Below are 288,358 nucleotides of genomic sequence, written 5' to 3'. Positions count from 1 at the left end.
CTTATAAAATTCTAGCCCTGACCATTGTTTTTTAGTTTTTACTATTTTTCTACAATTTAGACTGAATTCTGAATAATTTCCCAGGTCTAACAATCCTCTAAAGAAGAAATTGGATTTAATTTCCTTCATGATATTTTTAGTTGACTCCCCAATAGAATAGGTTTTGTTGTTGTTCTTCTGGTACACAAATTCTTTTTTTAATTATAATTCCTATGTGCATTACATATATCTCTTGTTTTACTTCTTCCACGAAGACTAAACTCATGATATTCTGAAAACTAACAATGATTCAACAAGCAACAGCAACTACGTACTTGACTGAGGTGCCATTTTTGCCACCTGTGATACCATCTCAATTTGGCTTTGAGGTGCCATTTTTGCCACCTGTGATCCATCTCAATTTGGCTTTTGACACTCTTAAAATTCCTCATTGAAACATTTCCTCACCTCTCCTTCCCATGTGAGACATCACCGTCATGAGCCTTCTCAGACTGAAGGAGGAAGGATATTTATCACTCTAACCTAAGCAGAAATTGATCATTACTGCTTCCCTGGAAAGATTTTTGATCAACAGGTGGGAAATGAGAAAAAAAATTGCTCAGAGCCATCTAAGTTATGTGAAGCATGCAAAATTTGTCAGGCCCAGAGAGACATAGTATGGCTATGGGACCTCAATCACACCTCTCACACCCATACTCAGGGGCAACTGTTTAAAGACATTTTGTTCCTGACTAGTTACTTTGCCCATTATCTTCATGTTCCTAGAGTTTGTGATACAAAGAATAATGTATAACCAATCAATAGATTCTGGGTTTTTTTGTTGTTGTTGTTGTTGTTGTTTTGAGACGGAGTCTCACGCTGTCGCCCAGACTGGAGTGCAGTGGCCGGATCTCAGCTCACTGCAAGCTCCGCCTCCCGGGTTCACGCCATTCTCCTGCCTCAGCCTCCCGAGTAGCTGGGACTACAGGCGCCCGCCACCTCGCCTGGCTAGTTTTTTGTATTTTTTTGTAGAGACGGGGTTTTACCGGGTTAGCCAGGATGGTCTCGATCTCCTGACCTTGTGATCCGCCCGTCTCAGCCTCCCAAAGTGCTGGGATTACAGGCTTGAGCCACCACGCCCGGCTAGATTCTGTTATTTTAATGTAAATTCTTGGTAAACAACTTGGGAACTGCCTCTTTGTTTCATTTAAAAACCCACTTGTAACTAATAGGGGTGTATATTCAGGGTAACTTGCATCTATGCTCCTGAGTTGCAGTGTTCAAGCCTGGTCCAAATGAACTCTCTACTTACATTGTTTGCCTCGATTTTTTTCTTCTTTCAGTTGACATATCAATGCAAGGGACCAGAGCAAATGTTCGTAGACTGAAACAGATTAAATGCAAGAAAGAGAAGAAAACTTGAAAATATGCATTATCATTGTAGAGAGACTCAATGATTTTTTAAAAAGCATATTCTCAAAAAAAAGATCAATTTTAAAACAATATAGGGGAAATCGTAAAATGGTTTTAAAAATAACTGTATGGAGAAATGGAGTAACAAAATAGATAACACTGAATGATGAGTTAGAATTCACAGAATGAATTTGATTGAAATTCACATAAAATTAATGAGAAGTAAAAATTGTCATGAAAAAGATAGGAGATGTGGAGAATTGATCTGATGGCTCCAATACTCAGGAGTTTAGATTAAGAAAGCAGAAGTAGGATGGAATCTATACCCAAAAATTTAAAAAAGCAGAAATAAAAGCAAATCTCTTTTTTGCTACCCTGGAACTAGAAAACAGTGAAATAATGTTTAGAGTTTTTTTGTTTTTGTTTTTGTTTTTTGAGACAAAGTCTCCCTCTTGTCCCCCTTGTCCCCCAAGCTGGAGTGCGATGGCACGATCTTGGCTCACTGCAACCTCTGCCTCCTGGGTTCAAGTGATTCTCCTGCCTCGACCCCCTGAGTAGCTGGGATTACAGGTGCCTGCCACCACACCCAGCTAATTTTGGTATTTTTAGTGGAGATGGGGTTTCACAATGTTGGCTAGGCTGGTCTGGAACTCCTGACCTCAGGTGATCCACCCACCTCGGCCTCCCAAAGTGCTGGGATTACAGGCGTGAGCCACCGATCCCAGCCTGTTTAGAATTTCTTAAAGCATAACTATTGAAACCCAGGAATTATATAGCCAACCAAACCTGTGGCATATAGAAAAATTATTTTAAAATAAAAGCTTTAGACAAAATAAATGTAACAGAATTTATCTGAGCAAAGAACAATATCATGAATCAGGTATTGGGGCTCAGGAAGTGTTGCCCCAAAGACTGGCACTTTGATATGCTGAGAGGCCTAGAAGCTGCCTCAGAATCAAGGTCCCTCTAACCTTGTCTTACCCCTAGACACACACCTGCAGTGCAGGAAGGGGCTGTCTCTGGGATTTTCTTATCTGTCCCGGAAAGCTTCTTTCCAAAAATAATGCAATTGCCTTTCTTCTCCTTCCTGAAATCTCATTATGTATCACAAAAAAAGAAGACAGGAATCCAACCTCACCTGGAAGGACTTTTTCACAAGAAAATGACCGTCTCTCAGGTTCATTCAAATTCCAAAGAGAATCATTTACAAGTTAATTTCTGTCCATTTGCTTCCCCTAATAATCATTTGCTACCCCTCAAAAGAATTGTCTACATTCCCCATCTCCTTCCTCCCCTATGAAAAGGGTGTATAAGTTTCTGTGTCCCATTGGGTTATTGGATAATCATTCTCCTGCAATTCCCCCAGGCTATACACTTAAAATAAAATTTTGCATGCCTTTTTTCCTATTGATTTGCCTTGTGAGTTGATTTTCAGCAAACCTTCAGAGAGGACTACTGGTTGCCCATTTTTATGGTTATTTCTTGATTATATGCTAAATAAGGGGTGGATTACTCATGAGTTTTCCAGGAAAGGAGTGGACAATTCCTGGAACTAAGGGTTCCTCCCCTTTTTAGACCAAATAGGGTAATTCCCTGACATTGCCTTGGCATTTGTAAACTTTTATGGCACTGGTGGGAGTGTCTTTCCACATGCTAATGAATTATAAGTAGCATATAATGAGCTGTGAGGATGCCCAGAAGTCACTCTTGTTGCCATTGTGGTTTTGGTGAGTTTTGGCCAACTTCTTTACTGTAACCTATTTTATCTGCCAGGTCTTTATGACCTGTATCTCCTGCCAATCTCTTATCTCATGCTGTGACTAAGAATGCCTTAACCTCCTGGGAATGCAGCTCAGTAAGTTCCATCCTTATTTTACCCAGCCTCCATACAAGATGGAGTCTCTCTGGTTTAAATGCCTCTGACAACTCCCTTTTGGTTTAATCTACTGGGGCACAATGCAGGAGCTCAGTCTAAATCAATAGCCTCCTGTAAATTTTATTTAACAAAGGCAAATGGAAAACTGTTTTAGACATGCAAGGATGCAGGATGTATAACAATTATACAATGTTTGAAAAAAATAACGTTGGAGAAACTGAAACCAAATAAAAGTTCATCTGAAAAAAACAGCTTAAGAAAAGGTAACATGTAGGATACAAAAATGATAAGCCATTTTTAAATCAGAAAATCTTATAGTTCAATTTTAAAATAATTTTGGTCAAGTATAACAACATATAATGTAATAATAAATGAAAGGCTATGAAAAGAAGTATAATAGGAAAAAAATCACAACAGTATTATACTAAAATATCTGATTATTTTCACAAACCTGGGAATGATAGCTGGGAAAACAAGAAAATGCTTGCTTAAAGCCTTACCAATTAAAGGAATTACATTAAGGTTCTGCTCTCCAACCCAGATGAACCACAAAATAGCAAATGTTCAAACTCAACATTTAAGTGATTATCACATGCCAAGCATAGCTCTAAGCACTTTACATTTATTGTTAAATAACTCCTTTAATAAGTCTCAAATATTTAAACTATCCTGTAGGGCATGGCTACTGCAAGTGTAATTCTGGATCAGCAAGACCTAAGAGCTTGTTAGAAATGCAAGTTTCTGGGCCCCACCTCAGACCAACTGAATCCAAATCTCTGGGGAGGTGTCCATGAATCTGTGTTTTAATCAGCTCTCCAGGTGATGCTTTTGCACCCTAAAATTTAAGAAGCACACCTCTTCTCAGTTAATGTGCTAAGATGAACTGGTATATTTCAAATGCATTAAAAGTTTATCAGGAGATATTGATCTTAGACTTCTGAGAGCCCAGGCAATACCTGAAGCAACCAGAGTACCAAAACATTGTCACTGGCCTCTTTGTGGGCTTCTCAGAAACTGGCTGAAATGGATGTGTGTCTGATGGGACCCTGTGTTCCCCACAGACAGTGAGCACTGTCTGGAGCACTCTGCTGGAAGCCACTGAGTGAAGCCTAGGAGATGCTTTAAACAATGTGCTGCTGCCTTGGTGGCTAAGAGTTTCCAGGTGCCCAAAGGAGTGCAGCATACAAGCAATAATGTAGCTCATTCAGAGAATCAGAGTGGGCAATTATCCAGTAAGGGCCTCTGGTGGGCACAGCTCTACAAGGTGCCCCAAATCTCTGCCCTTACATAGTCTTATGCTCATTTCCATCTTAACTACCTGGTAGTAACTGCTCTTGCTTTGCCTGTGCGTGCTACAGAATAGCACTTCCTTATGATGAAAGAGAAACTTAAGTACATTTCAATTTTAAAGAGTTTTTCTGAGCATTCAGATTTTCAAGAATTGGGGCAGCACCAGACCACAAGGGGCTCTCACTCCATCAGGAAAGGCAAGAAGGGAAACTTTATAAAGATTTTGCAAAAGCAAGACAAAGAAAATAATTTTGATTGGTTAGAAATTAGTTGGTGGTTTCTGATTGGTGCTGTTTCTAGTTTCGATTTACTGATTAGACTGGACTGTGGTTGGTTCACATAGGAATTTAGAGTGCCAAAGCCACCTTGTTGTAATGGCCTGCCAATTAGATTCTTTTAGCATTATCATTTTGAAATATTCAACATGAAAAAAATTGAAATAGTTATGAAATCCATTCTCATTATCATAATAAATTGTAACATTACACTTGGCAATGAAAAAAAAAGAAAGTGTTAGATTTTTAAGATTCATAAACCAAAAATAAAATTCTAAGGCCCCCAACCTACTGACGGACTCCCCTCTCAGCCACTGGCATTCCAAAGTAAACCTGAAAAACTAGTTCAGACCATGACGGGAAGGGGTAGGTTAGACATGTGTCATTATAACTTCCTCCCTTTGGAATTCGGACACAACTGGCCAGCACTACCATTAAAATAGAGATCTTAAGACAGAAATAGACTCTTTGTAACAGTAAGATACCAAATTCAAACCTGACTCTAGTATGGTAATTCGTGACAGATAGTAGGTCCTGAAAGAAATCGAAATTTTTTTTCCCCAAAATATATTTCTTTGACATGTTCTTAAATGGTATGGCCCTGCAAAGCTATCTTTCGTGTGGAAAATCCACATTCTGTAGAGAATCCTCTTCCCTTTCCATATCTTTTCTCTGATCCAGAAGAGAATTAGCTAAAAGTATGGAACCTTTTTAGGTCTGATAAGAGCTCTGAAGCCTGCTACCTGGGGGCTTCATCTACATAATAAAAATCTTGATCTCCACAACTTCTTATCTTAACCTGAACACCCCTTTTGATTGATTCCAGGTCTTTAGATAATAACTCTTTCAATCAATTGCTAATCAGAAAATCTTTGAATCCACCTGTGACCTGGAAGCTCCCACTTCATGTTATCCCATGTTTCTGGAGAGAAACACTGTACACTTTACACATATTGATTGATGTTTGCCTGTAACTTTAATATATAAAATCCAGCCATAACCTAACTACCTTGGACACATGTTCTCAGGATCTCCTGGGGCTATGTTATGGGTCATGGTCATCACATTTGGCTCACAATAAATCTCTGCAAATATTTTACAGAGTTTGACTTTTTCATCAACAAATTTTATCAACTACCTTCTCAGAATGGTTTGTTTTGTTTTGTTTCAGAGACAGGGTCTCACTCTGTCACCCAAGCTGGAGTACAGTGGCATGATCACAGCTCACCCACTGCCTTGGCCTCCCAGGCTCAAGTGATCCTCCTGCCTCAGCCTCCCAAGTAGCTGGGACCACAGGGACATGCCACCATGCCTGGCTAGTTTTTATTTTTATTTCTGTAGAAACAGGGTCTCCTTATGTTGCCTAGGCTGGTCTCACACTCCTTGGCTTAAGTGACCCTCCCAGCCCAGCCTCTCAAAGTGCTGGGATTACAGGCATGAGCCACCATGCCTGGCCAGTTTTGTATCAATGACAACTAGCAAAATGTGAAGGGAACATCCCTAAGATGTCTTGATCAGAAATTGCAAGTTGCAGTTTCAAGCATAGAAACTGATATTAGAAAACTTTACTTGTGGAAACAACCTCAAATTCCTTCTCCTAATTTCTGAAAACACTTTATTAGAAGTATACAAATTTAATATTTAATGTCTTATCTAACACTTTGCTAATCTTTCTTATAATTATGGCATATAAAATAAAATACTTTTTTCATCATAAAGATGTCCCCAAATGCCTTCTTGTTTACTTACCTCTGTGTGCCATGCATTAAACAGTTTTGAATATTGTTTAGGCTGTTGATTGCACTGAAGGCTGGTGTTCGGAAAAAAAGTTATTTTACTTACTTCTGTATTTATGTAAAATTTTAAAATAAGCATGTATTACTTTTGTGATTAAAACTTATCATAAATATTTAAAGTAAATTAAAATTAATAAAGTAATACAGCATAATAGCATTTAAAAATACATAATTAGCAATATTTTCTTTAAAAATAAATAATATTTCTAACTTTCTTTTGATTAGTGAAAAACAAAAAAAATGCAAATTTAAAAAAATAAAAAACAAATAATACTAGATCACAGGTCACAAAACAAAACAGACACTCTGGAATGCTATGGTAGAGTAGGTCAAACAATACAACCTTCCTTACTGGCAATTTGACAACATGCATCAAGCATCTAAACAATGTTCAAAACCTTCAACCCAACAATCCTTTTTCCAAAATCTAGTCTAAAGGAATTAATTTTAAACAGTTAAATAATTTTACTGCAGAAAAATTTTTAAATAATTCTTTTTGTAGCAAAAAATGCTGTGCATATAAATAGCAGTGCTTTTTATGACTTGATAAAATTCAAAACACTTTAAACATCCAAAAATAGGGAATGAGCAAATAAATTATTTTCCATGTTCTGATGAAAAATTATGTTTATGAAAACTTTGTGATAACATAAACAATGTGTAAATAAATAAAACAAATAAAACACACACTTGAATAATCCTATGATCCAAGTTATATAAAAAGCAAGATATATCTTCAAGAAAAAAAACACTTGGAACTCAACAAAATTATGTTCAGCTTTTCATGGTAGAAACATTTTTTTCTTTTCTGCTTTTGAGAAGCATATATTGGAAAAAAGTATTAACTTTTATATTTGAAGCAAGCTTGCGTGATTTGCTTTCTGTTTCAAGTTTACTTGGGACATCAGCCACCTCTAAGCCTCTTTGGCGAAGGGGGTTGTAAAACCTTTATCTCTGTCCATATTATTGGTTGCTGTTTGCCTGGATTTTCTGGAAGAAAACCATAACTCTATTTCACTTCTAGGATATCATTTTTCTTGTCAAACTTTATTCATGCCTACCAGTATTACAGTTCCATAATTTCTTTTTCAGATCTAAACAGAAAAAAATATAATTTAAAATTTTCTAACCTTAAGCTTAAATATGTTGTGGAGAAAAATGCCAAATTATCCACTACATGTTAAGTTTTCTTAAATTTCTTTTTTTTTTTTTGTAACAATAATAGTCTGGATCGGGTTGTGCTATAACAGAAAACCTAGCAAATACTAGATTAAACAAAGACAAGGTTTATTTCTCTGAAGTAACAGTCAGTAAAGAAATAGGCAGGAGAGGAATGTTCAGGTCGCTACGCAATGCCATCATAGACTGAGGGGCCCTCTAGCTTTCCACTTGGCCTCTGTAGGGCCTGGCTTTTCTAGTCATGCTTTAACTTTCGCTGCAAGATAACTGCTCTATCTCTAGCCTCATGGCTTGTTTCAGGTAGAAGGAAGGAGGAGGTTGAAGAGCAAAAAGTCCTTACTAACTAAGTCACATTTTTAAAGAGTTTTCATAGACACCCTACTCAAGGATGTCCACCTACATATCACTAGTCAGAACTGTGTCACAAACCACCCTTGTTCAAAAGAGAAACTGGGAAATTGGTTATTAACTGGATACATTACTGCCCTTAAGAGACTTGGTTTTATTTCTACTTAAAGAACAAAAATGGGATTTTTTCTATTAAAGAAAAAGGAGAATGGGCATAAACTAGGAAACCAGCAGCAGTAGTAGCCACAGTGACTATAACTAAAAATCACCATGAAGAATAGTATGCAGAAATGATATGATTAGGCTATTATGTGTGAAGCATACTAACAATTTCTATTCATCAGAATAACATAAAAATTTTAAACTATGACTAAATTTACTAGTGATTATTTCTATCTCCTCACATAACATGACAAATGTATGAATTCCCAGCATATACTTGGATTCATACACACACACACACACACGTACAAATTTAGAATTAGAGTGACCTAATTTCTTATTGTAATTTCATAAACATCTTGCCAATGCAGGCTTTTATTTATCACAAAGGCAATGAAAGAGGAAAGGGTTGAATATAGTGAGCTTCCAGCATCTAATGACCAATACATTGTAAATCCTTCAAGAGCAGAGACTATTTCATGAGATTTAGTGCTCTTAAGACATTTTTATAAAGAATTTTTTTTTTTTTTTTTTTTGAGATGGCGTCTCACTCTTTCACCCAGATTGGAGTGCAGTGGCGTGATCTCGGCTCACTGCAAGCTCCGCCTCCCAGGTTCACGCCATTCTCCTGCCTCAGCCTCCCGAGTAGCTGGGACTGCAGGTTCCCGCCACCATGCCCGGCTAATTTTTTGTGTTTTCAGTATAGACGGGGTTTCACCGTGTTAGCCAGGATGGTCTCAATCTCCTGACCTCATGATCCACCCGCCTCAGTCTCCCAAAGTGCTGGGATTACAGGCATGAGCCACCGTGCCCGGCCTATAAATAATTTTTTTAAAAAAAATTGGTTTACAAAATGAACTGAAGAATGGCTAAAAAGACTTTCTGTATTTGGCTTCCTTTGCTTCTTTGTTGATTTGTTCATTTTACATAAGCCTTACTTAATTGGTTCTTTTAAAAGCTATCAGAAGGAAATTTCAGTATATCAAGAGATGGGATCCAATCAAACGCTTTTGCTGATGGCTGTTTGATGCCCAAATGAAAACAATATTATACAACATTCAGATATTACTGATAGTGACAGGAGGCAGCCAAATGCCTAGGCAGATGGGGTGGGTCCCAGTGAAACCCGCCTCTAAGTGGAAGACAGTTTAAAGCCTGAAAGCCAAGCTACAGGTTAAACCCTAGGACCTGATTGAGGACTTATCTTCCCATTTCACATACTTTCCTCTGATTGGTCCCCACTCTTCACCTATTTTACATATACCTACCCTTTCCTAATTGGTTTTCCTACACTGTCGTGCCCACTTTTGAGTGGTGTCTTCACTTTAACTTTTTTGCATACTCACAAACCAGCATGCACTTCCCATTTTGAGTCCCTAAAAGGCCCTGGACCCAGCCACCATGGTGGGACTTTCCTGCCTTCGAGTAGGGGAACCACCCGGCACATCCCCTCTCTGCTGACAGTTGTTCTGTCCTTCAGTAAAATTATTCTCCCCCATCCTTACCCTTCAATGTCCAGCATATCCTCATTCTTCTTGGGTGTGATAAAAACAGCTTGGGAACTGCTGAATGCAGGTACAAGCTATAACACGGGCGAGCTGGGGCATGCCAGCATGGCTGAGCAAGGCCCAGGTTGGGTGTTGCCAGCCAGGGGTCTCCAGCTTCCAAAGTGACTGAGAAGAAAAGTCCTGCATCACCACCTACAAGGTTTCAGCCTTCTTCTCATGAAATTTCTCTCTCCTTTTTTTTTTTTTTTTGAAATTCCAATGTATTTGCACCTTCACCTTTATTTTTGGCAGAAGTAGATGTGAAGAAAAAGAGGGTTTTCCATCAAATGAATGATTGCTTCGTAGAAGTGTTCTAACTGCTTTATTACCCCACCTCCACCCCCAGAGCAGAAATGAAGGGTGTTGTCAACTCCTTTGATATAGATTTAATGAGTAGAACCCTTTCTATTTATTATAGCAATATTAAAATAGGAAGCAAGAATGAAATGTTACATTTCAATGTTGCAATCTGTCTAATTATTCATCTTTATGTATAACTAGAAAGACTATTATATGATTATTTTATGTTGGAAAGATGCACATGAATATTGATGTGACTCAAGGATAATAGAAAAATCGGCACAATGAGGTAATCATATTTATGTCCCACAAGAAAAAAACGCAATTATACATTGTTTGGCCTGTATAAGGTGCATTTTTGCCTTATGGAAGAAATTTGATCAAGTTTCAAAAAATATAGTTTATAAGTGGAAAGGACAGCCATACTTTAAATGACCTTCAAAAATGATCACATGATGTTCTCTACTCAAAACACTGGATGAATATATATTCTAAAATAACCAGAAGAAAACTAGTTTTGAATTATAGCCTCTCTGAGTCCCTGAGTAGAGACATTGTGTCCCTCTCAATAAATAACTGCTCTTTCCTACTTATTTATGGAACGGATTTTCACTACAGAAGCAAAAAATCTCATCTCGTTATTGTAGGCTTCTTGGCATTCAACATAGACAGTGGGGTAGGATGGGTGCTCAGGTCAGTCTGAAGTCGTTAAAATCATTTAGAAAAGTAACTCAGTAATACCTATGAAAACTTGCAAACTCACATTTGTTTTGACCCTTCGAACCTACTTTGTGAAAGCTATTCTGTAAAAATTAAAGCACCAGAATTTATGAATATATAAAAACAGGTTGTTTTAGTATTATCTATTGTGACCAAAAAAATAACCATTAGTAGGGCTATTGCTAAACAAATTGTTGAAATTGTGTTATATTCAATATTAAGGAATATTATGCATTGGTGAAAAAAACTAAAAACGTTAACATATAAAGATGCTCCTGATATACAATCAAACTTGGAGAACTCAAGAAATTAATCATCCTCATGCCAAAAAATGCAAACTTTTTCACCATTTATTAAATTTAGATTGAGTACATTCAGGCAGTGACTAAATCTTACATGGCTTCTCAACACAGTCAGATTGTGTGTAAAACCACTCGCCTTCGCCATAGTTTCATCAAAGCCCTCTTCATCTCACTGTTTTGCAGACTGTAGATAAGTGGATTCAGCAGAGGTGTCAGAAGTGAATAAGACAGTGACATCAGTTTCCTGGTTTCTGGTGAGTAGCCAGATTTGGGCTGTAAATAAGTCATATTGGCTGTGCCGTAGAACAGGGTCACAGATGTGAGGTGAGAGGCACAGGTTGAAAAGGCCTTTTGTCTCCCAGTAGTTGATGGAATCTTCAGGATGGCAAAAAGAATTCGAATGTAAGACAGGAGTATCAACAAGAAAGGAACCAAAATAATCAAAAAGGTGCCTGTGAATGCATAGATTTCAAACAAAAACGTGTCTGCACATGCAAGTTCTAACACTGCTGGGGTTTCACAAGATATATGGTTAATTTCATTAAGGCCACAAAAGGGAAAACTAGATACCCATGACGTTTGCACAGTACCTAACATAAAACCTAAGGCCCATGAAAATATAACTAATTTCATAAAAACTCCTTTATTCATAATCATTTGGTAGTTGAGAGGATGACAAATTGCAGTAAATCGGTCATAAGCCATTGCTCCCAGGAGAAAACATTCAGCCCCACCAAAAAGAAGGATGAAATACATCTGTGCAAAACAGCCCCCAAAAGAAATTGTAGTTTTTTCAGTAGAGAGGACCACCAGCATTTCAGGCATAATAACTGTACTGAAACTCAGGTCCACCACAGATAAGTTCAGGAGGAACAGGTACATGGGAACATGGAGGTTCTGGTCTAGGGAGATGATGACTATAATGATGGCATTTCCTATCAGGGTCGCCAGATAAATAACCAGGAAAACCCCAAAGAGCTGTCCCTGGAGCTCAGGAAAGTTAGAAAAACCCAAGAGGATGAATTCAACCACAGAGCTTTGATTTTGTCTTTTCATTTTCAGTAATGAAGTCATGCATTGATTTTATGGACATAGTATATAAAGAATAAAGTCAGTCCATTAGCTAAGAGTTCCAGTCTGCATTCACCCCAGAAATTCTGGCAGAAGATGAAAAGAGGAGCCTATCCTGACAGAAATTTTCTTTGGCAATTTTAGACAATGACCAAATACTTGGATTATATTCCAAATGTAAAAAAGAGAAATGAAGAACTCTGGCTCAGAGATCTTGTCTGAAAAGCATGAAATAACATCAAATTTATTTGATATTATTTGAAAATTAAACATAGCCTTAAAGGAAATAGAAATACTTTATACCTTAGGTTCCAATCCCATAACATTGCTGCAAGTGTTCTTTATTTAACTGAATTTTACGTAAATGCAAAACTTAAGACCACAAAAAATAAAATATAAAAAAGTAGGTAGATTGAAAAAGATATCCCAACAAGTTTGATAATAACCTAATAATCCAATGTTATAGCAAATTTGATATAAACTTATTTAAAATATTAATTAGTTTCAAAGTGCCTGTATATGACTTGGGTAAAGAAAACAACATTCCGTGGAAACAAAGGGGATTTGCATTTTCAACACAGCCATATTAGGTGACCTATAGACTCTGTGAATTAGCTTCAAGCTTACAGATTTCTGCCCATCCTGGATCTGGCCAATTATATTGGGATTTACCTGGATGTGAAATTTTGGGGGCCACATCTCTAAGGTCTATCCTCTGACCATGATGACTTAAGAAAAATCCATTTGGGGTATCATTGTGTAATTTAAAAGATTTCACTCTCTCTCTCCTTTTCTCTCTTCTCTCTTCCCAGTATAGTCGTCATCAAAAAATTCATTTAATCATTAATTATTCAGCAAGCACTGATTAACCAGCTACCATTTTCTAGGCTCTGCACCCTCAGGAATACATGTGAATCCAGAGCTCAACAGAGAGCTAAGCACACTACATAAAATAGCTTCTAACCCCTTAACCAGTATGCTGCATAAACTAGTAACTCCCCGTACCACATACCCCACGACTTTCTCTTTCTCTCTCTCTCTCTCTCTCTCCATATATATATATATATATATACACACACACACACACACATATATACACAACTGCGTGATTCAGTGCATTGATTTTATAACATTATATGGCATAGAATATATTCTCTATATATCTTTTTTAAATAAATATGTGTAAAATGTATATATTTATATAAACATGAATGGATTATTTTATATATTTTATATATATATAAGCTCTAGCGAGGTGTGTGTGTGTGTGTGTGTGTGTGTGTGTATATATAAAATCCCTCACTAGAGCTTAGCTCCCAGAGGGCAAAGATTTTGTTTGCTTCTTTGCTCTACACGCAGTGCCTACAACACTCCCTGGCTCATAATAGGTGTTAAACCAACATTTTTGAATAAATTAATTTTAAAATAAGACAAATATAGACTCTATTTTTAAGGAATAGAGTGCCTAAGAGAAGTCAGCACACAACACAATTGAGAATTAATAACACGTGCTGTAGAAATTTAAGTGAGGGATGATGACATTTGAAAGGGGAGGGAGGATGAACAAGCACAATCACAGGATGTCATGAATGGAAAGCCATTAGGTGGGAGGAGGGTGGTGGGAGGAGGAAGACTGACTTGCTCAAGTCAGGAGGCACTTGATGACACCATCAAACTACAATGGAGACCCACTGCCTTTTGTGTGATGTTTTGAAAACCAAAAGAAATTCACTGTGAGAAATGAGGAAGACAGATGGACACATCAAGTTGAAAGCATACAGTGTTGTCTTGAGTGCAGACCTGTAGGACATTAGCAGACAGGAGAAGACAAGTTACTTTATTTCTGAATTTGTCCATAGTCATGTATTAAAATCAAATGACTATATTTAACCACAAAAATTATACTGTATTTTGCAAGTCAAGAAAGCTCCTGCAATTATTAAAACCAGACTCCGTGAGACCAAACATTTAAAATACATTTCTAATGGCAAAAAAAAGAACATGTATTCAGTTCCAACTATGTAAAAGTAGATTGGTTTTAAAAATTAGAAAATTTATAGAATGCTATAAAAAATAGAAAATCTTTATACCTTAGAAGACCTTCATGGTGTCTTGGATAGATCACTGACAAGTAATACTTACACAGATCATTCCCTTCCCAAGGCTTTGGCCTGCCAATGGATAGAGGTAAGTGTTGGACTTACTGACCAAGTTCTCTTCTAGTTGCAAACTCCAGAATATGATGATTTATGCACACAAAGCAATTACACTTCTACTTATTGCCTGAACTTTTCTCTGAAAGGAAAAAGAAATTGACTAGCATCAAACCAAAAAGTCTACTAATTCAAATGTTTGAGCTGAGCCTAGTGACTCCTGAGCACTGAGACATCACTTCAACAGCATCTCCAACTATCAAAGAGGACAACTATAAACAGAAGTCCCACCAAAACGCACAGGAGCAGAATCTGCATTTTCTTACCTGTTGACTCTGTCTCTTTAATTTTCATACTACTTTATCAGAAGATTCACCTGTAGTCAAAAGCCACCTATTCATAAACACAACTGAGTGATTCAGCGTATTGATTCCATAATGTTATATGGTATAGAATTATATGGCCTGGAGAATTCCTCCCTGGAGAACATGCAGTCCTTAGAGACCTTTCTGTATTTTTGTGTGATAACTAAAGAGGCTTAAACTTGCCCCCTCAGGTGAGAAAGCTCAAGAGCACAAATGTGGAGCAGCACTCCTTCATATGTCTATGGGGAATGAGCACCTCTTCCCACAAGAGACTCAATTCCACTCTGACACCTCCCAGTAGGAGGTGAGAGGAGAGGCTGAATGAATGTTGTCAATAGGGAAAGAAGGGAGGGGTGGAGTGAGGGTGTGAGCAAAGGCAGGTGACTTAGGGCTAGAGGATTTGCGTGGACATGATGCTCAGTTTGTGCAACCATGGGAGACACAACAAGTAGATTAAAGGTGCTTTGTAGAAAGCCTGGATGCCACCCCCAACCCAAGAACTTTTATCTTTTTGAGAAAAAGTATAGAGTCACTGAAATTTTTGAAGAAAAAAAGTCATTACAGTTAATTTCATACATGGAGCTTTTTAACTTGGAGTCAATATTTCCTGAATGGCTTGTATAATTTTGAGCACATCACTCAACTTTCTGGATCTATTACTTTCTCTGTAAAATAAAGATAATGATATTAATCTCATAGGGTGTATGTGAGAAGCAGGAGACTCAGAGCTCAGTCTAAACAGTTTAAACAATGAAAAAGACTGTAGGCTCTGTCATAGCAGAGAAAATGGAGGAATGAATCTACAGGCTTGGCTTTATCCAGAATATGCACTCAAATGGAGGCTCCTCTTCTTCTTCTCATCTCTGCTTTCACAGAGTAGGTTCTGTTCTCAAGAAAGCTTGCTCTTCCTGGCAGCAATAAAGCTGCCAACAAGACTGAGGGATACATTCTCCCCAATCCATGTCCAGTGGGAAATGTCCCAGCAATCCTGAGGAAAGGAGTGTCTCATTCACAAAATCTAATCCAAGAACTTCTCCCATATCAGTCACCATGGTGGGATTGCATGTCCATTCATGAATCAGCCCTGTGGCCCAGAGATGGGAAAAGCTGCCTAACATGTGCTACCTCATGACATCCCATGGAGGCTTCTGTTGCACTGGTTGGTTCTATGTGGTGATGTCAGTGATTGTGTCACAGGTAATGCATAGTTTGTGAAAAGTCATAAAGATGTAGAGTCATGATTTGTACATTTTAGGTATTTTAGATTTCTATGAAAAATACTTGCAAACCATATGTCTGACAAGGGACTAATATCCAAAATATGTAAAGAAATAAAACAATTTAGCCAAAATAACAAATGACCTGATTTTAAAATGGTCAAATGACCTGAACACACATTTCTGAAGACATATGAGTGGCCAATAGATATATGAAAACGATGTGCAACATCTCTAATCATCAGGGAAATGCAAATTAAAACCACAGTGAGATATCACCTGGTACCTATTAGAATGGCTGTTATCAAAAAGACAATAATAACAAGTATTGGTGAGGATATGGAGAAAATGAAACTTGTACACTGTTAGTGGGAATGTAAGTTAGTACAGCCATTTTAGAAAATAGTATGAGGATTTCACAGAAAACTAAAAGTATAATTACCATGTGATCTGGCATGGCTATATATATAAAAAAGAATTAAAATCAGTATATCAAAGAGATATCTACATATCTCTTTGAAGAATATACAGATATCTATATTCCCATGTTCGTTCATAGATCATTGTAGTATTATTTATGATAGGCAAGACATGAAAGCAACGTGTATCTATCAAAAGATGAATGGATAAAGAAAAATGTGATACAGTAGTCCCCTCTTATCTAATGGGTATACATTCTAAGACCTCAGTAAATGCCTGAAACCATAGATAGTACCAAACCATATATATACTATTTTATCCTATACATATATATCTATGATAAAGTTTAATTTATAAATTGGGCACAGTAGAGACTAACAACAAAAACTAATAATAAATAGAGAAATTATAACAATATACTATAATGAAAGTTGTGTGAATATGGTCTCTCTCTCAAAATATCTTATTGTACTGTATTCCCCCTTCTTCTAGTGATGAGGTGAGATGATAAAATGCCTATGTGATGAGATGAAATGATAGAGCAGGAAGGTGCAAGATTTTATCATGCTACTCAGAATAGCACTCAATTTAAAACTTATAAATTATTTATTTCTGGAATTTTCCGTTCATTACATGCAGACTGGCTCACCACAGGTAACTGAAACCTCAGAAAACAAAACTGCAGATAATGGGAGACTATACAATGTATACATACACACATACAATGTATACACAATATATATGTATACACAATGAAATACAATATGGCCTTTAAAAAGAAGGAAATCCTGTCATTTGTGATGACATGGATGAACCTGGAGGAGATTATGTTAAGTACAATAATCCAGGCACAGAAAGACAAATACTGTATGATCTCATTTACATGTAGAAACTAAAAAATTTGATCTCATAGAAACAGAGTAGAAAGGTTGTTATTAGAGACTGAAAGGGGTGCATGGAGGGAAGATGTAAAGGGGAGATGTTGATCAAAGGGAAACAGAGTGAGGCTCTGTCTCAAATAAAAAGAAATATACAATAAATTATTGTTAAAGACTTCAGATAACAACCTAACCATATACCTTAAAGAAGTAGAAAAGCAAGAACAAACCAAACCCAAAATTAGCAGAAGGAAGGGGAAATTCAGATTTTTAAATTGCAAGGTAAAGATGGCATTGTCCTCATAGAAATTACACCAAAAAGGGTCGGTGGAGAAAGATGGCCGAATAGAAACAGCTCCAGTCTCCAACTCCCAGCGCAAGTGACACAGAAGACCGGTGATTTCTGCATTTTCAACTGAGGTACTGGGTTCATCTCACTGGGGAGTGCCAGACGATCGGTGCTGGTCAGCTGCTGCAGCCCGACCAGCGAGAGCTGAAGCAGGGCGAGGCATTGCCTCACCTGGGAAGCGCAAGGGGGAAGGGAATCCCTTTTCCTAGCCAGGGGAACTGAGACACACAACACCTGGAAAATCGGGTAACTCCCACCCCAATACTGTGCTTTAAGCAAACAGGCACACCAGGAGATCATATCCCACACCTGGCCGGGAGGGTCCCACACCCACGGAGCCTCCCTCATTGCTAGCACACCAGTCTGTGATCTACCGGCAAGGCAGCAGCGAGGCTGGGGGAGGGGCTCCCGCCATTGCTGAGGCTTAAGTAGGTAAACAAAGCTGCTGGGAAGCTCGAACTGGGTGGAGCTCACAGCAGCTCAAGGAAACCTGCCTGTCTCTGTAGACTCCACCTCTGGGGACAGGGCAATAACAAACACAGCCGAAACCTCTGCAGACGCAAACGACTCTGTCTGACAGCTTTGAAGAGAGCAGTGGATCTCCCAACATGGAGGTTGAGATCTGAGAAGGGACAGACTCCCTGCTCAAGTGGGTCCCTGACCCCTGAGTAGCCTAACTGGGAGACATCCCCCACTAGGGGCAGTCTGACACCCCACACCTCACAGGGAGGAGTACACCCCTGAGAGGAAGCTTCCAAAGCAAGAATCAGACAGGTACACTCGCTGTTCAGAAATATTCTATCTTCTGCAGCCTCTGCTGCTGATACCCAGGCAAACAGGGTCTGGAGTGGACCTCAAGCAATCTCCAACAGACCTACAGCTGAGGGTCCTGACTGTTAGAAGGAAAACTATCAAACAGGAAGGACACCTACACCAAAACCCCATCAGTACATCACCATCATCAAAGACCAGAGGCAGATAAAACCACAAAGACGGGGAAAAAGCAGGGCAGAAAAGCTGGAAATTCAAAAAATAAGAGCACATCTCCCCCAGCAAAGGAGCGCAGCTCATCGCCAGCAACGGATCAAAGCTGGACGGAGAATGACTTTGATGAGATGAGAGAAGAAGGCTTCAGTCCATCAAATTTCTCAGAGCTAAAGGAGGAATTACGTACCCAGCGCAAAGAAACTAAAAATCTTGAAAAAAAAGTGGAAGAATTGATGGCTAGAGTAATTAATGCAGAGAAGGTCATAAACGAAATGAAAGAGATGAAAACCATGACACGAGAAATACGTGACAAATGCACAAGCTTCAGTAACCGACTCGATCAACTGGAAGAAAGAGTATCTGCGATTGAGGATCAAATGAATGAAATGAAGCGAGAAGAGAAACCAAAAGAAAAAAGAAGAAAAAGAAATGAACAAAGCCTGCAAGGAGTATGGGATTATGTAAAAAGACCAAATCTACATCTGATTGGGGTACCTGAAAGTGAGGGGGAAAATGGAACCAAGTTGGAAAACACTCTTCAGGATATCATCCAGGAGAACTTCCCCAACCTAGTAGGGCAGGCCAACATTCAAATCCAGGAAATACAGAGAATGCCACAAAGATACTCCTCGAGAAGAGCAACTCCAAGACACATAATTGCCAGATTCACCAAAGTTGAAATGAAGGAAAAAATCTTAAGGGCAGCCAGAGAGAAAGGTCGGGTTACCTACAAAGGGAAGCCCATCAGACTAACAGCAGATCTCTCGGCAGAAACTCTACAAGCCAGAAGAGAGTGGGGGCCAATATTCAACATTCTTAAAGAAAAGAATTTTAAACCCAGAATTTCATATCCAGCCAAACTAAGTTTCATCAGTGAAGGAGAAATAAAATCCTTTACAGATAAGCAAATGCTTAGAGATTTTGTCACCACTAGGCCTGCCTTACAAGAGACCCTGAAGGAAGCAATAAACATGGAAAGGAACAACCGGTACCAGCCCTTACAAAAACATGCCAAAATGTAAAGACCATCGAGGCTAGGAAGAAACTGCATCAACTAACGAGCAAAATAACCAGTTAATATCATAATGGCAGGATCAAGTTCACACATAACAATCTTAACCTCAAATGTAAATGGACTAAATGCTCCAATTAAAAGACACAGACTGGAAAACTGGATAAAGAGTCAAGACCCATCAGTCTGCTGTATTCAGGAGACCCATCTCACACGCAGAGACATACATAGGCTCAAAATAAAGGGATGGAGGAAGATTTACCAAGCAAATGGAGAACAAAAAAAAGCGGGGGTTGCAATACTAGTCTCCGATAAAACAGACTTTAAACCATCAATGATCAAAAGAGACAAAGAAGGCCATTACATAATGGTAAAGGGATCAATTCAACAGGAAGAGCTAACTATCCTAAATATATATGCACCCAATACAGGAGCACCCAGATTCATCAAGCAAGTCCTTAGAGACTTACAAAGAGACTTAGACTCCCATACAATAATAATGAGAGACTTCAACACTCCACTGTCAACATTAGACAGATCAACGAGACAGAAAGTTAACAAGGATATCCAGGAATTGAACTCATCTCTGCAGCAAGCAGACCTAATAGACATCTATAGAACTCTCGACCCCAAATCAACAGAATATACATTCTTCTCAGCACCACATCATACTTACTCCAAAATCGACCACGTAATTGGAAGTAAAGCACTCCTCAGCAAATGTACAAGAACAGAAATTATAACAAACTGTCTCTCAGACCACAGTGCAATCAAACTAGAACTCAGGACTAAGAAACTCAATCAAAACCGCTCAACTACATGGAAACTGAACAACCTGCCCCCGAATGACTACTGGGTACATAACAAAATGAAGGCAGAAATAAAGATGTTCTTTGAAACCAATGAGAACAAAGATACAACATACCAGAATCTCTGGGACACATTTAAAGCAGTGTGTAGAGGGAAATTTATAGCACTACACTAAATGCCCACAAGAGAAAGCAGGAAAGATCTAAAATTGACACTCTAACATCGCAATTAAAAGAACTAGAGAAGCAAGAGCAAACACATTTGAAAGCTAGCAGAAGGCAAGAAATCACTAAGATCACAGCAGAACTGAAGGAGATAGAGACACAAAAAACCCTCCAAAAAATCAATGAATCCAGGAGTTGGTTTTTTGAAAAGATCAACAAAATTGACAGACCGCTAGCAAGACTAATAAAGAAGAAAAGAGAGAAGAATCAAATCGACGCAATTAAAAATGATAAAGGGGATATCACCACTGACCCCACAGAAATACAAACTACCATCAGAGAATACTATAAACACCTCTACGCAAATAAACTGGAAAATCTAGAAGAAATGGATAATTTCCTGGACACTTACACTCTTCCAAGACTAAACCAGGAAGAAGTTGAATCCCTGAATAGACCAATAGCAGGCTCTGAAATTGAGGCAATAATTAATAGCCTACCAACGAAAAAAAGTCCAGGACCAGATGGATTCACAGCTGAATTCTACCAGAGGTACAAGGAGGAGTTGGGACCATTCCTTCTGAAACTATTCCAATCAATAGAAAAAGAGGGAATCCTCCCTAACTCATTTTATGAGTCCAACATCATCCTGATACCAAAGCCTGGCAGAGACACAACAAAAAAAGAGAATTTTAGACCACTATCCCTGATGAACATCGATGCAAAAATCCTCAATAAAATACTGGCAAATCTGATTCAGCAACACATCAAAAAGCTTATCCAACATGATCAAGTGGGCTTCATCCCTGGGATGCAAGGCTGGTTCAACATTCACAAATCAATAAACATAATCCAGCATATAAACAGAACCAAAGACAAGAACCACATGATTATCTCAATAGATGCAGAAAAGGCTTTTGACAAAATTCAACAGCCCTTCATGCTAAAAACGCTCAATAAATTAGGTGTTGATGAAACGTACCTCAAAATAATAAGAGCTATTTATGACAAACCCACAGCCAATATCATACTGAATGGGCAAAAACTGGAAAAATTCCCTTTGAAAACTGGCACAAGACAGGGATGCCCTCTCTCACCACTCCTAGTCAACATAGTGTTGGAAGTTCTGGCTAGGGCAATTAGGCAAGAGAAAGAAATCAAGGGTATTCAGTTAGGAAAAGAAGAAGTCAAATTGTCCCTGTTTGCAGATGACATGATTGTATATTTAGAAAACCCCATCGTCTCAGCCCAAAATCTCCTTAAGCTGATAAGCAACTTCAGCAAAGTCTCAGGATACAAAATTAATGTGCAAAAATCACAAGCATTCTTATACACCAGTAACAGACAAACAGAGAGCCAAATCAGGAATGAACTTCCATTCACAATTCCTTCAAAGAGAATAAAATATCTAGGAATCCAACTTACAAGGGATGTAAAGGACCTCTTCAAGGAGAACTACAAACCACTGCTCAGTGAAATAAAAGAGGACACAAACAAATGGAAGAACATACCATGCTGATGGATAGGAAGAATCAATATCGTGAAAATGGCCATACTGCCCAAGGTAATTTATAGATTCAATGCCATCCCCATCAAGCTACCAATGAGTTTCTTCACAGAATTGGAAAAAACTGCTTTAAAGTTCATATGGAACCAAAAAAGAGCCCGCATCTCCAAGACAATCCTAAGTCAAAAGAACAATGCTGGAGGCATCACGCTACCTGACTTCAAACTATACTACAAGGCTACAGTAACCAAAACAGCATGGTACTGGTACCAAAACAGAGATATAGACCAATGGAACAGAACAGAGTCCTCAGAAATAATACCACACATCTACAGCCATCTGATCTTTGACAAACCTGAGAGAAACAAGAAATGGGGAAAGGATTCCCTATTTAATAAATGGTGCTGGGAAAATTGGCTAGCCATAAGTAGAAAGCTGAAACTGGATCCTTTCCTTACTCCTTATACGAAAATTAATTCAAGATGGATTAGAGACTTAAATGTTAGACCTAATACCATAAAAATCCTAGAGGAAAACCTAGGTAGTACCATTCAGGACATAGGCATGGGCAAAGACTTCATGTCTAAAACACCAAAAGCAACAGCAGCAAAAGCCAAAATTGACAAATGGGATCTAATTAAACTAAAGAGCTTCTGCACAGCAAAAGAAACTACCATCAGAGTGAACAGGCAACCTACAGAATGGGAGAAAATTTTTGCAATCTACTCATCTGACAAAGGGCTAATATCCAGAACCTACAAAGAACTCAAACAAATTTACAAGAAAAAAACAAACAACCCCATCAAAAAGTGGGCAAAGGATATGAACAGACATTTCTCAAAAGAAGACATTCATACAGCCAACAGACACATGAAAAAATGCTCATCATCACTGGCCATCAGAGAAATGCAAATCAAAACCACAATGAGATACCATCTCACACCAGTTAGAATGGCGATCATTAAAAAGTCAGGAAACAACAGGTGCTGGAGAGGATGTGGAGAAATAGGAACACTTTTACACTGTTGGTGGGATTGTAAACTAGTTCAACCATTATGGAAAACAGTATGGCGATTCCTCAAGGATCTAGAACTAGAAGTACCATATGACCCAGCCATCCCATTACTGGGTATATACCCAAAGGATTATAAATCATGCTGCTCTAAAGACACCTGCACACGTATGTTTATTGCAGCACTATTCACAATAGCAAAGACTTGGAATCAACCCAAATGTCCATCAGTGACAGATTGGATTAAGAAAATGTGGCACATATACACCATGGAATACTATGCAGCCATAAAAAAGGATGAGTTTGTGTCCTTTGTAGGGACATGGATGCAGCTGGAAACCATCATTCTTAGCAAATTATCACAAGAACAGAAAACCAAACACCGCATGTTCTCACTCATAGGTGGGAACTGAACAATGAGATCACTTGGACTCAGGAAGGGGAACATCACACACCGGGGCCTATCATGGGGAGGGGGAAGGGGGGAGGGATTGCATTGGGAGTTATACTTGATGTAAATGACGAGTTGATGGGTGCAGCACACCAACATGGCACAAGTATACATATGTAACAAACCTGCACATTATGCACATGTACCCTACAACTTAAAGTATAATAATAATAAATAAATTTTTAAAAAATGTAAAAAAAAATAAAAATAAAAAAATAAAAAAAACAAATTTTAATTACTGCCTTCATGAGTAATTTTTTTAAGCTGAGCTGAAATGCTCCATCTTTTCCCTTTAACATAAAACAACATAATGCTAATTTAGCTACCTCACTGACATGTTCTACTGGCTCTGGCATTAACTTTCTGTATGATCTTGGGCAAATATTTCCCTCATCAGGGTTTCGTCTTTCTACCCAATTAGACTTATTTCTGACCACCTTCACCCCACTCCCTCAACTACATACCTTTAAGAATTGATGATTTGTGCAAGCAAACCGTTTATAGATCTAATTACTGTCCAAACTTTTATGTGAATATGAAGGGCACAGCAATTGACTTTCTTACCTGAGCATTGAGTTATCACTTGAAAAGTACCTCCAATTAACAGTGAGGATAACTACAGATGGCAAACTCACCAACAAGTACCAAAGCAGAATCTTCAGATCCTTTTCTATTCACTGTCCCTGATTTTCATCCCATTTATGTGTTACCTCTTCAATTAAAAAGCACTTCCATAAATACAACTTAGTGATTCAATGCATTGATTTTAGATTATACTGCATTAAATTGTGTGCCCTGAGATAAATCTTCTCTGGAGAACTTACACACAATTTATACAGACTCTCTTGTATGGGGATAAGGAAGCTCCACTGCACAAACTTGGAATACGGCTCTTCCAGATTTCCATTGGGAATTAACACCTCTTCACACGGGAGACCCAATTCCACCAAGATCTTCCCCATTAAGAAATGAAAGCAGAGACTGAATAAATGTTAATAAATAGGCACAAATTGAGAAGGGAGAAAAGAATGTGAGCGTGAGTAAAGGCAGAGTGATTTGGACAGAGAATCTGATTGGACAAGACAGACAGCTTGCACAATGGTAGGAAATGTGTTGTGGCAAGTAAATTGAAGTTACTTTGTGGAAAGTCTGGAGATACCAAAACTTAAATTTTCTAGTAGTAATATAGAAATACTAAATTTGGAGGGAAAGTCTTTCAGATAATTTTATAGTTGAAACTTTTTAACTTGAAGTCAAAACATCTGAACTAATATGACTTTGAGCATCATGTCTCTTCTCTGGCTCTATTTTTTAATAAAATCAAGATAATGTTATTAACTTCACAAGGTATATGTAACAATCAGAGGACTCAGAGTTAAGTTCACACTGATTTGAGCAATCAATAAAACTATTAGCTCAGTTCCAGCAAAGTATAGGGATGAATGAATCTGCAGGCTTGGCTTTATCCAGAACTCAGATAATGTTGCCAGGACCTGGATTTCTTTATTTCTATATTTCTCATCTCTGCTTTCCTAGAGTAGGTCCTATTCTCAATGAATATTTTCCCCTTAGTGGCAATAAGGCTGCTAACAACACTTAGGAATAGATCTTCTCTGTATCCAGTGGGCAATGTACCAGTTATCCAGAGGAAAGGGTTTTCATTTGCAAAAACTAATCCAAGAACCCCTCCTATATCATTTACTATGGTGGGATTACATGAGTATCTACCTATAAACCAGACACTGTGGCTGTGAATGAGATGAGAAATGCTACCTAATATGCAATTTTCATGGCATCCTATACTATAAGCAGGTACAGCATCAATTCTAACTATGCATACCTGAAAATGTTTAATTAAAAAAAATTCCCCAAGGGAAATGAAGGTACTGTTTATAGGAGAAGGAGGTCAAAGAATGATGGTGATTCAACACACAAATGCTCTATACATAAAGCATGCTATACTTTAAATTATTATATGAATACAAGGAGGTGAGATGAAAGCTGAGAAACAATAAAGTTACATTACTTATTTTTGCAAGATGGACTGGACAGAAGTAGAACTAGGATGTAATGAATGGAGCAAAATCATAAATATTGTAGAGGATAAATAGTTATATATAGTCCTGGACATGAATGTGTCACATAAATGAGACAGGATTTCAAATGTTTGTGAAAGAGAGGATGAATAAATAGAAACATGGACAGGGAAGTCCATAAATAAATCACTTCAAGGGCTTTGCATACCTTTGGAACTGATTCCTGAGTCCAAGAGTGAGGGGAAAAGGGATATACTTACCCTCTTAAAATAAGTCAAGGAGTAAATAGTCACACACTCTATTAATGAATAAGTCTTCTCAGAACTGACAATCCCTTCATTGAACAAGCTGAGAACCTGACTGTAAAGGCATTGTTATAAGCCTACACAGACGTCCCAGTCCCCTGAGTCATGCAAAAAAGAAAAAAAAAATCCACTGAAACCCTTGAAGTGGGAAATGGAAAGTGTGATATACAGAAATTATCTTTTTTCCTATGAGTCTGTTACCTAAGAAGCAAAGCAACAGAGTAAGTGTCATCAGCAGGCAATGGGATCAGCAACAATTTGTCAGCAACGATTTGGTGGGGGGGAGGGGGGAGGGTGTTATGATGGTGGTATTGTTGGACCTATCAATGTTTGTAGGATTCCCTTGAGCATTTCTTGAAAGGTCAGTCTGGTGGTGATGAATTCCCTCAGTTTTTGCTTGTCTGGAAAAACTTTATTTCTCCTTCACTTCTGAAGGATAGCTTTTCTTGGTAGAGTATTCTTGGCCACCAATTATTTTCTTTCAGCACTGTGAAAATATGACTGTCTCTTTGCTTGTAGAGTTTCTGCAGAGAAACCTGCTGTAAGTCTAATGAGGATTCCCTTATGTGTGACTTGATGCTTTTCTCTTGATGTTTTTATAATTCTCTTTTTATCTTTGACTTTTAACAGTTTGACTATAATGTGCCTCAGGAAGGATCTTTTGGGGTTAAATATGTTTGGGCAATTGAGCTTACTGGATCTGGGTCTTCATATCTCTCCCAAGACTTCAAAAGCTTTTAACTGTTATTTTGTTAAATAGGTTTTCTATGCATTTTCCCATCTCTTTCAGATCTCTCATAATATAAATGTCTGTTTGCTTAATGGTGTCACATAAGTCCTATAGGCCTTTTTCATTCTTTTTTATTTTTTTATTTTTATTTTCACTCACTGAGAAATTTCAAATAACTGATCTTCGAGTTCAATATTCAATCTCCTGTTTGATCTAGTCTGGCTATTGAAGTTCTCTGTTGTACTTTTTATTTCATTCATTGAATCCATCAGCTGCAGGATTTCTGTTTATGATATCTGTCACTGTGTTAAATTTCTCATTCATATCATGAATTGTTTTCTTGATTTTGTTGAATCTTCTATATGTATTCTCTTGTATTTCACTGAGTTTCCTTAAGATCGTTATTTTGAATTCCTTTTCTGGCAATTCATAGATCTTTTTTCCTGTGAGGCCTGTTATTAAAAAGTTATTGTGTTCCTTTGGTGGTCTCATATTTCCTTATTTTTTCATGTCTTTTGTGTCTCTGTATCTGGTGGAAAAATTGCATCTTCCAAACTTTATAGAGGGGCTTTCATAGAAAAGGACTTTCACCTGCAGTTGTGTCTTTGTGTGGCTATTGAGAAAGGTGTGGTGACTCTGGTTCTGAGTAAATGTAGGTGGTGTAGTCTCTGTGCAATTTGTTCAACTGCAATCAACATCAGCAATAACTGTGGGTGCCTCAGTGATGTGGCCTGTAGAAGCTTGTGGCAGTGGCAATGGTGGCATGGGTTACTTACTTAAGCACTTAAGGTACTCTGTATCAAGGGCTTTGGAGGGCCTCCTTTTCTCATTTTTCCCATAATGGGGAGAGGTAGCTGAAGTATCTCCTCCTGGTGTCAGGTCTGACATGGCCTACAAGCAGCTGTAGCAGTGCTCGGTTCCAGTTGCATGTGCTCAGAGCATCTGTGGAGCTGGAGTACTAAGCTCAGGGTCTCAGGAATCTATTGTGCAACCAACTCGGGTTTTGGTGTGCAGGTTCACCCTCTGTAGTGGGGTTGGATATAGACTACCAACAGTATCTGTGACTCTGAAGCACCCCCTAGCAGCTCAGGCCTAGAAAGCCAGGTTGTATCTATGACTCTGACTCTGGAGATTAGGACATAACACTGGCTTAGTTCTGGGGAAGAAGGGGTGCTTCAGAGGTTTTGGTCCAGGGAACAAGGTCCAGCTGCAATTTGGGAACCAGAACCAATAAGGTTCAGTGGCAACTCAGGTCCCAAGGGATGAGAAATCATGTGGTGGTGATTCTAGACCTTGGAAAGGTGGGAGTATCCCAGACTCTGTGAGGCAGGTGTAGTGACAGCACAGACTCCAGAATGGTGGATCACAGCTGTTGTATGGGACCCGGCAGATAGGGAGCAGCACAGTGATGACTCAACTTCCTGGGAATGAGGGGTGTCTCAGCAGCTCATGCCCTAGGAGGCTAGTCCAGCTCCAGGGAAGCAGGTTACTTGAGTTGTTTGGTCTCTAGAACATAGTGTCTAAGCTCAGGCACTGCTCTGTTCCCCTGGGATGCAGGGTACTAATATAGCTAAGCCTTGATATGTACAGCTACTCAGCCTAGGCACCAATTCCTCAGGGGCAATGTGTCATTTCAACTAAGGAATGGGGGGCTTGACCACTCTGGGTGGTCCAGGCACCATTTCCCTGTGATGCAGGGCATGCTTCTGCTTAGGCTCCAGAGAGGCATGACTGCTCTGAGCAGTCAAGGTACTGTTTTTCCAGGAAGCAGTTTACTGCTTCAGCTCACACACAGAGGGGCAGAGCACAGCAGCAACTGGGAAGGGTATACGGAACGACTTCACCAAAGCACTGTTTCCCTGGGAGGTAGTACATAGCTTCAGCTCAAGTCCTGTGGAGCAGAGCAAGACAGTAACTGGAGAGGTTTTTGGAGCAGCTCTGTAGAGGCAACGTTTCCTCAGGAGTGAGCGAGCAGCTTTAGCTCAGGCTCCTAGGGGGAAGGTGCAGCAGCGACTGGGAAGGGTAGATAGAGCAGGTCTGCCAAAGCACTGTTTCCGTGGGGAGGAGTATGCAGCTTCAACTCCAGCCTGAAGGGGTGAGGTGTAGCAGCAAATGGGAAGGGTAGGTACAGCTGCTCACCAGTTAGAGAGGTTGGGCCACTGGGTAGGGGTAGTTTGGAGCCCCAGAGGTTAATGGATGCTGTGGTCACTCACCCCCAAAGCAAAACACACTCCAGCAGTATTCCCAGGTTCAACACAGCATTGTAATGCGTAGCTGCATGCGCCATAGTCAGGGGCTGAGACAGGGGCTGGGACACAGGGCACAGTGTCAACTCCACTGGTGACAGAGGGGAGCACAGGTATAGCTATAGACTCCAGGCAGCTCTCTTAGCTGGGCTTAGTGCCTGTGAGGACTGCAGGGGTCTGCAACAGTGAGGACTATAGGTGTCCAAGGTGTTGATGAGGGCTTTTGAGGTGACCTTGCTTGCCTTTTCCCTGCAAGGAGAAGTCCTTACTGGTTCCAAGCTGATCCCAGCTGGCGAATGGGGTGATGGGGGCCAGGTGTTTCCTTCTGTTCTCTGTGTGGCTCTCCTGAGTTTCTGTGCCCACCCAGGGTTTCTGTGGCTCCTTTGATAAACTTTGGTGCTCTCCTTTAGTTATTTTTATCAAAATATAGTGGTTTATAGTGGTTTAATTATTGCTTTGGCTGTCTTTGTGGGGGATGGGGAGGACAAGCACTATGGACTTCTAGAGGGCTATCTTGCTGTCATCAAAATCCAAATATATATAATATTTTTAAAAATACAATTGATGAAGTATTCTACCAGGAAGAGGCATACCCAATGCTCTTGCCTTTCAGGATTCCCTTCAGACACTGTAATATGATTTATACTTTGGAGAGCAGGATGGTAAGGGTCATCACAGGAGTAGTATAATACATAAGCAGTTAATATTTTAGACATGAAAGTCTCTATAGTTATACATGTCCTTTAAATATTTCCTATCCCCCAGGGTAGAGAAAGAAGCTTATGCTTTATATTCTCTGACAGAGTCCCTCTTTTCTTTTGCATGGAAATATAAATATATCTATCACTGCCAAGAAGAATGTAAATTTCTGTTATAAAATCCTCCAGGAACATCACAATTGAGGGTCCCTAAGGTAGCATCCCTAAAACCATAGGGACCCTAAGGGACCTCTCCCCAGAGAACCAACCCCCAGTAACCTCTAAGCGTCAGCCTGGTATTGCAAAACTTCATGCTTAGGGCAGAGTTTCTTTCATTCCTTCCTCAAATTTGTCTTTTAGGAACTTGACTGTGGAAGCAGTAGGGAGAATGGATTTGAGGAGGCTGTTAAAGTTAACCAGGTGATCAGTGGGTAAGCTTCGGAAAAATTAAGTGGTATAGGCAATTGGATTGGTGATTGATGGAAATCTGGGAGAAGAGAATAAGGGAAGAGTGACAACTAAGTTTTGGCATAAGCAACTGAGCAAAATTTGAAAGACAAAATAGAGGATTGGATGATGAGTTCAATCTGAAACATGTGAGTTTGAGGTCAACCAAGTAGAAAAGTCCAGTAGGCAGCAGGATATACTACCCTCACAATTTTTATTCATCAATCACACCACAATAAAGCTGGAAAATAACAAAAAGAAAGGAAGGGAATAGATTGAGTAGGTATAAAGGGATAAGATCTGGAGCTCTTCTGTCTTGAACAGAAGTGCAAAGATCTCATCTGTGGTGACAGGAGAGAAGGCAGAGTAAAGCAGTACGTTTTGATGGTTCTAAGCTTGGTTCACCTTTGTATTCAGACCAGTCTGGGAATCACTGACAGCTGCTAGAGCTGATACATTCAGAAACAACTTATTTGAAGGACAGAGGAGACTTCAGGGGAAAAAGTAGTCCTGAAAGAAGAAAACAGAAGGCTAAAGCTTTGAAAATTGAGAATAGTGAGGAGCCAGAATATGTGGGAAGATGGGAACAGGGCCACAGCAGTAAGACTGAGATTCTGAGCATAATCTGTGTCCTCATCTTAAGGAGGCTTAATGGCAGAATCTTAAGATAAGGGACTGCCTTCAAAGAACAGGCAAATCAATTTGTGAAGGAGAGGTCATCTCTAACATCCCTGGGGATGTAGAGTTTCTAAGAAAACCTCAGTTTGGTGACCTATGTGTTAAGCTGTCCAGATCTACCTTCAAGAATGAAGAATTTTCAGGAATGAAGATTTTGGGAGTGCTGTTGCCAGAAAGCCCTGAGCTGTTAGCCCCTAAAAGGACTGCTTCACCTGGGGCAGCTGTATCTACTAACTGATCAGTGGCAGAGGATAAGGGCTTGGCCCCCACTCTGAAGGTCAGGACATCTCTGAAGGGTCATCCCCGCCTTCAGTCCATTGAAGCCTTCAGGGAGTCTGCCTCACAACTCAGCTTCTTTCTTTGCTAAATCCTGCCCTTCTTTCCTTCTCTTCCACAGTTGTTGATCCTATTGCACACTAATCTCTATTGCAGTGTTTCCTGCAGAACCTAATCTACAACAGTTAAAAAAATATGAATGCTTGGCTCCCGGCAACACCAGCAGGCACTGAAGCCCCTGCATAGGGGGTTTGTGGGACTCTGCACCTTTGCTTTAAACATAACCGCTAAAACCCCGGAAGCACCTCTCTCACCAAAGATAGCACCTTGAAGTACAGCTGAAGTTCCTGTGCCTTAGTTCCCTTGTCTACAAAAGCAGACAAATTAGATTAACACTCTTTAGGCTCGTATCCACTTCTAGAATGCTATTCTATTTCATTTTTCTGTTCATTATGATAATAACAAAAGAAAGAGAACAAGAGAGATAAAATAACATGAAGAAGAAAGGGCTTAATGCATTACAAAAACCAAAGAGCAAAGAGTGAGGAAGAGAGTGGCAGAGATGATTAGGAGAGGTGTGCATGCAAGCCTGGTAGGTTCATTAGGATTTTTTCCCCAATTATAATAGGTTTTTAAATATTTTCCACAGATAAAACTGTCAGAGTTGTGTTTCAAAATTACTACTCTTTTTATTGTGCTAGGTGTTAAAATGAATTGATTTTGATTGAAATAAATGTCTCATAATTATCCCTACTCCTATGGAAATGATAATGTCATCTTCAAAATGAAGGAAAATTGACTTCAAGCTGTTTCAACAAAAAAGTGGGTCTAATGAGCAAAGGTGTGATTAGAGCCAATCTGGTCAAGAACACTATCCACCTGCCCAGGCAATCTGGCAAAGTCATAAATTCATTCCATTTGGACTGGCTACAAGACTGAATGGATCAATACACCTGTTAAATCATCCCATAGTCAAGCATTTGTTGACAGCTCAAACTTATTTTTATCAGCCTGGTCTTAGATACAGGTAAAAGTAGATACATGTAAAACTTTGGATTCAGTGGCCATTTAGATCCCGTGATTACAACAGACTGTGAGTCCCTCAAGGGCAGGGGTTATTCAGTTTTGAAGCCCCTATGCCTATCTTGTGTTGGTGGAAGGTAATTAGGCAGTCAGTAGATTTATTAATTGAACAGAGATATAAATGAACAACAACAAAAAGCACAATTAGTTGATTTGAATTAATTTGAGTCTATGTGACTTAGCATCATGTGAAATGGATCTCCAGTGAGCATCCAGTGTATTGACAACAAAAAGATGTCCCATAAAATTTTCTTTTTTAACATATTCTCAGGTTATACAAAGCAAATTGAATTATTCCCTTAAATGGCTGAGTGTATTCCCATTTGGAGTTTAGAATCTGATGGTTCCCAGTTTGGCCCTCCCAAATTTGAACCAATTTTCCCAACTCATCCACAGATAAGTTTCTAGCTACAGAAATGAAAATCCTGTGTCTCTATTTAGCAGTATCTGGGTCCTTTCCCAAGACGGTGGCATTGAGTATATCTTCAGGCTTATGTAAAGTAGAAACTTTTCAGAAAGTAATGTGAATTATATATCTGTTAAAATTAATACTATATCTGTTAAAATTAAAAGTATATTTACTCCTTGATCCAGCTCTACCCCTTGGGACATATATGCATACAGCTGTTTATTGCATCATAGTTTGTTGTGGCAAAAAAATTGAAACTGATAGCCAACAAATACTGTGTTGTTGTATAAATAGTGTGATACCCAGTATTACACAGTGACTTAAAAGGATGAACTAGACCAAATGATCTAACCTGGAGAAATGTCTATGATATATGGTATTGCCAAAATACACAGTCCTTTCTATCTTTACAAATTCAAATTGTGTGCAGTGGCCTACAACCAAATAACACCACAGTGTGTGTAAAACCACTTTCTTCTCCAGTTTCCTAAGTACCCTTTAGATCTCAAGCTGTGGTTCAACAGATTCAGCAGAGATATGAGCAGAAAGTAGGCCAGAGATTTAAGTTTCTTATTTTCTAAGGAGTAGCCAGATTTCACTTGTAATAAGTGATATTGGTTGTACCCATACAAGACAATTATATGATAAGAATTTTAGCAAGAAAAAAATCACAAGATTTAGAATGATGCCCATAAATGAAGATTTCATGTATATAAGCTCTGGCATTGGTGAGATTTCACAATAAGGACCGTTAATTTCATTACAGCCACAATAGCAAAAATTAAGTTTGTATCCCCAAAATGCAACACAGAAAGACAAAGAAACTATTAGAAAAAAAATGCAAGACTTAAAAACTAGAAGACTCAACAACTACAGGCAATTTTTACCAAGAAATTCTAACTTGTTGGAGCATGAGGTGGTTTTGTTTCTTCCAATAACTATTACCAACTAGATCATTTAAAAAATCCTTTTCCCATTGCATAGTATTTCTCTTGATGACATCTTGGGCAGACTTATGTATATTTTCAGCTAGTTAGTTGTTAGACTAGTTTCATTCTACTATTAAGAATTTAATCTCTTTAAAAATCCAACCTTGACCGGGTGCAGTGGTTCACGCCTGTAATCCCAGCCCTTTGGGAGGCGGAGGCAGGCAGATCACGAGGTCAGGAGATCAAGACCATCCTGCTAACACGGTGAAACCTTGTCTCTACTCAAAATAGAAAAAAATTAGCCAGGCGTGGTGGCATGTGCCTGTAATCCCAGCTTCTCGGGAGGCTGAGGCAGGAGAATGGCATGAACCTGGGAGGCGGAGCTTGCAGTGAGCTGAGATCACGCCACTGCACTCCAGCCTGGGTGACAGAGTAAGACTCCATTTCAAATTAAATTTAAAAAAAAAAATCCAACCTAATACCTTATTCAAATTCTTCTTCTTCCCACCCCAAATATATACTAGAGTGATGCAAGTTGGGATAGTGGAAGCAGAGTATGTTCCCTAGACACTTATCTTACCATCTTTTAGGAAAGATGTGGAACAACTAGAACTCTCATACATTTCTTTTTCATTTTAATTTTTATTTTAGATTCAGGGGAAATGCATGCAAATTTGTTATAAGAGTATATTGCGTGATGCTGAAGTTTCAGCTTCTATTGATCCTGTCACCCAGATAGTGAGCATAGCACCTTATAGGAAGTTTTTCAGCCCTGGCCCCCCTCTCTCCTTTCGTCTTTTTGGAGTCCCAGTGTGTGTTGTTCCCATCTTTGTGTCCGTGTGCATCCAGGGTTTAGCTCCCGCTTATAAGTGAGAACATGCAATATTTGGTTTTCTGTTTCTGCATTAATTTACTTAGGATAATGGCCTCCAGTTGCATTCATTTTGTTGCCAAAAACATGATTTTATTCTTTTTATGGCTGTGTAGTATTCCATGGTGTATATGTACCACATTTTCTTTATCAATGCATCATTGATGGGTACCTAGGTTGTTTCCATGTCTTGATATTGGAATAGTGCTGCAATAAACATATGAGTACAGGTGTCTTTTTGGTAGAATGATTTCTTTTCCTTTGGGTACATACCCAGAAATGAGATTTCTGGGTGGAATGGTAGTTCATTTTTATTTCTTTGACAAATCTATAAACTGCTTTCCACTGGGGCTAAACCAATTTGCATTCCCACCAACAGCATATACGTGTTCCTTTTTCATTACAGCCTTGCCAGCATCTGTTGTGTTTTAACTTTTTAGTAATAGCCATTTATATGTATTACTATATATAACTGTCACCCTAGGGCACAAGTAAAGATACATTGCAGTCCAAGGAAAAGTAAAAGAAAAAATATCTTCTATCCCCTGGAATAGGGGAAGGAAAAAGTTCTGGGCCCAGGATCACATACCAATACTATTAGATGTCTCCTATTCTTAGGGCAGGGTCAAGGTAACCCCTACTCCTGAGACTCAGGGTGATAACACCTGCCTAAGACTAATAATGCATAAAAACAACCAAAAAAGCCTTTTTCCCACCCCCAATCAGTCTAAGAAACACCAAGTAATAAGCAAAAGAAATCTGTTGGTAGGAGAGAAGTAAAATCACTGAAAAGGCCTCACTCCTGAGACTCAAAGTCATAGCATTCACCTAAGATTAAGAATTATTAAGGACAAAAAAGAAAGCCCTCTTTCTTCTCACACTTCAATGAGCCTGTGAATCACCAGAGGATCTTTTGAAAATGAAGATTCAAATTCAGTAGATCTGGAGTGGGCCTTGAGAGTCTGCATTTTTAGCAGGCCCCCAGATGATGCCAGGGCGGCTGGGCCACAAACCACATATTGAGTAGCAAACTTCTAAAGAACTTTAGTGTTAACCAAGAGAATCCCTGCTGGTTTGAATGACCCTAGCCCTTCCTCCAGAAAACCTTTTTGCAAAAAAAAGTACAGAAAGAACTTAACTTGTTCAAATGTGAGAAATAATCAAAAGAGAAACAGCATGATATTGAAGCAGAAACTATAAGAAAAAAAAGTTTCAGGGAGGAAATAGCATATTAAGAACAGTGACTATAAAAATGTTGCTATGAAGCCAATAAAAATTGTGGCCAAAAAGAAAAGCCAATAATTTTAAATACTTATGAAGAAACTGCTCCTCTAAAACAAGAGTACAAAGCACAAATATAAGCATTAAGGAAATACATAGTTTAAAAAATGAAAGTTATAAAATACTAGCTACCAGAGTTCATAAAGGATATTGAATAACAAATGAAATTATTACTACAATGCTGCCCCTATCAGAACCATTAAAGAGGAAAACAGACTTTTTTTTAGAAGACATTATGAAGTTATTATTTACACAATTGTTAAAGTACACAAATACAGGGGCGATACAAACGCACAACTCAGAGACTGGTCACCAATGCACAGGTTGAAACAGATGTCCTACCTATGTTTCCTACATACTCCTCTTTAATCGTTCTAATAGGGACACCATTTTAGTGATAACTTCTCTTTGCCAAAACATAGCAATAAATAGAAAATAGAATCAAGAAAAATAAAACAGAAAATAAAAGGTTTAAATGACTACAAAAGAGTTTTAGACTTGGAAAGCAAACCAAGAAAATCCAATGTATATAATTGATCTCTTTAAAGAAGAAATACAGAATTATACATGTATGTATACATTTATTTTTTAAAGACAGGCTCTTGCTATGTTGCTCGGGCTGTCTTCCAACTCCTAAACTCAGGTAATCCTCCCACTTTAGCCTCCAGAGTGCTGGGATTACAGGTGTGTGCCACCACACCCAGCAAAATTATTTTTTAAAATTCAAGAAGGCCGAGCGTGGTGGCTCACATCTGTAATCCCAGCACTTTGGGAGGCCAAGGCGGGTGGATCACCTGAACTCAGGAGTTCAAGACCAGCCTGACCAACATGGTGAAACCCCATCTCTTCTAAAAAATACAAAAATGAGCTGGGCATGGTGGCAGTTGCCTGTAATCCCAGCTACTCAGGAGGCTGAGGCAGGAGAATTGTTTGAACCTGGGAGGCAGAGGTTGCAGTGAGCCAAGATCACGCCACTGCACTCCAGCCTGGGTGACAAGAGCAAAACTCTGTCTCAAAAAAAAAAAAATTTTTCAAGAAAAGTCTAATGAAATAAGACCAGAATCTACAGATAAACAAAATTTGCACCAAAAATAAGTTAAAGGTACAGTGATTAGAAATGAAGAAATTAAACTGTCATTATTTGCAGACAACATAATGTGTCAATATAAGGTCCAAAAAGTCTGCTCTTAAACTATTAAAAAATAAGTAAATTTGGGAAAATGATGGTATACAAGATCAATGTACAAAAAAGTTAGATTGATAAAAAGCTAATTGTAAAAACAATTAGAAAATAAAAATTTAAGAATCATACTTAGAATTGTATTAAATTCCATCGAAAGATATGAACTACAAAATATTGCTGTGAGACATCAAATGTATATAAAAAGTAGAGCTATATGCAATCAATGTACATGGATTAGAAGGATCAATATTATAAAATTGTCCGTCCTCCCAAATTTGATCTATAGATTGCGTGCAATGTCGATCAAAACCCTAAAATCCTAATGTTTTTCTTAGAAATTGACAAATTGCTTCTAAAATTTAAGCATAGATGCAAAGGACCTAAAATAGCCACGAAAATCCAGAAGAAAAATTGTTGTTCTTCCACTACCAGGTGGCAAGACTTATTACAAAGCTACCATAATAAAAACTGCTTGGTGTTTGCCATGAGAATCTACAGATAGATCAATGGAAAAGAATAGAGAGATTAGAAGAGATTTATGTACACTTGATTTATGATGAAGATGATACTGCAGATCTGTGGAGAAAGGTTGATCTCTTGAATAAATAGTATTAGGTCACCTGATTATCATCACTGGGAAAAAATAAAACTTATCTCACACCATACACAAAAATTACTTCCTAGTGGTTTACGAGACTAAATATGTTAAGTAAAGCAATAAAGTTTCTGGGAATTTATATTGGAGATTATTTTATATTCTCAGGATAGGAAATGTCTTAAACAGAAAATAAAATTATTAATCACAAAAGAAAAAATGAGTAAATTAAGAACTCCTTTATCGAAAGGCATCAAGAGACTGAAAAAACAAGCCAAAAAAATAAGAAGAGATATGTGTAACACATATTAACTGATAAATGACCTAATACCTAGAATATTTTTTAATATCCTATATATCAGTAAAGTTAACCACATTTTTGTTAACTAAAGTCCATACTTTATTCCGATTTCCTTAGTTTGTTTTTTTTTTTTTTTTTTTTTTTTGAGACAGAGTCTCGCTGTGTTGCCCAGGCTGGAGTGCAGTGGTGAGAACTCGGCTCACTGCAAGCTCCGCCTCCCAGGTTCCCGCCATTCTCCTGCCTCAGCTTCCCGAGTAGCTGGGACTACAGGCGCCCGCCACCACGCCCGGCTAATTTTTTGTATTTTTAGTAGAGACCGGGTTTCACCGTGTTGGCCAGAATGGTCTCTATCTCCTGACCTCGTGATCTGCCCCGCCTCGGCCTCCCAAAGTGCTGGGATTACAGGCGTGAGCCACTGCGCCCCGCCCCGATTTCCTTAGTTTTTTAAGAGCAATTTAGGCTTAAAGAAAAATTGAGCAGAAAGTACAGAATTCCCACATATAGTCAACAGTGCTGTATTATGTGCTTAAAAATGTATACGAGGGTAAATTTCTTATTGTGTTTTTAACACACAAAAAAGAAAAAAGGACACGGGAAAATTTTTGGAGGTGATTGTTATGTCTTTTACCTTGATTATAGTCATGGTTTCACAGATATATGTGTATGTACAAATTCGTCAGATTTTATGCATTAAATATGCACAATATATTGTATTAAACCAATTATACTTCAATAAAACTTGTTTTTAGTACAGAAAGTTCCTATATACCCTCTCCACCACCACCACTCCCTCACAAAGTTTCTCTTATTAACATCTTGCATTAGTGTGACACATTTGTGATCATTGATGAACCAATTATTAACTACAAGCCATAGTTTACATTAGGATTCGTTCTTTGTATTGTACAGCTCTATGGGTTTTGAAAAATTTATGTCATGACTCCATCATTACAATATCACACAGAGTAGTTTTACTATCCTAAAGTGCCTGTGCCTCCACCTACTTATCTCTCCCTGACTCTCTTTGAACCCCTGGCAACCACTGATTTTTTTATTGTCTCCATAGTTTTTCATTTTTCATAAGATCATATATTTGGAATTATACAGTACATAGCCTTTTCAGACTGGCTTCTTTCACTTAGTAGTTGCATTTAAGGCTCCTCCATATCTTTTCATGCCTTAATTGCTCATTTATTTTTTAATCACTGAATACTATTCCATTATGTTCATGTATCACAGTTTGCTTATCCATCACCTATTGAAGGACATCTTGGTTGCTTCCAAATTTGGGTAATTATGAATAAAGCTGCTATAAATATTCATCTGCAGGTTTTTATGTGGACATACATTTCCAACTCACTTGGGTAAATATCTAGGAGCATAATTGCTAGATCTTACATATGATAAAACTATGTTTAGCTTTGTAGGAAACTGCCAAACTGTCTTTCAAAATGGCTGTACCATTTCGCATTCTGAGCAGCTATGAATAAAGCTCCCATTACTCCACATCCTAAAAAGCATTTAGTGTAGCCAGGATTTGGGATGTTAGCCATTCTAACAAGGGTGTCATGGTATCTTATCGTGGTTTTAGTTTGCAATTCCCTAATGACATATGATGTTGAACATCTTTTCAAATATTTATTTGCTATCTGTGTATCTTCTTTAATAAGCTATCTGTTCCAATCTTTTTACTCACTTTTTTTTTTTTCTTGAGACAGAGTCTCGCTCTATTGCCAGGCTGGAGTGCAGTGGCGCAATCTTGGCTCACTGCAACCTCTGCCTCCTGGATTCAAGCAATTCTCCTGCCTCAGCCTCCCGAGTAGCTGGAACCACAGGTGCGCACCACCACGCCTGGCTAATTTTTGGATTTTTGGTAAAGATGGGGTTTCACCATGTTGACCAGGATGGTCTCAATCTCTTGACCTCGTGATCCACCAGCCTCAGCCTCTTACTTTTTAAGTAGACTGTTTATTATTGAGTTTTAAGAGCTATTTGCATATTTTTTTACACAGTCTTTTATCAGATATGTGTTTGCAAGTATTTTCTCCCAGTCTTTGGCTTATCTTTTCATTCTCTTAACAGTGTCTTTCACAGAGCAAAAGTTTTTAATTTTAATGAAGCCAACTAATTCTTTTTTTAATGATTCATGCTTTTGGTCTTATATCTTAAAAGGCATCATCAAACCCAAGGTCACCTATATTTTCTCCCATATTGTCTTCTAGCAGTTTATATTAGTACTTTTGTATTTTACATCTAGATTCATTTTTTTACATGTGGATGTCCAGTTGTTTCAGCACCGTTTGTTGAAAAGAGTAAACTTTCTCCATTAAATTGCTTTTGCTCCTTTGTCTAAGATCGATTGACTATTTTTGTGTAGGTTTGTTTCTGGTTCTCTATTCCACTCCATTGATTTCTCTATTATTTTAACAATACCATACTGTCTTGATTACTGTAGCTTTATAGTAGGAAGAAGTTGGATAGCAGCACTCCTCCAACTTTGTTCTTCTTCAATATTTTATTGGCTGTTCTGAGTCTTTTGCCTTTGCACATAAACATTAGAATCAGCTTATCAGTGTCCACAAAGTTATTTGCTGGAATTTTGATAGGGATTGCATTGAATCTACAGATCAAGTTGGGGAAAACTGACATCTTAACAATATTGAGTCTTTCTATCCATGAACATGGAAAATCTTCCCATTCATTTACAGCTTCTTTGATTTATTTCCTCAGAGTGTTGTCATTTTCCTCATAGATATCTTGCACATATTTAATTAGGTGTATATGTAAGTATTTTTTGGTGCTAAGGTAGATGGTGTTGTGTTCATTGCTGGTATTTAAGAAAGCAATAGAATTTTGCATATTGCCTTGTATCCTTCAATCTTACTATAATTACTTATTAGTTCCAGAGGGTTTAAAAAGATAAATTCTTTGACATTTTCTACATAGGCAATTTTGTCATCTGTGAACAAAGACAGGTTATTTCTTCCCTCCCAATCACTATATCTTCTATTTCCTTTTCTTCTTTTTTTAACTTTTATTTTTAGTTCAGGGGCACATGTGCAGGTTTGTTACATAGGTAAACTTGTGTCGGGGGTTTGTTGTACACATTATTTCATCAGCCAGGTATTGAGCCTGCTACCCATTAGTTATTTTTCCTGATCCTCCCAAACTTCAGCCTTCAATAGGCCCCAATGTGTGTTGTTCCCCTCTATGTGTCCATGTGTTCTCATCATTTAACCCCCACTTATAAGTGAGAACATGTGGTATTTGGTTGCCTATTCCTGCATTAATTTGCCACAGATAATGGCCTCCAGCTCTATTCATGTCCCTGCAAAGGACATGATCTCATTCCTTTTTATGGCTGCATCCTTTTCTTCTTTCATTGCATTGCTAGGATGTCCAGCACAAAGTTGAATAGGAGCAGTGAGAAAAGGCATCTTTGCCTTGTTCCCAATCTTATGGAGAAAGCATCTACTTTCTCACAATTAAGTATAATTTTAGCCATAGGGCTTTCGTAGATGTTGTTTATCAAACTGAAGAAGTTCCCCTCTATTCCTAATTTGTTGAGAATTTTTATCATGAATAGATGTTGGAAATGTTTTTCTGCATCTATTGATATGATCATATGATTTTACTTCTTTAGCCTGTTGATGTGATAAATTACATTAATTTTAAAATACTGATCTAGCCTTATATACCTGAAATAAATCTCACTTGGTCATAATATGTAATTCTTTTTATACACTGTTGGATTCAATTTGCTTATATTTGGCTGAGGATTTTTGCATATATGCTCATGAAAGATATTGTTAACATTTTTAAATGAATAAAAAACATTAATAGTCATTTCACCAAAGGGTATATCTAAATAGCCAATAAAGGTTTGCATAGACAACCTCATTACTCATAGGAAAAATGCAAATTAAAGTCATGGTTAGAGGCCATTACATAACCACAAGAATAGCTAAAATGAAAAGATTGACAATACTAAGTGTTGACAAGGATTTGGAATAGTGGTAACTCTTACACACTATTTATTAAAGAAGATTAATACAATCACTTTGAAAAATTGTTCACTTTTATCTTCTATAGCCAAAGACATACATATCCTTTGACCCAGAAATTCCAGTTCTAGGTATATCCAACACAAATGAATATATATGTGCAGAAAAAGGCATTCAAAATGATTATGGAAACATTATATGTAACATATAAAAACTAGACGTTGAGAGAAAGAGGCCAAGACACAATAGAACATTTATGTACATTTTTAAAATGGGAGAAAACTAAACTGTATGTGTATGTAAATGCTTGCCCAAAGCCTGGCACACAAGAAGAGCTCTAAAATGTGCTAACTTTTATTATCATCATTGTTTCTGCTACTCTAGTAGCAGTAGCAGCAGTAGGTCTAAACCTTATATTTTCCCAAATTATAAATATTACAATTCTTATTTTATAAATTTTTAAAAACTGATGCTTGGAAAAGATAAGTAATTGAGCAAAGGTACATAACTGGAAAATGGCAGATCCAGTATTTAGATCCAATATTTAGAACCAGGTTTATTAGAACCAGTGTTCCTAATCTTTCCAGTAAAACACACTGATTCTCACATCAATGATATTATATGCATATTCAACTAGCAATAATGACTGTAAGTAATTTATATTTATTATTTCTAGCCCATAAATGTTATATTATCTCTTGCATAATTTTGACATGCTTATAGCACCAATATAAGTTCTTGTGTTACATTTGCTTTTGTTGCCTGTGAAACCCACAGTCAGGCACTATTTTCATCTGGTGGAGCCTTGGTATGTAACTCCAAATTTATCCTTTCCTTCTCCCAAATACCAACATCCATGTATCAAAATCTTTAATTATATAAACTTATCTTAATTTCAGATTAAGGACAAAGAGATCCCTAGACATATGTTCAATAAACCTTTACTACACACTATTCTATGCCAGGATTTTGCACAGGTCTGGACACAGCATGATGAATTCGAAATGTATAATCCTTGCCTTTCTTACATGTCTGTATCCCTATAGCTTTAGGCTGTAAAAACAATTCCTGGAAATGTTTCCAGAAGCCTTCTCTGAAATAAGCAGGAAATAGTTTATTGTCTAGGAAAGAGTCAAATGTCAGAATCAAATGCTTGGTCATCAACTTTAATATATAAGAGGAGCTATGGAAACTGTACACTATACTGTAGGAAGTTATAAACAGCCTCTGGGGAGGGTACTAGAGACCTTGGTGGTGCGTGGGGCTGTTCCTAAGGACTCATTACACATTTGCCCAGGTCCTATGTTTATATCTTCTGATCTTCTCGAATCTAATTCTCTTTTCTAATCATTCCTTTGTCCTTCACTCCTTCTAGTACCCATTAGTCTTGTTCTCTTCTCTCCATCCTTTTTAACTCTGTCTTTCCCCATATTCATGTCTGTCCCTTCACCCCTTCATTCCTCCAATCCTTCAGCGTGATTGTCGCCATTTCTCTGCTTCCCATCCCACTGCACCTAACTTCCTCGTCTGTTTCCTCTGTCCCTCTGCCTTTTCCAGTAGAAGCCTCCTTGTGTGTTCCTGCTATGTTATCTTTGCCCTCCTTCTGTCCATGGACAGAAGGATGTTTTTGCTTCTCCTTAGGTCCATGACTCAAGCTGCTTTTGACAGAAAATGAATTCTGGCTCTGGGATTTCTTTTCATTTGAATGTTTTATCTTGAACGATACATCGTTCATCTGAATACCTTTTACCAGATTCTTTATTTTAGCTTCATAGAGGGAGAATTCCAAATCCCAAGTCCTGTTGTGCTTCATAGATTCCATCTGCTCTTTAAAATGCTTCAGATCCTGCGCTAAACAGGGAGAAATTCTGAAGCAGAACTTGAGCTCCAAGTTCAAGAAGCTGTCTTTTTTCAATATGTCCAACAAAAACTGCATAGTGAGGGTCATCTCATCATTCCCTTCCTGCTCCTTTGCCTCCAGCAGCCTTTGCACTTCTCTGCGGGACTCTTTCCCCAGCCGGCTTTGGTCCTCTTTCACCAGGTAGGACATGGCATGGAAAAAGTCCTGGAAGCTGATGTGACGGAAGCTGTAGAACTTCTTGATGGCAAGTCCCAATTGGTAGTCGTTACTACTCAGGAAAGCGGCAAGCCTGGGGCCATCTAAATTATGTTTCCTGAGCTCAGCTTCTTCAAATAGGAACCTCTGGTTCTGAATCCCTTCAGCGGCCAGGGAGCACAGACTCCTCAGGACCCTGTGCCGGGAAAACTCGGAGCAGCCCCCATCATCAACGGGCGGCAGGAAGGTGGAGACGTAAGCCATGAAGATGTCAGTGCTGTTTCTAGGTGTCTCTAAGACAGCTTTGCCTCTCTCCATCTGCCCCTTCAGCCAGGAGCAGACCACCCAGCAAATGCCTGGAACCTGACACGCTTTGTAGAGAATGTCATTTTTCTGTACAATGTCGAAGGCACTGTCAGCTTTCTTCTCATCCGTGAAATAGGAGCTGAAGTACCTCGCCCTCTCCTCCTCAGAGAAGCCTAAGATATGGACATGGCGTGCTTGTTTCAGCAAGGGCTCCAGATTCCTCAAAGCCAGGGGCCGGGTGGTGATGAGAAGGGAGCACGTGGGGAGTGTATGTCTCCTAATTAGAAGGTGCAGCAGGCTCTCCTTGGGACTCAAACCCCTCTTCTTTAACTTTTCTTCAAAGGGCCTCTGCAGCTCATCAAAGCCATCCAGGATGAATAGGAGCCGCTCTGGCTGCCTCAGAATCTCTGTGACAGGGGCTTGATTGTCCCCGCAGCACCAGAAAAGGAGCTGCTCCAGTTTGCTCTCCAGCAGCAGGACCACTTCTTTGCAGCTTACATAAAAGACATAATCAAACCGGCCTGGGTACAGACTACCAGTGGCCCAGTCCAACACCATTTTTCTGGCGAGAGTGGTCTTTCCAGTGCCAGCAGACCCCTGTAGCACAACTAAGGATGGGGCCAGGGAGGGCTTTTCCCCTGAATCAAATAGAGCCTCCACCATGACAGAGTCCAGCTCCTGCTCCCGGATAGGGTGAGCAGGTGATTCTGGGCTCTCTGAGCTGGACTTGGCCACCAGGAGCACCTGATTGAATCTGCCATTGACTCCTGCTTCCTGCCACTCCTCTAGGCAGCGCACATGCTCTCGGTATATTTCTCTGTAATCTGAGCCAAACAAATGGGATGTTAGGTGGTGAAATGGGAATTTTAAAAGGCAGAATGGCCCCTCCAAACTGACTCTGCTCATTAGTCTTCTTCTATGTCTCCAACTTGGATCTCCCTGAGATTATAGTTCTGGCTTCATGGGGAAGGGCCACTGTATGTGTGCATGAGTGTGTGTGTGCAGGCATAGTATGCACATACACATCTGAGTGTGCAAGGGTGTGTTCTGTGTGTAGATATTTGTGCATGAATGCTGGTATCCACATGTGCTCATGGAATGTGTTCATGGACCTTCATGTACTGTTGTGCAGGGAAGGTATGTCAGTGTGCATCAGCAAGTGTGTGTAAGAATACATGTAAGTGCAAAATGCCTGTGTGAGAATGCATGAATGTCTGAGTGTTCATGTGAAATGTCTCCATGTGAAGAGGTGAGGACAAAGAGAGGGGAAAGGAAAGGGATGTCTGAGGATGGTGAAGTGATAGGAGACTTGATATAGTTTGGATGTTTGTCCCCTCCAAATTTCAGGTTGAAATGTGATCCCCAATGTTGGAGGTAGGGCCTAGTGGGAGTTGTTTTTGTCATAGGGGCAAATCCCTCATGAATGTCTTGGGGCTCTCCCCACAGTAATGAGTGAGTTCTTGCTCTATTAGCTACACAAGAGCTGGTGGTTTAAAAGGGCCTGGCACCTCCTCCCCTCTCTCTTCCTCCCTCTCTTGCCATGTGACACACCAGCTCTGACCTTGCCTTCTTCCATAACTGAAAGCTTCCTGAGGCGTCACCAGAAGCCAATGTTGACAATATGCCTCTTGTACCACCTGCCAAACCATAAGCCAAATAAATCTCTTTTCTTTATAAATTACCCAGTCTCATGTATTGCTTTATAGCAACACAAAAGGGACTAAAATAAGCCTGTTCTTGGGAAAGGACAAGCCAAATACTAAAGATAAACCAGCTTCTCAGCAAGAGCCATGACTCTGGGTCCATGAAACCCTCCCATTTGTATGTAGCAGAGGAGCTTTCAGGCATGAAAGGAGCCTATGGGAGGGAGCACAGGCACCAAAAGATCCCTCCCTCCCCCCAGGCACCCACAGGAAGAACCAGGAGGCCATGAGGTTCCACACCCACCCATTCTGTAGTGTGGTTCCTTGAGAGATCAGGGGCACAGAAGACTTAGAAGCAGCCTGAGCTGCTTGCCAGGAAGCAGCTAGGGACAGGTCTGACTCCTACATCCTGATGCTATTTCTTCTGGTTAGTGGAAATCCCTTTACCAACACCCTCCCAGTCTCTAAGCCCCTTTCTTCAGACTCTCCTTCTCTGCCACTGCAACTGGAGGTAGGCGGTGGGGAAGAAAGACTAGTATTTTCTTAAATCCCCAGCTTTGGCTCAATCCCCCTCCTGACAGTTGTTGGAACCCTCAGGTGGAGACCACCAAGGACTCTGGGGCACTGGGGACTAGAGGGCAAGGTGACAGAAGGCATAAGTTACAGGCTACAGGCAGCTCTGCAAATGCCGTGGGGGGAGGGGAGTCCCAGTGCCATCCTGCCCTCCCCTTCCCCGGTCCACACTCACCATGCAGACAAACGTGGCTGAGCTGGTCCACAAGTTCCAACAGGTTCATGACCCTCAAGCCCTTGAGGACAACTTTCACAGCCTCCTTTTCTCCATACTTTGAAATCAGTAATTCTGCCAGGTCCACTGGAATCAGGCCCTCCAACTCCCCTCTGGCCAGTCGGGGCTGGCCCTCAGACAGGGTCATATCCCGTAAGTAGAACTTTAACTTCTTGAAATCATTCTCCTCAAGGTCACTCAAGGCCCACAGCAATGCCTCCCGGGGGTTTCTGGCCTTGGTCATGGCCATGGTGATCTGGGGAAAGGATCAAGTCCAGACCAGCAGACCAGTCACCTGGAGAAGGAGGCAAAAGGAGAGGTCCACTGCTGAGAGGCCCACCTTGCTTTCTGGGGGCTTGGCAAGCTGCAGAGCGGAGGCCAGGGAAAGACGAGATACATGCGCAAAGCTCCAAGAAAGACAAGCAGATGAAAGAGCACGGGAATTTTCCTAGTCATTCCCCACTGCCTTTTTGTCAGGTGACACGTGACTGTGTTGGCAAATGGGTAGGAAGGTATGTGGGTGTGTTAATCTCTCAATCTCTCTCTCTCTCTCTTTCTCAGACGCTCTGTCTCTCTCTCTCTCTGTCCCCGCTCCCTTCCTCTTTCCTTCTCACACACATTCTTTATTAGGCTCTGTATGCCTCCTTAGATAGATGGATTAAGAAAAAAAAAACTTTAAGTTTTTATTTATTTTATTTTTTTGGAGACAGAGTCTCCTTCTGTTGCCCAGGCTAGGGAGTAGTGACATGACCTCGGCTCACTGCAACCTCCATATCCCGCGTTCAAGCAATTCTCCTGCCTCAGGCTCCCAAGTAGCTGGAATTACAGGCGCCCGCCACCACGCCCAGCTCATTTTTATATTTTTAGTAGAGATGGGGTTTCACCATGTGGGCCAGGCTAGTCTCAAACTCCTGACCTCAGGTGATCCACCCACCTTGGATGAGCTACTGTGCCTGGCCAAGTTTTAAGTTTTAAAAGTGAGCCTGTCCCTGGCTGTGTGAATCTATAGAGAGCTGGAGCACATTTGCTGGAAGTGCTGTGGTACGGCAAGAAGGTAAAAAAAAATCTACACTCAATGGCTCAAAGGCTCACACGTCAGCCTGCTGGCCTCAATCACACATGGATTGGAAAGCTAGAAGTCTCCTAATTCAGATAAGGAAACAAATCCAGATAATGATACGAAGAGGAACCGTCACATGTAAATCACTTTGTGCCAGGTGATTTACATATCCTTTTTGATCATCTCAGAAATCATCTCAGGTACTAATCCACATGAGAAATTTGGCAGTCAGAGAAAAATGTATTTTCAGAGTTTTCCAGAGCTAGGCCACTGGGCAAAGAGGCAGGATTTAAACTGTGGTCTATGCCCTGGGTGGAAAAGAGAGACAGAAAAAACTCAAAAGATAAAGACATAGAAGACAGAATCAGGAACCAGGAAGTTAGGCTAAATGTTACCAGAAACTGGAGACATATGTAAATACTAAAGTAGCAGGGAAGGGCAAGCAGGATTTTGAGTTGTGTTTCTAATGCAGAACTAAAATGTAGTCCAGGTGGCAGTCTTTGGAAAAGAAAAGCAACAATTAATAGAAAGCCTTCAGAATCCAGAAATACACCTGTGACCTAAGGCCCATAGTGAACCCATCTCAGTAGTACAATGTCACGTTCATCATTGAGAGTGTTCAAAAGAGAATTTGGGAACACAGAGAGTTGTTGCGATTCAAATACCAACATTTTGACTACATTCCGACAGAGAAAGAAAATGTTTGGAACATGTTAGGATACATGGGACTTTGGTTGTCATAGGCCAGTTTGGAAAAGCAGGCCTGTGAAAGCAGTATTAATTTACAGCAAAGCTTCAGGCTGCATGGGAAGACTCAGGGCTTCCCTGCAAATTTCTGATGTTGGTAAAGCTATTTAATAATTCAGGAAAGAAAAGACAACACTAGACCTGCCAAGAAGATGACTAGTCTAGGCTGCTCACCACAGTTCAGACTTGGGGAGCTGGAGGTGAGGCAGGGAGAACTCAGCTCCCTGATCCAGGAGCCCAGTAAGCAAAGCCTGGGGACTGAGATGAAACAGATCCCCTTTCCTGGTCAGACAGCTCTACAGGTCCAAGTCTGGGCTCTCTTAACCCATACTCACTAGTTAACTTCTGTTTGGTGGTACTGGTACCTACCAGCTACAGCTCGATACCTAACAGTTCCTAGTATATGTAGGCCTGGAACAGAAGGGCCCCTCCCCACCTGCCCCAAGCCTCTGTGAAGCAGAACCACCCACTGACTGTCAGTGGGATGACTGTCAATGGGACGGGCAATTGCTCACCAGTGGAAAACTTGGCCTCATTTTTTCAAATGTTGAAGTTGAGAAACAAGGGAGAGGTGGAAGGCATCAACTATTCTGTCACCAAGAGAAAAAGAGCCCAGGAGACTTCCCACGTCCCTCCCTGAAACCCACACCCCTCCTCTACCACTTAACCCCAGCCTAGGCTGGTGCAGTTTGACCAGAGAGACAAAAGAATTGAAGCACTGTCACCATTTCTCTAAGTTGTTGAAATCACTGGAGAATGAAAAAGGAAGAAGATAGGAGCTCCATGAAATAGGAATTCAAACAAGGAGAAAAACAGGCCAGGAACAGTGACTCATGCCTGTAATCCCAGCACTTTCGGAGGCTGAGGTGGGTGGATCATTTGATGTCAGGAGTTTGAGACCAGCTTGATCAACGTGGTGAAACCCTGTCTCTACTAAAAATACACAATTAGCTGGGAATCGTGATGAACGCCTGTAATCTCAGCTACTCGGGAAGGTGAGGCAGGAGAATTGCTTGAACCCAGGAGGCAGAGGTTGCAGTGAGCTGAGATTGCACCACTGCACTCCAACCTGCGCAACAAAGTGAGAGTTCGTCTCAAAAAAAAAAGAAAAAAAGAAAAGGAGAAAAACAAATTCCCAGAAGGCAGCTGGTTCTCTGACCTAGAGAGCTGAGGATCCCCGAAAGTCCAGGCAGAAAGAGAACAGGTTTCTCCAAAAACAATGTCTCCAAGAAAAAAGAAAAAAGACTTGCTAGATTAGCGATGCTACTGGCTTTCTAAAAGAGCCTACTTGGAGGCTATTAGAAGGTGGAAAAAGCTAGCAGTAACTTCCAAGAAAACCAGATAAATGAAAGTAAAATAAGGAAATTGCTAGCAAGAGGAGAAACAAAAAAATAAAATTGGAAATATAACAGTAAACTACAACACTCAAGTGTGAATAATGTTTGCATAGAAATCATAGTGTAATCACTGAACATTGCTCCAACTAAAATTTAAAATATAATTATATTGAAAGGATGGTGGTCCATGGAATGTACTAGAAGAGGAAGTCAATAGATAATGCCTAAAATGTTGAATCAAAAGGTAGTGATATACAGTACATGTATTACTTCAAAATGCAGAGATGTAAGAAGAAATAGTTAAAATCTAATGTATTAATAATTGTTTCAGGGAAAAGAGACTGGGCATCAGGAGAGGAATGGACTACTGTTCCAGGGCATAAGCTTTTTAGTGCCTGTTGATTTTAGAAACCATAATCATGTATTACTTTGACAAGATAAAAATTAACTTAGCAAAGAAACAGTAAGAGGTAAAGACATGGAGTTAACATGCATGGACAAATCTCTCTGGAAGCTTGGTAACAAAAGTGATGAGAAAGGTCCTGAGGTAAAATGGAAAATGAGAAGTCCAGAGAAGGTTTTGTTTGCTTTAACATGGGAAAGGGCGGAATGTACCTGGATGCTGACACAAAGCCTCCCATAGAGCGGTCAGGTTAGAGATGCAGAAGAGAAAGGCAAGCACCAGAGGAGGGAATGGAGAATGGGGATTGGGGCAGGATTCGAAGCAAAGGCAAAAGATCGGCCTTTGACAGGAGGCTGGAAGGAACAACATCCATTCATTCCTGAGGAAAGTGAGAGAGGTTGCTTGGCAGAGAAAGCCAGGTGTGTGGGTTTTGTGGTCAGAAGATAAGCGTGGTCATGTCTGAGTCTCAATATGCTCTGTGAAGTACGTGTAAGAGCATTTCCCATGAGTGAGAGGGCAGGGGTGGTTGAGGAGGGGAGATGCCTTGAGGAGGCCACTGCAAGCCTTCCCTCCTGGGCACCTCTCCTCCTCCTCCAAGGCCTCCTGTGCCCATTGCTCAGGGAGTACCCCAGAGTCCAGGGGAACAGGCAGGAATGGGACTGGCCTTTCCCAGTGCCTTGACCAAGCTAAGGCTAGCAACAAAAACAAGACTGCCAAGAACCAGGACCAGAGACAAAGATGGGAAGATAAAAGAGTGAGACACAGTTATGTAGCAGGGGTGACAGAGAGCAGAAAGGCCACTTACTGCGAAGGCACCAGGTCTGGAGACCACTGTGCCAGATTCAGAATCACACCTGAAGGAAGAAGGAATGAGATGCATGGAACCAACTATAACTGGAGGGTGGAGGCAAGAAATGAAATGAGTCCTCCCTGCCTGTCCCCCCTGGCCTGGCTGCAGACAACACTGACAATTGCAACTGAGCAACTGAGTCCCAAAAAAGGGAAGGGGAGGAGATGAAAGAAAGAGAAACCAAGGGTGGGAATAGCAAGAGATCAAAAGAGTAAAGAGTCAGAGAAGAGATACAGAGAGGTATCAGAAAAATGAGACAACAAAATAGAAAGTCAGAGAGAGTGAGAGAGAGAGATGAAGCCAGCTGGTAGGTATGAGTCTCTCTCTTTCTCATACACACACACACACACACACACACACACATACTTACACACTCTATACACAGTGTTTCTTCACAGCAAACTCTTAGAAACAAGGGCAACGAGAAAAACGTGTGAAGCAACTGGAGTTTCTCAATCAAGCTGCAGTGTTCCCACATTCATTACACTCTTTCCCTAGCTATGGAGGCAGGTCCCAAGGCAAAGCTGAACACAAGTCTTCATCCTCTTGCTTCCAGGCCTTCATGAAATCCTCTTCAAGGGGGAGAAACCTAGCCATCTGAGGGAAGTATAAATTATAACACCATCTTACAGCTAGACCTCTTTCGTAGAAAAGAAGTCAAATGGAGTGAAGTGCCATATGTACAAACTTTCTTTTCATTAAGACACAACTCGCAAGTATGTAAAAAGTGTGATTTATGCCCTACAGGAAGCCCTCAGAGTCTACCTCCCTACCCCAGTGCCCCCCAACTCCTTCCCCAACTAATAAGTGGCCCCCTTCAACCCATTCGGTCCAAAAGGAGATAGACCAAGGGATAAACAATGAACCAAAGAGTGCCAATATTCCCTGATTATGCCCCCTCCAAGCAGTGGGAGGAGGAGAATTCGGCCTGGCCAGAGTGCATGTACCATTTTCTCTCTCAGACTTAAAACAAATTAAAATAGACCTAGGTAAATTCTCAGATAACCCTGATGGACTCCTTTCCTTCCTAGGCATGGTTAGGTACTTCCGCCTTTGGATACCTACTTTTACCATCCCGACTAAACCATTATATAAACTCACAAAAGCAAACCTAGCTGATCCCATAGATCCTAAATCCTTCCCCCACTCCTCTTTCCGTTCCTTAAAAACAGCCCTAGAAGCTGCCCCCACACTAGCTCTCCCTAACTCATCCCAACCCTTTTCATTACACACAGCCAAAGTGCAGGCCCTGCAACCGGTTGGAATTCTTACACAAGAGCCAGGACCGCACCCTGTAGTCTTTCTGTCCAAACAACTTGACCTTACTGTTTTAGCCTAGCCTTTATGTCTGCGTGTGGTGGTTGCTGCCACCCTAATACTTTTAGAGGCCCTCAAAATCACAAACTATGCTCAACTCACTCTCTACAGTTCTCGTAACTTCCAAAATCTATTTTCTTCCTCATACCTTACACATATACTTTCTGCTCCCCAGCTCCTTCGGCTATACTCACTCTTTGTTGAGTCTCCCACAATTACCATTGTTCCTGGCCCAGACTTCAATCCAGCCTCCCACATTATTCCGGATACCACACCTGACCCCCATGACTGTATCTCTCTGATTCACCTGACATTCACTCTATTTCCCCATATTTCCTTCTTTCCTGTTCCTCACCCTTTTCACACTTGGTTTATTGATGGCAGTTCCACCAGGCCTAATCGCCACACACCAGCAAAGGCAGGCTATGCTATAGTATCTTCCACATCTATCATTGAGGCTACTGCTCTGCCCCCCTCTGCTACCTCTGAGCAAGCCGAACTCATTGCCTTAATTCAGGGCCTCACTCTTGTAAAGGGACTATGTGTCAATATTTATACTGACCCCATATCCTTCACCACCATGCTGTTTTATGAGCTGAAAGGTTTCCTCACCACACAAGGGTCCTCCATCATTAATGCCTCTTTAATAAAAACTGTTCTCAAAGCCGCTTTACTTCCAAAGGAAGCTGGAATCATTCACTGCAAGGGCCATCGAAAGGCATCAGATCCCATTGGTCAGGACAATGCTTATGCTGATAAGGTAGCTAGAGAAGCAGCTAGCATTCCAACTTCTATCCCTCACGGTCAGTTTTTCTCCTTCTCATCGGTCACTCCCGCTTACTCTTCCACTGAAACTTCCACCTATCAATCTCTTCCCACACAAGGCAAATGGTTCTTGGACCAAGGAAAATATCTCCTTCCAGCCTCACAGGCCCATTCTATCCTATTGTCATTTCATAACCTCTTCCATGTAGGTTACAAGCTGCTAGCCCACCTCTTAGAACCTCTCATTTCCTTTCCATTGTGGAAATCTATCCTTAAGGAAATCACTTCTCAGTGTTCCATCTGCTATTCTACTACTCCTCAGGGATTGTTCAGGCCCCCTCCCTTCCCTACACATCAAGCTCGGAGATTTGACCCTGCCCAGGACTGGCAAATTGACTTTATTTACATGCCTCAGTCAGGAAACATGTCTGGGTAGACACTTTCACCGGAAGGGTAGAGACATTTCCCACAGGGTCTGAAAAGGCCACCACGGTCATTTATTCCCTTCCGTCAGACATAATTCCTCAGTTTGGTCTTCCCACCTCTATACAGTCTGATAATGGACCAGCCTTTATTAGTCAAATCACCCAAGCAGTTTCTCAGGCTCTTGGTATTTAGTGGCTCCTGGTTTTACCTCAAACTGCCACCCTTAAGTCTCTCTTTAAGTGGATAGAATATCTTCAGTGACAAAGTACACTCCAATACTTTCACCCTGATGAAGTCCTATTCTTTACTTTTATATTTACTCTTATTCTCGTTCCCTCTACCTCTCCCCAGCTATCTCCACCACACTATCAATCTCACTCACTCTCTCCTAGCCATTTCTAATCCTTCTTTAACAAACAATTGCTGGCTTTGCATTTCTCTTTCCTCCAAATTCAAGGAGGCCCTGACTTACTCTCTGCTTTAAAAAAAAATTTTTTTAAAAGAAAAAGAAAAAAAAGGGGGGGAAGAATCTGTTTATTTTCAAACGAAGAATGTTGTTTTTACCTAAATCAATCTGTCCAGGTATACGACAACATAAAAAACAACTCAAGGATAGAGCCCAAAAACTCACCAACCAAGTAAATAATTACACTGAACCCCCTTTGACACTCTGTAATTGGATGTCCTGGGTACTCCCAATTCTTAGTCCTTTAATATCTGTTTTTCTCCTTCTCTTATTCAGACCTTGTGTCTTTCATTTAGTTTCTCAATTCATACAAAACTGCATCCAGGCCATCACCAATAATTCCATATGAAAAATCCTCCTTCTAACAACTCCACAATATCACCCAAATCTTTCTTCAGTTGAATCTCTCCCACTCTAGATTCCCACGCCACCCCTAATCCCACTCGAAGCAGCCCTGAGAAACATTGCCCATTATCTCTCCACACCACCCCCAAAAATTTTTGCTGCCCCAACACTTTACCACTATTTTGTTTTATTTTTCTTATTAATATAATAAGACAGGAATGTCAGGCCTCTGAGCCCAAGCTAAGCCATCATATCCCCAGTGACCTGCATTTGTACATCCAGATGGCCTGAAGCAACTGAAGATCCACAAAAGTGAAAATAGCCTTAACTGATGACATTCCACCATTGTGATTTGTCTCTGCCCTGCCCTAACTGATCAATGAACTTTGTAATCTCCCCCACCCTTAAGAAGGTTCTTTATAATTCTCCCCACCCTTGAGAATGTACTTTGTGTGATCCACCCCCTGCCCCCAAAACATTGCTCTTAACTTCACCACCTATCCCAAAACCTATAAGAACCAATGACAATCCCACCACCCTTTGCTGCCTCCTTTTTCGGGCTCATGCCCGCCTGCACCCAGGTGAAATAAACAGCCATGTTGCTCACACAAAGCCTGTTTGGTGATCTCTTCACATGGATATGTGAAACAAGCAGGTTGTAAAGTCACACATCCTACAAAGAGAAAATAGGGGGAGGAAGGAAGAAAAACAACAACAAACAAACAGTGAAGAACAATCCTCAAAAATTGATATAGGCCATATTACTCTGAAGGCCATACATCAGTAGGCAGGTATGAAAGTGGTTTAGGTATGTAAATAGGCTGCCATTATTTTCTTCTGAAGTTGTTCACAGAGCTCTAAGAAAGCACGGCTTAATTTTTAGTGATTTCAAATCAGGAAAAATGGGGGGAAAGGGAAAAAAAAGGAGAAAAAATATTGAAAACATTGTTTTAGAGACTTGTAGCCAGGAAAATTTTAAAATTCTGTCCAAACTGTAGAAAATAATAAAAATCAAAAAAAGTTAGGCAAGACTAGACTCTAACAGGTGTACTATAGTTTATTTTGAAACATAATTTTTCTCTCTCCAGTCCTATTTTCACTAAAGACAAGTCATAAGACAAATTCATTTGCAAAATAAGTTTTAATCTTATCACACTCGGCTGGGATATTTTCATAAAGTCAGAAAGACTAATTATTTGCCATATGGGCTCCTCTTTTTTTAATTGGCATTGCTGGAACTTTATTCCATAAGGAATATCAGATTCGACTTTAATGGCTTGAGTCTAGCCTCTGCCTGCAAATACCTGTATTAATTGGGTGAATTCCTCACCTTGAGTTCCCAAGAAAACTTGGGGCTCCTGGGACTATCAGAAAGTGATATTCTTTGCTTACCACAGTATAACTGCCTGAGGGGTTCTTCCTGCCCACTGTATAAAGAAAGACCATGGCACTGTAGTAAAAAAAGAGTTTAACAGACACAAGGCCAGCCACACCAGGTGGGAGATGAAGTTTGTACTCAAATCATCTCATTCAAAGCTTGTAAGGTTACAGGTTTTTCAAAAGCAGTTTTGGAGAAGGGGTGGGGGTGGCCAGGTAACAGGTACTTGCTGCTGATTTGTTGGGGTGGAGACAAAATCACAAGAGGTCAAAGCTGTCCTCCTGCCCACCAAATTGCTTCTGGGTGCAGCCACAGGAGTGAGTTTGTTGGTCCAGGTGGAGCCATGGTTATCAGACATGCAAAAAAATCTGGAAACGTATCTCAAAAGGCCAATCTACAATAATGGTGTTATCTGCAGCAGTAACTGGAGAAGTAGCATATCTTATAACTTCCAGAATAATGGCTAACAATTATTTATGTCTGCACCTTAGCAGGACTTAGGTTCCTCTCCTTCTCCCAGCCTGACGGCATCTCATTAGTGTTACAAAAGCAGTTGAGTTTGGGGCAAGGCCTATTACCATGTAACTATAGCCTAAATGTCTTCCAAAGTTAGCTTGGCCCAATAGCCCAGGAATAATTAAGGGAAAGGTAAGATGGGGGTTGGGTTAGTTTAGCTTACCGTTATACTTTTCTCACTGATACAACTTTTGCAAAGGTGGTTTCAAAAGGTTATGAACCTGTACAGGGGCTGTGTAGACAAGGTATGGGGCCAGTTTCCCAAGGGGCTCTCATTGGCTCTGTAAGTCAACTTTGATTCCTTAAAGGCATCTGTATCTGAAAGCATACCATTCCAGTCAAAACCTTGGTAAAATAACCTGTGTCTCCAATTTTGTCCTGTTACAAAAGAAAACAGATTCTTATTGCACTTATGCAAATGACTATATTGCCATAAGTTAAAAATATTCACAAGTAGTTTCCAAATTTTTGAGAAATCAGGTAGGGACAAATATGTCCAAATTTTGTTTATAGGAGTTTACTCAATTGTTAAAAGCTGTAAAAAGTGCAAAAGAAAAGTTTCTTGGTGCTGAAAAACAAAGAATCAGCAACGTTTTAAACAAAATGTCATAAAAGGATTATTTTAGTCTTCTATTAGTTCAGTCCATGGAGTTAACTCCTATTCTGTTTGATACTCATGAACATTTAAGCTCTCCATGGGAGTCTTGGAAGTTTTCCCTCTATTCTAGCGTCTCCAAAGTTATTAGAAATATATTTATATAAACATGTTATTAGTATGTGTTCCTGAATTGTATGAAATTCCTGTGATTCTGATATGTCTTAGCATACGTTATCAGTAGCAATTATGACTATTATGTAAAATTGTTGTATGCCACCAAAGCAACCAAATTTCCTTGTCAATTGTGTCTTTATGACTGTTCTAAGACTTGTCATCCACAGTTGTTTTACTTTTATCCTTTTCAAAAGATGTTTTTTATAATCAGCTATAGGACTCTGACAGGTGTTCTTGAATGCAGTTTTCTAATACCTTTATTTTCCTTTCACACCTTCAAGAAGAAGGAGGCCTTCAAACTCCCCCAGTGGCATAGCCAGTGCTAGCAAGATGGCAGTAAGGAGAACAGGCAGGCTAGCAAAGCACATAAAAAAATTACAGTGGTCATCTGGACAGTTCTGATGGCTGCTTTCTATAGCATGTTCCTAAGTCCCTGGGGTGAAAGATAAGGCTTCGGCCCTCAGATCCATCTCAGTGTTCAGGCTGGAGGGTGGTGCTGTGGCCTGCTTGGGACTGCTTTCCTAGGGCTTGATCACAGGACTGAGGGAAATTTGATGAGGGTGCAGCCTGCACTGCAATAAAAGGGCCTATGGTGAGATGAAACCAGGGAGGGATTACCCAAAGAAGCCAAATAGAGGAAGAGGACCATGAAATCTGGTCAGAGAGGTTGGAAGTTAGAGCAAGATTCTGACATGAAAGGCAACATCTATAAATGAGAAATGGAATTGAAGTTGGAGGAAAAGAAGTCAGTTTCCCCAGGGATAGAAAGCAGAGATTAGGAAGTGTTGGCCAGGATCCATCAGAGCCACATTGTGATGTAAGGTTGTAAGTGAATGGTTTATTGCATCCAAGTGCACAGTACACATGAGCAAGAAGCCCCGTGGTAATTAAATCTTGGGGGTTGCCCAGCAGGAGAGAAAGATAAAGGAATACTATATAGCACTGTGATTCCAGACACCGTATCATCTCTCCAGCCCAGCATTCTCCTTGTGGCAATCATGGCAAAAGCCATCATTCTCTAAACTTTTTTTATTTTTTTACCTTGTAGGGAAAGGAAAACTTCTCCTCTACCCTCTTAGGTTCTTTAACTAAGACCTACAAATCAAATTGACAAAAAACAGATTAACAGGAGAAATCATACAAATTTTCTTTGATGTTAACAATTTTACATAGCATCAAGGACTTCACAGACAAGAAGTGAAAACTCCAAAGAAGTGGTTAGACCCAAAGGCTTATATACCATTTTAACCAAGGGCTGTAAATGTTTGGAGAAGTGACAAGGCAAAGGAAAAATGTATGGAATTCTAGGGGTAGCAAGTTGTGGGAAAGTAACTAGCGAGTATATGGGGAAAACTAATGAAAAATAAGGGTTACTTCAGGAAGGATTGCTTGGCAAACATATCTCAGCATTGACTTCCCATCTCCAGTGATAAGAATGTTCTCTACTTCCTAGGAAAACCTTTCTCATGGGAAATTTATGCCCTGCTTTTAGGTAGAAATGGGAAGAGCAGACAACCCTTTCTGAATCTGCTGTTTTTCAGTTCCCTTCAGATCAAAGTAATCAGCATGCTTAAGTGGCATATTTTGGTGTGGCATGTTCAGATGCCTTTCAATCTCAAGAATGAGTTCTATACAGAACTCTCATTCACTTTTGGTGAGAATGTAAAAATATGACAACCAGTTTATTATTATTATTATTATTTTAAAGACAGAGTCTTGTTCTGTTGCCCGGGGTGGAGTGCAGTGGTGCAATCATAGCTCACTGCAGCTTCCAGCTCCTGGGCTCAAGCCATATTCCTGCTTCAGCTTCCCAAGTAGCTGAAACTACAGGCATGCACCATCACACTGAGCTAATTGATCTGACAGTTTCTTGCAAAGTTAAGCACTCCCTATCCTATGACTTAGCCATTCCACTCCTAGGTATTTACCTCAGAAGAAAGAAAACATGTCTTCACAAAGACTTCTACACAAATGTTCCAAAGAACATTATTCACAATAGTCAAAAATCTGAAACAAATCAAGTATCTATCAACAAGTGACTGGATAAACAAGTTATAGTACATTCATACAATAAAATATTACTCAGCAATGAACAATTGATAGACACAATGCATTGATAAATTTTACAATTGTACTGTGTGAAAGGAGCAGACACAAAGAATTCAAGTTGTTTCTTAGCTACTGGTTGTAAAAAAAATAAAAAATAAAAAAAAAGAATTCAGATTTTGTTATTCCATTTATATGAAATTCTACGATGCGAAAACTAGTCTGTCATAATGCAGAGCAGTGGTTGCCCATGGCCAGATATGACATGGAGTACTACAAAAGGGCCCATGGCACTTTTGAAGTGAGGAAATGTTCCATGTCTTGACTGTGGTGGTGGATACATAGGCCAAGACTTTCTCAAAACTCACTAAACATACACTTTTTTTCCTTTTTTTTTTTTTTTTGAGACAGAGTCTCACTCTGTCACCCAAGTTGGAGTGCAATGGCACAATCTCGGCTCACTGCAACCTTCATCTCCCAGGTTGAAGTGATTCTCCTGCCTCAGCCTCCCAAGTAGCTAGGATTATAGGCATGTGCCACCACACCCGACTAAATTTTTGTATTTTTAGTAGAGACAGGGTTTCACCATGTTGGCCAGGCTGGTCTCAAATTCCTGACCTCAGGTAATCTGCCTGCCTTGGCCTCCCAAAGTGCTGGGATTACAGGCGTAAACCACCACACCCGGGCTGAACTATACACTTTAAATGGAGGCAGTTTGTTGTATTATAAATTATACCTCAGTAATGTTGATTAATTAAAGAAAGAATGAGCTCTGATAACTAAACTGTTAATCTTACAAACCTAAGAGAAGTCTGCAAGGACCACTTACTCCAGCAACCAAACAGATCATCGTGAGCTAGTCCCGGAATGTCCAAGGCCAGTAGGGAGGAGACACACCTCTTTATGGATAGGAATCAGGGAGGGACCACAAAGGAGCCTGGGAAGGAATGTCATTGCCAGGGTGAGGTGGCCAGGAGCTGAGCCTGCAGAGGGGGCACCTGGGGGCTGAAAAACGGGTAGCAGGCAGCCAGCTTTGCAGGGAGGGAAGAAGGGAGAGAAGAGGTGTGCCTGAGGCCAGAGTTCTCTAGTAACACTGATGTGAGTATCAGAACTTCAGAACTGCAGAGAGGTGGTAAAGCTACATGACCACCCTTTCTTAGTCAAAGTCTTCTAAAAATCTAAAGTGACTCCATCCAAGAGAAGAAAGAGAAGCAAACTGTCTCTGGGGGAAAGCCTCCCCAATTTAGGCCTCAACAACTACCACTCATAAACCAAGCAATGAACTCATAGCCTTGAAAATCTGAGTAAAAATACATAAAAACAAGAAACATAGATTCAGGCCAGGCAAGGTGGCTCATGCCTGTAATCCCAGCATTTTGGGAGGCCAAAGCAGGTGGATTGCTTAAGCTCAGGAGTTCAAGACCAGCCTGGGCAACATGGTGAAGCCTCATCTCTACAAAAATTAGCCAGGTGTGATGACACATGCCTGTAGTCTCAGCTACTCGGGAGGCTGAGGTGAGAAGGTGACTTGAGCCTGGGAGGTCCAGGCTACAGTGAGCTGAGATCATGCCACTGCACTCCAGCCTGGGCAAGAGTGAAACCCTGTCTCAAAAAAAAAAAAAAAGAAAGAAGAGACACAGATTCAGACCACTAAGAATTATAGATGTTACATGAAAATGTTTTTAAAATTTAAGGATGTAATTACGAAAATAAGCTTATAAGAAACAAGAAAAAATAGAAAGATTTTTTTTAAAAAATCCTTTTATATAAAAACAAAAAACATAAAATAGAACTTCTACAGATGAAGAATATAATTATTGAAATCTAAAATTCAATATACAGAATAGATAGCAGCTGAAGTCAGAATTAGAGAGCTGAAGCTATGGCCAAAGAATTTATCCAGACAGCAGCATAAACGGATAGGAGATTGAAAATATGAAAGCTTAAAAGACATGGAGAATAAGGTCAGGACAGGCAATATTAAGAGCAAATGGGCCGGGTGCAATGGCTGATGCCTGTAATCCCAGCACTCTGGGAGGCCAAGGTGGGCGGATCACCCGAGGTCAGAAGTTCGAGACCAGCTTGGCCAACATGGCTAAACCCTGTCTCTACTAAAAGTACAAAAATTAGCCAGGCATGGTGGCGCATGTCTGTAATCCCAGCTACTCGGGAGACTGAGGTGGGAGACTAGCTTGAACCCAGGGGGCGGAGGTTGCAGTGAGCCAAGATCGTACCACTGTACTCCAGCCTGGGCAACAGAAACTCTGTCTCACAAAAAAAAAAAAAAAAAAACCCATAAACCTACAGATCCAGAAAGAACAATTTATCCCAAGCAGAATACATAGAAAGAAAGCCACCTTAAAATACATCACAATGGAACTGTAGACTCTAAAGACCAAGAGATCTTGAAGCATCCAGAAAGAAAGGACCACCAAGAAACAACAAGGCAAAAAAGAAGCCAGAGATGGCAGAATGTTTTGAAAGTACTAAGATATTACAACTGCTAATTTAGAATTGTACATCCAGGAAAACTATTTTTCAAAAATGAAATCAAGCCAGGCACGTTGGCATGTGCCTGCAATTCCAGCTACTCAGGAGGCTGGGGTGGAAGGTTCCCTTGAGCCCAGGCAATACAGCGAAAACTTGTCCTTAAAAAAAAACAAAACTGAATGAATGAATGAAAGCAAACCACATTCACAGTTTTTAAAAATGTGGACTACCAAGGGAACTGCTCTAAAGAAAATACAAAAAGCTGTACTTCAAGTAGGTGAAAACATTTCAGAAGAAAGTCTTAGAACAGGCCGTACGTGGTGGCTCACACCTGTAATCCCAGCACTTTGGGAGGCTGAGGTGGGCAGATCATGAGGTCAGGAGATTGAGACTATCCTGGTCAACATGGTGAAACCCCGTCTCTACTAAAACAATTTTAAAAAACAAATTAGCTGAGCATGGTGGTGTGCACCTGCAGTCCCAGCTACTCAGGAGGCTGAGGCATGAGAATGGCTTGAACCCAGAAGACTGAGGTTGCAGTGAGCCGAGATCACACCACTCCACTCCAGCCTAGTGACAGGGTGAGACTCCATCTCAAAAAAAAAAAAAAAAAAAAAAGTCTTAGAATAAAGTCTTGTCCTAGAAAGACAAGAAGAAACAGTGTACAGAGAAAGTGGTAAACATGTAAGCAGATTGAAACATACTGGGTGTTAGCCTTATAAAAAGAATAGTAATAGTGTTTACATCATGTGGCTAGTTCCTCCACCCAGGGGAAATAATGAACAACAGCGTATAAATCAGAATGGGAAATACCAAAGTGAAAGCATGTTAAAGCCCTTGTAACATAATTGGTGCAGTCCTTTAAACAGAGTTAATGCATTAAAAATGCATAATAACTTCTGCACCTGCATGCAGCTGGTGCAATAGCAATGCCTATTTCTCTATCGTCTGGAAAGAACTTGTAGAGGATGATGCAACACCATCACTATCATAGCTTCCAGTGCCTTGATGAAACCTCAAGGTTTTTGGCCTTTTGGCCAAGCATCTGCCATTTCATATTGTTGCAGCATTTGTTGTGTCCTAGGAGTTGCAACTATCATAAGTTTGTTGTGGCTAAACGAAGAAATAAGGCATATACAGATTTCTGCAGAAATTGTAATTCTACGAACGATTTTGAAGAGATGAAAAAGGCTGGTATCTTTCAGAATGCAAAGTGATATTGGAATGTAAAGAATTTCTGTGGATTGTGTTCCATGGGAGTTTGTCACTAGCCTATGTTCATGAACTGTGAAACATGAATATGTGGGCAAATGAATAGTTTGTTTTGACAAATAAACAATTAACAAATATGAAAAAATGCATGATACAGTCAAGAGCTATAATTAAAACACTAAAATTGGAATACGTGCTTCCTAAGTAGTAAACAGGAAGAATAAGAAAATGCAATGAACCAATAACCCCATTTAAAGGCCAAATATAAGGAATGAAGACAACACAGAGGCTGGGCACAGTGGCTCACATCTGTAATCCCAGCATTTTGGGAGGCCAAGTTGGGTGGATCACTTGGGGTCGGGAGTTCAAGACCAGCCTGGACAACATGGTGAAACCATGTCTCTACTAAAAATACAAAAATAAAAAATAAGAGAGAACACAGAAAAGTGAACCAAATAAAAATCAAAAATTAAATGAGTGAGTTTTACTGGCCAGGCGCGGTGGCTCACACCTGTAATCCTAGCACTTTGGGAGGCCGAGATGGGCAGATCACGAGGTCAGGAGATCGAGACCATCCTGGCTAACACAGTTAAACCCCATCTCTACTAAAAATACAAAAAATTAGCTGGGTGTGGTGGTGGGCGCCTGTAGTCCCAGCTACTCGGGAGGCTGAGCCAGGAGAATAGCGTGAACCCGGGAGGCAGAGCTTGCAGTGAGCCGAGATCACGCCACTACACTCCAGCCTGGGCTACAGATCGAGATTCTGTCTCAAAAAAAAAAAAAAATTAAATGTAAGAAATTAGTCCAAATACTCAACATAGGAAATGCAAATGGACTAGACTTGCCAAAGCAAAGAGAGAAACAGATCAAATAGTTTAAATATTTAGTTATATGTGTTTATAAGAGTTACACCTCAAGCATAAAGATATGGAATGGTTGAAAGCAAAAAAATGAGGAAAATATATGTGAGGAAATTCTAATCAAAGGGAATCTAGTGTAGCTATATATATTTTTATTTATTTATTTTTAAATAAATAAACTATGAGGTAGGTACTAGAAGGTCAAATATGAAAACAACGTGATCCTTGCCTGAAAAGATGTAGAGTTTAGTAAGGATAACAAACAAAGAAACAGATCATTTATCCCACTTTAGAAGCAGACAAAAGAGGAAATTCACATTTTAGGAAGAAAGTATAGTCCTGAAATATAACCAGTTTATTTTTATTTATTTTTCAAGACAGGCTAACCCTGTTGCCCAGGCTGGAGTGCAGTGGTGCAATCATAGCTCACTGCAGCCTCAAACACCTAGGCTCAAGCCCTCCTTCCACCTCAGCCTCTGAGTAGCTGGGTCTACAGGTACACACTACTACATGTGACTATGATGTAGCTATATTAATTTCAGCAAAATAGACTTTAAGACAAAAGTATCGGCCGGGCGCAATGGCTCATGCCTGTAATCCCAGCATTTTGGGAGGCCGAGGCGGGGCAGATCACGAGGTCAGGAGATCGAGACCATCCTGGCTAACACGGTGAAACCCCATCTCTACTAAAAAGACAAAAAATTAGCCAGGTGTGGTGGCATGCGCCTGTAATCCCAGCTACTCAGGAGGCTGAGGCAGGAGAATTGCTTGAATCCGAGAGGCAGACGTTGCAGTGAGCCGAGATCGTGCCACTGCACTCCAGCCTGGGTGACGAAGCAAGACTCCCTCTCAAAAAAAAAAAAAGGCAAAAGCATCATTAGGGTTGAAGACAATCAATATGTAATGGTAAAGGTCCAATTCACTAGAAAATTTTAACAATTCTAAGCATATAATAACCTAATTAGATTCAAAGTACTCAATATGTGGTAAAAAAAAAAAAAAAAAAAAATTGACAAAGTTACAGAGAGAAACTAACAACTCCATCATTACATTAAGAAGATACTAACCTTCCTCTCTCAATTGTTGCTGTCAAACAAATAAAAAAGATCAATTATATATAGGCTAAAGATCAGAATTAGCAAGCTTTACATAACAGACTTATAGAGTTCTGTGTCCTAAATTTAAATGATAAACATTCTTCTAAGGTACACCTGGACCACTTGATAACACACTTGGCTATAAAGTAAGACACAATTAATTTTTAAAAATAGGTATTGTATAGATATATTCTCTGAAAAAAATCCAAAATTAAATTGGAAGTTATTAATAAAAAGATAAAGATGAATTATAGCTTTTGTTTATGAATAGAAAACTGAGTATCACAAAAACATCATTCAGCTCAGTAAGTCTTTAGCGTCAATGCAATCTAATCCATCAGGTTTCACGAACTTATCCTAAAATGTACAGGAAAGAGCAAAGGGTAAAGAATAACCAAGACTTTTTTTTTTTTTTGAGACAGAGTCTCGCTCTGTCATCCAGGCTGGAGTGCAGTGGCACGATCTCAGCTCACTGCAAGCTCCTCCCGGGTTCACGCCATTCTCCTGCCTCAGCCTCCTGAGTAGCTGGGACTACAGGCGCCCGCCACCTCGCCCGGCTAATTTTTTGTATTTTTAGTACAGACGGGGTTTCACTGTGTTAGCCAGGATGGTCTCGATCTCCTGACCTTGTGATCCACCCTACTTGGCCTCCGAAAGTGTTGGGATTACAGGTGTGAGCCACCGCCCGGCCTAACCAAAATACTTGAAGAAAAAGATGGCCGACAAAAGGGAGAGGCTGCCCTGGATATATTCTAAAACTAAAGTAATTAAGATAACATAATATTGGACCTGCTCTACCGGGTTTCAAAACTAATTCTAAAACTAGAGATGGCGACACATTCTGAGATATTGCTAGATAATTTTGTTGATGTGTGAACATCATAGAGTACTTTCGCAAACCTAGATGGTATAGCCTACCACACACCTAGACTTTATGGCATAGCCTATTGCTGCCACGCTACAAACCTGTACGGCATGTTACTGTACTGAATACTGCAGGCAATTATAACACAATGGTATTTGTGTACCTAAACATAGAAAAGGTACAATAAAAACATGGTATAAAAGTTTTTTAAAATGGTGCAAATGTATAGGGCATTTACCATGAATGAAGCTTGCAGGACTGGAAGTTGCTCAGGGTGAGTCAGTGAGTGAGTGGTAAGTGAATGTAAAGGCCTGGGACATTATTGTATGCTACTGTAGACTTTATAAACACTGGTCACTTAGGCCACACTATTTTTTTTTTTATTTTTTTCTTCAATAATAAATTAGGTTTTAGCTTACTATAACTTTTTTACTTTATAAACTTTTTAATAATTTTTTTAACTTTTTGACTCTTTCATAAAAACATCTAGCTTAAAACACACGATGTACAACTACACAAAAATATTTTCTTTATCTCCTTATTCAATAAGCTCTTTTCTATTTTAAAATTTTTAATTTTTTTTTAACTTTTTAAACTTTTTGGTTTAAGACACAAACACATTAACCTAGGCCTACTCAGGGTTAGGATCCTCAGTATCACTGCCTTCCACCTCCACATTCTGTCCCTCTGGAAGGTCTTCGGGGCAGTAACGTTCACGGAGCTGTCATCTCCTTGGATAACAATCCCATCTTCTGGAACACCTCCTGAAGGACCTGCCTGAGGCTGTTTTACAGTTAAATTTATTATATATAAGTAAAAGGCATATTCTGTAAAAAATAATGATAAAAAGTATAGTAGAGTAAATACATAAACTAGAAACATAGTTGTTTATTATTATTATCAAGTGTTATGTACTATAGCTAACTGGATGTGCTATGCTTTTATGCAACTCACAGCACAGTACATTTGTTTACACTAGCATCACCACGAACATGTGAGTAATGTATTGCATCACGATGTTACCATGACTACAACACCACTGGGAAATAGGAATTTTTCAGCTCCAGTATAATCTTGTGGGACCACTGTCTATATGTGGTCCATCATTGACCTAAACATCACTATGTGGTGAACAATTGTATTTCTCTTTTAATGGCACAGTAGATGAATAGGGAAAGGAAGGACAATCCAAAAAACAGAATTTAAAAATCCCACATAGGTTGAAGGATTAAAACAATACTTTAAAAAACATCAAAAATATGTAGACAAAATGCCTGTCTCTGATATTCAAATAGGAAGAATTTCTTAAATCAGACTCAAAAAAGTCCTAGCCATAAGATAAAGTATTGATAAATTTAACTACATTAAAATTAAGATCTGTTCTTCAAAAGACACCTTAAGGAATGTGAAAGGAAAAGCTGAAAAGTTAGAGGACATATTTGTAACATTTATGACTGATAAGGGATTAGTATAAAAATATGTACTGAAGTCCTTTTAAAAAAAAATAAAGAATTCCCTCTCAAAAATAAATAATAAATAGAAAACAACTTATAGAACCTAGTAGAAAACAACCTAATAGTAAAGCATACAGAGAGATTTTTTAAATAGGATTCAAATATATATGGCCACTAAACATATGAAGAGATTTCAACCTAATTAGTAATCAGGAAAATGGAAATTAAACACACAAATAGATACCATTAACTATCCATCCATTTTTCCCAGTTGAGGGAAAAACTAAAACATGACAGTTTATTCATCAATGGGAATTTTTATATACTGTTAGAAAAACGTGTAAATTGGAACAGCCTTTTTGGAAAACAAGTTTGCGTTATCTTGTAAGTATGAATATTCACATATCTTACAACCCAGCTGTCTTAGTCTGTTCAGACCCACACATTGAAATGAGACACAAAATATCACTGACTGGGTGGTTTAAACAACAGAAGTTTATTTTCCCACAGTTCTGGAAGTTGCAAGTCTGACAGCAGGTAACAGCATGGTCAGGTTTGGTGAGGGCTCTGTTCCTGCCTTGCACATGGACACCTTCTCGTTGTGTCCTCACATGAGACACAGAGAAAGACTCTTTGTATAAGGCCACAGGCTTATTGGATTAGGGCCCCACTCTTAACAACCTCATTTAACCTTAATTACCTCCTAAGACCCTATCTCAGATATAGTCATATTGGGGGTTAGAACTCAACACAGAATTTTAAGGAGACAAAATTCAGCCCATACCACTGACTCCCAGGTGCCCAAGAACACATACATAAAAGGATGTTTAAAGCACCAATTTTCATAATATCAACAAATTTAAGCAAGCCATATGTCCACCAACAATAAAATAGAAAATAAATTTTGGTATACTTATACAAAATACTGTCATACATCAGTGAAAATGAAGAATGAGCTGCAGTTCTATGCAACAACATGAATACACATCAGTAAGTTCAAAAGATTACAACTTTCAGTATGATATGCTTTATATTGAGCTCAAAAACTAGCAAAATTCAACAATGTATTGTTTAGTCATACATATATATTTGAAATAAAACTATCACTTTATGCAAATGATAGATACAAAATTCAGGTGAGTACTTATTTCTAAGGGTGGGGCAGTAAGGCAGTGAAATATTGGTGGTTATAACTCATATTGTCTCAAAAGCCAATTGTTAAATTTTTAGGACTTTTGAGAGCCCATTGTTAAACCACTGGTAGCTTGAAATCAGCTATGGTGGGAGTATTTACCCATGGAAATTGGCGAATACTGGAACCAAGAGGCTAGTTGTTAAACATTTACTAGCATACCACTGAATGTAAGCTGTTGCTAGTGTTCTAGTCCTTGGTTTGGGTAGTAGGTTCTGTTCATTGTTTTTTAAATGAACAAGGGTTATAGTTCTTAGTTTAGTTAGTAATGTATGTTCATTATATCATTTAAAAAGAATGAATGAATGAAAACAAAGAGGTTCATGAGTGGACCCAAAAAGTGAGCATATTGTGAACCAAGGTGTATGATTGTTACAATTGTGTGCACCTATGGTAGGGAAAAAACAAAAAAAGCATTACGTTCCTCCATCTGGGGGATATCAAGCGTCAAAAGAATCTCTACTGATAAATGAGGTTAGTATATACCTGGAAGGTACTATCCCACTCTCAGAGAGCAACACACCAGCTTCCAGGAACGAGAGGATGGGCCCATCCAGTCCCATGCAGGTGAGTCTCCTTGGCTCCCTCACCAAGCAAGCCTCTCAATGATCAAGCTCTAGGCCAGAAAAAGTGGATGGTATGACCCATGCGACAGGCACAGAAGGAGCTGGGGCCACACTATCAGCACCCACCATGTGGTCGTGGTTCTTGAGCCAAACTGGGTCCAGCCTCTAAAGTAGCTCAGGCAAGAGGGGTAGCTAACACCAGTAACTCACATTGTTTTCCGCCCCACCCTGGCATAAAGTCAAGGAGGTTGGCCAGGCCTGCTGCTGTTAGAATGGAAGGAACCTGAAGGGGAAGGAGTTAGGGATGGACTAAAGTTAGCAAGCCAGAGAAAGAAGCAGCACCGACTACCAAAACAAGGGAAAAGGAGGAAAGGCTAGAGGTGGGTGTAGAAATGAAGATGTGGAGGTCAGAAATCAGAGAGCTGAGAGAAGGGAATCTCATGTTAAGTCAGCCAGAATGACAGTGGTCTTGGGGATCCTGGCCCTTGGGAGCCCTGGAGACAGACAGATGCTACATGTGATAGGTCACCTGGTCAGGTTGGCTCCCTCAAAAGGGGTGTCGGACAGGGTGGCCAACTAGTTGGTGGGGCCAGGTTCCCTTGATAACATATACCATGCAGAAAGCAGGTCTGAAGTTTGAGGTCTGTGACGCTATTGCTTTCAAGCTGTGTGGCAGCATTCCTTACCACCCCAGTCTGAAAGAGCCTCCAGGCAGAGGGGCCTTAATTGTGCTAAAGTCCACATCGAAAAGGAATGAGACTCACAAAGCCTAAGTAAGGTGCTCAGCTTCCTGTAAACAGCTAACATTGGCAGAGAGAAACTGTGGGAGGCAGCCCACAAGCCTGCCCATGCCAGGCCATCTGCAGAAGGATGGGGTGGCAGCATCACAGGGCATGGGCCAGCTCCGCCCCCTGAGGGAAGCCTTAGTAAGTCCCAATTGACACTTGCTGCAGAGTTGTGGTAGTGTGGGCTCCCCATGGTGGTCCCCCCACAGTTTAAGCTGTAGTTGAGCTCCTTTCATGCCAGATGGTCACTGAGGAGATGGGATAGATACATCAAACTACAGGTCCTAACTTTAATATGGCCCTGGCATATACGGCCCTGGTCTTTTCAGGCAGGACTGTCAATCATGTTGCCAGGACAACCAGGAACCCACATGTGATGGTTAATCCTATGGGTCAACTTGACTGGGCCACGGGGTGCCCAGACATTTAGTCAAATATTATTCTGGGATTGTGAGGGTATTTGGAGATGAGATTCACATTTGAATGAATAGACTGGGTAAAGCGACTGCCTTCCCTAAGAGTGGGTTCATCCAATCTGTTCAGAACCTGAATAGAACAAAAAGGCTGACACTCCTGTGAATAACAGAGACCTCCTCTTGCCTAACTGCTTCAAACTAGGACACAGGTCTTTTCCAGCTTTTTGACTTGAATGGAAACATCAGCTCTTCTTGGGCTCTCAAGCCTGTCAGCTTTCAGTCTGGAACTTATACCGCTGGCTCTTCTGGGTCTCCAGATTGCTCACTGCAGATCTTGAGACTTCTTCCATAATTACAAAAGCCAATTCCTTATAATAAATCTCTTTCTATATATATCCTGTTGGTTTTGTTTTTCTGTAGAACCCTGACTAATACACTCGTACAATACATTGCCCATCTACATGGGGACAGTCTATTTTCTCTCTTCCCATACCTCTGCCCTTTTCCTGATGAACCCAGGCCCCAGAGATCTCTCATCCAGCCACTGAAAAGCCGGCATTTGGGATATACGCACTCTCATCCTGGCCAGTCAGCCTCCCAGAAAGACCACACCAACCATCTGTACTCTCCTGCTCCTGGGCTATGTTGCTGGAGAAAAATCACAAGAGCTGGCCAGATTCTCAAGCTCTCCAGGCTCAGTGGGTGCTCCCATAATTGATCAATGCCTTCAATAGCTCACTCTCAGACCCTCCTCCTAACACTGTCCATTCCCCCAAGGCTTATCCCTGCCCTTGCACTGCCATTTGCGGCAAGATCACCTTGCCTCAACTTACCTGAGAAAAACGTCATTTGCAGGAGGTTCTGCAACTTCCCTCCTCTCCCCAACTCAATTTGTCTCTGCTTCTTCATCCATCTCCTTCTCTTTCCTCCCAGAGAGAAAGGTCTTTAAGACATTGGTATTGTTTCATGCGTCCGTGTGAAGAGACCACCAAACAGGCTTTGTGTGAGCAACATGGCTGTTTATTTCACCTGGGTGCAGGCGGGCTGAGTCCAAAAAGAGAGTCAGCAAAGGGTGGTGGATTATCATTAGTTCTTATAGGTTTTGGGATAGGCGGTGGGGTAAGAGCAATATTTTGGGGGCAGGGGGTAGATCTCACAAAGTACATTCTCAAGGGTGGGGAGAATTTTAAAGAACCTTCTTAAGGGTGGGGGAGATTACAAAGTACACTGATCAGTTAGGTTGGGGCAGAAACAAATCACAATGGTGGAATATCAGTTAAGGCTATTTTCACTTTTGTGGATCTTCAGTTGCTTCAGGTCATCTGGATGTATACATGCAGGTCACTGGGGATATGATGGCTTAGCTTGGGCTCAGAGGCCTGACAGATATAAAGGCAAAGTTCTTGAAGGCAAAGTGTCCACACCAACCCAGATCAACACATAGATAGGATGTCTCAAAGGTGTGCATGGTCAGTTAGAGGCAGCAACACTTCTTCAACTGGGTTCTGTCCTCTGGCCTTTTTCCCATGAGATGATCTCAGTGGACTGTCCTTGACTCAGGCACACGCCTACTAAGCACCCAGAAGGGAGGCCAGGCCCAGGGCAGTCTCTCCAGCGTGCCCTTCAGCCTGTGCAAGACCATCTAGGCTTCTCGATGTGGATCCACCTTTTGCCCTGTTTCATTAGATATTTTTTCACACTTGTACTTGTATATTTAATATTTCTCTCTCCTCTATATCGTTATCCTCAGTCTAAAATATACTTGAAACACTTCTATCCTAAACTGTCTGCCTCTCAATCCTGCTGTTTCCCTGGCTATTTCCTTAAATGTCCCCTTTCCTTCCCAGACAACTTCCTGAAAGAAAAGCTGGCACTTGCTGCTTTCAGCTCAGACTGGCCATTCTCTCACACCAGATTTCTAGTTTCTGTGCTCACCCCACCCTCAGTGCCACTGACGTTGCTCTACTAGGGTTGCTAAAAACTCCAGGTCATCAAATCCAAGAGTTACTTTTCAATCTTCTTCTGATTGGCTGTTCACCTGTGTTTTGGGGAACTAAAAGAAAGAATGCATGTCTACACAGAGTATTGACAGGGGAGCAGGATCATGTGAATTCTAATAATGGACGATTTCTCCAAGGATAAATCAGCTTTTGGGCATAGAATCAGGGATAAGAAGTTCAACCTCACCTATCCACTTGCCAGCTGGACACTAGGACTTGACCTAATTAAGGGAGTCGATGGTTTTTTGTTTTTGGTTTTTTTTGTTTGTTTGTTTTTTGTTTTGTTTTGTCTTTACAGGCAGATGTTATCATCCCCATTATACCAAGAAGGAAATTGAGGCTCAGAAAAAAACTTGTAGATTGCCCCAAGTTACACAGTGGGTTACAGTCAGAGCTCCCTCCATCACCCAGTGATAATAGCTTTGACTTAATAACTACCATATATCAGGCATGTGCTGAGAGCTTTACAAGGCAGTACCTCATATAATCCTCTCCTGAAGTACAGACTAGTTTACACAACTTATACAACTCCACTTGAATGTCTAATGGACATCTCAAAGGTGACACATCCAGAAATGAAATCAGGATATTTTCCCTCAAACCTGCTCTACCTACAGCTTTTGCTATCTCAATTGATGGTGACTTCATCCTACTAATCGCTCAGTACAAAAAAAATATTGCAGTCCTCCATGACTCCTCTCTTTCACGCCTCATATACAATTTCTCAGGAAACCCTATTGAAACTACCTTCAAAATATATCCATAATCTTCCCACTTCTCAGAACTTCTACTGCTACCAGCCTGATCCCAGCCACCATCATCTCTCACTTAGATTACCTAGTGGCCTCCCAGCAGGTCTCCCTGCTTTTCCCTCTCTCACCTCCCTCTCCTCACCTCTCCCCATCCTCCAGACTATTCTCAAAGCAGCAGGAGAAATCCAGCTAAGTTCTCCTTCTCGCTCATTGCAGCCTCGAGCTCCTGGGCTCAAACGATCCTTCCTCTGCGATCCCCCAAAGTGCTGAGATTACAGGCGTGAGCCACGCCCGGCCTTAAAATCCTTTTTAAAGGCACTTTGACATCCATTATCTCATTTAAGTCTAAAACACGAATTTCGACCTTCGCGCTGCTTTCTGGTTCCACCTGGCGGCAGCTGCACAAAGTGTTTCTCTTCGAAGGCCCTCCCAAGTTTATCCGGAACTATTAAGCCCAGGGCTTCCTCAGTGCTCCTCGGGCCAAAAGCAGAGAGCACAAATTCCGGAAGAAATTACCAACAGCCGGACCATTTCAGTTCTCCGGCAAGTATCACCAGTAACCAATAAGCAAAAAGCTCTAGCTCACGTGGTGTATTTCAGCCTATCAAGCTCCTGATATTCATGAACGCTGTCATTTCCGCTCCTGCCTCCTTCTTTCTCGACAAGATGGCCACACCGGTGGTATCAGCAAGTGGTCCTCCGGCCACGCCAGCCCCAGCCCCGGTGGCGGCACCAGCATCGGCCTCAGCCTCAGTCCCAGCGCCAACGCCAGCACCGGCTGCGGCTGCGGTTCCCGCTGCGGCTCCAGCCGCATCTTCAGACCCTGCGGCAGCAGCGGCTACAACTGCCGCTCCTGGCCAGACCCCGGCGTCGGCGCAAGCTCCAGCGCAGACCCCAGCGCCCGCTCTGCCTGGTCCTGCTCTCCCAGGGCCCTTCCCCGGCGGCCGCGTGGTCAGGCTGCACCCAGTGATTTTGGCCTCCATTGTGGACAGCTACGAGAGACGCAATGAGGGTGCTGCCCGAGTTATCGGGACCCTGTTGGGTGAGTGGTCAGAGAAGTTAACATTCTTTTCTTTCTCCCGCTTCTCATTTATCTCACTCCCTTGTCTCATTAATTCTTTAATTCCTGGCGTCCTACCGTCCTTTCCTCTCATCCCCATGACCTCTTAATCTATATCTCCATCCTGTCTTCTGCTATGACTTATCTTCTCAAGCACTTGCACCTCTCCTCTCTTCTCCTGCCGGATTGCCGTCACTTTGAGCGACAAGATACACAAAGAGTAGTTGTGTCATTTACTGAATATTTTATGCCAGTGGTTTACATTTTTTAATGTTCCCTACAGCAGTTTACGGCAAGTATGATGAGCCCCATCTGCCAGAGATGAGTTCACACGCCGAGTGGGAAGTCCGGAACCCTTGACTCCCTATCCCAGTGACCACGTATTTCTCCCTTATCCACTGACTAAATGTCATTGTTTTCCAGGTATTGACAGAGTTTTCTAACCAGTTGGCAAAGGAGTGGGGACGTTTGTAAAAAGGCATTCCTCCCAACAAGTAAACCGGTTTGGCTGGAACCCACTTGGGGTTTTATAGTATTCTGCTGTCCTAAAGGTCTGAGCCTGATCATTCCCTGTCCCTCGGTGTCCTCTAATGTTAGTACCTAATGTGAGAAACCCTGTTCCCCCATTTTCCATTTGGACGAAAAACAGTTGTATTATCTGTTTATATTTCTGCCCTTAACCTTCAGGTCGAAAAATGACCCATTCTCTTCCTGTGTTCCAAATTTGGGGAGTAGATATTTTATGTTAAAGTAGTTTGTAAAATGGAAAAGCACTAAAGAGGGACTGTTGATAATAAATTCCTTTCTGGAGACTATACTGGTCCCGTGAAATTCATATCCATTCCATCTTAGTGCCAGATTTTAAATAGCTTTGTGAATCCACTTTATTTACAAGCATCCTTTCTCTTTCATACTCTTGAACATGTACTAGTTCTTACACCATAGAAGACAATTGTATATTGCAAAGCAGACAAGATTTGTAAGCAGACTTCACAAAACATTTGTCATGTCACTTGGAGCAAATTGCCTAAAATCTGTTCTGTCAGGAACTATTTTAGACTTAGTCTTTGTGAGAGCTGAATTAAAAACTTCTGACTATGCTAGCACACATTAGGTACAGCTGTTAGTTGCAGTTCACCACATCAGGCCTGGACCACCCCAATGCTTACAGACACACATTCTCTCTCCTTTATCTTTGACAGTATAGCATTTTACAGAAACTTAAATTCATGTCTTCTGAACATTGCTTATCTTTTCTCAGACCAAGCTTTTGCGTTTTCTTTGCCAGAATTGTTTTCCCTGCTGTCCTTCGTTTGTTTAAGCTTTACCTATCTTCCAGGTTCCCAGCAACAACATTAAGTGCCAGTCCTCCATCCCATACCCGGACCCTCACTCCATTCTTAACCTTACACAGCATGATGGTGTTCTGTAACTGTGCCCTACTCTGAGCTTCTGTAATAAATTATTTTTACATCACTGACCTGGCACTCAGCAGATACATACTTTTTTGGCTGCACTTCCTAATTTTCCAAGCTTGCTAGAGCTATTTAAAGAAACAATTCGTTACCCATGATTTATGCTTTAGTGCCCCAAATATTCCAGTGATCCTATCAGACCAGGTATAATCTAATCTACATCCTCATATCCTCTTCCAGACTGGAATCGTGGTACAGTGCTATAGGTGTTATGGAGGCAGTACTTAAGAATAAAGAATAGATTCTGCTTGCTATGAACTTATTTCCTTAGATATTCACAAAACATTTCATTTGTCTAAATGAAGTCATTGGTGCTTTTTTTGTACCATAAAACAGTTAGGAATTTAGAATTCAAAGTGTAATAAAGTGAACTCTCCTGTAACCTTAAAACTCAAGGTAGAAATATACTCTTAAATGCAAATAATTAGAATGTAATATAATAAATGTTCTAATAGAAGGGTGTCATGGTGGCATGGAAATACAGAAGACTTAACTGTTTCAGAAGGTTGGGGAAGAGTTCACAAAGAAGATGACGTTTGAGCCGGGCATTAAAGCAACTACAAGAAGTATAAAAAAGTGGTAAATCCACTATCTGAAACATTCAGTATTACAGGAATGTAGCTGACAGGAGGTAGAGCAGGAAATGAAGCTAGCAGAGGGCAGAGCCCTAAGAAGTATTAAATAATTACAAGTGAAAGTGCTGTGAAGGGAATTACCTGGATCCCTGAGAAGACAAAATGGTACTCTAACCTCATTTGAAGCTCTCTGGGGAAGCTCCTGAGCATTTCGGCTAACACTGAATAGGAATTAAAAATCACTCTGTAGTGAGTGAGTTGAGAGATAGGAAATAGAGTTGATAGGACTTGGTGTGATCAGAGGTGAGGGATTAGAAGAAAATATCAAGGATGACTTCTATATCTCTGGTTAAGTGTAGAAGAAGAAAGGGAAGGTAGGGGTTGACTTCAGTCTGGGTTGTATTTGTTTTGAGATGCCCAGTGAGCATTCTGGTGGAGTTGTCAAGTAGAAAATGGAATATAAAGGTCTGGAGTGCAAAAGAGATGTGGGCAAGTATGTCAGGTTAGGAATTATGTCATTGGAATATAGAAGGTAACTGAACCCATGAAATTGGATGAGATCACCTAAAGCAGGGATTGGCAAACTTTCTGTAAAGATCCAGACAGTAAATATTTTAGGCTTTGTGTGCAGTCTCTATCACAACTACTTAATTCTGCCTTTATAGCAAGAAAGCAGCCATAAAAAAAGTTGGCATGTAAACTTTATTCACCAAAAACATTTCTACATCAGGGCCTGGCCTAGAAAAGGAACCTTGAGTAAAAAGACAAGAGAACAAAGACAAAACCCTAAAAACCTAAAAAGTCAGGAAGAAGTAGCCAACAAGGAAGATTAGAAAGGTAGGAAGAAAACTGGAAGGAAAGTTAAGATGGGAAGTAAGTGGTCAAGTCTGTTCAATGCTGATGAGAGGTCAAATAAGATAAAGGATATATGCACATTCGGTTTAGGGACATAGTTTCATTGAAAGGAGCAGAAACTATAGGGAGTTGGAATTAGAGAAACACTGGTAGAGTGTTTCTGATAAAGACAACACTGTAATTTCTGGTGGAGAGGGAAACCCTTGAATAGGTTTCAACCCCTTGGGAGGTTCCAATAGATTAGAAGAGAACAGAAAACTCAAACCGAATGGTCTTAGGTCAAGAAACAAATGTAGTGGTAATAAAAAATTTAAAAAATTTTAAAAAGAAAGAAATACAGCCTGGTCGCGGTGGCTCACACCTGTAATCCCAGCACTTTGGGAGGCTGAGGCAGGCAGATCACTTGAGGTCAGGTGGGCAGATCACTTGAGGTCAGGAGTTCAAGACCAGCCTGGCCAACATGGTGAAACCCCGTCTCTACTAAAAATACAAAAATTAACTGGGTGTAGTGGCGCACACCTGTAGTCCCAGCTACTTGGGAAGCTGAGGCAGGAGAATCACTTGAACCCGGGAGGCAGAGGTTGCAGTGAGCCGAGATTGCACCACTGCACTCCAGCCTGGGCGACAGCAAGAGTTCGTCTCAGGAAAAAAAAAAAATATATATATATATATATATACACACACACACACACACACACACACACACACATTCCCATTTTATTTATATATATATAATGGGAATAAAGGTATCAGAACTAGAACAAAAGTTTGTGGTAAAAGACTGACATCTAAGGTTTGCAGATAGATTTCTGGATGATGATAAGGTTAAGACTGACCATGGGACCAGATGGCTAAAGGGAGATACAGATGAAGCTCCCGATGTCTCAGTGTCTGAAACGTGGCCGCTGTGTTAGCAGTCTATGTGGCCATTAAAATCTTCCAGGTACCTCTGCAGATTATATTACAGTGAGAAAGTCTAGAGGCTGAAAGACAAAGGCCATAGAGTGAAGGTCTGGAATAGGCTAGTAGTGGAGAGTAACAGGCAAAAGGAGACCTTGTAAAGGAAGAATATACCCTATTTGGTGATGATTAGAGGGATAAGCTGGTGATCACACCAGAGTTTCAGTTCCTGGAGAATTCTGGTCCCATTGATGCACCGGACTAAACTTGGAGCTAATGAGTTCAGTTAGGTGTTCATTGACATTGAAGAGATCATCAAAAGCATTTCAAAAGTAGTTGGAGGTTGTTGGGAGCCCTAGGATTGTATAACACATGAACGATTCTCTCTTTCACAGGAACTGTCGACAAGCACTCAGTGGAGGTCACCAATTGCTTTTCAGTGCCACACAATGAGTCAGAAGATGAAGTGAGTAGGAATCCAAGCTGTCCCTCTATAGTTTTTAGCTGTTCATTTGCTAGGCTCCCCTCACGGCCCCTCCCACACTCATAACTAGAGCTCCTGTAGCCAAGGAGCTTCTTCTCATTTGTACGTACTTCCTGGGCTTCTTCTGTTTATTGGGGGTGGCCTCTTGTCCTTTTTAACCAATTTTTCTTTGGACTTCTGGCTTCTTAGCTTACTTTCCTGCCTTCCCTGTTAGGTGGCTGTTGACATGGAATTTGCTAAGAACATGTATGAACTGCATAAAAAAGTTTCTCCAAATGAGCTCATCCTGGGCTGGTAAGTTGGGGAGGTGGGGGTTGGGGCTAATGGAAAATCTCTCCGTGATTGCCAGTGTCTTTTGCTACTGGATTGGATCTTATCCTCTTCCTTTTGGAGACAAGAGTATTGCAAGTGTATTACTGACTGTGAGCAGTGGCTCAATGCCTGTAATCCCAGCTGGGAGGCTGAGGCAAGAGGATCACTTGAGCCCAGTAGTTCAAGATCAGCCTGAGCAAAATAATGAGACCCTGACTCTACAAATACATGTTTTAAAAACTTAGCCAGACATGATGACACACACCTATAGTCCTAGCTACTTAGGAGGCTAAGGCTAGAGAATCACTTGAGGCCAGGAATTTGAAGCTGCAGTGAGCTATAATAATGCCATGCCACTGCACTCCAGACTGAGTGACAGAGTGAGACCCTGTCTCTAAAAAACAAAAAAGGAAAGTGTGTTACCTGTAGGAACTGTGAATTCAGTGGGTTTTGCTGGTGGTTCTGATCCTGTGGGGCCAGGATATTTTGAATTACCTTGTAAGAGACTTGGAATTTTCAGCAGCACTAAGTCAGCCTTTGATTTTATTTGACATAGTTTTCAATGTATATATTGTTCTTGGCATTTGGTATCACTAGGTATCCCTACCATAGAGGTATTGGGTACCCTAAAGACACCCATGCCACTGTTGTGTTTGATGTTGATGTCACATATAGACATGAGTCTGCAACTGTGTTCCATTTCACAGGTACGCTACAGGCCATGACATCACAGAGCACTCTGTGCTAATCCATGAGTACTACAGCCGAGAGGCCCCCAACCCCATCCACCTCACTGTGGACACAAGTCTCCAGAACGGCCGCATGAGCATCAAAGCCTATGTCAGGTGACCACAGTCTTGGGCTACAAGGGCATAAAACCATGCCTAGATGCCATCCCTCCCCCACCCCAAGCAAGGTTCATTCCTTCCGTGTGTAACTTGCTGTGTTCCTCTCTCTCAACAGTTATTCAAACGGTTTCACTCTGAAACAGAATCTGTTCCTATAATTTCTACCGCTGATCCTAGTTGTACTCCAGTTTCTACTCATTGCCCTTTTAAGTATTTGAGCAAGCTATCAAGTCATCTTTTGTAGAACCTAATTATCCATAGTTCCTACAGCCAGTCATCACATGGTATTTGAGCAAGCTATCAAGTCGTCTTTTGTAGAACCTGACTCCATAGTTCCTACAGCCAGTCATCATGTGGTATTCTTGTCATGATCCTTCACCACATTCATTACTTTTCTGAATTACCCATTAGTTTGTCATCCTCTCTAGAACTCAGCGCAGTACTCAGGGTAGTACGTATTAAAGGATGACTGTCCTTATTTTGAACACATTAATTAACCCAGGATTGAGTGCAGTTTTAATGACAGTGACATTACAGTGAACACATTGAGCTTGCAGGTGGTTAAAATGCCAGTTAAGGGGGATGTTGGGAAAGGCCCTGGTGGTGTGCTGAGGAAGCAGCTGTGGGAGTTGGAAGCAGCTGTGGGAGTTGGAAAGTCAGAGGGAAGGCAGCTGTTAGTGCATCTGTTAGGCTGTTGATTTCGTGCTGGTTCTGTGTCTGACACTGACAAAGCCAATTAACTCTTACACAGTAAGACAAAGATGGTGGATGCCAAGTCTTTATGAGCCAGTTGGCATACCACTAAGCACTAGCCATTGCCTGACTTCTTAGCCTTCCCAAGTATTTCAGACTCCTCAAGATCCAGTATATATATATATATATATATATATATATATATATATGATCTATATATGATCCAGCTGGATGGATGGGTGGGTGGGTGGATGGATGGATGGATGGATGGATGGATGGATGGATGGATAGATAGATAGATAGATACGATAGATACGATAGATACGATAGATAGAGAGTTGACATAGTAAAGTATAGATCCAGGTATATAATTGACATAGTAAAAACAATACCTTTAGTGAGATTACTTATAGCACCCAATCTGATTTGGTGAGCAGGAGTTGGTTTCCTTTTTCAATGCTGATGAAGGGGTTGGTCCCAGAAAAGACTTGTCTCTGTCTCTTTTCCATGGTGGGCAGCTATATAGACAGCCAACTCCATGGGTAATTGAGTCCTGTCCTCTCATCACTGACACTGCACCGTGTGTGAAGTAATCCTCTAAAGGGACCAGGCCAGGTGCAAAGGTTGCGTCCCCTCTTACAGATCAAAGGTTTGGTATGTGGGACAAGCTAAGGGGAGAAAGTAACTTTTGCTCCCATGAGACCTCGGGTTCATTTGGTCCCACCCTTCCTGTCTTAGAACCTTGGGAGCCATATTCCTGCTGTATCTGCATTCTCAGCCCAGAATAGACATGGAAACCCTCTCCCAAGGCCATCTGTTTACCTTGGCTTCTCCTTCCTCAGTACTTTAATGGGTGTCCCTGGGAGGACCATGGGAGTGATGTTCACACCTCTGACAGTGAAATACGCATACTATGACACTGAACGCATCGGAGGTGAGTAACCTTTCCATACTCTCTTGAGAGGTCATAGGCGTTTTCAGGGAAGGGGGCTGCTGTTCTGCAACAAGGATGGAGGCCTTGGGTGGTTTAAAAAGGGACTATTGATCTAAGGTTTGTGAAGACTAGAAGTTACAGTCATCTCTTGTATAAATGGGATTTAAGGAGTTATTTGAGAAACTGTTAAAGGTGGGAAATTATCAGCACCAGAGGCCACATGACCATTCATATGAGATCAAAACCGGTGATGAGCATACCAGGTAAAAGGAGTTGAGCTCTGTTAGGAGGAAGAAAAGCTGATAAGGGCACAGCAGGGAGTGTGATTGAGCAGACTGTCTAAGGGGAGGTGGGAAACAGAGTTAGCAGGACTTTAAGGCCATCTCTTTCCTGGTGGGATGACTGAATTCTCTCTCTTACTGCCCACCACTGCCACTGCCACCCAACTTCCACAGTTGACCTGATCATGAAGACCTGCTTTAGCCCCAACAGAGTGATTGGACTCTCAAGTGACTTGCAGCAAGTAGGAGGGGCATCAGCTCGCATCCAGGATGCCCTGAGCACAGTGTTGCAATATGCAGAGGATGTACTGGTGAGAGGGGAAAGAAAAAACAAAGGGGGAGGACATAGTTCTCCATCCTGGGATTACTGAGGCAGGTGCTGATGAAATGGTAGGGCGCAGTGGTTATAATTAACTGCCTCATTGAGTCTTTGTTTTGGTGCTCAGTCTGGAAAGGTGTCAGCTGACAATACTGTGGGCCGCTTCCTGATGAGCCTGGTTAACCAAGTACCCAAAATAGTTCCCGATGACTTCGAGACCATGCTCAACAGCAACATCAATGTGAGTGCCCTTCCTGAGCCCCTGCTTGCCTGGTTTCTTCCCCTACCTCAGCACATACACTCAAATGTGAAGAGTTGGGTGAGGTGGCCTGGAGTAGGATAGAGACAGGGCTTCACCTATAGCCCCATGGAAGTCCAGGTTGGGAGGAAGGAAGAGGTGTGGTATGCATGTTTGGAGACTTCTTCCTTCTCCCGTGATTACATTGTCTCATTTACTGCTGATGCTACTGTGACTTACTGTCTAAATTTGTGATAGAAAGAAACACTAAAATGCAGAGGTTAAGGAAAATGCAATTACTTGTTTTCCCCATCTGAGTTCACGGACCCCCTATATTCCATCCATGGGTTTCAGCTAAGGCACCCCTAGACTGTAAGTGTCTCAGTAGAGATAAGAAAGTCTTCTCAAGCATTTCTTTTCTGTCGTCTACCTTTTTGACTTTTATTCGGTCTCTCCCAGCTGTCATTTATCCACAACTGTCCTCATACCTGGTGCCCACCATAGAGCCAGCCAGTGCCAGCCTTTTTGCTCCCTTTCCACCCAACCCCCCACTCATTGTGTATTCTTTGTCTTCCAGGACCTGCTGATGGTGACCTACCTGGCCAACCTCACACAGTCACAGATTGCCCTCAATGAAAAACTTGTAAACCTGTGAATGGACCCCAAGCAGTACGCCTGCTGGTATAGGTCTTAAACCCAGGACTCAGAAGTGAAGGAGAAATGGGTTTTTTGTGGTCTTGAGTCACACTGAGACAGTCAACTGTGTGTGACTCTAATAAACATAGCCTACCTTTTGTAAATTAATTTCATCTTATGTGAGTTTATTGCCGGGTGGAAGGGAGGAAAATGTTTTAGATCACACAGAAACCAGGAAGTGAATATTGTAGGTAAAAAAGTTGGTTATGTGTTTGGCAGGTTACTGTTTTACCAAACTGTTCTTTTGGTTTTCAATATGGAAAGGTGTCCATTGGCAAAACTGTACCTTTTCTTGAGGATTCGTGTGATTTCTGTAGGAAATGAAAATAAGAATCCATGGAGAAAAAATAGCTGAGAAAATTGGATGCTTAATCTAAACTAAAAGAGTAGAGTGTGTAGTCACTATCTTAAAATACATTAATAGTAAGATGGAGCTGTCTGCCACTTTAGTTTGGGGAGGGACAATTAAGATCTGTGGGTTAAAGATTAAAGAGGTTTCCCCAAAACTTCAGAAAATTCTTAGGTGCTATCTGTAACTTGAGGGTACAGCCTTCAGTTATATTGAGGTCTGCCAGTGGCTCAATTTGAGCAAAGACTAGATGGCATTTCCCAGAGGCCTTGTAGGCTAGAGTACTTGCCTGTGTAACTTCAGACATCCGTTTCCTCTGGTATCCTGGAGTTCCACCTCACCACTGTGTGTCTTAGAAAGAAACAAGTCATTATTCAAGAACTCAGGAAATTACATATTGGAGTGAAAAGGTGGATGAAGGCAATGGGGAATCAAAAAGGCCTGGATCCTAGTTCTGAGGTATGTGTAGCCTTAGGAAAGATAAATTATTATAAAAGTCATAAGATATGGATCATAAACATACATAGTCCATTAGGGTATTATGAGGATTCCATGAATTAATAAATGTCAGGTTAATCACCACTTGTAGAGAATAGCTCCTGGTATGTAGTAAGCACAGATAAGTGGTAGATGCTATGATACCTAAAGCTGAATAGTTTGAAAGTAATAAGCAATATGAACCCCAGCCTGGAATTCAGTTCTGAGATATGTACCTTAGGAAATACAAGTTATGGGAGTCATAAAGTATGGATAGTAATGATAGATACTTTCTTACAGGTAGGGAAGTGTAAACAGATCTTACTGGCAAAATGGTAATGACAGGCCAAACTGTGAGGTTAAAAGTAGAGAGCATGGTGGGAAGAAGGTTAATCGAGTCAAAAAAGTTTTCTTACATTTTTGGGAGTAGCCAGTTAATATCAACTTAGTCTTTTTAAGTATGCATGATAAAATTCCAAGGTTAATTGCTAGAAGTATATATAATCCCTAAATGAATAGTGATGAGAAATGGTGGGATAATAGGCAAGAAACAAAATTTTAAATTTGAGAAATAAGCATAGAAAAGGTGGATAAAACAAGATGGCAAAACAAGTCCAAATACATCAGTAATTATAATAAATGTGTAAGTATTAAACTAGCCCGAGGAAAAATTGAATATTAAAGCAAACCCCAGTTGTATGTTGTTTACAGGAGACACATCTAAAACAAGGACATATAAGTTGTCCTCCAGCTGTAACAACATAGGTGAATGTTAATCGTGTTGAATGAAAAAAGCTGGTCTCAGAAGACATACATTATGATACTCCAAAAGTTCAAAAACAAGTGAAACTTGTTTAGACATGCAGTTGGCTGTCTGTATATGTGGGTTCCACATCTATGGACTCAACTAGCTACAGGTTGAAAATACTGAGGGGGGAAATTGTGTCTGGACTAAACCTGTACAGACATTTTTCCTTGTCATTTTTCCCTAAACAATTCAAGTATTAGATAGTGTTTATACTGTATTGGGTATCTAGATGTATTAGGTAATCTAGAGATGACTTAAAAGTATATGAGAAGGTATGCACAGGTTATATCTAAATACTGCATATTAGGGACTTGAGCATCAGAGGATTTCTATATCCAAGGGAGGTTCTGGAACTAATCCTCCACAAATACTAAGAGTTGACTGCATATATATATATATACAGTCTATTCTCATTATCTATAGTAGTTATGTTTTATAAAGTCACCATGAACACTGAATTAGAGAGTACTGAACCATTATTCCCAAGGGAAATGCAGGACTGGGTTCCTATGATCCTCTGGTCACATTTTCATCAACCGATCAGTACATAAACTTGTTACATGTGTTTCTGTTTGAAGATACCTTAGTATATATGGTTGACCCATTAACATTGAACTCAGCCCACCACACTAACTTATTCCTGAGTGAAGCTTACCTCAGTTTCTCCAGGCGGCACATCACAATCTTCTTGCACTTAAGAACACTTGGCACTGTGCTTGGGGACCACTTGAAGCCGCAAAATCCACAGAAATGCAAAAGATATGGCACTAAATAGACTGAAAAGGATACTTGTTTATGAGAGCTGAAACAAGAAGGTGTTGTTCCACCTCATCTGGGAACATGGACAGTAGGCAATTCAAATTTTTTCACGTGCTCCATGTCCACAAATGGCTACAAAAGCCCAGCAAGTACTGATACTGGAGTTAGAAATAAATTTTAGCAAGAGGTAAATTCACAAATATGGAATCTGCAAGAAATGAGAATTGACTAATGTGTGTGTATATTATATATATGATAAAACCAAAAAGCAAAAGAATGATAAAAATTCTCAATAATGTTTACTTTGGTGGTGAGAAGAGGCTGGCAAGTAAAATACGTCAATATTGTTATTGGCAATGATCTAGTTTGAGGTTGGGCAGTGGTGTTTCATCATGGGTATTTATTATATTATAAATAGCCCAACCTGAACTAATGACCGTAGTGTGGTATTATTACTTAGCTGTATTCTACACTTAATAGCCATTGTATTTAAACGAGAAAATAGAGATATTGAAGATAAAGGAGAGCCAGGCAAAGTGGCTCACGCCTGTAATCTCAGCGCTTTGGGAAGCCGAGACGGGTGAATCAAGACCAGGAGATCACGACCAGCCTGGCCAACATGGTGAAACCCTGTCCCTACTAAAAAAACAAAAAATGCAAAAGTTATCCAGGCATGGTGGCACGCACCTGTAGTCCCAGCTACTTGGGAGGCTGAGGCAGGAGAATCTTGAACCCAGGAGGTAGAGGTTGCAGGGAGCTGAGACTGCACCACTGCACTCCAGCCTGGGTGACAGAGTGAGACCCTTTCTCAAGAAAAAAGAAAAATTAAAGTGGAAAGGAGGAAGGTTTTTTAAAAATTAGTACTACTAAATTGATATGGTTGAAAACTTGAAAATGCTAATGAGAAACATGAGAGGTAATCACTTGAAGGCATATCGTGTTCTTGAATAAGAAGACTCAACATTTTAAAAGATGTTAATTTTCCCTGTCAAATTACATATTTGTCATAATTACAATAAAATACAAAGAGCTATTTTGGAACTGGGCAAGCTGTTTCTAAATGTATATGGAAAAATAAAAATGTTTCCAAAAAGTCCCTGCAGAAACTAGCCCTTCCAGAAATAAAGTATATTATAGAACTGTGTAATTAAAGCAGTATGGTACTGGTTCATAAAAGAACATAAAACCAAATAGTTCAGTAGACTCAAAATGCAAGTGTTGGTGAGGATATGGAGAAAAGGGAACCCTTATACACTCGGTGTGAATGTAAATTAGTACAGACATTGTGGAAAACAGTATGGAGTTTCCTCAATAAAAATACATATGATCCAGCAATCCCATTACTGGGTATACATCCAAAGGAAATGCAATCAGTATGTTGAAGAGATAAACGTTCACTGAAGCATTATTCACAATAGCCAAGACATCAACCTAAGTGTCCATCAACAGAAGATAGATAGGGCTGAACGTGGTGGCCCACGCCTGTAATCCCAGCACTTTGGGAGGCCAAGGCAGGTGGATCACTTGAGGTCAGAAGTTCTTGACCAGCCTAGCCAACATGATGAAACCCCGTCTCTACAAAAAATACAAAAATTAGCCGGGCATCTTGGTGGGCGCCTGTAATCCCACCTACTCGGGGGCTGAAGTGAGAATAGCTTGAACCCAGGAAGTGGAGATTGCAGTGAGCCGAGATTCCGCCACTGCACTCCAGCCTGAGCGACAGAGTAAGACTTCATCTCAAAAAAAAAAAGATAAAATATGGTACATCTACACAATGGAATGTTATTAACCTTAAAAGAAGGAAATAACTGATTTATGACAACATGGATGGACCTGGAGGATGTTATGCTAGTGAAATAAGCCATGATCCCACTTGGATATGGAATCACAGAATCGAACTCGCAAGTAGAGTGTAGAAAGGTGGTTTCATGGGCTGGAGGGAGGGGATAAATGGGGAGATGTTGGTTAAAGGGTACAAAGTTTCAGTTAAACAGGACGAGTGAGTTCTGGAGACCTATTGTGCAGCAGCGTGGCTAGTTATATACTTGAAAATTGGTAGGAGTAGATCTTGAAATGTTCTCACCAGGAGAAATAAGTATGTGAGGTGATGGATGTAACCAGCTTGATTGTGGTAATCAATTTCACAATATACGTGTATCAAAACATCACATATGAAATATATACAGTTTTTGTCAATTTAAAGATGGATATCAGAATTCTAGAATATGATAAAATTGTGTTTTCAAGCAAATAAAGATGGATTACTTAAGAGCGAACGAGTGGTAGTTTGGAAACAATGTTGGATTCCTACTTCATTACCTGCACCAAAATAAGTTGCTCATGGAATAAAAACTTATCTGAAAAAAAACCAAACACATAAATATGAGGAAAAAAACACAGCAATGAGTTTTTAATGATTTATGAGTGAGGAAGAACTTTCTAAGAACTGAGAATCCAGGAGTTATTTTAAAAGACTGACAAATTTAGCTACATTTTAAAAATCTGAGTGGCAAAATACACAAATAGTCAATACAAATATAAAACTGGGAAAATAATTGCAGTTCATATCAAACAAAGCGCTAATATTCTTGTACCAGAATTCCTACGGTTTTTTGAAGGCCAATTTGATACATAAGTGTGTAAAGGATATAACCAGACAGCTCACACACAGACACACAAACGTGAAAAGATGCTTGATCTCACTGGTAAAGCGTAAATTAAAACTATGATGTCATTTTTAAAAATTAGATTTGCAAATTTTAAAAGTTGCTAATGCTGGAATGGCCAGAGTAAGAGGAAACGTGATACAGGCGCACATTGCTGGTAGACGTATAAGTTAGTACAGCCCTCTCTATGGAGGCATTTTGAATTCGTATTTGTCAAAATTACAAATATGCATACCCTTAACCCAGGAATTCCACTCCTCATTGTATATCCTACAAATAAACTGATCTCGTTATGGCACAATGTAATGAGTACATACGTAAGTACTGAAATATTTGGTTATCATAGCATAAAGATGGTAATCAACCCAAATGACTATTACCAGAAAACAAAGCGTGATGTATCCACAAAACACAATACTATGCAGTTGTTAAGCAGAATGAGACAGTCCTCTACATATCAATATGGATAAAGAGTAAGTGAAAAAAGCCAGGAGAAAATGTCTATAATACGCTGTCGTTGTGTACAGGAAAATAAGTGGTAATAAATACCTAGAATCTTTGTGAAGGTACAGCCAAGAAACTACTGTCACTGATTGCCTTGAGAGAAGGTACTAGGTGGAGCACAGGACAGGACAAAAGATATACTTTTTATTGTTTCTTCTGTATAACTTTTGAATTTTATGCCATGTTTAATACTTTTTCAAAAAATATATAAAAATATAAAAACATGAAAAACAATACCTTATACTTTTACATATACTATAAAAAGTAGGAAATATTGGGAGGCAGAGGTGGGCGGACCACCTGAGATCAGGAGTTCGAGACCAGCCTGACCAACATAGAGAAACCCTGTCTCTACTAAAAATACAAAAATTAGCCAGGTGTGGTGGCACATGCCTGTACTCTTAGCTACTTGGGAGGCTGAGGCAGGAGAATCACTTGAACCCAGGAGGTGGAGGTTGTGGTGAACGAAGATCACACCACTGCACTCCAGCCTAGGCAACAAGGGCAAGACTCCATCTCAAAAAAAAAGTGGGAAACATGCAATAAATGATAAAATCAAATTTAAGATACTACTTCTGGAGAGTAAAAGAGGAAGAGAGGGAACAGTATTGGCAAGGGATACAGATGTGGTTTCAACTATATCTGTAGTGGCTTTCCTTTAAAAAATAAGATATGGCCAGGAGCAGTGGTGCACACCTGTACTCCCAGCGACTCGAGAGGCTGAAGACGGAGGATCCTTTGAGCCCAGGAGTTCAAGGCTGTGATGCACAATGATTATGCCTGTGAATAGCCACTGCACTCCAACCTAGGCCACATAGCAACACCCTGTGTGTAAAAAATAAGATATAAAGTAAATATGACATAGTATTAAGTACATAAGTACTTGTTATATCTGTAAGAATATATAATATTTCATTAAAAATTAGAGGCTCGACCTTTATCTTGGGAAGATGTACATACTAATTTATCATGTGCCCAGAAAATTAGGCCTCTACATGGGTTTTCATTTGTATGTGAAATGGCTCAGAAATAAACAAGAACTGGGAGTCACCCAACTCATCTCTGTTTCTAGAGTGCCTGGTGCTCCATCATGGGGCTGCCCCCAGGCCTCAACCCCTCCACTTCACAGCTCTTTACCCTGCCTCCTCCACTCCCTGTTCAACCTCCTGAGTAACATTTCAGGGCCCTAGTACAAAATCCAACCCTGCCTTCTTTCCTTAGAGGCTTCTCAGAGCCAGGAGGCTTTGACTCTCTTCTGAGAAGTGGAGGACAGAAGAACTGAGACCCTGACCACCTCTCAGGAAGCTTAACTTGTTCAAGTCAAAGCCGAAAGCAGGACGTCTTTTCTGGAACTGAGATTGTAGACCGCTACAAGAGCCTAGAGAAGGCATTTCACTGAGGAAATGGAACCAGAGCCCTGGAATAGAGCTTACAGGATGGCCAAGAGGTATACCTGGAAGTGAGACTAGGCTGAACAAGGCAGAGGCAAGCTGTGGCACAGACGCAATGAAGAGACTGAGAGAGTGGTCTGTGAAGGCATGTTGATACCAAGCTGAGGGAGCATCCAGAAGCTTCAGAAGAGAGGGCAGGGGTGCCTTTCAGGGTGATCACACCACTGGCACTCTGAGAGATGATTGGAATCGTCCAAACGAGCCATAAAGGTGTCCTAGGGTGGGATAAGGCCCAGGAAATGGAGAGGCAGAAACACACAAGAGAAACAGTGGCCCAGCACTCCTGAGACAGGCTGTCCCACCACCTGCCCAACCTGGAGTACAGGCTGAGCAGGAAGTGGAAGCAGTGACCATTGACAGCGGTTAGGAAGTTACAGCTGAGGTGGAATTTCCACAGTATATGGAAAATTAGAACAAGTCCACAACACCTATAACTAATGTATTGTTCCAAAGTTCCCCGCCCCCAGCTGCCTGTCCACCCTACCACAGTAATTTCCCTTTTTGAGGCTGTCGACAATTTTACCCAAATCTCTTTCTACCCAGTCCTTCAAACAACTTCCCAAGAACTCCCTGGCCAATCATTTTCCTGACTAGAACCCTCAAATTACTAATCCATTTTATTCCTAAAATTATATCACATCATTCCACTCACCAGAGCCACCTAAATTAATTGATCCTTTCAACCAGTCCCACATACCATGCCAACCACCCTGCCCTACTAAGCCATGGGCCCACCAACCCACCATTTCTCACTTACTCTCTCTTCCCCTGAGAATCTGTTCAGCACCAGTTACCCAGTGGCAATGAACTTGGTGGACGGTTCCTTTGACAGAGAATATTAGCTTCATAGGCATAAATGGTATGTTCCTGTACCTTCCTGGATGGGCTTCAATTTACACTGAGACCATGAGCGTTTTTACCTCAGGGAAATCCTTATCCAGTGGACAACCTGACACCAAGCCCATGGATGCACTGATCCCATGGAACCCCAACCTCAGGGGCACATTGATCACTGAGAAGGGAACATGGCAACCCCGAGGGAACACATCATCCCTAGGAACACTGACTCTCTGTTCATACTGGCTCTGTAAGGACTCTGTCTCTGTGGGCTCCCTGACCCAGCAAGCAGATTAATCTCAGGTGGCAATGAGTCCCTAAAGCATCTCGCTGGCCCACTGACCCCAGGTACACTAACAGCATTTGCTCCATAGGCAACATTCATTCATTTAGCATTCACTGGGCTGCTTTTATTTGCCAAATATTATGTTAGCATTGAATGAATAAATATACACTTTATGGTAACTGGGGGGGAGGCAGAGAAAAAGGGGAAACAGGCAGTTTTGGAGGCTGTGTCTATCTCCAGATGGTGGGAGGAGGGAGGGATTGAGGCCCCTTTCCTCTTAGCGGCAGCTCAGGAGCGATCCCAGGGTCGGTGCTTCCATCTGGATCGGGTGAAGCACACACAGTAAGCCTGTCTTTTTGCTCTCTGCAGAGGGTGGGCACGGGATCGCCCTGTTCCTGTTGCTAAATTGGTCCTGCCGGGGGACTGCACTGTATTCTCACCACCTCTGCAAGGGACAAGGGATATGTGTGACCTTACAATGACTTTGGTGTGCTCTCTGTTAGGGCCAGACAGGGAGGGCAAACCATCTCACAAAATCTCAATCCTTTTATGAACAATGATATTTTTATTGTTATGAGTAACATTTATTTTTAAGGATTGGAAAATATAGAAAAAAGAGAAAGAAGAAAATATAAATAATTCAAATTCGCCCTCAGTGATCATTATTGTTAACATGTTCTGCCAATCCCTTTTCTCTGCAAACAACTTTTTTTAAAACAACGTTTCAAATTTTGTATTTTGTCTTTTTTTAAACTACACATTTTAGAATGAATATTATCCAGGTCATTAAATCTTCAAAAACCTTATTTTAAATAGTTTTATAGATTCCTATTATATGGGTAAACTATGATCTACTTCAATGATCTTTTAGTGTTGGGCACATGGGTGCTTTCTGATTTTGTGCTAATAGATATCCTCCATGGTCAACAACTGTGTGCAGACATAAATGTCCGAGTTTCTGCTTCTTTAGGTCAATCTCTCTCCCCAGTTCTGTGTCATACTTTGTGACCTGAGAAGCCCACGTCGTGCTGCTCAACCTCTGGGTTTGAAGGAGACCATCATGAAAATACACCTTTGGCTCTGCATGCCCCCTTTCCACAGGATTCAGACACTACTGACGGAGGGCATGGGAAACTGAGAGGGGACCAGAGACAATATTATCCCACTTTTTGCCCTCCAAGGCCCAAACTGTAAACCTCCCCCACTCCTCCATTGTCCAAGCCAGAGCCTTCATGAAAATGAACTCAATCAAATTAACTTTTGAAGAGTAAATGAGATTCTAGGGACATGGGAACCTGATTGCAGTTCCTTTTTCCCACCCACAATCTATGGCCCCTCCTGATCCTGTGAGCTGCTTGAAGGCAAGTGAGGCCTTGACCTCTGCTGGAATCCTAAGAGACAGAATTATTTTAGAGTTTTGTCCCTCGTGAGTGAGGAGAGTCCACAGAGATCTGTAGACCCATGAAGGGAAGCAAGTGCGGGAGTCTTGCTGGATTTTTGCTCTGGCAAGAAGGATTGAACAGGTAAACTGAGTCTTCCCTGCCCTGAGACAGGACAGCGTAATGAGACAAGGGCTTCAGCAGGGTATTGGTGTCTTGTCTGGTTCTGCCCCACCCATCCCAGATAGGCCATTTCCCCTCCCAACACCCACAGAGCTGCCAACAACAGCCAGACTTAACCCCAACAAGCTTCACTCCACTCTCCTTAGAACATCAAGGAATCAGTTCTTACTGAAAGTTTACTTGTTGCAGCCTGTAACTATGACTTCAGCTTCTGAGCAAATGTGATGAAGAAATTAGCATTTTCCCCACATACTAGCTATAGTCAACATTTCCAGGCGTATTCAAAGAGAACCCAGGTTGTTTAATATATAAATCTAATTGCCAGCATTGACTTGCTTCTCATTGGAAAGTCTAGGAATCCATGCATACTCAGTAATGCAAATCCTTGTGAGCTGTCATAATTCCATTTGTCCCCCTTATCACCAGCAATGTCTCCCAGAAGGCAAGCAGTTGCCTATGGCAATGATCTAAGCTGTGAATTAGATGTTTGGCACATGATAGTTTGTTTGATCCATCTTGTCTGTCAGTTCTGTGAAGGTATTTTCTGTCTCATTAGGGTCTTCCTGCCCTTTGCTTATGTTTCTGTTCCATGATGATGGTCATTAATTTTATAATGGTCTCTGTCCCACAGTGTTGGTCCCAACCATGATAACAGGCCACCAGTCTCAGGAGCATTGCTCTATGCCAGAGGTTTTCTGAGTCATGGCCACTAGAGGACACCCTTACACCACTTAAAGGCCAAAGGTTGCCAGTGGCATTCCCTTAGTTCCTGAGCTGTTTTCTGAGGGCCTGACCAACAAAGCACCTTCTGCTTTGGAGAGGCCAGGATGATGCCAAAAAAATGACCAAAGCTTTTGGAGCTGCTTCCCTTGGCCACCTTTGAGCCACAGAGTGATGAAACCAAAGCATCCTCCTCTATCCCCACTGCCAAAATCACTCCAAATAAACACATATTTCTAAACGTGGTTTGATAACACAGTTTCAAGTAAATCTACTAGGGCCCACTCCCCTTCCAATCAGATTATAATCTACAAACCCTGTATACAGAAATTTTGGAGCTGCTGTTGCCCAGAAGAAACCCTAGCTCAGGACCTGACAAGCAAAATGAGGTTCTTGGAGCTTTCCTTCCAGGGAAAGGGTGATACTTATAAGAGAACCTGGACTTTCCACATGATACTAGAATTCTGGACAGGAAAGTGAGGGACTCTTGCCAAATTCTGGAGGTTAGAGAAGTGAGAGGTACAAGATAGGATCCTGTCCAATGGTCCCAGTAAAATTGTTTTGTTGATTGAAAGTGCAAGGGATAGACAGAGGTAATGGTTAGCTGAGAATGGGAGCCCCAGATTTAGATCTAAAAATTCAGCTGGAGGGAAAACATAGTTTGGGTCCCCTTACAACAGAACATGTGGCAAAGACTTGGGGTAAAATAGTTTACATGTGAGGTGATCTGCATTCGATCCCTATGGTTACCATAATAAGTACAACAGTTCACCCTTATCCATGCGGGATGCATTTCAAGACCTCCAGTGGATACCTGAAGCCATGGATGGTACCAAACTCTATATATACTGTGTTTTTTCCTAAACATACATACCTATGATAAGGTTTACTTTATAAATTAGGCACAGTAAGAGATTAACAACTAATATAAAACAGAACAATTATAACAATATACTGTAATAAAAGTTATGTGGATGTAGTGTCTCTCTCCCTCTCTCTCTCCCCTGCTTCTCAAAATATCTTACTGTACTGTACTGCATGTAACTGAAACTGCAGAAAGCAAAATCATGGATAAAACCATGAATAAGAGAGGGCTGTTGTATCATAAACTTGGTGGCGTAAGACAACAGAAATCTATTTTTTCACAGTCTTGGAGGCTGGAAGTCTGAGATCAAGGAAGGGTCTTTGATACTGCCCCCAAAGCCTTTATATTTTATTTTTTTATTTTATTTTTTTATTTATTTTTTTTATTTTTTTGAGACGGAGTTTTACTCTTGTTGCCCAGGCTGGAGTGCAATGGCACAATCTCAGCTCACCACAACCTCTGCCTCCTGGGTTCAAGCGATTCTCCTGGCTCAGCCCCCCCGAGTAGCTGGGATTACAGGCGTGCGCCACCACGCCCAGCTAATTTTTTTGTATTTTTAGTAGGGATGGGGTTTCTCCATGTTGGTCAGGCTGGTCTCGAACTCCCAACCTCAGGTGATCCGCCCGCTTCAGCCTCCCGAAGTGCTGGGATTACAGGCACAAGCCACTGCGCCCGGCCAGGACTCCAACATATCTTTTGAGGGGGACAAAACTAACCCATAATATGATCTTAGAAGCAAAAGCAAATGGAGACAAGGATGGGAAGAACTTAATGCAACCAAAGGTATTAAGCTGGTTATTTCTGCAGCAACAGGGACTCAGTCCCGCTGAGGAACCTCCAAGGAACCATGTGACATACCCCTCAGAATTCTCCCACTGAGGGACTGGAAGGCTGGGGCATTTAGCCAGTTATCCCACTGGCTGAAGAATTCTCCTAGGAGGCTGGCTAACTTCCTCATACTTACAGGCTACAACAACAGCAGGTCTGCATCCTTCCCTCGCTAATTAGGAGAGCTTGAGGTGGATGTGAGCCCTGCGTGCGGGGCTGTCTGCCGCCATGGTGCTGAAATCAAGGAGGCACCCCCAGTGTTAGAGAGGGTACCCTCCTTACACTGCTCAGATCTGCTCCTCCCCCTTAGCAAGTCCACGTTATCACCGACTCTTTAAGTGGACTCTTTATGAGTATGCAAGCTCTTAGAAAAAGAAAAGGGACTTTCAAGAGTAGAATTAGTGGAATAAACTATAGCCCCCTGTGGCAGCTGGTCCTCAGCCACAATTAATATTCATCATCTCCCCGCTCCCACTCCAACCCACCAATTCCAGATTTCTTTCATGACTGGGCAACGCTAAAGTTGGCCTGGACTGCTCTTCCTGAGAGCCTGGGCCCTTGACCGTCTCGCCACTACCCTACTTTGCTGGCTGTGATTGGCTATGCACCATTATCACTCAGCATGAAGGCACCAAGAGACACTCCAGCGCCCAAGTTTCAGATTAATCCTCCCTGCCTCATTATGCAACAGCCACTTTAGCTTCTCAGAATGGGGGTTGATTGCCAGCTCCAATACAGTAACTTTTCTTATCTGATAGTCCACTGGCAGGAGGAGCCCAAAGCAACCCAGCAATAGAGTCAATGGAAAACTTCTCATGTTAACCAGTGGAAGATTGCCCCCTGAGAATCAGGACCTCTGTTGCAATGAAGCCTGCTGCAGAAATGGGAAACACAGTTTCTCCAAAGAGCTGACTGGGGTGATGATGAAAGGGGCCAGTACTATTTCTACCTGTTGGTTACTCTGGCCCTGTGTGTTCCAACACAGCACTGTGTATCATCCGACAGTTTAGTGCATACACTACATCTTGGAGTATAGTGACCCAATCCACAGGGTGTCATCCCAAAGCTGGCTCCTTCCCTGGGCTTTAATAAGCCACTCCCACTTTCTACCCCTTGTTTACAAGTAATCCAATATATTAGAAGACCCTTTTTTTTTTTTTTACAAGACCATTGTCATGATCCTTTATCATAAAATAGACACTTGAGCTGAGAGTTTATTATGCAGGATCCCATGCTGATAAATTAGACACTCTATAAACCACTGGTGAAGCACAACAAGAAATGAAGATAAATCAGAAAAGGTGTCCATCTTTTCTTTGTCAATAAGAACAAACTGCTGCGCGCTCAGGGTGGAAGGAATCTGATGTCATTAACTTATCACCAAGTGCTAGGGCAGTCCCATCAAGGAATGGCACCATAATCAGGATCCAGTCTCTCTGCTGCATTCAGCAGCAGTGGCAGGTAAATAAGCCTTGGTGAGAGGGAGTCCCTGTGGTTGGGCTTTCATCTCTGCCTTGTTCCTGCTGCAATCATGGGCCCAAGCTTTTAGTTGGTTGAGAATTGAAACTGACTGATATTCACCAGACAAATCCTTCTTCCTACCTGCTCATTGAGTGCCCCCTGCACAGCAGATGCTCTCTGATGGGCATTGACAGGAGGCATAAAGCTCTGCACAGTCTAGTCCCACTCCCATTAGTCCATCCACATGCATCTCCCCTATACTTCCTTCTCCAATATTCCAGTCTCGCTTCACCCAGGCCTGTGACCTCCCAAGTGAGTTGCTCTCCAGTGCCTAGAAGTCCATGTGTACTCTTGCCTCAGGCCATGCCTCCCTACATGCAAAGTGGATGACCAAGTGTACTGCCCAAGTCTTCCCCCTAGGAGGAATTCCCTCTCCACTCAGCTTAAGAACCTCTCCTGAGTGGGTGTGTAGTACAGCTGGAATTCATTTTTGTTTCACACCACCGTATCCAGCCAACTCCTGCGTACATCAAGCTCAGATTTTTTCCTCCTACAGCAGTGGTGATATGGGACACTCCCACAGGAAGGAGGTTGGAGCAACAGGGGTAGATGACAGAGTTTGAATTGTGTCTTCATGTAGTTTACTTGTGCCTTTTGCACCTGTCTGTATCCAACACCAAGTCATTGTCATCATACTATGAATTGCTAGTTTCTGACTGGTGAACTGGTAAATATAAAACGCCCAGTTCATGCCTGGGTGAATTTATGACTGGTGTCCCAGATTCCTACGGGCAGATCTAGTCACACAGTGTCTTGATGTCCCACATCAGGTATTCCAGCTCTCTTAGGGCCCACAAGCATACTATAAGCTCTCTCTTTGGAAATACGAGTAGTTCTCTGCTGCAGAAGGCAGAGTCCAGCTCCAAACCTAAAAGGTCCACGTGACTTTCCAGAGACTCAGCACAGGGCTGTTATCTAACACAGATACCTCCGGCACTATTGGACTTTCAGGTCATCAAACCCAAGAGTCGGGGCAGCCAGCACCTCAGCTTCAATCCCACTGAAGATGCCTTTCTTGCCTTAGTCCACTTATAACTTAAATAAATAGTATAACATCTGGCCTCATATAATAAATATATTTCAACCTACGTCTCTGAGCCTCCTGACTCTCAAACAACTGCCAAGGTAGTTTCTTTCTTACGTTGGGTTTGCAGAAGTAGACACTGAAACAAACATTCATATTCAAGTGATTTATTAAGAAAATGCCCAATGGTGTGATAGTAAATGAGTAACAACTGGCTCTATGGAAAGAAAATAAATAAGCTTGACAAATAAATCAAGCATTCAACAATTTCCACAAATACTCTATAGTGAGTACTTCCACCATGACCACTTTAAAGCTACCAACAGGATATCTCTGAACATGGAGTTGGGAAGAGTTGCTAACAATCAACTCTTGGAACTGGCCAGTGTCAGCACATCACTGAAATGCTGCTAGGGAGACAAGTAAAGGAGTGGGTGTAGGAGGACAAGAAAAAAAAGGAAGTCAAGCAAGAGAGTGATTTCAGGCAAAGTCTCATAGAGGTTAGAGTCAACACCATCCTACAAGGAAACTCTGGAGTACAAGCTACACCTCAACGTTGTCTACACGCAAGGCAAAAATGCCTCACTCTCTCGCTCCTGCACTGTCAGGCTTAGGCAAGGGCCATCCCAGCGTGGAGGTAGATCCTAGGTACCTATGGCTCTTTTTAAAGGTGAGAAAATTGGTTCCAGCTGTGTGAAGGCAGAGAAGAGGTGCAGGTGCTTGAGTTTTGGGGGCCCTTGGAATATTCTGACTGATGAGTGTTTTTGTATGCCTGGGTCCTTGGGAGAGGCTGTATCAGTTTGACCAGGTAAGTTTACCCTAATAAAATGACTTATGATGAACTCTTAGTTTTGCTCTGGGGGTAGGGGGAGAAGGAGTTATTGGGGCAGCTGAGGCCAGTTACACAGGCTTTGCATGTCTTCATGACTGACTCCTCATTAAGAGCTTTGGACACCAAGGCTTGGGTGAGCTTCTCCAACTGGCAACACCACCATGTGTTGTCACACACTGTTGCTGGGTGAATGAAGTGAGTCCTCATGCAACTCCACTGGGAGGGTTCACCTGGAAGCTTGTGGTTTCTCCTGGCTTTGCCCCAAAGCCTTTCTTCTTTGCTGACTTTACTTTGTATCCTTTCACTGTAATAAGAGATAATGGTGAGTATAACAGCCATCTCTGAGACCTGTGAGTTATTCTAGTGAATCACGGAGACTGAGCTGGATCTTGGAGACACTGACACAGAATCCTTTCACCATAATAAATTACAGTCATAAATACAACTCTGTGCTGAACCCTGTGAGTCCTCCTAGTGAATCATCAAATCTAGGGATGGTTTGGGGGACCCCCGACTCTCCATTTCCTAAACTGCTGATAAAGAAGGATTTCTGTGTCATCCTGCTACCTAGAGAAAGGAAAGTATCTGATCCCTGATCATCTTCTCCATAGAACTACCTTGTCTCACCTGGTCCTCATTGGCATGCCGTTACCTCTACTCATGTTTGCCATCCCGGAGTCATCTCTCTACTCACCTGGCTCATGTACTTTGCATCTTCCTCACCCAAACATTGAAGCCCATTTGGGTCCACCTGTCCTCTTATCCCTTTAATCAGCCTCATGGGCAGCCCTGAACTTTCTATGGCATTTTCTGACACCAAGCTAAGGAAATGAAAGGCTGTGAGGGCCCTGCCTTTAGGACCATTAGCGTTTGTTGACTGGCCCACCTCTGGCTCCATGCTGGAAGCAGAGCACCTGCAGGACCCCCACAGACTTCCCTGGGGCTTCTATTGCCCCAGCTCTTCCTATATGCTGCCTTTTATTATTTACATCATTATAAATATTTGTGGCTTCAGAAAGAATGTGATTTTCTTTCTTTTTTTTTTTTTTTTTTTTTTGAGACGAACTCTTGCTCTGTCGCCAGGGCTGGAGCGCAGTGGCCGGATCTCAGCTCACTGCAAGCTCCGCCTCCCGGGTTTACGCCATTCTCCTGCCTCAGCCTCCTGTGTAGCTGGGACTACAGGCGCCCGCCACCTCGCCCGGCTAGCTTTTTGTATTTTTTTAGTAGAGACGGGGTTTCACCGTGTTAGCCAGGATGGTCTCGATCTCCTGACCTCGTGATCCGCCCATCTCGGCCTCCCAAAGTGCTGGGATTACAGGCTTGAGCCACCGCGCCCGGCGTGATTTTCTTTCTAAAGTTACCTGAGTAACTCTCTCTTAATACTTACTTGAATTAACTGCCCATCTATTTTCAGATTTAACTGTTTAAAAGTTCTTAGTAATTGATACATCAAATTAAAAGCTCTTACGATTATACAGATTGCAGCATACAGCCATGCAACTATAAATAGATATAGTAGAATTTCAACTTACAAAGCACTTTGGAGGCCCAGGCAAGCGGATCACCTGAGCTCAGGAGTTCGAGACCAGCCTGGCCAACATGGTGAAACCCTGTCTCTACTAACAATACAAAAATTAGCCAGGCATGGTGGCAGGTGCCTGTAATCCCAGCTACTCAGGAGATTGAGGCAGGAGAATTGCTGGAACCTGGGAGGCAGAGGTTGCAGTGAACTGAGATTGCGCCATTGCACTCCAGCCTGGGTGAGAAGAGCGAGACTCTGTCTCAACAACAATAACAACAAAAACAAAAAACCAGAAATTTACTTCTCACAGTGTGGAGACTAGGCAGTCCAAGATCAAGGTGCCAGCACCATTCAGTGCCTGGTGAAGGTCTGCTTCCTAGTTCATAGATGTTGGTCTTCTCACTGTATCCTCACTTGGTGGAAGGCCTCACTTCTCAGGCCTCTTTTATAAAGGGGGCTAATCCCATTTCCACCCTCATGACCTAATCACCTCCCAAAGGCCCCACCTCCTAATACCATCACTTTGGGATTTAGTTTTCAACATACTAATCTGGAGGAGACACAAACATTCAGTCCATAGCAGGAGTGATTAGATTGCAATGTGGTTATTCAGATGGGCTTCTGAAGATGAAGCCACCCTCTGTGAGTGTGAGAGTAGGGATGGACCATCAATTGGTGAGGCCATTCAAGGTGCTAGTCATCTGGATATGAAGCTTGTCTCTCAGAATAGAAATGAGCTTCTTCACCTCTTGACTTTGGGCATTGTCAGGATATCTAGGAAAGAAATCCTGTAGTAAGTCCACATTTTGGAATCAGAGTATAGATATCTGCAGATGGCCAGTGGAATGGTGCAGGGTCCCGGGCCCTGCATTTATACATTTCATGTGACAACTCTCTTTATTTTCCTGAATCTTTCCTCTAAAATTAATGAAGCTAGCCCTTCCTAGCTGCACTAGAGGAACACAGGGATTATGCTAAAGGGAATGTTAAACACAGAATATTAAAGGGAAACCATTGCTCCTTGGGGTAAAACATGGTGGTGGCAGTGGGGATGGAAACTAAGAGGAAAGGGTGGGTTTTAGGAGCACATTCGTTCTAGCTAGCAGAATTTTTTTTCCCCCAGAGTTTTACTGTGGAGATAATGGACCATGTTTTAGCCTGGGAAGTGGTTTCTCTTTATAACTTTCCATCTCTGCTGCAACAAGGGATTTTTCCTTCCAGGTTTCATTCTCTGAGGACATAGACTCCCAGGTCCCTTTTCCTCATTTTGCCATGGTGGGTCCTTGGTCCTAGGTCCTGGTTTTGGGTTTCTTCATTGCTTGTTTGCTTACTGAAGAGTAGCCAGACCCCTAATTCCAGGACCACTGGCCTCACATCTTCACATCTGAAGCTTCCAGCCTTCTGAGGTTACACTTTCCTTTAAAATCCAGATAGACTATCTCTAGCTTGTCTCTGTTCATCTGGGGAAGTCTAGTATGCTCACTGACATGCCCAGGGATTCTTGGGAAGGGGCCTGCCCTCCTGGTCTCCTCTGCATGTGCATTCCTGCTCCTAACTTCTCAGTCTCCAACAAGCTGCCAGGGTTGCCATCCTCCTACTCCACTTTATCCCACAAAGTGTCCCACTGTGGACAGTGCCCCACCTTCTGCATACCCTAAGCACCATTCATAGGAGGTGGTGGTATATACACACCAGACTTTTTCTGAAAGTTTGGAGGTAATAGAGCAGCACCAAGGAGCAGGAACCAACTTAAAATAGAACATTAGACATCCCCATTCCTCGAGTTCCTTGGCCATTCCTACCCTCAGAATTTCTCACCTTTCCTTCTTAGAGTCTAGCTTTCTACCATTTCATCTTCTTCTTACTCAAGCTTTTCTCCTGTATCCTCTCTTCTCCCAGTTCCAATCTTACCCCTACCACTCATCATTTAGCTACAAGAAGATAACTCCTGAATTCCTGTTGCTCCTCTGTGCAGAGCAATCCAGTTTCCTTGTTGCAGCTCTTCTCTGCAGATGAACTGGGACCCTTCCTGTCATAACCAAAGGGCCATGAGTCAGCTTTCAAGGAAAAAGTACCAGTTCCTCTGAGATGAATTCGGCCTGCCTGGTTATCTATGGTGTAAAACAACAACCGTTTCATAGTGTTCAGATTCTCTGGGTCAGGTCAGGGCAGAGCGAGGATGAGCTGTCTGTCCTTTGTGATGTCTAGGGCTCAGCTGGAAGGCTCAAGCAGTTGGGGATGACTTAAAGGGCTAGGGGCTGTAATCATCTGAAGGCTTCTTCAGTCCTATATCTGGTGTCTGGCTGTGGGGACTTGAAGGCTGGCCTCAGCTGGGACTGTCAATTGAAGCACCCACATATGACCTTTCCTTGTAGCTTGGGCTTTCTCACAGCATGGCAGCATCACAGTAGTCAGACTTCTAACATGTTAGCTCAGGGGTCCAGTGAACAGGGGATGTTGAAGGGCCTTTCATTACTTAACCTCAGAAGTTACAGAGCATCCAGATTAAAGGGGAGGTAACACAGATCTTGCTTCTTAACGAGAGGAATGGCAAAGATTTTGTGGCCATGCTTTAACAGTGCCACACATCCTCCCCCTACAGATTGCTGACGCACCGTTCCTGTCATTGATAAGGGTCAAAAGGTCCTACCTCTATAGCTTTGTTGGGCTCTTCCATCTGCCTAGCCCAGAGTTCTCCTAAGGATGTCTGGGGTGTAGCTTCTCTACAGCTTTCAGCCTTGGTTCAGGACACCTGGCCTTGGACTTCTTGTTTGTACTTCTAGAGGGTATCAGGATTTGGAAGCGGAGGCTATAAGAGACAGTAGCAGGTTTACTGGCTCTTGTAGCTACTGTGGTCTCACCAAGGCAGGCTGCAGGGGACTGGCAGCCAGTGCCTAAATGTCAGCCTCAGGAGGCCTCTGTGACTGCTGGTTCTGAGCCAGCATGGGTTGGGGTGGGGGAGCCAGTCCTTTGGAGAAGGGACATCCTTAGGACTTGTTTTATGACATATGGGTCAGGAGCAGTAGCCTCTGGTCCTGCAGTTTCTGTGGGAGACCCCGAAAACTCCCACACATTCTCCAGAGGGGGAAGCTTACCTCTGACCCCTACCCCTAAACAATGAAATAAGGCTTCACACAGTTGCAGTAAGTTGATTCTGGAGTTCCAATCCACTACTGCTGAGGTCATGGGTGTACCAAGAGCCTCACCATCAAGATGTGGTTCAGGAATACTGGCTTTTTGGGGGAGTCAGTCCTTGCCCACCAGTCTGTAAACTCCACAAGAGACAGTAACAGTGTCTACCTGGTACATAAAGCATTTTGCTCAGTAACTGGCCCTTGGTAAATATTGGTTAATGATGCATTTGAGTAGCTCCATGAACAAGTTGAGTACTTTAGTGGTTATAGATATGGCCGTATTGCACAGAAGTGGCAAACATAAAAGCTATAAGGCATGTAAGTGAGAAAAGCTGGCCGGTTAGGGGTAGAGGCTTATAGAACAACATATTCCCTGCTCCCGGTGCAGAGGACAGCCACTTCTGCGCTCTATGCCTGCCATGCTGAAGACAGGCCCAGCACTGGCAGACATTCTTAGTTTTCAAGAGAGGATAAAAAGCTAGCTCTATTAAATCTCCCAATTTTTAAGTGTTGTCAATTTATTCAATGAAAAGTATTTTTTTCCCCTGTGATTGCGGGCTGGATGCAACAGGTGCACTGCCAGTTGCAACCTCTGTAACCCATAGGGTTAACTCTAGTTCACAGGAGTTGTCAGGATCCTTGGATTAGTGTAGCGCAAATCCTACCTTCCCCTCCTCGCACTCCAATCTCCTGGGAACGTCGGCACCTTCACCCCGACCCTGACCCTGGCGTGAAGTTAGCCAGCCACCCCACAGCAACTGCCCGAAAGGTCCTTCTTAGGCTCTTGTGACCTCTGCAAGGAGATTATACCTGTAAATCCCTAAAGCCATCAGCCTAAGGTGGGGGAAGGGAAGGGACTAGGGGCCCCTGGCAGACAAAAAGGTGCGAGCTGGCTCTCCCTGCCCCACCCCGCCCCACCCAGGCGTGCCTTCTCGCCATAGCCTTCCCTGGGTCACTGTCAGACAAACTCTCCCCCGGCTGAGCCAAGACACCCGGACGTTTCACAAAGGATTTTCAGTAGTAATGAAGAGAAAGCACAAAGGGACATAAACAGAACGAGGTGGCCTAGAAATGGGAGTGTTTACAGAGCTTGGTCTTCGGAACCCAAGAGGGCCGTAATAGACCAGATAGCAGGGCCGAGGAGGGAATCCACCCATGAGAGAGGGAGGGAGTACTGGATTTCCATTCTCAGCAAGGAGGGAGGCAGTTTGAAGAGAGGAGGGGACGGTGGTTTCAAGACTTCCACCCTGGGGAAGAAGGGGCGGGGAGACGGCGAGAATCTAGGAAACTGGGGGATGGCTATTTCCATTCCTGAGAAGGGGGGAACTTGATTGTGGAGACCGGCTGAAGACTCCCACACCGGAAAGGAGGGCGCCTCTGCAGAACGGCCCCGAGTGGCGAGAGCAGATCCGGGACTCCCAACCTAGCAGGAGCCGGAGCAGCCTCTTAGCAAACCTTGTCCCGTGAAGGTTTGAAAGAAGCGGTGCCCTAGTGACGCCGGAAAAGAAGGAGCGGTTGTCATGGCGACGCGGAGCACACCTCGGAAATAAATAAATAAGCAGCCCAGGCTGCCGCAGCCGCGCCCCCGCGGGACCCGAGCGTGGGGGAGGGGGCCTCACGGGCCCGGGTCCCCGCAGTCGCGCGTCCCCGCCATTGGCAGAGCCGGGGGGGGGTCACCCCCCGGGGGGCGAATGGTACAGTCCTCCGCCCGCGCCCCGGCCCGGCCCGCAGCTAGCTAGCCAGCCCGGAGCCCAGCGCCTCCGCCGCTGCCGCCGCGGCCGCCCGCGGAGTCCCAAGCGGAGCCAGAGGCGGCGATGGAGGGAGTCAGCAGCCACCGTACCCTGTCCTACAGCCGCTGGAGCTATGACAGGTAGGGCGCCCGAAGGGTGGCCCTGCGTGAGCGCCTGCTGACCTTCGCTCTCCTGCGGGAGAAGCGGGCCTCCGGGGGCGAGGACCGGCGCGAGCGCCCGACTCGCAGGGTGGGCTGGGGCACCCGAACCCTCGGGCATCCGGGACCCAGAGCCTCGGGTACGTGCAGCGGAGCTCAGACGAGGGTAGTGTCCCCACACCCACGGGACAGAGCTGTCGGAGGAGGGCACGCAGCCACTGGGACTAGAGAGCTGTCACCTCTGCCCCCACCCCGGCTGCCCCGCCAGGGTCGCTCCGCCGGGGGACCCCGAGAAAGGGCGCTGAAGGGGGCGCCGGGAGGGACGGGGCAGGGGCCGGGGTGGGCCTCTGGCGGGCGGGGCGAGGAGGGGCGCCTTCGGCTCTGGGATGCGGCCGCCGGGGTTTACGTCCGGCTGGCCCTCCGCAGGGACCGAGGCTGGCCCCGGGCGGAGTGCCCCGCTGGCTGCCCGGTACACGCGAGCCGCTGCCTGTTCCGCTGGGCGAGATGGCAGCCCCGGCCGGCTGTCGGGGCGCAGGAGCGGCGCCCTCGTGTTGCCAGGCTCAGCGCCCGCCCCACGGGAATGGCGAGCGGCTGCCGGCGTGGGAGGTTTGGAGCTGCGCTCCCCACGCACTCGTCCTGGAGGAAGGAGTCATCCTCCCTGGCGAAATGAAAAAAATAAGAACGGAGTGAGTTGGTCATAAAGCCGAGTAGATTTATTCCTAGGTTATGCCCGTTCTACCTTTTGTTGGTGTGTTAAATGCCACCCCTCCATTTAAAATAAAACCATGATGATAGTAGATAGTAGTTTTTTTCTTTGTTTTTAAGTTTAGTACCGCATATCGATCTGCAGAATTCTGGAGTTAAATTTCCTGACCCATGACCCTAGATGGTGAGGGCTGGAAGAGAAATTTCATTTACTGGGCTGCTCTCATCTCCATGACGTCCTGTTCCTGTGCTCTCCTTCCCTTCACTCTGCCAAAAACCTCCCCGCAACTTTGACAGCCCTTGTTTGCCTAGATTCAGAGGAACAGGTGTCCCTTCTGCCTAAGGCTAGTTCCCCTAGGACCCCTCCTCACCTTCCCTGAGTCTCGCCCCGTATTAATCCCATCTGTCTCCTCCATCTGCACCTTCACCTCTTTACTGGTGATCTCTCTTCAGCCTGTAAACTTATTAAGGTTTGTCTTGTCTCCTTCCTCGAGATGGGCCCAACTGATCCACGTCTGTTTTTTTCTCCTTTCATTGCCTTCTTTGGGGAAATATATCGTCTGAATTGGTTAATTCTGTTTCTTCATCAACCCTTCCTTGCACAGCCCCAGCAAATCTCCTGTCCACCTCATGAGTCCAGTGCACCTCCCTTTTTGAAAAGTGGTGCTCTCCACGGAGAAGAACTCTAACATTGCTGGAATATTAAACTTAAAATAACAAAACCTACACATTTTGGTTCAGATCCCAAATCCACACATTCATTCATTTATTCAACAAACATGTATGGAGTGCGAACTATATCCTGGGCCCTGGAAATAAGGCGATAAAAAGACAAAATTTCCTCCCGGAGATGAGCTCACAGTTTAGATTCTGTTAGAAATAAGCGGGCCGGGTGCGGTCGCTCACGCCTGTAATCCCAGCACTTTGGGAGGCCGAAGCGGGTGGATCATGAGGTCAGGAGATGGAGACCACGGTGAAACCCCATCTCTACTAAAAATACGAAAAATTAGCCGGGCGCGGTTGTGGGCGCCTGTAGTCCCAGCTACTCGGAAGGCTGAGGCAGGAGAATGGCGTGAACCTGGGAGGCAGAGCTTGCAGTCAACCGAGATCGCCCCACTGCACTCCAGCTCCGTCTCAAAAAACAAAAACAAAAACAAAAAACAAACAAAAAACAGTGGCATATTCCAAAGGTCTAATACATACATGGGAGAAAAACTTAAAGTTGAGCTAATTCCATATAGTAAACAAGTTTTCCCTGCAAAAGCAAACATATAAAAGCAGAAAGACTTTGGAATTAGATAACCTGCGTTCAAATCCTGACTCTGCCTAGCTAACTTTGGACAAATTATTTCTCCCTGGGCCACAGTTTCTTGGGGAAGTGTTATGAGTATTAAATGAGGTAATAGGCCTGGCGCAGTGGCTCATGCCTGTAATCCTAGTAGTTTGGGAAGCCAAGATGGGCAGATTGCTTGAGATCAGGAGTTTGAGACCAGCCTGGCCAACATGGTGAAACCCATGTGTACTAAAAATACAAAAAAAACCATTAGCCAGGCATGGAGGTGCACACCTGTAATCCCAGCTACTTGGGAGGCTGAGGCAGAAGGATCGCTTGAGCCCAGGAGCTGGAGGTTGCAGTGAGCCAAAGTTGTGCCTGGACGACAGAGCTAGACTCTGACTCAAAAATAAAAATAAATAAATGACGTAATAAATATAAAGGGCTTATCATATTGCCTGGGACTTAGTAATCTTGCAATAAGTGGTATAAATTGCTGTTTTATTAATGCATATTGTAAACGTTTCTGGAACTCTAGTCTTCCATAGAAGCTTAGTTTGAAAATCTTGGCTGGATGCAGTGGCTCACGCCTGTAATCCCAGCACTTTGGGAGGCTGAGACAGGCAGATCACGAGGACAGGAGATCGAGACCATCCTGGCTAACACGGTGAAACCCCGTCTCTACTAAAAATACAAAAAAGTTATCTGGGTGTGGTGGCAGACACCTGTAGTCCCAGCTACTGGGGAGGCTGAGGCAGGAGAATGGCGTGAACCCAGGAGGTGGAGCTTGCAGTGAGACGAGATCTCGCCACTGCACTCCAGCCTGGGCGACAGAGCGAGACTGTCTCAAAAAAAAAAAAAAAAAAGAAAGAAAGAAAAGAAAATTATTTTTCTGCTTTCAGACCCCTACATAAAGACATTTTCTGGGTTTCTGTCTTCAGTACTCTTTTCTTCTCACTCTGATAATCTCAATACCTGGGGAGCTGTGTGAAGAAAACAACTCACCTGGCCCTTGTCCAAACTAACTGAATCAGAATATCCGGGGGTAGAACCCTGGGCTCAATGTTTGTTTAAAACTTCCCAGGTGATTGTGATGCAGCTGGTTTGGCTACACTCCAAAACCACTCATTCATACCACTTCCTCTATTTCCTAATCAGTACTTTTTTTTAAGACATAAAAATTGAATTATTCAAACAATTACAAAATAATCAAGCTGTTAAAACCATTACACAAGCAACACATACGTTGGGTACACCGTATTAAAAGTGAAAATCTGTGTTCTGCTGCCCTCATCCCCATCCTGACTCTACAAGGAATCATTGTTAATAGTTAACTTTCACTTTCCAGCACTGTTCTCTGGTTTCTGCCCCCCTCACATCTTTGAACCTGGAAAACACCTCTCCTTCAAGTCCTCATCCAAATTGACCTCTCCTCCATGTGTTTATGTAAGCTGTTGTCCCCCTTGCTTCTGGGCCATGTGTGTATCAGTTATCTATTGCCATGTTAACAAGTCACTCCTAAACTTAGTGACTTAAAATAACAACTGTTTTGGCCGGGCGTAGTGGCTCACACCTGTAATCCCAGCACTTTGGGAGCCTGAAGTGGGCAGATTACCTTAAGTCAGGAGTTCGAAACCAGCCTGGCCAACATGGTGAAACCCCGTCTCTACTAAAAATACAAAACTTAGCCGGTTGTGGTGGCACACGCCTGTAATCCCAGCTACTTGGGAGGCTGAGGCAGGAGAATTGGTGGAACCCGAGAGGCGGAGGTTGCAGTGAGTGTAGTAGAGATCATGCCACTGTATTCCAGACTGGCCAACAGAGCGAGACACTGTCTCAAAAACAAACCACACACACAAAACACACAAACAAAAACAAAACAACAACAGAAAAAACAACTGTTTGAGTTAGCACAATATTCTGTGGATCAGCAGTTTGGGCTGGGCTTAGCTGGGCAGTTTTGTGGTCTGGGCCAGGCTCAGCTTTTCTGGGTTGGGCTTGCTCACATATCTGGTGCTCTGGCTGGGAAGCCTAGAGCAGCTGGGCCCTCTCCCTATATGCCTTCTCCTCTTGCAGCAGGCTCACTCAGGTTTGCACACATGGTGGTGGAAGGGAGTCCAGTGAGAGAGCAGAAGCTGCAGGGTCTCTTGAGGCCTAGGTTTAGAACTTGCACATCACTCGCCACATTGTAGTAGTCAAAGTAAGTCAAAATGCCAGCCCACATTTCAGGGGTGGGGAAATAGGCCTTACCTCTTGAAGGCAGGAGCTGAAAACCTATGGCCACTTTTCCAACCTACCAAAATATGATGCCTACATTTTTTAAATTTCTGGCTCCTCTTAGGTCCCCACTGTCCACCTCTGAGCACGTGCCAAAGTGCTCGTCTTTTCCATTTCACTCTGTTCCATTCTATTTTCAGGCTACACCCTGGTCTCAGTTATCAACACAATGCTTCTAACACAGCAATCTATATCTTCAACTGCAGCCTTTTTGCCAAGACTTAGTCCCACATCTCTAAATGCCTGTAGACTTCTCCATCTAGATATTCAGCCAACAGCTTTAACGCAATAGGTTCAAAATCAGACCCTTCACTGATAATTGTATTCTCTAGCCAGCATCCGCAAGCCAAATGGACTCCTCAAAACTTGGACATTGACCTTGAACTCTCCAAATCTTATCTATACCACTGATTGTTATGAAGATAAAAGCAAAAGATCTATGTAAAATGACTGGCATAAAGTAGGTATCATCGAGTCCATTGTTTTCCACAGCTTGGCACCCCATTAACCATTTTGTCTCCACTCAAGCTTCAGTCGTTATCCTCAAAGGCTTCAGTGCCTTTATCAGTGACCAAACTAGCACTTTTCACTCACAGTTTCTGAACTTTCCCAATCTAGACACTTCTCTTCAGTTATTCACAGGATAAATTCCTAGATGATGACAGCTGGAATTGCTTCACTTCTAATCTCATACACATGAATTGCCAACTCTCTGACCTCAGGCATGTTCCTTATACATTGCTCCTGCCCTACCATGAAGGTGTCGGCCTTCGTGGCCTACCAGCCTTTTTCTTCTGGCCTACCAACCTTTTCCCAGCCTCTCTTCTTCTCTTCCCAGCTTGTATCACATGGTAGATTATTTCAGTCGCTCACTCCAGCACTTTTTATTCCCTCACATATGCTCGGCACAACTCCAGCCCAGCGTAGATCCATGCTAGAATCTCCATCCCCTTTCTTCTTATGAACCTAGAATCCTACAACAAAAATGACATGCCTGTGCAGGATGTCACCACTTTCATGGTCTTCATCTTCGGCCAGGCCACCAATGCCATCTCTCAATCTTTCTGCTTCTCCCTGATGAGCTTTACTCCCATTGCCCACAACAGCCCTTTCAAACCTTCCGCACTCTCAAGACCCCTCTCTGCTTGACCCTTATCTGCACCACCATGTGTTACATAAATGGCCCTGCCTCCTGCTCCTTTGAGAAAAATTGATCACATCAGGCATCATCTTCTGTCACATCCTGACTCCACTTCATTTCCACTCTACTTCGATCACTCCCTTGTGGGGACTTTGTTGTTCTTCCCAATTCTTTGCTATTATAAATAATTGTGTGTTAAACATCTTGTATATGTGACATTCTCCCCTCATGTCTGATTATTCAATTAAAACAAACTCCTGAAGAAAGACTGTTAGTTTCCAATGTTGGCTACTGTCAGATTGTCCTCCAGGAGGAGTGAATTGATTTCTTTTCCCACAGGTAGTCACTGACTGCATTGTTTTACAATTATGTTTGTGTGTGTGAGTGTGACCTCTCAGACTCTGAGACAAAGTAGCATCACTGCTCAGAACTTGGATTTTGGGGTCAAAGTGACCTGGCTTTGAAGCCCAGGTTCTTAAATTATTGGTTATATGGCTTTAGACAAGTGACTTAACCTCCATCAAGAAATAGACAATAATAATGTAGCCACCTCTTAAGGTGGGTCCATTCACTCAACATGCATTTAGTGAGCACCTTCTAAATGCCAGGCAACATTTTAGGCAGTGGAGACAGAACAGTGAATGAAACAAAGTCCGTGGTCTCATAATTCTTACTATCTAGTTGGGGGAGATACGGACAAATATATTTAATGTATCAGCGCTAAGAGGCTTATATAAAATAATAAAGTACGAAGAAGAAAAAGCAGAGTCTGGAGGAGAGAGTCTGACTGCATGGGGTGCTGGGGCTGGTGAGTGTGCTGTGTCATATAGTGTGGTCAGGGAAACTCTGAGGAGGGGGCACTTCATCAGAGAGCTGAAAGAGGCGAGGGAATGAGTCATGTGGTTAATGGGAAGAATGTTCCATGGAAAGGAGCAGCAAATGACAACGTCCTGAGATAGGAGTGTGCCTAGTGTGCTTGGGAATAGCATGGAAACCTGTGAGTCCTCTGCATCTTTGTAAAACTTCCTTCTTGCTCTTCTCCCAACTCCCCACACCCACTCCACCCATCCTCAGGGAACCACTGATCTGATTCATTTCCTAGAGTTTTGTATAAATGGAATAATCAGTATGAACCCTTTTATTGTTTGGCCTCTTTCAGACAGTGTAATTATTGTGATATTCTTCAATATTGTTGCATGAATTAGTAGAGCATTTCCTTTTATTGCTGAGTAGTATTCATGGATATATCATAGTTTGTTTATCCCATCACCTGTTGATGTTTCCACTTTTGGGCTTGTAAAACAAAGAAAACTTTTGTGAATATTCATGTACAAGTCTTTGTATGGACGTATACTTTTGTTTCTCTTAGGCAAATACCTAACAAAGCAGTGGAATGGCTGAATCATGTAATAGGTCTACATTTAACTTTTTCAGAAACTGCCCAACTTTTCCAATGTGGTTGGACCATTTTATATTCTCATGAGCATTGTAGGAGAGTTCCAGTTCCTCTGCATTTTTGTGACAGTTGGCACAGCCAGTCTTTTTCATTTTAGCATTCTAACAGGCATGCAGTGGTATGCCTTTGTGGTTTCATTTTGCATTTCCTTGATGACTAATGATGTCGAGCATCTTTTCATGTGCTTATTTGCCATCCATATCTCTTCTTTGGAGAAGTTTCAGTTAAAATATTTCCCCATCTTAAAGTTGGGTTGTTTCCTTTTTGAGTTTTGAGAATTCTTTGTGTACTGTGGACATATCTCCTTTATCAGACATATGACTTGCAATATTTTCTCTAAGTCTGTGGCTTTCTTTTCATTTTCAAAAGTAGAAGTTTTTGCTTTTGATGAAATCCAGTTTATCAATTTTTTATAGATTGTTCTTCTGATGTTGTATCTAAGAAATCATTGCCTGCTTTGAGGTGACAAAGGTTTTCCTAGGAATTTTCTTTTTTTTTTTTTTTTTTTTTGAGACAGAGTCTCGCTCTGTCACCCGGGCTGGAGTGCAGTGGCCGGATCTCAGCTCACTGCAAGCTCCGCCACCCGGGTTCACGCCATTCTCCTGCCTCAGCCTCCTGAGTAGCTGGGACTACAGGCGCCCGCCACCTCACCCGGCTAATTTTTTTTTTGTAGTTTTTAGTAGAGACGGGGTTTCACCGTGTTAGCCAGGATGGTCTCGATCTCCTGACCTCGTGATCCGCCCATCTCAGCCTCCCAAAGTGCTGGGATTACAGGCTTGAGCCACCGCGCCCGGCCTCCTAGGAATTTTCTAATTTTACATTTTAAATTTAGATCTTTGCTACATTTTAACTTTTTGCATATGGTATGAGATTCATTAAAAAAAATGGATATCCAATTGTTCCAGCAGCATGCATTGAAAAAGACTTTCTTTTTTCTGCTAAATTGCCTTTGTACCTTTATGGAAAATCAGTTGATTATTGTTTGTAAGTTTATACTCTCTATTCTGTTATCTTAATCTACGTGTCTTTATTAATGCCAATAACAAAAAATACTTATAAGTATTGAAATCTGGCAGTTTAGAACTTTCAACCTTGTCTTTCTTTTACAAAGTTGTTTTGACTATTATAGGGCCTTTTCAATTTCACATTAATTTAACAATAAGTTTTTCAAGTTCTACCCCCCATCTCCCCAAAAAGCTGCTGGAACTTTGATTGGGATTTTGTTGACTTTATAGATCAATTTGGGGAGGGTTACATCTTAGTAACATTGGGCCTTCCAATTCATGAACATGGTGTGTATATATATATATCTGTTTATTTAGATCATCTTAATTTCTCTCAGTCATATTTGTAGTTTTCAATGTATAGGTCTTTCATCTCTTTTATAAGATGTATCCCTAAATTCTGCATATTTTTCAATGGAATTATAAATGGGTTTATAAAATTCAGTTTCTGATTTTTCATTCCTAGTGTATAGCATGTATCGGGATTTTTAATTGTGGTAAAATGTGTGTAACATAAAATGAGCTATTTCAATGATTTCTAAGTGTACAAGTCCGTGGCATCAATTACATTCACAGTATTGTGCAACCATCACAACAATCTATTTTCAGAGTCTTTTTATTATCCTAAACTGAAACTCTCTACCTATTCATCCCTATCCTGGCCCCTGGTAACCTCTAATCTACTTTCTGTCTCTATAAATTGCCTATTTTAGATGTTTCATATAATGAAATCATATAGTATTTTTCCTTTTGTGTCTGGCTTATTTTGCTTAGCATAATGTTTTCAAGATTCATTCATGTTGTAACATATAATTTTTGGCTGAATAATTCCATTGTATGCATAAACTGCATTCTGTTTATGTTTTAAATTTTTTTAATTTAATTTTTATTTATTTATTTTTGAGATGGAGTCACCCAGGGTGAAGTGGCACTATCTCAGCTTACCACAGCTTCTGTCTCCTGGGTTCAAGCAATTTTCCTGTCTCAGCCTCCTGAGTATGTGGGATTACAAGCACCTGCCACCACACCCAACTAATTTTTGTATTTTTAGTAGAGATTGGGTTTTACCATGTTGGCCAGGCTGGTCTTGAACTCCTGACCTCAAGTGATCCACGCATCTCAGCCTCCCCAAGTGCTGGGATTACAGGCATGAGCCACTGTGCACAGCCAGCATTTTGTTTATACATTCATCTGTTGATGGACACTTGGATTGTTTCTACCTTTTGGCTATCGTGAAAATGCTCCAATGAACATTGGTGTGCACATATTTATTTGAGTCTGTCTTCGATTCTTTTGGCTAGTATAGACCTAGGAGTAGAATTGCTGTTTGGTAATGATAATTCTATCTTTAGCTTTTTGAGAAACCGTGAAACTGTTTCCTACAAAGACTGCACCATTTTACATTTCCACCAGCAATGTACAAGGGTTCCCATTTCTTCACCTTCTCAACAATAACCTGTTAATTTCCGGGTTGTTATTATAATTATTATTATAGTCATCCTAGTATAGTCTAGGAAGTGGCATCTTATCATGGTTTTGATTTGCATTTCCTCAATGACAAATGATTAGTATTATTTCTTGTGCTTATTTGTCCATTTACATCTTAGAGAAATGTGTAAGTTCTTGTCATTTTTAATTTGGTTGTTTGTCTTTTTGTTGTTGAGTTGTAGGAGTTCCTTACATATTCTCAATATTAAATTCTTTTCGGATATATGATTTGCAAATATTTTTCCCCATTGTTGTCTTCTCACTTTCTTGGTAAGGTCCTTTGAAGCACAAGTTTTAATTTTGATGAAGTCCAATTTGATTTTTTTCTTTTGGTTACGCTTTTAGTGTCATATCTAAGATTCCATTGCCAAATCCAGGGCCATGAAGATCTACCTGTTTTCTTCAGTGTTTTGTAGTTTTAGAGCTTATATCTATGTCAGTGATACATTTTGAGTTGGTTTCTGCATATGGTATGAGTTGTGGTCCAATTTCATTCTTTTGCATGAAAGAAAATCCAGTTGTCTCAGCACTATTTGTTTCTACTTTTTCTCTCACTGAATGAACTTGGTATCCTGGTCAAAAATCAATTGATGAGTCAGGCACAGTGGCTCATACCTGTAATCCTAGCACTTTGGGAGGCTCAGGTAGGAGGATTGCTTGAGTCTAGGAGTTTGAGACCAGCCTGGACAACATAGTAAGACCCCATCTCTACAAAATTTATTTTTTAATTAGCTAGGTGTTGTGGCACTTGCCTATAGTACCAGCTACTTGGGAGGCTGAGGTGAGAAGATCACTTGAACCCAGGAGGTCGAGGTTGCAGTGAGCTGTGATCACACCACTGCATTCCAGCCTGGGCAACAGACCAAGACCTTGTCTCAAGAAAACAGCAACAACAACAACAACAAACAAACCCCAAAATTAACTAGCCATAAATGTATGGGTTTATTTCTGGACTTTTGACTCTTGTTTTACACTATATCTCTGACCAAAGGTAGACTCTGGCCCACACTGTTCTCCTCTACAACATATCTTCTGGTGGCTTTCTTCTGGCGCCTGGTTCCCAAACAAAGCATACAGTAGCTGGTGATATTCTATGCACAGTTAGGTTTCTGTTGAGTTGAAGAAGTAGCCAAATTCTTATTGTAAAAATAGCCTTTTGTACTAAGGCTTACTTTACCTTTCCGGGAGAACTTAACAAAATATGTGCTTCTTCCACTTTTAAAGTTTGGGCCCTCAGGTCCTTTTCCTTTTTTTTTTTTTTTTTTTTTTTTTTGAGACAGTCTCGCTCTGTCTCCCAGGCTGGAGTGCAGTGGCGCGACCTCGACTCACTGCTGTAACCTTTGCCTCTTGGGTTCAAGCAATTCTCCTGCCTCAGCCTCCCGAGTAGCTGGGATTACAGGTGCCCACCACAACGCCTGGCTATTGTTTTGTATTTTTATTAGAGACAGGGTTTCCCCAGGTTGGCCAGGCTGGTCTCGGACTCCTGACCTCAGGTGATTAGCCCACCTCGGCCTCCCAAAGTGCTGGGATTACAGGTCATTTATGAGCCACCATACTCAGCCTTTTTTTTTTTTTCTTTTTCTTTTTTCTTTTTTTTTGAGGGCTAAGAGGGCTACTGCTTTTTTTCTTCTTTTAGAGACAGGGTTGAGGGATCACCACAGAGAGACACATAGGGACATGAGCCCAGCTAACTCCAGTCCCTGGTGCTGAGAATCAGCAGAGAAGCTGGCAGAGATTGGGAGTGGCAGAGCAGACCAGGCCTGGAGCAGCCAGGCTGAGCACTGTGGCATTAAGACTCACAAGTAACTTATTGTGAGATAAGGAGGTGATGCTGTCACTGGCTATACAAGTGGTTTTATGAAACAGGAAGATGTCTTAAAAAGAGCACTGTGAAAAGAGTCAGGAGTTTAGGATTTGTTTCTGGTTCCCCCCTTAGTGCTCATCTGCCTCTGGGCAAGTCACTTGGATTCCTGAGCCTGTGTTCCCTGAAGCGGAAGGGACCGGACTGGTTGACTGAGCACTCTCGTTGTTTGTTTTGAGATGGAGTCTCGCTCTGTCACCCAGGCTGGAGTGCAATGGCGCAATCTCGGCTCACTGCAACCTCCGCCTCCCCAGTTCAAGTGATTCTCCTGCCCCAGCCTCCCACGTACTTAGGTTTACAGGTACGTGCCACCACACCTGGCTAATTTTTGTATTTTTAGTAGAGATGAGTTTTCACCAGTTTGGTCAGGCTGGTCTCAAACTCCTGACCTCAGGTGATCTGCCCACCTCGGCCTCCCAAAGTGCTGGGATTATAGGCGTTAGCCACCACACCCAGCCTGACTGAGCACTCTCTAGTTCTGACATTCCTTGAGTATATGACCTATGGCCTCCGTGTGTGTTCTGTGATTAGAAAGGCCAGGGTGGAGGGATGGGAACAGGACAGCTGGCAGCTGGGATTGGAGGTCCTGGCCATGGCAGTGCCAGCTTAGGGGTTGCTGGCCAGAGGAGTTGGGTGGCCACCAGAGGCAGGGGGCTAGAGGCTCTGCTTTGTTCTAGAGCTTTTTAAGTGCAGCTACTTCTCTTTTGATGGATTTATAGCAGTACAGGACCAAGACAGCTGGACTGGATGGGGCAAATGGGGGCAGTGTACAGAGGGTCAATGAGGAATGGCATTAGAGGGCAGTGAGTAGGGGTGGTCTGTTTCCCATCCAGCTGGTGTAACTGGGGCTCAGAGTGATTGGTGGTGGAGAGGGGGTCAGTTATGGAGGTGGGGCATGGACTTCTCAGATCCCTTGGGACTTGCCCACACTGAAGTTTGATGTCATCAGGCACTGTGGTTTTCCAGATAGGGTCACTTGATGCAGTCCAACAAATGCAAAAAGACCTTGGGCAGGGACACTGTATCTGTGGCCAAAGGTGGAAGGAAGCTCTAACCTACAGTCTGGAGAACAGTTGCCAAGTAGGGGCTCATAGGTATCTGTTGATACTTACTGCCTTCACTCTGGAAAATCCTGATCCTGAGTCTCAGCTGGGAGATTCTGGCCCAGCGTATGCTTGGGGGAGATTCACACCTTTGCTGTCTATCCTAGGCCATGTAGGTTGGCCTGAAGGTGCAGCAGTTAGATCTCCGGGCTCAGGTGTGTGTTCCTCTGCATCCTTGGGCAGGTGTCCTGGTCTTCTGATCCGAATATGAACAAAGACAACCCTAGATATGTGTGTATGTTGGGGAGTGGGGTTCAGCAGTCAGCAGGCCTTGGGGAACAGCCTGTCCATGCTGTTGCCCTGGGGAGAGACAGATTTCTGCAGGTGAACAATGGTGGAGAATTGCGCCAGCAGATGGGACCCTACTGTCAGAAGGAGGAGCGCAGAGCTGAGGTCAGGGGGAAGCGGTCCCCGGATCTGGGGAGGCTTTGGAGTCAGGGAGGGCTGGCACCAGGATAACAGCAGCCTAGGATTATCTCTTTGCAAGGTCACGTTCCTCTACAAAGATTCAATCCCAGCCTGGCTCTGCCTCCGTTCCCCCTTAGGCACTGCAGACCAACTAAATACCATGCCAGGAACATCACAGTGTCCCAAAAGGACACTGTGTCCTGACACCGGCCCCTCTCTCCACAGTCTGACATTTTGGGTGTTATTCCGTCCTCTCCATCACCAAGTGTTCAGAGAACGGAGGCAATGACGGGTTGGGCTCCTCTGACGGAAGGCTTGTGTGTGTGCATCTGAGTGTGTGCATCAGTAAGAGTGTATCTGGGTGGGGTGTGTGCACAGGGGTGTGCCTGCCACCAAGGGCAGCCGTGTAGATGTGTCCCAGTTGTGTGTGCTTTGGTGTTAGCAGGTGTGTACGGTGGAATTGACTGTGTGAACGGGCTGGGGACTGGGAGGATCCTCTCTTTTGCCGTGCATTTGGTGGGGTCAAGAGGTAGGATTGGGAAGTGAAAGGAGGATGGGTACACTGGCCCTTCCCTGGGCCCAAAATTACATGTAATGTGGGGGCCACAGGCCTGCTTTCACAGGCACCCTGCCTGGGCAGTTTCTGGGAAACTGGTGAACTCTAAAAGCCCTAAAAGCCCTCAAGGATTAAGCAGGAGCCCCTGTGCCTAGAGCTCCGCTTAGGTCACTGAGCCGAACAGACCCTGTGTGACCCTGGGCAGTGAGTTGTGGTGGGGTAGAGGACCCTTCCCTACCTGCCAGGCCCAACCCACAGGAGTTAAGAGTGGGGACCTCAGTCTGCCCTGAGGTGAGGGGCTGTGGGGCAATCCGGGGCCGCATCAATGTTGGATGAGCCCGCGCGGCCTCGATACCATCTTCCTTGGTTTCACTTTTAGTGTAACTGGAGAGCCCAGAGACCAGCCCGAGCCGGCCATGCGCGATCTGCTGGCAGTGGGCGCACCTGCGAGGGGACAGGAGCTGGGGTAGGGAGGCTGGCGCAGGCCCACGGTGTGTCCCGGAAAGGCGTGGGGGCCACGGGGCCCAGTCTCGCAGGGCAAGGGTCGATTCCAGTCTGGCCTCTGCTCGGCCCTGGGTCCCGGTGCTGGGTTACTCTCCCTCCCCCTTCGGGCCACCTCGCCTTCCGCGGGGTGTCATCTGTCTGGCGGCGTGTCCTTGGGCCAGTTCTGTCCCATCCCCCTGCCTAGCTCTGGGAGTTTCCTGCTCGGGAAGGGGCTGGAGGGGCAGCAGCTGGACAGAGAGAGACCCCCTGGGGTAAGGAAGGGGAGCAGCCGCGACTGCGCAGAGCCTCACACTGCAGGTGAGTGCCCCGCCCCCGAGTGCCTGGGGAAAGGCCCGGAGCGCAGGAGTGAGATTGGGGGTCCACAGTGGCCAAGCTTCTCCCCACCCTGGGCTTTCCTACTCCAGTCCTGACCCTTATATTCTTGTGACACCACAAGTGCCACCCCCAACCCCCAACCACCACCAAGTATTGCCCTACAAGGCAGCAGTGAAGTAGGCTGGTAGCCGGTGAGCACCTGGTAGTTGTTGGCAGTGGTTGGGATGAGATTATTACTGCACTGTGGTCTCTGTGGTCAGCATGGACGGACACTCCTGTGGGCAGTAAGTTTGGATTGGATCAGTGAGCCATAGCAAGTGGGCCAGCAGCCTGTTTTTAAAGCCCGTTTGTTGGAAAACAGACACAGTTATTGGTTTAAATGTTGTCTATGGCTGCTTTCACACTACAGCCTCAGATCTGGCCCTTCAAGAAAAAATTTGCCGATGCCTGAGATATTCCCCCAGGGTATACTTCCCTTTAACCTACACATGTCCATTCTCTTCCTCTCCCTCCACATCTGGGCATCTATCCTCCCTCTTCCCTTTGCATCTCCCGCACATCTGGATCATGCCAGGCTCTCCACACCTGGGAACATTTCTTTGGGGACCATTCACCTCACATCTCGTCACTCTTCCTCTCTCTGGCAAAAGAGGAAATGACTGGGGCAACAAGAATTTCAGAATCTAACAGGACAGCCGAGGGCTGAGGGAGGACCTTTGCCTGACCCCAAGTTGTCAGTGAGCCCCTCCCTAGGCTACAGGAGCAAGGTGAGTTAACTGCTGATGAGCACAGCTGCTCTGGACCCCCAAATCTGTTTTGTCACCTGAAAGACTAAGCAGGCCAGTTCTGGGCATGGGCTTTGTGTCACTCCCTCTGTTGGCTGGTGACAGAACTGAGGTCCCGATAGAGTGGTGGGGAGACACTGCCGAACAGATAATTAGAGGGTGCCAATATGCTCTAGGGGGGATCCTGGGAGACAGGGAGCTCCAGAGGCACCGCCCCTTCCCTGCCCGCTTCGCTGCCGCTTCCACACCCTGGGGCCCATCGTGCCCCACTTCCTGCAAGCCCCAAGCCTTTGCAAACAAAACAAAAGTCATTTCCTTGGTTCCCTTTTGTACATCTGAGTTCAGGGGTCCATTTCAGGGCCTGGACTGGAGCAGAAGGAAACTCCGGGGCCTGAAGACAGAGCTGCATTCCTGCTGTGCCGCCACAAGATGGCACTCTCGAGGTGTCTGCCCCTATTTGAGAACTCCGGGAGTTTCTGACACTTGCTGGCCTTTCACAGGCCCAGTTTCAGCCTGAAGATGGTGGTCACACACACTCTGAATCCCGCCAGGCCTCATTAGCTCTGCCTGCCCCCTGAGGCAGCTCATGGACTTCTTCAGACTTTGTAGTTCTGGACATATTGACCCCTTCCGAAAGGGCCCTCAGGAACTGCCTGCAGTGTGATTACCTGCCTGCTTATACTCCTCCCCGCCAGGCACTCCTGAGAGTGGGCCCGGCTTACTCCCCTCGGGGCCACCTGCTCCAGCCCAGCGCCTGGCACGGCAGAGCTGGCAGAGGTGTTTGGTGGGGTGTGATGTGTAAAGAGTACAGAGTGCTGCTGTCGCCATTCATCCCGCTACAGTTTGTCTGGTGAATGCATTTTTAGTATCAAGCTGCCTGAAGGAGAAGCCAGGGATAAAGAGACAAGCTCACAATGTATCCTGGGGAGAGGGATTGGTTCACAGAGAGGAGCAGCCTTGCAGCCTTTCCCCCTCCAGCCTGGTTCTGGCTGTTGCCAGCATTCTAGGAGTTCTCTAGACAGGATGAAAGGCACTGCAGGGATACAGGGAGGGTGGGAGAATGGAGTTTGTTTCCAGGTAGAATTTTGGGACATACCCGGCCTTGTCTGGGAGCAATCAGGGTCCAGAGTCAAGGGCTAGGATGGGCTCTGGGGCCTACTGTGACCTCATCCCTCTCACCTGGCCCCAGCTCAGGCCATTCCAAGAGCCTCCCAGCCTAACAGCAATGTGTGGCTATCCAAGTATCCCAGACAGAGGATTGGAGGACTGCACCTGTGTTTGGGGGACAGCCACCCCTCCCCCTAAGCACCTGCTCTGACAGCACAGGATGATGTCAACAAGGGACTTCCATGAAGCCCAAGGGGGAAGGACAGTGGCAGTGGGGGCTGAGGTCTGGACTCTGCTTGAAGACTGACAATGACGGGTGGGGGCCCCTCACCCACTGTGAGTTCTAGGAAGAGGGTGAGCATTCCTGTTGACTGTGGCCCATTGTGTTGGCAGAGTCCAGGCCAGTCTGTGCTCTTGTTGTGAGCCCAGGAGGGAGTCCTTTGCTGGATCATCTACCTCATGGGATGGTACTGACATGCAGGTACCACTTCCCTGCCAAAAACAGACTCCAGAGTAAGACTGGCATCGCTCACCAGGGTAATTATTGGTTTGGGTTCAATTTCCATTCAAAACAGTAATCCCAGCCTGAGCTGGGTGTCAGATCTGAAGGTTGATTATTAGTAACATTTATCAACAGCCTCTCTCAGCTTCAGGCAATTATAGCTCATCTGCCATTCCTGCTCCCAGTCATGCAAAATTGCCAGCTTCTTCCCTGCCCACCCCCTCCATTCCCCTCTCCCCTTCTTCTCCCATCTCCTCCCCTTAGCAGACAACCTGACTGAGGGCAGGAGGTGGGTGCCACCTTATGACTCACTATCACCCCGTGTGGAGGGGTCCATGTGCACGCTAGGCACCTGTGCTCCCCAGCATGTTGCAGTCTTGTGAAATCCGAATCTGATTCTATCAGAACTGAGAAGAATCTGTGGAGGGGACAGACGGGAACTCATGTCTCCCGGCTCCTTGTCGCATGATGCGTTTTCAATGGCAGTGTTTGTTCCTGCTCCTGACTCAGTCTGTCCCTCCCCTCCAGGGCTGAGACTAGGGTGAGGCTAGAGAGGCATTGACCTTAAGTGCAACATTCAAGGGATCTCGAACAAGCTCAATGATTAAGATAAATGATATTTCAATATAGTGTTTTTTAAAAAATCAAAATGAATGCAAAACATACACAACAAAATCAAACTTTTAATAAAAACAAGATACAACACTGGATTTGCAGGCCTTGGCCTCACTTAGCTTACCCTAACTCCAGTCTTGTTTATCATGGACAGTTTTGCTTTGATTTGATGGAAGTATTAAATCTCTTGGCTGCTGAGTTTTTTGGCAAATCTTTAAATTCTGCGCCCCAGGTAAGAGCTTCATTCAGCTCACCCTGGCGCTGGCCCCACTGTTCTCACTTCCCGCTGGGCCCTAATCTCCTGCTCCCTTCAGCTCTCACTGTCTACTACCTCAGGCTGGGTGGCTCAGCTTCTCTCTTAGCAGGTGCCCAGGGCAGCAGGACACCCAGAGGGACCCTCCATGGGCTGTCCTTCCAGGGTGCCCATCCTCCATTCCATCCCACTGGACCCTGCTTCAGCTGTCAGACACCTCGGGGAGGGCCTACAGGTTGCCAGGGTAACTGCTGTGATAACTGGAGGACAGAACATGCTGATCTTGCTCTGCTCCTAGAATCACATCCAGCCAGGGCTGGATGAGTGCAAGCAGGCACGCCTGACAGTATCCCTGACACGCTGATCCAAAACGTCGCTGGACATGTATGGAGGTGGAGAACATTCCATGTACCCGCATTCCTCCAGGGAGAGGACAGCATGAGGCTGGAGGAAAACTGTGGTGATCTGTTTGTGACAGGGAGGTGAGAGGCTGAAGTAGACATGAATGCTTGCTAACCAGCCTTCTGCAGAGGGTGGGTCTGATTCGCTGAAGGGCTTCTGTTCTGCTGAGCAGGGTCTGTCAGCGGGGGGTGCACCTGTCACCAGAGAATACCCTCTCCCTGTCCTCCCCGGGCTGTGCTCCAGTAGCCTAAAACGTAAACAGACATTTCAGAAAGATCAGTGTTCAAGGGGTGCCCAAGATGCCAAATTATATCTGGGACTTGAGACACTGTTATGTCAAGATCCAGGCCTAGGCCAGCTGGTCACTCAGTGTTCAGATGCCTGTCACAGTGGGAGGCCTGAGGGTCTCAGGGGACATCTATCAGAAGCACCTCTGCCCTGCCTGTTCCACTCCGTGATCTCCCTTCTGAGTCCCCACTGTAGTGCAGAACCAGCTGGTCATCTAGCCTGGCAGTAGTAAGTCATTCTGTTTTCCTGCAGATATGAATACATGGTTCCTATTCCTCCTATGCACTCTGCCACTTACTAGGCAAGTGAATTCCCCTCTCTGAGCTCTAGGTTCCCCTTTTGTGAAATATCAATAATAGCACCCTTCTTAGAAGGTTGTATTCACCATTCAGTGTACTAATGCAAAGCACTGTGACAGACTGAAGAGTCATGTTCTGTGGGGTCCTGGAGGACAGAACTAGGACCGAAGGGAGGTGTGTTTGAGCTTTAGGTGAAGTAGCAATGGCCAACTACAGAGATGGAGGGACCACTCTGGCAAGAGCAAGCACCCTGATGCTCAGAGCGTGTATGAAGAGGTTTCATAATCACCATCCAGCAGCTTAGCCTCAAAAGGGCTGCCTGCCTCAGGGAGCTATGACCCTTGAGAGATGGGGTTTATCCAGCTGTGAGGTTCTGTTTGAGCATCATTCCTCAGTTGTCCTCCAGGGGGTCATGGCATAAGTCTCAGTAGCACGGGCCCCATGGTCCAGCCTTAAGGTAAGAATGGACCTCCCTGGAAGAAGCTGGCTTCATCTACAGTTGATAAGTTCACTTTTTTTTCTGGTCCACTTTCCTTGGTTTAACCCTATGACCAAACCTGAGAGCTTTGGCAGGAAGGAAACCAGGGAGGATGTTGTGCGCGAGAAAGTGCTGGCCTGAGCATCGACTTTGAGATGTCCCTCTACTCTGACTGGAAGGTCCCATTCCACCTGTAGCAAGACAAAAGACACGTGAAGGAGAGTTTCTGGGAGATTGAGGATGAGGTCTCCAGTTGCAGGTGCATGCACTCGTCCACTTCCCCACCTGGAAGGTGCTGGCATGCAGGGTGTCTGTGCATGTGCCCCTTGCACTGACTCCCTTGAGACTGGCTGTGCAGCTTTGAGGCATGTGTCCAAGCAGAGAGAATGGAAGACCCCATATTGGGAGTTTTACAACAGTGTTTTTCCCAATTTTCCCAACAGTGTTACAGGAGGGGAAGGATGAGACGCCCTTCTCAGCTGATGTCCGTGATTCTTGTATTTTCTGGAGGCCATGAGTGTTAACAGAATGTGCTCACTTTTGCACTCTTCTTCCATGACCACTTACAGTCTGTCCGCTTAGCAGATGAGGGGTCTGGGTTTCCAGGGTCCATTTGGGGTAGGGTCAGCAGTGTCCAGCTTTGCATCTGGGTATCACTTTTCCTTCTGATATTTGAAATTAGATCCTGAAGATTCCTAATTATTGTTCCAAGTTCTCGTTGAAAATCTGGGTGTAATTTTTATAAGAGCATGGCCGAGGATGGACCCAGAGGGGAAGTAGTGGGGCTGGAGGGAGGAAATGGAGAGACAGAAGGTGATGTTGTCATTAGGAGTTAAAGCCGGTGCCTGGTAGTAGATAAGGCTGGACAGTTGGCAGGATCATTGGGCAGACTAAAGCAGCTTAGATTCTGTCCAGAGGCAGTGGGGGTCTTCTGTAGTGTGTAAGTGGGCTGGGAGGACATGATCTTAGGAAGCTCACTCTGGTGTCAGTTGCAGGATGGATTTGGGAGGAGCAAGTTAGACATAGATGCCCATCATGATGCCAAGATCTGGGCAACAGACAGGAAGGCTCTTGCTCAGAAGTGGCTCCAGGGAAGGTGAGGTGCATAGAATTGAGAGATGCTCAGTAGATGGCATCAGCAGTGCTTGATGATTGTCTGGATTGCTGAGGAAGGTGGACAGGGAAAAGCAGAAAGCTACAATGGTGCCTCAAGGGGCTAAGTGATGTCACTCACAGAGACAGAATGTATAGAGTGAATGTTCAGACTCACAGGAAGTCCAAAACTGCATACCCCAATGTGAGGTGCTGTGGGACATCCGGGGTGCAGGGTCCAGAGAACAGGTAGGTAGAGTTTAGAAGAGGGCTGGGTCCACGATGCAGCCTTTGATGTTCTCAATGTAAGAGTTGTGGGAGATGAGGCCTTGTGAGTGGATGGGAACACCCCAGGTGCATTTCAGGTGAAGCAAGAGGTCAAGAGGCTGAAGACACAGATGAGCAAATCCTAGATCTTCCATCAGTCCCTAGAAGGCACGATGTGTGCCCTTCCCAGCACACAACCTGAGCCCTAGCACAGAACTGGCCACAGAGAGGGCAGTGGTGAATGTGTCCTCTGTGGTTCCTCCAGATGGGGCCTTTGTCCTCAGTGCACTTGGCTCTGCCAGGGTTGCTATAGTAACCTACAGATGCAGAGAGACTTGGCCTCCCCATTGCCATGGAAACCAGCAATTGAGTGTCCCTGTGTGGCATGGCCACTGAGACCTTGAGGATTCAGTCTGGTCCTGAAGGGTTTGGGAGGGAGACTGCGACCAGAAGACGTTTCCATGTCCTAATTAATGGGTGATGGTGGTTGTTAGTCTGACTGTTGCCACGGTGATGAAGGGAGACACCCAAGTGGGCTTGTGCTGGTTTCAGTACTGAGGCGAATACAGGGAATTTCAACAGGCTCCAGGTCTTACTGTGCAGCCTGAAGTGGGGCCATCCTTCAAACCCGCTCCATCCTCTGGCCACAATGGGGGCCAGAACACCTTTGCCTTCTTTCTGGGTTTCTTTCTTTGCCGAGACAGGGATTTTGTTCCCAGGAGGCAATCCCTGGCCCATGGGACCTCAGCATTCAAAGCAACAACACAGGAAACCTGGGCCCCTGAAACGGGGCCACCGAGGAGATCGGTAAGCTTTCAACATCCTGCCTTCAGCCCATGGGCCCAACCCCTGCGTCAGCTCCACCCACCCACCCTCACTGACCTCAATCCTTTACAGTCCCAAGGCCTCCCCTTCCTGATGGCGCTGCTCCCCCATCACCACATGGAGCCCCATAGGTCATCCCCCGAAACCCCTCATTCTCCAGACAGGTGATCAGGGAGGCTTCATTACTCCAGGAGCTGCCCAGGATCTCAGGGGGGTCCTCCGCCACGGGAGTAAGGGCCTCTCCCCCAGCCTCCAGGGCTCTGGCAGCTCCACACTCCGGCCCTCTGCCTCTTCTGGAGGGCTCTTCCTTCCAGCTTCGGCCTGCCGCCCCACCCCCCAGTGCTTCATTTCCACAGCTTGGGTCATCACTGCCCTTGTCTGGACTGCCTACCTGCCTGCCTGCCATCCAGGGCCTACAGAGTGAGCACTCTGTGAAAGTCCCTCTACCCTGATCCGTCACGTAACTCACCTACTGAGGCAGCTGAGACTAGGGCACTGAAGGAGGCCTTGAGTGACCAGGTCTGGCCAGGCAGTGGGCAGGGATGATGAGGTGAGGCTGCAAGGGTGCGGAGAGTCACCCCTTCTTTTCCTCCTCAGGAGAACAACCAAGAGGAAGTACTGGAAGGAAGGAAGGGAGATCGCTCGGTGAGCTGGAGGGAAGGAGGGCGTGCCGGCCCTGGGGAAGGGCCAGCCACAGGAGACTGCGAGGGAGGTGGCGGGAGGACGTGGGTGGCTCAGGGGCCATGAACCCCATAATGCGCCTGGGGGTGTGTGTGTGAAATGGGGTTTAGGGGAGGGTGTGACCACTGGGCAAAGCCTGCTCTTACTATGTGTGACTGTTGTGGCCTTGGTTTGTCCCTCTGGGATCCTCCTGTGGTCTTTCTGCCCTGACTGTAACCGGGTGGTGCTGATGAGCAGGCCCAGAGGCCTGGGCTCTGTTCACCAGCCTGTCCAGGGACTCTTAGCCAGGCCACCTGAGAAAGGAGGTGCCCTCTACATGTGGTCGCACCATAGCTTAGGACCACAGAGGGAATCATGGTGGCAGAGCCTCCAGCCCCTCTGCCCTCCCATTGCCCAAACACCCAGATGTGGAGATGCCCTGCCCCAGGGGTGCCGTCCCAAGCCTGCTTTCTAATGTCAGGAGGTGGGTCTTGCCTAAGGCTCCTAACCAGGACCTCATTTGTTGTTTACACATGTTGGGGTCCCAAGGATATGTTTCTTGGCCCATGGGATGGTCATAACTGCCCTGTGAAGGAGGGGGTGCTGTCCTGTGTACAGATGAGGCAAAATGACAGGATCCTGTCCCCAGCTGCAGAGTGTCTGCTGAGTGTCCCCAACACCTGGGAAGTCTGCCTGTCCTTCCAAGGAACCAGGCCAGAGAAACAGGGAGCACCTGGGGCTCTGCTTTGCCTCCTCAGATGTCAGTTCTGGGTTTCTGATGGGGTTTGTGATGATGGTGCCCTAAAGGGATGCTCTGTGTAGAGCCAGGGGTCTTGGGTAAGGCTTTCATGGCAGGGACCTCATTGCTCTCCTTTTCTACACATGGCCTCAAACCAGGTTGACTTTTTAGCCTAAAGAAAATCTCATGCAGAGAAAGACAGTGGTGTGGGGGAGGGTGTATCACTTGAGCCTACTTCACAGGCTCTTGGGAAGGAGCAGTAGGAGGAGGAGGGGTGCAAGTTGTGAACCCCAGAGGGGTGACTCTGCTGTGATGACTGTTAATGAGGCTTGAGACTTCAGCTCATTTGTCGTGTGCAGCTGGTGTATTTTGAGTGATGTAAGTTGATGACACCCTCCTTCCTGAACCCACTGTCAAGGCTGCAAGAAATTTTTGAGATCCTACATCCAACCCCTTGTGTAACAGGCAAAACAGGCCTCAGGTTCTGAACCAAGGTCACACTGCAAGTTTGTGGTAGACTCAGAACTAGAACACAGGCCCCCTGCTCATGGTTCTTTCTCTGTACTGCAGGAGAGGGAACCAGCATCACTGTGTGGGAGTCAAGGGGCTTCTCAGGAGTGAGTAGTCCTTTGGCCATGACCTTGCCTTATGTGAATGGAAGTTCTGAGCATAGTGTGAACTGTGTGTCTACAGCTGATGGCTGCCTGGCAGGGACTCTTGGCTATACTGGGTTTCTGGGCTGACTCATTTCTCAGGTTTGGTATCTCTCTACTTCATGTTGAAAGGTTCTTCCCTGTTGAAAGGCTCTGCCAGTATCCCTTAATATCAGGTAAAACTGCACAGTTCAAGATGGTGCCAGCAAGCATGATGTTTCCCCCATGGTGACACAGGGCTGTAAGTAGGGAGATGAGGAGCCAGGCATCTTTGGGGTTGAGGGCTGACTCATAGGACCCTATCTCCGTAGGTTTGGGATAGTCATAATCAATGGCACAGTTAATGATCCAGCCACTTAGGGATATAGCAAAGCAAGATAACCTTGGCTTGTTGTCTTCAACTTGTTGAAGAATGTAATCTCCATTTCATCTACTCATTACTTGGCATCTTGGGATCGTTTGAAACTGTTCCACCTGTGAAATCCTAATCTTCAGAATGTACCTCTTATGCATTCTATCTCCCATACCTCCACCATGTCTGTTCATAGAGACCTCAGGCCCTTGAGCCCTAGTTTTTCTCCTCACTCTGAATCAACTCTTGTTCCTATTCTATCTGAGATCTGCTGCTTGTCACTTCTGCCCACCATTCACCACCTGGCCTCTTAGTCTCCTACCTCAACCTTAGAACATGGTAACTGCTTGCTTTCTTTAGTCCTTCATGAATTGACATTAGTCCAAATTCATGGTCTGCGGCCTCCAGCGAGCCCCCAGCAATGCCCAGCAGTCCTGTGACCTGGGCCTGCTCCAGTTCCTCCACAACTATTTCAAAGCTCTCACATTACCCCCTTATTGGGATATAATTAATATACCATACAAGTTGCCTGTTTATAGTGTACAGTTCAATGGTTTTAAGTTGTATGACCATCACTACAATCTATTTTAGAACATTTCCATTACTGTCCCCAATGAAAACCCATGCCCATTTGCAGTCTCGCCCTTTTCCTACGCCCCCCAGCCTTAGACAGCCACTAATCTATTTTCTGTCTTTATAGTTTTGCCTATTCTGGACATTTCATATAAATTGAATCACATAATTTGTGGTCTTTTGTAACTGACTTCTTTCCTTAGTATAATATTTTCTAGGTTCATCTATGTCATAGCATTTATCAATACTTCATTTCTTTTTATTGCTGAATAATATTCAATTGTATGGGTATACCACATTTTCTTTATCCATTCATCAATTGATGAATGTTTGGATGTTTCCACATTTTAGCTATTATACATAATGCTCATATAAACTCTTGTGACCAAGTTTTTATATGGACATATGTTTTCACTCCTTGGGTATATGCCTAGGATCTATGTTCAACCTTTTGAGGAACTGTCAGACTGTTTTCCCAAGTGGTTGCTGCATTTTACATCCCCACCAGCAGTATATGAGAGTCTCAGAGTTTTTTCACATTCTTGCCAATACATGTTATTATCTGTAATTTTAAGTATAGTCATCCTAGTAAGTATGAAGTAGTATCTCATTGTGGTTTTGGCTTACATTTCGCTGATGACTAATGATGACGAACAATGTGCTTATGGACCATTTGTATATCTTCCTTGGAAAAATGTCTATTCATATCTCTTGTCCATTTTTTAAATTGGGTTGCCTTTTTATTATTGAGTTGAAGCATGCTTTACATATTCTAGGTACAAACAAGATGCTTATCAGATATATGGTTTGCAGATATTTTATTCTTTTCTGTGGTTGTCTTCACTTTCTTGATGGTGTCCTTTGCAACACAAATATTTTACATTTTTATGAAGTCTAATTTATCTAGTTTCCTTTTGTTGCTTGTGCTTTTGGTGTCACATGTGAGAAACCATAAGATTTCTTAACGAAGATTTCTGCCTATGTTTTCTTCTAAGAGCTTTATAGTTTTGGCTCTTTCATTTAGGTCTTTGATTCATTTTGAGTTAATTTTGTTATTGGTGTGAGGTAGGGGTCCTAACTCATTCATTTGAATATGGATATTCAGTTGTCCCAGCACCATTTGGTGAAAAAAACGTTTTACCGTCATTTAATGGTCTTGCTATCCTGTTGTAAATCAGTTGACTGTAAATGCAAGTTTATTTCTGTGCTCTCAATTCCACTGCATTGACCTATATGTCTATCTTTATACCAATACCACATTACCTTGATTACTGGAGCTTTGTGGTAAGTTTTGAGATCAGGATGAGTTCTCTACCTTTGTTCTTTTTCAAGATTGTTTGGCTATTCTGTATCCCTTAATTTTTTCTTACTTATTTTAGGATCAGCTTGTCAATTTCCACAAAGAAGCCAGCCAGTATTCTAATGGAGATTGGATTCAATCTGTAGATCAGTCTGGAGAGTATTGCCATCTTAATAGTCTTTTGATCCGTATGCACAGGATATCTTCTTATTTATTATTTAGGTCATCTTTAATTTCTTTCAAAGAAGTTTGTAGTTTTCAGTGTATAATACTGCACTTCTTTTTAAAAGTTTATTCCTCAGTGTTTTATTCTTCTTGATGCTTTTGTAAATTGAATTGTTTTCTTAATGCAAGTGTATAGAACTGTGTATAACTGATTTTGTGTAATGATCTTGTATCCTGCAAACTTGCTGAACTTGTTTATTAGTTACAATGATGTTTTAGTGGATAACTTAGATTTTCATTACACAATATTATGTCTTGTATGAGTAGAGATAGTTTTACTTGTTCCTTTCTAATCTGGATGCCTTTTGTTTCATTTTCTTGCCTAATCATCTTGGCTAAAACCTCCAGTACAATGCTGAATACATTTGTCTAGAATGAGCATCCGCCCCACCGCCCTTTTTCTGGCTGCTCTTAAGATTTTCTCTTTATCGTTGGCTTTCAACAAATGATTATGTGATGTCTTGGTATAGTTTTCTTCATGTTTCTTCCACTGAATGTCTTTTGAGTTTCTTGGATATTTGAGTATATGGTGCTCATTATATTTGAAAAAACATTGGGCATTATTTCTTCTATTTTTTTCTGCCTTTTCCCCTGAAACGCCAATTATGTGTGTTAATTTGCTTAATGTTGTTCCAGAGTTCATTGATACTGTGGTTTTCATTTTTCAGTATTGTTTGTGTTTTATTTTGAAATATTTCTACCTATACCTTTGAATTTACAAATCTTTTCTTTGCAGTGTCTAATTCCATAAAGTATATATTTTATTTTAGATACTATGTTTTTCATCTCGAAGCTTGACTTGCATCTTAATTATATCTTTCATTTCTGTCCTCATCATAGTCATATTTTCCTCTACCTTCTTTACATGGAGTAAGTTTATAATAGCTCTTTTAACATTTATGTCTGCTAATTCTGTCATCTGTGTCATTTCTAGGTATCCTCCTACTTGTAGTGTTTTTACCCACAACACTTCTAACACTAAATGTGTGGTTTCTTTCCACACCAACAACCAATTTGGCGACTCTCTGGATGCCAACTGAGGGTTCAGCAATTTAATTTGATTCTGTTACTAATTATAATAATTAGTTATTGCAGACCCCACAGATTAAGGGTTCAGTCCTGCAAGACTTCCCCCATTTCATAAGTCCCAGGTTGTCACCTGTACTTCTGGCCAACCAGCTATAAATTGGGGGCTCCTAGGACCCCTTCTCAGGTATGAACATTTGCTAGAATGGCTCACAGAACTCAAGAAAGCACTTTATTTACTCTTTACTGATTTATTATAAAGGATACAACTTAGGAATGGCCAAATGGAAGAGACGCCTAGGGCAAGGTATGCAATGGCGTGGAGTTTCCATGACTTCTCCAGGTGTGCCACCTCCCCAGCACCCTGATATGTTTACCTGCCAGGAACTCTCCAAACCCTGTCATTTAGGGTTTTATGGGGGTCCTGTTAGATAGGTACAGTTGATTAAATCATTGACCATTGGTGAGTGAACTCAATCTGTAGCCCTTCTCCTTTCCCCAGTGGCGTAGGGGCGAGCAGCAAGTTCTAATCCTCTAATCACATGGTTGGTTTCTCTGGCAGCCAGCCCCCATCATTAAGCTATCTAGAAGCCCACCAAGAGTCATCTCATTAGAATAAACTCAGGTATGGTTGAAAGTGGCTTATTGAGAATAAAAAAGATGTTCCTATTATGCAAGAATTTCCAAGGGTTTTAGAAGCTCTGTGTCAAGAACTGGGGACAAAGATCAAATATATATTTCTTATTGTGTGCACTGGTGATTGATTTTTCTTCTAGTTATGCATCTTCTTCTCCTCCTTTTTTGAATGCCTGGGTAATTTTTGATTAGATGATAAATGTTTTAGATTTTACAACGTTGGGCTTTGTTTTATCCTTTAATAGTTAATGCTGGGCTTTGTTCTGACAAACAATTAAGTTACAGGTTGAGTATCCCGAATATCTGAAACCTGAAACACTCCAAAATCTGAAACTTTTTGAGAGTCAAATGATGCTCAAAGGAAGGGCTCATTGGAGCATTTCAAATTAGGGATGCTGAACAAGTAAGTATAATACAAAGATTCCAAAATTTGAAAAAGTCCAAAATCTGAAACACTTCTGGTCCCAGGCATTTTGGATAAGGGATATTCAACCTGTACTTGGAATCAGTTGGATCCTTCTGGGGTTTTCTTTTAGGCTTTGTTAGGGCAGGTCCAGAGCAGCCCTTGGCTGAGGGCTAAGTTGGCCTCACTACTAAAGAGTGCTCTTCTGAGGACCCTCCCTGATCTGATGTTCTGTGTATTAGGAGGTCTTTCTACTTGGACTGGTAGGAACACAGGGTATTTCCAGCCTTCTGTGAATTTCTGAGATTGCTCTGCTTACTTCTCTCTGTGGTTCATTTCCCAGCCTTGGGTCATTTTCTCACATGCATGTGCAGTACTCAGCCAGAGATGAGGGCAGCCCTCTACAGGCCTCCGAAGCACATTCGTGCATTCTCTCCCTCCCCTCCCTCCATCCCTCCTTCTCTTTCTCAGTCTCTTCCTCTCTCACTCTCTAGCTCTTGCTTGTGGAAACTCTTTCCAGGGAATAATCAGGGCACTGGCGGGGCTCACTTTATTTGTTTTCTTTCCTCTGGATCATTGTCTTGCACCGCCTTTTGTCCAATGTCTGACTGTTGTTTCATCTGTTTCACCTGGTTTTTAAATGTTAAGGCAGAGACGTAAATCTAGGCCCTGTTACTCCATTGTGACTGAAGGCAGAAGTCTCTCCTTAGTTTTAGGCTCACCATTTTAAGTGCTTACCCTACATTCCCAACTGGATATCACACAGACCCCTCCAACTCAATGCATCCAAACTAACATCTTCTCTCACCAACCTGTCCCTCATCTTCTATTTCCTGTCTCCTGGGGAAAACCCAGCCCCAAATCTTAAAGGCCACCATGACCTCTTCTTCACCATTCCCTGATATTTAGATAAAATCCTTTCGGTTTCGTATTCTTTGTTAGTCCCAAATCTGTGCATCTCTTTCTTTCTCTCTGGCCACCAGATCACCTAGGTCCTCACAGTGTTCAGTCTAAGTGACCATATAGCAGCCTGCAAACTGCCTCTTTGCCTCCAGCCTATCTTACTCCAAGCCATGGGCCACACTGAAGCCAGAGTCACTTTTCCAAAGCATAGATAGGATCATATCATCCCCCACTTAATGTATTTCAGTGGATTCTCTAAAGCAGGGGTGTCCAAATTTTGGGCTTCCCTGGGCCACATTGGAAGAAGAAAAATTGTCTTGGGCCACACATAAAATACACTAGCACTAACGACAGCTGCTTCACTTTTTTAAAATTTGCAAAAAAATTTCATAATATTTTAAGAAAGTTTACAAATTTGTGTTGGGCCTCACTCAGCCATTCTGGGCCATGTGCAGACTGCAGGCTGCAGGGTGGACAAGCTTGCTCTGAAGCTTTAGCACAGAGCCCTGCATTCTTAGTGGAGACAAAAGGCTCTTTACTATCTGGTTCCTGTTACATTCTCCAGCATTGTCTCCTCTCCTGCCTCTCCCCACTGCCAGCTGCACCAGCTCTCCAAACTCATGTACTCTTTTCCATTTCTGGGTTTCACCTGTAGCTCCTTCCATTTGTAGTGCTCTTCGCTGTCTTCACCTGGTAAACTTCTCATCGGCCTTCAAGACTTGGTATCACCTCCTCCAGGAAGCCTACTCAGATGTTCTCAATCATATGCAGTGCTAAACTTTATCACAAGCCTTAGTAAATTTACATCAATCATGATTCTATCCAAATCTGCTACTGGGCTGTGATCTGTCTGAGGGTAAGAACATGTCTCACTTGGCTCAGTACCCTCAGTGGAGAGCCATGCACAGAATAGATACTCATTATAAGTGCACTGGATGAAGGAATGGAGGTGTGGAGCCATGGCTGGTGGAAATGAGATCCAAGGCCAAATGCCCTCGAGTGGCCTGGAGTCCCAATAGCAGAAGGGCTCCGTGCAGCAGGGTCTTCCTCCTAGATTCAGTGTTGAGCTTGAGAGTTTGTGCTGCCTCCCTGCTTTACTGCACAGGGGCTAACCTAAGGATCTTGCCGTTGCTACATTTATACCTTTTGTTTCAAAGGGAGCCCTGATGAATCATCCAAACCTGAGTGGAGCCTGAGCCCCAGGGAGGGTCCTTGGGGTGGCTGGGCCATCTCCTGCATGTGGCTTAGAAACTGTGTCACAAAGAGGCTGATGCATCCCAGGACATATTTCTTGAAAAAAGGATGTGATGAAGGTCTTTGATGACTGTGACATGCCACATGCAATATAACTCTGCTAGAAAAGGTCCCATTTGCTCATCCATTTTAATAATTATTTATATCTTTTACTGTCATTTGATTACAAGCACCGTGAAGGCAGGACCGTGTCTTTTTTTTTTTCTTTCATTGTTGTGTCCTCAGCCTACAGTGAATGTACACAGTGAGCATTCAATAAATAATTTTCAAATGAATAATAATAGCTAACGTATGTTGAGGACTTATACCACACATGATTCTAGGCCATTTAAACATATTAACTCATTTAATAGTCACAGTAACCCTATGAGGTGAGTACTGTTATCATTCTCATTTCGCAGATGAAAAATTAGACACAGAGTGGTTAAATTGCCTGAGGTCACAGTAAGCTTTCAAAGGTTTGATGAATGAATGAATAAGTGAATGAATGTTTTAATTTAAAGTGTCCACAAAAAGGGATCCTCTCACCTCAGTCTACTGAGTACCTGGGACTGTAGGAATATGCTGCCAGACCCAGCTAATTTTTTTTTCTTTTTTGTGGAGACAGGGCCTCATTATGTTGCCGAGGCCAGTCTAGAACTTCTGGTCTCAAGCAATCCTCCCAACTTGGCCTCCTAAAGTACTGCAATTACAGGCATGAGCCACTATGCCTGGCTGAAGGCTGTATTTTTTAAAACAATCATCAGAGCATCAGACTTTCCATAATTTGGACTATTCGTACTCAATATCAATTAATATATTTCTCTATATAACATGTAATGTTATGTAATTATATGTAAGATTAAATATATGCAATTAAGTATGATAATATTACATATAGCATATATCATTTGACATTACTGCATGCCAGACTCTGTATTGTTTTACATAAATTATCATATTTAATAGTCATAATTCTGTCAAAGAGATATGAGAATCCCTGTGAATTCCCATGGTATAGCTAAGGCTCAAAGTGGTTAACCTCAAAGACAGAGAGCTTACTGCAGAGCAGGATTTGAACCCAAGTCTATTTGACTCCATATTTGTGCTCTTACCTGCTTTGCCATCCTCTCTTCTGTAATCAGCCCAAAGCATGGTCTACCTTGGGCTTTCCAAACTCTTACCCTTCTAGGAAGCTACCAAACCCTATGGCATAGTCTTCATTTCACAGCTTAACCCAAGAGGGACTTTCAGTGCCCCAGACAGGTTCTCCCAACCCCCATCCAGCAGGAAGAGCTGAGGCTTCCACAGCTCAGACCTTGTGGTGTGTCGTCCTGCTATTTTAGAACTTGAAGGGTGCCATATTGGAGGCCATCCTAGACCAACTAAATCAGAGTCACTGAGAGTAGGGCCCAAGAATCTGAATTTTAAATAGCTCTCCAGGTGATTCTGATGTCTAGGCAGATTTGAGAACCACTGGCCCAGGCCCAGGAAAGAGACAATGGATACTCCTCAGGAAAAGAAGTAGTGGCTTATTGCCCAGGCCACCTTCACAGCACCTTTTAGAACCATGGTGGCATTATGTGGTGTATATATACATATACACACACACACATACACATACACATAAAATAAAATAACATTAATTTTATTGTGTAATTTTATTGTTATGTAATTTTATTATATAACCATAACAAAATATGTATGTAATCACTACATATTCATTGTAGTGAATTTGGAATACATAAAACAATATAAGAAAGAAAAATAAGATGACCTGTAGCCCCAGCACCCAGAGGTAATTCCTACTGACATTTTGATTAATTTTCATCTTTAAATTTTTAATTGAGGTATATATAGTATACATGGAAATACACAAATTCTAAGTGGACAGCTTATGATGAATTTGCACAGCTGAACACAGACAGTCATGTTAACACTACCTGGACCAAGAAACACAACATTGCCAGCACCCTAGAAGCCGGCGTTGAGCCCTTTCCTGATAAATGCACCCTCCCAAAGTAGTGATCCCGACTATTAGCATCATAGATTAATTTTGCCTATGTTTGACATTTATATAAGTGGGATAATTTATTATCTACTCTTTGAGGCTGGTTTATTTTGTTCAGTATTAATTTGCAAGATGCATGTATGTCAGGCATGTAGTTATACACTAGTTCATTTATTATTGCTGTATAGTATTCGAATGTGTGAATTGTAGTTTGTATATGCATTCTACTGTTCATAGGCATTTGGGAAGTTTAAAGTATTTGGCAATTAGGAATAGTGCTGCTATGAGCATTCTTGTACACATCTTTTGGTGTATGTGTCTATGTGTTTCCATGAGGTACGTACCTAAGAGTGGAACTGCTGAATCTTATGTTCCATTCTAGTGGATGCTGCCAAAGTTTTCCAGAGTGGTTGTACCAGTACACTTTCATCAGCAATATATGAATCCCAGCTGTTCCATATCTCCACCAATACTTGGTCTTCTCTGTCTTTTTATTTTAGCTGTTCTGGTGAGTGTGTTGCCTGTGGTCTTGTGGTTTTACTTTACATTTTCCAGGTGAATATAATGAAGTTGAGCATCTTTTCATTCATGTACTTCTTTTTAATCTTTTACTTATGCACCCACTCCTGGTAATCCTTAATTCATTTTTTTGAAAAAGTGAATAAGGCCAAAAAGCTTTCCATAAGTAAAATGTCCTGGTTAAAGTACTATTTTATTTTTCCCTTCAGCGAAGTCTATCATCTTAAAAATAAGTGACATCTAACTAGAATATCTTAAAGAAAATGTGTTTTCTGCTCTTCTGTCTCTTAGCTCTTTCTTCCTATGCTTTTGCTAACCTCTTAACTTTTACTGGTTCCACAATAAAATTGCATCCTTTTGGGGGATGTAATCTTATGAGATAATTGGCACACATATTCTCCAAAGAAAGACTAGTAGGACCATTAAAACAGAGGGAAAGCTTAAAGTCAAGGTAAGACAGGAAGCTTTCAAGTAGCTAATGGCCAGGACTAGTTGTTCCACTGGGAACCGTCAGGAGGGGAGCCCAAGGAGTGCAGTTGTGAGCATCTGAGAGTGGATGCTGAAAATGAAGTTGTTTCTTTTATTTGTTTTGTGTTTTGCTCTGTTACTGAAAAAAATGGGCTTAAATTCTTAGGTGCTACTTTGAAAAGGATCTCAGGTGTTATCTGAAAAAAATGTGTAGTATAAGTTTGTTCACAAATGGCAATTATGTATGTTTGCGTGTGCCTATATCCTAACGACGTTGTGTAAACTGTTTTGTCATCTAAATTTTTCGTGTAACATACTTTCCCATATTGTTAAATATTATTGGACAAATACTCTTTTTAGTGGCTATATAATAGCTCTTTTGTGGATTTGTTGAAATTTAATCATTCCTTTATTTTGGTTATTTCCATAATTTCTAAATTCTCAGTGATGAATATATTTGTACATAAATCTCTATACTCTTATGATCACTTTCTTAGACTAGCTTCAGAGAAATGAAATTAATAGCTCAAAAAGAATGAATCTCTTTAAAGTTCTTTGATACATTCATATTATCACATTTCTTTTCAGAAAGGGTGTCAATCCATTCTCTCCCCACAGTATCTGAAGGGCCACCCTCACTGCATATTTGCCACCTTGGCACTCAGTTCAATTGCAGTGTCTCTTGCCATATAGAAGATGGTGATTTTTACCTAATAAACCTTTATGGCTTCTGGATTTAGGAACATGCTTAGAAAAACTCCCCCACTCCCTGCACATAACTAGAAGAATACTCTCTAACATGTTCTACTTACAGTTTTCTTTTTTATAATAAACCTTTAATCCTCTGTTATTTGTTTTTGTATGGGATGTAAAATAGGGATATAACTTTATTTGCCCCAAATGGATGGCAAGTTGATCTCTAAGCCACTTACTAAATAATCCAATGTTTCTTCAGTGTTTTGAAAGCCCACCTTTATTGTAAACCAATTTCCTCTATATACATGGAATTATTTCTGTACTGCATTGGTCCATTGGTCATTCTCACGTCAATACCACTGTTTTTGGTATAGATTCCTAGTACAGATGAATTATTGGAGATTCATAGCACAGTTTGATAACTGACATGGTAAATGCCTCCTCATTCTTTTACAGTTACAAAATTGTTTTGGCTAACTTGGAAAATTGGCTTATTTTTCCAGATGAATTTTGGAATAAATTTGTCCAGGTGAAAAAAAATCTACTGCATTTATGATTAGAATGGAATCACACCTGTCAATTTATTTGACAAAATTGCAGTTCCATACAGGAACAGGGGAAGCATCTCCTTTTATTAAGGGTGTTAATATAAGTAAAATTGTTGCTTTGTTATTAATAGAATTGTAGTTTGTTTTCATGTATGTCCAAGGCATTTCTTGTGAAGTTTCCCTAGATAGGTTATTTTTTCTACTGCTTGTGTGAATAGGACCTTTCTTCTTTTCTCCCTCTCCCTCTCCCTCTCCCTCTCCTTCTCCTTCTTCTTTTCTTTCTTTTTTTTTTTTTTTGAGATGGAGTCTCGCTCTGTCTCCCAGGCTGGAATGCAGTGGCGCAATCTTGGCTTACTGCAAGCTCTGCCTCCTGAGTTCATGCCATTCTCCTGCCTCAGCCTCCCATGTAGCTGGGACTACAGGTACCCACCACCACTCCCCGCTAATTTTTTGTTTTTGTATTTGTAGTAGAGATGGGGTTTCACCGTGTTAGCCAGGATGGTCTCGATCTCCTGACCTCATGATCCGGCCACCTTGCCCTCCCAAAGTGCTGGGATTACAGGCGTGAGCCGCTGCGCCCGACCGGACCTTTTTAATTATATTTTTAAATTGGATGTTTCTGATATGTAGAAAAGCCACTTATTTATGGATAGTTATTCTGTATTAATCAATGCCACTGACCTATTTATTAATTCTAATAGTTTTTCAGTTAATTTTCTTAGATTTTGCTGGGTAGACAGTTGGATATGCAAATAATGATCAATTTATCTTCTTTAATAATTATGTGAAAAAATAAATTATTGCATTGGCTAGAACTTATAAAACAATGTTTAGTTATATTCTTTATCCTGTCAACTATACTTCTGTTCCTAGTTTACTAATAAATTTCTTTTAACCAGAAATGAGTGGTGACTTTTATCCAAGACCGTTTTGGTATCTGTTAAAAACTTACGACATTTATCGTTAGACTTATTAATGTGATATATTATATAAATAGGGTTGCTCATATATAAACCATCTTTCCGTTTCTGGAAATGGAATGAGCTCTATATGGTGCATGTTATATTTTTCATTCAACTTACTTCTAGGTTTGATTTGTTAATCTTTTATTTAGAATGCTAAATATATTTTTAATAAGTAAGGCTGTTAAGTAGTGGAGTTTTAGGTATCTGGGGAGTCAGATTTTTATATCAGGGTTTGATTAACCTTGCAAAATTAGTTGGTTGCATCTCATCTTTTTTTGTGTATTGCTGAGTGATTCCTCTAACTCAATAATTGTCTGTTTTTAAAAGTTTGAAATACTTGGCCAGGCGTGGTGGCTCGCGCCTGTAATCCCAGCACTTTGGGAGGCCAAGACAGGCAGATCACGAGGTCAGGAGATGGAGACCATCCTGGCAAACAGGGTGAAACCCCGTCTCTACTAAAAATACAAAAAAATTAGCTAGGCGTGGTGGTGGGCACCTGTAGTCCCAGCTACTTGGTAGGCTGAGGCAGGAGAATGGCATGAACCCGGGAGGCGGAGCTTGCAGTGAGCTGAGATCGTGCCACTGCACTCCAGCCTGGGTGACAGAGTGAGACTCTGTTTCAACAACAACAAAAAAAAATTGAAATACTTGTCCCCAAATTCATCTTGGTCTGGCACGTTTCTTGTCTGGAGCTTTTTAGCAACATTTCCAGTTTCTTCCATGGTTATTAATCTAATCAACTTTTCTACTTCTTTTTAAGTTTAGAGATTTATATTTTCTAGAAAGTCCATTGTGTTGAGATTTTTAATTTATTAGTCTAGAAATGTAGTAAGATTCAGATGTGTACAGTCTCATTTGTATCTTTGATTACAGCCCTTTCTTAAAGGTTTGACTCTTTTATGGTCCTCTGACTTTCCACATGGCCCTCCTTGAGTCTGGCAGGGGCAAGGGCTGGAGAGAGAGAGAGAGAGCGTGAGCAAGCGAGAGAGAGCGAGCAAGCGCACGTGGGAGTAGGGAATGGTTGTGGGTCCACGTCCATTTCCATCAATTGGAATGGATATGTCTGAGCCTGTAGACGTGTCCTCACCTGCATGCCATGTCATCTCCCAGCCTGAATGTCTGTTCTGGCATATCTATGTGTACACCTAGATGTGTGTCCTGGCATATGTGTGTGTGTATGTGTTCCTCCATATATGTGTCAGCATGCATGCACGCGTGGTATTCTGCAGCCATGGAGATTTCCACTTTGTGTGAATATTGTGTACATGTTCCTGTGTGTACTGTACCTGTGTTCATACATGTACATGGGTGTATGTGCCTGTATAAGTGTCACTGGGAGGCATGTGGCACATCTGGCTAAAGGGATGGTAGAGTAGCTCAGCACAGCCTTGGTGCTTACATGGCTTATTCTCTACCATATTAAACAGTCTCTCAAAGGACCAGAAGGTGAAAAGCAGGTGGGTTTGGGCAAGGGGTAGGGTGTGGAGGCTGGCCTGTCCTAGAGTTACTCTGTCGTTACTAACCCAAGTCTGGAGCCCAGGCCTAGATGCTCAGCCTGTCTCCCCTGGAAACCCCCTCAGCTAGACAGAGAAGAGAGGGTTTACTGTAACTCATCAGTCAGGGCAGCTGTCTGTTGTTGCCATGGAAATCTGAAGGCAGCATCTTCTGCAAGGACCAGGATGTAGAGTCTAGAGAGGACAGGCTGCACCAGCCTGGTAGGATCAGTCTGGAGTGGCCTGTGTGTGTGCATGTGTGTGAGAGAGAGAGAGGTGGGAGGAGAATACAAGATAGTGAGCTTTCTGAAGTGGGTGATGCATACCTCACCATTGCTCTCTAAGGCCTCAGCCATTACTCTGGATTATTGCTGGGTGGCACTGTAAGAAGGTGTGTACCCCTGAGATGGCTTCCCTGTGCCCATCAGGACCCGGTCTGGCCTGAGGCTGCTTTTAGAGTGTGCTGGGACCACCTAGACAGATATGCTGGTATCTGCCCATCATGGGCCCCAGAGCCCACCCAGCGTCTGCTGCACACAGGCTCCTCCTTGCTCAGATGATGGGGGGGTCCAGGAGGGAGGCCCTTACCCAGGCCACACAGACGCTAGGTGATGGGAGCAGACAGACCGAGGCCCCTCACCCCAGGACTCAGCTCTGCTGTTGATGGGCTGGGGGTGAGGGCAAGGACAGGGCGAGGGTACAGGATAATGATTAGGGGACAGGATAGGGTCCAACCTTCAGGTGGAGCTGAGGGTTGGAACAGCCAAGGACAGTGTGTGCGTATGCCACCGCTTCAGTCTAGCAAGGCATAGGAAAGGGGCACCACCTTGGAGTCCTGATAGCCCCTGTGGAGTTGGAAGCGGGAGCCCTGGCCTCCCTGCTCACTTTCCCACCAGCCCCTCCGCTCAGGGCCCTGTGCTTTCTGATCCCTCCCTGTGACCAGGGGAGCCTGGGCTCAGTGTTCACTGCAGCCTGGGCAAGGCCCTCAAGCCCCCAAGAGTCCTGCTGTCACAGGGCGTGGGAGGAGCTTCCAGAAGCAGATGGGCGTCCTTGTTTGGGTTGAGGGTACTGGGGAAAGCAGGTAGGAGCTGGCTGCTGGAGCCGCCTGAGGCTGGGTCTGGAGAACACGGAGGTGTTTAGCCAGCAGTCTGGTCCTATCCCTTCTCAGGTCTCTGAAGTCCTCCCTGCACCTCAAGCCAGGGCCTGACTTCCAGGGAAGCAAGCTGTCACCGTGAGGAAGTGCACCCTAGCTTTCCCACCTCATGCTACCAGGATGCCCCTCACTGCTCCTTAATCTAGGGCATGGGCTCAGAGGGCTGGCTGGGGTCTCCTGTCCTAGAATGTGGGGCCATATGGGAATGCCTTGAGTGTGTGAGGACCATATGGGAATGCCTCTGCGTAGGGGTGGCGTGAGTGTGTGCTGTGACGTGTGAGTTTGGAGAGAAGTATAGCTAAATGATGGGCACATGTGTGTGGTGTGCATGCTCATGCTGGCAGGGATAGGCGGGGGAACGTCGGGAGTGTCAGTGGGTTGTGGCGGGCAGGGTGGGGCATCCATTTCTGTGTGAAATGCCTGGGGGTAGGGAAAAGGTATTTGGCGCAGTACATGTGAGTACAAAGTACACGAAGGAATTTCGGGTACATATGCACATGGGAGCCTTTGTGGGGTATGGTTTGGATATGTAGGTGGCTGTGTGTGAGGCAGAGCTGGAGGAAAATCTGTCTGTGGAGTGTCTGAGGTGATGAGTGGGAGGCAGCTGTCTACAGGTCAGCTTGTCTCTGGGTGGTATAGGGGGTGCCATGTTATTGTGTGTGATGCAGTTTGGGAGGGTGAGGGGTGTGCAGGCATGTCCCCAAAACAAGTGCATGGTGTGTCTCAGATAAGGTGTGGGGGCAGTGATGGGAATGAACTACAGTATGTAGGCCAGGTGTGTGGGGGAAGGGCAAGCGGGCATTTCATTCTCTCCACACCTCACGAGTTAGGAGGCGCCATTTTCCCCCTCAAAGTTGAGGAACCTGAGGCCCATAGAGTGGAAACAAGCTGGCTGGGTCACATAGCAGGGACTGTTAGACTCTCAGGATCCCTCTGGCAGCTCGCAAGCTAGGCTCTAGAGGGCTGGGGAGGGGACTGGCCCTCTGAGTAATGGCAGTAATGGGGGGTCCCATTCAATTCTTTAGGGTGACTGTCCTGGAACTGGCCCAGAAACGGCTTATGAGAATCAATTGCGCAGTAAAGGAAGATGTTTGTAAGCCCGTTGCTAAACATAGCTGTTATTAAGAATCAAACTGGCCAGGCACAGTGACTCGCGCCTGTAATCCCAATGTTCCTGGACCAAACTGAGGGTGGGCTGCTTATTCTCAAGGCCCAATAACCAGATGCAGATGAACTGGGAGAGAAGGGAATTTTTATTTCTATAACTGGTTACAGGGAGAAGGCCTGGAAATTATTGCCAGACCAACTCAAAATTACAAAGTTTTCCAGAGCTTATATACCTTCTAAACTATATGTCTGCGTGTAAGTGTGCATTCATCCAAAGACATAAGTGATTAACTTCTTTTCATCTATAACTAAGATTTGAGTCCTGAAGACCTTCCTCTGGAGCCTCAGTAATGTACTTAATCTAAATGGGTCCAGGTGCCAGGGGTGATTACCCTTATCTTGTCCCCTGCTAAGTCACGGAGGTTTGGGGAGTTTCTTCAGACCCCCAATAAAACTTGTTTAATCTTAAGCAGGTCCTTTAAGAATTCCTTCATTATTCTGTCATGCTTTAAGGCAAAACTCTCGCTAGGCTTTTGTTCCATTCCAGCCTTTGTGTAAGGGCACTGCTTCTGTCAGCTTTTAATATTGAACTTCACCAGTCGGTCAGCACTGAAACAGCTGTTACGGAGGCCTGCATTAGTGACACCTGGCCTGCCACACCAGCACTTTGGGAGGCCGAGGCAGGAGGATTGCTTGAGGTCAGGAGTTTGAGACCAGCCTGGGCAACATGCTGAGACCCCCATCTCTACAAAAAAATACAAAAGTTAGCCGGGCATGGTGGTACATGCCTATAGTCCCAGCTACTCAGGAGGCTGAGGTCAGAGGATCACTTGAGCCTAGGAGGTCAAGGCCACAGTGAGCCCAGATCACACCACTGCACTCCAGCCTGGGCTACAGAGCAAGACCCTCTCTTTCAAAAATTAAAAAAAAAAAAAAAAGAAGCGGTATAAATTTAACGTTAAATAAAGTATGTTTACAAAGGTAATACACTGAAAACTCACCACCTCCTATTCATTTTACTGCCTGTCCCTGCACCTGTCTGTTGTATCTGTGGGGTGGAACTGCCACATGACTGTGCACTGCTGAGCATCTCCTCCCACCTCTGTGCTCAGTCACATCACAGATTGGCCACGGCGAGGGTGGCCAGACCAGGGAAGTCAACAGGTGCTGCACATTAAGACCAGATTTATTGTTTTGTTGATTGTCTAGACGTAAGAAAGTGATGGGAAAAATATTACTAATGCAGATTAAATTTTAAAGGGTATCATGTTTATAGCTGCTCCATGGTGAATAGCAGAAAACAAAGATTTTTCCAGTGTCCCCAAACTATTAACCTATTCAGCAAAGAAATCACTCAGACCACCAGTGAAGGAGTGAAGTTCTGACATGTCTTTGTTGTTTCACTTTCAACTTACTTGTTAGCATAAATGAAAATATCAAGCAACATTAAGTTGGAACTACAGTAATTTGTCATTGCAACCATAGGTTGGCTACAGATAAAGAGTTAGGCGAAACTCATTGAGCGGGTTGATTTCTGGGACAATCATCTGGCTATATGGAATTTACAATAAAGAATATTGGATATTTCATTAGTATTCGTAAATTATGTGGTATACATCCTTTGTGTCAGTAAAATTTAGAGTGCACTTATTGAGTCTATGCATGCAGACATTTTCTGGAGAGCTTGTTGTTAAATGTCACTGTTAACACCCCGTAGGCCCTCCATTACACTTAGTCCCAACACATCTCCTTACTGTGCAGAGGGTGAGGTAGGGTGGGGTAGAGGGACAGGTGTAACTTGCAAAGACCCTGGGAGCAGTGTCTCAGATTTCCAGACAAACTGTGGCTTATCACTAGATCAGCTTGACCTCCTCCCGACCAGGGGCACTGGGGCTCCCGTTCATTGATCCCTTCTCTGTACCAGGCTCAGGGATTTACAGGTCAGAGGAAGAAGACATGGTCACTGCCTGTATGGAGCTCATAGCCCAGCAGAGGAGACATCCAGTCACAATTAGTCACACCCTGGAGAGTACAGGGGCCAAAAGGAAGGAAATGCCCAGCTGAGGCAGGAGGGAGACTGGGACAAGAGGAGCTGCTCAGTGGAACAGTGCCTCTCAACATTTAGTGTGCAGCATCCACAGATCTGTGTTAAAAATGCAGAGATTCTCTTTTGGCAGGTCCGGGCAGGGTGGTGCCCAGGAGTCGACAGTATGCTAGGGGATGGTGAAGCAGGTACCCAAGGGCACACTTGGAAAAGCCTTGATCTGAAGAGACAAGAGGGTGTGTGCTGAGGCAGGAGATGAGAAAGTTTTATGGGGAGATCTGCTGGGAGTTTAGAAGTGGCTGGAGCAAAGCCAGTCTGGAGGGGAGACAGCAGAGCAAGGCAGGAGAGGGGTCAGGCGGCAGGTCCTGCAGCCTCACAAGCCTCATGGAAGAGCTTGGTTTATATCCTTTGGAATGAGGAGCAGTGGAAAGAGCCTTGTCAGCAGACAAGTGACATGCTCAGGTTGGCCTTTAAAAGTGTAATGTTCCTGGAGCAGGCAGAACTGCAGTCCAGGAGACCAGAAGGAGGCTGGGGACATGTGAGGCCTCAATCTGGGCAGAGGCACTGGGGACAGGGGAGGGGACCGATAGGAGGGCTTCACAGGTAGAGCCGCAGGTGAGATGAAGAGGGTTAGGGTGGCGCCTGGGTTTCTGGGGTGATGACTGAGTGAATGGCAGGACTATGCACATGGCCAGAAAATCAGGAGGAAGAGCAGGTCTGGAGTAAGGTGAGTTGCTTTGAACCTGGAGAGTTAGAGGTGCCCCTGGAGGGGCCCAGAGGCATTTGGAGCTCAGGGGAGCCATCAGGAAGTAGATTTGGGAGCCCCGTGGACAGGTGGGAAAGCCAAGAAAGTGAAGAGGTCACCTGTGGAGAACACAGTCACAAGGGTCCAGATCTACTGCTGAAGGGCCAAGAACTCAGGCCTGTTTGGACCTTGTTTCTGGAAGGGGTGGTCCAGACACCAGGTTCCTCCATGCAGGAGAGCCAGAGAGGGGACAGGAGAAGGTTGGAGGAGGTCAGAACCATGGGTGGGGTTGCTGGCCACCTCTGGCTTAGGAGCTGGAGGCCACAGTGGTTAGGAGTCATGGGGCCTCAGTTCTAGCTCCAGCCCTGGCTCTGCTACCAACTTGCTGTGTGACCTTTGGCAGATCTCTACCCACTCTGGGCCTCAGCTTCTTCATCTGAAAATAAGAAAGCTGGACCATACCACTGATTTTCAAATGACATTTGGAGCCCCAGGGTCACCCAGAGCATCTCCAGGAAGCAGGAGTTGAGGGTGATAGGGAGGGAGAGGCTGAGAGTGTGGAACTCTAGTCCCATCCTGTCCCCAGCTTCATCCAGAGCCACTTGCATTTATGTTTTCTGTTAGCCTCTTCATGACAGGATGTTTTCCAACTGAAAACTACTGGGCCAGAAGATCCCTTATACTGTTGTACGTATTTGGGGTCTGTGAATCCTTGCCAACATAGAAGCTGATGGAGTCTGAGGAATAACACACGCTGAGAAAACCAAGCATCATCATTACAGACACTATGTGAACTCCCTGCCTGCCACCCACACAGCACAGTCACGGTTATGTCCACGCTTACGTAGGCCTGGACTCTGCCTAGCTGTGCATGATTTCAGCAGTGGATGCAGCTCAGTTTGCCCCCACCTGATGGCTGGCTCATCCCCAGCCCCAGCCTTCAGGGTGCCCCAGTGTGGGGCCTGTGTGGCCCTGGCCCTTCTCTGCTGCCCCAGTGCTGTGAAGCCACAGGTCGGCCTCCTCGTTCCTTGATGCTCTCTGTCATTGTCTCTACAAATGCAGAGAGTCTCTGAACAGGACACAACACATTTCGTCCTTCCTTGGGCCTGGCATCAGCAACGATGCCACCTGTGTGGGAGAGGACTCAGCGGGTAGTGTCCTGGCTTCCCTCCAGCCCCACAGAGCTTCCCTCAAACCTCAGTGACAGCTGGGCACGCTCAGTAAACTGAGGCAAGCCTGGGCCTAGACCAGTGTGTGGGGGCGTGTGCTGTGGGGAGGAGGATGAGACAGCTGGCCTCAGGATGGGGGCGGAAACACCCTGCGGTGCCTCTACAGGGAAAACCAGGGCCCTTCAAGCGTGTGTGACCTCAGATCCCAGAGAAGTCGATTCCTGGCTCCCCTCCTTGTCCCTCAGAACAGAGCCTAGGAGTTGGGGAGGGGCAGCTTTGCTCACCCCTTGCCCTGGGATCCTGGGGTGCAAGAGTAGGATGAGGACAGTCAGCTCAAAGGGGACAGAGATCTTGCTAGTTTGCTCTGTGCCTCTTTAGCCCACACTCATGTCCCTGCGTACACTGGCCCCTCCCATTACCTGGAAGTTGTCCTGCCCCCTGTCGCTGCCCCTACCCCTAAGAGATCCAGATCCCCAAATAAGGCCGCATTGGGCCCCCGGATCCCAGCCTTGGAGATAGTGCTTTTGGGGAACTCCAGGGACCCCCAGCTCCCTTGCTACTTCAGGAACAGTTTGGAGGGGGTGACCCCTCCAAAAGTGACCCCCCCATCACCTCCTCGGCATCCCAGATAGGGCTCAGAAAGTTGCTCCAAAACTGCTGGGAAGAGACCCCACCTCTGGAGTTCCTTCCTGCTCCTCCTCCTCTGTTCTCGGTTCCCCAGGACTACGGAGGCTTCAGCCCGTTCTCACTTGGCAGGGTGGTCGGTGGGGCAGGGTGACGACTCTCGGTGTTTCCTGACAACAGGCTGGGGGACTCAAGCACCACTGTGAAGCTGAAGAGTGTCCTGGAGACGGGGGGCGGTGAGACGGAGTCTGCCCAGGCCACGCCAGTGGCCGGGGTGTGGTCCTGGGCCTGGGGAGGGTCGCTGTTTGAGAGGAGGACGCAGCTTTATAAAATGACTCCGTAAGTATGGCCTGGGCAGGTGGGGCCGCAGGCCCCCACTGCCACACCTGGGACCGCGGGCATGGACCAAGAGCTCCTGCAGCAGGAGACCCTGCCACAGGACGTGGGGAACCCAGAAAGCTTGGGAGGTTGCAGTCCCGGGGAGACACACATGTGTTGGCTGAGGCGGAGGCTGGCTCTTGGCCTCTAGAGAGCTAGGGAGCCAGGCATTGTCAGGGGCCTATGGAGGGCTCTCCCAGATGCTCTAGGCTACTGGGCAGGGCCTTCCTCTGAAAGGGGTGTGTGTGTGTCTGTGTGTGTGTGTGTGTGTGTGTGTGTGTGTGTGTGTGTGTGTGTGTACATACACATGAGGGGTTGCAGTTTCTACCGTGGCTGCTGGCTCATAATAAAAGCCTTTTGAACCCAGGACCCCAAGAAGGCAGGCTCACAACCTTCTTTCTTAGGCATCAAAGACTCTAGAACAGTGGTTTGCATCATGAGAAGCCCTAGGAATATTTTTAACACGCACATTCCCAGGCTTTGCCCACAGGGACTCTAGGGCAGGGCCCAGGAATCTTTATTTTAGAAAGCTCCCTGGGTGATTCTGACAGGCTGCAGCTGGGGGAGGAAACCACTGCTCTTGGGGGACACCTACCCCAGGCCAGGAAGCCCAGGCCCTTGCCTACAGGGCCACCTTAGACACTCAGACATTGTCTCTGGAAGGTGTTCAGGTCATCTGCACTCTCATGGGAAGGAGGGGCCGCCATGCTCTTCAGTAACCTCTTCCTGAGGCACAGGAGAAAGCATGGAGCACAGAGTGGGCCCCAGAGGAAGGAAGGCTCAGGAAGGGGTGTGACGGAGCATCAGGGCCAGGGACTGCCCCATCACAGTGTCTGGGCCTGCTGAGGCCCTCACAGCTCTCTCAGGGCCCAGCACCTCCGGTCCACAGCAGCCCCTGTCCAGCCACGTGGGTGAGCCTGGGTCCTCCTGCATGGACACGAGGAAAGAGAGATGAGATGTCAGAAAGGACTCCCGGGAGATGAGCGTACACAAGGACAGTTATGAAATCTCTTCCACAGAGTTCCTTGTTAGCATTTTAAATGTCTTCTTAAAAAAGAATTCAGTTAATTCAAAATGACCTTTAGAAAAAGAAAGTAAAATAAATGACCTTTAAAACCCTCATAACTGACATGAAGTTTACTGACTTAACTGAATGAACATGAAGACAGCGCCAAGTAGCCGACTGCACGTTTGCTTCCATGGTTGAAGCTGGAGTCAGAGGCCATCTGATTCGGTTTTTTCCCATCTTGCTGGCCCAAGGATGCACATTCATTTTGCCTGAGACTGCACATGTCCACACCTCCTGGCTGTGAAGCATCCCGGAGTGTTCACTCGACCCAATTTGCTTAGTCAATCCCCAAGTGCTGAACCTTTGGGCTCCTTCCAATTTCTTGCTATTATAAATATCATGGCTATGAATATCTCCGTACAAATTACTTTCTTAGTATTTTACTGGGAAGCATTCCCCAAGTGGAACTACTAGGTTAAAGGGCATGAACAATTTTATAGCTCTTGTCACATATTACTAGATGGTTCTCCAGAAATATTGAGCCCATTTACTGTGACACCAGTTATCTATAGCTGTCCCCACAGCCCTGCAGTATAAAGGTTCATCATTTTAATTTATTTTTAGCTGTTTTATTTACTTTCTTTTTTCTCATTTTGCGATTTTGGTCAGGAGTGGTGCGGCAAGTTGTTGTAATGCCGTTGTTTCAATGATCGGTGACATTGGACATTCTCTGAAGGACTTTGAGAACCTGATGGGCGTCATTTGTCCTGCAGGGATATGGCAGGATTGGTCCTGAGTCTAAGAGCTGGATCAGGACTGGAAAAATGGATAGCTCTGAGTTTTCAGACTTACTCAGTTCTCAGTCTCCCAGCAATAGGCCAGCATGTACATCAGGGCCATAGTTTCCAACGCTCTGAGGTTGAATGAATATGGTTTTAAAACAGCATCACTTGCCCCAGGGAGAAGACTGAGATGAAGGGGAGAAGGAGAACCCATGGCCCCATGCTTGTCCCCACCTTGATGGACTGTGCCTGAGCTCCACTGGACAGGCTGCACAGCCTCTTACCCCAGATGTAGCCTTCTGGGTTCACAGATTACCATATTATGCTTATGACTGTGGCCATGGGGATAAACCAGATTTGGGGCTTGTAGCATACCTGCCTGTTGATCCTAATGACCATCCAGGAGCTGTACCAAGAGTTTACCCAGTGCCTGTAAAACCAGGACTCATGGTGGCTAGAGAGGGCTGGCTGGCTAAGATCAGTAACATTTGTTGAGGTCTGGGCCCTCATGTCTTGGCTGAGGTCTAAGCATGGGGAGTTGTGGAAAAGGAGGGTGTTAGGGAATATTGACCTAAGTGGGGTCAAAAATTGTGGCCTGTAGATAATGACACGGGGCTCCTCAGTGATACCAGGAACTCAAGGCAGAGACAGTGAGAGTCAGGGGCATGAAACCCAGTGATGGAAACTAGGTGCCATGGCTGTTGCAGGTAGGGCCACAGGGCCTCCTGGGATCTCAGAGCAGACAGGCCAGATGAGGGAGGAGAGTAAGTCAGGGCAGACATGGCTGGTGGGGCAGGAGGAACTAGCATAGGGTTTGAAGTCAGCAATTTAAATCATAGTGTCAGAGGACTCCACAAACTTGGGAACAAATAGACAGTTATGGATACTCAGGATATTGTTGGTAGGAGCAGAAGAGTGATTTGTGCAACCAAAAGAGGTCTTGGAATCCCAGGGGCCTCTCCATGTTGAAGCAGGATTCTAGGGGACGAGAGGACACAGGGCCAATGTATAATATAGGTAACAAGGCCCAGCCTCTTGGAGGAGAATTGGTGGAAGCTGCCAGGGGATCATCATTCCAGACCACACCTGGACTTGGGAAGGGCCCCTCTCTGCAGAGGCCAAGCCAGGATCGTGGCCATCAGGCTAAGGGGGAAGTGTGTACGTTGCTGGGGTAGCAGGTGTCTTGGGCCCACTAAGGTCCTCCAGGCTTTGGGAAGGAAGCAGACTCCCTTTCCCTCTCATTCCTGGCCTGCTCCTCATGGGGCCAGGGCTTTGGTGGTGCTGGGGCAGGTGGTAATGGACAGAGGAGACATGGCATGTGCCCCAGGTTCCACAATGGGAGTGAGACAGAGTTAAGATGTGATTTCATGTGGTAGAAGTGTGAGTCTTAGATTCAGGTAGACCTATACCTTACTGTGTGACCTCAGTTCTCTCTGTGCCTCACTTTCTTTTCTCTAAAATGGGGATAGTCATACCTTCCTTATAGAGTGGTTAAGAAGATTGAATGAGAACATAATACATGACAGCACTCAGCAAGAATAGTTGTTAACAAATGTCAGTTTCCTTCCATTTGCCTCTTCTAGTACCTAGAGCAGAGTTGAGTGTATCTGTGGGCCCAAATAGGCCTCCACTGTAGACGGAGTGAAGGGTGAAGGAAGGGACAGCATGCCCTCTGGTAAACCTAGGAGCAGAGCTGGAAGAGCAGCTGTGCTTCAGGGTTTATCTGACCCAAGGGTAATGATGAATTTGGTGAAGTGGAGGGGTTAAAGCCTGGCAAGTTTCTGAGCCTCGGTTTCCTTATCTGAAAAGTAAGTTGTGTGTGGCCTTGTGACAATGCATGGGAAGCCCCTAGCACTACTCCTGCACATAGTAGGAGGTCCACACATAAATGATGGTGTGGATTCTGTGGTTGCAGACCCTCCTCTTGCCCTCAGAGTCATATCGCTGTGAAGGGTTTCTCTCTGTGAGCTCAGAGTCCAGTCTGGGGTTGGTCAGACATGAAACGGGTTGTGCATGGTGGTCAGTGCTTGGGCAGTGGCTAATCATGTCACCCCAGAGTTGGCCAAGGAGGAAGGAGCCCAGAGGGAGGCTGCCCTGAGGGCCCCTGAGGCCATAGGGGCTCCAAGGGTACTGCCAGGGGAAGAATGGGCACTCTGCAGTTCTCTCCTCTATCCCCAGGGTGTTTGGAGAGTGTCCAGAACCAACAGGTCTGCTCAGATGCTGGACATGAAGTTCCGTTTGGCACACAGCATGACAGCCTTTTCCCCTGCAGGAGCATTACCAGGGGCAGGAAGCATGGAGGTGAAGGGAATTGGAAGGGCCTGGCATGAGTCAGGAATGAGCAAGGATGGGGACAAAAGCAACTCCGTGCAGTCCAGAGGGAGCTGGCCCCTGTACAGCTCTGCGGCCTATGCCCTGACCCTGATCCCAATCCCAGGCAGTTACTGTGAACAGGGTACTGAGTGATGAACCTCGTTCTCTGGAGGCAGCAGGGCTGTGCAGAGGGTCCAGACAGCCTGGAGAGAGATAGGCCGAAGGTGCCCCAGACTTCCCAGGGCAGCCAGCCTGCTTGGGGCAGTACCGCTCAGGAGCTAGAGGAGTCCAGGGTTCTGAATCCCAATCTGTCGCCTGCGAGCTGAAGACCTGGGGCAAGCCTAGCCTGTCTGGCTCCTCATGCCCTCTTCGGAGCGCACGTCTAGGAAAAGTATAGTAACCACGGGTGTTCGAGGACTTCAGCACTGGTTAGGAAAGCAGGTTGAAGAGGTGTGACAAGACCTGCACAAACTCAGCCTGCCAGCTGTGCAGCCCCTGTACTTTGCAAATGACCTCTAGTCCTTGTCACCCTGGGACAACCCTGGATCTTTCTGGACCTGCCTGAATCCTCTGGACAACCTTTGCAGCCTAATACCTTCCCCCAATGCACACACATTCACACACACAACCATCACCGTGTACAGATGGAGCTCCTTCCTCTCAGTAAGTTTCTGACCTCCATCCTGCCTCTCCCGCTCCAGGCAGCTCCACTCCTAGCTCCTGATCTGCTCCCATTCTTCCACAGTCTGGCCTCACCAAATACTGGTCTGTGAAATGGCCTCACTCCGTAAGTCTGACACCAACGAGGTCCGGCTTCTCCAGCTCTTCTGGCTCCCCACCTCCTCCAGCAAGATTTAAAAACAGTCCCTCTTTACTGAGCATGTGAGAGCCGGCACAGGGCATTGCTGCTCCATTTCCTTTCTTGCTAAGTCAGGGTCTAGGAGAGCACCCACAGGGAGTCCTGCAGCCCCGGGTTTGGCCCCTAGCTCTGCTCCTCACGAGCTGTGTGAATTCAGCTGGTTGTTTTACCTTTTGAGACCTGCTTCCTGATCTATAAACTGGAAATAATAATAGTACCTTCTCTCTAGACTGTCGTAAAGATGAAATGGGACTCTATATGCTTTCAGCATGGTGCCTGGCACAGGGTAAGCGTTTAATAAATGTTAGCTACTGTTACTATTTTGTGCCTAAGAAAATACTTACAGTGAATGACAGGAAAAATTCTCCTCATGTATTCACTTAACAAATATTTATTGAACTCCTGTTTTCTTCCAGGCACTGTACTAGGCACTAGGGATACAGCAGGGAGCAACACAGTGAAAACTCCTGTTCTCAAGGAGCTTCTATGCTGGATTCCACAGCTACACACTCAAGTCTTTGCTGTCAGCCCTCTTCTCCCTTAGTCTGCACCTTCCCCTGAGCCTCTGCCTCAGTCTCCTCCTGGGCTCAGGACTCCCTGAATTTCCCTCTCCTCACATGTCTTCTCCCGAAGCTCCAGATGCACTTTTCCAGTCACTTGCAATGGGTTAGCCTGCAGACACTCAAACCTGGCACATCTGAACAGTAACTCACAATGCCCAACCCCTTCTCAAACCTGCTATTCCCACTGGGTTCTCTGAGGAGTCACTGTCCAGACCCCTCTTCCTCCAACATGCAGCTCTTCTATCATCATCGCCCCCACCACGAATAGCACTTAGTGCAGGCACCATGCTAAAAGCTTTTATTAAATCATGGAATCCCTTGACGTCCCTAAAAAGCGTTCCACTTGTTTGCAGATAAGAAAACTGAGATGGAAATGGTTAAACAGCCTCAGGTTACACAGTTAGGCAGAGCCCAGACGAAGAGCCCAGGCTGTCTGGCCTCAGTTGTGCTTTTCCTGCCGCTGTGCTGTCCTGCCTCGGGTCCCATGGGCTTGCCTCAGCTGTACCACTCACCCCAGGCCCCTCCTTGGCGCATCCAGCTCTGCCCTGGGCTATTGAAGAACCTGCTCACTGGTATCTCTGCTTCCCTCTGGCTTCGCCACAGACCCTGCTGCCAAGGCTGCCCCTCCCTCATAGGCAGGATCACTTCCCCAACGCCACCACACCCCTGCACCCCTGCGATTTCCCATTGTTTACAGGCAGCCTGGCCCTGTTCCAGACCAACTTCCCCAGTCCCATACAACGTCTCCAAGACCCTTCTTCCCTACTCGTTCCCCACGTGTTACAGCCAGGCAGGCCATCCACCCCAATGCTTTCCTAACTCCCGTGGCTCCCTCGCCCCATCTACCTTTACTGAGCTCTGTATCCTTTAATACCCAGCCTCAAAGGCTGTCTCTGCTGCAAAGCCCTGCCTGGTCCCCTGCCAGACTCCTCTGGCTCTCTCTGCTCTGCCCGCATGGGTCTTCGCCTCTGGCTGGGTTGACTTCATACCGCCTGGGATTATTGTTTGTTGTCTGTGTCCATCTGTGTCCTCCAGTAACCCATGATCTTCACAGGCCAGTGCCCTGTGTTAGTCATCTCTGGATCCCCGTGGCTGATGGGGCTGGGTGCAGTGAGAGCCTCGGTACTGAAATGAACAGACCCGGCCTACGAGGTCATTCTGCGATTTGGGGCAGGAAAGATCTGAGTTTCTTTCTGCACTTCCATTGAGTCCTGCTGTAGAAACCACAAATGGGGAATGATCGTTGAATCCCAGAAGGCTGAGCAGGAAGGGCTGCTGCAGGTCATTTGTGTTAATTCTTTATCTTTGAAATGTTGGAGTGAGGCCCAGAAATGAGAAAGACGTAGCCCACGATCACTCCGCAGGGAGGAGTTGTGGTTAGAATTCAGACCCCTGGCTTCTAGCCCAGTGTCCTTTCTGCTTTGCTGAACCATTCCATCTTTTCTTTGCTTTTTCTTTACACAAATCACCTCCTACAATAACAACAATTGCTTATGCTGAAAATCAGCCCAGTCTCATACCTCTGCAACCTCTCTTTGTCCCCTTCCAGATAACCACAGGACACTTTATTTTACACTTTTGTCATAATGATTTTATACTCTCATTTTTAAATTTAGTATTATTGGGGGGGGGGGGTTGGGTAATTAACCCTAAATTCTTGTAGAGAAATTAAGTGCTTAGAGTATATTTCTGGGTTGCTTATTTTCTTCCATTGAAGTTTCACATGAGATTCCTGTCCATCATCACATTGCTTCAGTTGTTGCCACTGTCTATTTTCGTATCTAATGGGATTGGTGCTCCTCTCATTAGCCATTATCAGAATTGTCTTTACTTTTCTTACCTGTTTTGTTTTTGTTTTTTGCTTTTTTTCCCTTCCAGATAATCTATACCTGGGTTATCCAGAGGAATTAGGGGCAGAGGAGTAGCTTATCTCAGTCTGCCTTAATCCTGGGCATCCACACAGGTCAGCTGAATTGGGCACTCTTAATTCATGGCTCTGAAAATGGAAAAACATGGCCATTGATTGAGAGAAATAGGCAAAAAAGAGAGTAGTGGTGGCACCAACGCCCTGACTACCCCAAACTCTCACTGTTGCCCACTAATCTGCCATCCTGGGATGTGGGGCAGGATGCCCGCACTGTGTGGGCATGCTGTCACGGGATGGTGGAGCTGGCGTTGCTGATCGACACTAGCCAGCAAGTCAACATGACCACATTGGCTTTCTTATCACAGAACCCACGTTCACAAACTATCTTGGGGCTCACCCTCCTTTCCTTAAATCATCACCACAGGGAAGCATAAAAAATCTCTGTACATTATCAAGTTTCAGAATCCCCTTGGAATTTTGCTTCGAACTAAATGAAATCTCATTTAGGAAGAATGTCTTTAAAATAGTCTTCCTATCATACAGAAATACATTAGGAATCTCCATTTCTTCAAGTTCTTTTTATAAATTTCAATTGCATTTTATAATTTTCTTTATATGAATCACAAATCAGTCTCACTGGTATTATTTTAAAACTTTTCATATGTAGTCTTGTACCACTGTAAATGAGATCTTTTTCATTTTCATTTTGCAAATGATAATTTTTTTATAGAAATGTTCTTGGCTATTTTTCCATCTTATTTGGCAACTTTACTGAACTTTCTGATTCTGGGGGTTTTCTTGTTGATTCCCTTACATTTTCTCAGGCCCCGTACAGTAGATCACTTGTAATAATATAAACCATGAGTCCTCCTTTCTAACATAGTAGACTAATGCCTGTTCATCAATGCCCCCCTCAGGAATTTTAAAGAAATACAAGTAGTTGGGGCCTCCTTGGTCCCCACTGAACCATGACTTCAGTCTCAGCCTTAGGGCTTTGGCCTTCGGGTGCAGGGATGGGAGGTGGATTCCAGACCTAAAAGTCTGCAAAGGTAGAGAAAACCTGGCTTCTCTAAAAGCATACCAGTATAGCTGCAGACCAGAAACTTGACTACTTTGTAGGAACTTTTAAAAATGTTGGTCTGTGAGCAAGGGAAGCGAGTGAAGGATTTGAAGCAGCAGGTGCAAGGAGAGATTTGCATTATGAAAAAATCACTCACTGCCATGTGAGAACAGACTGCAGGGGGGCTGGAGGGAAAGGGGGTGCAGATCATTATGTAACCACAGCTAACTCTTACTGCCTGTTTTAAATGGTTTACATATATGAACTATTAAGTCCCCAGGACGGCCCAAGGCATACATGTGGTTCATGGCAGAGCACGTTTGAATTGTTCCTAAGCACTCATCACCTCGACTCTTTTTCACAGAGAGGGTGGGAGGGACTTCAGACCCACTTACGGAGTGCATCCCGAGCTGCCATCTGTCTTCTGGGTGTGTGACTGGGTGAGGGATGGGTCTGTGCTCATCATGCATTTTTCACAGGGGTAAGTCTAGCCTGAGTGTTCTCTATGCTGCTGTCCCAGGGAAGTGGGAGTGGGAGGTGAGAAATGTGTATCCTTTTAATGTAAATTTTCAGATGGGGCCCTTGATAATGGAGCTCCACTGATGTTGAGTGCCTTAGACCTTATCTAATTCAATTCCCTCATCTTATACACTGATACACTGAGGCCAAGAAAATTGGGAAGGCATTTCTCTATGGTCATATAGGAGGCTGGGGACTTAGGCCTAAACTCAGGATTCCTGACATCCAAGACACTAATGGTGTTTTTACATCAAGTGAGAACATGGGCCTACAACATCAGCAAATGTCTGGTCACCTGTAAGGAGCAAGGAGAGTTTTATAAGAGATTTGTGTCCTTCACCAAACTGCTTCAGTTGTCTCTCAGAGCCAGCAGGATGGGGTGGGACACAGTTCAGAACAGGCAGGCTGAGCTGCAGATACGGGGAGCCACAGTACGACAAAGAGAACTGGGGTGTGTTCGGTGCAGGGACCATGTAGCTGGGGCAGAGCAGAGGATGACCTGAGCTAGAGGAACACACAGTGGCCTGAGGCCCCTCCCACTGGGGGGAAGGGAGACCTCTGAAGTTCATCTGAGGGCCAACCCTACTTGCCTGTCTCCAGGGAGACCCCAGAAATCCTCAGAAATGCAAGGGCTGGGACAGGGCCACCTGGCATGAGATGTCCAGCTCAGAATCCCAGGGCCTCGTTCTGCTAAGCTAAGCCCCCATCCTCAGAGCTCCCGCCCATGCCTTCCTCAGGGTGGAGGTACAGGAAGGAGCCACTCTGCAGCAGCAGAGAGGATGGTGACAGCTCAGCAGACACAGAGACATGGAGAGCAGGTGGGCTGTGAAGGGGTCAGGAGAGAGACACAGCAAAGCAAAGGATGCAGAGGTGGAAGGAGGCGGAGGTGGGTACTGCCCCGCAGCCCCACCACCCCTGGGCATGATCTCACCTGAGGAAGGCTAGAAGGAGTCTTCGCGCATCACCTCCTCCAGCCAGAGCTCAGCTTGGAGATGTGGAGGGGGAAGGGACCCTCTTCCTTCCTTCCCTTCCTCCCTTCTAGAGCCCAGGCAGGGCAGCAGTGGTGGGACCACCTGTTCTCACCCTCATCTGTGGTGGGCGGCGGAGGCCCCATGGCACAGGCCTGGCGAGGCTGAGTAAATCCTTGCTGCTGTGACCACCCACAGTGCTTCTGCTTCCTTCTGTATAATAGCTCCTCAGGGAGCTGCCAGCAATCAATGAGACAATACAAGTGAGCACTTAGCACAGTGCTGGCCCTGTGTGAGGACTCAGTGAGTGGGAGCTCTAAGTACTAAATGTTGTCCCATCTCCGTGGTACTTTGGACTTCTAGCACAGCATTCACAGACACACGTTCCTTCTCAGTTCAGCCTCACACACTATGTGCAGTAGGCAAGGCATACGTTGTCTCTAATTAACAGATGAGGAAACTGAGGCGAGCCTGGGGAGAGTGGTCTCTGGTCACCCAGTGAGTTAGCAGCACAGAGAGGACAGGCATTCAGCTCCCCTAAGTCTTATGTGTTTTCACGGCTGTGTTTCTTATATAAAATACAAGAATGCTAACACAAAAAACAGTAAAGCAAGAATTCTCACCTTATTTCAGAGTTGAGCAAACTATAATCATCTTCTTTTGTCTCCTAACAGCCCTGCTGTAAAGAGTCAAAATATCAGAGAATGTTTAGTGCTGAAAGGAGACTTAGAGATAATCCCACTCTCTTTCATGAAGCACAGAGAGGGGACATCCTCATTTGAGGTCACACAGTATATTAGCAACTTAGCCAGGACTGGAACCTGGCACTGGCGTTCTTTCCTCTATAGCTGCTGCCTCTATAAGGTCTTGGAACTTTTATTCCCACTTCAGAGTCTGGAAAACTCCAGTCCCATAGCACTACCTTTTAGGACTCTGCTTCCTCAGTGGTGGCTCTAGAGTCTGATATTTAAGAATCAGCAGCAGCAAAAGGGAAGGGCCATGGAGCAAAAAGATGGTGTGTTGGGAGTAATAAACTTTTCAAATAGTTTAAATTGCATTTCAGGGACTGATTCCTCTTGCTGGAGAGATTGGTTTGTGAATTCAGAATAAGATTGTTTAATATGCATTTCACATTTTAAATAATCATGGTTTTCTTAGAGCAGGGAGAAAAACAGGTCAAAAACACAAACTCATAGGCTTTTCTGAAAGGTTACAAAATAAAATGTTCTTTGCTGGAGGATATAAAGGAAATGGCTCTCTGTTTGACAAAGGAGAGGGCTCTGCTAGATAAATCCTGCATTTTTGAATAAATGAAAGCTCTCTTTGTCTCTTCCTGATCAGCTTAATTCCTTGTTGCCTATCTGCAAATCCAATAATGCTGGTGAAACAAACCCCTCCTGGAGGCTGAGCACAGGGGCCTGAGCACTCAGCCTCAGAACCACTCTTTCTATTTATAATCTCAGCCTCTGCTCCCCAGACTTAGATGCCCCATGGGCAAGTGGGCAAGAGGACTTGCTGGGAACAGAAGCTTCCCCGGATCAGGGACACTGTCCTCCAGCCCTGGGTCTCCCTGCCTAGGAAGCACTCAGCAAATGCCTCAGAATAGGTAAAGAACAGATATTACAGTTCAGCATCCTTCCTGCACTTCCTCTGCTCCCTTCCAAGATAAATAACCAGGCTAAGAATTGCAGGTGTTTCTTGCAGCCACTTGGCTTTCATCTTAGTGACACACCATATGACACTAGGCGACTAAGGATATGTCAACTTGTAAGGCATTACTATATATATAATTTTTTTAACCTAATCTATTTTGCACCAATAGTGTGTGTTTATTGTCTGTCTTCTCCAACATTGGGGGTGAGGATGTTGTCTGTGCTGTTCAGGGGTCACTAGGAGGTCTTAGGGGTCAAAGCTGGAGCTAAGAGGAGGTCCAAACACCTGGAAGAAGTGGCCGTCTGGAATGGAGGATGTGGCCCCTAGGGCGGCAAAGCTGAGACAATGGACTGTGTCCCTCACTCTAGGCAACTTTGTATGAGACCATATATGTGTCGGCTGGTGGGGCTTTTTTATAGAGCATTATACTTGCCTAAAATATTGTATCCCCATCTCATAAGTCCATTACTTTGTCATTAAAAATTCTCTATAAGGCTGGGTGCGATGGCTGACACCTGTAATCCTAGTGCTGTGGGAGGCTGAGGCAGAAGGGTTGTTTGACTGAGGAGTCCAAGACCAGCCTGGGAGACACAGCAATACTCAATCTCTACAAAACATTTTTTAAAATTAGCCAGGTGTGGTGGTTCACACCTGTAGTCCCAGCTACTCTGGAGGCTGAGGCAGGAGGATCACTTGAGCCCAGGAGTACAAGGCTACAGTGAGCTACAATAGCGCCAGTTATACTCCAGTCTGGGTGCAGAGTGAGACCTCATCTCTTTCTTTTTTTTTTCTTTTTTTTGAGACAGAGTCTCGCTCTGTCACCCAGACTGGAGTGCAGTGGGGCAATCTTGGCTCACTACAACCTCTACCTCCTGGTTTCAAGTGATTCTCCTGCCTCAGCCTCCCAAGTAGCTGGGATTACAGATGCCCGCCACCACGCCCAGCTAATTTTTGTAAGTTTAGTAGAGACAGCGTTTGCCATGTTGCCCAGGCTGCTCTTAAATTCCTGGCCTCATGTGATCCACCCACCTCAGCCTCCCAAAGTGCTGAGATTACAGGCGGAAGCCACCGTGCGAGGCCGACCCTGTCTCTTAAAGACAAAAATTCCCCATAAAGGATGCTTAGTGATCCATCCTGTGAACATTGAATTATTTACTTAACGGAGTCCTAATTAATAGACATTTTGTTTATCTTCCCCCAACCAATTTCCCCTGTTAGCAATAAAGTTTCCATCAGTATCTTTGTATATAAACTGTTGACTTCATTTTCAAACTCCTTTGACTAGTTTTCTAGAACAGGAATTAATGAGTCAAAGGGCTAAGGCGCCCATCATCTGGTTTTCTCTGGAGGAAGGTAGTTCTCTGGACTCTACAACGCTAATCTGCCTGAATCTGAATTTGAACTCTATTACTTCTTATCAGTGTGACTTTCAGCAGATTATATATAACCTTTTTGTTGCTTCATCTGTAAAGTGGGGATTATAATAGTACCTACATTGTAGTGTTGCTCTGAGGATTAAATGGGAGAAGTCATGTGTAATTGTTAAGTTGAATAGGCATAGGCATGACTCATGAGATGTAATCATAAAGCAAACTTTATTTTTGTCCCCCACAGTCTCTTTAAATTTATTCTGTAGGGCTCTTTTCCCTTCTAAAATTATATTAAATTTAGGGTAAGTCCCATGACTTTTCTGGCCAGTTTCAGGTAACCAGAGGTTGTCTTGTCAGTAATTAATGCATCCTGTCTGTTGTAATAAAAAAAAAATCTTGAAACATCAGAGTTACACCATCTCTTTCCCAGCACAGTCTGCTGTAGGCCAGCTGCCTGAGGGGAGCTTGGACATGACAGTCCTGACCCTTTCCAGGGTCCAAGGTGGAGCGGGAGGGAGGTAGGAGACAAGATGGGCGGGAAAGGTCTTCAATGACTGTACTCTGATGAGTTGGTGTCCTGTTGTTCTCTGGGCCCTCTCTCCCACTGGGGTGTTTTTGCAGGTTGGTGGAGACCACCCCATCGCTGGAGTCTCATCCTGCACCTCCCTTGATGAGGGTGATACTTTCTCCCCATAGCCGATCCTATGGTTTCTTTCTCAGGCTCTGGGAAACCCGGTCTCCCTCGGTGTCACTTCCTCCCTTGGAGGAGCCCTCTTGGCCTGGATCTAAGACAGTCACATCTAGCTCTCTTGCTGGGTCCCACCTTTGTCCACAAGAGACACTCACGTGTGCTTTGCCCTGCAAACCAGGGAGCACAGGCTGATCCCGAAGCAGCAGCACTCTTGCTGCTCTTTGGATTTGTCCACTGTGGCACCAAGACCATTGTGGCCACATATCAACTGACTTAGGGGTTTCCTCAAGGCCCCACTCTGTGGCTTTGAGGTGAAGATGATAGCACCCTGCACCCCTCCCATGTATTAGGGATCATTTGACCCCAAAGGCTCTCTCTGAAATTCATTCTAAACCTCTAACAACCCTTTTTTCAACCTCTCTCCCGTTTTGTATATATTAGCGATGGGTGTCAGCTAACGGCATGGATCCAGGTTTTCGCCACCTCTTTTCCAAGAGGTGTATCCCACTTCACTTTGGAATGTGGTATCTGTTCATTTGGACCCCCAAGTGGAGCCTAGACTGGAAGCATCCCATCTCATCCTCCCATTGCCATATTTGTCTTTATGAAACACACAGAGGAGCACCTGGCATAGAGCATGCACTCAACAAATGATAGCTGTGTATGATCCAGGCTCACAGGCTCTCTAGTTACATTTACCTCATAACCATTCGATCTGGTTTTATTCCTATTACTTTGTTTTATGCCCTATGCGTTCTATGTTTCCTACAGATTATGCTTTTGTGTATTTGTGTGTGTGGAAATGATTTGCTATTATTTTCAGCAGTGATTTGGAAAATAGACATTGCTTTTAATTTTACTAGTGGTTGACCTACTTTTTTTTCAGACATTGTAAGCCTGTTTATCTCAATCATCAGCAGTAGTGCAATGGTCTTTGTGCATTCTGCAGTTATTTAAATGGGAATTACAGAGGGCTTTATCTGGCCACCCATACTTATGCTACCATCTTGCCATGATGTCTACCCACAGCTTCAAAATGGCTGTTTTACCCTGTTTTAGGGCTGGCTCATCTTTGTCCTGGACTTTACTCATAGCTGTCTAGCAGTTTTCCATACCACCAGCCTTGTCTCCCTCAATCCTCCATTCTGCTCCCAATTATTTCTTTCTAAAGGTTAAATCTGGGCAGATTATTCTTGGCTTAAAACCCTCTAGTGGTCCCCCATTGGGAACCACATCCTTAGAATAGAGTCTATAGGATTTTTCCAAACTATAGGATAATTGTAAACACCCTAGCTTGATGTTCAGGATGACATATGATCTGGCCCTGCCTAGGCCCATTTCCTCCCACACCGAACCATTCACCTATTGGTTGAATGCTGCCATGCTGGTTTGCACCTTGGTTTTCGAGTGCATTGGGCATGTACTCTCATGTCTCCATATCTTTGCTCATGTCATCCTCTCTGTCTGTAAGGCGCTTTGGTGAAAGACCCTAGGACAGTGTCTGCTCAATTGTAGAATCTCAGTAACTGTTAAGTTTCCCCCTTCCTTTGTTATCAGCTTATCAAAATCCTATTCATCTTTCAGGGCCCAGCACAACCATCATCCTTTTCTACTCTTGGGAAGGCTTATCCTAACCTGACCTCCCCTCTTCTAGGGACTTTCATTGACTGCCTCTTTTCTGTGTCCCCTCACCCTCAGCACGTTGTATACATGTGTTGTAACACCAACACCTTAATGTGGGGTACAGTTATTATTTCTTCCTATCTCCTTTGCCAGACTGAAAGCTCCCTGAGAGCAGCCATGCACCTGACCCCCACTAAGGCCACTGCAGCCCTGCATCAGCCTTCGAGGGGCTAGTTGATGTTTGATTGATTTGAATTGGCTTCCTCAGACTGCAAGGTCACAATGCCAAGCCACCAGGCAGGACTCAATCTGAATGGATATAATTTATCATTCATATCCCTTTGCTTCCAAAATTGACTAGAGATGGCCCACATTCAATAAAAAGTCACATTAAGTATAGCACATATAAGACTCCACATAGGTGGCTAAGTGCCAAAATGCTAACCTTCTTCCCTGGGTGAGCTGATCCTGCTGAGGCAGGGCGGGCGGGGGAGGGGGGTGGTGGCCCTGGGATCCTCAAGCTAAGGTGGCAGATGCGAGGGTCTCTGTTGGGCCACTTCACTCCCCATGCATTCCTTCACTCCCCCTCACAAACATTTCATCACCACATTTGAAAATGCCTAAAATGCAAACAGGATGATTTAAATTCATAGCAAATATCTTACCCTTGCAGGATTTGGGCAGGTGGTGAGGGAGGCATGTTGGGATTGCTGTGTGGTGGTGTTTCAGTCGAGATAACCTTGCTCCTGGGGCTAAATTTGAAAAGCTTATGCCCTTCTTCAAGGGTCACTGTTATAGTGCAGTTGTAAAAATATAACTTTAACCGTGGCCTAGTATAATATTCATTATGTGACTTTCTGGAGTAGCTTTTGGATAGAAGCCAAGGGCATAAACTTAAAATGTCAACCACGGAAGCCATTTGAGTGGAAAAACCCATCATGCATTCTGAGTTGAATGTTAACACTCATGCACTCCATAGAACTCGAAGAAGCACACACATCATTCCCTTGCACGCGTACCATCCAACAAATGGTCTTGTGCAGTGCTGTTCAGACTGCAGAGCCATCTCTCACACACATACACACACTTCTGCATACACTGAAACAGTCCCACTGCCCCCAACTTCCCATGCACACACATTCATGCATACACTGGCACACAGTCCCACTGGCTTTCACACAACCTATGTGCATACACACATGCACACACATACACACTCATATTCATGTATACACTGGCACTCAGTCCCACTGGCTCCCCCATATCCCATGCACACACATGCAAATGCACACACATACACACTCACACATACTGTGTGCACTGGCACTCAGCTCCCTCACATGTACACACACTCACACTCATGCATACACTGGCGCTTAGTCCCACAGTTCCCCCACATCCCATGTACATATGTAACTTCTGCAGAAAGACACTTGGAAAGCCATCTTATTTCTGCACCTCACTCTGCCTCCAGATTTTGCTCCCTTAGGACAGAGCCTAAACTGTCTATTTAATAGATTCAATTACTCCAGGCTCCTGAGACCTTCCAACTTAATTCTGATTGCTTTAAGGTGTCAGGTAATTTGGGAATAAAGGGAGGAAAACAGCTTCAAATTCTTGAAGGGAAAGTCTTTTAGACTCTAGTTGTCTCTGACATGGTAGCTACTAATTGCAACTCAGGAAGAGGTGGCCTGGAGGGCGGGGCCTCCATGAGTCAAAGCTTCTGATCTCGAGGCAAGGTTCTGTCCTGAAGAACAGAGGCCTCTGGGCAATGCTTTGCTGCTCCATTGCGGTCTCCAGGGTAGGGACCAATCTCTGCTGCCCTTCCTGGGAGGCCAACAAAGTCCAGGCCAAGCGTCCCAGCAGGCAACAAAACAACCCTGCTTTCTGCATTCTGCACCCCACTCCCAGGTGTTTTATTTTGTCTGCTGTCTGTCCCCAGTGACAGTGATAGCTCTTGGAAGTTGATAAATGATAAATAATCAAAGGTCACAGTGTTCAGACAGCATCAATGTTGTCCCAGACAGAGATGGGTCTGACTTGTCCTGAGCTCCAGAAGCCTGGAGAGAGAGGCTGTGTGTGTGTGTGTGTGTGTGTGTGTGTGTGTGTGTGTGCATGCATGTGTGTAGGTATGTGTGTGTGTACACTGCATGAACTGTGATAGGCCGAAAGGAGATTGAGGGTAAGTGCTGTAGACCTAGACCTTTTGTGTGTGAATGCTAGCTTCATCATTGACCAGCTGTGTGACTTTGGGTAAGATCCTTGCCTTCTCTGTAACTCAGTTCCTTTGCTGTAAAATGGGTATGATAATGGTGCCTACCTTCTAGGGTGGCTGTGAGGATTAAACGAATTATAATATGTATGTAGCACCTAACACAGCTCCTGACGCCCAGCAAATCCAAATATAGTGGTTACTGTGTTTTTTATATATATATATATATTTTTTTTTTTTTTTTTTTGAGACGGAGCCTCGCTCTGTCGCCCAAGCTGGAGTGCAGTGGTGCGATCTTGGCTCACTGCAAGCTCTGCCTTCTGGGTTCACGCCATTCTCTTGCCTCAGCCTCCCTCTCGTAGCTGGGACTACAGGTGCCCGGCACCACGCCCAGCTAATTTTTTGTAGTTTTAGTAGAGACAGGGTTTCACCGTGGTCTCGATCTCCTGACCTCGTGATCCGCCCGCCTCGACCTCCCAAAGTGCTGGGATTACAGGCGTGAGTCACTGCGCCCGGCTGTTTTATAATTATTTTCGGCAAGAGAAGGCAAGGCTGAAGGGCTGGGAGAGTCCTGGGGTGGGGGTCTGCCTGTGGCCCCAGGGCAGCAGGATGAGCCCCCTCGCTCAACCCACTTGGTTGTTCTCACATTCTCTGCGGGGCAGTCCTGACCGCCTGTTTATCATCAGAAGATCCCCGCACAACACTCTTATGGCGCAGATGGTGGGGCAGAATCCAGGATGCACATGAGGACGCCCACGGGGCGTATGGGGGCTGTGCCCCTCCGCAGACCTCTCCCTGATCACCTGCTCCACACGCAGGCCCTGGTGACCCCTCAACCTACTGCTCCTTGCTTCCGCTCGCCCTGCTGTGGGTCCTCTACCTTCTCAGTGTGCCATGCCTTGCATTCAAGCTGGTCCCAGTCACAGCCAGGACTTCCTCAGCGCGCAGAGACTTTCAGACGATCTTTGTAGAGGTTTTTGCCTCCGGTTAACTGCGCCCCCTAGGAAGGGCTTTGGAGTACACAGATCACAGAACAGTTTCTGCTCCACCACTTCCTAGCTTTACGGCCTTGGGCATCTCAGCATTCCTATTCTCTGGGTTATAGGGATAAGGTGTTTGTCTCTCAAGGCTACTGTGGAGATTACATATTAGAAATTTGCAAGGGCTGGGAATGCAATAGACAGTAAATGCTCCCCTTCCCTTGACGCTATAGCTTAGATGGGAGGGAGCTGCTGCTGAGGAAACACCTCCTTAACCCAAAGACAGAGGGTTACCCAGGCGCGGGTGTGGGAACTCGGAGGTGGGGGTGGGGGAAGGTCAACCTCCACGCTTCGGCCCGGAGGGTCCCCGCCTCTTCCTGCACGACTGGATTCCTCCTCCATCCCCGCCCCGGGCCAGGTCCCTGTCCCCACCAAATCCGCGCATTGGTTTCCCATCTCATAGCGGAGATAGGTAGGGCAGGTACATAGGGAGGTGCTCGAATGATCCCCGTTTCACAGAAGACGAAACTGAGGCTGGGAGGCCTGGGGACTGGCTGCAGCGCCGCCGTTAGCCGAAGGTGGGCGCTGGCGCGGTCACGTGCACGGTGCGTGGATCGCGGCGATTTCGCGGTAGGAGGCAAGGCCGCTTCGCAGGCCCAGAGCCGGCCGGGGGGTGGGGTCTCCGAGGGCGGGGCGGGGCGAGGGAGAAGGGGCGGGCGGTCGGTCGCTGCCAAGCAGTGCTCCCGCCTTGGCGCCAGAGGGGCGCGGGACGGTGCGGTTGGCCTCCCCGCCTCCACGCGCGCGCACGCCCCGCGCACTCCCGCCGCTTCGCCCATCTCGCCGCGCCGCGCAGGCAGCCGCTCGCAGAGCCAGCAGCCCGGGCCCTGGCTTGCAGCGCGGGCCTCGGCGGGGCCCAACGCCCCGGCCCGGGAGGATGCGGCCCGGGGCGGCCCGGGAGCTGAGCAGGGCCCCCGCGCTGGCCCCACCGGGCCCCGGCCTCCAGAGCCGCAGCCACCGCCCCGCCCCCGAGAGACATGACTTCCAAGCCGCATTCCGACTGGATTCCCTACAGGTACGCGGGCGCCGGGCTGGGGCGCCCACCACCCCCGACTCGGGACGTGAGCTGGCCAAGGATACGCGGCCGGGGCGCAGGGCACCGCTGCCCTCCCCACCTATCCCAGCACTGGGGCGCGGGTTGGAGTCGCTTGTCTTTCCTCCCTCAACTTTGAGGGCCCCTGCGGACTGATCCCGCCTGCCCCGCTCCACCCGCTTATCTTCCAGGGTTGCTGGAAGGGGCCTGTGTGGGCCTTGTTGGGTCAGGCAGCACCATGTGGCCGCCTGCGGAGGGAGCCCACACTGCTCTGAGCCCCCTCCTAGGCCCAGCACCCCAGTCACACGCCTGTGTTGGGTGCGCGCACACGCTCATACATCTGCACGCATGCACCCACAGGACGTCCGAGCTTTGGGCCAAAGACGCTCCTGCTGGTCCGTTCACACTCTCAAAGCATGGATCCGTGAAGACAGTTATTCTGAACCAAGACCACACCAGTGGTCATATGGACATGCACCCGTATATTCTACACACAAGAATTCTTGGGCTCACAAAGACACATGCTGCATATCTGTGCGTGTCCACCTGCTGTATCTGGAGAATAACTGACACCTGCTTCTCACTCAGAAGTGCTACTCAATCCTTTTCAGACACTGAATAATCTACTTGCTAGCAGGTCTATACCTAGACACACACCAGCTCACGGTACATAGAACTGCCCTCACATGCACAAAAGCACTCAAGAATCCAGGCACATGCAGGGAAGCCCATCACTTTTTGCTGCCAGGCACTGTGGTCTATCTCAAGGATGACTGGACTTTCCCACTTGCGTGGGAAGGGGGCAGGAAGGTGGTCTCTGGGGGCCCCTCACAGGTGCAGGCCTTTCCCTATCCACTCTACTCCATTCTCTCTATTACCAGGGAAAGGAGCTCATCGCCATGGTAGCGCCAGATTCTTGGCCACCCATTGGCTCCTTGGTTGCCATGGGCTACGGGGCTGTCTCTAGGCCTCCTAGAGGGACGTGTGTAAAAAGGGTGCTGGACTCCTAAGGCCTACTGTGTTATGGGGGACCCAGGTGCACGTGCTAGCGGACGGCAGGATCAGATCCTCAGGACCCGCCTTGTAACACAGCCTGCTCTCTGTTAGAGCCTCATACCAGTCACTGACAGAAAATAGTTCTGACAGGGCTCTTCTCTGAGTCTGTCCAGACAGCGTCCCAAATAGAAACTAGCTGAAACCGCCCAAGGCTTGTTAAAAGCAGATCCTTCTGAAAACAGGCACGTGGCTTGGGAACTCAGGGTTTCTCTTGAGAATTTTTACCTCTAATCTCAGCTCCTGTGGGGGATTCAGGGGTTTCCAGGTTATTTTGTGTCTCTCCCCACCACCACCAGCAACACACACACGTGCCCACATGCAAGTCACCCATAGGATCTCCTGCAGACACATGTAGTCACACTTCAGTCTCACACGGATCAGGGAGCTGTTTCCATCATGGAACCAGGGACTGGGGCTGCGCTAACTCAGGAGAGCTGCTGCCCCGGACAGACTTCCATGCTGGGGCACAGGTAGTTTCTGGAGGATCCTGGCCTTTCTTGGCACATGTGGGCTGAGGACCTTCTAGAAGACAGTGCAACCCCACAGAGTGTCATCAACCTTTTCTAGCCACGCGGCAGAGGTGCCTGGGCAGGGCCTGTGGGCTGAGTGGACTCCAGTGCTGTGGCAGTACCTGTGTGTGGGGGTCCAGATGGCGGGGTGGTGGCCATGGACTGAGGAGGGTGGGAGGGGCAACACTTGTGACTGTGGAGATGATGGCGTATTTAGGATCTGGCAAACTGGAGGTGGGCCAGGCCAAGACATGGTTCTAGGAAGCTTCTCCCAGGGAGCCAGGGACTAAAGCAACTTGTAGAGAGTGTGCAGGGGTCTTAAAGAAAATCTGCCTCAAACGGAATGGCTTAAGCCTATTCCTGGGAAAGGTGGCCCAGGAAGGTAGAATTGTCTCTAGGAAATGACTCTGTTCTAGCAAGTGCCTAGGGCCCTGGCATCCTTCAAGGAGTGATTTGGCACTTGCCCCAGCCCAGGTCCAACTACTGTCTCCCCTCCACCCCCATGCCTCCAATTCCTTTCCTGGGCCGCAGACTCAGCCCTGAAGCATAGAATTCGGCCTCCCTGGAAGCCTGGCCCCAAGGAGCATCTCGACACCCTTATAGCCCTGCGCTGCTTGCTTTCCCCATGCCTGTCACCCCGCCTCCTCGTTCTATTGTAGAGTGGGGGGTGTGTAGCTGGAGGCAGGCTATGTCAACAGTTGCCAGGATCCCCCCTGCCCTGCTGGGGTCTTTCTGGGCACACACTGAGTGTGGGAAAGCACTGGACTTGGGGTGTAGACTTCTGAAATGAGAGACTTGGGCTGAGAGGAGGAGATTCAAATTGCTTCTTGCATTAACTGGGCTGCTGATTGCAGTCAAAGCCACATGCTGTCTGATCACAGAGAAAACTGGGGCAGAAGACAGACAAAGCATTTTACTTGCAGATGGGAGTGGGGGCAGGGAGTGGCACGCATGTGATTTGACTGATGTGAGGTTTCCCTAATGTCACAGCATGTCAGAACTGGTATGTGGCGTTTGGTTTTGGGAGAGAGGTGTTGGCTGGCTTCTTGCTAGTTCTGCTGGTGAGGATTTTACTCCCTCTCTAATGGTTACACCTTGCATTCCCTGGGCCCAGCTTATTTTCTTTAGAGAAATGATAGTTGGTGATAATCTTCTTATGGGTAATTTTGGCTCAGTGTATAATGATCATGGATTAATCTCACATTCTGACTTCAAAGGGAGCCATTGAGTTTATAAAGTTTAACAATTGGAATGTTTTTCTTTTGTTTCTTTCTATTAGTACTAATAATTTCTAATTCTGCCAGTTTCTCTTTACCTGTGTTCTTGAGGAATATTAAATGCCCTTAGTACATTGACAGCCTTTGATAAGTTGGAAGTGGAGCGGCGAGAGTCAGGAAGGACTAAGGCCCACGGCATACTGGAGGACCATGCTGGGTGCGATTGGGGTGGCCCTGTCCTCGGTGCCCTTGTCTTCATGGTCCTGAGGCCATTGCCTGGTGTTTCTCTCACTTGGTCACGAACTAATTGAGAGCAGAGAACTTATCAGGTTCCTGGTTGTGTCTGCAGCACAGACAAGACGTCCACTTCTTTGAATCAAAGTGGCATCCCCGGATAGCCTCTAGGGCTTCCTTGGCTTTCCCAGCCCCATACCTGGGTTCAAAGCACACCTGAGGGATACAGTACTCTCGCACCACCATGGGGCCTCCTGTAGCACTGCTTGAAAAGCACACTGTAGGTCACAGAAAGAGAATCTCAGGCTGGAAGAGCCCTTACAGGTCGTTTAGTTCTCAGTGTGGATGCTCCCTATGGCATCCCTGCCACACGGCCTCCGATCAGATGGCTGTGACTTTTAAGTTCTTCCTTAGGTTGAACCTAAGCAAGTCTCTGGGTTTCCCCTCCTCCTGGCCCTTGTTAGGATCCTCCCACCACTTCCTCACTTTGTTTTCTAGGGAGTAATGGGACTCCTGACTCCTTCAGTTCTGCTGCTAGGTTCGGCCTCTGAAGTGCCCTGGGCACTTGGACCCACCACTTCACTTCTGGTGACAGTCTTATAACAACTCCCTGATTTTCTTGTTCTTTAGAGATCACCAGCTGTGGCTCATGGTCGCATTTGCATGGCTGAGCATTAGAATCATCCATGGCACTTGCTTTTACAAAGAGAGAGAGGAGTGGGTTGATTCTGGGGGATGTTGCTCAGCAGTTCTGAATGACCGAGTCAGGGCTTAGTCCCTCCAGCAGTTTGAATGCACCTGGTAAATTTGGGAACTGCTGGCTGGAATAGAGATGATGCATCTTGGGAGGGTGGAACTCCTGTGAGCAGTGTGGTCCTCTCCCTTCTGGAGCCACGCTGGTTCCCACTGTATCCCAGTAAGTTGCCAGGCAACAGAAGCCACAGATCTGGACTTTCCGAGGGTCCGGCATTGGGCACAGGGTTGCAGCCAGCTGCCCTGGCGGCCTTTCCTCTCCTGACAGCCCACATCTCTGATTTCCTGGGTCCAGCAGGGGTAGCTTCCACTGTGACTGAGGGGAAAGAATGAGGGCAGGAAGAGGGGAGGGTGAAGTGAACATGGGAAGTGTGTCCAGAGGGTTGGGTCTGTCCCTAGATTCCCTGACCCTTGGGCCTCTGGTTAGCGCTGGTGGAGTAGCTGGAGCCTGTAAGGTAGAGTCTACGAAGAGAGGGAGGGAAACAGGCTAGAGGATGTTGGCCGTGTGTGCTTTTCCAGGGCACAGAATTGTCCTTGTGTCCCTGCCCCGTGTTGTCAATCGTGGTTGACTGCTCCGATATCTGTGGGGTGCCTTGGGGGAAGTGAGTGGATGTAGAGGGGCGGGCTCCCTCAGAGGTGAAGCTGCTGTCTTGTTGGTGCTGGCCAGAGCGGGTGGATTTGTGGACGCTGAAGCCTGGGTTTCTCTGACCCTACTGAGCCAGTGGCTTTTCTGAGCCTCCCTGTTCAGGCCCCCAGCAGGAGGCGCCCGTGATGGAGGAGCCTCCAGGGTCAGCTGAAAGACCTATCCATCAGCGCCCTGTCTCCCGTCTGAGTCTCCTGGCGGGGCTGCAGCTGGCAGCCTGGGCTTGGCAGTTATTCCATAATTGGAGCTGAAGTCATTAAAAAGCCATTACTGTCTCCTTGTGTGGTTATGGTTTAGTGCAGCTAGAACAGTGCCCATCAGAAACAGGCAGGCTGGGGAAGTGTCGGTGAGAAAGGAAGATGCCTTAGGAATGGTGCTGGGGTGGAGATGAGGAGGAAGGGCCATCTGGGTGGGGGTGGAGAAGGGAACTGGGCCTGCTGAGGAAGCCAGGGGAGCTTTTGGTTCTGCTCTTCCTGGAGACAGCCATCATGGTTGCCCTTGGTCTCCACAACAGCTGCTGTTGGCTGGGGATTCTTTGTTATTCACCAGGGGGAGTTGCTGCGCACTCGTCCACTAGGAACACCCACCTGGTACAAGCTCGTCACTGCTAGGTAATCGTGGTCCACCTCGTCCCCTTGCAGCTCTTCTAGAAACACTGCTTTACCAGGAGTCGTGCCCACTGTCAGAGCCTCCCCATTTTAGTAAATTTAGTGTAGACCCTCCTAGCTGGGTCTTGCTCAGCCAGGCACAGGTGGCTTCTCCCCAGTGGCCGCCTCCCAGCTGTGCATGCTCCTTTCCTTCTGTGTGCTTGCAAATGCCTGCCGGTGGGTGAGGTGGTAGGCGGCTCTCTAGGTACTTTGGGGATATCTGTTTCTGGAACCTCTTTTCAGAAGCCTAACCCTTGTGTTCATCCATCTTTCTCTGAAGGCCAGTGGTTAAGTCCTTTCTACGTGTAATCTTACCTGGTAATCAGTGTTACCGAAGCTTGTGGCTCTTTATCAGTCTCCCCCATCAGGAAATGGAGGTAGAGGCAGAGGAGGAGAAAGGAATGTTTTCATGGAAAGCAGCCTCCTGCCTCCGGCATAACTGTGCGTGGTCCATGGCAGGGGACGGGGGCCTATGGTAGGGAAACGTGCCCCATGCATGGATGAGAGCATTAGAAGGCGCTGGGCAGTGAGGCCACTATAGCTGCAAATACCTTTTGTCATTGAGCAGCTGCTGTGACCCAGCATTTCCGGAGGTGGCATTGCTGATGTGAGTCTCACCTCTCAGCTGGATGTCCCCTTTTCTAAATGACTCTCGATGTGAGCGTCAGCACCATGGAAGGCATCTTCTTTGTCTTGCTCAGCCAAGCCCAGGGCTGGGGATGGCCCAGGTGACTGCCCCGTCCCTGCCCTCTGAAAGTGTGAGTGGCTTGCGACTACCTAGAAAGCTGTGGAATGGCCCCTCCTGCTGGCACAAAGGGAAGCCAGCACTGTCTTGTGGAGGTTGCACAGAGGCCAGGCCACTGGCTCATGACAGTGGGGTTTATAGCTGCCCTGTGCCCAGGCACAGAGCTTGGCAAGTGGAGCACAGTTAGATTCCAGATCCTGTTGCTTCTGTCAGCCAGGGGCCATTGTACAGAGCTTAGACTGCATTTTTCATGTGTGTGCTGAAAGTTGTGATGCGTATGCACTGTGCGTGTGGCTGACCATGGGGGACACTGGTGTCCGGGTCTGACCCTTTCAAGTCCATCTGTGGGCAAATGCTTTGACTTTGCTTATTCAGTCAGGCTGTTGGCTTGAGCTGTAGAGACAGGGGAGGGTTGTAGCCTCTCAGGCCTGGCAGGGCCCTGAGGCATTTTGTGCCCTAGTCCTGAACCCTTTCTTCAGAAGTCTTCACTGCAGTCCTCCAGCCTGGGTGCGTGCCTTCCGCGATGGGATGCCCACCCTTTCAGCCAGCAGGAATATTTAGAGACCTGGTTGCATCCTGTGGTCCTGGCAATGCCTTCGGGGAGCCCCAAATGCAGCTGTGCCCTCTTAGGCAGATGGGCTGTTTCAGGAAGACCGAGGCCTGGAAGTATGGCTCTTGAGCAGTGTTTTCTCCTGTGCTCTGGCAGCTGAGGGTTTGGTGAATGAGGCTGTTCTGCACAGCCCCAGATCACAGTTGGGGTTCCTCAGGCATGCAGAGCAGCCCGTGGGTACCAGGAAAGGCCTTCCCAGCTGTCAAGTAGGCAGGACAGCTTCTAGTTAAAAACGTGCATAGTCCTCATAGATGGTGGCCAAGGTGGTGGGTGGTGGGCAGTCTGTGATATGGGGGCTTCCTTCTACCCTCTGACTGGCTCCCTTGGAGATGTAAGTAGTTTAAGGCTCATGTAGGTCAATGAATGTTCCAGCTAGAAAGGGCTAGCCATCAGGAGGAGGTGAAAGTGACTTCACTTTGTCCTCAGGGTGATGTGACCTCATGTTTCACCCTTACACGAACACTGCACTCACCTTCCCACAAGCACACCCACTTCTTCACAGGTGTCTGCATGCATGTGTGCACACACACGAGATATTCACACACTTCCTTATGGCCTCGCACAAACCTGATGCACTCGGGCATGCCTGTGCAGGCACCCGCACACAGTATGGTTCGGGGGCAGCTTCAGAATAACTGGGCCAGGGCCGCCTGGGGCTTCCCAGAGCTCAGATCCTCAGGCTCCAACCTCACCCCATGCAGCTGCCCACACCTTGGCCTTTGTAGCATTTGGGCCTAGGTCTCATGCATGTGTCTCTGGCTAGCCAAAAGCCAAGTGGTTTGAGTTACCAGCTCCCTACTTGTGCCCTGACTTCCTCAGAGGCACGGCCAGTCTGGGTGAGATGAGGCTCCCTGTCCCAAGACTTGTGGGGCTCAAGGATTGGATGTCCCCCGGGCTGCCTGTGCCATGTCTACAGCCTGGGAAGGACCTGGGGGCTGGTTGCTGGGCTGTACGGTGATGTGTTGTGTCCACCCTGCAGACAACTCTGTGTGGCCCAAGCCCTGTACACTGAGGGACTGGTTAGTCTCTTAGCTTCATTCTCTCAAATGAGAAGGAGGACCCTCTGCCCTCTTTAAGTGGGGAAGGGGAGTAGACAAAGTCAGCACTCTATTCTGCCCACTTGGAAAGCTAGGAGTTTGCTTTGAATGGATGGGGAAAGGGTCTGTCCCAGAGGACCGCAGCCTCCTCTAGAATGGTGGAAAGGAGGGGAAAGGCTGGGGCTGGTGAGATCCCAGTAGGCAGCTGGAGGGAGCAGCCCCTGGGTTTGTCTGAAGCCTGGCCTTGGACCTGGCTTGTTGCTGGGATGCCTCTGGATAGTTTTCCTGGATCTCAGTCAGGCTTGGCCCTGCTCAGGGATCTGAGGGGAGGGTCTCATCCAGTACTTACTGGGGTGTGCTTGGGGAAACAGGGGTTCTAGCAGGATTCCAAAGTGGCAGCTCAAGCCTTTTTGGTTCAAGCTGGTTTCAAGATGGCAGGCTCCACCCTTCCTCCTTCTACCATGTGGGCTCACTGAGTCCCAGAAGCCATGATGGGATGGGTTTAAAGAGCCCGGATATGCTGGGGTTGGGCTCTGGGATGTATCCTGGCACCTCATGGGCAAGCCCTGGAAACCCCTCTTTCGCTCCGCAGTGTCTTAGATGATGAGGGCAGAAACCTGAGGCAGCAGAAGCTTGACCGGCAGGTGAGTAGGCCTGGGGCTGGGTGGAAGGGAAGAGTCTGGGCTGGGATCTCCGAGGGCAGAGGGGCAGGGCTGTCCATCTTCCCTGGATGATCCCGTCTGACTGGGGAATGGGACTCCCATGTGGAAGAAGAGAGGTGCACTCTCTCCCAGCTCAGCACTAACCCTGCATGGCACATGGGCTTCTACCCCTCAGGCAGCTGGGTGACTGCAGTTGGAGAGCTGCCTGTGCTGTGATCCTGTCAAGGCAGCCACCTGGACCCTGTTTTGCCTCCTTTTCCTGGACCCCAAGTCTTGGGGTTCCAAGGACATGGGGCCTTGGCCCAAGGTGGGCTGTGGACCCACTGAGAACTGGGAGCCCTTCCTTCCTGGTGGAGGCAGTGGGTCAGCCAAGCTCTCCGCCTCCATAGCGGGCCCTGCTGGAGCAGAAGCAGAAGAAGAAGCGCCAGGAGCCCCTGATGGTGCAGGCCAATGCAGATGGGCGGCCCCGGAGCCGGCGGGCCCGGCAGTCGGAGGAGCAAGCCCCCCTGGTGGAGTCCTACCTCAGCAGCAGTGGCAGCACCAGCTACCAAGGTATACCTTGCCTGCCGCCCCACATCCTGTCACTGCTTCGGGGAGCCCCTCACTTCCTGCCCACCATGTGGGGCTGGACCTGATGGGGGATGCCCAGGCTGTGTGTGGCTTCTAGCCCAGGCAGGCAGCTGAGTAGAGAGGGCAGAGGGAAGGTGGACCTGTAGCTTTGGGCACCTGCATATGCTCCAGCTGTCACCTCCTGAATCAGGCGCTGAGGCCAGAAGGCTAAACCTTTTATGAAGCCAGGAGTTCAGAAGTCCAAGTTTTGATCTGGAGCATTTCAGTGAGTGCAGGAGGCAGCTTCTAAGAGTAGATGACCTGCTCCACCAGTATTCTGCATCCTGAGAGGAATGCATCTCACTGTCCTGCCCCATACCAACCAGTGTCTCAGCACAAACACCTGTTTCCTTCCCTCTCTGCACCGTGTCTGCCTGGCTTCTGACTTGCAGATCCCTGTCTCTGGCTCACAACTCCTTAAGAGCTGTAGTGACCTGGAGCCTCCAGCTCCCATCCTTAAATGTGCCAGGTCTCCGCAGAGCCCAGATGGGAGAAATTCTCTGCAGCTCATCCTGGATAGAGAATGGCTTCAGCATATCTCTGCTTTCAGGACCCTCCTTCCTGCTTGGGTTAGGTTAAGAGTAGGCTAGGCCAGACTGAGGGTTGGGCTCTCTGAGCTTAAAAGGAGGACTCAGACTCAGTCTCCACTGCCCCCTGCTGGTACTACTAATCCAGGCTGCTACTTCACCAAATAGTAATTCTAAGAAGGTTGCAGGCATCTGGCTTTTTGCGGTTAGGAAGAACCTTAGCAGTCGTGGTGCTCCCCTCCTTCAGTGGCTTCTTTATGACCTGGAGCCTCCAGATACATCGAATTACTGGTAGTTGCCTCACCTCAGGGCTTTTTCATCTAACTGCTGGCCCCATACCCTGCCTCGCAGTGTTCCAGGTTCTTCTCTGGGTGCCACTGACCCATAGCTCCCTGAGCCCTTTGCACGTTGGAGGGCAGCAGTTGAGTCTCATTTGCCTGGTGCCCATTTTGTGGCTGGGCACATCATACAGGCTCGGTCCTCTCTGTGCACGTGTATCCTCCGAGGAAGCCCACTCTGTTTCTTCTAATAAAGGCTGGCTGTGCATCTGCCGGTGGCTAAGTACAGTGCTAGAGGCTTTACCTGCATTATCTCATTTCATCCTCACAGGAACGCATTATCCACACATAATCAGTAAGGACGTGAGCTCTGAGGGGCTCAGTGACCTGCTCATAGTACTCTGCTAGTGAGCAGCAGGGCTAGACTCTGAACCCAGACCTAACAGACGCCAAATGGTCTCTCCTCCATATTGTGTTGCCTCCCTGATGAAAAGCTCCTTCATGCTAATTCCCGTGTGTGTGTCAGTTCAGCACCCTGACCATACCTGGTATGTCTGTACTCTACTTGAGAGGCCTTCAGAAAAGGGGAACAGGGACCTCAGCCCAGCTGTCTCAGAGGCAGCCCCAGCTGGTCCTCACAGAGCTGGCCCCAGCCCCACCCTTTGCTGGCAGCCACCTCCTCCACTTCCTTTGTGAATGCCATCTCAAGGGTGGTAGTGGTACCCTGCCAGGAAGGCGGCCACTGTTCTGGGTCACATGGCACGTGGCCTGTGGCTGTGTGGCATCACAGCCCCAGCTCTGCCAAGCCTGGCAGCTGGGTGAGTGAGGCTGCATATAGAATGGGGGCCTGCACCCAGGATTGTGGGCCCTGCCAATTTGTGCCAGAGGCCAACATCATGAGAGGTCATTGATGTGCAGTCATTTTGGCAAGTATTTCTTGTCAGCTGTGTTCCAGATGATGCCAGGTCATCAGAAAGACTGTGGTACAAGTAGCACCTCTGGCATAAGTGCAGGACTGAAGTCAAAAGACAGTTTCTGTGCCAGGTGGCTCACGCCTGTAATCCCAACACTTTGGGAGGCCAAGGCAGGAGGATCACTTAAGGGCAGAAGTTCAGGACCAGCCTGGGTAACATAGTGAGACCCCATCTTTAAAAAAAAAATTAGCAGGGTGTGGTGGCATGCGCCTGTATTCCCAGCTACGTAGGAGGATCACTAGAGCCCAGGAGTTCGAGACTGCAGTAAGCTATGATCATGCCACTGCAATCCAGCAAGAAAAAAAGAGAAAAAGATAGTTTCTGGTTGTGCCACTACCAGTTACCTGCTTGCTTGTGACTGGGACACGCCATTTACCCTCCCTGGATCTGTTTCCTCCCTTATAAAATGGGGAGTGTTCTCTGTCTTAGGGCTTTGGTACTCGAAGGAGCCATGGTGTGTTCCAAAGTCCAAAATCAGCTGATTGCTATTCCCTGCTGACATGCCAGACTGGGCTGGGCCTCCACCTTTTTCACAGAGGACATGTGAACATGTGACATTTGACTTCTGGGAGGTGCCTACTGCTTCTCTGGGGGCCCAGTCTTTGTCCAGGTCCAAATGGTGGACAAAGCTCTTGGGAGGCTGCTGCACATGTGGGTGGCCTACCTGGGAACTGGTGTTTCGAAGGCCACTCCCACCCACCTACAGCATTAGCTGCCTCCCTCTCTGCCCTCTGCTGGCTACAGGCGTCAAATACAGGGGATCATTCCAAGAGGAAAAGGAGGGAGTTTGATATACATCAGAGCTCACAGTTCATCCTGGGTTTTGACCTGCTGGGTATACTCATTCATGTTACACATTCATTCATTTCTTAAATATTTATTGAGGTTTGTGTCAGGTTCTGGATTAGAGGCTGTAGGTCCCGACTGAGCACAAATGGGTGTGGTCCCTGCTTTCATGGACCTTACAGTCTAGGTGGAGAGACAATGTTAACCAGACCGCCATGGGTGTGCTTTGTGGAAGGAAGCCAAATTGTGTGAATAGATGACAACACCTGCGCTGACTAGGGAGGCAGGCACAGCTTCCCTCGGGAGGTGACATCCAAGCTGAAATCTGCAGGATGAATGGGAGCTGATCACTGAGGGGGGTGAGGGGGAAGGCAGTGCAGGCAGCAGGAGCAAGGGCCCTGTGGCAAAAGGGAGTGCAGTGCATGTGAGGCACCAGACCAGCCTGGTGTGGCTGCAACTCTTGGTGCCCCAGAGGTGGGGAGTATGTGTTTAGACCTAGGGGAAGGGAGAGAATGTCGGTCTTCATCTTAAGAGCAATCAGAAACCATTCAAGGATTTTGAGCAGATTGGGATTCTACAGTATGGAGAATTTGGAGGCCACCAGCCGGAACCCTTCTGAGACCTCACTGTTGGTGCTTGTAGCTTCTTGTATCCCAGAGTTGTTCTGAGCACTCCTATACCCCAGCCCCCATGGGCTCATCCCTGCAGAGCCCCCTCATAGGCTCCCTGGAGTGCTTGCCCTGGTTGTGGTCTCTTCCAGAAGATGCAGCCTTTGTTCCTCCTTCACCATCTTCAGAGGCCGTATCTTCTTGGACATTCTCCCTGCCTCTGTTCAGGCTCAGTGCGGTTTGGTGGCCCAGAACTTTGAGTGCTTAGTTTGTTGGCTGATCACAGGTGTTGGTCTGGCTGTTGACTTGATCACACTGGGCTGGGGGTGCTGCCTCCTTCCAGCTGGGCCTGCCCTGGAATCTTTGCCTAGTAGAGGTGAGTGGGCCTGATTCTGTGGGCTGTGGAAGTGGTACAGGGGCCCTGGTGGGACTCAGGGTGTGGTTGAAAATGCTGTGCTGGGGACTGTGTTCAGGTGGGAGCTCCGGTCTCACCCAGTGCCTGTTTCTCTTTCTCCGTCTGGGGATGTTTCCTGAGCAGTTCAAGAGGCCGACTCACTCGCCAGTCTGCAGCTGGGAGCCACACGCCCAACAGCACCAGCTTCAGCCAAGAGAACCAAGGCAGCAGCCACAGCAGGGGGCCAGGGTGGCGCCGCTAGGAAGGAGAAGAAGGGAAAGCACAAAGGTCAGCTTGCATTCTCTACAGCCCTCCCCAGCAGGCCTGGACTCCACTGTAGGGCTGGGGAAGGTTTGTCCTCCTGACTTGGAGCGGGGGGATAGGATGAACAGCCTCAGGGAAGACACAGACTGCCACTCGGGGCACCCCCACCAGGTGGCTCACAGGCCTCACCTAGCTTGGGAGGTACCCGGGCTGCCTCTGGGGGTGGGCATGCCCACCACACCACCAGGAAGTGAAGTCCTACTCAGCTGTGGCCCAGAACTACCATCCCCCACCTCAGCTACCTTGGCCTGAGCACCCTTTATCACGACCCCTCAAGGAGGATCTCACCCAGCCTGGACTAGGACACTCACTGCAGTGGGTGCTGCTTCCCAGGCAGCTTGCCCCATCCTTGTGCAGCCCTCGCTGTCAGCTCTTCATATAATGTGGACTTCCCTTGACTGTAGTCCAGGTTCCATCCTCTGGACCACAGACCAGCCTGTTCCCTCTGCTCCTCTTTCTCCAGAAAAGACCCCTAAAGATTAAGGACAGTGATGGTGGCACCTGCCCTAGGTCCTGTCTCTTGGCTACACACCCCATTTCCTCAACTTTTGTTCATGGACAGTGGTTTCCAGGCCATCGCATCTTGGTTGGACAGTGATGTGTCAGGGGCCATGGGCTTCTGGAGCTGACCAAGCACTCTGGGCATAGCTCAGCAGGCGGGCAGGGTGGTTGCCACCTGTATGGGTCAGGCCTTGCTTCTGTTACTGAAGCTCTGTGGTTAAGAGGTAGGAAGGCTGACGTGGGATGGGAGGTGCTCCACTTGGGAAGGCAAGTGTATGCCAATTGCAGTCTTTTTCAAGGGGCCCATGCTTCTAATGATGTATGTGAGTTACTGCATGTGTGTATGTGTGTATATTTGTGAAAGAAAACACCAGCATTGATCACTTGTAGCTGGCCGTGTCCATGAGTGATTACTGGCCTTGGCTGTGGTCTGGATCAATCCTTGTTCTCCATCTTGTTTTTTCCACTGTGCAGTTGGTTTTGTAGATGGCTGCCATCTGCTTTAAGGATGCGAGGTATTGTAAACCAACCCTCGGCAATTAACTTGGGGGAAGAGCAGAAGAAATGAAGCCCACATCCCTTAGTAGCTTACCAGTTGTTAACAGGTTGCCTCAATCATTAGTTTTATAAAAATCAGTCTTGTAAATAAAGTTTTGCAGAGGGTCTCCCCACTCTTCCCTCATCCCCTTCACGGACGTCTGAGAATCCAGGCCCTCCTCTCCTCCTCCTGGATGTAACTCAGGAGTGTCCGTGGCCTGCAGGCACCAGCGGGCCAGCAACACTGGCAGAAGACAAGTCTGAGGCCCAAGGCCCAGTGCAGATCCTGACTGTGGGCCAGTCAGACCACGCCCAGGACGCAGGGGAGACGGCAGCTGGTGGGGGCGAACGGCCCAGTGGGCAGGATCTCCGTGCCACGATGCAGAGGAAGGGTGAGCCCCACGGGGGCCCAGTGATACCCCCCAAAACTTAGTCCCAGGTTCTCAGATGTTCCTTTCTCCAGGAGCATGGCCTTCCTGTGTCCAAGCCCCTCCCTGGCCATGATGGGTGGGGGTGGGGCACACTTTGGAGACATATGAGAACCTCTTAGGCAGGGCACCTGATAACGCCCCAGTGAGGCCCAGCTTTGGGGCAGATTTCGTTTTCCTTTTGCTCCTTAGATAAAGCTCCTTTTGCAAGAAGTTTCCTATATGTCTGCTAAGCTAGTGGGAGCAGGGCCAGGATACCAAGAGGCGGGGTAGATCCTCCCTGGAAACCGTCTGTTCGGTTTTCCCATCACAGGCCGTGCCCTAGGGAGCCCCTGGTGCAGGGTGGCAGAGGGAAGAAGTCTGGCAGCACCACACACATTGTGAGGAATCTAATCAAGGATGGCTTCCTGTACAAAGGACTTGGAGACAACTTGGGGATGGGGATGGCATTCCCGGGGAATGGCGGGCGGGAGGACAGCTAAGATAGAAGCTCAGAGCAAAGATGAGGGGTTAGTGGGTCCCCTTCACATTGGGCTAAGGAGCTGAGGCCTGTGCCCTGGCGGATTCCGTGGCCTATGCCAGCCAAGGCCTCTAATAGGCCTGAGGTCAGAAATGGAGGTTCCCAGTTCAAGGTGAGCTCAGTGCAGGCCTTGATACACAAGAGGCAGTGGCAGGGTGGCTGCTAGGAAGCGGGGTAATGTAGGGACTGAGCTGAAACTGGGTGGTGGGGACATATCCTGAGGATTGTGGCCAGCCCCGGCTCATGTGTGCACCTGAGAGAATGTCCTTGTATATCTGGACATGTGTGGGAATGTATGTGTGAATGTGTCTGTACGTGTACATATGGCTAAGAGTATGTGCATAAGTGTGGGTATAGGTGAGTCAGTGTCTGAACGTATGTGACCATTGTGTATTTCAGGGGCAGGGTAGACTTCTCCTTGTTCATCCCTTCTTATTCTCTCCTTGGCCCAGGCATTTCCAGCAGCATGAGCTTTGAAGAGGATGAGGAGGATGAGGAGGAGAACAGCTCCAGCTCCTCCCAGCTAAATAGTAACACCCGCCCCAGCTCTGCTACTAGCAGGAAGTCCGTCAGGGTGAGTGAGTGAGTCTGCATCCACAGCAGTTTTTGAAGGACTGCTCATCAGAATTAGAGGTGGAGTGCGTGTGAAGAGATGATGGGGAGCTAGCTTTCTTGGGGTTGGGGCTGGACTCATACACCTTTTAGGAGCTTCTCTGCTGGCCTCTTACGTCCCTCCACCTTGCCTCCTAACCTCTTCAGCTAGGCCAGCAGGGTGATGTGTAGGGGGAGCTGCAGTTGGACAGGATGACCTCTGAGGACCTCCCATATCTCCCATCTCCACCTCTAGGAACTGTTGAGAAGAGGGCAGGGCTGGGAAGATAGCTCCTGACCCCAGGCCCAGGCTGGCCAGGCCCCCATCCCAGGATCCTTCCCTCTCTCCCACCGCCACATTAGGAGGCAGATTTGGATCCCAGATCACCAATTTGGGCTGCTTAGGGTCCTTGGGACTCAGGCGCCTGTTCTGTCCCCATAGGAGGCAGCCTCAGCCCCTAGCCCAACAGCTCCAGAGCAACCAGTGGATGTCGAGGTCCAGGATCTTGAGGAGTTTGCACTGAGGCCAGCCCCCCAGGGTATCACCATCAAATGCCGCATCACTCGGGACAAGAAAGGGATGGACCGGGGCATGTACCCCACTTACTTTCTGCACATGGACCGTGAGGACGGGAAGAAGGTAGGGTTGGTCTGGGCATGTTATCATCTAGGCTTTTCAGCCCTTTGAAGTCCTAGGGGCTGAAATGTGACTGGAAATCTCATATCTACCACTGACCTCTCAGTTCCTCAAAGAAACTGCCTTCGTGTCTGGTCAGTGCATATCTTTGTGTTTTCCAGTGCATTTGTGTGTGTGCACATATGTGCGTTTGGGAGCTGAAGCAAGGGAGAGACAGTCTGTGTGAGTGGATCTCATGACTGTGTGCAGACCAGAGGCTGAGTCTGAAATACGACCTCGTTCCACTCCCCAAGGTGTTCCTCCTGGCGGGAAGGAAGAGAAAGAAGAGTAAAACTTCCAATTACCTCATCTCTGTGGACCCAACAGACTTGTCTCGAGGAGGGGACAGCTACATCGGGAAACTGCGGTACTAGCATTCCCCCAGGAAGCAGGCGGGAGTGGGAGGGAGGGGCAGGGGCAGGCTCTCTCTAGAGGGCCTGAATCTCCCTGAAGGAGATCTAGGCCAGGGATGGATACTCTCCCAGGATCCTCTCTGATCATCACATCCAACTGGAGGCCTATGTCTATGCCAGCCTAGAGCCAGACTTGGAGATGGGCCTCACATACCCGACCCCAAGCTGTTCCCAGGAGGTGGGTGCAGGTCCACTGAGAGTGATGGATCCAACCCCAGGATGTCACTGATAACGCAGGCCACTATGGAAGAGCTGCCTTGGCTCCATAGTCAATGCCAAGGGACAGGGCTAAGAGTAAGCTCTTGAGGGAAGAGACACACAGCAGTCTTGGGGGTGGGAAGCAGTGGGGAAGGGGCAGGAAGGCTCTGAGCCTAGGCCTCCAAGTGGGGGTGGTGGGGAGGTAGGGTTTGCTGAGGAACAGAGTACCAGATTTGGGGAGCATAAATGAACATGAGAGGTCAGGAGCTAAAGCTGGAGATGGGGCTGGACTGAGACTTAGGCTGGCTGTGACAGGGGAGATCTCCTCTCTCCATGGGTGCTAAGCCTCTTCCACTGTCTTATCAGATGCCATTCTGTTTGCTCACCTCCCCATGAGAAGAACTCCCATGTTCCCCCAGATAAATCTTCTGAAGAATCCTGATTTACCTCCCCGAATTGCTCTCACCGAACTGAAATGCACTTTGAGTCAACTCAGAGCAAGTCAGGCCTTCTGCCCACGAAGTGTCTTCAAAGACGTGGATTCAGTGAGCAGTGTGCCTCCCTGGGCCTGCTGCTGGCCCAGTCCAGAATGTTTTGCAGGCTCCTCATAGAACAGACGATGAGCTGTTCTCTGCTCTGGGGCAGAGGGTGCAAGACTGTATACCGATTGTGCCTTTATTTCAGGTCCAACTTGATGGGCACCAAGTTCACTGTTTATGACAATGGAGTCAACCCTCAGAAGGCCTCATCCTCCACTTTGGAAAGTGGAACCTTACGTCAGGAGCTGGCAGCTGTGTGCTATGTGAGTCCTAGGTTCGGGGGTCTCTGATTTCCAAGGTAGATATGAAACCCAAGACTTGTTGCCTGATCTAGGGCCTATCCCATCCATCTTAGTGGGCAGACAAGGCTGTGTGGAGAAGGGCTGTCCTCTGTGGAGTGATCCTGGCCTAGGACAGGGGCTGTCTCCTCCTGACTTCAGAGCTCACACCACAGCCGGCCATCTACTTGGGGAGCTCAGAAAACCAGGCCTGGCTCTCTGCAGTCCAGGCCAGGAGTCTCTTAGACAGAAGGAGACGGTAGGCCTGGGTTCTTGTCTGTGCATTTCCCAGATCATCCCTCTGGCATGCCAGGTTCTACATGGATTACAGGGCTCTTTGTCATCTCACCGAATGTTCAACCTAAGAGGTAGATCCTATTTTCTTTATAGATGAGGAAACTGAAGCTCAGCTGCAGCAATGTCACACAGCTCAAAAATGACCAAACTGGTATATAAATATAGGGGATTACTCTACCTCTTTGAACCTGTTTCTTCATTTTAAAAATGAGGGGTAGGTATCCCATCAGCCTGGGCATAGGCACTTCTTGGAGGCCAGAAGTAATCCACAGCTACTTTGTATGATCCTTTGGTGCCACCTGCTGACCAGTTTTGGGGAGGCAGCCTGAGTCTTCAAGTTCTTACTGAGCTCCAACTATGCATACTGTTTGAGGCACTGAGGATATGGTAATGAACAGACATAAATGTATACCTTTATGGGACTTAAAGCCCTAGTAGGGAAGACAAGCTATGAAACAGATCTATCAGTGAAGTAAGTATGTTCTTTAAAAACGCTAAGAAGAAAAAGTAGGGGAGGAGGGATAGCAAATGTCAAGGTATGTGTGAGATTTTCAGAATGGCAGGGAGGGCCTCACTGAGGTAGCTCTTGAGTCAAGACCAGAAGGAAGTGAAAAACAGCAGTGTACATGTCTAGGGGACACAGTGAGGGCAAAAGTCCTGAATGCCTGGTATGAAGAAGGAATGGAGTAGACGCCAGGGAGTAAATGGTGAGGCGAGTAAGGTCATGGGGCCACGTGCAGGTAAAGTCACATCTCCAGCTTTTACTCGGAGTGAGCTGGGGAGCCACTGGAGGGTTTTGAGCAGAGGAGAAAGATCATTTAACTTAACGTGCCTGAGCACTGGCTGGTGTGTTGAGAACAGATGGTGGGAAGGAGGAATAGGAGGGCCAAGAACAGAAACCAGGAGTCTAGGTAAAGGCTGTTACAATGATCTTGGTGAGAGAAGCTAGTGGTGAAAAGTGGTGGAGTTCTGGGTATAATTGGAAGGTAGAGCTGATAGAAACTCCTGATGGATTAGAAGTAGGATGTGGAATGGAGGACTTTGAGTGTGACCAAGTAGTTTGCCGCAGTGAATGGAAGAATTGCATTGCCGTGAGCGGAAGCAAGGATGACGCATAAGAGGAGCTAGTTCTGGCAGAGTAGAGATGCAGGAGCTCAGTTCTGGCCGTGTTAGGTTTAGAGAGATGTGTGTTAGACTTTGGAGTGGAGATGGTGGGAACTAGCTCTTCATTTTTATTCCCGTCCCCCCCACCTTCTCCAGTAGGTAAATAGATGCCTCAGGTGGCCAGTGTTGCATTCTCTTTCCCAGGAGACAAACGTCTTAGGCTTCAAGGGGCCTCGGAAGATGAGCGTGATTGTTCCAGGCATGAACATGGTTCACGAGAGAGTCTCCATCCGCCCCCGCAACGTGAGCCTCTACCCTTCACTCCCCTCTTTCCCCATCATCCTAGTCTCTGCATGAGCTTCTAAGGGCAGAACTCCAGCTGATGTGTATATGTGGAGGGGATATCATATGAGAAAGCCCTGTAGGTCTAGGGAAATCTAAGGACCCCCATTCCTGGGATAGATCCCTCTTTGGGGTGGTCATGGTGCCAAAGGCCTGGGCCTGGCTCAGGTGAGGCTGCCCTCCCAGGAGCATGAGACACTGCTAGCACGCTGGCAGAATAAGAACACGGAGAGTATCATCGAGCTGCAAAACAAGACACCTGTCTGGAATGATGACACACAGTCCTATGTACTCAACTTCCATGGGCGCGTCACACAGGCCTCTGTGAAGAACTTCCAGATCATCCATGGCAATGACCGTGAGTGTTTCTGTCCCTACTCATTATGGTCCGTAGGATACCCAAGGCCCTTAGCATAGGGTTCAGCCCACCTACCACTGCCTACACTGGCTAGAGTTTAAGAATGTGAGTTATACAGCTTAGGTTAGATGTATGGAACTTTCTAACCCTAATGACTGGGAGGTCCTGGAAGAACGGTCTTTGCAGCCCTGGTCCTAGATTCTGTGTATTCAGCAGAGTCTCAGGCATGGGAACACCCCTTAAAAGGACTTTTCCTCTTCTCTGTCCCCTGGTGTTCACATGCATCTTACTTTCTTCTTTGCCATCTGCTACCTCTTTGCTGCCACTTCTCCCAATTGGCCTTTGTTTTACTTCCTTTGTGATTCCCCTGGCATCTCCGCTTCTCACTTTTTCTTCCCTCATGTGGTTTGGGTGTCTGTCTATCCTTCCCTGGCTCTACCATTCCTGCCCTGTCCTTTTCTCTGTCTGTGCCTGTGCTTGGCCCCAGCGGACTACATCGTGATGCAGTTTGGCCGGGTAGCAGAGGATGTGTTCACCATGGATTACAACTACCCGCTGTGTGCACTGCAGGCCTTTGCCATTGCCCTGTCCAGCTTCGACAGCAAGCTGGCGTGTGAGTAGAGGCCTCTTCGTGCCCTTTGGGGTTGCCCAGCCTGGAGCGGAGCTTGCCTGCCTGCCTGTGGAGACAGCCCTGCCTACCCTCTGTATATAGGCCTTCTGCCAGATGAAGCTTTGGCCTTCAGTGGGCTCCCTGGCCCAGCCAGCCAGGAACTGGCTCCTTTGCCTCTACTGCTGAGGCAGGGGAGTAGTGGAGAGCGGGTGGGTGGGTGTGAAGGGATGAAAATAATTCTTTCGTGCCCCGAGATCACACACTCCCACCCTTGGGGTAGTAGTGTGTCGTAGTCGTGGTTACCAAGCTGAAGAACCTCTTCAGCTGGGAAGGCCAGAAGAGGCATTAGAGGGAGAGGAAGCACAATGCAGGGCTGCTGTGGCCCAGTCATCCGCTCAGGCAAGGAGTCAGATGGCATCGGGTACTTCAGCAGGTAGGGGCACAGTGAGTGTGTGTATGTATGAAGGCCACGTCAACTTTATGTAGCACAGGGCTTGGTGGCCGAGCCTGGCCCTTAAACAACTGCAGAAAGCCCTTCAACTAAAGAAGGCCTCACCCAACCCTGAGAGAAGTTGGGAGGATGGTGGGGACAAGTAAGTGGCAGGACCCTGTCAGGATTGCAGGTGCCTGGCTCGCAGTGGCTGTGGGAATCAGCTGGTGGCTAGGGTTCTAGCGCATTTGATTTCTCCAGGTTTGCTGTGTCTCACAGAGGCAGTAGGAACCCAATTGACAGGGCTGTCTTAGTGGAGGGGCCTGCAGGACACAGGCTCAGCATGCAGAACTGCATGAACAGGGTCCCTGGATCAGGGTTGTTCTGGGAGTTCTCTCAGCTGCCCCAGGAGCTCTCTGCTGAGCAGCCCAGCACGACCCCCAGGAAATACAGATGGGGTCCAGGTCACCAGCTGACTGCACACAGCTAAGCATGCCTGGGGATCCTGCTGCCAGAGAACCATTCTCAGGCCATGGCATGCTCCTTAAAGAATTCTCTTTCTCTCTCTCTTTCTCTCGCTCTCTGGACCCAACTCTCTCACTGCTGTCAGGCAATATTTTAGAACCACAAGAGATCAGCGGTGGCAGGACCCTTAGGGATCTAGTACAACCTTGTTGCTTTAGGTGAATCACAGAAAACGGGGCTTGCCCTAGGTCACCCAGCTGGTTAATGGCAGCATTAAGAACTTCAAGTTCTCTTGATTTCTTTGTTCCTATTGTCCCCCAAGAAACTAGTATCTCTGGCCTCCTGGGGCCCATTCTGCATGTCCTCCTCACTCCCCCCGATTCCAGAGACTTAGAAACAACAAAGTTGATACATAAGATTGAAACCATTCCAGTAGGAAATCAGGAAGTTTGCTGTTGAAAGTTGTCTGGCTTTTTGCATGTGAGTATGATCCAGGACTGGCCTGTGTCTGGCCCCTCTTTGAGGGCTACTCAGCAGTAGGCAGGCCTTAGTAAGGCTGCCGCACACTTTTTGGTCTAGGTGAGAGTGCATAAAGGTTCTGGGGCTGAGCCTGATAATTCCCTCCACTGCCGCTATTTCTCCTTGGATGGCACCATCCACCTGGCAGGCTTGGGAACTCTAAGCTCAAGCTCTTGCTCATTTGTCATTTACCCTGGTGGAAGCTTCTTGCCCAGATAGAGATCTGAAATCGGTGGGAAGCAAGCAGGGATTGTACCTTGCTTTAGAGTAGATATGTTTCGAAAAGCAAAGTAGAAATTTTTTAAAATATAAGTTGTATTTTAAACATGTTAGGCTTTGTAGGTGAAGGACTTGTTTTGACTTAAGTAGAAGTAATATGCTCTCATTTCTTTGTAATGTAGATTTTCGTATTTTGAATGCTTAAAGCAAGGCATACCTGTTCTAGCAGGATCTGCCCAGACCTCGGCCGTACATCTCTGTGAGAAGCCCCTCCAAGGATTAGCTTTTGCAACATGGTCCAGTTTCTAGAGGGCACTAGAACTTTCTGTGCCAGGGCTGGCGAGTTATCATGGTGCCATCCTCCTTTCTATAGTTCCAGTTTAGCCCTTCCTTCCCTGCCTTTAAGGAGAAGAAATGTGGTGACATTTGAGATGATGGAAACTACATCACCTCTAATGTCAGGTCAAGCTATTTCTCTGGATCTATGATTTTAAGATAAAACAGGCTGGTTCTGAGTTCTGGTAAGACAGAGACCCTGGCGGTAGTGGAAAAATCAGAAGCACAAAGGAAAACTCTTGGCCTCTTCTTTCTCCTGTAGCACACAGAAGAGGGAGTTGGCTAGATCTTTTGGTGGGGTCAGGAAACATGGGCTGAGCTTTCTAGTCTGAGTGTGGAGAAGGGTAACCTCAGCCACAAAGCTCTGTCAGGCATTGAGTGACAAGCCTCAGCAGCTGAGTGCACTCCTGGTGATGCTGGTTTTCCTTGAATACTGGCCCTGGGGCTATGGACGCATGGACTCATAAAGCTGTTGGCACCCCTGGAAACCACCTGGGTTCAGCCTCTCCCACAGTAAGAGTTCTTGCCCTTCATACCCTCTCGCTGGATGGATGGTCCTTGATTAGGCAGGGAATTAATGACAGAATGAGCAGTCCCTAATGGTATTGGGCAGCTGGGAGTTTAGGCAGCTTCTCTGTAACCGCTCCTGGGACCACACCTGAAAACTCTACACCCTCTGCCCCAGAACAATTCTGGAGAGTGGTGAAGTTCACTTTCCCAACTCTTCTCCAAGTCTAGCTTTTCTTTCCTTCTGGCTCCAAGGTGCTCTGTGTCGGTCTGTGTATGTGTGTGTCTGCGTGTCTCTGTGTATATTTGGGGAAAAGGGCAATCAGCAATCAACTGAGGTTCCTTAATTGTGATTATATTCCTGAGAATGAGTAGGAAAGGAATAAGGATGTTATGATCGCCTGTGGATTCTGTCCATTCATTTCATGCTCTTTGAACAGAAGGTATACCTGGGAAAATACCAGCTTTTTCTCTCAGGGTTCTGAGTGAGAGGACACCATCCAAGAATGTTGTTAGCTTTTCAGTTCCCACTCTGCATTGCCTGAAGAAATTGGTATGTTGCACGTATGCTTTTGGTTGAAATTGAACATATTCTAGTGAATGTGCCTTAAAAATCACGACACTAGTTCAGAGGAAGCACATAAGGTCCAGACCTATGGCGAAGACAGGTGTTGGAAGACAGGACTGTGATAGTCAGAAGCTGTAAGAGAACTTTTGGAGCCTGCAGGACATTTACCTCTTAAATAAACTTAGCATTTAGAGGTAGTTCTAAATTTAACAAGTGACAGGGTTGATTTGAAAGAAAAAGGTCCATGCTTTGCTTACAATGGAGTCTGCAGTGAGGGGAGATACTGAGATAGCCATTTCTATGGCTCTGTTATGAAAGCACAAATTCCATCTCCTAGATGGACTTCCTGGTTTTCTCCTACTGCAGTAACACTGGCCTTCCCTTCTCTAATTCCTTACCCCAGCTGCAGCATCCCTGTGTCAACCCAGGATGCCAAGTGGCCCTCAGATTACACTTCTCCAGATAGCTGAATGAGTCTGCTTTCACTGTTACTGGGACCTGAATGATCTGCAGTCAGGGCCCAGAGTTGGGACTTCTGGGCTCTGGTGTGTAGGCTTGTAGTAGCCACCAGTAATAAGCCAAGGGCTGGGCTCTTGTTTGAGTTTATGGCCACCTGGAATTTTCTGTCATCTCAGGATACAGTTGGGAGGGGCAGAACAGACATTATGACAGGTTTGGTTTTTAAAATTTCCAACCAAGTTTGAAAAGGCAAGTTGGTCTTATAGAAAGCACTACTGCACTGAGTAGCTATGTGATTTTGAGCAAACCATGTAATCTCTCTAGGTCCATTTTCCTAAACCACAAGATGAAGATGTTACATTGTCAAAGCTTGCTGTAGGATTCGGGGTGAATGAAAGTTACTCCTTGCTTTCATCACTACCTTTATAGCTCATTACTGTGCCTTTTTTTCTTTCCTAAGACATCACATCCCTCTCCTCTGTGCTCCTGTCCCTCCCTCCCCCTAGCAAGGTCCAGGCAAAGCTGGAGATGAGGCTGAGATCCAGATTTTCTTAGAAGGCAACTTAGAATGGCTAGGAAAGGGAAACCTGACTGCTTGGTCAGGAGGGTGCATGATCTCTTGCTGGGAACACAGCCAGTTTTCACAATGCCTAGAATGTGTGTGTCTATTTGCACAAGTTGTCTTTTCCTATTTTGGAGTGGTCAGACATTTATTTTTGTTCAAGATTATCTGGAGTTTTAGACAAATTTACAAAACTGTGCTTTTATTAAGTGACTTTTTGAATAAACTTCTTTGGTATTCTGGAGCAAATGTATTTATTTATTGGTATGTGCAATGACAAACTTGGTATTTTCCCATGTTGACATTACGTATGTTGTAGAATTTAGTGTTTGTCTAAGTACAGACATATATCAACAAATTAAACTTGAATTGTTTCAACATTTTCGTGTACTTTTTTCATAAAAGGGGGAAAAAAGCCCTGTTTACTTCCTTTTTTCTGTACCTTTCATTCATTGTTTCCTAGGAGCCTCAGGTGGGTAAGTAGGTGGTAATAGCAAAGAGGTCATAACCTCACCAATGACATGCAGGTCAACACTGTCCTCCCTCTGGCTGTCCCTTTCAAGTTTAAGGTTCATCAGAACCACACCCAGAGACTGGAAAAATGGTGAAGTCAGAAGGTTCTTAAGTTAGAGCAGTTCTCTTCAGGGTCTGCTGTGCCACCTGAAGGGGCTGGTGGTTCCTCAGTATCCCCTGTGGGCCTGGCCTTTAGAAGAGAACAGGGCCGTAGAGATGAAAAAGGTACAAAAGACCCAAGCACTTGATTTCTCTGGGCTTGCTTGGACCCTAACCCATTTAAACAGGACTTAGACATGCTTAGGAATCTTTTTTGTTGCAGGGCAGCTGTGGCAGATTTGACAGATTTGAAACCAAAAAGGAAGGGAGGCTATAGTGGTAGCTAGAAGCAGACATGAAAGCTAATGGTCTGACCCAGAGAGGAGGTTATAACTAAAGGCACCCAGAGACTGCAGAAGGGCCCTGTGCCACTCCAGGCAGTCAGGGTAGCCTTAGAGGGTGTCAAGTGTGACATCTCAGCAACACTGGACTTGGTGGTGACGGTGATCATGCTGTCACCAAGCACCTACCATATGCTTTGCCCTGGCACAGACATTTCATAAACAGCATCTTATTCAATCCAAACAGCCCTGTAAAGAGAGCATTTCCCAATTCATGGGGAAACTGGTTCTCTGAGAGGTTAAGGAATGACCTAAGAGGAGAAATTTGGCCTATTTTCTTTGTATAAAAAAAGGGAAATGAACAGGAAGCACATTTTAGAAAAGTCAATGGTCAAGGCAAAGTCATAAATGTATTCATGTTTTTTTCTCAGTATTGCTGAATAGCTAAAGTATTAAATGTTTCTTTGGAACACAAATAGTCCAGATTGAAGAGAACTTTGAGAGTAGGGTAATAAATAAGGTTTGTTTATTCCCCCAGATCTAGAGTTCTGAGGTGACCAAGGGCATTTCCTACCTGAACCACGGCCTATCTCCTGTGGCCTCTGCCTCTGCCCCTGGTGGGAAATAGCATATACAGGATATTCTAAAAAGGAAAGAGGGTTTTGTTTGTTTAGTCAGCAGGTTGAAAAATCTTAGATGGCTATAGACAGAGGTGGCCCTATGTCCAGGATAGTCTTAGTTTATGCCTAACACCTTGGCATAATTACATTAAAGCTCCCTTTTTCCAAGGTGTTTGCATTTGGACCATAAGTTATTTGATCACCCAAGCCATATAAGGTGCAGAGTATGGTTCTCAAAGGCCACTGCTTCTACAGGCCAAATACACCTCCACTCCTCAGCACACCTCCCTGGGCTCAGCTTCTGGAGCTAGTCATGGAGATAATGAAATGGTTTCTTTGTGCTCCCGTTGTGACCAGGAAAGAGGATCTCCTGGCTGCACTACCCACCTGATTTATCAAGAATGATCCCAGATTATGCAGTTGTTTTGTGGGCTAACTGTCCATAGAGGTATGACTTGTGTACTCTGCCACACTGCCCAAAGGCCAGGGGACTGATCAAGTTCCCAGCCCCCTTGTTGTGAGAAATGAAGACCGCAAGAAAAGAAACAGCAGCCCTGGCAACAAAAACCAGTCCCATGATTTTGTCATCCTGGGTTGTATACACACATAACTATCATCCCTGAAGGATAAAATAATTCTGGAAAATCCAAAAAGAATTGTCTGAATTCTAAATAACTGAAAGGTACATCCAAATGTCTGATATATACATACACAAATATATTCCTTATATATAAACCAACCAAGAGCTAGGGCAGGAAGAACTACCATAAGGGCTTAGTACTTCTGGCAGGAATTTCCATAAGCCAATTTTCCCCAAAGACTAACAACACTTTACATAACAGCCTCATCAAAATACTTGAACATCCATGTATTTTCACACCTACTGCTTTTTTCAACATCTCCTTCTGCCAAGAATGTCCTCTCTTCTTTGCCCACCTGAAGAAGTTCTTAGCATGCCTCAAGGCCCACCTCCCAAGAAACTGAAGTGTCTTGGAAATACTTTGGCAAAAACAATTTCTCTTTCTTGTAGTTTTGGGCCCATGTCTGAATTATAGCATAGCCCTTATAATAAAAACATAATTACCACTTAATGAGTGGTTATCATGTATGAGCTAGAACCAATGCTGTTTTACACACACACACACACTGATTTCATTTAACCAGAACTTTTAATACTCTTCCCTTTACTACCCTGAAGCCAAAGCTCAGACCAGTTAAGGAGCCGATCCAAGATTCCACAGCTAGAAAATGCAGGGACAGGCCATGGCTCATGTTTCTCTGCCTGCAGAATTCACAATCTTGAGCCCTCTTATAGAGTCATAGTTCATTTTATCTGTCAGGCTCTCTCTCATTATATTGAGTTTTTTGAGAGCAGAAATTGAGCCTCTGTTCCTAGTACCTAGCACTGAGCAACTGACTGCTAAATGAATGAATTAGCTAGAAGAAAACAGAAGTATTTATCTCTAATAAGGGAATCATATCCTAGGGCAAAAAGGAAATCTGAGCAAGGAACCCAGAGCTCTCCTCATAAATCAACCCCTCATAGTAAACGAAGGGAAATAACAGAAAACAATTTATCAAAACAGTAAAGAGCACCTGTTATTTTTCACCTTTAGTGTACATCTAGATTGCATTCAATACATTTGAAACTGCATTCTTTACAATGTGAAGCAAATGTTCTACACAGAGATAGATGCAATATACTTTCATAAATTCAGTCTTGAATGACTTTTCTCTGTAACTCAATTAACAATAAATGCCTAGTAGTAGCTGACAGATTATCTTACTATGATCCCATACCTTCTAACAGCAGTCTGTATGCTGATGTATGATTTTAAACTATTTTCCCGGCATCTTATTCATGCCAAGCATAATGTAACTCTAAAAGCCATATCTACCTTTACATAATTTCTTAATTTTCCAGTCTTCTACATTTCATGACTGGGAATGTCTTTGGGAATGTGCCCTCTTCAAACTCTCAGGTCTTACATGTAAACTGAATTCACACATACTTCATGATGTAATTCACGGGTACTATCTTGTCTCAAGACATGTGTCAGATGCAGTAAGGAGAAAAGGCCTTTAGTTTGGTCAAAATCTCCCAGGCCTAATCTAGTTGCGACACTCCCCAGCTCTCTCAAAAAACCCAAATATCTGAGTATGGAACATATGGTCTCTACCCCTGGGCGCTGCTTCATTGGTTCTCTGCAACAGACATACTCCAACTTCCCTGTTGAGTTGGCACTTTGTATACAAGATCAGTTCTCATTTCTGTTTCAATTTATGTGCTTTTGAGAACAAATTTCTCAAAGGGTGCAACATTCAGAAAGAGCTTTAGGTAAGGACTGTCCATAAGCGCACAGATTCTCTCCCCAGTTGCTGGCTTCCTGGCCTTCTGAGCTCCTCATGGCAGGAGCAGAATTCACAATCTTGAGCCCTCTTATAGGGCTGCAGCCTCCTCATGGCAGGACCATCCCTGGGCAGGCCTTCCTACAGCTTCAATGGCCTCAAGTCTTGTCTCTGCAAGGCAGGGTCTAAAGTCTTTATCTAAAGCTTCCTCTGTCCACTGAAAACCAGGAGTGCAAAGGTACTTCTGGGCTTGGCAGTTCTGTTAAGCAGAACAGGGGTAAAGGAAGCTAGATATCCAGGCAGTATCAGAGTAAAACAGTCCCCAAACAAGCCTCTGGGCTCATTCTCAGATCAGTGGGAGTCTTCCCTACTCTGGAGAAAAGAGGACGTTTGAGGCAGCATCAATGTTCCTAGGAATACCCTCACTGCAAGGAAGAGGCTTCAGCTCAGAGAGCAGTCTTACCCTGCTCTGGGCCCAGCCCCACAAATAAAATGTTCTCTTTTCCCCAGGGGACTACTAACCTGCTCAAGGCCCAAAGAATAAGGCATCTTGGAGTCTGAAATCTTCATTCTTGCAACCTTAAGTCCTCATCATCTGTAAGCTGATGTTCGTTCACAGGTGAACTATCTGTTACACCTACCAGGAAGAGTCAGACCTTTGCCCCTGAGTGGTTCCATCTGTAACTACAATAGACCAAACATAATTACTTAATGGATCAACTTCTCTGATAGGGGAAAGGCAGGAAGAGAAAGAGCAAAGCTGTCCTGTGTTCACACTAATGTCCATGTTTTACAAGGTGACAGGTGTGTGAGCACCAGGAAGGATACATGATATCCATGATAGTGGCCTGATAGCTATGACACTTGAACACAGTGAAGAAAGTACAGGGCACAGGGCCAAGAAGGAAATCTGAGGAGAGAAAGGTCACCTTGGGACTTGAGTAATGGATACTTCAGACTGGCTGTTTTCACTCTAAACCCTGGGGGTTACGCTTCCTCAGCATGCTGCCTGTATATGCTTTATCGATGTTGATGCCCAACCCTTCATCTCTAAAGTCTTGGGACCACTCTTCTTTAGTGGTTTCCTCTTGCTCAAGGTAGCTATCTGCATTGAATCCAGCATTCTCTGCCAAGACAGCAGGATCCTCGTCTTCATGAAAACAGCAGGAACATGTTTCTGGCTTTGGATCACACGAGGTGACAGAATTATCTTCCTGGGCTCTGGGGTCAGTGGGCAGACTTTCCCAACCCAAATGATCTGATTCTTCCTCTTCTATCACTCCCATTCTCTCAGCTGTTTCTTCAGCAGAAAGCTCTTTTGGGTCAGGGTAATCCACCAAAATTGTTTCTTGCCTACGCTTGATACACTCTGAAAGGTCATAAATTGGGTAAGTCTCTTCAGGGTAACCTAGAGAGAAAAGTAGCACAAAGTATTACAAAGAATGTCTCCTCAAAAAAAATTGTGTCAGGTTCAAAGAGGATTCTCAGGCAGCAGCCATCTTATCCTAATAGATCCACTGAAGACATCTCTTAAGATTCCAATAGTTCTAAAGTTTCACTTGAGCAAATTCTTAGCAATCTGGCTGACTATCCCAATGCTCTGAAATACAAACCAATTCAGATGAAAATCCCTTCTTATGTGTAGGGTGCTTGGGGCAGAGTTAAGTCTTATACCATGTGTTTTTGCAGTACTGATGAAGATTAAACAAACAACGTGAGCCTTTAGTTTAAAAAAAAAAAAGAGGGCATCAAATATCAGAGCACGGCTCCAGGCTAATGTTTATAATTTCTATTTGGAACAATTTCCAAATCTTCCTTGGTGAAGGGGGGAGAGGAAAGGAATGCTAAGCTCTTTGAAAAATACCCCATGAAACTTTCTATTTATCAAAACAATTGAAATAGCTTGCAAGTGTCAAAAATAGAGAGCACTTTAGCAAGACATGCCCAAGATCCCGAAGGACAAGCACTGCATTTTTGGAAGACAGAATTCCTGTTGTTGGCTTCTTCATCTTCACAAAATGGAACAAAAGAAAACAACAAACTGGTAAACAAAATGAATAACACTGGTACTGAATCCCAGCTAGGATAATGAGAAAAGAGAAACTGTTGCCAAATTACCAAACGAAATGAAATAAATCTGTGTCAGCCAAGCAAGCCTGAGCAGCAGATGGGCCGTGCTGGAGCTCACACACCAGTACTGGCACCAGCGGCAGTGATCACGATACAGTGCAGAAAGCTGGAGGATTCAGAACCCATTTGCCCATTATGATAATTGGCAAATTCAACCCTAACGTAAACCACTTTGTGCCTACAAACTGTGACAAATAAGTCTTTTTTGGTGCAATGTAGGGTGTGTGGAGACATTTCTACATTCACTGCTTTTTCTGACTATAAAAATCATACAGACTCATTTGTAGAAAACTTGGAAAACATACAGGCTAATTTAAAAAAGAAAACACAAATCACCCATATCATCACTCATAATAATTTGCTTTTTTCTGGCCTTTTAACCATATAAAACATGTCTTTTCTTTTCTTTTTTTCTTTTGAGGCGGAGTCTCGCTCTGAGACCTGCCCAGGCTGGAATGCAGTGGTGCAATCTCGGTTCACTGCAACCTCCACGTCCATGGTTCAAGTGATTCTCCTGCCTCAGCCTGCTGAGTAGCTGAGACTACAGGTGCATTCCACCACACCTGGCTAATTTTTTGTATTTTTAGTAGAGACGGGGTTTCACCACGTTGGCCAGGCTGGTCTCAAACTCCTGACCTCAGGTGATCCACCTACCTCGGTCTCCCAAAGTGTTGGGATTACAGGCATGAGCTACTGCGCCCAGCCAACATGTATTTTTTTTCCCTTTTTTTAAAAAGAAGGATCATATTTGTGCATAAAAGGTTATATCCTGATGTTTTTCAATTCAACATTATATCATGAGCATCTCTCCATGTCATTAGGCATTTGAAAGCTGGCTGCAAAACACCTCATCATATAGCTACATAACTGACATGATTTACTAGTCCTCTTTTCTAGGACATTTAGATTCTTTCCAATTTTCCCCTATTATAAGTAGTATACAAGTTAAGATCTCTTAATGTAAGTCTATGTCCACTTCCTTAATTCTTTAAGATAGATTTCTATAAATATGAAAACTAGACCAAAGGGAATGGACATTTTAAAAGTCTTTTCTATACTCTGCCAAATTCCTTTCCAGAAGAGTGGTATAAATTTTCAATCTTACCAGTGATATAAAGACTGTCCATCTTATCACACCCTCACCAGCACTCACAGTAGTATGTTAAGAATTTTGCCAATGCAGTCTTTATTCCAAGGCTCAACTTACTGTGGATGGAATGCTAGGTAAAGTGGAGCTTAGCTACACAAGACCCTCAGCCTCCATGGTCAAGGACAGGAGCTGGAAAAGCTGCTTGCTAGTCAGCTCCCAGCCACTGAATGCTTTAAAGAAGTCCATTTGCTGGCATGTCCCTGCCTTCCCACACCTAGAACAAAGCTTACCTTTGAATTTTCATGACTATCTGCTTTAAGAGGGAAGGCCACCCAGACTCAGGCTCTCAGCCTACCCCAACACCAGGCCTCAGTCCAGCTCTGCCTCCCTAGTCATAATGCCTGTACCCACAAACCCAGCCTCCATGCTGGCCCCTGCAGATACAGACTCCGGGCCTACCAAGCATCAGGCCAGCAACTATGGCCCCATAATCCAGTCCCACCCTAGGTTCCAGACAAAATCAGAGCCAGGTCTGCCCATGTAGCCCCAATGCCAAATTGGCACCCCTAACTTCAGTTACCAGGCCAGCACCTGCAGACACAGACTCCAGGCCTGCCCAGTGCCAGGCTAGTCTCTATGACCCCCGCTACTTTCAGGTTGGCCCCTGCATTCCCACAATCCAGCAGACCCTGGGTCTAGGCCAACCCAGTAGACCCTAGCATTGGGCTGGCCCTCAGAACCCCAGGACTGCCCCTATGGACCTAGGTTCTAGGCTGGGGCCTGTGGCCCCAGGACCCAGGCTAGCCCTAATGGACCTAGCCTCCAGACACATCCATCAGACTCAGACTCCAGGCCCATTTCAGTGGACCCAGGCACCATGTTCATTCTAGCATCTGGCCAATCTCTGAAGTCCCAGGCTCAAGGCCCAGTCCAGCCCCAGGTCAGCCCTTGCGGACCTAGGCTTTGGGATAGCCTCTCCGCACAAGATACGAGCTCCAGGCCCATGCCTGAGGATTTAATCAACAGGTACACCCCAAGGGATCCAGGATTCAACCCCAACCCCATGGACTCAGCACCAGGCCACCCTGCCTAAGGACTCTAGCAGCAAGGCCACCTGCAGATCACACCAAATGGCCTATCCAGAATCTCTGGGCATGCTGACTGGTGAATGGCTTTTCCAGACAAAGCCAGTATGCAAAAACCATTCACCAGCATAAGTCCCTGCTTCTTCAAATGCACAGACACAAATGCATAGCCATGAGGATCAAGAACAATCAGGGAAACATGTTGCCACCAATGAACAAAATAAAGCACCAGGAACAGACCCTAAAGAAATGAAGATATGCCTGGGCGCGGTGGCTCACGCTTGTAATCTCAGCACTTTAGGAGGCCAAGAGAGGTAGATCACCTGAGGTCAGGAGTTCAAAACCAACCTGGCCAACATGGTGAAATCCTGTCTCTACTAAAAATACAAAAAGTTAGCCGGGCATGGTGGCAGGTGCCTATAATTCCAGCTACTCTGGAGGCTGAGGCAGGAGAATTGTTTGAACCCAGGAGGCAGAGGTTGCAGTGAGCCGAGATTATGCCATTGCACTCCAGCCTGGGCAACAAGACAAAACTCCGTCTCAAAAAAAAAAAAAAAAGGAAATAAAGACACATGAACATGAATTGCCTAACAAAGAATTCAAGATAACTGTTTTAAGGAAACTCAGCGAACTTCAAGAAAATATAGAGAAACAATTAAAGGAAACCAGGAAAACAATAAATAAATAAATAAATTTACAAGAGATTGAAATTATATATAAAAAATCAAATAGAAATTCTACAGCTGAAAAATATGAGAAATGAAATGAAAAATGCAATAGAGAGTATCGACAGCGAAACTGAGCAAAAGAATGAACCTTTGAATCTAAAGACATTATTTGACAATATACAGTTGGGTGAGAAAAAAAGAATGAAAAGAAAGAAAGCTTATGGGATTTATGGGGCAGCTTATGGGATTTATGGGAACTGGAGTTCAAGAAGGAGGAGAGAGAGACAAAAGGATAGAAAGTTTAAAGAAATAATAGCAGAAAACTATACAAATCTGGGGAAAGTTATAAATATCTGGGTACAGGAAGGTCAAAAGTCTCCAATCAGACTGAACTCAAGTAAGGCTATATCCAGAAGTATTATAATCAGACTATCAAAAATAAAAGAGAGGATGCTGGAAGCAGCAAAAGAAAAAACGTAGATCACATATAAGGGAGTTCTAACAGATTTATCAGCAGAAACCTTAAAGGCCAGAAAAGAGTGGGAAAATATATTCAAAATGCTTATGGAAAACCAAAACAAAAAAAAGGTCAACCAAGAATACTGTAGTTGGCAAAGTTCTCCTTCAGAAATGAGGAAAAAACAAACACTCTGCCAGACAAAAGTTGAAGGAGCTTATCCGCACAAGATCTATCTTATAAGAAATGTTCAAGGGTGTTCTTCAAGTAGAGAGCAAGGGACACTATTTAGTAACACAAATATATATATGAAAGTATAGGCTGGGTGCAGTGGCTCACGCCTGTAATCCCAGCACTTTGGGAGGCTGGGGTGAGTGGATCATCTGAGGTCAGGAGTTCCAGACCAGCCTGACCAACAAGGTGAAACCCCACCTCTACTGAAAATACAAAATTAGCTGGGCGTGGTGGTGCATGCCTGTAATCCCAGCTACTTGGGAGGCTGAACTGAAAACTATAAAATTTTGATGAAAGAAATTGAAGAAGACACAAATAAAATGAAAAGATGTCCTGTTTATGGATTGGAAGAATTGATATTACTAAAATGTCCATAGTATACAAAGCAATCTACAGATTCAATACAATCCCTATCAAAATTTCAATGACAATTTTTCACAGAAATAGAATAAACAATTCTAAAATTCATATGGAACCACAAAAGACCCCAAATGGCCAAAGCAATCATGAACAAAAAGAACAAAGCCAGAGGCATCACAGTGCCTGATTCCCAAATCTACTACAAAGCTATAGTAATCAAAACAGTATGTTACTGGCATAAAAACAGAGACATACAGACTCATGGAACAGAATAGAAAGCCCAGAAATAAATCCACACATTTACGGTCAATTTTTTTAAACAAAGATGCCAAAAAATAAAACATACACACATACACATAGGTTAAACGACAAACACAAAAAGGTCAAAGGACAATCTCTTCAATAAATGGTGTTGGGGAAACTGGATATCCACATGGAAAACAGTGAAATCAGACCCTCATCTCACACCTCACGTTTACAAAAATCAACTCAAAATGCACTGAAGACTTAAACCTAAGACTTGAAACTGTAAAACTACTAGAAGAAAACCTAGGGAAAAAGCTCCATGACATTGGTCTGGACAATGATATTTTTGGATATGACACCAAAAGCCCATGCAACAAAGGTGAAAATAGACAAATGGGATTACTGCAAAAAGCTTCTGTACAGCAAAGGAAACAACAGAGTGAAGAGACAATCTATGTAATGGGAGAAAATATTTGCAAACCATATATTTGATAATGGGTTAATATATAAAATATATAAGGAACTCAACTCCATAGCAAAAGAAAACCTAATTTAAAAATAGGCAAAAACCTATTTTTATAGGTTATTATAAACCTAATTTATAAATAGACACTTCTCAAAAGAAGACATTAAAAATAGTCAACAGGCATATGAGAAAGTGCTCAACATCACTAAACATTCAAGAATTGCAAATTTAAACCACAATATCACCACATCTGTTAGAATGGCTATTATCAAAAAGACAAAAGGCAATAATAAGTGTCGGCAAGGATGTAGAGAAAAGGGAACCCTTATATACTATTGCTGGGAATGTAAACTAGTACAGTCAGTATGGAAAACAGTATAGTGACTCCTCAACAAATTAAAAATAGAACTATCATATGATCCAGCAATACCACTACTGGATATATATCCAAAAGATAAGAAATCAGTCCTTCAAAAAGATATCTGCACTCCCATGTTCACTGTAGCAGTATTCACAATAGCCACACTATAGCACCAATCTGAACATCCATGAATGGATGAATAAAGAAAATGTGGCACATATACACAACAGAATACTACTCAGTTTTTTTTTTTTTTTTTTTTTTTGAGACAAGGTCTCACACTGTCACCCAGGCTGGAGTGCAGTGGCACAATCTCAGCTCACTGCAATCTCCACCTCTTGGACTCATCTCAGCCTCCCAAGTAGCTGGGACTAGGCACATGCCACCATGCCTAGCAATCTTTTGTATTTTGTGGAGACAGGGTTTCACCGTGTTATCCAGGTTGGTCTTGAACTCCTAGGCTCAAGTGATCCACCTGCCTCGGCCTCCCAAAGTGTTGGGATTACAAGCGTGAGCCACCACACCTGGCCTACTCAGCTTTCAAAAAGGAAATCCTGTTATTTATGACAACATGGATGAACTTGGAGGACATTATGTTAACCGAAATAAGCCAGGCACACAAAGACAGATACAGCGTGATTTCACTTATATGTGGAGTGTAAAAAAGTCAAGATCATAAAGAAAATAAAATAGTGGTTATCCGAAGCTGGGGGGATCAGGGAAATGCTAGTCAAAGGACATAAAATTTCAGCTGGATAGGAGGAATAAGTAAGTCCAAGAGATCTATTATATATTGTACAGACTACAGTTAATAACAGTATGTTGTATATTTGAAAATTGCTAACAGAGTACATTTTAAGTGTTCTCACCACAAAAATCCTTAAGTATGTGAGGTAATGCATATGTTAAATAGCTTGATTTAGCCATTTCACAGTGTATACATATATCAAAACATCGATATATATAATTTTATGTATTCATTAAAATAAATAATTTTCTTTTTAAAAGAGGAAGAGGCCCCCTGAGGAAAATCAAATAATAACTCATAAAACTGCTGAGGTAGCCTATGTAAGCCAACATTACTGGTTACTCAAGAACATCATTAAGGGCGGGTGCGGTAGCTCACACCTGTAATCCCAGCACTTTGGGAGGCTGAGGCGGGTGGATCATGAGGTCAGGAGATCGAGACCATCCTGGCTAACACAGTGCCCCATCTCTACTAAAAATACAAAAAATTAGCCAGGCATGGTGGCAGGAGCCTGTAGTCCCAGCTACTTGGGAGGCTGAGGCAGGAGAATGGCATGAACCCAGGTGGTAGAGCTTGCAGTGAGCCAAGATCGCGCCACTGCACACCAGCCTGGGCGCAACAGAGCGAGAGTCTGTCTCAAAAAAAAAAAAAAAAAAAAAAGAACATCATTAAAAATATAAGCAAGCAACAAAAATTCACTGCTCCTATGAGAAAACCAGCAGTTCAAAATGAGGGAACAAAACTAACCGAAACAAACTATGCCAATAGTCTCTAATAAAATAGTGCAGGAAATAGGAGTTAATATCAACCAATTTATGATTGATATTCCCAATAATATTCAAGAAGATACTGCATTGATAAAACCTAGCCAGGCTTCAATTTAAAAAGGGAGCAAACAAGAAATAAAAAGGAGCTATTGAATAGAAAGCCATAATTGTAAATAAAAAAAAAATTAATGCTCAGCAAGAAAATAGCAGATTGGGCGAGGTGCATTGGCTCACTTCTGTAATCCTAACACTTTGGGAGACTGAAGCAGTTGGATCACCTGAGGTCAAGAGTTCGAGACCAGCCTGACCAACATGGCGAAACCCTGTCTCTACTAAAAATACAAAAAAATTAACCGGGAGTAGTGGCGGGCACCCGTAGTTTCAGCTACTTAGGAGGCTGAAGCAAGAGAATCACTTGAACCCAGGCAGCAAAGGTTGCAGTGAGCTGAGATCGCGCCATTGCACTCCAGCCTGGAAGACAGAGCGAGACTCTGTCTCAAAAAAAAAAAAAAAAAAAGAAAAGAAAAAGAAAATAGCAGATTGAAATGGACACGGCTGAAAATCAAATTCATATATTAAAAGTCCAAGTTGAGGAATTCTCCCAGCACAAAGATAAAATGATAAAGAAGTGGAAATTATGAGGAAAAAAGATAAGCTGCATGGCAAACTATCAACAATATCCAATTTCAGAATTACTGGACTTCTAGAACGAGAGAACAAAATAGGGTAAATGGGAGCAATAATTAAAGAGATTATAAAAGAAAATATCCTTTAGCTGAAGAAAGCCTTGAGTCTTCCGATGGGAAGGACTCACTAAATGCTTGACAAAAATACTATGAAAAATCCACACATTCGTACACACTCAGACATGCACAGATTATCTGACCAAATTCAGAATTTTTAAAAGCTGGAGGCATCACGCTACCTGACTTGAAACTATACTACAAGGCTATAGTAACCAAAACAGCCTGGTACTGGTACAAAAACAGATATATAGACAAATGGAACAGAACAGAGGCCTCAGAAATAACACCACACATGTACAACCATCTGATCTTTGACAAACCTGACAAAAATGAGAAATGGGGAAAGGATTCCCTATTTAATAAATGGAGCTGGGAAAACTGGCTAGCTATATGTAGAAAGCTGAAACTGGATCCCTTCCTTACACCTTATACAAAAATTAATTCAAGATGGATTAAAGACTTAAATGTTAGACCAAAAACCATAAAAACCCCAGAAGAAAACCTAGGCAATACCATTCAGGACATAGGCATGGGCAAGGACTTCATGACTAAAACACCAAAAGCAATGGCAACAAAAGCCAGAATTGGCAAATGGGATCTAATTAAACTAAAGAGCTTCTGCACAGCAAAAGAAACTACCATTCGAGTTAACAGGCAACCTACAGAATGGGAGAAAATTTTTGCAATCTACCAATCTGATAAAGGGCTAATATCTAGAATCTACAAAAATCTCAAATTTACAAGGAAAAAACAAAATACCCCATCAAAAAGTGGGCAAAGGATATGAACAGACACTTCGCAAAAGAAGACACGTATGCAGCCAACAGATATATGAAAAAATGCTATCACTGGTCATCAGAGAAATGCAAATCAAACCCACAATGAGATACTATCTCACGCCAGTTAGAATGGCAATCATTAAAAAGTAAGGAAATAATAGATGCTGGGCAGGATGTGGAGAAACAGGAACGCTTTTATACTGTTGGTGGGAGTGCAAATTAGTTCAACCATTGTGGAAGACAGTGTGGCGATTCCTCAAGGATCTAGAACTAGAATTACCATTTGACCCAGCAATCCCATCACTGGGTATATACCCAAAGGATTATAAATCATGCTACTATAAAGACACATGCACATGTACATTTATTGCGGCACTATTCACAATAGCAAAGACTTGGAACCAACCCAAATGTCCATCAATGATAGACTGGATTAAGGAAATGTAGCATATATACACTATGGAATACTATGCAGCCATAAAAAAGAATGAGTTCATGTCGCTGGAAACCAGCATTCTTAGCAAACTATCACAAGGACAGAAAACCAAACACTCATAGGTGGGAACTGAATAATGAGATCACTTGGACACAGGGTGGAGAACATCAGACACTGGGACCTGTCGGGATGGAGAGCTGGAAGAGGGATAGCATTAGGAGAAATACCTAATGTAAATGACGAGTTGATGGGTGGAACAAACCAACATGGAACATGTATACCTATGTAACAAACCTGCACGTTGTACACATGTACCCTAGAACTTAAAGTATAATTTTTAAAAAAAAGAAAAGAAAGAAAAAACAAATTTCCAGACAGAAAACAAGCAAGCTAGCTAACTAAAAACAGGTAACCTATTGAGAAAAAGGAGCAGACCAGGATAAGATTTCTCATTTTCAACATCAAATTAAAGTAAAGAATGAAGCAATATTTTCTAACTTTTTAGGGAAAGTGGCATAATCAATGATTTTATACGCAGCCAAACAATTTGTTTGTGTACAGGTGAAAAATATGTACAGATATCCAAGTACTCCGTACACAATACTATATGGGAAAGAAATATGAAGATATTCTTGACAAATACAAAACTTAGTCAAAATTTAAATTCAAGAAAAATGATGCTATATATGAGACAGTGGTTAACAATGAAATCTGTAAGAATTATCAACATAAAATAAGTATTGATAATGTGGCCTAGGAATTTAATGCTACTGTTAAGAAATGACACTTAAAACAGAAAAGGTTAGTATCTTTAAAAATTAATATCACTTGTAGTTAAAATTCCATATATTTTCAACAAAACCTAAAAGGTAGGTAGAAGGGGAACAATGAAAACTGCAATTTGGAGGAAAAACTGAATTTCATTTCATTAATTACTTGTGAGATTAAAATACTTTTTTATATGTTTCATAGCTGGCTGCATTTTTTCTCTTTGTGAACTGCTTATCTGTAAGGATATCAGTGTTTTCTAAATTAGTTCAAGAACTTTTTAACATATTAAAGATATCGGCCAGATGCAGTGACTCACATCTGTAATCCCAGCACTTTGGGAGGTTGTGGTGGGCAGATCGTTTGAGGCCAGGAGTTCAAGACCAGTCTGGCCAACATGGCGAAATCCCATCTCTACTAAAAACAAAAAAATTAGCTGGGCATGGTGGCGCATGACTGTAGTCCCAGCTATTTGGGAGGCTGAGGCACAAGAATCACTTGAACTCAGGAGGTAGAGATTGCAATGAGCAGATATCAAGCTACAGCACTCCAACTTGGGCAACAAAGCAAGCCTCTGTCTCAAAAAAAAAAAAGATAACTTTTTTCAATTATATTTGTTATAAATATTTTTCCAGTTTATTCTTGTCCTTTAAACTGTGTAATATTCTCTGATCTGCAGAAGGTAAAAGTTTTATGTATTTAAGTTACACAATCTTTTCCCTTAGAATTTGTGTTGCTCTTTAAAAAAATTAACCTTTTTTATTTTTAGATAATTACAGATTCACCGGCAGTATATAAGAAATAATACAAGCCAGGCACAGTGGCATGCACCTGGAGTCCCAGCTACTCAGGAGGCTGAGGTGGGAGGATCGCCTGAGCCCCAGCATGGGCAACATGGTTAAGACCCTATCCCTTTAAAAAATAATACTAATAGTAATACAGAAATCTCATGTACCTTTTATCCAGTTTCTCCCAAAGGCAACATCTAGCAAAACTATACTACAATATAACCACCAGGATATTAATATTGATACAGTCAGTATACAGAACATTTTCCATCACCACAAGGATCCCTTATGTTGCCCTTTCATGGCACACTCACTCTTTCCTACTCCTATTCCTGTCTTAACTCCTAGCAACAACTGATCAGTTCTCTATTTCTATAATATTGCCATGTCAATTATAAATGGAATCATATAGTATGTAACCTTTGGGAATCAGTTTTTCCCCCTACACTCAGCATAATGCTCCGGAAATTCATCTAGGTTGTTGTACATGTAGTTCATTCCTTTTTATTGCTGAGTGTATACCACAGTATTTATATACCACAGTTTATTCACCTCCTAAAAGACATTCAGGTTGTTTCCAGTTCTTGGCTATTAAAAGTAACCTGCTATAAATATTCACAAAGACTCATATGCAAAAGTTCATAGCGGCTTGAGTCATAAGAGTGCAAAGCCAGGAACAACCCAAACGTTCCTCAACTGGTGAATGGACAAATTATGGTATAAGCATATAACTAAAAAATTAGCTCTAGAATAAAGGCTGTTCTGGACCCAACCTAAAAAATGCTAAAGCCTTAAAGGATTCAACTGTTTTCTACTAACCTAACTGCTAACCTAATGAAATCCAACACTATTTAAAGCACTAAAACAAAATCCAGTACCTAACAATGTAAAGTTTGTAATATCCATCATCAAATCAAAACCTACCAGGTATGGAAAAAAAAAAAAAAAGAAATTAGGACCCATTACCAGGAGAATAATTAGTCAACAGAAACATTCCCAGAAATGGCATGGATGATGAAATTAGCAATTAAAACAGTCAAGAAAGCTATTACAGATATACCTCATATGTTTAAGAAAGTAGAGTAAAATATGAATAAATGAGATATAAAAAAGACCCAAATGAAACTTCTAGAAATGATAATATCTGAAATTAAAAAACACTGAATAAGATTAACAGTAGGTTAGATACAGTAGAAGAAGACACAAATAAACCTGAAGACATAGCTGGAAAAACTATTCAAAACTAAGCATGGTAAGGAAAAAAAAACCCTGAAAAACAGTGAACAGAACTTACATGACCTGTGGGGCAATATCAAACATATATGCAACTGGAGAGCCAGAAAGAAATAAGAGAGATACAAAGACACAGATCATTAATAAAATAATGGCCAAAAATATAGGTCATGGGTCTAAGCTTCCACCTTGAGAAACTAGAAAAAGGCAAATTAAACCAAAAGTACCAGAAAGAAAGAAACACAAGTCAATGAAATAAGAAACAAACCAAAAAAAAAAAAAAAAAAAAGAAAAGAAACCAAAATATAGTTCTTTGAAAAGATAACAACGTTGATAAACCTCTGGGCAGCTTGATCAGGAAAAGAAACAAATTACCAGGATCAAGAATAGAAGAGAGTGCATCTCTACAGATCTTACATACATTAAATGGATAATTAGACTATATTATGAACAACTTTATACTAATAACAAAGTTGACAACATGGATGAACTATGTAAATTCCTTGAAAGATACAAAGTATCAAAGTTCACTCAAGAAGTGAATGACCTGAATAGCACTATATCCATAAAATACATTAAATTCATAGACATCTTCCCACAAAGAAAACTCCAGGTCAACTGGGCACAATGGCTCATACCTATAATCCCAGCATTTGGGAGGCCAAGACGAGAAGATTGCTTAAGACCAGGAGTACAAGACCAGGCATGAGTAACTGGGCCTACAGGCATGCACCACCATGCCTGGCTAATTTTTTAAATTTAAAAAATTGAAAAATTGAAAAATTAGCCAGGCATGGTGGTGCATGCCTGTAGGCCCAGCTACTGAGGAAGCTGAGGTTGGGGGGTTGCTTGAGCCCAGGAGATCAAACAGTGAGCCATGATCATGTGCCACTGTTCATGGGCAACAGGGCAAGACCCTGAAAAAAAAAAGGGAGAGAGAAAAACAAAAGAAAGAAAAGAAAGAAAAAGGAAAAGAAAAAAAGGAAAAAGGAAAAAGAAAGAAAGGAAGGAAAGAAAAGAAAAGAATAGAAAAGAAAAAAGAAAACAAAACTCCAGACCAAGATAATATCATTGGAGAATTCCACATAACTTGTATGGCATAAATAACAGTAACTCTACAGAAACTTTTCCAGAAAACAGAAAAAGGAACACATCCCAATGCATTTTATGAGGCCAAGATTACCCTGAAATCAAAACCAAAGACATTACAGGAAAAGAAAATCACAGACCAGTATCCCTCACATATGCAAGACCTATACCTTGGAAACTACCATACATTGCTGAGAGAACTTTTAAAAGATCTAAAATGGTGAGATATAACATGTTCATGAACTAGAAGATTCAATATAGTTACTGTATTGATTCTTCCAAATTGATTTAATGATTCAAAGCAGTACCAATCAAAATCCCATCAGGCTTTTTCATAAAAACTGACAAACTAATTGTAAATTTATCTGAAATAGTGAAGGAAATAGCCAAAATAATTTTGGAAAAAAAAATCTGAACAACTTGAACTACCCAAAACCAAGACTTACTATAAAGACACAGTAATAAGGACCATGTGCTATTGGTACAAGTAGAGACATACAGATCAATGGAACAGAATAGAGCCCAGAACAGACAAGCATATGCATGGTCAACTGGTTTTTCAAGCAAATGTCAAGCTAATTAAACGTAACAAAAGAAGCTGAACAATTGGGTATTTGATATGGAAAAAAATAAACCTCAGTCCTGATACCTCAGACCATCTATAAAGGTTAACTCAAAATAGATCACAGGCCTAAATGTAAAAGCTAAAACCGTAAAATTTCTAGAAAACATGGGAATTAGGCAAACCTTGGGTTAGGCAAATATTTCTTTTTTTTTTTTTTTTTTTTTTTGAGACGGAGTCTCGCTCTGTAGCCCAGGCTGGAGTGCAGTGGCCGGATCTCAGCTCACTGCAAGCTCCGCCTCCTGGGTTCACGCCATTCTCCTGCCTCAGCCTCCGGAGTAGCTGGGACTACAGGCGCCCGCCACCTCACCCGGCTAGTTTTTTGTATTTTTAGTAGAGACGGGGTTTCACCATGTTAGCCAGGATGGTCTCGATCTCCTGACCTTGTGATCCGCCCGTCTCGGCCTCCCAAAGTGCTGGGATTACAGGCTTGAGCCACCGCGCCCGGCGGCAAATATTTCTTAAACAGAACATAAAAAATGGGCCTGGCACAGTGGCTTATGCCTGTAATCCCAGCACTTTGGGAGGCCGAAGCAGGCGGATCACAAGGTCGGGAGATTGAGACCATCCTGGCTAACACGGTGAAACCCCATCTCTACTAAAAATACAAAAAAATTAGCCAGCATGGTGGCAGGCGCCTGTAGTCCCAGCTACTAGGGAGGCTGAGGCAGGAGGATGGTGTGAACCTGGGAGGTGGAGCTTACAGTGAGCCGAGATGGCGCCACTGCACTCAGGCCTGGGGGGCCAGAGCAAGACTCTGTCTCAAAAAAAAAAAAAAAAAAAAAAGCAAATCATAAAGAAAAAAATGGTAAGTTGGAGTTCATCAAAATTTAAAACTTCTACTCTTTGAAAGATGCTGTTAAGAAAATATAAAGGCAAGCTACATAAAATATTTGCAAAATACAGAAATGACAAATAACTTGTACTCAGAATATATAAAGAACTCTTGCAACCCAACAAGAACCTAATCAACCCAATTTAAAAATTGGCAAACGATTTGAACAGACACTTCAAAGATATGCAGATGGCAAATAAGCACATGAAAAAATGTTCATCATCATTAGTCACTGGAGAAAGGTAAATTAAAGTCACAATTAAGATATCACTTTACACTCACTAGAATAGATAAAATTAAAAAGACTGACAAGACCAAGTGTTACCAAGGATGTGGAGTAACTTCAATTGCCATACACTGCTGGTGGGAAGGGAAAAAGAAGAGCTACTTAGGAAAGCAGGTTGACAGTTTCTAATAAAGTTAAACATGTGGTCAGGCATGGTGGTTCATGCCTGTAATCCCAGCACTTTGAGGGGCTGAGGCAGGTGGGTCACTTGAGGTCAGGAGTTCGAGACCAGCCTGGCCAACATGATGAAACCCTGTCTCTACTAAAAATACAAAAATTAGCCAGGCGTGGTGCCAGGCACCTGTAATCACAGCTACTTGGGAGGTTGAGGCAGGAGAATCACTTGAACCCAGGAGGCAGAGGTTGCAGCAAGCTGAGATTGCTCTGCTGCACTCCAGCCTGGGCGACAAAGTGAGACTGTCTTGAAAAACAACAACAAAAAAAGTTAAATATACAATTACCTTAAACCCAGAAATCTCACTCCTAGGTATAGACCCCAAAAAAAATACAAATATATGTTCAAACAAAGACTCATATGCAGAAGTTTATAGCTGCTTGAGTCATAAGAGTGCAAAGGTAGGAATAACCCAAACGTTCCTCAACTGGTGAATGGACAAATTATGGTATAAGCATATAACTGACTACTACTCAGCAAGAGAAAAAGTATGGATATACTCAATAACAAACATGAATGTCAAAAGTATTATGCTAAATCAAAGAAGCCAATGAGCATATGCAGTATAATCCACTTACACAGAAAAGGCAAAATTAAACGTACAGAAAGCACTTCAGTTGTTGCCAGGGGCAGGAGAAGGGCATTACCTACAAAGAAGGGGGAGCTTTCTGGGGTGATGGAAATGTTCTTTATCAAAATTATGGTGTGATTATACAAACTCTATACATTTGTCAAAACTCATCCAACTGTACATTTAAAACTGGTTAATATTCCTGTTTATATATTATACCTCAATAATGAAGCTGATTTTTAAAAAATCTGTACGATCTCTTTTCTGGGCTGACAGCTAATAAAAAAATGAGAAGATGCTGTTTACCTTCCCAGTCCTCCATGTAAGGAGCCTCCTCAGCTTCTTTCTCTGGAGAAAATCTGTCAATGAATTTTCCTTCTTTCATGACCCTGGTGATTTCTCGGAGCTGATGTAGCAACCGTTTCTCTTGGTCAGAAGTCACAGTCTGTGCTCTGCTTAGAAATATCAGACAATCCAACCATTTAGTGGTAAATACTCCTAGGCAATAGACATAAACATCACTATGGTCTGTCTGGATACTGGAATAGAAAGTGCAATTGCAGCAGATTATTATTCTAGGAATTGATCCTCCAACTGCATAGCTGGGAACTAGAGATGTCAGTCCAATGTTTTGATTTTATAAATGGGAAAACTAAAGCCCAGAATAGATCAAGTGATTGCCCAAGGTCCCAAAATTAGTTAATGTCAATACTAGGACCAGACCCCAGATGTCTCAGCTTTCAGTTCAGTGTTTTTTCAGTGTATCTCAATGCCCTGATTCTCAATCGCCTAACAATTTCACTGTTACTCACATTACTCCATTTACTACCAGCCACTTTTCTCTGAAGCAAGGTCATCAAAGGAAAATGTTCTAGGCCATTAGCGTCAACCAGGAAAATTTATGCTACTAGAAATCATCAGGCTTAATTTACTTGTGCAGGTGTAAGGATAGATTCTAAAATTTCAGAGATGGGTAATTTTGAAAACTCAATCATCTAGACTAGAGAAATTGGGGAAACTGGGGTCCACAGAGGAGAAATATTGTTTATATATTCATACTGCCACTTAATGGAAGCACTATAACTAAAACCATCCAGGCTTCTGATCACATTCTGTGCAATTCTTGAAGCACAGTGCTCAAGTTCCACATTTTGGAAAACCTGGTTTGAATCCCAACTTAGTTGTGTGGCTCTGGCAAATATCTGCAAAAATAACATGAGACTCAAGGATAACAGTATGATTATTTTCTTTTAGAGGAAAGCACTGCATCACACTGTTAGGCAAACAAGGTCCTACTTAGAAGACTGATAACTATCTGCTTTGAGACCAGTTTTATCTAGCAGCAGGATTTAATGGAGGCTACTTATTCTCCTCTTAAAACCTAAACACAAGTTAATACAACACTTACAAAGGAAAAATGATGTACTCTGTACTAGCCTATGGAGACGGTCATCTATTTTTCTAACAGCCAGTTCTGAGCCTGCACTCATTTCTATGCTCAGTCTAACTTTAGCCTTAATGACTAATAAGGAAAATGAAAAGAGTATTTCTCCTTTCAACATGAAGATAGTAACTGAGGAAAATGAAGAGCCAACATTACCAGAGACCTCAGTAAAAGGAAAAACGAAAACACCATGAGTTCCACTTCTTCCACACCAAGTAGCTTCAAAGCCATGAACTACTAAAGATGCCTGTCTGTTCCACATTCAGCTAAAATCCTATACTTACAGGGCCTCTGACAGCTCTATTCTTCCCATCAGTACAGGAGTCCTGACTCTCCAAAACTGCTCATCTGACCCACATAACCCCTATTTCTTACTGTTAAAACAACCCACTTTCTGTGAGGCTTCTGGGGCTGACTAGAAGAGCTAACCTGCCTATCACAAACTCTTTTCTCTTCAGGTGGCACATGTTACTTTTCCAGACTGTACACAGGGCATTCTGATCTTCAATGAACGAAACAGTCTTAATTCTATTTCCTAAGTCATGGGAAATCAGAAGCCCTTATCCTAAAAGAGGATGGGGAGACTAGAGGAAGCAGAACAGACAAGAGCTTTCCCAGAGAACTCCAAACCAAAGCATCCTCATTTCACTCTAAACAAGTATACCTTTATTGTCCATATCTGGCATTATGCATTAATCATGGTCTACTTTATGATATCTTCTGAATTTATTGCAATGAATATTTTCATGGATTCCTTATCATCTCAACTCGGTTTGATACCCCCAGAGGGCAGTAATAATTAAGTTGACAACAGTATAGGCACAATGCCATGATCACTATTAAGAGCTCAATAATTATGTGTTAGTTTGATTGATCCCCATTTCCTCACCATCCATTATTTTCTTCCACCTCCCTGAATTCTGGATTCCATTCTATCATTTTACCAAAAGTTGCAAAAACTTTTACTCCTAAGTGATTTTCACTTTACTAAGTCCAAGGGTCTTTTTCTCACATTTCATTCTTCTTGACTTCTCTATATTATAGACCATCCTCTGCTTAAAACCTCCTCCTCCCTTAGCTATTGAGACATTTGTATTCCTCCCACTTCTTTAACCATTCCTTTTATCTATGACCCTGGCTCACTTTCTTCCACCCACCTCCCAAAACAATTTTCCCAAGACTCAATCCTAGGACTCTCATTTCTCCATTCTTATAATCATGCCCTCAGGAAGTTGACCCAGTATTACAGATTAGACCATCACCTCTACAGAAAAGATGTCCTAATGCTACTATTAATCTTGACTTTTCACACAAATTCCCATCTCACAACTCCAGTAATTTCCTGGGCATTTCCACTTGGAGGCCTTGCGACTATGTTAAAGTTAATCTTAAATTCACCTCCTGAAACCAGGTCCCAGTTGGCTCAGAATCGTGAGCAACTCCATGAACAGGAAGACCAGAAGAGGCTGAGTATGGAAGATTCTAAGATGATAGAAAAATAAAAGGGCACAGTTGGGAAATAGCCTCACTAGAATTTTGAATTCTGTAAGCCCAGCAGAATCATCAAGTTCCAAATGCAAGAGTTAAGCACAGAGAATTAAACAGATGTTAATAACACCATTCATGGTTAGAACAGAACTCAGATCAGTAAAAGATTTCAGGATACTGCAGCAGAGTCTGATATGCCTCAAATATTTGGTGATCTTACCTTTCTCCATGGAGATTTTCTCCATCTCTCACTCCCAGCCAATGACTTCCAAACCTGAGCCCTTTGCTCTGACCTCAAGAACCAAATTTCCTATTGCTGTTTCATATTACACATGGATGTTCTGATGGCATCTCAGACATACTCAGTGCTGAACTTATGATCTCAACTCCAAAGCCTTATGTACTTTCCCTTCTTTTGTATATTATCTTGGAATGCCATAATCTTCCTTCCAGTTTGGCTGTAAATCTCCAATGCATCTCTATTTATTTATTCTTCTTCATTGCTCTTATCTGGTTAGTAGTTTTCTTTTGGGAAACAAACTCATCTTCCATTCACAGTGCAAAGGTTAGCGTGAGCCATCCATCCCCCACCTCTCCTTCAAGGGTGGCCATGTGACCCACAGCTAATCATCACATTCCATCCCCTTGGCTGCAGGGATTGATTCAGGGATAGATATAGGACCCAAGTTGAGCTAACTTTACTTTTGGACCTTGAACACAGTGAAGCCTGAACTGAATACTTTGACATTAAATTCATCCTGGCAACAGTCCATGAGGAGACTGTCCCTTTCTTTCTACTCCCTAAACACCCAAAGCTGCTCTGGTTACCACCCTTCCTGAAACCTGGATGTTCAGTTGTTCCTTTGACATTATGAGCTACCCCACATTCTTCCAATAAATTCTGCCTCCTCGTACTTCAAACTTTTTGCTAGCCAGAGTTGGCTGCTTGCAACCAAGAAACCTGATACAGCCTCTGATTTTTTTTCTTCCATTAGGTGCCCTTAACTTGGCCCCACTTTTCCACTCTCACTGGTCTATTTATTACCATTTGCTGAAACCTTTTCAATAATGTTCCAGCATACAGTCACTCTATATATTACTGTAAGAGTTATTTTTCTAAAGCATAGCAAATCGTGATATTTCTCCTCAAAAGCCTTCAGAGTCAAAATAAGCATGTGTTGTCGGGGGAGAGAGGAGCTAGGCATACGAAAAAGTATATGCCAAGTCCAGAGGCAAAAACATACAGGTATTTTAGAGGAACAGCAAGTGGTCGGTGTGGCTGGACCACAGAGAGAGTGACGAAGAAAGATAAAGCAAGAGAGGTACAAAAGGCCAGGTCACTCAGGACCATGTAAGCTATGTTAAAGATTCTATGCTTTTTCAAAATCAAAAGGGACCTGCTGAAGGATTAAAACAAAAGAGATAATCCATCTGTTTGGAAAACAGAAAACTGAAAGGTGGCAAAATTAGAGAAACCACATGAGATAGTTATGACCTATGTCAAAAACAGGTATTCATTCACTCACTCATGCACTCACTCACTCATTCTTTCTTCTACTTCATCTAATATTTTTTGGAGCCTTTTATGTGCCTGTGCTAAGCTCTATAGCTAAGAAGGACAATCCCTGACCTCACAGAGCCTACAGTCTTTTGCAGGGAGACAGGCTTATTAATTAAATAGAAATGACAAGACATGGTGATTAATGAGATATGGGAAGTAAAATAAAAGGTGAATCAAGGATAACATCTAATTTCTGCTTTGGGCAACCAAGTGGACGGTGAAGCCATTTGCTGAGACGGAAATTAAAGGTAGAGTAGGTTCACTTGGGGGATAGATGATGAATTCCATCTTGGACATTCATTCATTCAATAGATTATTTATCATATGAGGAGGATAAAGGTAGGTATCTATGAGATATGTCCAGTGGGCTCTGTATATAGAGGTCAGGAACTGAAGTAAAGGACCTCAACAGAGAATGGTCATGATTTCCTCTTCTACCACAAAAGCGTACAAGTGCTTTTATCAAAAGTGAATAGGGGCCAGGAACGGTGGCTCACAACTGTAATCCCAGCATTTTGGGAGGCCAAGGTGGGCAGATCACCTGAGATCAGGAATTCGAGTTGAGCCTGGCCAAAATGGTGAACAACCTTGCCTCTACTAAAAATACAAAAATTAGCCAGGTGTGGTGGTATGTGCCTGTAGTCCCAGCTACTTCGGAGGCTGAAGCAGGAGAATCACTTGAACCTGGGAGATGGAGGTTGCAGTGACCTGAGATCGCACCACAGCACTGCAGCCTGGGTGACAAAGAGAGACTCTGTCTCAAAAAAATAAAAAATAAAAATAAAATAAAATAAATAGTTATTCTAATTCACTAAGTATTTACTTAGTACCTACTAGACAAACACACTGGAAAAAATGGGCTAAGTCTAGCCTCAAAGAGTTTACATTCCAGGAATTCATGGCAAAAATCTGTAGCCCCACGCACGTACTCAACACGCCCACCAGGGCACTTTGCTGCCAGAGGGTGCACCGTCCCTGCTTTTTTCATGGTCTGCTTGACCATACCATGCTTCTAGCAGGTAAATTGTTACAACTGGGCATGCTATTCCAGAAGGAATACAGCCTGTGATTTTTTTTTCTTCCATTAGGTCCCCTTAATTTATCCCCACTTTTCCACTCTCACTGGCCTATTTCTTACCATTTGTTGAAACCTTTTCAATAACCTTCTAGCATGTAGTCACTCTATGTATTACTATAAGAGTTATTTTTCTAAAGCACAGCAAATCGTGACATTTCTCCTTAAAAGCCTTCAGAGTCAAAATAAGTGTGTGTTGTGAGGGAAGAGAGGACCGAAGTCATAAGGACAGAAATCAGGACACCTCACTTCTGATTCCTAGATCCTTTCCTTACTCTTTGTGTCCTTGAGATGAACACTGTGCTTAATATCAGACAAAACATGGCACAAGACTGACATTCTAGGATGTTTCATTATTCAAATATGTGTACAGACCTACATCCCTCACAAGTAAAAGCTTTCTGAAAAGTTTTATTAGATAATATCAAAAACTTTCCCCATATTTCTGTTCTTACTTAAGCATTAATGTAAAGTTTCAGAAAGTTTCAGAAACTGTAGAGTTTTCAAATTTTAAGCCAATATCCTGCAGTTATGGAATATTATATAAAAGGACTTAACAGGCTGTAAATGAATGTGTCTTCTGCTTTACCCCTAGAAACCCAGAGATGTGATACAATTTTGATCTGACAGAACAAATACTGGAATATTTTGGGCTTTTCTAATAATCATAGGAGCACAGACTTGTAAAAGAACAAATGCCACAGAAACTGAGGTTAAAGGACACAGACTGTAAGTATAAAAGGGAAAACATGTAGAAACATGGTGCTACGGTTTGAATATTTGTCTCCTCCTATACTCATGTTGAAACTTAACTGCCATTGCAACAGTATTAAGAGGTGGGGCCTTCATGAAGTGATTAGGACATGAGAGCAGAGCCCTCATGAACAGATTAATGCCATTATCTCAGTGGGTTAGTTATCCCAAGATGGGCTGTTATAAAGTGGGGCTGGCCTCTGGTGCCTCCCTCTTTTGCATGTGCTTGCTTGCCCTTCTGCCTTTCCATCATACGATGATGCAGCAAGAAGACCCTCACTAGATACCTCCTATAAAACTTGGACTTCACAGCCTCCAGAACCGTGAGCTAAATAAACCTCCATTCTTTATAAATTACACAGTCTGTGGCATTCAGTTATACCAACAGAAAACATACAAACATATGGGCTGCTTAGCCCTTACAGTTTTTAGGGCATAAGTCCCATAGGGCCTACCTGTAAGGATAAAAGATGTTGGATTCAGGAGTGTCAGAGAGAAAAATCACATCTTAGAACTAAAAAATGAGAGATTTGGTAAAGAGCCAGGAGCCATGCTCTCTCTAGTGGGAAGACAGCTGCTCCCCAGTTCCTAAGAGGCAGGGTGGAAAGAGTCTTACACAATCTTTGCCATGCTGCAGGCTTTAATCAATATGTTCCCAAGAAGTCCACACCTCAGCATCTTACAAAAAGTAAACATTTTGGGCTAGGACCTGTGGCCCCTGAAATGAGACAGTACAACTTCAGATGTAGTACAACAAGGAGATGTAAATCTGGCATGAAGAGGACAGACAGTAGTTAGAGGTTATAATATTGCATCCCTGGCTTGGGCTATAGATAGATCATGTACACGGGTTGAATGGTAGAGTAATTTGAGTTAAGGGAGTCTGTTACTCAACAATAAATAATAATGAGAAAATATCTTCACGTGGTCTCTTACCCCAAGCTCCAGGAGTTGGGTCTCCCAAGTGAGAGGCCCTGCCCACAGGTATTCATCTACGGTTTTCAAGACCCTTAGGTGTGGCCTGGGGTTTCCAATGGCCCAGGTGAGTGTACAGATATTTTTTCAGACCTAACGGTCTATAATAGCCTGGGTAGTTCTCCACCCAGACTGTAGGTGGCAGCTATAGGGTTAGGGCAGAAAAGGCCAGAAAAGTATAATTGCACAAATTGGTTTAGTCACACTCATACAAATAGTCATATGTTAGATAATGTACACAAAGCATTTAGTTCAGAGTGTGGTCCTTAGTAAGTGTTCAATAAATATCAATTATTATTATACACTCACAAAGATATATTCATGTATCTATACAACTTTGGGGAACATTCCAGATAGTAACTCTGCTTTCCAGATAAAAAGAAAGTCAAGGCTCCTGGGCCCACACAGGCAAGGTTCATCTTCACAAATGTCATTTCAACAGCACTGCAGATGTTGCAGGGAAATGCCACGTCAGGAGGCTGCAATCTGAGGATACCCACTCTCTTGTATCCAGCCAAACAGAGGCAAGGCTGAAGCCAGTGAACACAGAAAGGGCACAGGGTACTACCACTATAAAGGATGACAAATACAGGCTAAGGTAGAGCAACAATTTCTTGGGGCAAAAAGTACACAGTGTGCCCACAAAGATGCAGGAGGGACATTTCAACACTTCCTTCTGCATGGGATTCTGCCACTCACCCTAACGTTCTCCTTCCATCCTTGCCAGAAGACCTAGCTGAAACTGAACCCCTTTGTCCTCAGTCTTACATTCTGTTTTTTTTTTTCCTGGCCTTTCTACATCCACGTTTTCTTGGTTGTTGTCCACTTCTATCAACCTCCTGAAGCCACCTTTTCAGATCCTCAGCCAGCCTAGTAGCAAGAGGAGTATCTTCCCTTTGGGACATACTAAATGGCTAGTTTGGCTCTTAACATCTAATTTACATGTCTAATTCTATGCTGGCACAGTTGACATAAACATGAATGCCTAATGTGATCACACTTGCTCTCTTCTCTCATTTTGTCTCAAGTAGAAAGCATCATGTTCAATAACCTGGTTTTACTTAAAATTATACCTATTTTAGACAGCTAGGAAAGTTTCTTTCTTAAATCCTAGTTATTTCACCCCATAGGAGTTACTCACAAATTTATTCACTTTCACAATAATTTGCACAACACTAAACTTTTGAACACTAAGATTGCTTGACAGTATGTGAATGAAAAATGTTAAATGATAAAGAATACATAAATGACACATTCACAATTTAAAAACTGACAGTACATAAAATGAAAATAAGTGGTCTATTTATCAAAAAAAAGCATAATTTTGAATTTTCTTTTCTTTTTTTGAGACAGAATTTTGCTCTTGTTGCCCAGGCTGGAGTGCAAGGGCACAATCTCGGTTCACTGCAACCTCTGCCTCCCAGGTTCAAGCGATTCTCCTGCCTCAGCCTCCCAAGTAGCTGGGATTACAGGTGTGCACCACCATGCCTGGCTAATTTTGTATTTTCAGTAGAAACGATTTCATCATGTTGGTCAGGATGGTCTCAAACTCCTGACCTCAGATGATCCACCCACCTCGGCCTCCCGAAGTGGGATTCCAGGCCTCAGCCACGGCTCCCAGCCTGAATTGATTTTCTAAATGAGAATAGTCTGAGTCCTGTTACATGAAAACCTACCTCTCACCATTAGGTCCCACTCTGTTGATTAATTTTTCCATGGCTGCTTCTGTCTCTTTCAGTTTTTCTTGCAGTTGAGCAAGCTCAAAACTGGCTGAAAAATAAGCAACAGTCTAAGAACCATCATAGACAACTCCCTAAACCTGTTAAAGAGACCACAAATTTTTAAAAAAATATTGTACTGTTGCACTTCCCATTACTATCTCATTGAAGAACACAGCAGTTTTATTAAAGGATTCTGTGAATATTTAAGATTTCCAAAAAGGATGCAAAGTGTGACTGGGATATTTAGTTTCATAGAAAATCCAGAAGTAAATCCAAAAAGCAGTTACAGCCCAGATAAATATGATTTCCTGCAATGCTTTCGCCAAGTCTCTTTTTTGTATGTGGAAAATTTTTCATAGGTTATTTTCCTGACATACATTCTAGTCTCTAGATTCTTTGAGGAAAGAGCCATGTTGTACAAATTTAATTTTCCCAGAGAACACAGAATATTCTAGTTGTGTAATAAGTATCTGATGGCCATGTTTCAAGAGTCAGAAGTGTTAAACTCTTTCCCTAGATCTAAAAACTGATTTTGGCAATGATATGATTTCTCTGCCTCCATTTTCCTCTCTGCTACCCGTATTTTGAAGTCTGAAAATGAGAAGTAATTCATTCCAAATGTGAAATATTAATTTGCTAATACATAAAAAAGTGAACAGATGGTTCTGTACTTTTTGTAGCTATCCCTCCCTTAAAACCCCAACATCAATATAAAAACTTTTGAGAATTCCCAGAACTAAGGCAAAAATGGCATCAGATTAATTTGGAGCAACTTTTGAGAAATGCTTTTAAGACATACCCACAGACTGTCCCTGTGGCTATAAAACTGTTTGACTCAATAATACCTGTGAATATACTGAGCAGGGGCACTTACTAATTTTCCTGTGGGTGTTTCCAGGTGTGGCAGTAGAGCATTTCCCACCATCCTCTGCAGTTGTTTTCCCCTTTGAGAGCTGAGAATTGAAGGAGGTATAGCACATTAACAGCAGCTCAGAACCTCAAAGTCACGGAAACCCTCATATCAAGTAAAAAAAAAAAAAGGTTGGGAAACAAAAATGAAGTCAGAAATGAAATCAAATAGCAACACTAGAGAAATATCTCAAAAAAAAAAAAAAAAAAAAAAAAAAAAACCACCAAAAGATGAGAAGGTTTCCAAGTAAAAAATTATCAAGGCACAAGTGTAAACAGTAAAGTAGAGGTTCCTCTTCAAAGAGACTTTCCTCCCCATCTAATTAGGAATAGTAACTTCTCTTAGAAGCAAAATTTATTCAAGGACTTATGCTAACATGCTTAGATATCTGCTAGCTACAATAAAGAAATCAAGGTACTTTATGTTCTTAGCTCCCACAATTTAGCCTCAATATTTGCCCTGGCATGCTTATACTGGTCCAAGCAAGCATTAGGTCATAGCCTGTTCCTCATCCTTATTTGAAGGTGTTTTTACCTTTTTCAGCATTCCACAAGTTACTTCCTCCTTCCTTTGTTTTCCTCTGCCTTTGCCTCTTTTAAAAAGTTCTAAGTCACTAGCCAATCAGGACAAATACAGAATGTGAGGTCCCATTCCAACCAATGGAAACCGGGCACAGCAGTAAGGTGGATGCGTGAGGTTATAAATGACCGTCTCCTTTGTTCGGTGTACTCTCCTGGCAAAACTGCTGATGAGTGTACCCTTTCTGCAGAAAGTAATGGCCTTGCTGAGGAAATTAAATTCATGTTCAAGTGCTATTTCTTTACGGCACCAGGGAACAAGCATTTCTAACACAAGGAAAAAATCTCCCTACAGGTCATCTTCCTTGCTCATGCTCATCTAAAAGGGATGTGTGGCACCCTACAGGCATTCTTACAGACTCAACTCAGACTGCCTGCAGAATTCCTGGGCAAGAAAGAACTCATCTTATTGAAGCTTACTCTAGACAGGAGGGCAAAGTGAAGCTTCTGCCTCTACTTCACAGTACAGGGGCCCAGGACCTGCAAAGGCCTGCCTGGAGGTGGAACTTAACTGAGCGTCTGCTTTAAAGAACCCACACCCATGTCTCCCCAGAGCTAGGAAATATCAGGCTTAATTTCAGGATGGACAGTTCTGTCTTAGGAGAATTACTGGAGATAATATTAAAAACAGCATCTCATATTCCTGTGGAGAAAAAAGGAGGATAAAGTGCGTTATTCGGCCTTAAAAATGGCTATTTGGAAATCACTGTGCCAATCCCAATACGTTCTTCTTAGAAAATCTTTATTCCTTTTCGGCCTGTAAAGATGTTCAATTTTTTGTTTGTTTGTTTGTTTGTTTGTTTGTTTTTTTTGGCGGGGGAGTGCTTTGAATTGTATCACTCACTGGATTAAGAACCAAAAGATCCAGGTTCAAGTCAGTTCTGCCTCGTTAGTTGTGAATTTTGGGGCAAAACACTTAAACACTGAGTAAATATTTCTTATGTGAAACTGAAATAATGGCTATCCTAAGTACCTCACGAGGAGGAGGCAAGATTTAAAGAGATGATGGACTTGAAATAATTTTATGAACTGTAAAAAGTTTTAATGTAGACTGATTTTTATTGCCATATTATATTTTCATTGATGTAATATGATTAGGATTCTACTTACCTTAAATAGAATGTACAGTATATATAAAAAAATCCCAAAACCGTAGATTGGAATAATCTGCCCCATCAGGCCTCTTCCACTACCTCCTCCTCCAGCACCTCCGCCTGATCCTTTGGCCTTTGCAAATGCCTCTGCAAGGTGAGACCTCTGGAAATGAGCCCCAGGAGTCTGGCCACCTGTGGGTACCTGGTGATGATGCATCATAGGAGGAAATCGGCCCAATTTTCCTGAGAAAATAATAATCAGTTTTTATCTCTTCTACTACTTTAAAGATGGCTATCATGAAAACACCAAATCATTAAGGTATAAATAACAGAAGCCAACTCAAACTAAGTTTAAGAAAAAAAAATGGGAACTTAATTAAAAGGATATAGAGGTATCACACAGATCCTAAATATGATGTGATCATCTCTAGTTGTTCACCAAACCCATTTTCTCATCCTTCTGGGTCCTTAGCTAGACCACATTTTTCAGACTCCCATACAGTTATTTGTGCCCATGTAACTGAGTTCCAGCCAAGGAATGTGAATAACTGTGCTAGCTCAAGGCCTGGTCTATAAAACCTCCCTTGTTATTCAACTCCATGATCATTACTCTTCTGCAGCATGGATGCTGACACCCAGGGTGACCTTGGAAGCCATGGGTAGAAAACGGCAAAACCTCCATCAACCTGGACTCCTAAATAACTACGTAGTACAGAGCCCTCTACTGCTGCCACCTCACTTAGAGTCATCTGGATCTGTCTGTATGAGTGAGAAATCAACTTCTGTTGTGTTAGGGTCATTACACACTGTGGAATCTATTTGTTACAGCAGTTAGCCACCCCTAACTAATACAGATAAGAAAATATAACGCAGTCTCAGGAGAAAAGAGAACTAGAAACTGGAAAGCCGTCAGGATCCAGGACAGGTACTTTCACATTCTAGCTCAATCTCTCTCCCTCTCAATGGGACCGTAAGGTTTTTTCTTTGTTTTTCTGTGCACATCTTCTTTATTCCTTCTCTGCAGACCATTTCTCTAGCTTCTTTGTGCACACAGGGGAAGATGGTCACCCCCACCCCTCAATCTGCATGTTCTTCAACAGCCTAGCTGAGGCATCCTAATTTCGAATTCCTTGGAGGAAGACTTTAAGTACTCAGCTTGGGTAGGTATACATCTCTTTGCAATCAGCTATAGCTAAGCAGACAGGATTCATGTAGCACAAACAGGGTGTAAAAGGGGCTCAATCTTGTGAGTGGAAGAGCAGGGCTTGGAGGGAGGGGCGAGGGGCAGAGGCAAGGGGAGGTGTTACATCTATTTTCTTGCATTTTTCTTCCTGCATCAAGAGCAGTCAAAAGTTAACACCAACTACCAGAAAGGAATCTTCAAATGGCCAAATAAACAGGCTTGTAAGAAAAACCACTGGGAGATAACATTACAGAACAGAAAATACTAGAGAGCATAAACAACACTCTAAATAACACTCTAAAAATAGAAATTAAAAAAATTGTTGGATTTGATGAACAAAGTTGACAAAGATGTGGAGAGGCATTAATCCTCATGCACTGTGGGTAAGTGATACAGATATTCTGCCTAGTAATCTGGCTGTATGTACACACCCTGTGATCCAATGATCCCACTCTGGTGAGTAAATCCCACAGAAAATCTCAAATAAGGTTATATATATGTGAATTACAGACTTCAAAGACCTATGTGAGAATATTTGCTGTGACAATAGTGTAGTAGGGAGTTTGAAGTTAACACTCATTTCTTTAACTGGAAGAATGGAAAATCAAAATGGAGTGAATACAAATATGGAATTCTACATAGCTTTGGAAACCACACTTTAGACATACCGACAGCAACATGAATACATCTTTAAAAAACATAGCATTAGGTTAAGAATAAGCAAATACCATTATGTAGGTTGAAAACACACACATAACAATATTATATATCTTTCAAGCAAATGTGGATATAAAGACATAAACACATTAGAGTAGCTGCATATGAACAGGAAAGGGAACCGGAATGTGGGTTGAGGATAAAGGACTAAAAGAATAAAACAAGAAAGTAACTTGTACTAACAAAGTTAATAAAATGCTATAAACTCAGAACTGTCTTTAAGTTGTCGATGAAGAGTCAAACTCTAAAACATTTCAAGAGACTTATTCTGAGCTACATACGAGTGACCATGGCCCATGACACAGCCCTCAGGAGGTCCTAAGAACATGTGCCCAAGGCGGTTAGGGTGCAGCTTGGTTTTATACATTTTAGAGAGGCATGAGACTTCAATCAAATACATTGGTTTGGTCCAGAAAGGGAGGATAATTTGAAGGGTGGGTGGGGTGGGGTGGGGTGGGGGGTGCTTCTAGCATATAGGTAGATTTTAAAATTTTCTGGTTGACAATTGGTTGAGTTTATCTAAAGACCTGGGATCAATAGAAAGGAAATGTTTAGGTTAAGATAAAGGGTTGTGGCAACCAGTTTTTCCAAATTTTACTGTGCAGAAGAAGCTCTGAGCAGACTTCTGAGGGAGTAGGTTGTAAAATGTTTCTGTGAAAGGAAAATATCATGGGCCCCTTCAAGGTGGGGAATTGGTCCTGGCAAATCTGCCTCCCATTTCTATTCAAAGTCATCTGTCTGCTCACTGAGACAGATGCATATCTGATTGCCTCCTTTGGAAAGGCTAATCAGAAATTCAAAAGAATGCAACCACTCCTCTCTCACCTATTTGTGACCTGGAAGCCCCTTCACCACTTTAAGTCTTCCTGCCTTTGTTTCAAGTTATCCCGCCTTTCCAGACCCAACCAATGTATTTCTTACACATACTGACTGATGTATCATGTCTCCCTAAAATGTACAAAACTAAGCTGTGCCCTGACCACCTTGGGCACATGTCGTCAGGACTTCCTAAGGCCATATCATGGACGCACGTCCTGAACCTTGGCAAAATAAACTTTCTAAATTAACTGAGATCTGTCTCAGATTTTGGGTGTTTACACTTATCAGACTTAAATCGGTGCCTTAGTCGATTATCTCCTGGGTCTGGAAAGAAAGAAAGAAAAAACAGTGGGTGGAAAGGAGATTCTCTACAGAATGTGGACCTTTCCCACAAGAGACAACCTTGCAGAGCAGTTTCAAGATATGGCAAGGAAATATATTTGTGGTTAAAATATTTTTATCTCTTTTCTTATTTGTTATGTGAAGTTACGCCAGAGTCAGGTGGGAAAGCGGGCTAGATTATATGGGGTGAAATAAAACCCCTCTGATGAGACTTCATAGTTTGTAGGGTGTGACTCCCAAGGCCTGTTAGGTAGGAATTTGGGTAAGATTTTTTGTTGTTGTTGTTGTTGTTTTTTGAGAAGGAGTCTTGCTCTGTCACCGGGTTGGAGTGCAGTGGCACGATCTCGGCTCATTGCAACCTCTGACTCCCTGGTTCAAGTGATTCTCCTGCCTCAGCCTCCCGAGTAGCTGGGATTACAGGCATGCACCACCACGTCCAGCTAATTTTTGTGTTTTTAGTAGAAACGGGGTTTCACCATGTTGGCCAGGATGGTCTCGATCTCCTGACCTCATGATCTGCCCTCCTCGGTCTCCCAAAGTGCTGGGATTACAGGCACGAGCCCACTGCGCCTGGCCGAATTTGGGTAAGATTTAAAAAATCGGAATTTAGTTCTCAAAGTCAACTCTGTTCCTGAGGTAAGAAAGAAGGTGGGTGGGCAGGCAGGCTTGGAAGTTGCCTTCTGCCTTGTATCCTTTCTCAGCCAAGCTCCACTCCAGGGATACTCCTTTTCCTCTCAATATTGACTTTAAGTGACATGGAAAATTTTGAAAATAAATACTTCTCTTTAAGAGTAGGTCAGCAACAGAAGCAGAGCTTTAGACAGTAAAATAAGGAAATCACCATGTCACCATCCTTTGTTCTGGATGCTGGTGACTATGCCCCTTTTAAATTTTCAAGGATCTTAGTATATCAAATGATGAGTACTGGCTTTGGCTATCACGCACCTTCAAAAGCATGCCTGGTCAGCATTTAGGAAGCTAACTTTTCTCTTGAGAGAATCTGATATATCAGGGGGCTAATGTTCAATAAACTAGATCTAATATTTGTAGTAATATGTTGTGGAACTTCACCTTACTGTGTTGAGAATACTATCTTCAAATCTGATATAAAACAAAAAAATTAAAAATTAAAAACAGGTAATTATATAAAAAGCATTATTTTGCCTCTCTAAAATTTAAGAATGACATTACACATCTCCCCCAAAACTTTTATAGATCTGTCAGCCAGGAAGATTTATAGGATACCTATTATGTTCAAGATTCTGCCATATGCAAGAAAAGAAGAGAGCGACAAAGGTAATATAAACAATAGTTCCCACATGGAACAATGCCTTCAAAACCAGAATACCTAGAACAAAGACATAAATAACAGCAGCAGCAGCAGCAGGGTGTCAAGGACCTTATTACTAGATAAACTAAATATTCAAGTATTGAAAAGATGCAAAATATGTCTTTAAAAAAAAGAGGAGTTGGCTGGGCGTGGTGGCTCACGCCTGTAATCCCAGCATTTTGGGAGGCTGAGGCAGGTGGATCACAAGGTCAGGAGATCAAGATCATCCTGGCTAACACAGTGAAACCCTGTCTCTACTAAAAATACAAAAAAAAAAAAAATTAGCCGGGATTGGTGGTGGATGCCTGTAGTCCCAGCTACTTGGGAGGCTGAGGCAGGAGAATGGCGTGAACCCGGGAGGTGGAGCTTGCAGTGAGCCGAGATTGCGCCACTGCACTCCAGCCTGGGTGACAGAGCGAGACTCTCTCAAAAAAATAAATAAAATAAAAAAATAAAAAATAACAAAAAGAGGAGTCAAATGGAGTCAATCACTGAAGGGAAAGAATAGGAGAGAAGCGATAGCACACCAGGAGGAAAGAAGAGTGTGTACATGAGATTGAGAACAAGGAAACCATTAAGTAGGACTTACTACCAAGTTAGTTTGGCCACATTTAGGGAAGTAACAAGAGATAAGGAGAAGTAAAGATGGGGAGGAGTTGAAATGCTAACTTGTGTGGTATATAAATTTGATACAGTGAACCTTGATGAGAAGTACTTGATGGGGATTAATCTAGCAGTTGAATATAGGGCCTAATATAGACAGAAACTAGGATCTGGGAAAACATCAAAAAGGCTATTATAGTAATTTAGCACTGAGATGCAAATCTCTGAGGTGGTGGCTAGAACTATAAAAAGGAAAGGATAGGTCTATAAACTGAAAATAAAATTCTAAGCCCACCAACTGACTGATGGGTCATCTCTTGGCCAAGGGGACCCCAGATTAACCTTGAAAACTAAATTCTTGGCTACGATGGGATTGGGGATTCCAACCTATCTCATTATACCCCTTCCCTGGCAAACCACTATTAGCCTTTCTTCCCTAACTACCAAACAGAAACCAGCCATTTCAAAAAACCCCACCACTGCTATCAACCAACCACCTGATGCTGTCCCTCCTTTTTTGCCTGATAAGAGACTACCAACCACAGAATGGTTCTGGCTAGTCTACAGAGAATGCACAGTAAGGGTTTTCATGTCTTCTGCTTCACCTTTTGATGTCAGAGGGCTGAAAACTGCACTCTCTGACCACGCTATTACTGCCATTTTGTGTGTATGAGACCCATGAAGGACATGCTTCTCCTTTCATAAATATTCATGACTCCCCCAACAGCTTATTGAATATGTATATATGGCCACCCTGCTCAGCATGAATTCCTGTTCCCTTTGCCCATCCCTCCAAGTGTGTGTTTCTGCTTATGGCTGGAGGCTACACTTCCCAGCCTGTCAGAATGGCCACCCTGAAGGTTGTAACCCTTTATAAGAAATAAAGTCTCCTCTTCTCTTCTAAATTTATAAATCATATTTTTTAAGTTAACATGTCCGAGGTCTATTAATTACCATGTAATCAGTACCATTTAACACTGAACAAAATATAGAGCTCATGGAGGAAGAGTCAGAAAACTCCAAGATCAAGAGTTTAAGATAGAGAAGATAATAAAGAAACTTGGAAGGCTTACTGTTAGGGAACAATTGAATACACATTTTTCATACATTATATTCCAGGTGTTGATGGAATACAGAAAAATTTTTTTTTATTATACTGCAGTTAGGCTTAAGAGGAAACTCTAAGCTACCCAAATGACAAAGCTAATTAAAATTGAGAGAATGGTTCCCAATACCAAAAGGCTGGAAGAATATTGTATTTATGTGGAAAAAAGAGAAAGAAAAGAAAGATGCACTAGCCAAAGATGACTAGAAACAAACCAGTATCATAAAAGTCAGAGGAGGATAAAATTGAAGGCAACTGACCTGGAAACAGATAAACTAATGGCAATCCTTGTTTTCAGACACAATATATTCTTGAGAAATGGATGGCCATAACATGAAAACCTGACTGTCCACCTGTTTAGACAATAACAGAAACCAAAGTACTACAAAGTCTCAGAGTCAAAGGGGGCCTTAAAAGTCATCCAGTCTCAATAAACGGTGTGGAGACAGCTAGATATTCATATGTAAAAGAAGAAAATTGGACCCCATCTCATACCATATACAAAAATTAACTCAAAATCGATTAAGGACCTAATTATAAGAGCTAAAACTTTAAAATCTTAGAGGAAAACATAGATATAAATCTTTGTGACTGTGGATTAGGGGATAGTTTCTAAGGACACCAAAAGCACAAACAACAAAACAAAAGGTAGGCAAAGCTGATGTCATCAAAATTTAAAACTCTGGTGCTGCAAATGACACCATTAAGAAAGTGAAGACAACACACTGAGTGGGAGAAAATATTTGCTAATTATGTATCTGAAAAGGGTTAGTATCAAAATATATAAAGAATTCTTACCATGCAACATTAAAAAGACAAATAACCCAAGTAAAAATGAGCAATCGTGGCCAGGTGCGGGGGCTCATGCTTGTAATCCCAGCACTTTGGGAGGCTGAGGTGGGCAGATCATTTGAGGTCAGGAGTTCAAGACCAGCCTGGCCAACATGGTGAAACCTCATCTCCACTAAAAATACAAAAAAATTAGCTGGGCGTGGTGGTGTATGCCTGTAATTCCAGCTACTTGGGAGGCTGAGGCAGAAGAATCGCTTGAACCCAGGAGACGGAGGATGCAATGAGCAGAGATCACGCCATTGCACTCCAGCCTGGGTGACAGAAGTGAGACTAGGTCTCAAAAATTTCTCCAAAGAAGACAAACAAATGTCCAATAAGCACAGGAAAGGATGCTTAACACCATTCGCCACCAAGGAAATGCAAATTAAACTCACGAGGAGATACCACTTCACACTAACTAGGATGGCTATAATGAAAAAGATAATAGCAAGTGTTTGAGGTATGTAAAGAAAAAGGAACTCTCATACGCTGCTAGTGGGAACGTAAAACAGTGCAGCTGCTTTGGAAAACAGTCTGGCGATTTCTCAAAAGGTTAAACACAGAGGAACCATATGACCCAGAAATTCTACTCTTAGGTATACACCCAGGAATATACTCACACAAAAACTTGTACACAAATGTTCACAGCAGCATTATTCATAGTATCTAAATGTCCATCAACTGATGAATGGATAAACAAAATGTAGTATATCCACACAACACAGTATTATCCAGCCATAAAAAGGAATAAAGTACTGATCCATACTACAACATGGATGAACTCTGAAAATATTATAAGTGAATACAGCCAGTCATGGAAAACCACATATTATATAGTTCCATTAAAATGAAATATCCAGAATAGGCAAGTCTATAGAGACAGAAAGTAGACTAGTGATTACCTAGAGCTGGGATTTGGAGGGGTGCAGAGGAGGGAAAAAGTGACTGCCTAATGTGTATGAAGTTTTTGGTGGGGAGGTGTGTGATTTAAAAAGTTCTAAAATTGACTATAGTGATAGTTGCACAACTCTATGAATATACTAAAAACTACAGTGACTGTACATTTTAAATAGGTGAATTGCATGGTATGTAAACTCTTTCTCAACAAAACTTTTTTTTTTAAAGCCAGCTAGTCTAGCCACCTGTGTTTAATACTCTCATATGCTTCAAATTGTGGTCCTGATTCTGCTGAATACCACAGGATAGAAAACAATGCTTTCCCCAGGGAAGTTCATGCTACCTCTACACAGCTCTGACTGATAGGACTGTCTTTATATAGAGTTGATGAGTGAGTAACAGGAGTAAGAAAGAAAACAAAAAATAGGGTTTCAAAAGGCAACACTGAATGAATCATGATGAGGTCAGAAGAAACCTATGTTAGAACTGATTAAAGAAGTTATTGATAAGGAAACTTGTATAAGAATTAAGAAGGTTACTGATAATATCAAAGAGGTGTTGAGAAAGTAAAAAATAGTATTTTCAAAGACAGAAGAGAGATTTGGAGAGCAATGGAACATATAGACTCTAGACAGCAAAAAAATATATTTTATATTCTAGAAGAAATCTGAGTACTTTATATTTGGTATCATTGTTCACATATTTACTGCTGAGCACTAAACAATGTGACAGACACTGTGTCAGGCTCTGAGATTAGAATGACAAATAGAACAGGATCTCTGTCTTTAAAAGGAGCTTACAGACAAGGAGCATAGTTACAATGACATGGTAACTCTACCTTAACCGTCAAATCCAATGGCTTTTTCTCAGTTCTCACTCTTAATTTTCTGCAATACAAAAAAGTGATTATCACATAGTGGTCATTCAATAAATACTGGATTAATCTGAATAAATTCTTGACAATTTTTCCTGCCTTAATCTCTATGGCACATTACTCTTCTCTTTTCCCACTTGTCCTTCAACCTATTCCTTCTCAATCTCTTTCACTGGTTCTTCTTTAATCCCCTTCCCCAATACTTTGTCTCAGTCTGTTCTTTCTTTATACTTTCCTTCGGCAAACTCATTTATTCAAGGAATACACTGGAATTTCCAAATGTGTACTTCTAGTTCTAACTTTTCCCCCAAGCTCTTGTCTCTTATCTCTAAATTCAATTAGTATCTATGTCTTCTTGTATGTCTACCATCTCAAGCCTAAAAACGAACTCATCTTCACCTCCTAAAACCTGCTCTCCTCTTGCATTTCCTTTCTTTATAGATTCATTCTCTCCAACCTTTAGGCTTGAGACCTACAACATCTGCTACCTGTGACACTTAAGATGGTAGGCAACGATGACAACACTGCATTTGGCAAAGATTTCTCTTCTCGTAAAGTTAACAGGCCTCAACAGGTAGCAACCTCACCTCTTGGATCTTGGTACCACCATGTTTCTTAAAACTGAATAGCCCAGATCTATAAAAAGTTAATGATTATCAAACATTTGGAAATTTCTAGTGGGAATTTTTTTTTACAAAAGAAAAATTTGAAACTATGAAATATGCCAGGTATATAAAAGTATAGATAATTTATGAACACTTGTATGTCCACCGCCCAAATACAACTGTAGTCCCTTGTGTACTTTTCCCCCACACCCTCTCTGAGATAAACACCATTCTGATTTTGGTGATTATTAGAATGCATGCTTTTAGATTTTACTGCATAACTATGCATCTATAAACAATATATAAGCATCTATAAACAACATATAATATTGCCTTGAATGTTTTAAAACTTCATATTGTGGATAGGCAGTGGTGACGGCTGCACAACAATGTGAATGTACTTAACACTACTGAACTGTTTACCTCAAAATGCTTACCACAATTTTAAAAATTCCTTTATATTATGGGATTATATTGGACACAGGCTTCTCCAACTTTCCTCTTCTGTCTTTTTTTCCAGTGAGGGAATCAACACTTTGGCCAACAAATGTATCCATGTTGAGATGTATAGCTCTAGCTGATTCATTTAAACTGTAATATAGCATCATACTGTATGATCATATTATAATTTATCACCCCTTTTTCTGCTGATAAACATTTAGATTATTTTCAATTTTTCTCTATTACAAATGTTCTAGTTCATAGTTACATTACAAATAAGATTTGTGTGTTTTTAAGTTTGCTTTATTAAAAACAGCTAAAGAAATCAGAATAAAGATATCAGAACATAAAACTGTAGGTTTTCTAATCTAGAAAACAAAACAGCTGTGTGACTATCTCTATAGGTACTTCAATATTCCGTAAAAGGGAACGTGACTAAATCCTAATTGTTTATTGAAAGCTTTGCCCATATTTAGGTTTCCTTAATTATTAAAATTTTATCCCAGCATTTAGTGAGGCTGAGATGGGAAGATTGCTTAAGCCCAGGAGTTCAAGACCAGTCTGGGCAAGATGGCAAGACCTCCTCTCTACAAAAACTTTTATAAATCAGCCAGGTATGGTGGCATGCGCCTGTAGTCCCAGCTGTTCAGGAGGCTGAGGCAAAAGGACTGCTCAAGCCCAGGAGCTTGAGGCTGTGGTATGATCAGCCTGGGCAACAGAAGGAGACCCCATCTCAAAAAAAAAAAAAAAATTCACTTAGGTTATCATTTAAGCTTAACTAAAAACTTACTGTTAATGGATTCTGGCCAGGTGAGGTGGCTCACGTCTGTAGTCCCAGCACTTTGGGAGACCAAGGCGGGCAGATCACCCGAGGTCAGGGGTTTGAGACTGGCTTGGCCAACACAGTGAAACCCCATCTTCACTAAAAATACAAAAATTAGCTGGGCATGGTGGCACATGCCTATAATCCCAGCTACTCAGGAGGCTAAGGCAGGAGAATCACTTGAACCCAGGAGGCGGAGGTTGCAGTGAGCCAAAATCACGCCACTGCACTCCAGCCTGGGTGACAATGAGAATCCGTCTTGAAAAAAGTAAATAAAAAAAAAATTAATGGATTTTATAAAGTGAAGCTCTACCTTCCTTTGTTAATAACCATACCTATTGCTAAAAACAAAAACAAAAACAAAAATTTCAGCACTGTTAACAAAAGAGTTTTCTGAAAGCAACATTAACTCATCTGCAGCATTTCATTCTTGGGGCAAATAAATCTATAAAGAACTGGACAGGTTTCCATTTTAATAAAAAAAATTAAAATAGTGGTTCAAAAAAGGTCTTAAGGGGGCCAGTTCCTTAAGATAGCCAAGCTTTTCCTTAAACATTGATGAAGTTGTAGAGGCCATATTTGATTCAGTATTACTTAAAGTAGAAGCCAAGACAACAGCTGTTTCTTCCTCACCTGTCTCCTCCAAGGGCCCTATCTTCTTACACTTCCCTTCTACCTGATTCTGCTTTGTTCTCTACTGCTTTCACATTTTCTGCTAATTTAATCAGATTTTTTTCATCTTTTATTAACCTCTCCACTCTCAATCCATCCTATATATTACCTAAAAGAGATCATTATGTATCTAAGTTTCTTAGCACAGGGCCCGATCCATATACTCAATACACATCAATTACCACTGTTTTGTTACCAGAATAATCTTCCTAAAGCACAATTCTAACTGGTCTTGCCATTTCTCTGATCAAAAGCTTCTAATGGTTTCCACTGATGACAAGAGGCTGTATTACAGCAGAATGGAAGTAGCACATTGAAGTAGAATGAGTGCCACCTTTTCAGTCAGTTACTGGTTAAGATTATGGCTGTGCCTCCAACTATTTCAGTGGAGGTTAAATTAATCTTTCTAGAGCTCATTTTCATCATCTGTAAAATGGGTATGATATCTACTTTCCAGGGTTTACAAGAATTACAGATTAAATAATATCATATACACAAAGCACCTAGCACATATAGTAGGTATATAACAAATTCTGATTTTCTCTCCCCACAACCTGAATTTCTAAACAACTGAATTCCATAATCTAACCCAAAAGTACCTCTTCACACTGCCTTCCCATTACATACCACTCATTTAGTCGAAACTAGGGTTCTCACCATGCTTTGAACCTGACTTTTATCTTCTTGCTTCTGAGCCTATGCTTACCCTCCAGTGGCCTTGCTTTCCTCTCCAACTCCACATATCTAAATCTGGCCAATCCTCCAAGGCCCAGGCCAGATACTGCCCCCACACCCCCAAAGCATTTTCTCATGCTACTCCCCATGCCTGTGAAACACACTGCTTGAGCCTCTTTAATTGCACTTACCACACTTGGCCGTATTCAAGAGTTTTATTAATGTGTCTTATAGCCTGTACTTAAAAATGAATTGGGAAACAAAAACAGGCAACATTTTCCACTAAGCATCATCTCCATCCAATTTTATTTGGTGTATATCATATCTGAGAATAAGAAAAGCAGCCTCTAACATCCAAAAGTTGGCCTGCTATTATCAGCTAGGCATTGATACTGCCATGAGCTGGCTTGGTACTCACAGATAAGTTGTGGTGTTCTCCTGTTACACATAAGCAATTTCAGAACACCAACATTAGACAAGGCCATTCTGTGATCATGATGGATCAAGAAAAAAACAAGACCACTGTGTAATCCGTCTGAACACAGACAAAACATGAACACTGTCCAAGCCACAAAATACCTAATATCCCCTAGTGCTGATAATGTGAATGAGGGGGCTTCTTTATCAATTACAGCTTTAGTCTTTCTCTAGTTGGCCCTCCCTTTAGATAAACTGTTAAGATACCAGTCATAGAATTTGCCTTACTTCCCGAAAGCATCTAACTCAGAGTAAAGTACCACATCCTTAAACCATCCTCCAGATCACCTAACACAAACCCAAATCCTATAATGACTTTTTCTAACAGTGCCTTATTGAGATGCCCCACAATTCCCCATGGTGTGCATTCTCCCTTGCTGCAATGTGTAATACACTCAACTTGTTCAACTACAAGTGTGTTCCTGGTGGCCTCCGGCTGGAAGACAAACTAAGAACTTCTTGAATAAAGGCCTAGTGTTGTATTTGTTTGGGTCCCCCATAGGGCAGGCTCTGGGTCTTGCATACTACAATCTTTGCTGACCTGATCTAGATGAATTATACTGCAAGTGTGAGCCTTTATTAGAATCTCAACATCCTGCCCAGTCACTTGTAGGGCTAAAAATAGTTTTTTACTTCATTATCCTGCCAGTTTTCAATTTTATAGTTTCTAGAATAGAAACTGGCAATTAGGATGACTGATCAAGCAAGGTATTCCATACCCACTTACCTGTAAGTTTCTAAACTTGAAAAAATGCCTAATTTACATGCATTCATGGGCTCTCAAATTGTCCATTGTTTTCTGTTCATTTCCATAATATATGAACAGGAAAATGACCCTCTGAAATCAAAATGATTTCCTAATCTCTGTCCTTCAAACATTCCTTCAGAGTAGATTTCTGATGCTTCATTAGGGAAAATAAATGGTAAGCAACCAAAATAATATATTTGTCTTCAGGAACTTACATACCAACACATAAGAAGCTAGTTTAATATAACAAAGAATTATATCTGTATGTCATATATGTATATGTGTATATGTATGTATACGTGGATATGTATATGTGACAAAGGGTCTGTGCTATTCCACAGGAACAGGGCCACTGGAGGGGGGCTACTAAGGAACCCTATTTATAAGCATTCAGGCAGGGTCAGCAGGAAAGATGCCCAGATACATTGTTACTGTGGGAACACCAAAGGTTCCCAGCCAAGTAGAAGTAGTAGATAGGACTCTCTTGAAGCCACCTCTAACACAGAGTGGCACACTGTCATCTTGGAGTATTTCAACTACCCTGGAACCTATTCAAACTCTCATTCAGTTGACAATGGAACAACTGACAAGTTCTAGACCAAGTGTGCTGACATTTTTATGTTCCACAGGCACTAGGGAGAGCAGGAGAACTGCTACTCTGAACAAGGAAGAAACTGGTTGACGAAATCAAGGGAGAACCTCAGGAGAATGAGATCTTAGTGTTTCTGACAACAAAGTAGGAATCGTGTAGCACAAACTCTAGGAAGCCAGAGTTAAGAAGTTGCGTGTTTTTTTTTGTTTGTTTGTTTTTTGAGATGGAGTCTCTGTCACCCAGGCTGGAGGACAGTGGCACAATCTCGGGTCACTGTTCCACCTCCCAGGTTCAAGTGATTCTCCTGCCTCAGCCTCTCAAGTAGCTGGGACCACAGGCATGCACCACATTGCCCAGCTAATTTTTGTATTTTTAGTAGAGACAGGGTTTCACCCATGTTGCCCAGGCTGGTCTTGAACTCCTAATCTCAGGCAATCTGTCTGCCTCAGCCTCCCAAAGTGCTAGGATTACAGGTGTAAGCCACCGTTCCTGGCCCAGAGTTAAGAAGTTTTGAAAACAGACATAACGCCACGGCATGAGATGCTCTCTGAGAGGAAAGCCCATAAAATACCTTTCTATATGGGCACTTCAAAAATTCTCAAGCAGGTAGGAACAGCAGAGGAAAAAAAAAAAAAAGATGTGCAGGTAGTTCTTCTAAAAGGACAGAAAAGATGGACAGACACATAAGCAACTAGCATGAAAGAGTGGCAAGACTTGGAAGAATGATACGAGGAGGCCAAGGCCCAAAATAAATCCAGATTTACAAAAAGGCTAGCAAAAGCAAAAGGGGTGTTTTTAGTGATGTTTAGAGAAAAAAGGCAATTTGCCTTAGGACAAAATGGTAAGAAAACAGAACTTGTCAACCTCCATTTTGCTTTTATATCAAAGGGGATAAATTTCTGGTTCAGTGGAGAATTAACAATTCTAAGGACAAAAGTAAAGTCCCAGAGGAGGATAAATTCAAGTATATTCACTAAATAATTTCTATAAAGAGAACTGGGAAAGCTTCCAAATAAGGTCACTGAACTAAAGAAAAATTTTAAGAAATTATGTTGGTAAAAAGTGAAGTCTTAAAAGAATGAAGATAGAGAACTACTGTTCCAGTCTGTGGAAAGCAGAAAGTGGATGTCAAACTCTACAAACTAGAGAAGTGAACAGGTTGTAACTCTTGGGCTAGATTCTAAAAAGGATTCTTACATTTTTTTGAATGGATGTGGAAGGGAAAAGGAAGTACTTTTTTTCTGATTATAAAAGAAATGCATACCTATAGAAAATTGAGAAAGTACAGAAAAATTTAAAGAACCTCTCATAATTATGTGATCTAGAAATATCCACTGTTAAAATGTTGACGTCTTTCTAGTGAGTATATATCTTTACTTTTCACTGGTATCATACAATGTTCCCATGTCATTTAAAACTCTTCGCGAATATAAATTACTGAATTCATAATAGTCTATCACATGGTTGCATGATCATTTATGTAACCATAATGAATGCAATAATAATAAGGTAATGGCTTACAAATGCTAACAGAGGAAGTCATGATCCCTAGGAGCCAGCTCTAATTAATTAACTCATTCTTTCGCTCATTCAATAAATATTTATTGTCTACTTATGTGCAGGCCTCATCTAAAGCTGGACACACAGCCATGAACAAAACAAATATAAATCCTTAGCCTCACGGAGCCTCCATTTTTTTTTTTTTTTTAAGATGGAGTCTCACTCTGTTGCCCAGGCTGGAATGCGTGGCACAATCTCAGCTCACTGCAACCTCCACCTCCTGGGTTCAAGCAATTCTCTGCCTCAGTCTCCCAAATAGCTGGGATTACAGGCGCCTGCCAACAAGCCCAGCAAATTTTTGTATTTTTAGTAGAGACAGGGTTTCACCATGTTGGCCAGGCAGGTCTTGAACTCCTGACCTCGTGATCCACCCGCCTCGGCCTCCCAAAGTGCTGGGATTACAGGCGTGAGCCACCCCGCTCGGCCACAGAGCCCCCTTTCTAAGCAGGAAAAGAGACAATAAACAAGATAATGATAAATACTAAGGACAAAAAATAAGGCAGGGAGACGGGGTAGGACAGTGTTGGAAGTTAAGATTTTAGCTGGAATGGCCAGAGAAGGCATCAGGAAATGCAAGTTGAGAGAAAACACGAAGATCAAGGAAAAAGCATATGGATATCCAAAAGAAGAGCATTTCAAACCACGGAAGCAGCAAATGCAAAGGCAATGAATTGGGAGTATGCTTGGCATATTCAAGCAACAGTGAGGAAGCAGCCAGTGTGGCCACAACAAAGTGAGAAAGATACAAAAGTAGAAGCAAATGGGGAAGATAATTATATAGGACCTTTTGGGTCATGTATAGACTATCTTTTCATCTGAGCCAGGAAGTCGCTGGAGAGTTTTGGGGAGGGGAGAGATGTGAGTTGACTTAAGCTTCAACATAATACTATGGCAGCTATATTGAGAATAGACTGAAGTGGGGAAGGAAGAAGCAGACAAACCAGGGTGACAGAGTAAGACGGAATAGTGCAACCAAATAACCAACTGGTTGAATGACCCTAAACAAAACGTTTCCGTGAATACATTGATGGGACTCTAAAAGCAGTTTTAAATGACTAATACATTTAAAACAATAATTTGACCTACCAAGAAAACGTGCTGAGGCCGGGCATGGTGGCTCATGCCTGTAATTCCAGCACTTTGGGAGGCCAAGGCAGGAGGATTATCTGAGGTCAGGGGTTCGAGATCAGCCTGGCCAACATGGTGAAACCCTGTCTCTACTAAAAATACAAAAAAATTAGCCAGGCATGGTGGTGGGCACCTGTAATACCAGCTATTCAGGAGTCTGAGGCAGGAGAATTGCTTGAACTTGGGAGGCAGAGGTTTCAGTGAGCTCAGATTCTGCCACCACCCTCCAGCCTGAGCAACAGAGCGAGACTCCGTCTCATAAAACAAACAAAAAGAGAAAACATGCTGATCATAGTCAAAGGTAAAATTGTAAAAAAAAAAAAAAAAAAAAAGAAAGAAAGAAAAAAAGAAAAATTATAACATGGTAGGAAAAATTTGAACATCAACTAGATGTTTAATGACATTAAGGAAGTATTGATTTTTTAGGTGTGACAATGGTATTGTGGCTATATTTTAATAAGAATCCATTTTTAGAGATGCATACTGAAGCATTTAAGGATGAAAAATGATCCAGTGTCTAGGATTTCCTTCAAAATAATCCAGTGAGTGGGGGAAAAAGAGGGTGGGGATACCCACGACACAAGACTGGCCATATATTGATGGCTGCTGAAGCAGGGTGATACGGATTCATTTTACTACTCTCTTAACTTTTGCTTATGTTAGAAAATGTCTTTAACAAAAAGTTTTTTAAAAATCAGGAATGGCACACAGCTAAGAAATGGTAAACAAATACACTGAATAAAACAATGAATGCTCTGAAAAAATTTCAAGAGCTAGAATTCTTGGCCAAATTTAAACAGATAAAATGCAACAGGGAAAACTACAAAGTCCTACATTTCATTCCGAAACATCAAATGAACAGTAGAAAATGAACAAAACCTAGATGAGCAGCTCCTATTAAAAAGAAAAAAAAAAAAGGCACAGATTTATAACATACAGCAAAGTCAGCAAGTAAAATGCTACAAACTAAAGCAATCCCCAGAAAGCATTAAGTATAGAAAAAGAAAAGTGCAGGGAAACAACACATTGGTCTTTCATGAACTGTCTTAGATATGCTGTTATTTGCAGTTCTAAGAGCCTCTTCTAAGAGGGCTATGTTCAAATACTTGTAACTAGGTCATACCAGGAATTGAAGAGGGAGCTAGGGATATTAACACAGGAAAGAAGACTGAAGAAAGGGACATAATACCACTTTTTCAATTCCTGAATTAATCATCTTACACCTGTAAACCAAAAAGTATCTGGGACAGGCCTCAATCAATTTAGAAGTTTATTTTGCCAACGTTAAGGACACGCCCAGGAGAGAGGTCTGTGCCTTTCTCCAAAGATGATTTTGAGGGCTTCAATATTTCAAGGGGAAAAGTATGCTGGAGGGGAAAGAAGGGTATGGTAATCCATATGTTGCAAGAGAAAACGAGTAGGTAGGGGAATAGTCAATTATGTATTCATCTGGTGCTCAGTAAATCGGTACTTTACATAAGATAAGGTGAACATAGGGTAGCTACCTGTGGAGATATTTAATTTTTTATCTGTAGCTACCTGCTTAGGAACAAAAGGAAAGGCAGTTTCTTGCATGACTCAGCTTTCAGTTTAATTTTTTCCTTTTGGCATAGTGAACTGGGGTCCCAAGTTTTTATTTTCCTTTCACACACTTTTAATCTACTTTTCCTCCATTCCTATTTTGGTAAAGGAAATCACCATCTACGCCTTCACCTAAACCTGAGAATAACCTAGATGTCTCCCTCTCCCTCACTTTCCAATTCTATTTTAAAATATCTCTTAAAATTGTTCTCTTTCTTCCAGTCTATCCATTGATAACCTCTCTTGCTCCAATATACATATTTTCCTTTGGAAACTCCTCTCAACTCCAGAGTGGATTCATCAGTATATTCTCTCTACCCACAGCACCACAAGTTAACTTAATTCAAGCCATTAACGTGAGTGGATATGTTTGCTGGAACTTCTGGGAAAGAATCTGGGGAGTAGGGCTGGAAGGTGAGAGTGAAGGAGGACTTAAAAGAAAAGAGGCCTGGAGCTGTGCCCAGCAAAGTACTGTAATCCCAGCATGTTAGGAGGCTGAGGTGGGACAATGACTTGAGGCCAGGAGTTCTAGGCCAGCTCTACACACACACATATATAAATTAGGCACTCTCACTTTCTCTGGGCAATTGCATGTGAGGCAGTAATGTCCGAAACTTTTTCAACCATTGTTACTACCCTGAGAGAGCAGCCAGGGTACAGAACCAACTTGAGAATGAACCCAGAGTGAAAAGGACACAGAAAATAAAAGCTGGAGCCCCAATGTGACAACTGTGAGTCTCTGGATAAACCATACTGCAAGACAGTTCTAACACAGGGTCTTTTCATTTACACAAGTCAATAAATTCCCTGTCTTAAGACAAGTCAAGCTGACTTTTCTGTCACTTGTCACAAGCATCCTAACTGATGAGCCCAATGACAATGACTTGCTGATGCTCATGATGTCTCAACTGGATGACTACAACAATCTTCTTCCTGAAGAAATCCTCACAACGCAGTGTCTACACTGCTGCTAGGGTGTCCTTTCTAAAACCAGGTTAAATGTTTCTCTTCTCCTTACACACTCAGTGATGCCTCATCTGCCTTTAAAATAAAACCCAAACTCCTTAAGTATGACAGAAAAAAACCTTCACAATTTGGCCCATGGCAACTTCTCTGGTGTCTTCTCTCACAACTCTAAGGATACTTCAAGGTTCTATGTTTCTTTTCTTTTCTTTTTTCTTTTTTTGAGACAGAGTCTTGCTCTGTCGCCCAGGCTGGAATGCAGTGGCCGGATCTCAGCTCACTGCAACCTCCATCTCCCAGGTTCAAGTGATTCTCCTGCTTCAGCCTCCCAAGTAGCTGGAATTACAGGCATGCACCATCACACCGGGCTAATTTTTACATTTTTAGTAGAGATAGGGTTTCTACGTGTTGGCCAGGCTGGTCTCGAACTCCTGGCCTCAAGCAATCTGCCCGCCTTGGGCTCCCCAAGTGCTGGAATTATAGACATGAGTCACTGCACCTGGCCCTAAGCCTCTGTGTTTCTTCTGCCTAGAATGTCGTTCTTTTTCATCTGGATTATTTAAAAACAAAACAAAACAAAACACTTTAAGAGCTGCCTCCTCAATTTAGCCAAGGAAGGCAAAGCTGGGTTAACATCTAAATTTCAATTAATGTAATATGCCACATCAATAAAGGACAAAACCCACATAATCATCTCAACAGACATAGAGAAAAGTATTTGATAAAATTCAATACCCCTTCATAACGAAAAACACTCAACAAACTATGAATACAAGGGAACTTCTTCAACCTGACAAAAGGCATCTATGAAATGCCCCCAGATAATATTACATATGCTAGTATGAAAGCTTTCTTCTTAAGATCAAGGACAAGAAAGGATGTTTGTTCTTACCACTTCTATTCAACATTGAACTAAAGGTTCCAGCTAGGGCAGTAAGGCAAAGAAAAGTAAAAATAAAAATAAAAGGCATTCAGATTAAAAAAAAAAAAAAAGTAAAACTATATGCAGATAACAAGTTCAGCAAGGTGACAAGACACAGCATTAATATACAAAACTAATTGTCTATACACTAAGGAACAATCTGAAAACAAAATTTATAACAACATCAAAAAGAATAAAATACTTATGAATATATTTAACAAAATAAGACTTTCACACTAAAAACTACAACCTCCTTTAAAATAAATTAAAGACCTAGATAAATAAAAAAGAAATCCTGTGCTCAAAGACTGAAAGATTTAATATTGGTAAGATGGTAGTACTCTCCAAACTGCTTCAGTTCACTGTATCAAAATCCCAGCTGGCAATTTTTTTTTTTTTTTTTTTTGGCAGAAACTAAAGTGATGATCCAAAATTCATATGGAAATGCTGGGTCACAGGACCCAAAATAGCAAAACAATCTTGAAAAAGAAGAACAAAGTTGGAGGACACATTTCATGATTTCATAACTTAGAAAAGTACAATAATTAAGACAGCATGGTACTGGCATAAGGATAAGTGTATAGATTAATGTAATATAATTGAGAGTCCAGAAATAAACTCTTACATTTAGAGTCAACTGATTTGACATGGGTGCCAGGACAATTCAATGAGAAAAGAATAGTCTTTTCAACAAATGGTGCTGGGGCAACTATATATCCACATGAAGTTGTACTCCTACCTTACCCATATACACAAATTAATTCAAAGGGATCAAAGACTTAACTGCAGGAGCAAAAACTATAAAACTTGAAAACATAGGCATAAATCTTCACGACCTTGGATTTGGCAGTTTGTCTCAGATATGACACCAAAAGCAGAAGAAACAAAAGAAAAAAGTAGATAAACTGGATTTCATCAAAATGTAAAACTTTTCTTATTCAAAGCGCACCATCAAGAAAGTGAAGGCAACCACTGAATGGAAGAAAATATTTGCAAATCATATATCTGATAACAGACTTGTACCTAGAATATACAAAGAACTTTTACAACTCAACAATAAAAAGACCAGAGGCCAAGTGTGGTGGCTCACACCTGTAATCCCAGTGCTTCAGGAGGCCAAGGTGGGAGGATCACTTGAGACCAGAAGTTCAAGACCAGCCTGGGAAATACAGTGACAGCCTCATCTCTGCCAAAATATTTTAAAAATTAGCCAGGTATGGTGGCACACACCTGTAGTCCTGGTTACCTGGGAGGGTGAGGTGGGAAAATCACTTGAGCCCAGGAGTTTGGGGCTGCAGTGAGCAATGATGGCACCACTGTACTCCAGCCTGTGCACCAGGGTGAGACCCTGTCTCTCTCTCAAAAAAAAAAAAAAAAGACAAGTAATCCAACTTTTAAAGAGGGTTAAAAGGACCTGAATAGACGTTTCTCCAAAACAAGATATACAAATAGACAAAGAGTGAATAAACACACAAAAAATGCTCAATGTCATTAGTCATCAGGGAAGTGCAAATAAAATCACACAATGAAATACCATTTCATTCCCATTAGGATGGCTATAATCAAGAAGATGGATAACAAACAAGTATTGACAAGAAACCAGAAGCCCTCTTACACTGCTGTTGGTCATGTAAAATGATACAGCTGCTTTGGAAAATGGTCTGGCAGTTCCTCAAAAGGTTAAACAGGTAATAACCATATGACCTAGAAATTCCATGCTTAGTTCCAGCCACGCTGGAATGCTCACATTTTCCAAATGTACACACCCAAGAGAAATGAAAACATTAAGTCCACACAAAAATTTGTATACAGACATCAGTAGCAACATTATTCATAATAGCTAAAAGGCAAAACTTCAATGTCCATCAATTGATTAATGAATAAATGAAATGTGGTATATCCACACAATGAAATATTATTCAGCCATAGAAAGAAGTACTGCTACATGCTACAACATGGATGAACCTTGAAAACATTATGCTAGTTAAGAGACATCAGTCACAAAAGATCAGATATTATATGATTCCATTTATATGAAAGGTCCAGAACAAGCAAATCTATAGAGACATAAAGTAGATCAGTGGTTGCCTAGGGCTGGAGGTGGGGTGGGGGATTTGTGGAGTAATAGCTAAAAAGTATGGGGTTTCTTTGGGGGCTGAAGAAATATTCTAAAATTGATTGTGGTGATGGTTGCACAACTCTGAATATACTGAAACCCAATAAATTGTAAACTTTAAGTGGGTGAATTGTATGATATGTAAATTAGATCTCAAGAAAGCTGTTATCAAAAAAAAAAAAAAAAAAAAAAAGACTTCCCTCCTCTATGTTCTATGAAACCCGCCTTTTTTTTTTTCTTTTTTGGCAGGGTCTCACTCTGTTGCCCAGGATGCAGTGCAGTTACAAAATCACACCTCACTGTAGCCTTGACCTCCAGACCTCAAAGGATCCTCCCACCTCAGGCTACAGGTACACACCACCATGCCCAGCTAATTGAAAAAAAAAAAAAAAAAAACTTATTTTTGTAGAGATGGGGGGTCTTGTTATATTGCCCAAGCTGATCTTGAACTCCCAGGCTCAAGCAATCCTCCTGCCTCAGCCTCTCAAAGTGCTGGGATTACAGGCATGAGCTGTCGCACCTGGTGTATGAAACCCTTCTTAAGTCCCAATAACACTGACCATTGCATACGTGTCTCCACTGTTCCCTGTGCAGACTTGAGTAACTGTGACCAACACCCTTGCATTTATCTGCTGACATGTCTGTTTTGCATTTATCTGTTGACATGTCTGCTTTCCTTTACTAAACTGTAGCCTCCTCAAAGCATGGAGTGCACTCAGTTTTTCTTGGAATATATAGTGTCTGTATACTGTGTGCATAGTATGTGATACGGTACATCATAAATATTTGTTAAAAGACAATCTTAAAGACTTTCATGTGGAAAGGGAACTGTGTTTGTTTCACGCACATCAATGGGCAAAAATGGAAGACATAATGACATGTATTTTTAAGAATTTTCAAATACTCAGGGTTATCCCTTTCTTCAAAGCAGGGATTTCTGGGTTCTGTGAATTCTCTGATGATACTGAAATTCTGAGTACATTTATAGAGTACGTACATTTTTCTAGAGAGAAAATACCGTTTTAGGCTGAGTGCAGTGGCTCACGCCTGTAATCCCAACACTTTGGAAGGCCGAGGCAGAAGGATCACTTGAGCCCATGAGTTCGACACCAGCCTGGGCAAAACAATGAGACCCCCATCTCCACACAAAAACAAAAACAAACAAACAAACAAAAATTTTTAAATTAGCCAGGCATAGTGGCATGTGCCTGTAGTCTCAGTTACTTGGGAAGCTGAGGTGGGAGGATCAGTTGAGCCCTGGAAGGAGAGGCTGGTGTGAGCTGTGATCATGACTCTGCACTCTAGCCTGGGTGACAGGGTGAGACCCAGGGAAACGGAAAAGAAAGGGAAAGGGGGCCAGGAAGAGAGGAAGGGAGGGAGGGAGGGAGGAAAGGGAGGGAGGGAGGGAGGGAGGAAGGGAGAAAGGAGAGAGAAAGAAAGAAAATACATAGCTTTTATAAGATTGTCAAAGAGGTATGTAACCCCAAAATGGTTAAGATTCATTGCTGCAAGTTTCAGTTACTGGAATGTATCATTCCAGGTAAGTTTCTTCCTAGGTTATACTTCTTCAGTAGCTTCTCTTTCTCAAAAACAGAATTTACAATATTAGTAGCTTAATAATCTTAAGGTATTTATTGACTGCCCATTATATGCCAGGTACTGAAGAAATAGTGATAAACAAGATAAAGTCCCTACCCTTGCAAACTTACATTCTAGAAGGTGGAGACAAAAAAACAAGTAAACACTTAAGAATATTCTATATCATATAGTGATGCCTATCAGGAAGAATATAAAACATGATAAAATAGGGAATGATGAGAGGAAAGAGTTATTTTAGTTAGTGTCATCAGGGGAAGTCTCTCTAAGGTTTCATTTGAGCAGAAATTTGAATGATGAGAAGGGCACTGAGGGAAGAGCACAGCACTTCAGGAATAAAGAGAACTGAAAGTACAAAGATCCTAAGATGAGAACACTGAATACCAACACTTGTTGGTTGTTCTCAAGGCAACAACCCCATGTCTAATCTCCACTCTATATTTTCTACAACGTTCAGAAGAGTGTCTCCCACTCACAGTCAATAGTACTTGTTCAAGATAATTCACCATAATGGAAAGACAAGTAAAAAAAAAAAACCAAAAAACTGTTTTCGAAGAATCTTCACTGTTCAGGATCATCATGAATTTACTCTTCTTCAAGGCAGACAATATCATTAGACAAAGTAGGTAAAAATCTTTGGGATTACTGCAGTGAGACAAAGAAAAAAAAAAGAACAAATATGCAAATATGTTTTAGAAGTCTCTTCCAGGTGGATAGTCTTACAAGCACACAGATTATCAGGCAAATTCTATAAACAGAATTATGTGTTCAATCTGCCCTCCACCCCGAAGCTTGGTGCTTTGCATTTATAGTGTGTATCATGCTCAAGAGAATGGAACTACAGCCAATGTGTATTAAGCAGAGAGAAGTGGATTACAGTTCAAAAGGAGCTGTCCAGCAATCAACAGTTTAAACATTACTGGAAGAGTTCAGACACCATAAAATCATGTCTCAAAGATGTTACAAGGATAATTTACAGGAGAAAGTTACCAGTAGAACTTCATGACCTGTAGAGAATTGTTCTGGTTCCTTCTCCCAGCCTTCAGCACCATGCCTTTACACTCATTCTGTAAAAGGCCCCAGTGCAGCTAAGAGGATGAATTTTTAAACGCCACATACATCATGCCAACAACGAACAATTAACAGATAAAAACTGCTTCAATAAGGTGAACGTAATAATTCGTTCATAACCACACCTCAGCAACTGAAACTATGGTTATTAAAATCTTCAAGATATATTTTTAAAGGCACAAGAAGACCCTGAAGCAGTGAGAGCCCAGCACCAAGTTGAAAAAAACATAACGAATTAAGGTTTGCTGTACCAATTGCATTTGCCTTGATTTCGTACGAAGCGGCGCGTCAGAAAGTACACGGAAAACCTAAAGAGGAAAACCCAACTGGGAACCCTTGGCTCAAAGCACGTGTACAAATGGTGACAAGATGAGTTAAATCAGTGGGGTAAGAGAGAAACGGCTGCGCGTAAACGGGAGTATGCAAGGCCACCTAGAGGATGCCCAGGCATGCACGCATACATTCCTGGCCCTTCCAGCAGCAGAACCATCTGGGCCGCCACCCGCTGATAACAATGGAACCGTGGGGACTGGCCCTTCAACGCCGTCTCGTCCGCCCTCTCCTGTCAGTTTGGTGGATGTTTCGGTGAAGGCTGCAGACTCTCAGAGTCACCCCTCCCTCGAGCAGCGTTCTCCGTACTCTTCGGCGCCAGGAAGCTTAGAGAGAGCTGGCCTGCTCTTACCTTCAGGTGTCGGCGGCGGCTCCTGCCGCTTCCCGCGGGACAGGAAGGCCTTGGGCAGCAGCAGCGACAGAGCCAGGACAAGCCCAGAAGCCAGAGCAACTCTCTGCACTGTGGAGTACGCCATGACTGCTCACGGCGGTCGCAGGTGCAAACGCCAACCGGAACCGGAACCGGAACCGGAACCGGAACCGCAGCGCGGGCTGCCGCTCCCTATCAAACCGCGGGCGGCGCGGACGGCGTCGCGCGAGGGACAAGGTGTGCGAGGCGCCTGCACCTTCATCTCCAGCGTCGAGCTGACCTGCTCCTCTGGCGTGGTTACCCGTCGCTGTAAAGGGTACCCTCGCCTTCCTATTCATACTAACTAAAAACTCCTCCCTCACTCCCCATGTTCATCTGTTACTGAGTCCTGTGCATTCTACCTCCTACACATCGTGCCCGGATCTCTATCCCCACTTACCACCACTGCCCCCCACCCACCCGTAAACCACAACATCGAGTTTCTCCTCATCTCCATGAATTCACTGTCTTCCAGCTTCCACTCATACCCCTCTCTTTCATTATCCAGCTGCAGCCACAGGTGATAATGCTAAAACAGAAGACTATTTCTCTGTCTCTCCAGCTTACAACCTTTTAACTCTCCATTATCTTCAGAACAATAGTCAAAGTCCTTTCTATAACCTCAACGCCCTGCATGATCTGGTCTTACCAATGCTCCTTCCAAACTGGATGATTTACTATTTCTTTAGCATATTGCTTGTCTTCAGGTAAGCTTTGCTCGTCCTGTTCCCACTGCCTGGAAAATTCCTGACACCATCTCCACTTGTCAAAAACTTCTCTGAAGAACAGCTTAAAAATACTGCTCTCTCGAAACTTTTTCAGTCAGCCTCTCCTTCCTCTATAATCCCGCCGTTCTTTGTTACTGTCTTCATTTGTTCATTTAGCATTATTTTAGTTTTTACTATGTATTAGACCCTCAACTTGGCACTACAGGTCTGATAAATAAAACGGATTCCCTTTGTAGGGCAGATAATGATATAAACAAAAAAATGCAGGAAATATTCTGGACCCCCGAGCAGTCTGCTCAACTGGTACGAGGAAAAGTCAAGAAAAGCTCCTTTGAGAAGGTGAAATTGAGTTCGTTGTTGAAAAATGAGTAACTTACTAGGCAGACAGGTGGGAGGGGTTAGAAAGGTAGTCCAGGAAAAGGAGGCCAAAAAAATAAAGGCAAAGCTGGAAGCTTCCTGGTGTGTTCAGAAAGCTATTGGTAATTCATTTTGGCAGGGCAATAGAGTAGTGACAGGACACGAAGTGCACAAATATAAGCAGGAGCTACATTGTGAAAAGCTTAGGTAGAACTTCCAGGTAAACATGGCAGATGTAACATATGCATTTATCTTTGTTTTCCCGAGACAGTGCCCCAAAATGAAAATAAATAAAGTGTATAAACTACAAGACTAAATACAGTGATAGAAAACATGACAGCAGATGAGAAATGTCAATTTTGTAAGACACATGCAACACTGTCCAATAGAAACATAATGCCAGCCACATATGTAATTTAAAATTTTCCAGTAGCCACATTTAAAAAATAAAAAGAAGTAAAATTTATTTTAATAGTATTTTAAACCAAGATATCAAAAATATTTCAAATTTTATCAGCACAATAGTGTGGGTCGTTGGCGCCCACATTAGACAGCACAGGTGAAGAGCATAAAAAGTTAAATGGCTGTGGAGGGAAAGCCTGTAAGGAGTAAACTAATTTGCCACTCAAAACCCATGCTCTTAAGAATTGGAGGTACTGGGTTCCTTTAAAGCCGAGGGTGCAGAGTGGGTCTGAATGAAGAATTGGCTGGAAATCTGACTAAAAAGCAGTTGAGACTGGGCACAGTGGCTCACACCTATAATCCCAGGACTTTGGGAGGCCAAGGCTGGAGGATGGCTTGAGACCAAGAGTTCAAGGCCAGCCTGGGCAACATAGTGAGAGCCCTAATCTCTACCCAAAAAAATGTGAAAAATTAACCAGGCATGGTGATGTGCACCTGTAGTCCCAACTACTCAGGAAGCTGAGGTGGGAAGATTACTTGAGCCCAAGAGTTTGAAGCTACAGTGAGCTGTGATTGTGTGAACCACAATTAGTTATGATATATAAGATGATAATAATGCCTGAATGAAGCCAGTAGGGGCACCCACTCCAGCCAGGATGACAGAGTGAGACCCTGTCTCTAAAAAAAAAAAAAAAAAAAAAAAAAAAAATTGTTTAATTTTTTTAAAGCAATGGATATCTTCTGAATCTCTTTCCTTGATTCATGCAGCCAGATGGGTGCCCCTGCTGGCTTCACTCAGGCATTATTATCATTGATGTTATTAACATCACTAAAAGTTAGAGTACTGATTATGTTCTAGGCATCTTACATATCATAATTAATCCTCCCAATAACTTTAAGAGGTAAGCAATATTATGGGTTTCATTTTACAGGTAAGAAAATGGAGCCCCAGAGAACATAATTTACTTGCCAGTAATTACACAGTATAAACTGGAAGCTATGATTTGAACACAGGCATGCTTACTCAAGAATTTGCCATCTTAGCTACCACGTTTACTCTCTGGGGAGGTTTAGTCAGAAAACCACTGGACTCCTGGACTATAGGTGCAGATTAAGGAGGAGGTGACTAATGGGATGTGGTCTCTAAGAGATACAGAGGAGTCTGGAATGACTGCTCCCCACCCCCAAATTCTAGCTTGGGTAACTGGGTAGACATTGATTCTATGTAATATGATTTTAAGAACAGAAGAATCAGGTTTGTGAGAAAGATGAGTTCAGATTTTGACTAGCTGAATTTGAAGTTCCATGAAATATCCAAGTAGAAATATGCAGTTGGATATATGGGCCTGGAGCTCAGAAGAGACATTTGGGCTAGAAATAATATGGAAATCATCAGCCCATCTATAGTAAATGAAGTCTGGCAGAAGATGACATTAGTGAGAGTGCTCATGTGAAGTTATAAGAAGCCACAGTGGAAACCTAGGTTACAACATTATGTTGAAGTTCCCATGTATGAGGACAGAAATATGGTGGGAAATTTCTGATCCAAGTGTTAAAATCTTCAACGAATGTGGAGTTACTACAAGGTTGGAAGGTGACAGGAACAGAAGTAATGAGCAGCCAGATGACATGCTCTTCTAAGGAGCTGTGGTTTATTTTTTTATTATATTTATTTATTTATTTATTTATTTATTTTTGAGACAGAGTCTTGCTCTGTCACCCAGGCTGCAGTGCAGTGGTGCAATCTCAGCTTACTGCAAGCTCCTTCTCCTGGGTTCACGCCGTTCTCTTGCCTCAGCCTTCCAAGTAGCTGGGATTACAAGCACCTGCCACCACACCTGGCTAATTTTTTTTTTTTTTTGGTATTTTTAGTAGAGACAGGGTTTCACCGTATTAGCCAGGATGGTCTCGATCTCCTGACCTTGTGATCCACCCGCCTTGGCCTCCCAAAGTGCTGGGATTACAGGCGTGAGCCACTGCACCTGGCCAGGAGCTGTGTTTTTTAAAGGAAGAAGAGGAAGAAGCAATTTGGAAGCAGCAAGGGGGAACAAGTTGGGCATCTATTCTATTCCCTGGCTTTGAGCTGTAGGAAGAAAAATAGCTCTTACTTTGGGAGATCTGCAAGGGAAACAGAGCCCCGAGGCAACAGCCTAGTTTTCATTAGAAGAAGACAGGCCAGGTGCAGTGGCTCACATCTGTAATCCCGGCACTTTGGGAGGCTGAGGGGGGTGGATCACGAGGTCAAGAAATCAAGACCACCCTGGCCAACATGAGGAAACCTGTCTCTACTAAAAATACAAAAATTAGCTGGGTGTGATGATGCATGCCTGTAATCCCAGCTACTTGGGAGGCTGAGGCAGGAGAATTGCTTGAACCTGGGAGGCAGAGGTCGCGGTGAGCTGAGATCGCACCACCGCACTCCAGCCTGGCAACAGAGTGAGAGTCCATCTCGAAGGAGAAGGAGGAGGAGGAGGAGGAGAAAAAGGAGGAGGAGGAGGTTAAGATAAACTTCAAAGAAGTCAAGGATATAGGAGTTTTTCTGATGATAAATCTTGACTCTATATGGCACGGTAAGTGGAAGGTTTGGAAGTCAGAAATGGAGTCAGAGTAAAATATGAAGTGAGCAGAATGGAGATGAGGGGCCATGTGCAAACTAATGACCTTGGGGGCTTGGACTTTAGATGGTAGCCAAAGTAAATGGGCAGAGATCATGATCTCATTAGTTCTGGAAGTGGCCAAGAGAAAGGTGAAAGCAGCAAGTTATAGTCCAGAGTATTTGGCTTGGAACATATTCATTGTTACAGTCAGTTGGGATGTGCGCCTGGAAGACATGGGAGCCTCCTCAAGGCGACAGAGCTGGTAGGCAGCTCATGGAGCTGGGGCAGCTTGGAGTGGGACCTGGGATGGCTGCTGTCTCTGGTGGCTAGAGGTATAACATCAGAGCTGGGAGTGCACTAAAATTGAAGATCTTAAGGGTTTAGGTTTTCCAATAAAGTACTGGTAGGGGGCTGGGCATGGTGGCTCATGCCTGTAATCCTAGCACTTTGGGAGGCCTAGGTGGGTGGATCACCTGAGGTCTGGAGTTTGAGACCAGCCTGACCAGCATGGTAAAACCCTGTCTCTACTGAAAATACAAAAATTAGCCAGGCGTGATGGTGCATGCCTGTAATACCAGCTATCCAGGAGGCTGAGGCAGGAGAATGGCTTGAACCCAGGAGGCAGAGGTTGCAGTGAGTCGACAGCGCGCCACTGCACTCAGCCTTGATGACAGAGCAAGACTCTGTCTCAAAAAAAAAAAAAAAAAAAAAGTATTGGTAGGGAATGCAGATCAAAACTCAAAAGTCTAATGGCTATAGGCTGAAGAAGGAGGAAATGACAAGGAAGTAGAGATGGCAAGTACAGCCCACTGTATATGGAGCTGGCATGAAAAGAAGGGATAAAAGTTACGGTGATAACTTGAGGGTGCCTTTTCTAAGGGAAGAGAAAAGCGTGTTTATACATTTAGAGGAAAAATGTCAGAAAAGAGGAGATGGAAAATAGAGGAGCAAGGGAGATCAATGTAGGAGCAAAGCCCAGATTGTGGAGCAGACATGGGAACCAGACATTGAGTTCCCTGGCAGTAGGGATCAGCTCAGAGGAAAGGAGATGGAGTGGGTTCAGGTGCATATGTTAATAAAAGGAGTGGTGCAGGGACAGAAAGTCATGGGGTTCATTTCTCATTGCCTTCATTTTCTTGGTAAAGGATATGTTTGGGCCATTATCTGAGAAAGGACTCAGGGTGGGGTAGGAGGAATTCTTGAGTGTAGTGAAGGTTTGAAAATAGGCAAAGAGGTATTCAGGAATCACTCCAGCTTTGCACAGGGGCTCCCTTTGGAGCTTAAATGCAACCAGGGATTTTCTGTTCTCTCCCTGCGGGCTTAAAAGCATCTTCTAACCAGTATATTCTGGGCTGGACTTGGCATCCCCAAAACATCCTTTGAGACTAGTAGCCTCCCAGGGGTCCATTCTGGAAGACTAAAGGTGGTCAGGGGAGGGGAGACTGAGAGGTCCTTAGGGATTAGTTGTCAGTTGTCTCAATTCTCTTTTTATTAGATTAAAGGGAAAACTGGGATCTACAAAGGGGCAAAGATTTGCTATAGATCACCCTGATCATTCATGTCTGCATTGGGATTGAAGCCCAGTTCTCCCAACTCCCAGAGCAGGATTCTCTACACTACCTCTGCTGTGTCTGCCGGTTCTTTTGGACAGCAAAGAGGAAATAGTCTTCAAAAACAATAGCTAAACCCTTCATTTGCTGAACTTTAGAAATCTATTCCTTGTGTATTTTTCCTATCTGACAGCCTGTGGGAAAGTGCCCCAGAATGTTTATCATTATGAGTTGGAAGCCTTCGTTCATGAAATCACTCCTAAAGTCAAAATTTGTTTAACATCAGGGCACTTGAATTCTAACATGGGAAAGGGAAATTGAGGAAACTATATATATATATATATATTTTGTTTGTTTGTTTGTTTGTTTTTTAAAGACAGAGTCTCGCTGTGTCGCCAAGCTGGAGTGCAGTGGCACAATCTCAGCTCACTGCAACCTCCAACTCACTGGTTCAAGCAACTATCCTGCCTCAGTCTCCCTAGTAGCTGGGATTACAGGCACATGCCACCACACCCACCTAATTTCTGTACTTTTAGTAGAGATGGGGTTTCACCATGTTGGCCAGTATGGTCTCGATCTCCTGACCTCATGATCTGCCTGCCTCGGCCTCCCAAAGTGCTGGGATTACAGGCATGAGCCACCGCACCCGGCCAGGAAACTTTATTTCTAGGGCATTTACTTATAAGTCGTTGTGGAAAAACTTCTCCCGGGATTAAGTTGACAGCTGTTTCTTTATTTCCTAAATATAAGGTCTCCCTGGAAGACAGGCCCATGAGGAGCTGAAGAAAGAAGTGGGAGGACAGAGGAGAACTCACACAAGATGTTTGCAGGAGGAAGAATTCAGATTGGAAAATAAAAATGGGAGAGAAGCCAGGGAGGGATGGGAAGAAAATAGAAGAAAGAGGAAGAAGACCAAGAAGGAAGAAAATGGACATGAAGTGGTTGCCTTCTTATGAACTCCCTGCAAGGGAAACAGAGCCCAGAGGCAATAGCCTAGTTTTCAGGAGACTCCATGGTCTCCTAAGTCTTATCCGTTGTGCTTTACCCTCCAGACCAGGCTGGAATCTGAGCTTGGGATCCTCTCCTGCTCAAAAGCCTTCCATGACTCCCTTTGGCTACCATATTTAGTCTCAGCTCATTGACCACCCTTCCAAGGGCTCTCATCCTTGAAGTAGAATTCATTCCCTTGCCCAAAATCATCCCCTCATCTCTAGGCCAGCATGAGCTCTGTGTATTCCTCTCTTAAGATGCTCCTTTACCCAATTTTCTTCCCTCCTTGCCTTTCATAGCCAATCTTTCCTAAAATATAAGGCCCAAACACTATGAACTTTTTTCAGGAGGCTCTCCCAGATTCCATCCCATGCTGACTCTTCCTTTCACTAGATTCCTGTGGACACTGTTTCTCATGGGTTTGTTGGGCCTTTTCACCTAGTTGGGAGTCCCAGGAGGATAGGATGCTTCTCCCATGGCATGGCTGAGCACAGAACTCGTTCATGGCAGGTGTTTATTCAAGTATGAGGCTGCTAGTTTCTCAAACACACATTGATTCTGCCACTGTTCTGAGCAACTAGACCTCTCTCCAGGAATCAGCAATCAGTTTCCTCGAAGAGTCACCCCAGAAAATCTCATTTCAAAAAGACTGAATTTGCCACCAAATTTGTCCCTGAAGTGACTGTAATGATTAATTGTGTGTTAATTTGGCTGGGTGATGGTGCCTAGATATGTGGTCATGCTTAATTCTGGATGTTTCTGTGAGGGTGTTTTTGGATGAGATGAACATTTGAATCGGCAGACTTTGACTAAAGCAGATTGCTCTTCATAATGTGAGTGGGCCTTATCCAATCAGTTGGAGGCCTGAATAGAACAAAAGACCCACTTCCCCCAGCAAGAAGCAATTCTGTAGCCAGCCGAACTTTGGATTTGAACTGCAGCATCTGTCTTTCCTGGGTCTCCAGCCTGTTGGCCCACCTTGCAGAGTCTGGATTTGCCAGCTTCTAAAATCACATGAGCCAGTTGCCTAAAGTAAATCTCTCTCTCACACTCTCTCTCTCTCTCTCTCTGTCCACTGTGGAGTCCCCATTGTGGAGAGTCATACACCTTACTACAGGCAGGAAATCAAGGTGTTAGCAGGAAAATGAGACCCAGGTACCCAGAACACTGAGCAGAAGGGAGCAAGGCCTGTAACTCCAAAGTTTACAATGAAGAGGTTAGAGAAGACAGGCAAGAGATGGGACAGAATGCACAGAACAGCATATGGGACCTGGACTTTGAACAATGGGTAGAATTTTGATCAGGGATAAGGGAAATATGATGAACACCTGCCAATAGTGGATGTCCACAATCTTTGAATACCCTTTCTTCATTTGATATTATCCATATTGAGAGTCTCAGGTTCTCAATGTATAAGCCAACAAACTACATTTCCTGGCCCCTTGCTACTAGGCAAATAGTTAATTGTTTCCCCCATCAGACATACCCATGTCCAACTTTGGTTTGAAAGTTATCTGTGAGAGGAAACAGCAATGCTTGCTTGGCCTACCTCTTTTGGTGGGTGAGGCAGCAGCAGAGGTGGGATGTTCCTGTGGCTGGTAGCCACAACGCAGTTTCCCAACAGGCAGAGCAGAGACCATGCAGGTCTGGGATCTGTGGCACTGGAGCTTCCTTATAAGGCCAGTTCTGTGGTGTGGTTCTGGGAGTTATTCCAAGCTCTGGGGCCCCAGTTTTCTCATCTGTGAAATGGAGAGTGTGCTGCCTCCCTCCCACTGAGCCAGCAAATGTGATGGAGCCTGGAAGGCAATCATGTGTGAGATAAAAACAGTAGCAGCTGCTGCCACTCAAAGGCAGGTCTGAAGAAAGAAAATTGGAATCAGAAAAAGGAAGAGTTTTCTAGGAAAACCTTTGGGAGGAAGACTCTAGAAGACCCACATTTCTTATCCTAAAGCTCTACCTAATTGGGAACAGGTGGGCAAAGGTTAGGAGTATGAGGATAGAAATTTCCTGGTGGTGAGTGGTCAAGGTGAGAATGTCCTTACTGCTTTCCTACCAACTCTCCTCACTGGCCTCTGTCCCTGGAAGACGCAGAGCAGAGAGAAGTCACAGTTGGATACCTTGGGCATTTCTGCCTTGAATAAGGAGAAATAGTCTTTGGTGCCAATTAATTAAGCAAACTGATAGAAATTCCCTGCTTAAGTCACACTTTGCATATCCATAATCTCTGCACTACATTTTCTGTAAACTTTACCCCTGGGTAAAAATTGGTGAGCATTTAAATGCTTCCTCACATAATCTTGCTAAAGCACACTCTTGCCTATAAATATTCATGCCACTGCCAAAACATTTGCAAGCTTTCCCTAAAGGTGAAGTGTGTGTAATGTACTTTGTCTTCTGGGTATAAATATTATCCAATACATTTTGGTTAATATGAATACACTAATTATTCCTGTAACCCTTTTAAAAAGGGTCATCTTCATGATGTGAATTTTTTAAAAATGTAATTACAATAATTGGATACTTAATCTAATTAAAATTTGCTTTATCTTTAATGGGAATTTGTCTAAAGAGGCAGAATGACAATTGGCTTTTTGATAATGACTGTTTTCTTTCTGCAGGGGATCAAGTTGGTGAAAACTGGAGAACCAGGCAGTTTTGTGTCTGCCAGTTCCCTGGTTACTGGGCAGAGCAAGGCCAGCCTCTCTTCTTCTTATAATTCACTACTTAAGTAGTGAATATGGGTTGTGGTTACTGGAAAAGGACTAGGGGAACCTTTTGTATTCCAACAGATGAAGCTGCTCCTCTTCCTAGGAAGCAGTCCTTTGTTCTCCTGGACCTGTGATTGATCCACAGCAGGCATGTGATTTAAGCCTGATAGATCAGGTCCCTTGCTGGGCTTGCTGCAGCTGGAGAAGCAGCAGCTCCATGTAGCTTGGGGGCCATGGTGCTGGAAGGAGTTGTAGTGGATGGTATAGGGGCTCCACTCATACCCCATTGGTTCACCCTTGAGGTCACCTGCAGACAGTCCCTGCACACAAACTTGAGTTCCTGTGTCTCTCTGCATAAAGCTGTTCTTTGGCCTGCGTAGCAAGCTAGGGAGTTACCACTCCCAGAGCAACTCTCAAACAATGAAGGAGGGGAGTTGGCAGATAAACACCTCAGCTTCCTTGTTCTTCAGCGGTTCAATTCTGAGTGGTGCTCCACACATTCTTTTTGAGGCATCCCAGTAGGATTGAGATCTACTTGCTCCAGCTGTAACCCACTGACACACCTGTTTGGGGTTTCTGCCCCTTCTTTGTCTTACTTACCTGCCCTCTCATTTTGCTTCTGGTGTCACCTTCCAAATAAAGTGGTACACCCAAACTTTTGCCTTGGAGTTTGCTTTGAGGGGAGCCCAAACTAAGATGGAGGTAAAGTTGGGGTTTCCAGGCAACTATTTTCTCTACCACGTGGAGTAGGCCTGTTTGAAGAAGATAAAAGAGAAGCTAGCAAAAATAAAGGGGGTGGAGAGTGAGCTTGGTGGTGCTGAATGGTTTCACTCCCAAGACTCCTTTTGCTCCCTCTCATTCTTTGATTCTCAAAGCTGCCCTGAACTCTTCCCAGGCATGTGAACCAATACATTCCTCCCTGTATGTGTTAAGCTTGCTTAAATTGGATTTCTGTCTCTAGCAACTGAAAGTATTAATGACTCTTACAAAGAATAAGTGAGTTCACATGCAAAGCATTTTGCATAGAGCCTGTCACATATTAAATATTACTACTGGTGCATATTATTATTATTTAATGTCTGACTTGCTTCCAGTTGAGACTATGGATCAAGAACCTAGAGCCTAGAAAAGAATCACAAAAAGTCAGTTTGATTCTACCTAATTCCTCTCTTTTGTGTTTTTCATAACTTGATTACATTGATGCCTACCTTCTTTGCCACTGGGAGATACTTTATACAATAATTATAGCTTTACTATCTTCTTATTCATCATTAACAATGGGCAACTAAATGTTATTCTATTGTGCTTAAGGGTCATGTATTGGCCACAACTTTGTTACCAAGAGCTGAGAGACAAACCACCCAGCATGAATGACCCAGTCGAGTTCAAGACATGGCAGGCTCTGCCTGGCTTCAGGGACTCACTAGGACTGTCATGGTCCTTAGGCATTTTTGTCTTCATGGGCTCCTTCCCCATTAATGTTTATATTATATGACTGCATTGGCATAAAGAGAAATATGTTAGTATTATATATTAAGACATGTTCTTTGACCTAAAAATCTATTTTTCTTCCTGATTTTAAGATAAATTAAAACATGTTAGTGCTCACTGTGCCTGATGGTTAAATAGGCCTTACCTTGCTAAGTTCACACCTGCTGCTTGGTTAGCAACTCACACCCCAGGAAGGTGGGTGTGCAGCAAACAAGTAATATGACTCCTGGTTTATATTTTTCATAACACATAATAGTTTTAAACTGTATCAAGTATCACAGGAACAAAATGTTGACATTTTTAGAAAAGGTGCTGGGAGATGTTTCTACATTCTAGGGCCTGTGGAAGACTTCATCTTGGCAGAGGGAAAAGGCTTCCATGAACCTTCTGGTTATGCAAAGGCAAGGCCCAGCGGCACATCTGGACAGAGTAGGGGTTGACACAAGGATGAAGGGGCTTTTCAGAATAAAGTAGTGTGTTCTTTTGATGAAAAGTTGTTGTTTGGTAAAATTTGAGACTTCCTCTGGTGGCGCAGAGTCAGGAATTTGACAGCCTGGGGACTGAAGAAGAGAGGACACGGTTTGAAGACCTAGGATTTTTGGAGGCGCTGGGCCTAATGGAGAGTCAGCCGGGAAAGAACTCCCTGTGGTGGGAGATGGCAGGTGGGCCATGGTTTCAGTAAGATGCTATTCAGGTTTTCCTCGTGCACTGTAATCCTCTTATGGTTTCCTCAAGCCTTTAGAAAAGTCTTGGACACACCATGAGCTATGTCAGTGGTCTTAGGGTATAAGGAAGGGCACTCTTCCCTATTTGGAGCAAGGGACTTCCCCCTTATAATGCTAGGGCAGAGGCAGCAGCAGTGAATGAATGGTAATGCTAATTCAGACTGCCCAGTAACTAGAAACAGCGTGAGTGGGGGGCTGTGGTGCCACCAGATGCAAGCAGAGGAACAGGCTGCAGTGTGCCCAGGTCAAAAATGCACTTGAGACAAAGGCTGTTTCCCCCTAGTACACTGGAAGACATTGATCCTTGAATGGAAGGAGGCAAGGAGAGGAATTAGATCCTGTTTTTACATGGTTAATGGTCCGCAAGAAGCTGAAGTTTATAATATCCTCACCTCTCTGAGCCCATCTCTAATTACAGTCTCTTTGCTCCAAGCTCCAGCCACACTGGGCTCCCCATTCTCACTCAAACATGCCTGGGAAGCACCCACCCTGAGCCTCTGCACTTGTGCCCTCTGCCGGGGATGCTCTTACACCAAGTATCTACATGGCTCAATCTCTCACTTCCTTCAAGTCTTTGCTCAAATATCGCCTTTCTCAATGAGGCTTTCCATGACCAACGTATTTAAAATACAACACTCCTGATCTTCTTCCCCTGCTTTATATTCTTCCTTGCACTTACCACCTTCTAAAGCTTATTACCCTCCTTGCTTGCCTGTCCCTCCCCTCTGGAGTAGAGGCTGCATTAGGGCAGGGAGTTTTGTCTGCATCCCCAGTGCCTAGAGGAGTGCCTATGACATGGTAGACTTCAGCAAATATTTATTGGGTGCATGAATGAAGATAATAGTGTCTGGGTTATACAAAGTGCCTTGAATAACCTCTCTAACTGAATGTAAGCTTATATGTATGTTATTTAGCAACTGAAAACCATAATTGGGTAAATAAAGTGGGAACAGGTTTGCATTGAATGATTGATCATTCACAGTCTCGTTTGGCTTAGATGGTGTTTATCAAGCTGTAGGTGGCTGGTTTTAAAATGGTGTTTTATAGAAACCTCGGAGCTGTAGGGCATCTTTCAATGTTTGTTCTTAATTTTGTTTTCAAATATGTTTTTAAATATCTTTGAGTAAAACGCCTGCTTGAATGCATTGTATATTAAATTTGAATATATTGGCAATTCCTGATGCACTATTACTGTCAGGTTAACTCACTTCAAAAAAAAAAAAAATAAAGCTTGGGAATAAAGATCATTCTGCTATTTCTATGAATGTATCTGGATTTCTTCTAAGTGTTTCCATAAAAGGTTATTTTAAGTTTCACTTGTGACACTTTATTTCTCACAAGGAATGTAAGCAGTTAATTTTGTGTTTTTTTTTGTTGGAAAAATAATGATTTTCTACTGTTCTCTTTCAAGCTTCTGAAACAAGTTAATTGAAGATCATCTTGATGGTGCAAGGTGGACTGAAAATACATTGTTATTTTCACTACATTTCTCTGGGTGTCAGGATTTTCTTTTTATTGTATTATTGTTTTGTAACTTATTTTAGATTCAGGGATACGTGTGCAGGTTTGTTATATAGGTAAACTGTGTGTCACAGGGGTTTAGTGTACAGATTATTTTGTTCCCCAGGTAATAAGCGTAATACCTGATAGGTACTTTTTGTGATCTTCTCCCTCCTCCCACCCTTCACCCACAAGTAAGCCTCAAGGTCTGTTGTTTTCCTCTTTGTGCTCATGTGTTCTCGTTGTTTAGCTCCCACCTATAAGTGAGAGCATGTGGTATTTGTTTTTCTGTTCCTGCGTTAATTCGCTTAGGATAATGGCCTCCAGCTCCATCCATGTTGCTACAAAGGATGTGACTTCATTCTTTTTTATTATGGCTGCGCAGTATTCCACGATGTATATGTACCACATTTTCTTTATCCAGTCTACCACCGATGGGCATTTAGGTTGATTCCATGTCTTTGCTACTTTAAATAGTGCTGCCATGAACATACACATGCATGTATCTTTATGGTAGAATGGTTTATATTCCTTTGGGTATATACCCAGTAATGGGATTGCTAAGTCAAATGCTAATTCTGTTTAAGTTCTTTGAGGAATTGCCACACTGCTTGCCACAATGGCTGAACTAATTTACACTCCACCAGCAGTATCAAAGTGTTCCCTTTTCTCCACAACCTCACCAACATCTGTTATTTTTTTACTTTTTAGTAATAGCCATTCTGACTGATGTGAGATGGTATCTCATTATTGTTTTGATTTGCATTTCTCTAGTGATTAGTGACGCTGAGCTTTTTTTTCATATGCTTGTGGGCTGCATGTATGTCTTCTTTTGAAAAATATCTGTCCATATTCTTTGCCCACTTTTTAATGGGGGTAGTTTTGTTCTTGTTTGTAAAATTGTTTAAGTTCCAAATAGATTCTGGATATTAGATCTTTGTTTGATACATACTTTGCAATTATTTTCTCCCATTCTATAGATTGTCCATTTACTCTGTTGATAATTTCTTTTGCTAGCAGAAGCTCTTTAGTTTAATTAGGTCCCATTTATCAATTTTTGTTTTTGTTGCTATTGCTTTTGGCATCTTTGTCATGAAATCCTTGCCAAGTCCTGTGTCCAAAATGGTATTTCCTAGGTTACTTTCCAGGGTTTTTATAGTTTTAGGTTTTACATTAAAGACTTTAATACATCTTGAGTTAATTTTTGTATATAGTGTAAGGAAGGGGTCAGTTTCAGTCTTCCACATAGTTATTCAGATGGTTTTCCTAACACCATTTATTGACTAGAGAGTTCTTTCCCCATTGCTTGTTTATGTTGGCTTTGTTGAAGATCAGATGATTCTAGGTGTGTGGCATTATTTCTGGGCTCTGTATTCCATTCCAATGGTCTATGTAGGATTTTCTCAATACTACGCTACCAAAACAAAAGGCAAAGATAAGATGGGTGCCAAACTAATACGTAGCAGAAACTTTCCTCAATAGCCTTGTTTTCAATATTTCTTTAAAGTGGTAATTTGTTATACTTTTGTATTTGTTGTACTTTGGGTGGTCTTGCTTTATTTATTTTTTTGTTTTCCTATGAAACTGATGCAGCTATGTAAATGAGCTCGTGTCACCATAAGGATATAATCTCATGTCTTCCTAAAGTCATGGCACCTGTAGATCCAAATGTTGTTCTATACCTGCTCCCCTGATCTACTTTCTGGGTTAATATAACTTAATTTATATCAAGAAGGTTTTGAATGTGGAAAGCTAAATGTACACAGGGTGTGGGGAGGCAGTGAAGTTTTTAAATTGACAAGTTGTCAATTCACTTTTTTCCATGAGTTTTTACATGTACATAGATTCTTGTAACCAAAACAGAACAATTTCAACGTTCCAAAGAATCCCACCTGCTGTACCTTTATTAAGACCCATCTCCATCACATACCCGTGGCAACCAGTGATCTGTTTTCTGTTCCTATATTTTTACCTTTTCCAGAATATCTTATAAATGTGATTATATGGTATGTAATCTTTTGAGTTCTTTCACTTAGTATGATGCATTTGAGATTCATCCAGGTTGTTATGTGTATCAGTAGTGCATAGCTTTTTATTGCTGAGTGGTATCTCTTGTGTGTATACAGCACAGTTTATCTACTCACCTACTGAAGGACAATTGGGTTGTTTCCAGTTTTTGGTGATCACGAAATATTGCTATAAACATTTGAGTACAGATTTTTATGTTAACATAAGTTTTTATTTCTCTAAATACAAAAAAAAAAAAATGAAATGGCTGGGACATAGGTGAACGTATGTTTTGCTTTTTAGGGAAGCGCTTATGTTTTCCAGAGTGGCTGTATAATTTTGCATTTCTACCAGGACTATCTGAGAGTTTCAGTTACTCCACATTCTCATCAGCACTTAATATTGTCAGTTTTGTTTTATTAATTTTAGCCACGTTTGTGTATATGCTGGTGTGTCATTGTGTTTTTATTTTTTACTTACCTAATGACTAATGATGTTGATCATCTTTTCATGTGGTTATTTGTTATCAGTATACTTTTGGTGAAGTGTCTATTTAAACCCTTTGCCGTTTAAAAATTGAGTTGTTTTCTTATTGCTGAATTTTGAGGGTTAGATACGTGATTTGCAAATATTTTCTCCTAGTCTGTGACTGATGTTATGTTTTGTTGTCATTGTTTTGAGACAGGGTCTGGCTCTGTCGCCCAGGCTGGAGTACAATGGTGCGACCTCAGCTCACTGCAACCTCTGCCTCCCGGGTTCAAGCCATCCTCCTCCCTCAGCCTCCCAAGTAGCTGGGACTACAGGTGCATGCCACCATACCTAGCTAATTTTTGTATTTTTTTGTAGAGATGGGGTTTCGCCAAGTTGCTCAGGCTGGTCTTGAACTCCTGAGCTCAAGTGATCTGCCCACCTCAGATGTCCAAAGTGCTGGGATTACAGGTGTGAGCCACCATGCCCAGCCAATGTTTTTATTTCCTTAACCATATTCTTCACAAAGAAAATTTTTAAATTTTGATGAAGTTTAATTTATCAATACTTTATGTTACGGATTGTACTTCTAGTGTCATATCTAGAACTCTTTGGCTAACCCAAGGTCAAGATATTTTTCTATCCCTGCTTCTATGAGTATTATAGTTTTACATTTTACCTTTAGGTCTATTACACATATAAAGTTAATTTTTATATAAATTGCTTTTAATTCTTGACTTTTCAAAACCATTGGTTGTTTTAATTATTTGACTTTCTTTTTGAATGAAAATGACTTTATAAAACTAATACATGTTTATTATACAAGATACAAAGAAGAAAGCTAATATTCACTCTCAAACATCACCATGCAGAAACGACTATCTCTAACTCTTGATGAACATCATTTCGGAAATCTCTCTCATATACACATTCATACATGCGTACAGATAGAGCTTGGAAAAAAAGGTAAGTATGTGAAAGACAAGTAGGTAGCTTTCATTTTATTGGGAATATTGTCTTCTTAAGAAACACCTGGCCAGGTGCGGTGGGTCACGCCTGTAATCCAAGCACTTTGGGAGGCTGAGGCAGGTGTATCACAAGGTCAGGAGATCGACATCCTGTCCAACATGGTGAAACCTCGTCTCTACTAAAATACAAAAAATTAGCCATGCATGGTGGTGTGCGCCTGTAGTCCCAGCTACTCGGGAGGCTGAGGCAGGGGAATCGCTTGAACCTGGGAGGCGGAGGTTGCCGTGAGCTGAGATTGCGCCACTGCACTCCAGCTTGGTGACAGAGCGAGACTCCATCTCAAAAAAAAAAAAAAAAAAAAGAAAAGAAAAGAAAAGAAAAGAAACACCTATGATATATATTGGATTTCCTTATCTACCAACTTCCTCATGATTATGTCTATTTTTTAAAAAAACTTCATTCCATTTTGTCTTATGTGATTTCCTTAATTCTGACCGTAAGGACTCTGGCTGTATTTTCATTCATTTTAAAATATTATTTGCTGTTTCTGATGTGAAGTAGATCTCTGTAATCTCTCTCTCTCTTTTGCTTTTGTTTATTTTCTTGACTTTTGCCAGATTATTATTTCATTTTTTATAAGCTCTTCTCCATACCTTTATGTCTGTTCTCTAAATTTTTCTTCAGAAAGAGAGATCATGTCATCTATAATTTAATGAAAGCTGTGGGAAATTATTTGTCTGAATCCTTCCCTTGTTTGCGTGGGTAATTCCTCTTGAAATTTGTTCTTCATCTGCTTTTTGTTTATGTTCCTCTTCTTATATTCTCCAGCCCCAACCCTTTGCTAAGGTCCTGTGCAATTTCTAGGGGATTGGTTCTCATCTTTAAATGGAATGGGTTATTTGTTGAAGAAAAGTGTGGGGAGAGGAGATAGAAGAGTGAGCTAAGATAGTTCACAGCTTCAACTGAAGCCAATAGTGGCAAACAGCCTCTCAGCAAATCTGTTATTTTACCTGCCTGATGTCCCTGTCTTCCATTTGTCTTCAGCTTTCGAGAGATTTATAAGGCTTACAGCAGGGATACTAAAGTCACAGGTTCTCTGTATTATGATCGTATGACCCTCATTTAAGCCCCTTCTCCATAACCAATTCCCCTCCGGGTCAGAGTCCGGATAATAGTAATAATGGTGATGCTGCTGCTTCTCCATCTCCTGCCCCCACAAAAAAGACTAGTTGATGAGTCAGCACCATTTATTGAACAACCAGTCTTTCAAATGTTGATTCAAAATGCTACCCTTATAGTAAATTCACATCTATGTTTTGATTTCTCTCTGGACTCTCCATTTTGTGCTAATTATCAGTCTACTGTGTCAGTAGTGTACTGGTTTATTTACTATAGCTTAATAATATGTTTTATTATCAGGTGGAGCTAATTCATTATCATTCCTCTTATCTAGAATTTTACTGCCTATATGCACAAATATCTTTTCCAGATTAACATTATAATCACTTTCTAAGCCATTGGTAGGATTGGTATCACAATTAATGTATACATCTATTTAATGATAATTACCGACTTTATAAAATTAAGTTTATTTTGTTTATAGCCAAACATTAGTTGTATCTTCATTTATTTTAGTCTTTTTGCTCCTCAGTAGAGGTTTATAGGTTCTAAACACTTTTTCTCAAATGCATTTCTGGGCATTTCTGCTTTTACCGCTATTGTAAATGTGAACTTTTTTCCTCTACTATTTTTAACTCATTTTTCATATAGGAAAAATCTGTTTTTATATTTCAGTTTTCTAATTGTCATTTACCATTTGTTGTTTCCATTAAATTGTTTGGATTTTTTCATATCAATTACAAATAATTATAATGTTCCCTCCTCTTCCCAATTTCACATCTTGTATTTATTTCTTCTGGCTATTTATATCAGTCAATAACTGCGCAACAGTGTTAAATAATATTGGTGTTACAGTATACCCTGACTTTATTCCTGATGTTGATAGAAATGATTCTAAAGTTTTAACATTAAGCATGATGCTGACTTTTAGTCTGAGGACATCTAAGTGTATTTACATGGTAATTAGATTAACATATTTCCTAATTTTAAATCACTCTTGCATTTCTGGTATGAATTTTACTTGGTATTGCCAAAAATATGCTACTAAGTTCTACTTGCTAGTATTTTATTTAAGATTTTTGCTTTCTTATTCAAAAGTGAAATTAGGTCAGGTGCGGTGGTTCATGCCTGTAATCTCAGCACTTTGGGAGGCTAAGGTGGTGGATCGCTCCAGGCCAGGAGTTTGAGACCAGTCTGGGCAACATGGTGAAACCCCATCTTTACCAAAAATACAAAAATTAGCCAGTCTCATAACCCGGTCTCAAAATAAATAAATAACTAGATTAAAAATTTATTTTAAAAAATGAAATTAATCTGTAGTAGTTTTCGTGTCTTGTCAAGTTTTACGATCAATTTTCATGTATCTGCATGTATATATTTACATATACATATATATACATATATAAATGTATCCATTAAGATTTATATAATATACATCTTGATTTTTTCATGTAACATATTTTAAAGATATTCTTATGACAGCATATGTTTTTAAGCGTAGATGAATCATACTTTTTATTTATGTATTTTTTTCTTCAACTTTTATTTTACGTTTCAGGGTACATGTACAGGATGTGCAGGTTTGTTACACAGGTAAATATGTGCCATGGTGGTTTGCTGCACAGATCAACCCATCACCTAGGTACTAAGCCCAGCATCCATTAGCTATCCTTCCTGATGCTCTGCCTCCCACCCATACCCTCTCCCGTCAGGCCCCAGTGTGTGTTGTTCCCTGCGATGTGTCCAGTTGTTCTCACCATCAATTGTTTAACTTGTTTTGTTACAAAGACTACTGAGATTTTCTTTCCTTTTTATGCACTGGACTCGTTCAACTTCAGAATTATTTGTTCCTCAGAGGTCTGAAAGAGTTTGTGTGAGAAACTATTTATGTATGTGTGCATATGCATGTATATGTAAGTATCATTTCTTTTACAACTTTCTCAATATTTTCCATTATTATAAATATGTCTTTAGTCAATTTTGATAACATTTTTTCTAGAAGTAATTTCACACAGCTTTAAAAATACATTAACATAGTTATGAAAAATGTTAAATAATAGTATTTTAACTTTCTACATATTTGTGGTTATTTCCCTGTTTTGTGTATTTGTGCTTCTTTTTGATTGAATTAACTACAGGTTAAGCATCTCTAATCTGAAAATCTGAAGTCTGAAATGTTCCAAAATCCAAACCTTTTCTAACGCTGACCTGTTGCCATGTCAGGAGACCAAGCCTGTCGTTGTTTGTTGTTGCTGTTTTTAACAGCTGATCTGGGTATTCTGGGAATGCTACTGTGCTGCTTCATTACCTTGAACGCATTATTTTTTCACTGTATTAAGGGTATATCATATGTTTTACTGTTAAGTACTTCTGTGTGAATAAATAGAAGAAAATGCTTATTGGTAGCATATAAATTCAAAGTCAGGAAAGATGGTGATGCCAAACAATCACAGATTGTCCACATGGGTGGCTGAGATAGTGACACTTTTGCTTTCTGACGGTTCAATGTACACAAACTTGTTTTATACACAAAATTTTTAAAATATTGTGTAAAACTACTTCAAGGCTATGTGTATAAGGTCTATATGAAACATAAATGAGTTCCATGTTTAGACTTGGGTCACATCCCAAAGAGATCTCATTATGAATATGCAGGTATTCCAAAAATCTGAAAAAGTCTGAAGTCCAAAACACCGCTGGTCCCAAGCATTTCATGTAAGGGATACTCAACATATAGTAATTTATCTATTTTATTTTAGCCTTTTCATCAGTTGAGCAGTTAATAAATTGTTCTTAATTAATTAAATTATATTTTTATTATTAGTTTCTTCTTTCTGCTTTTCTTGGGATAATTTTGGTTTTTTTCTTGTTTAGTTCGATGCATGAATCAATTAAATTATTGTAATTATTTCTTGTCTAATGTTTAATATGTAGCTGAGCTAGGGAGCACTGGATACACACATGCTACTCTGTGTCATATCACAAGGTCCCTTGAGATTTGGTTTCAGCCATGTGAGTTGCTCTAGCCCATTTGTTATGAGCAGAAGTGATATGTTTTTTGTCTGAACTGAGAGGGTTAAGAGCCGGTATGTTTTCTCCCTCTTCTTTCTTCTGTTTTTACCACAGCCTTATAGGCCATGAGTTCCAGATGGCACAGCTCCTCCATCAGCCTACATTTCTAATGACTGTTGGAAATAGGCATGGACACTGAACCAGAAATAACCTTTAAAGTGTTAAGCCACTGTGATTTCAGAGTTTGCCTCTGGTGCCAGTTATTAGTTACTTATCTTGTCTAACAATGTGTTCGAGGCTATGACTCTTCCTCTGAGTAGAGCTTTAGACATATCCAAAGTTTTGATATGCAACTGAAATAGTTTGGGGTTTTATTCCCTCCATACATATATGTATGCTGCAAGGTGTGTGTGTGTGTGTGTGTGTGTGTGTGTGTGTGTGTGTATATATGGAGGGAACAAAACCCCAAACTATATGTGTGTATATATATACATACACATATCAACAGCCCACCAAATACATGTATATATGTATATATGTATTTCCCCCCACACCCGCTTCCTGAGCTGGCAAGTAGGGCTGGGTTGGGGCACCAGCTTCCTGAAACCACCTGAAGGGAGTAAGCGGAATCCAAGCTAATCTATAGGAAAGCCTCAAGCCAAGAACCAGAGAGATGGATTGAGAATGCCAAGACCAAAGAGGAAGAAGCAGCTTTGTGAAGGATGTGTGTGTGTGTGTGTGTGTGTGTGTGTGTGTGTGTGTGTGTATTCCTTTTGTTCATTCTCACAGCTGCAAGGTACATCTGCTTAGCCCAGCTTTTGAAATTTCAGTCTGGCCACAACTCCAGGCCCTCCCACCCTACTTAAGTCAGTCTATAAATGCAAACTGCAGCTATCTGCCAGGACCCTCCTAGGCCTGCTGCATTTATTCCTGACTTGCTTCTTCTCAAATGCCATGCCCCATTAGGTTACCAATTCCTGGCTCCATCTCTTCTTCTCAAATCTGTTTCTTCTCCTTTGGTCTTGGTATTTGCAATCTAAGTTTTTTGGCTTGAGGCTTTCCTGTAGACTATCTTAGATGCTTCTTACTCCCTTCAGATGGTTTCAGGCAGCTGATGCCCCAACCCAGCCCTACTTGCCAGCTCAGGAAGCGGCTGTGAGGAAAATGTCATCCTTGGGTTTCCCTGCAGAGCTCCACCCTCTCTCATTCCTCCTCTGTCTCATGCTCCCTCTGTCGAAGGTCAGATGCTCATGCTGCACTGAGTGGGTGCTCTGGGGCCTAAGTGGCCTCAGCTTTCAGCTTGGCATATGGGAATTTTGCAGCCTGTTGGGAGGCCCCAGGGAGGATGGAGACATAGTGCTGCCACCACTGCCACTTTCAGAGCCTCAGAACAGTCCTGGGCCTTTTCCATAAAAGGGAATGTGGGAATACATATGATTTATAATGTAAACAATATACATTGACAGGATGTGAATGAATAAAAGATGAGTAAATAAAAGCACAAGAATAAATACACATCCTGGGTGGAAGCATCACAGCAGGACAGGGCAGCCAGTGGCTATTGCCTCAGCCTTCCTCCTCACTGAAAGCCTGGGCAGCCACCCTGCCCACTCCCTGCACCCTAACCTTGAAGCCCCCCTGACTTCAGCAGATCCTACATTAGGAGCTGACCTCTTCACACTGGGGCAGTTTGGTGCACAGAAAAAGCACAGGACAGATACTAACTAGCATTGTAACCACACAGATCAGTATCCCTCCCTCCTGCTATCCTCCCTGGTTTCCCCATCTGTAAGTGAAGGGATTAGACTAGATGTCCTCTAAGTCCTTCGGGAATGTCTTTTCATAGTCCGTCTTATCAGAAGGGTCAGTGTGATGCACCCTATTTCTAAGCCTCAGTTTTCTCATCCATAAAGTGGGGGTTCTGATGGGAGGGTCACAAAGGGCTTGATATGGTTTGGCTGTGTACCCACCCAAATCTTACCTTGAATTGTAATAATCCCCATGTGTCCAGGGCAGGGCCAGGTGGAGATAATTGAATCATGTGGGTGGATCCCCCATACTGTTCTCATGGTAGTGAATAAATCTCATGAGATCTCATGGTTTTATAAATGGGAGTTCCCCAGCACAATCTCTCCTTGCCTGCTGCCATGTGAGATGAGACTTTGGTCCTCATTTGCTTTCCACCATGATTGTGAGGCCTCCCCAGCCATGCTGAACTGTGAGTCAATTAAACCTCTTTTCTTTATAAATTACCCAGTCTCAGGTATGTCCCTATTAGCAGCATGAAAACACACTAAAACAGGGCTCTTCCACCTCTGATGCTCTGCTAGGTGGCTCTGACTCCCCAACTTGCTACCAGAGTTTGCAGCAGAGGCACGTGCGCGCGCGCACACACACACTCTCCTCCAGGCTTCAGGGCAGCTCTGGAATGGGCTTGGTTTCTGGGCCTGCAGCCCATGGGCAGATTGACGGCAGCACTTCCATGTAACCTTCCTTCCAGACTTCCAATGGGTTGGACCCTGTGCCCTCTCTCTCGTGGTCCACACATGACAGAAGGCATAGGTATCATCTCCTGTCTCGAAGGCCCACATGCCCCAAAGCCCTCCTGCTGCAGCCCTCAGCAACTGTGTGGTGAACCCCTGTTCTGTACCTGCACCTCTGTGCTTGGAACTGAATCTGCCCTCAGGAAGCAACTGTCTAAGGTGGAGAGTTGGGGAAGAGGAACCCAAGAGAGAGAGAAATTGGTATCCTTAGGGGATGTGAGAGAGAGCATAGGGGACCTGAGGAAGCAGAAGGCAGGCAGGCCAAGAGGGAGGCTGGTGCATCTTCTGGAACTAGTAGGAGACGGTTTTTTCTAGGGATACGACTTCTGGCTTGAGCCTGCACTTAGAATGCAGCCTCTGGGTCGCTCCTCCATCCTCCCAGCAGATGGCAGTGTGCGTATGAGAACCAAGGTGAAAACGCCTGGGATCACCAGCAGACGATTCTGCAGGCTAGAAAACAGGAGGGAAATCATTGTCCTTCTTGCCAAAGAGCTGGATGATCAGATAAAGGGTCATCTATCCTCCTGAAGAATCACCCACTACCCTCATGAGCTGCTAAGGGGAGGTTTCTCCAGGAGTGCCGGGGCAATGTTGTCCCTTCTCCTTCTGGGTGTTGGGCCTACCCCACCCTACTCAGCGCTTAGGCTCCATGTGGGCCTAGGTGGGGGTCAGGATTGGCCGCAGGCTCTCAGGGCACCCTCCCACTGGAGAAGCCTGCCCCTGTGTAGCCAACTTCTGCCAGCAACGCTTCTGCCAGCGGCGTTGCCCCAGCTCTCAGGCTGAAGCAGCTTCTGGGCAACTCTCCCAAGTCCATTGCAGTCTGTGTCCAGGGTCCTACAGCAAGGATTGGGTCACAGGGGCTCTGAGCCTGTTCCCAGTAGCCCCTACAGCTCAGCCTCACTGACTTAGTCCTCTTCTCAAGGCAAAACCTTATATATCCACCGCAGTGTCCTGAAGAGGGGACCTAGAGCAGCAAACAGCCTGGGCTCCACCATCCCTGGTCTTGGGCTGGCCTCCTAGCCTGAAATGAGAGCTTCCACAGACACCACCAACTATCCCCTTCCTGCCTGGGATTCAGGATGCCTAGTTTGGCCTGAATCACCAGCATTATTGCAGCAGACAGGACCCCAGACACTATGGCTAGCCTGGCCTGAGAAGAGATGCTGTAGCATCTGCTGCCTTCAGCACGGTCACCAGGCACTGTTCCTCAGGAGGCCTGCAGATGCCCTTTCTCCTTCAGCAGCCTAATAGAGCCTAGGCTGCGGAGTCAGACATGGCTTCTTGTCTCCACTCCACTAGTTACCATCTGCATAGCTCACAGCTAATGATTTCTTCTGTGAGCCCCAGTTTCCTCTTCTGTAAAATGAAAGTTTTAATGGTACCTCCATCATAAGATGGTGGGAGTGTTGGCCAAGCCCCGGTGGATGGAAGCTGCTCTGGTTTCAGTGGACACTGCCTGAGAAATACTCTCAGAAAGAGGGGAAAAGAAAGGGTAGCACATGAGGTGACTGGGTTTGAGGCCTGACTGAGCTCAGACTCCTTATTCTAGAGCAGGTCTTAGGCCAGCTGAGGCCAAGCCTCTGGGACTACAGCTGAGGAAGAAGAACGCTTTCTACCTGCACTGCCAAGATGGGAAACAGAAGGCTGATCATGGTGGGTGTCCCATATTGGTAATTTTCTGGGGGCCTCTGGGGTCACTGGCATCCTGTGGTATCTGGGTTTGGGCTCTGTCATTGGCTCTGAGCTGAGCTCTGGCCTCCAGGCTCTGGGTTTGGGTTGGGTTGATCCAAAGAGAATGTTGAAGATTATATTATTTAAGGGAATCGCAGCTGAGTTCAGCTTGTTAAGTACAGGGTTTGGCATGGGATCAGTGATAAAACAGAATGAATGAATGCACACTATTTTTCACTGACTGCAGTTTTCCTAATAGACCCTCTCTGGGGGCTGAGGCCCTTTTCAAATAGGAAGGAGGCAGGAGATAAGGGTTCCAATTCTTACACTTTCTGTTTCCTGCTTTGGTCAGCCTCTGTGATTTTGGGTCCTCATTTACAAATGGGACAGCGTAACCTCTATAGGGTCTTCCAGCTCTGGGATGACTGGGTCCTAAAGAGAGAGGATTAGCAAGGCCTGAGAGCAGAGAGATTCCTTCCCGAGGTGGGAGAGAGGCTTTCATGGGTGGTGGTGACTTCCTAGATATGAGTATACACTGGGTTTTGGAAGAATGTTGTCCAGGGAGAGAGGCATTATGGGCTGGATCAGCAGTGACAGTAAGTCTGGGTGTTTGTGCCATAGCTGCTTCCTGATGGCACATTTTCCTTTGCTCTGCAGCCCCACACCCTGCTGACCCTGGCAGTCATTTCCCCTAGGTGTGTCTAACCAAGACCTGGGGCAGAGGTGGGGACTGTTGAGAAGAAGGTTCATAAATGGGTAGTGATGGGATTTGCCTGCCTTTGGATCTGTGAGGTCGTGGGTCTTGGGAGATAAGCTTCTGGTTAACTTGGGGGTCATTAGTATACAAGGAACAGAGCATCACTGGGGTCAACCCAAGCAAGGGAGGCAAATAAGCCAAGAATCTGAGTCTTTCAGAAACCCAGACAGGACCATGATGGTGCAGGGTCTCAAGAGTCTGGGTGGAAGCTAGTTCCAGATCCCTGGTGGCTGGAGGACTTCAGTGACAGGTTCTCATACTCCTCACTGCGGTGCTGTGTCATTAAGCCAACTGAGCCATGCCCAGTGTGTCCACTCCTCTGCCAGATATCACTGTTCTTCTCACAACCCTCTGTATTCTCTCTGTGTTTCCAGCTCCTTTTTACTTACAATTTCTCAATTTCAGCTTGCCATAACCTTGCATAGCCCTTCAGGACTCACGCCCCCATACTCTACTATAAGACCTTTCTAGATGCATCTTTGTTTAGCTTCTACTCCTACTACTAACTGACTTTCTCCACATTTTATAATCTGGATTTCCAAAAGCAAGAATGTGATTTGCCATCACCTGGTCAGATACCAAGTTCTTGTCCAATGAGCTGTGTTGCGGTATAGCATAGTACAGCATTGCTGCCTAGAGAGGGCAAAAGAAGACTCTTTGATGGCATGCAAGGAGGCTGCTTGCAGTTGAGCAAGTTGTGCCCTGCACAAGGGTAACTGACTGAGGGGGAAAGTAGGAGCTGTGTCCTATCAGCACTACATGGCAAGTCATGAATCTTTATGTGGGGCTACATCAACCCAGAAGAAAGGAGAAAGGGGTGCCTTTGTCAGAAGAGAAGTGGCCCTGTGATGTGTCAGATACTATGATTAGCGTATGATCTTTTTTTTACATAGGACAATGCATTTCTTATCTCTTCTCCATTTCACCCTGTGTCTGGTAGTTTTTGCTGCATAACAAACAATCCCTCCCTTAAATTAGTGGCTTAAAGTAATAACCATCTATTATTGCTTATGAGTCCATGGACTGGCTCGGTGGTTCTGCTAATTTGAGTCTGGTTTCACTGCTCCAGGCTAAGCTTCTTTATGTGTGTGCCTTCAGCTGGAGGCTCAGCTAGGGGCTGGATGATCTAGGGTGGCATCGCTCACACAGCTGACAGCTCTGCTTCTGGAAGTTGACTGGATGTCACTTGGAGGTACAGGGGTAACAGGGCTACATGTCTGTCATCAATTAGCAAACTAGCCTGGACTTGGTCACAGGACAGCTCAAGGTTCAAGGAAAGCAAATGGAAGCAGGTAAGGCCTCTTTTGGTCTAGGTTTAGAATTTGAAGTGTCTCTTCTGCCATATTCTTTCAGCCATTCACAAAAACCACCCGAGATTCAAGGGATAGGAAAAAGACTCTTGATGGGATATGTTTCAAGTTACATCACAAAAGGGAAAGTAGAAGAAGGATAACTTACAGCCATTTTTGTAATTTATCACATACCACCAACTCTGCCATGATGCTGCATCTGCCAGGGAGGCGACCAGAGAGGGGACCTAAGCACAGCCCACGGGAACTCATGAGAACAGAAGTTCATGGGGGTACTCCTAAGCATTGTATACATAGCCAATAGTCTTAGATGTGGATTCAACTGGGTGTGTGTTGGGAGAAAGAAAATATGGAACTTTATTTTTCACTAAGAGCCCCTATCTTTGCTCTTACAATTTATATAACTTGAAATTATCATAGTTGCCAAAGCCTTCCTGAAACTTATGCCCCAAGAACACTTTCTTAGTCATCATGGGTGTAGGGATAGGGAGAGGAGGGATATGCAGTTGAAGGAATAAAGTTGAGAAACTGGGAGGTCCGAGTTTTGAGTGGGCCAGAGATATCTGCATAGATTTCTTAGCTGTCCTTGCCTATAGGCACAAAGTTGACCTTGTTCTTACCCAAACTACTTTGCTTGTGAAGTCTTATTCTCCAGTATTTCATATGACCAAAGTCTCCTATTTTTGAGATACTCACAATTCCTTACCCCTGCTTCTACTGTTCTTGTCCTTATTGTGGCAGCTCCTCAAGTCTTCCTTTTTCTAGAACTCCTTCAGACTTCTCCTGGCTTTAGTTCCTCTCTATCCTTCCACTGATTCATTACATCTACCTGTGTCTTGTCAACACACAGTTCCATTGACCTCTGTTTCCCCACTGCCATTGTCAGTGATTTCCCAATCCTGCATCAATCCAAGTACCATCTTTCCTGTCCTTGCACACAGGGAGCTGAGTGGTCCTGGGCCAATTACCCAAACACAAGAACGAGAACCCTACAAATTATGGTCTCCTTTCTGCCAGGCCCTCCATAGTTCCCACCCATCCCTCTGTCAATACCCAGCATCCCTGTCTCCTGATTTCCACAGAAGCTATTTCAGAATTTATTTCCTCTCCCTTAACCTCCTGCAGCACCACCTGCCACTTCAATCATGATAAAATAAAAAATAAAAAAAAAAACCCTAAGGAATAGAGACCTTCATATGGAAACTCCTTTGATGCCCTTCTCTATCAATAACAACTTGCAACCTCTTCCTGACTACTGGCTCTAACTCTAAATAGTCATCAAACTGCAGCTTCCCCTTCCTCTCCTAGGTGAGCCACTTCAAAGTTATGCCCATACCAATGGTCTATTTAGGTTTAGTTTAGAAGAGGGCACAACCACATGGCTGATATGGGGGACTGGGTGCCGTGTGGGGGCTCCCATCGAAGACAAGACAGGGGCAACCTTACTCCTACCCCATTTTAGGAAAAATTCGAAGCTCATGAACTTGAAACACCCAGAACAAGGTTCAAAGGATAGTGGCAGAATCAGTTTGAGTTTTGGGGGCAAAAGTTGAGCCACATGAGGTGGTATCATAGGAAAAAGCAGATGAAGAAAGAACAAAGAAGAATGGATCTAGGAGATTTCTCTGAGCAGCCTTGGAACACTCAGATAGTCTTCCTTGGCCTTTGAGTGTCATATGACAAAAGGATAAGGGGAATACTGACTTAGTGTGTGGGAAATGGAGGCCACCATTCATAGGTAGGGTGAGTCCAGGTTTTCCCTGGATTTTCCCAGAGGAAATGAGGATGTTTCTGAGAAGAGAGGAGGTAGGTAAGGTCCTCCTTACCTACCTCCCTTTGGGTAGCCACACTGCACACTGTAATGATAATAGCAGTCCATGGTGATAGGAGTATACAGAAGACTTGGTGAAGTTGGAGACATCAGATTACAGGCTCTCTCCTTGAGGAACAGAGAGATAGGTGAATGAGTGCAAAAAGGGGAGCAGCTGGTTCCTGGAGAATGGCAAGTGATGGCCTGTCTCTCTCCTGGACACCTGCACTAAACTCTCCTTGGTATGGAAGTTCTGCCTTCTCTTTTTGGTGTGACAGCCAGACTGAGGGTGAGAGGGAAGAAGAGCCAGAGACTGATGGGATATCTTCCCTATCCAGGGTGTCCTGCAGCACAGTTGTTGGCACACAGTAGGGTCTCAGTTAATATTTGTTGAATGAATGATAAATGACTCTAGATACTCTGGCCATGTTTGGAAGGTAATTTTTCCTTTTGTTGCTTTCTTCCATCCAGATGAGGCTGTTGGCACCCAGGCTTTATGAAGACTATGCTGTCTGAGCAGACCCCAATGGCCAGATGAGTTCTACCTTGTTAATACCACACCAGATCAATTATGGCAGAATCAGAGTTCTCCTCCACCCCATTCCAGGAGGTGGTATGCTGTTATGGAAGGAATTCGGGACTAGGAATTAACAAGGACTGATGTTCTGGTTCCTTCAACATCATGGACTTGTTGAATAAATTTGGAAAAGTCACCTACCCTTAAGACTTCAGTGCCCTCCAGAGATGATAATAGAGTTATCTGCCCCTATAGAGTTATGGCAAGATTAAATGAGCTAACAAATTGGAAGAACTTTACAAATCATAAAACATGGTGCATAGGAGTAGAACTGTAATGATAATGATACAAAGTATAGCACCCAAGATAAGATAACATCTTACCGAGGCAAAATATGCAAGCTCTTTGAGGGTAGAACCTGTGGGTGATTCTTCTCTGTAGCCTCACAGGGCTTAGTAAGGCATCACATAGATACTGAGTAAGTCATTGAATAGAACTGAATTTTCTTCTTTGGAGGTCCTTAGTAGTGACCCAGATCTGGAGGTTTCAGGTCCAATTAAGGTAAAGCTCTCCATCATTTGCCATTCTCCAGGAACCAGCTGCTCCTCCATTTGCACTCATTCACCTATCCCTCTCTTCCTCAAGGAGAGAGCCTGGAATCTGCAGTCTCCAACTTCACCGAGTCTCCTGTATACTCCTATCACCATGGGCTGCTATTATCATTACTGTGTGCAGTGTGGTGACCCAAAGGGAGGCAGATGCACAGCATCAGCATCTGCTAATCAATCACTCCCTTTTAGAAACTCTACTTGATGCAAAACTGAAGGCAACAGTTAGGCTAACCACATCTATTTCTTGTTATTGGGAGTTATTCATGAGGGCAGCTATAATTATTGTGTATCTATGTGTCATTTTATAGGTTTCAATTTCTTAGTTGTTTTTGACCAAAAATTCATGAATACATTAAATTACATTCCAGGCCACTGGTTCATACTTCGAGTGGGATCATGGTGTGTCCTCTGGAGTGCCCACCACTGCCCACATACCTTTTCCTCCCTCCACCGCTGGCCATTGAGGATGCTTAACCTCAGTCCCCTGGGCACTGTTAGAAGGTGATGTTAAAGGAAGGGAAGCAGTTGTGAATTTAGGGCAGATTTGACCTGGGCTCAAAGAGAAAGGACTCCAAATGCTCAGGAAGTGAGGGATGTGTCACAGAGACTCTGATGCTAGTGGACATTTTATAGCCTGTTTGCAGCTGGACTGGGTGGAAGTGGGAATCCAGATTCAGAAGGGCTCTACCTCTCCCACCTGACAACAGTGGCTTATGGCATGACGGTTCTGCTCTCCATCTTCTCCCTTGTTCTACTCCTCCAAATGACCTCCCATCCTGGATCAATCTCCCCTTTCCCCCTACACTCCTTCAGCCATGCCTGGCCCTTGCCCCAATAGATCAATCTCCCTTTTCCCCCTACACTCCTCTGGCCATGCCTGCCCCTCGCCCCCAGTCGATCAATCTCCCTTTTCCCCCTACACTCCTCTGGCCATGCCTGCCCCTTGCTCCCAGTAGATCAATCTCCTCTTTCCCCCTACACTCTTACAGCCATGCCTGCCCCTCGGCCCCGATATTTGTCTCAGGGAATGAGCCTGGTGTGAGGGGTCCAGACTGGAAGAGAATGTGAGGAGCCTCAGGCCAGGAATGTCTGTGGCTCAGCAGTATCTAGTCAGCCTATTCCTGTACATCATTCTGATATTGGAGCCTCAATCCTTTATTCATCTATTTATTTAGTAAACATTAATTGAGCACACAAAATGTACCAGGTTCAGTTTAACCATGTTCACTAAAATGTGTGAAGTGCTTATGGGAACTTTTTGTAAAAGGTAAACTATCAGGGCTGGATGCCTGTGAAGTCTGTGCTTGGTCTTCAAAAGATGACACCTGGCTCCACTTGCTTGCTCTGTAATTGAGTTAAGTTACTTAATTTCTCTGTGCCTCATTTTCCTATTTTGTAATATGGAAAGCATAATAACAATAGTAAGGGTATGGTAAGGATTAAATGAGGTAATATTAGGTTGAACCATATGAAATTGCCACCATTCGGCATTTTTCAACCACGGAAACACCAATGTCATATGGTTTAACTTGCCAAAGTACTTAGCACTGTGCTTGGTACAAAACAAACTGCTCAGTCAGTGGTACCTTTGCTTTGTTTTGTTTGGATGCTACAAGCCTAACAGTTCTTTCAACTCAACTGTTTGTATAATGCTAACATTTAGATAGGAAGCTCTTTCTAGCACCACCAGAAACATTTTGACTCAAGGTTAACATACTCAGTGGATAGGTTTTACTCAAGACTATCCAGGGGGACAATCATGTTAGAGCAGGCAGTGACTGACAACAGGTAAACACGAGCCAAGGAACTACCTAATTGTGTTTAGGAGTTGGCATTTCTTTAGATCTTATCCAAAGCAGTGTTATCCACATTATTTAAATATAAAGCTAACTATTAATGCTAACTCATGTTTTCTCCATTATTTTAACAGGGTTTTATTTATGGGAAATCATAATGAAGTGGGAATTGTCTCTATTCTTAATAAGAGATAATGTGCCCATTAATCACAAATATATATATATATATACACACACACACACACACACCAGAAACAGGAAGAAGCATGAACATGTTGTCTCTGAGTGCAGTCCTCAGTCCTAGAGGTACAGGAAGGGAGTGGGAGGGAGGATAAGAGTCTGTTTTCCAGAAAGCTTGAGTCCAGGAGGAGCACAGTGTCTGGAAGCCAGGGCCCTAAACAAAGCCCTCCTTCTCACCATACCTTCTTCTGTTAAATGACCCACTCAGGCAGCACTTTAACTGGAATCATCAAAGGCTCTGCCTTGCCAGAAACCACCCAACCCAACCCTGAGTACAGAGCTCCTCCCAGGGCAGCACTGGTCTCTGCTCCAGTGCCTAGAGGTGAAGAGCTATCTGGCATCTGTCAGCTTTCCATGGGCAACTTGTGAGCAAGGCAGGCTTCTCAGGGCTTCATGGATTTTCTCAAAGGCCCTAGGGCTCTTCTTGCATTTCCTCCAATCAGGACCCAATTCCTAGTTTTCAAGGAAATGAAGCAAGGCTGCAAGCTCTGCAATCTCCTGGGGCCTTCTGACTTGGCAGAGCAAAATGTACCAACACCTGCTGCAGCTGCAAGTCCCTTCCTATTTTTCCTCATCTCCCTCCTCCAGCATATTTCTAGTCCTTAGAAAGCGTGCAATGTGGCCCCTGAATTCCCTTTGGCTTTTAACAAAGAGGCTGTATTTTAATTTACAGAGTCAATGTGAGGAGTGGCAAGGTGAAAGCAGAACATGTGGTTTGTCAGTCATTGCTTTAGAGCAGGAAAGTCCCACCCCACGTGTTGCACAGGAGGCAATGGAAGCTCAGAAAAGAGAAGGGGCTCCCCCAAGGTCACACAGCAAGTCTCTTTTCCTTGCTCTAATAAGCTTTTCTTTCCACAATTATTGTATTAAGTGCTAAACTGTAGGCCACCCCTAAATAAGAAAAACTAGAGAGCCAATCTCAAAGTCTGCATCTCAGCCATAGAACCCTCTGTGTTACGAGGCCCTAGGGAAATGCAACCCCCTAAGTTTGAAGTGAGGAGGCTTCCTCTTGAAAAATCGGTTAAAATGCCCTCCTTTATGCACATGCCAACTTTGACTTCAAAAAGACTTTATTCCCAAGGATAAACAACCCTATGTTTGTGTAATATAATTAAGTGAAGGCATCTATAAATGTCATACTAGCTTGTGCCCATTTCAAATTGTTATGCATCAACAGAACTTAACGAGATAGCCAAGCCTTCTCCTTGCTGTGAGACTGAGATAAGCCACAGCACTGTGGGCCCTTTAATAGATTGCCAAAATAAAGCATTTTCTATGCAAATTATTCTTGCAGTGGGACAGCTAATCGCTTGCCAAGAGCCCGCCCACTGCCTCTCTGCAATTAGTCGTGAAGTTGAAGGAGCTCCAGACTCCGCAGGCGCACTCAGGGCCTCCTGCTCCTATGGCTTGTTTTCAGGTTAGCAGAAACTTTCTTTCCTCTGGTGGTAGGGCCTGGTTGCCCTGGCACAGAGACAGTTGGGTAAGGGGAGTGAGGGAGTGGGCAGCAGATAGACAACTAAAGGTAAAGCGGGGAGGCCACTGCAATGGCCCAGCACCTAACTCATGAGCATAATGTGCACTTGGCAGTGGCTATACCCTGAGCTGCACTTTGCTCATCTATAAAACTGGTGTGGACATTGGTCTGAAGGTCCCAATCATCTGGTGTTTTGAGAACAGGTGACAAAGGGAGTTGGGAGCAAGCTTAGCCCTCTCAAGGAAGAAACTCAAGGAAGAACCCACTTTGAGCTCATAGGAAACCAGAGACTCAGGGTCAGAATAGGAATTTAGAGTCAGAAAAATCTGCAGGGTCCCAGCCTGCCACCACTCCCATCCTGGCAACTGTTGTCATAGGCACAGGAAGTCTCTACGGTAGTCAAAGGAGAATCTCAGATAATTGAACCAGTGATTAGAGCTCTCCCTCACTCTCACACAAACCAACCAGCTCTCGAGTTTTCTTTCTGCCTCTCTCCCAAGTATGTCTCTGAGTCTTAGTGTCTCTCTCTCCACGTCTGTTCTGTTGTTGCCTTTCACTCCCTCCCACCGATAGCTGGCTGTGAAAGCAACTCCAAAGGTGGGCTAGCACCCAGTGGCCTCCTGAAACATGACCAGAGCAGATTTGATCTAGGAAAGGAAGACTAGGGTATCTTGCTCTTGCCCCAGCTTGTGTAGGGCAATATCCATGATCTGGGATCACACATGCACCCCTCAGAGAGTTGGGGTCAGGACTCTAGCCCAGACGAGAGTACCTTCGGTCTCCATTTCCAGGATTTGGTGAGATGGGCCAAACTCATGTTGTCCAAAGGAGCAGACTTGCTCAGGGAGGGATCAGGGAGCCCCACGAGAGCCAAAGTCACATGTGTGAACATATGTGGTTGGGGAGGAAGGGCGTATTTTTGGTGTCTGGGCAGCTTTAGAAGCTAACTGCTCATGTGGTAGGTGAGGGCCTGGGCTAATCCATGGGTTCTTAGGTCAATGGTTTTCTTACTTAACAGAAGGCTATTTTCCTCATTAGAGTCCCGTGAACACATCAATATGGGAGTTATTTAACCTAGAAGAGGGATGGATAATGGTTTTTTGCCTTTGTTATTCTTTGACAGCCTTTTGATACACTGAGAGCCCCGGGGAGGGCACAGATGAAAGGGTCATTTGGTTGAGACTGCAGCATCAGCTCTGCTCCTCACCATGCTGATTGCTGGTGACTCTGACAATTCGCACCAGTCAATCCACTCGGCGGCGCTTCCCCTGAGGCCTAGGCAGTTCTAGAAGTGACCGGTAATCCCCCACGCAGATGCTGGTGCACTGAAAACCCCTTGTTGCTAAAGAAGTAAATGACCCAGGAGGAGCATCCCATTGAGCCGTTGCTGCTGATTCACAGTGGAGACAAAGGAACTGATCACATTAGCTGGCCATCTTGGGATGTGGCCCAGGAGGCAGGAAGAGCTTCAGTAGCTCTAGCCCTTCACTCTGGTCTCACTCAGAATCACATCTGGTCCTTGCCTGGAAGACCAGGGCTGATAACTTCATTCTAACTTGCTTTGGGGTTCAAGGCCCTGCCCAATCACCTGCCCAGGACAACATCATCCTAAGCTTAGAGTCATCCTTTGTTTAGACCAATTTTGCCCCCACTAACCCCCCATGGCCCCTGTGGCTGAGGTCCCGTCACCTGCTGATACCCAGAGTTCCTGTGCCTGTCTGTGTTCCAGGAAGAGCATGGCTCTTGAATTCCTCTCACCAAGCTCCACTGTGTTGGATGAGGGGCACTGAGGCTGGGTGTGTTATGCCTGGTGTTTGCCCCTTACCTTGTGGCCTCTTTGTTCCTATTGCTTGACTGGCTCCCATGCAACACCTGAGAGAAGGTGGGGTGCAGTCAGGATGGGGGACTCTTCCTACCCACCTCATCTAAGCTAACTCCAAGTCCAGATCCCACCAAAGCTCTCCTACCTCAGTGAACCTGTCCTGCTCATTCACATGCAGAGACATGACCAAGCTGGTCCCCAAGGGTTTGCAGCTGGAACATGTGGGGCTGGGTTGGGAGAAGGCAGAGCTGTGGGATTCTCAGCTCTACCTGAGAGGGCAGGCCAGGAAGGGTACAGTGATAAAGAGTGGGCCAGTGGGGTGAAGTGAGAGAAGACGGGGCAGGATGAGAATGTAGGGCACCGAAGAAACACTTAGAAAACCTGACCCCATGCTTTGAGCCCTAGTAAGACAATAAAATCCCCTCCACCTTCTTTTTCCCTAACTTCCTCTTCTTTCTTCTCCTCCCTTCCCCATCCATTTGCTAAGGGGATGCGCTGAGACTCAGCTTTGCTATGAGTCTCACAGTATCTAGGGGCTAGCCTGGGAGCCCACCTCCCATGTGGAACATTGCTTCTATCAAACATGAATCTGGAAGGCTCACAACTGTAATCCCAACACTTTGGGAAGCCAAGGCAGGAGGATCACTTCAGGCCAGGGTTCGAGACAAGCCTGGGTAACATAGTGAGACCCCATCTCTACAAAAAAATTCTTTTAAAATTAGCCAGACATGGTGGCATGCACCTGTAGTCCCAGCTACTTGGGAGGCTAAGGCGGGAGGATCACTTGAGCTCAGGAGTTCAAGGCTGCAGTGAGCTATGATCACACCACTGCACTCCAGCCTAGGTGACAGAGCAAGACACTGATTCAAAAAAATAGAAAATGCATTATAATTCCCTGTGGATTTCTGGAGCCCAAGTCCTGTATAGCCAGAGCTTGTCTACACTGTTTGACATGCGCAACCTTGTTCCACGCTGGGCAGGAACCCCACGGGCACGACCATAGCAGCCGGGATCCCTGTCTCTTTGCTGGCCAGCTCCAGTGTTCCCAGAGTACCTTGTGCTCAGGGCACATACTAGCAGCTGAGGGAAAAGTGACCCTACACCGCAAGACCCAGGAATTTGTATATTTAATTCTCCCTCGCCTGGGTGATTCTAAGGCACAGCCAAGGGTGGGAACCCTGATCTTCATAACTGCATCTCGAACTTCAGTGGGCCCTTATCAGAGTCATCTAGGGCACTCAGTAAAACATACACTCCTAGACCCCATTTCCAGAGATTCAGATTCAGGAGGTCTGAAGTGGGCCTGAGCATTTGTGTTTCTAACAAGCTCCCAGGTGCTGGATGCTGCAAGTCCATGGATCACACTTACAGTAACAAGCTAAGTTACTCTGGTCTGAGCCAACCTCCCATTTTCCTGAGAGAAAGACTGAACTGAGAGCAAAGCAGGGCAGGGGATACCAGCTGCCCACCCAAACGCCCAAATCTTTGAGGGCTCAGTTTCCCACTTTAGGAGGACAACAAAACTCAGGCCAAACCCAAGCTGGCCTTGTTGGTGCAAATGGGGCCTCTGGCCTGGCCCAGATGGCTGGTCCATCAAGAGTGTTAGCCACTGCCATTGGCTGGTCCCTCACTGACAGCAGAAACTTGGCCAATGGCAATCAATCAGGGGGCCCGTGCTGCCTTAAATACCAGCAGAGCAAACAGCCTCAGACAAAGCTGCGCCGTATATCAATTACCAAGAGGCTGCGTGCTCCTCTGGGCGGAGGGAGCCCAAGCGAGCGGCCAGGGCTGCTGCCCCAGCTGATAAGGGCCCGCATTGTTCGGGGACAGCTGGCAGCCCGATAAGGGCCTGCTCGCCCGAGATAATGGCAGTGGGCAGGCGCCTCGCGGCCGTTTAGAATTTCTTGGGTCTCCAAGAAAGATTCTATTAAGCCCACTGACCCCAATTGAATATTAATTAGCTAATTAACGGATTTATTGTTCCACGCCATTTCTGGAGAGGCCATTTTTTTTCGAGTGCCATTATTTTTGTAAATGATTTTTCGCATTGTGCATAATTGAATCTTTGCAGCTGCCAGCATCTTCTGCATGATTTGGCAAAAAAAAGGAAGCAGAAGCACTTAGGGCTTTTTCCCCTCACCCTCCCTCTGAACAAATGTTTTCAGCCCCTCCTGCTAATGCTGGAGCGAGGGGGAAGTAGGGGGGCTGTCTCTGTTTCACGGGTTTGTTTTTTAAGCCTAACTGCAACGTCTGCACTGCTTTTTCCTTCCTTTTGTGGGCAGCTGAGGGCCGAGGCACTCCGTGCTGTCTCCACCAGCCCTTTGTCTGGCTGTCTTCAAAGTACTCAGACTTAGCTTTTCTCAGTCCAAACTTCTTAAGGCATTGTGCTTTCTATTAGGGAGAACACAGAGGGAACAAGGCCCAACCTTGTCCCACCTCGAGCTCCCGGTGGAGGGAGGCCAGCCAGCCCTGAACTGCCAGGGGAGGAGCTCTGGCCAGCTGGGGAGCACTCCTGTTGGGCTCTGCCTGGGTTCCTGCCCCTATCTATCCCACCCTTGCCTTTCCTAGCTGGAGCCTACCCTGGGTCTGGTTGCTCTGGGGGAACAGAGCCCCCATCCCAGAGCCTCTCTGCTGCTCTTTAATAAGTCTTTGCTCCAAATTCCATGCCAGGGTTGCTTGACTCCCTGGAGTTGGCATCTGCCCATAAGTTGAACCAGATGGTCCCACAGGCAAATGGCTGATTGAATCAAACCCATTCCTCTGCAGAGGGTCTAGAAGAGGGAGGGTATGTGTGCTGGGATGGGGCTGGCGTGGGCGGCATAGCAATATTGTCAGGCAGCATTGGGGAGGCCCGTTGGACCTCATAGACCCTTCTTCAGCATCATTAATGAAGCCAGGGGCAGGCAGGAATATTAGTCAGGGCCCCCCTGTGGGCAGGTCTAAGGAAGGCTCATGCCCAGGACCTGCCCCTGGCCGCCAGGGGCTGCAGAACTTTATTGGGATTTTTTATTAAGCTGCCTCTTCCTGCCCTCATCCCTGTCCCTATCCTGCTGTTCGTACTCAAAAAGAGGAATTCTGAGAGCGTTTGTGAGCAGGGAGATGAGTCAGGAAGGAGTTCTTGAGTCTTCCTCTGCAGGCACTGGCTGGGACCACCCATTTCCTTTCCTCTGGAATAGAATCCAGCAGACAGACTGTCCTGGGAATCTCCTCCAGGTGCAGAAGTTGTGGAAGACACTATATGAGATAATCCATATGTTAATTAGCCAGATTTAGTCACTCCACAATGTATATATATTTCAAAACATCATGCTGTGCATGGTAAATGCATACTTTTTTTTTTTCTGTCAATTAAAGAAAAGTTGTAGAAGGGACCCCAAAAGTCTAAGAACTGAAAGTGGCCCTTAGAGTTGGGGAGGGGAGTCATTCAGCCTCTGAACACCTCCAGGGGCGGGAAGCTCACTACCATCAAAGCTTTCATATGGAGAAGGGTCGTACTTACACGAAGTCCATATGCTCCTCCCTATATCCCACCCATACAGTCTCCCTCTGCTCATGACACCCATTCAGCTAATAATAGAAACAACCGTAATAATATCTAACACGAAGTGAGCAACTACTATGTGGATGCTGTTCTAGGTACTTTCATGTATTACCTCATTTAGTCTTCCTCATGTCTCTGTGGGATTTCTTTTTTTCTTTTTTTTTTTTTTTGAGACAGAGTGTCGCTCTGTCGCCCAGGCTGGAGTGCAGTGGCACAGTCTCGGCTCACTGCAAGCTCTGTCTCCCGGGTTCATGCCATTCTCCTGCCTCAGCCTCCCAAGTAGCTGGGACTACAGGCTCCCACCACCAC

At 43.7% G+C, this 288,358-nt stretch overlaps 6 protein-coding genes and 1 long non-coding RNA gene across 36 annotated transcripts; 4 read left to right on the top strand and 3 right to left on the bottom strand.

The window, feature by feature from the left end:
• Positions 1-11,298: 11,298 nt before the first annotated feature.
• OR10A6 (olfactory receptor, family 10, subfamily A, member 6) lies at positions 11,299-12,243 on the bottom strand. The gene is given in 1 exon segment (NM_001194102.2): positions 11,299-12,243. A coding segment is annotated over 1 exon segment (945 nt).
• Positions 12,244-42,805: 30,562 nt separating this feature from the next.
• NLRP10 (NLR family pyrin domain containing 10) lies at positions 42,806-46,865 on the bottom strand. The gene is made up of 2 exons (XM_001098361.5): positions 46,409-46,865; positions 42,806-44,841 (listed from the first exon to the last, which is right to left on the bottom strand). Exons 1-2 carry the CDS (start codon positions 46,695-46,697, stop codon positions 43,088-43,090), a joined length of 2,043 nt encoding a protein of 680 aa, XP_001098361.4. The 5' UTR covers positions 46,698-46,865; the 3' UTR covers positions 42,806-43,087.
• A 26,349-nt stretch (positions 46,866-73,214) lies between these two features.
• EIF3F (eukaryotic translation initiation factor 3 subunit F) lies at positions 73,215-82,342 on the top strand. The gene is made up of 8 exons (XM_001105893.5): positions 73,215-73,606; positions 77,825-77,895; positions 78,128-78,207; positions 78,933-79,070; positions 80,609-80,700; positions 81,156-81,292; positions 81,428-81,541; positions 82,116-82,342. The coding sequence occupies exons 1-8, from the start codon at positions 73,231-73,233 to the stop codon at positions 82,191-82,193; spliced, it is 1,086 nt and encodes a 361-aa protein (XP_001105893.3). The 5' UTR covers positions 73,215-73,230; the 3' UTR covers positions 82,194-82,342.
• A 21,760-nt stretch (positions 82,343-104,102) lies between these two features.
• Positions 104,103-191,903, top strand: TUB (TUB bipartite transcription factor). Of its 6 annotated transcripts, XM_028833726.2 has the most exons (13): positions 125,005-125,253; positions 125,869-125,916; positions 175,497-175,548; positions 175,956-176,118; positions 179,887-180,030; positions 181,329-181,496; positions 182,505-182,626; positions 183,086-183,283; positions 183,574-183,686; positions 184,615-184,732; positions 186,353-186,451; positions 186,677-186,848; positions 187,336-191,903. In XM_028833726.2, exons 1-13 carry the CDS (start codon positions 125,096-125,098, stop codon positions 187,467-187,469), a joined length of 1,689 nt encoding a protein of 562 aa, XP_028689559.1. In that variant the 5' UTR covers positions 125,005-125,095; the 3' UTR covers positions 187,470-191,903. The 6 variants fall into 6 exon arrangements, with proteins under 6 accessions (XP_002799697.1, XP_077820993.1, XP_028689559.1 ...); XM_002799651.4 differs by lacking the exons at positions 125,005-125,253; positions 125,869-125,916 and adding an exon at positions 104,103-104,249; XM_028833729.2 differs by lacking the exon at positions 181,329-181,496.
• LOC144334565 (uncharacterized) lies at positions 145,664-155,028 on the top strand. The gene is made up of 4 exons (XR_013404541.1): positions 145,664-145,705; positions 147,697-147,855; positions 153,087-153,143; positions 153,274-155,028. It is a non-coding gene; the product is annotated as an uncharacterized LOC144334565 (long non-coding RNA).
• RIC3 (RIC3 acetylcholine receptor chaperone) lies at positions 179,875-249,437 on the bottom strand. Of its 25 annotated transcripts, none has more exons than XR_013403209.1 (9): positions 249,278-249,437; positions 232,590-232,638; positions 223,941-224,167; positions 222,217-222,295; positions 221,298-221,391; positions 212,632-212,777; positions 196,315-196,793; positions 195,908-196,069; positions 179,887-180,000 (listed from the first exon to the last, which is right to left on the bottom strand). XR_013403209.1 is itself a non-coding variant. In XM_028832641.2 (8 exons), exons 4-8 carry the CDS (start codon positions 224,142-224,144, stop codon positions 196,354-196,356), a joined length of 966 nt encoding a protein of 321 aa, XP_028688474.2. In that variant the 5' UTR covers positions 224,145-224,167; positions 232,590-232,638; positions 233,668-233,821; positions 249,278-249,437; the 3' UTR covers positions 194,187-196,353.
• Positions 249,400-259,321, top strand: LOC144334578 (uncharacterized). Its single transcript, XM_077964885.1, has 3 exons — positions 249,400-249,611; positions 250,299-250,401; positions 255,719-259,321. The coding sequence occupies exons 1-3, from the start codon at positions 249,400-249,402 to the stop codon at positions 255,749-255,751; spliced, it is 348 nt and encodes a 115-aa protein (XP_077821011.1). The 3' UTR covers positions 255,752-259,321.
• The last annotated feature ends 29,037 nt before the right edge of the window (positions 259,322-288,358 follow it).

This window comes from Macaca mulatta, chromosome 14 (genome assembly GCF_049350105.2).
Source record: "Macaca mulatta isolate MMU2019108-1 chromosome 14, T2T-MMU8v2.0, whole genome shotgun sequence".
Classification (NCBI taxonomy): Eukaryota; Metazoa; Chordata; class Mammalia; order Primates; family Cercopithecidae; genus Macaca; species Macaca mulatta.
This window is presented reverse-complemented; position numbering and strand designations above follow the sequence as displayed.

Coding starts and splice junctions, on each gene's coding strand:
- NLRP10 (XM_001098361.5), bottom strand. CDS start 46,697: ATGGCCATGACCAAGGCCAGAAACCCCCGGGAGGCATTGCTGTGGGCC. Junction 44,842..46,408: donor CAGCCACGTTTGTCTGCATG/GTGAGTGTGGAC, acceptor TGTTTGGCTCAG/ATTACAGAGAAATATACCGA.
- EIF3F (XM_001105893.5), top strand. CDS start 73,231: ATGGCCACACCGGTGGTATCAGCAAGTGGTCCTCCGGCCACGCCAGCC. Junction 77,896..78,127: donor ACAATGAGTCAGAAGATGAA/GTGAGTAGGAAT, acceptor CTTCCCTGTTAG/GTGGCTGTTGACATGGAATT. Junction 78,208..78,932: donor AATGAGCTCATCCTGGGCTG/GTAAGTTGGGGA, acceptor TCCATTTCACAG/GTACGCTACAGGCCATGACA.
- TUB (XM_028833726.2), top strand. CDS start 125,096: ATGGGGGCCAGAACACCTTTGCCTTCTTTCTGGGTTTCTTTCTTTGCC. Junction 125,254..125,868: donor CGGGGCCACCGAGGAGATCG/GTAAGCTTTCAA, acceptor TTTCCTCCTCAG/GAGAACAACCAAGAGGAAGT. Junction 180,031..181,328: donor GAAGAAGGGAAAGCACAAAG/GTCAGCTTGCAT, acceptor CGTGGCCTGCAG/GCACCAGCGGGCCAGCAACA.
- LOC144334578 (XM_077964885.1), top strand. CDS start 249,400: ATGACTGCTCACGGCGGTCGCAGGTGCAAACGCCAACCGGAACCGGAA. Junction 249,612..250,298: donor GTTACCCGTCGCTGTAAAGG/GTACCCTCGCCT, acceptor TTCCCTTTGTAG/GGCAGATAATGATATAAACA. Junction 250,402..255,718: donor AGAAAAGCTCCTTTGAGAAG/GTGAAATTGAGT, acceptor CCTAAATATAAG/GTCTCCCTGGAAGACAGGCC.
- RIC3 (XM_028832639.2), bottom strand. CDS start 249,401: ATGGCGTACTCCACAGTGCAGAGAGTTGCTCTGGCTTCTGGGCTTGTC. Junction 221,392..222,216: donor AAACACCCACAGGAAAATTA/GTAAGTGCCCCT, acceptor CTTATTTTTCAG/CCAGTTTTGAGCTTGCTCAA. Junction 212,781..221,297: donor GTGGGACCTAATGGTGAGAG/GTAGGTTTTCAT, acceptor GATATTTCTAAG/CAGAGCACAGACTGTGACTT.